The sequence below is a fragment of the Mytilus californianus genome, unplaced genomic scaffold (genome assembly GCF_021869535.1).
Source record: "Mytilus californianus isolate M0D057914Y unplaced genomic scaffold, xbMytCali1.0.p SCAF_1, whole genome shotgun sequence".
Taxonomy (NCBI): Eukaryota; Metazoa; Mollusca; class Bivalvia; order Mytilida; family Mytilidae; genus Mytilus; species Mytilus californianus.
In genome coordinates this window covers 21,812,516-22,100,873 of record NW_026262581.1, presented here as the reverse complement: position 1 = coordinate 22,100,873, position 288,358 = coordinate 21,812,516, and the positions used below count along the sequence as shown (strand labels likewise).

Here is a 288,358-nt window from a genome sequence, read left to right as displayed (position 1 = left end):
CAAAAACGTTCTATTCTCTTCATACTTTGTCGACATTCGAGCCCACCCTAGATTTAGATATGGAAATCAATACAAATAGGAAACAGACTATAGCTTGAATGCACGTTGATGAAAAGTCCATTTGACCCCATTAATTACTGTTTCACATTTTTTCCAAGCAAAATGACTATTTTTAACATTTTTCAAAGCCTTATTAAAAAAAATGTCATTTTTCTATAGGTTACAAGAGCGCAATTATTCGTAATGCATTTTCCATAGGGTACCACTGGTGTTCCGTATTTTTTCCCTCAAAGACTACACAAAATAGGGAAAAACGGGTAGCAGTTCCTGTTACTAGAAATGCCAGTGTTGCATTACAACCAAAAAAATATATTAGGTCATGCGGCAAAAATTGACTTAAAATGCAGTTGAAAAAGATCATCTATTTTTTTCGATTAATGAAAAAGGCATATTTTTAATGGCTCCGACGTGCAGAAATGGAAGATACTTTGTAAAATGTGAATATGATTTTCTGCATTTTTTAAACCTAATTGGATAAGCTTTCGATTAAATGTAATTCTAATCCTGTGTCATCCAATCAGAAGCCGTATAGGATTCTATTATGAGTACCATCTTGGGGTAAAAAACTTGCCGGTAAAATGTAAACAAATAATTGCGCTCTTGTTACCTTGCAGCCGTTAAGCTACCACGTGGTAACCATGTGCTGTAAGCATACACGGCGAGGAGGCTGTAAACAAACATTTTCCATTCCAAACGGATGATTTAGCAGCCGTGAATAGTAATGATAGACAATAATACTAATACAAGGTTAGTATTTACACGGTGCTTTGTTTTTGGTCGTTGTAAAATGTGCTGGTTGGTTCTTAAAATCATCATATCACAAGGACCGAGGTTCTGGCAAGCCAGTGCCCTTAAAGAAAATTATCCCACAATAAGATATATCATCTCGTCCGTAACCCTATCAATATTTTAGCTACGGTGTCAATAGTTTATCCAATGACAGCAGCTGAATCACATTCCTCATAGTGTTAGTTAGGTACATATATATACATGCAGTTAATTCTTGTTGTGAGGTTTGTGTCCCCAATTTGATTTGGGATGGACCGACGAGAGAGTGATTGTGATTGATGATTTCTGGGAGATATGTCAGACTTAATAGATTAAGCCAAGCCAAGAAATATTGAACTCTGATTAGCTTTGAACACTATTAACTTATGTTCAGTGTCTTAACTGAACACCACAAGCTATACCAAACAAGTAAGCATTATTATAAATAGCCAGAGTTTTCCTGTGATGTTCATTCTCAGTTCATCATGGCTAATGCACAGTTAGATGTCAGATTTAGAAAAAATAGATTAGGCAACCAGAACTTGGTACACAATTCCTACAAGTTCCAGATAAAGTCAAGACGTGGAGACAGATGTTATTAGAAATTAGCATTCGGTACATGAATGTAAACAATAGATTTCGGCAAACAAGTCGGCATATATATATAATACTGTAAAAATTGGTGGATTTGAAATAAAAAAAATAATTATCAAATTAATTAGTTTAAATGCAAAAAATGTATATTGTTTTCGAAAAATTAGTAATAAGTAGTCAATATAAGTGTTGAAAATAAACCAGATATAGTCGAAATGCCGGCGCTTTACCAGTTTACTTGACCGCTAAAAAAATAACGTGTCAAAAGTTAACAGATCATAATTAATCCTGATAAAAACAATAAGTGTGCAATAAAAACAATGTTTACAATTTCAGTTTATAATTAATTCATATAACAAAAGTTACCCGGGTCTCATAAAGATATAGCCACATTGTTTTGAACTTTTGTGAACTTCGTGTTTACACCAAAATTTCAATATGGCTGTGAACGGGCCTACTTTTGTAGTTCAAATTATGGCACCTAGTGTACATATTTTCACGAAGTCATATGCTAATGCCACCAGAAGACCATTACTAAGCAAAATTAACCCTGATTATAATAAAAATAGTGTACACATAAAAAGGAGTAAGGTAATTTTATAGGAACAGTATAATTTATTTGAGCCGTGCATGTGGGTTCCGGTTGTAATGAGAAAGAGATTCATATTCCACTTTTTATTTTAAAAAGTGACAATAAAAATAGGCAAATCCAAACTATAACCTATAAATGTGATTTTACAACAAACCGAACTTGCGTATCTCTTTTCAAACAACAGTTATAAGAAATTTTATGATTCATATACTTTTTTCCACATCGTCCCCACGCTATTTTCATCCTGAAAATTTCAATCTTTATGTGTCATTCTTTACACTTAAGACGGGATTTGGTGATCAATAACAACTGTCAAAGATCGAGATATCTTTTATCATTATGGTAATCATGTTTATATTAAGGATTATCATTTCGAATAACTATAAAATAAAAAAACAAATTACCGAAATTAAGATCAAGGCACGCGGTCACTGTCAAAACAATATGGCGTATCGATAAATATTAGCGCAGGTAAAGTCTCATTCTAACGACCGTGATGTTGATATTATTACACTGATTGGTGTAACGGTTTCCAGTTCCGTTAGTATAATAGTCCCAGATGACACCCAGTCGATTTGTGTCATGAGTGAAAATCTTATCTATTTGATGAAATAACTTCTTCATTAACTGTACATGCAATATTTTGTAGTTTTTGATAACCGTGCACATTCCCATTGCATGACGGCAAAATAAATGGGTTATGCATTTGTGAATTGTGTAAGTACAGTAATTGTGTAATCATGTAATAAGAATAATGGCGGACGATAAAAAATAGTGACGTCAGTGCGTGATCGCGTGACATTATTATTTGTAAACAAACGGGCTCCCCATGTAACACATGTCGGAACTATCCATACAAGGTGCAATCAATCTTATATTTCACTATTTGATGATATTTCTGTGTCTGTTTGTAGGTTTTGAAGATCAGATGTCATAATGTAGTTTCATAGACAAAAAAATACCATTGTTCCTGTTCAGAAGTTGTGAATTTTTTTTATAGAATTAGAAGACAAGTCTTCATTAGTCATTATTTAGATTAAGTCGGAAAAAAATGATTTGACTCTCTGTGTAATTTTTCCTCAATTTTTGAAACCCGCATAATTTAAAGAGCATTTGCTTCCCTTGAACCCCCCTACAAATTGCCCAAACTTCATACTCATAGTCCGAGATTACTCTGACGTCCAACATCTGTTTTTGCGATTCCGGCATTTTAACTCTTTATTTTCAAATTGATGACACTCAGCCATTCAGCTTATTTGCATCATAAATGAACGAGGTGTTAGATTATGTTTTCCTATTGAATAAGGGTCATTTGCATAAATCAGCCCCCATAATGCATTGTAAATTACGTTTTCTGTTGTTCATGTCACAATCTTTTGAAGTGAAAGTAAAAATGCCAGTATTGATGTGTCAATGTGAAAACTGTCCAAATATGAGAAAATAGCGGGTGGCAGGTCGATTAAACTTACTTAAATGAAGAGAAAAATGAACTAATTGAGGCTCGATTTATATTGATTATGTTTTCCTTTTGAATATGGGTCATTTGCATAAATCAGTTCCCATAATGTTGGTCATGTGACATTCTTATAAAGTGAAAGTTAAAATGCCAGTATTGATGGGTCAATGTATGTATGTACTTCGAGATTCCGCCAGTGTAGACGCACCCCTTGATTGACTGCAAGGGTACAGCGGATCCATGTACACTCCCTAAGGATTAATGGAGATGTGAAAACTGTCCAAATATGAGAAGATAATGGGTGGCAGGTCGATCAAACTTACTTAAATGAAGAGAAAAATGAACAAATTGAGGCTTGATTTATATGGATCCAGTCGCCTCCAGAAGCAACGAAGCAGCACATCCACTTTGGACGGGCAAATATCATCTATCTGATATGGGACCAGCTGAAGTCCCACCGCCCTAGCTGGTGTCGCAAAACAGTAGTTGGAGGTTAGAGTAATCTCTGACTACAAAACTCAATTCCAATGACAAAAATGCTCTAATCTTAAATTGAAAGCAATGGAAAAGTAAACTGTAAATTATAATTTTGACAATGACCACATTTTGTTTTAGTTCAATGTACATGTAATAATATAAGGTTATACAGGGTTGTCAATGTAAAAATAAAATAATTTGTTTGCTAACTTAGGGAGCTTCCATTTGATTTTTAGGGGAAGAGGGGGGGGGGGGGGGTCTAGGATGAAATTTGTGAAAAAGGCAGGATGAGACCATATGTAAAAACAAGTCGGGATAAACTAATAGAAAAAAAGGCAGGACAAAAAAGAGTGAAAAATAAAAAGGCAGGACAAATTACAACTCAACTAAAAAAAAAATGCAGGACAAAATTTTTCATCCTAGCCCCCCGTTTTTCCCCCATAAAAATGGAAAGGAAGCTCCCTTATAGTGTTTCCTTCAGAGGGTGTTGGCCTGGAATGGTACAAAATAATTTAATTTACATTTTCAAAATGTGAGGTTTTAACGCCCATTAACTCTAAAAATGCTTTGTTCACTAACTCTTCAACGCTTTCACCAATTTGCAATGTAAGGGATTTTATTCATTCAAAAAGGGGGATTTCCATGTTTTCGGACATTAATTCGAAAATGCTTTAAGCAGTTGTCATTTGTCATGAAACTTTGGTTAATTGTTTATTAATATATCTATTGATGCAAGCTCCCTTTCAATTTTATAAATTTAAGGTTTTAGGTTTCAGAATTGTGGGATTTTATTCATAAAAAAGGATGGCTTTCCCAGTTTGCGGATCAAATTCAAAAGTTTGTACATGCACTTCTCTGGCATGTTTCAGTAGATGTGTAAATTATAACTGACGTAACTAACTTTGACAATGACCACATATTTTTAAGTGCAATGTACATGAAATATACAAGGTAATGCATATAGACTCGATACTGCTGCAAGGTTATACAGGGTTGTCAATGAAAGAAAAAACAATATGTTTGCCAACTTAGTGTTTCCTTCAGAAGGTTTTGGTGTGGTTTGACACCCTGTCATTTTTATATGCCCATTTACGGGATGTACTATGGTATACCGTTGTCCGTCTGTCTGTCCGTCGTCAACATGTCGGACATTAACTCAAAACCGCTTTAACCAATTTAACCAATATGCATAAAACTTTGGTGACATAAACCCCATAACTCAGAAATGTAAAATGTAAAACTTATAAAATTCTAAACGGAGCTTACTTCAGGAATGACTGTAATATTTTTTCTGTCTATTCGAAATAACATAAAAATGTGGTGCACACTTAAAAATAACCTGCTACGCGGGTTATTCGGTGTGCACCACATTTTGGATTTCTTCATAGACAGAAAAAATATTACAGTCATTCCTGAAGTAAGCTCCGTTTAGAATTTTATAAATTTTACATTTTACATTTCTGAGTTATGGGGTTTTATTCATTAAAAAAGGGGTGATTTTCCAGTTTTCTGACAATAGCTCAAAAATGCTGTCAGCAATTCTCATGAAACTTAAGTGAATTGTTCCCTTACCAAACGGTGCTAACATGTTGCACATAAGATGCTCACGTTAGAAACTAACATGATTGCACATGAGGTTTTTAACATGCAAATTAGGTGAGCATTTTGTGAGCAAAAAAAATGCACATATGAAACTAACCTAATTTGCATGTTAAAAACCTCACTTACAAATGCTCATATAAGCTTTTGTTTCACATGTGCATTTTATCAGATTGCTCATATGAGCAGCTGCTCACATGTTGCACACATGAACATTAGTTGACCCATTTGATTTTGTTATCTAATTATTTCCAGATGATGATGATTAAATTGTGTCTAAAGATAAAAAAAAAATAATGGCTGCTTCAAAATAGGATAATTTTTCAAATTTAAATGAAAATCTTAAATAATTGAAAATACAATAAATGACACATCATGTTAAGTTTTATTCTTTATTACTGTCAGTTATGATATTCATATTATTTTGTCTTTTTATGCCCCCGCCGTTGCGGTGGGGGCATTAAGTTTTACCCTTGTCCGTCTGTACGTACGTCCGTCCGTACGTCCCAAAATTGGTTTCCGTTCTCTTACTTGAGTTTGCCTCAACCAAATGTTATGAAACTTATACACAATGCTTATTACCACAAAACACAGATCAAGTTTGAATTTTAGTGGCGTCACTTTAACCGTTCTAGAGTTATGCTCCTTTATAAATGGAAAAATTGCAAAATTTTTAGTTTCCGTTCTCTAACTTAAGTTTGCCTCAACCAAATGTTATGAAACTTATATACAATGCTTATTACTACAAAATACAGATCGAGTTTGAATTTTGGTGGCGTCACTTTAACTGTTCTAGAGTTATGCCCCTTTATAATTGGAAAAATTGCAAAATTTTTAGTTTCCGTTCTCTAACTTAAATTTGCCTCAACTAAATGTTATGAAACTTATACACAATGCTTATTACTACAAAACACAGATCAAGTTTGAATTTTTGTGGCGTCACTTAAATCGTTCTAGAGTTATGCCCCTTTATAAATGGAAAAATTGCAAATTTTTAGTTTCCGTTCTCTAACTTAAGTTTGCCTCAACCAAATGTTATGAAACTTATACACAATGCTTATTACCACAAAACACAGATCAAATTTGAATTTTGGTGGCGTCACTTTAACCGTTCTAGAGTTATGCTCCTTTATAAATGGAAAAATTGCAAAATTTTTAGTTTCCGTTCTCTAACTTAAGTTTGCCTCAACCAAATGTTATGAAACTTATATACAATGCTTATTACTACAAAACACAGATCGAGTTTGAATTTTGGTGGCGTCACTTTAACCGTTCTAGAGTTATGCCCCTTTATAAATGGAAAAATTGCCAAATTTTTAGTTTCCGTTCTCTAACTTAAGTTTGCCTCAACCAAATGTTATGAAACTTATACACAATGCTTATTATCACAAAACACAGATCAAGTTTGGATTTTGGTGGCGTCACTTTAACCGTTCTAGAGTTATGCTCCTTTATAAATGGAAAAATTGCAAAATTTTTAGTTTCCGTTCTCTAACTTAAGTTTGCCTCAACCAAATGGAATGAAACTTATATACAATGCTTATTACTACAAAACACAGATCGAGTTTGAATTTTGGTGGCGTCACTTTAACCGTTCTAGAGTTATGCTCCTTTATAAATGGAAAAATTGCAAAATATTTAGTTTCCGTTCTCTAACTAAGTTTGCCTCATACAAATGTTAAGAAACTTATATACAATGCTTATTACCACAAAACACAGAAGATCAAGTTTGAATTTTGGTGGCGTCACTTTAACCGTTCTAGAGTTATGCCCCTTTTAAATGGAAAAATTCCAAAATTTTTAGTTTTCGTTCTCTAACTTAAGCTTGCCTCAACCAAATGTTATGAAACTTATATACAATGCTTATTACTACAAAACACAGATCGAGTTTGAATTTTGGTGACGTCACTTTAACCGTTCTAGAGTTATGAAACTTATACACAATGCTAATTACTACATAATACAGATTAAGTACCAAATTTGGTGGAGACACTTTTACCATTCTTGAGTTATGTCCCTTTATAAACATAAAAATTGTTGAGTTTTTTGTTTCCGTTCTCTAACTTAAGTTTGTCTCAACCAAATGTTATAAAACTTATACACAACCGTTCTAGAGTTATGCGTGTTTACAAATAGAAAAATAGCTGAATTTTTAGTTTCTGTTCTCGATTTAAGTTAGCCTCAACCAAATGTTATGAGACGTACACACAATGCTTATTACCACAAAACTCAGATCAAGTTCAAATTTGGATAGCGTCACTTTTACCGTTCTTCAGTTATGTCCCTTTATAACTATATGATATGCAAGCGGGGGCATCATCTGTTTACTTGTTATTTAAACAATGAATGTCTTTGATTAAGTACTGTATTTCAGAAAGTTTAAAACAGGAATTATCTATATACATGTAGTACTTATTTGAAGCAACATGCATACTCCCATAAAGGACTTAAAATTGTTATATATTTCAGAATCTGAAACAAAAATGAACATGACGAAATAGAAATGATAACTTACAAATAATTAAAACAGCACAAAATATGGCTTAAAATTTTTCATCTCCATCTCCCTCCAAATTGATACTTTGAATTTGAATTTACAGGAAGTACATGACTGGGCATGTCATTTTGACAAAGCTCATATGAGCAATGATCTATGTTAGTTTTAAATGGTTAGAAGAATGGGCAAGCTTTAAAAAGTACAAAACTAACATAAAACTAACATAGATGATAAAAGCTCACCTAAGGTTTGAAAGGCACATATGAGCTACCAAACTGCGCATGTGAGCAATCTGATTTTGCATACAATTCTTACTTGCATCTCATGTAACTTATGTGCTTTTGTTAGCAATTTCTGTACGGGTTTATATCTATTGATGTAAGCTCCCTGTACATTTTCATAAATTTTTAATATGACTGGGAATTAATTGAACTTTGTTTGTTTATAGTCTGACGACAGATTTACTAAGTATTGCACAACAGCACATGTATTGCACAACAGCAAGAAATCTTTAATTTCATCACGTTCTAATGAAGTAACAAGCTTATTTTGCCGAAAGTTAGAATGATTTGATCTACGCTCGGTTAACAAGTACCAGAAGTGATAAAAAAATTGTCTTTATGAAAATAACATGCAACCAACTTTAAAATCAATACTTTAACCTCCTAAAAAAAAAAATGGTTTATGTCTTTGAATTTCTTTACTTTCAAATAAAAAAATGCTGTTTCATCGACTTGGTAAATGTTGAATATTGCAGATGCTGAAAGCGACTGAAAGCGAGTATCGTAAACAACAGGGCGACTAGATTTCGCTTTTGAGGGTCGGTCAAAGCGAAGTGGCGATATGGAAAGCGACTTTGTCGCCCCAGTCGCATGGTAACGTGAGCCCTGCACAATGCTTATTACTTTAAAACACAGTCCTGTAATATTTTTTGTTCTACTTTGAATATTGCCTGCTTATTTCAGCAACTATTCTTACAAATCAATCCTCTATTTATCCTAGGTGTTGCAGTATTGTTGATTATATTTATATGTATATGTAGTAAAGTGAATGCAACCCCCTTTTTGAAGGTAAGTAACAGTTAACAAACTTTATCACTTATCAGTAGTTTAGAATGGTTTATTGCGAACCCAATGAAAGTTTTCCACAGTGCCATCTCTATCTGGTCAAGGTATTTAAACTTTTGTAAGTTCCCTTGTCCCATCAAATGAATACAATAGCTATTGTTATCTGTGTAGTTTATTCACTGGGACCTTTAAATTTCTTCTATGAGAAATCTATCACTCATTGATTAATTTACCTGAGTCATGAAAAAAAAATCTTATATATAGACAAAAATACTTTTTTTATACTCATTAACTGCCTGTGATGATGTATTTATTCAAAATTGATAATATATTATCAATCTTTTCAATATAAACACTGATTTAATCATAAACATTTGATTTCTAACATAAGTTTAAGTAATGTTCCCATTGAAATTTGCATTTTTTTGGTTTTTGTTTAGTTATAGAATACATTTAAGTAGGTCTTAATTTGAACATCATAATTTTCAAGTTTTTATTTGTCAAACACACATAAAAAAACAAATTCTAAAGTTTTGTCAGAAATCAAATTTTATTAATGTTTGAATCACTGTTTACATTCAACAAATTGAAAATATATTATTATAATATTGAATAAATACAACATCACATGCAGTTTTGAGTATAAAACATGTATTTTCGTCTATTTAGAAGATTTTTTTTTACTCAGGTAAATTAATCAATGAGTGATAGATTTCTCTTAGAAGAAATTTAAAGGTCCCAGAGAATAAACTACACAGAGAACAATTGCTATTGCATTTATTCAATAGGACAGGTGGACTTACAAAAGTTTAAATACCTTGACCAGATAGAGATGGCATCGTGGAAAACTTTCATTGGGTTCGCAATAAAAAAAATCTAATAGATGTTACATGCATTATGCCTTCCTCTCAAAAAGTTTGCATGTGTTTTAAAGTGGTTATTTAGCAATGTAATTTTTATACGCCCGTTTACGGGACGTATTATGGTATACCGTTGTCCGTCTGTCCGTCCGTCCGTCCGTCTGTCCGTCGTCAACATGTCGGACATTAACTCAAAAATGCTTTAACCAATTTGCATAAAACTTTGGTGAATTGTTTATATCTATTGACGTGAGCTCCCTTTCGTTTTTTATAAAATTTAGATTTTATGTTTCCGAGTTATGGGGTTTTATTCATTAAAAAAAGGGGGAGTTTCCAGTTTTCGGACAATAAGTCAAGAATGCTTTCACCAACTTGCAAGAAATTGTGGTGAATTGTTTATATATATTGACATGAGCTCCTTTTCGATTTTTATAAATTTTAGATTTTACGTTTCCGAGTTAAAGGGTTTTATTCATAAAAAATGGGGGATTTTCAAGTTTTCAGACAAAAACTCAAAAATTGCTTTCAGCAATTCTAACTTTTATAAATTTTACATTCTACATTTCTGAGTTATGGGGTTTTATTCATTAAAAAAGGGGGTGATTTTCCAGTTTTTCGGACAATAACTCAAAAATGCTGTCACCAATTCTAAGGAAACTTTGGTGAATTGTTTATATCTATTGATGTAAGCTCCCTTTTTGTTTTTATAAATTTCTGATATGACATTGAGAATTAATTGAACTTTATTTGTTTATAGTCTGAAAACAGATTTACTAAGTATTGCACAACAGCAAGAAATCTTTAATTGAATATAAATTCAATTCATATAACCAATTTCAAGATCTTTGACTACATTTATTCAGAAACCTATAATATGTTAAATATTTAATTACAATCCAAATTCAGACCTGAATCAAGCTTGAATATTGTGTCCATTTTTGCCCCAAATGTTCAGGGTTGGACCTCTGCGGGCGTATCAAGCTGCGCTCAGCGAAGCAGTTTATTTCCCTCAGTATTAACATTAATTTGGAAGTAAGTTAAAGGATTTCAGTGAACCAAAATTATTTCACGCCTAATTTATATAAACAAATCCCACGTCGATATATAACATGTACAACAATCAAACATCAATCCATGCCAAACTGGATGTAATTGAGACATCTAGAGGTCAATATACAGTCTCGATCAAAAAACAAAATAAGGAAAAATATAGCGAATTTTTGAGAAGAATTATTATTGCATGTATATTTGCAATATTTAAAATGTATAGTTTCAAATTTTTTGAGTTTTATGTTCCACCTACCATTTTAGAAAACTGGGATTTCATTGCAGCTAGTCTATTAGATAACATTTTATATTTTTGAATGTATCTTCATCAGTTAACTAAAATTAGGTGGAGGTATGTTCTTATTCCTGACAGAGGGGTACTCAACCTATGTCAATTTGTGCATGAAGGGATTGATAGTTGCTAGATACTGAATAATTTTACCACAAATTTGTGAAAGTTTTAACTGGTGTATATACTTAAAATATGTTAATAAAGTTCATGTCTTTTTCAGGACTTCTGATCCAACCATGTAGTACGGCATGTTTGTGAGTTTTGGTTTTGGCCAATAGGATGTTCATGAAGGACCTGTAGTACAAAGTATATCACTGGATTGAGCTCATTGTCCAAGTGTATTATTAAAGTGCTTTGCTTTGAGCTCAGTTCATTTTCATGCAATTCATTCTTTGTGAAATAAAGATTTGACAGACAACTCTCATGTACAAGGAATTGTCAAAGTAGTATCCATTCTATGTACAATGTAAGTAATAGGGAGATAAAAGCATTTTATTTAGATTTGAACCAAACATTTTTTGTCCATTAGCCAAACTAAAAAAAGAAGCACAAATTCACCAAACAATGCTACTCGCGCTACTAGCAATATGATGCTAGGTTCTTTTGTTACACTTTTTTTTTTTACATCTGTACTGCCTACTGGCGACTCAGTCCTGAGTGTAAATGGTCATTCAGTATGTTAAGAAAAAGACCAAAATTTATAAGGCCTATCTGGCCTAATTGATTTCTAAAATATATTTCATTGTACATGTTCAACATTTATCATTCATTTGTTTATTTCTTAATTTGTGTAAATTAACAGTAAATGTTAATTACTACACTTTCATCCCATAACAAAACTGCCTTACTGTATTGGTATCACTTATATTTGTATCCATATAACAAAAAAAACTAAAAAGAGTTTACTTTTGCAATAGTTTTTATACGACCGCAAAAAAAAATTGTGGTCGTATATTGGTATGACGTTGGCGTCGTCGTCGTCCGAAAACACATTGGTTTTCGCACTCTAACTTTAGTTTAAGTGAATAGATCTCTATGAAATTTTACCATAAGGTTCAATACCACAAAAGGAAGGTTCGGATTGATTTTGGGGGTTATGGTACCAACAGTTAAGGAACTAGGGGCAAAAAAGGGGCAAAAAATAAGCATTTTTGTAACTTCCAGACATAACTTGTGTGTTAGTGTATGGATCTCTCTGACATTGTACCACAAGGTTATAACACAAAGGGAATGCTGGGATTAATTTTGGGGGTGATTGCCTCCAAATTTTAGGAATTAGGGGCCAAAAAACAAGCATTTTTCTAGTTTCATGACAATAACTTGTGTGTTAGAGTATGAATCTTTCTGAAATTGTACTACAAGGTTCCATATCACAAAGGGAAAGCTGGAATTGAGTTTGGGGGTAAATGCCCAAAACGTTTAGGAATAAGGGGCCAAAAATAAGCATTTTTCTAGTTTCCAGAGAATAACTTGTGTTCAAGTGTATGGATCTCTCTGAAATTGTACTGCAAGGTACCATACCTCAAGGGGAAGGCTGGGATTGATTTTGGGGATAATTGTCTCAAAATTTTAGGAATTAGGGGCCAAAAAGGGGCAAAAAATAAGCATCAGGACAATAACTTGTGTGTAAGTGAATGGATCTTTATGAAATTATACTACAAGGTTCCATATCACAAAGGAAAAGCTGGAATTGAGTTTGGGGGTAATTGCCCAAAACGTTTAGGAATAAGAGGCCAAAAAGGGGCCAAAAATAAGCATTTTTCTAGTTTCCAGACAATAACTTGTGTTCAAGTGTATGGATATCTCTGAAATTGTACTGCAAGGTACCATACCTCAAGTAGAAAGCTGGGATTGATTTATGGGGTAATTGCCTTAAAATTATAGGAATTAGGGGCCAAAATGGGGCAAAAAACAAGCATTTTTCTAGTTTCAGGACAATAACTTGTGTGTAAGTGTATGGATCTTTATGAAATTGTACTACAAGGTTCCATATTACAAAGGAAAAGCTGGAATTGAGTTTGGGGGTAATTGATCAAAACGTTTAGGAATAAGAGGCCAAAAAGAGGCCAAAAATAAGCATTTTTCTAGTTTCCAGACAATAACTTGTGTTCATGTGTATGGATCTTTTTGAAATTGTACTGCAAGGTACCATACCACAAAGGGAAGGCTGGGATAGATGTTGGGGGTAATTGCCTCAAAATTATAGGAATTAGGGGTCAAAAAGGGGCAAAAAAGAAAAAAGAAGCATTTTTCTAGTTTCCGGACAATAACTTGTGTGTAAGTGTATGGATCTTTATGAAATTGTACCACAAAGGGAAAGCTGGGTTTGAGTTTGGGGGTAATTGCCCAAACGTTTAGGAATTTGAGGCCAAAAAGGGGCAAAAAAACAAGCATTTTTCTAGTTTCAAGACAATTACTTGTGTTCAAGTGTATGGATCTCTCTGAAATTGTACTGCAAGGTACCATGCCATAAAGGGAAGGCTGGGATTGAGTTTGGGGGTTAGAATCATAAGGGGGCTCAAAAAATTTGGGGGGGATTTTTTTCCCCTTTTTTTCCTTTAAAATTTTCCATTTTAAATTGGTTATTTCTGATTTATATATAAAAGCAAATAATAATGATATGGTTTGAAAAGGTAAATTAAAAAAAATTAAGTTCTTAGACCACATTCATTCTATGTCAGAAACCTATGCTGTGTCAAATATTTAATCACAATCCAAATTCAGTGCTGTATCAAGCTTGAATGTTGTGTCCATACTTGCCCCAACTGTTCAGGGTTCGACCTCTGCGGTCGTATCAAGCTGCGCCCAGCGGAGCATTTTATTTGCATATTGAATACAAAAACTTTTTAGAAATTTAGACATATTAAGTAGATGTTCATAATATCCACTTCACATTTTATCATATGACTTCTGTAGTTAGTAATGAGTCTTTGAAGCATGCTCACAAAGGTTCTTTTGTTGATATCATTTTCATACTGGTCAAAACTTTTTTTTGCTTTGACTAGCTTTGGAGGAGATATTTTCAAAGAATTAATAAAAAATAACACAGAAATTCAATTTCTAGCTCATCTAGCCCCAATCATCATGTCAGGCATTGTCATTACTAAAAAACATTAAATGTCTTCTAAACTGAGAAACAATTTCCACATTTAACCGAAATCTTTTACTTATGATACTGACGATCCCCCACAAAGTAATATAAATAGAACCATACAAATAGTAAGCAAATACAGGTTCTCAGATACAATCTCCCATATAAAAAAATAACATTAAGAAAAAAATGAACCTATTATGTGTGGCTCTCCTAGCTAAATAATGTATCCAAAATCAAAGATGTGGAACATATTCTATCATAATCATTTGGTAATTAATGCAATTAGTATCTCTTCCATGCCCGTGTTGAACATAAAAAACGAAATATCAAATAAACAACACCCCTAATGCTCATGTTGGTTGTCATTGTGCAACACAGTTAATACATAGAAAACATAAAACATAGAACTCCTTTTGTCATATAAAACACTGTCAAACATCCAATCATACTATCCACACTGACCTGTGTCCACACTTGGTTTTGTTATGAATATAACATGTATTATTATACTTCATAAGATTATTTCAGTCTCTATTACAAAATAGAGCAAGGAAATGACATCAAATTTAGATTATGTTTTAACTTTTGTTATAAAATGATGATATATGTGCTCAGTTGATACAACATTTTGATGCATCTTTGGACTCACAAGTTTTGAAAAAGATGAGTCCAGACAGATTTTGATGAGTCCAGGACCTTAATGAGAACCCTGATAGAGTTAACAAACATAAATTACACGGTCTGTTTCTTTATAATAAAAATGTAGTTTGACTGGTTCACTCTTAACATGACAGTTTACTCTTCATTAAAAATATTCACAAGTTCTCCCTTAACATGTTTAAAAACAGACAGAAGCATGATATTTAAATAAGCATCTTTTTCATGTACAGGATCCAGAACACTAAAAATTGAGAGGCAGCTTAATGTGACTGACATAAAGCAAAGGTTTAAAGATATTTTTCATCTGACTAGTACTTTTGTTTTTAAAAAAGCCCAGTTAGATGAAACGGCTGGGAAATTTCTTCTTATTGACATCATTGGAGCGACAATTAGGGAGATAAAGATAGAATGTAAAAGGTCAAAGATCTATATATTACCGGATGATGAGGTATTTAAACCAAATAATCACTCTTAACGCATTGGAAGATAATTTCACTTGAACTGTTCTAAATCTCTGATCTCAAACTTTATAAACTGCCAGTTGAAGATATATCAATATCATCATCTTACAACTTTTATTTTTTTGGCCGGAATTCTCTCTTTTGAGTTGTCAATTGCAAAAGAGGGACGAAAGATACCAGAGGGACAGTCACACTCATAGATCGAAAACAAACTGACAACGCCATGGCCAAAAATAAAAAGACAAATAGACAAATAATAGTACAGATGACACAACATAGAAAACTAAAGACAAGCAACACGAACCCCACCAAAAACTGGGGGTGATCTCAGGTGCTCCGGAACCTGCTTTTGAAATGTACAATTTTTAGCTCATTATTCAATAAAAATAGCATTTAAATATGATATACTGTTGTGACATACCTAATATAAAGATGTAAATTTAAGTCACAGTTAGAGCATTTATTAAACAAGGAAGGGTGTTAAATACTGCTCCCGTATTTACCAGTGGTATTTACTGGTATTTGCCGCCCTGGTCAATACTCCTCAAGTGTTCAATACTGGCAAATACTGGTTGATTGAAATTTTCATGGTTCTTTTGACATGTTTGACAGACTTGACTATCATTTTTTAGTATAATACTCGTTGGTTGAGGTAATTATTTTAACTTTATTCCTTTGGCATGATTAAGTTTATAAAAAAAATGATATTGGTATGTCTAGTTTAGTTCTTAATGATATGACATACTTTAGGTATTTAAAACAATGCTATATCAATTATTTCAATATGTTTAAATCACAATTTTTCTAATAAAGATTTGTTGATTTATAGATCTTCACATTGACAAGACTATAATTGTAAAGAGATTATCAATGCATTTTATCATGATGGCAGCAATCCCAAAGACTTTGATCATCACATACTTCTCCATCTTCAATATCGTCGTTTTATAAATACAAGTTTTTACTTATTTTTCATGACTTATTCTGTTTAGATTGAGACTGAAGATGCACCAAACGCTGCTACAAGCAGTGCACCTTCCCACGACATGGATCTGGTAATATATTAATGAAATTATGTTAAAGTTAGTATTACAATGACAAAACTTATGTCAAAATTTACATTCCATTAATGCTCCTTACATATATAAAACAAATGTAACAGGTAATGCAGGTGGATATAAAATATAACATCAAGTGTTTGAAATTAACATGATTACCCTTGTCTATTTGTCTGTGTCTCTTGATTTGAATAAATTTTGCATTGAAGTCCATTTCTCAGGTAAATGTACTAGACATGGTATAGCAATGATACTTTACCAGTGAATAGGTATTTGGTAATACATGTACATCAGGGTTCAGTATTAATTAGATCATAAGATCATTGTGACCTATATTTTAAAGACGAATGACTCATATTTTCCAGTAAATCAGATATCTCAGATTCTAGACATGTCATATAGCTGTGACACTTTTATAGTAAAGGTCTATGGTACAATAACAGGTTAACTATTACATTGTACTAATAGTCAGATCACGTTGTCCTATATTTTTTATTTGATTGGATTTGTAAAAGCTTTTACATTTAAATAGATCCATTATGATGGGGGTATCTTATAGACACAATTCTAGTTTTCATCCCAATAAAAACAAACTTGCTAAGAAAAATAAATAAAATGTTATATTCCATGTTTTTCTATTTGAAAACTGGAGGTTTATATTGCAGTACAGTATAATGTAAATACAGTTCTTATATTTCATGCTTTATATTCATATTCTTAACATTGAAAATGCAAGAAAAAGGTTTCATTCAGACTTGAATACTACAGTTCAATTTCTTAAGTGTCAATTTAAGTAGGATAGAATAATGTTTAAAATTCCTTTCCGTATTGTATTTGAACAGGATATTCAGCTATCACAGCCAAGACAACGATCACAGAGGTCTTCAAGCATAAGAACTTTGGCAGTTATTGCAAGTGCTGTAGCTGATTTAATGGTTTGTAAATATATAAATATATGAGGAACTGTCAAAACTAAAAGGAGGCGTTACCTTAAAAAAGTTGAAATGCACCTTTTGATTTCAGATGTGAATATGTTCAAGGTATATATTACATTGTATTACATGCATAACACTTTTGATACTCTCCTGGTTTTAGGGTTTTCAACCCCTCTGATGTTGGGATTGTGTTTGGCTCACCTACTAGAATTTTTCAGGAAATTAAGTCTACTGTATTTGACTTAAACTGTTTCTATGATTTGTGCTCATTTCTCTTTTTGACAATAGGGGTATTTTGGTTTGCTGATGATAATTAAGTACCATCTACATAATCTTTTCAAACTTTATACCCCTTGCTGTAACCATAAAATACAGTTTTATCTGAAAATGTTATTCATTAAGTTATTGTCATTTACTAAATAGGGTGGCTTCTGGTTCTGTGCCCTCTTCTATATTCTTATGAGAACATTTTCTGAAAAGCAGATTTGACAAATCAGGATTGTTTTGTTCAAATTTTTTATTTAGGGGATTCAAAAAGAGATCTTAAGTAAAATGTTTGGGTATTTTGATTTAGGGAACTTATGTAACAGCATCAATTTATAGTCATAATAACAAAATTAATTAGTCCACATAACTTGAAATCCTGTTGTACTTTTGACTAGTATGAGAACAAATATATTTGTTGATGTATACATGATTAATTGTATGGCTCATGTTATATGATCCTTAAAAAATAGAGGCAGGACGACACTTTGCACACGGCACACAGATTTGTCTTATATTATCAATCGGTCGCGGTGGTATTGTGTCATTTATATCAAACATCTCGTGGTATGGACATCAACGTTATTGACACCTGGACAAGCGAAATTTGTTGAATCAATTAAAAAAACAAGTAATATACAGATGGGCTGATTATACAATATACATATACTTTGTACATACATAATAAACAAATTTGTTAGTTATTTCTTGGGAATAAACATATTTATAGCCGAACTGACTGTTTATTACCAAGGGCTAATTTCGACATCGATAATCACTGAATTCTCATATTTTAATTTATTCAGTCGGTTTTAAGTTTTTAATCGGGACAAAGTTTTGTAAATACTTAATTTCAAATACTGCATTATTTCATCATTTGTCAGTTAACAAAACAGAGATGACACTAGAGAGAAAGCAATTAAGCAATCCAATACACAAATAATGCACGATTGAATAATGAAAAAAAAAAAAATTTTCATCAAGGTTATTCCTGGGAACAGTATACGTTCCTGGTTATTCATAAGACAAAATTTTCATTTTGTTTTCAAAATAATTAAAATACATATGAGTTTATATGCCTAAAATAACATATGTAGTCGCGGATTTGACAAATATTTTTGATATTTTAATTACCGCAAATCATATTTTAGCGACTTATTACGAAGCAACGGCTGGAGACTTAAGAAGATTTAGAATGTTCGAATAGTGTTGACCTGAATTGGCATAAATTTGAATAATTTTCACGTTCTGACATTTGTAAAATTAACAAAAATCTGTGCCTCATCATTTCGAAGAGATCAAATAAAAATTCCCGCCATTACAGTGCATTTCTTTATTGATAAAAATTACTTTAAAAGGTAAAAAAAATAATGAAAATATTTCATATAACGTGATCTTCTATCATTGATTAATCTTTTTATTTCAAAACATTCTATATTTTCTGCGAGTGCAAGAGAGTATATTTGATATTAAAACATGAACAAATCGATCTTTTACCAGATTCAAAATTGCCGAGGGACACTAAAATCGTACCACATGACCTAAAAAATTCAGCACACAGCACCTAAGGCTGTCGCCCCTCCTCTGCTTAAAAAAGACAAGTAGATATGTATATATATAATAAAAATATATTTTTCTCTCTTTCAACGCTTTCTAGGATCCATTATAAGTACTTATTTTTGAGATTATTGGATTGGTGTTGGGTGTATACATTATAGTCACCATTATTAGCTTACACTGAAAAAACAATTCTTTCAAAAAGTCTAGCTGTTTTTAACACTATATTTAAAATATGATTAAGCAATTTAACTGAAATCTAGTCAATTTACATTAAAGATTATATTTCATAAAAATTTTATGCAAATATTTTTGGAAGTTCTGAGAATTATCTAAAGCAATATTTAAATCATTTGAATAATGTAAAAATAAAGCCAATTATAATGCAGAGTGTTACAGTTTCTTGCCATGTTTATAAATTGTTCCTATTTTGGCACCACATCTTAGCAGCTTGCTGTGACATGGACATTTTGAAGCTTGCTGAACTCTGTTTTACCCAAATGATAAGCTAGAAATTTAATTCTGACTGCTTTATTATTTTTTCCTAGCTTCATCTTTCCTTTTCAAAGGATTCTTCTATAAAACAATACCAATTTTCTTATATTTTGTCAGATTGCTTTTGAAAAAAAAACAATTATCACTGTGTGTTGTAAAAAGAGTGCACCTTTAATTTGTATATTATGTATATGGATGCATTTTCCGTTATATTATAAAAGCACTCTATATTATATATCACACAAAATTGCACCCTGCCTATCTGTCTAAAATCTTGTTTTAAGTTCATGTTCGGTTATGTCTTACCACTGACTTTACAGTATGGTTATCACATGACTTATTCTGAACACTTTTGTGTATAAAACATTAATGTATATATTTCCACCATTTTAGGAAGAGACTGACAGTGATGACTTGCCTCATCCTGGCATTGATTCATCTGTCTCTAGGCAGGTATGTTGTTAATAAGTATATAATTTCAAAGTGTCCAAATTTAGACTAAACAGACGAAAACTGCCAACAAACTTAGTAATTTTTATTTTAATTTCTCTTTGTCCAAACCAAACCTTCCAAAACTTTATTAATCTAAAAAAATAAGTTAAGTGGTGATGATATACAACCATAAATATACTTAAGTTTCCTTCAAACTGGATATGTGGACAAAAACTGCTGATGTTTTCCTACATATGTTGAACAATAAATTTCCTCATTTTACCCCATCATTAACATAATATACAATAAAAGTGGTTTTCTGATACAGTGGCCATAGTATTTTCACGAACAAACCTTACAACATCTTGAAACACTTGAGTTTTGCAGTTAATTCTTGTTTTTCAAATGGTTTAAAAATGGAGCAATTTTTAGGTCAGTTTATGGGGAACCACTAGTGGTAGGTCAATAATATTTGGTATGCAGTTGTATAATAATTGGCATATCTCATTTCCATGGAGATTATTTGGCCCCGCCCCCTCAGTCATGGTCTATTGACTTTGAAACTTTTGCTTAGTTTACATGTATTAGTTTGTGATTAGGTCAGTTTATTGGGAACCACTAGTGGTAGGTCAATGATATTTGGTATGCAGTTGTGTAAGCATTGGCATATCTCATTTCCATGGAGATTATTTGGCCCCACCCCCAGTCATGGTCTATTGACTTTGAAACTTTTGCTTCGACTACATGTATTAGTTTGTGATTAGGTCAGTTTAAGATGAACCACTAATGTTAGGTCAATGATATTTGGTATGCAAATGTATTGGCATTTGCAAGTTTCATTTCCATGGAGATTCTATAACCCTACACCCTCATTATGGTTCATTGACTTTGAAACTTTTACATAGTTTACAAGTTAATGTTTGTGTTTAGGTTTGTTTAAAGGGAACGACTTATGAGATTTCAGTGGTATTTGGTATGCAGTTGTATTAGTATTGGCAGCCCTGTACCTTCAGTCATGGTTCATTGACTTTGAATATTTGCACAACTTACATATTACAGTATTGCTATTTTAATTTCAATATTTGCATTATCAAAATAACAAATAGGCGAGACATATCTCTTTTTTAACAGTTTATGAATACAGTGTTCATTCCAGAATTTAACAATTGAGGATCAAGAACCCCTTTGTTAACAAATTGAGGGTCATTTTCGAGAAGTAGAAACCATAACTGAATTTGAAACTTTCTCATTATTGGGACCATTTCATCAGTAGCACTGGACGATGCAAATTGCTCATTTGTGGTAGCAGAAGGCAATTTCGGAGACTACTTCAGTCTTTATTAAGTTTCCTCTGAAAGCATAATATCTTTTGCTCCTTTACAGTGAAAGAAGTTAAGAAGAGACCTCGAAAAATGTCAAGGTTAAAAAGGTGTAGTTATGGAATCAAGTATGGGAGTGATTACTAGAAATAGTCGGGAAATTTCCTATCTGTAGGATTTTCAAGTGAAAATTTTGATGTGCCTTTTTTGGGGCACATTGTACAAGATTTGAGCACCATTAGACAGTAATTTTGTGTAAAAGGGGCTGTCTAGGGCATATTTATTATATTTTTAGTTATACATTTTTTTTACCAAACCAATGGGTAGGAGGACGAAAAAGAACTCAATTGCTGTTGATTTTTTTTCAATACCAACCTTGTCAAGATCAATTTTTTTTTTTTTTTTTATTTCACCAGGAGATTTTCTCCTAGTGTAACAATTATGTTTGATCTTGACAAGGTTGGAATTTGAAAATCGTTGTGCAACAACTTACTAAATCACCAATAGCATAAATTTAGATTCTTTCATGCAGTTAATTATGAACTAAAATTATATTTTTTCTGCATGAAAAACACTGGGTCGGAGGAGAAAAAATCCCCAAAAATCAACATTTTAAATTTTATTTTTTTCCCAATTTTTCCCAATTTAGGGCAGGAGGGTTTGTAAAACTAAAGATAAAAAACTACAGGCCTAATATGAAAAAAACAGCATTAGTATACAAAATGTAATTTATTTTGGGAAAGCTAGTTAGTTCTTAACGTAATAGCTAGTAAAATAAATTCATCTGACATTTAAAACTTTTTCACTATTTTGAACTTTTCTTTATAAAGATGAAGTATGAAAATTATTGTGCCAAAACAAAAAAAGCACTACAGTCATCTCCAACATTCTAAATTGAATCCTTGTATCTTAAAAAATGGATTTTAAGGCATTAATGTCAAATCAACATGAGTTTCGTAAATGTTATGTAGTTTATTTACTTTTCAGGGTCAACTGCTGTGAATGGTATAAGAGTTCAGACAAAGGATGTTCTTTTGTGGCTTACAGGATCGAGTTTAATCCCAGCAGTAGGATTTCACAAAAAAGTTGATATTGAATTTGGGGAATTTACTTTTTTAAACACCTGCGCTTTATGTCTCACGTTACAGGTACAGCCAGGTATATCCCCAGAGGATACAGTACAACATTACACAGAGCTTAATAATCAATAGTCAGACATTCACAAAAGAATAGTGTCAAAACTATTTCAAATATGCCACTAAATAAAGTTATAATGTACTTAGGGCTATTCAGTCGTATTTTTGATTAACATAAGTCATATTGGATATATATACTTGAATAAATAATATCGCGTTAATTATGAAAACTAACGCGTTAGTTTGATAATTTTTCAAATTAAAAGGAAGAATGAACTATCGCGATAGTTTTGTATAATAGCGCGTTAGTTTTGGAAACTAACGCGATAGAATGGAGAAATAACGCGTTAGTGCATTAAAGTTACGCGATAGTTTATTAAACGAATAGTAAAAATAGAATATCCCGCAAATGACACGAACGGCAACTCATAGACAACATTTCCTGTGACCACGAATCAACAACTTTGCTATGGCAACCGTTCTCGTCAAAGCTATGTGAATCACCAACTTTGTAATGGCCAACAAAACTATGTTTTAACCATTTTTTCGAAAAAATTACACACTGAGAATTAAAAAAAATCACACTGAAATTTAAAAACCTAAAATAACACATTGAGAAATCGAAATTACACACCAAGATTTAAAAAAATTAAAATCACACACTGAGAATTTAAAATTACACACTGAGATTTTAAAAAGACACACTGAGATGAAATAAATTTATAAAAAAATACACTGATAAGTGTTTATTACACAATGAGATTTTAAAAAGGCACACTGAGAAGAAATAAATTGAAAACAAATACACTGAGAATTGTTAATTACACAATGAGATTTCAAAAATACACACTGAGATTAATATGCAAATTACTAATGAATATTCATGAGATGAATAATTCAACAAATTAATATTTTGGTCTCCCGAACTCATGTCATTATCATAATAAATTTTAAGACTTAACAACTTTTTATGCTTACTCATATTCATAAGTTTTTTTACTATAATTCAGATTATTGCTAACAGTATATCGGGATTTTTTGCTTAAAACTGTTTAAACATGGTCTCTTTTTAAAAGTGTTTCAACTGTTACCCTGATTTTGCAAGGTAATCTTTTATATTTTTGTTACGTTTATATATAATAGGCAATTGGGAAAAAAATCACTGCATTGTTTGTATTTTTGCAGATTGTTCCAATATTTTCTTATAATTTTAATAACGTTTTTCACCATTTGGTTATATTTTGTAATGAGAGTAAGTGGGTAATTTTCTTGTTCTATTGGTCTTTAATAACGTAGTTTTTCTATACGTTGTATTTTTAAATTTTTAATAAAACAGTTGTTTTCTATTCGTTTAATGTGTTTGAGCTTTTGATTTTGCCAATTGTTAAGGGACTTTCCGTTTTGAATTTTCCTTGGAGTCGATATTTTTGTTGTTTTACTTTTTATAAAACATTTAGCGTCAAATTGAAGGACTAACTTGTTCTGTCCCCTAGTTCTTTTAAGCTTGTAATAGATTCAGATTAAGTATGCTTATTAGATATGTGCGCATAAAAAGTGCGCACATATCTCAGTGTGTAATTTTAAATTCTCAGTGTGTAATTTCAAATTGTCAGTGTGTGCTTTTCAGTATATTTCATCTCAGTGTTTTTTTGAAATCTCATTGTATAATTTTCAATTCTCAGTGTGTAATTTTCAATTTTCATTGTGTGTTTTTCATTTTTTGTAATCTCAGTGCGTTTTTATGAAATCTCAGTATGTAATTTTTAATTCTTAGTGTGTGTTTTTAGGTTTTTTAATCTCAGTGTCTTTTTTTATTTTTAAATCTCAGTGTGTATTTTAAAAAATGGTTTAAATATAGTTTTGACGAGAACGGCTTGCCATACTTTGTGCTCTCTGTCGTTTATTTTGAAATATCCACCCCATTTGTACATAGAAGCATCTGTATAAATGTTTACAACTAAATGCCGTTTTTTTTTCCATTCTAACTTTCCTGTCCATGAATCCAAAATCCAAAAAAGTAATTTCGTCGTATAAGTCTTTTGTCGTTGGAATACTTGTTTGTTTGCGGATTCATAATGAAATTGCATTGTTCATCTCTCGAGTGTAAAGTTTTGTTGCTGGGACAGCTAACATAAAAAAAATACAACGACCCACCTTTTTTTGTAAATCTAGCACCGTAATTATTATTATTAATTACACAATAAGTTTTTCTGAAACATCTAGCTACGGAATCAACTACAAATCCCAAAAATACTTATGATTGTGACGGGATAAACACGATTTTATCTAAGTTAATGCAATACCCTAATCTAGTTATGACTTCACAAACAATGTAATTTGCCATAATGCGCAACTGAAACCTGCCTTTGAGGTTTTCTTACTTCCTCGATAAGACGATCATCTATAAACAAATGTACAGGAATCAAAGATGTTGCTTGCAGATTTAAGGTGTGATAAATGTAGCTAGAAAGTTTGCAACCAAACGGTTATGTTTTGAAAATGAACTAAAATACACCCACTGGAAACCCACTAGTCCTCGGGAATCCTCGGATAACGAAACAATATCAAAACAATGTAATTATAAATATTTACACCACGAGCTAGCCAATTCAAAAATTCATCTGAAGAAGACGAGCAAGATAATATCTTTTGCCATTGATGTAACCTAGTGTGATTTTGTCCAGCAACAAAAGTCTTTGGATTATAGAATTTCACGTTTTGTATATCTGGAAATACACCATTCATAGCTTTTGAATATTTTTTTTTCATTTCATTTTTGATAATTAATCGTAAGTAACAATTCTTGTAAAACTTCGCATGAACATATTAACAAATGCCAATTTTTTATAAGTTTTATCGCAATCATGTTGCTGACATCTGCTCTTAATGAAATATTAATATCTTTGAAAACACGTAACCGTCAAGTGTCCATGTTTGACCGCCTGTTTAAACATACAGCCTGCTGATGTGAACTTCGATCCTATTCAGATTATTGATTCAAAGCTTATCATCAAACAACATCCAATTAGTGTCTAAACCGGAAAGGTTTACTTTGTACACAATATATTTTACCACTTTTACAATCAACATGGTCAATTAGTAAATTACTATGTAGCAATAATTAACATGTTTTGTATCGATTAATAGTATTTCAATCTTTTTGCCTTTTTTCTGTCTCTCTCTCTCTTTATTTTAAGAGCTAAATTTAAGTCATATATATACATACATACTTAAAAAAAATAAATATACTTTAATCTATCGACTATTCTAGTTTTTTAATTTTTTTTTAAATTTCGGTAATCATTAATTCTTCTTTAAATGCCTTTCGAAATTATCAACAACTTGATATATCTCAAGCTCTATAGCCAAATTGTAATTACTGTTTACATTCAGTTTTGGACTTTTATTCACACCTTTACAACACCCTTTTACACGTATTACAAATTCAAAACATGATATCTATACGCTAATTACACAATTTTACGGTTCCCCTTTTCTCCCGTATCTCATATTGTGTTCTTTTCTTATCTTTAACTATTTTACTAACGATCTTTTCCTTTTAAATCACACAAAAAAAAACCGGTAAAACAACTCTTTCTTGTATTTGACATTTAATATCAAAATTGTAGTAAACCTACTTGCTTCGAGTTCAAGAATACAGATTTTGAACACCTCCTTTCATATCACGTTCAAACCTTCTTAGTATATCCTTCATTTATGTCTATATTTATTCAATATTTATCCCAAAATGTAGTATATGCATACGAAACACTAAATAATAATTACTATTCTGCTTTGATTAAATTTTATCTTATCAATTCGTTCAAAATATCTTCTTTACTCACTTTCGGGCACTCCACCCAAACAATCTTTAATCTTAATGTCTCCGAATCTGTGCAAATATATATATCGTTTTCTTTCTTTTCATATTTTTTTATTTATTTTTTACATGTTCTCCCTTAACATCCAAGTCAAACAAATTTTTAGACATTCAAATTTTTACTTTTTATTTTTGTTTTCATTTACATTTTATAAATTTTCTATTTTTTGCCGATATCAGTGTCCGAACTTTATATTTAACCAAATTTCTCACCTAATAGTTAAAAGATACATACACTGATTTATATTTATTTTTCCCCTTTCTAAAGTTCATTTTACTAACATCATATAGACAAAAATCTGAATTTTTTTTTCTTTCTTTTCACATTTTATCTTAACTGCTTTAAAATATGCGTCCATCTTTCTTTTACGTGCGAGCATCATGCCCAAACACAATACATTATGATTTTTTTTTCTTTCTATTCACGTTCTGCATAAAAGCCCGAACACTATTCACTTCGGCATATAAGCCCGAACACTATTCACTTTCGGCATAAAAGCCCGAACTATATTCACGTTCGTCATAACAGCCAGAACAATAATTGTTATATTAAAATTAAAATATGTTTTCTTTTCCTATAACATTTTTACCACTAAATATTTTTACACGTTCAAAAACTTGAACAATTTCCTTCTTTTTTTCTTCTTTCCACGTCCGAGCGTTATACTCGCGCTTAACATTTTTTGTTTGTTTTGTACCTCTATTCACGTTCGAGCATCTTACCCGAACACTATTCTCTTGACAAATTACATTGAATTTCAAAAATTATATAGAAACATAAAAAAATATACCAGATTTTCTTTGTCTTCACGTTCAAGTAAAATACCTGAACAAAACATTTTTCAACCTATTAAAAGAACATTCCTTTCTTCCGTTCTCACTTTTCTAAACAAATATTTTAACCGTGAAATATATGCGCCCGTTCAAATTTGAACAAATTATCAAACTAAATACGTAACATTTCCTTCCCATATATTCATTCACTCTAACACGTGCTTAATAATTTGTATTTTGAACTCACTAATTAAAACATATGCCACATATATATAATATATACACACATAAGATGACCTCTATAATACGTTAATTTCTGCATTAATTATCTTTTACATTCAAAGTATTGTTTTCTCATGACCCTTTATTATATCAATTAAGCTTCGAAAACTTACCCCTGACGATTTGTTTTCTGAAGTTTTGGTGTTCTTCTTAGAAGGTTCCTCTGTCACAGTATTCTCCTTCAATGCATCATTCTGCTCTAAGGCAAAACTCACAACTTTGCACAAGTTCTTTCTAAAATCATCGATATCTAGAACAACTAAAATGGCATTTAACTGAAACTTTATTTTGGTGGCTTCTTGCATTAAATCTTCTTTACTAAATGTACTCAAACACTTTCCATCAAACTGCTGAAATTTCTTGGATCACTGTCTGGTCGGATATTTTTAGGAGATCCATTATGCGTCTGCACGATCGTATGACCTCCAATCGAGTGACGAGAAAACCAAGAGTGAGCGTGCTATCTGATACATTCGAGGTTTTGAAGGCGGAACTTGGAATAGTAGTATATTAATGTATGGGTGTGAGATATGGGGAGTACACAAATCTCCTGATAGAAAAGGTTCATTTGAACTACTGTAAAACGTTATTAATTGTCAAAAGAACGACCTCCAATGTGATGGTCTACTTTGAATTAGGTAGATTTTCAATGCAGTATGAGCGCTATTTTAGAATACTTAAATTTTATTCAAAATTTTAGTGAGTGACAATTGTATATTAAGGTCTTGTTATAAAGAGTTTGTGTTAAATTGTTCAAAAAGTATGAACTGGGCAATATATGTAAAAAGATTGTTATATAGCCCTAGCTGTCAGTAACTCAGCGAGTACTCTCAAATCGTACTTTCTTGTTTATTTGACCTGTTGATACTAATTGTATTGCTTTTTTGTTATTTAATGTTATTCAGGGTTATATCTGGTCTATATACCAGCTTTGATAAGTGTTTGGTATTACTATACATTTTCACTTCGTACTATGAACATCAAAATTATTTATTTTGTAAAAATATTTCCTTTCTCTATTGGAACTGTACACGTATACCTAAACAACAAAATTATTTTCATTACCTGTGTTTAAAGTTATTGCAAATGGCTGATATTTTTGTTCGAGCATATTGTTTTTCTTTGATTGTTTAACATTTTATACCGATATAACATGTTACTTTTATTATTCTTCCCTTAGTTTATTTATTTTGTATTTACATTGTATCATATGTCAAATTTATTTGTTCAGTGTATGTTCAAATGTATAACAAAGATGCGTTTGTCTTCACATAACCTTTGTTTTGAAACTGGACGTTATATTGGTACTATTGGAAATGAAAGAAATTGTTTTTTTTTTATTTAAGTGTGATAGAGGACGAATTTCATTTTATCCTACAATGTCATAGATAAACGGATTTGCGTAAACAAATAAATCAAAACATATTACTGGTCTAGGCCATCAACTTTTAACTTAATAGAATTATTGTCTGTTGAAAACACAAAACAGCTTTGTAACTTAGGAAAATATATACATTTCCTTTTTAAATCAAGAAACAGTTTATTGTAAAGATAATTTGTAATAACGAAACTTCTCACATCACCTATTGTTATTTATACATATTGTTAATATTGTTTGTAATATGCCATATGTATACACTGTATTTGAATACACTGATGAGCCGTAAGGCCCAAAGTTAATAAAGAATTTGAGTATATATTTACAGTGTCTCATGAGTCACTTTGTTTGGCTGTGTATTGATTATTTTGAATAGTGTACATGTTTGATTGTATAGTGTTCAATTACTAATCAAAAAGTGACACATCAATACAATAATATATTTATTTTTATTATTATTTTTATTATTATTATCATTATTATCATTTTTATTATTATTATTATTATTATTATTATTATTATTATTATTATTATTATTAATTATTATCATCACAAAGTCATTATTAACCATTCATCCAACCAACTAGTCATTTGTGAAAAAACCTCGCCAGTTACAAATTAGAAGTAAAATAGCATTTATGATGCCATTAATAAGCGAAAAACAATTCAGAGGGTCCTAATTATCCTGGGAACCGCCTTGGTGGTCTCGTGGAAGCGTGTTCGCCTCAAGTGCGGGAGGTCGTGGGTTTGAACCCCAGCCGGTGTCAAACCAAAGACTTTAAAATTGGTATTTGCAGCTTTGTTTGTGTACTGATGTTTGTTTGTCTTTTTCTGTTTTAACCATGGCGTTGTCAGTTTATTTTTTACTTTTGTTTTTGAATGTTCCTTTGGTATCTTTCGCCTCTTATTCCCTTCTGGTTATAAAGCTTCTCAACTCTTTCTGTTTTCATGTATCATTGGTTTGAAATATTCCGCTTTAAGAGTTTTATTTCAGATTAATTTAAATAAAAAAATCGCAAATCTGTTTACGTTATCTCTTTCAAAGATACAGATATACACAGAAGGGGAAAACAGACCTGGGGTCAATTACATACCAAATTTATAGATTGCATTTCAATTACATTAATTTTTAAATGTAGTTAATTACATCCCAATTGCATTGATTTTCTAATGTAATTAATTACATATCAATTACTTTTGTCCAAAGACATGTAAGAGCTATATCATTTAGAATAAAATCATAAAAGTGACAACAGGCTAGAATAGAATGAAACTTTTGTATATAAGCATGCACTTTTTAATAGTGAAACATGTTTACAAGATTAATAAAGATAGATAAATATATATATCTTCTTTAAATATTTTCCTTAAAATTTCAAGTTCTACTTAAAATGTCAATTTACATTTTAAAGGTTTTCTTATGTACCTCTTGTAAAATTTGAGGTAACTTTGAAGCTTCCATTTATTACAGAAGAATAATGGTATCATTTTCCAGAATTGTCTTTTGGCAAGTCAAAATTTTTAAGTATATTGGACTCCATTCTTGTATGTTTTGACTGCTGTATTTAAAAAAACTTTGTAGAAAGTGTTTAAACAATATCCATCTGTACATATTTTAACATTTAAATATAATGGTTTTGAAAAAATTGCCTTTTACATTTTAATGAAGGGACACACTTGCACTTCATCAATAGTTAAGTGAAAGGAATAACATAGGGCTAAGATTATTGTTAATTTTTAGAACAACATATTTATAAATTTTATGTAAATAAAGTGGAATCGTTTTTAATTTTTATAGATTTTTTATATAAACATGTGAAAAAAATAATGAATTAAATTAAAGATTTTTATACATGTTATAATGATAAGTGAAATATCCAAGATTATTTAAAAAAGTATAACAAAAAATCAGAGTACCAAGTGCATACTAAATGTAGGGGAAAAAAATTACAAGTTACATCAGAAATATTTTAAAATTTCACGTCAATTATTTAATTATGTAATTCAAAGTAATTGAAAAGTAATTCATTATTACATGACAAAAAGGCAACGTAATTCATTACTTTCAATTATATGTAAATGAAAATATGCTAAAGTACATATTACATTGAATTACTTTCAAAAATGTAATTAATTACAGCTAATTTCAATTACATTTTTAATTACCCAAGGTCTGGGAAAAAGAAAGTCATTTTAAATAACTATTTTTCCTAAAAACTTAACACCACCGAGGAAACTTATACAATTCAATTATATTGGAAGTAAACCATGATGATGACATATTCTCTGTCATTTTGCTGTCTATACTATTTTTGTCAAATATCTAAAAAATGAAATGGTGACAATTTTTTCCAACATTTTTGTAAAGTTTGTATATGTTATGTCAGGTATAGATCTTTCAATGCAAATATTGCATTGATTGAGAACAATAAATTCACAGAATTCACAACCGGTTACAAGCAACTATCATTGAAAATGAGCATAGAAATCATGGTATCTTTTTAGTTGCATGTCATCATTAAAATGTCCCATTTCGTGACCAGCATTTTCTTTTTCCATAATTCGGGCTGGAAAGGGATATTAGGTTAACATTTTCCGCTTCTTCCATTCTCACACATTTTTTCATCGGATATTATATTTTAGACTCATCTTTAAGAAAGAACAAGGGGACACTGATATAACTCAAAGAAAAGAAAACATTTGTTTCCTCTTGTTTTAAACAGCATTGTAAAGTCTATTACAATTGTGAGCAATACCTCCTGTATAGGAAAATGCAGTTTTGTTATAATTAATACAATGCTACTTGATGTTCATTAACATCATTAACATCAGTTACATAAATAAATAATCCAGCAAACCTTTTAATTTGTCTTTATTACGCCTAAATTAATTGATTCTATGTATACCCTGGTTATCACAAAGAGCAAAAATTCTGTGCATATCTATATGAACTGTAAGATGTAGCCTACTTCAAATCTAATCAAGATTCTTCCTAACAAGCGCTTCAGGGTGTCAAATTTTCGTGCATATTATCTACCAAAGTCGAACTACATAAACGGTACAAATTTTATTGAACCAGATGCGCATTTCGACAATTAATGTCTCTTCAGTAGTTCTCGAGGGCAAACTATTTGAAAATATATTTCAAACATGTTTTAATGCGTACACAAAATTAATTCATGAATCGAAATTGCTATAAAAACTAAAACATAGTTATACTGCCGGCTGTAAAATTATTACGAAGCCCATAACACCAATCAAAAGCTCACCAAAGGTTTGGGAGAAATTTGTTACTAGCTGTCAAGGATTTAGCGTTATTCATTTACTATGTAACTAACGTCACTAACGTTCCCTATTGTTTACGTAACGTTGCATTGTGCGCAACGTCTCATTACATGAATACAATTTGTATGAACACAAGCCTTATTAATTCAAAGCGAAGTACTAACCACAAGATTCTCCATATTGGTGCCGTGACCAATTTGTGAAAATTAGAACAAATAACGGATTGACTAGCTGTCCTATTTCAAAACTTTATCCGTTAGAGGTTTCCGATTCGACAGTGCCATCAACAATGCCAGCCACAGAGACCAGAGAGCGTAAATCGAAAACTGAAGCCAAACTCAAGATTCGAAAATGGACTTCTTAATTTGTTATTAAAACAAGAGACTGTAAATAGTGCGCCGTAATTTTGATATAAATCATAGTAAATAAACAGTTCAATTATTTCTATTTTATTACATGGACTTTAAATGGATAATTATCATTTTCACATTTTGTATGTAAATTTCTTCTTGATAATATTCTATTAATTTTCATTTCTCGGTGCCCCCAGTGTCAAGGATTTAGCGTTATTCATTTACTATGTAACTAACGTCACTAACAATACCTATTGTTTACGTTACCTATTGTTTACGTAACGTTGCCTTGTGCGCAACGTCTCATTACAAGAATACGATTTGTATGAACACAAGCCTTATTAATTCAAAGCGAAGTACTAACCACGAAATTCACGATACTAGCTATAGCCAAAGATAATGAAAACAACACTTATATATTTCATGAGTCGGAAGCACTTTACTAGATTTTCCTTCATCAGGAACGCTCAAAGTCGAATATTTGAAAGCAAAGGAGTAATGAGAACCGAAGAAGAGCTATATGACCAAAAAGGACATAAAAGTTACAGTCAAATACATCTAAGGTCAACTTTGCACGAGGTAGTTGAAGCATTTGTTTCTTTTAATAATTTCTTAATTTTTAACGAACAGTTAAAGAAAGGTTTGTAATTAATCATGACAGTACCAAAATATTGATTACTGAGCTGCTGATACCATTGGGTACTGATAGTCCACCGGCAGCGATACCGACCTAGTGCTGTAAAAAAGGGAAAAAAACGCTTTATAAATTTCATGTGTCCAAAGCGCTTTTCTAGATTTACCTTCATCTTTTGCTCTTTAAGCCGAATATATGAAAGCCAAGGATACATAAGAGCTAAAGGAACAAACAACAAAAGCCAAATCCATGTAAGGTGAACTTTGCCTGTGCATTTCAGAACATATATAACTTAGATGCGAGATAATATCAACAAATTACAGACTGGAAAAAGTTTAAACGTAAAACAAATCTTAACAAACACTATGATTATATGCACGACAAGCATATTATAAAACAATGAAATAAATTATCGTGCAAACAATAACACAACCATAGGGTACACCAAGGAGAGACTACTTAGTACTAGAAGTATGCTGTTCTTTACCCGTGACTGTCAGTCCGATCATGAGCCTTCATGTGCAGCTGTATATTGTGTTTATTATCAATACCATCGATTGCAGCTTTTGTGCATCAGTTTGAAAAAAGTTGGAGAATTTCTGTATTAATCGATTATGGTACTATTTATATCATATATTTTTCCTAGTGTTATGAAAGCCAATGTTTCGAGTTCCAAAATGACGATCCTCGTAAACAAAACAAAAACACTGGAAGCGATCAAACAATGAGACGACACTAATTCACCCATTATATTTTGAAAATGAATTGGAAACTAAATGAAACCATCACAGAATTTTTTTTTTTCTTTTCAACACATAAATTTATATTACCGTTATTCAGCGACTCTGAACATATGGATAATATTAGTCAGAGATTTAGCCTAAGCAAATTCGGTAAGGTCGCGACGTACTTCATTCGGGTAATAACGACTACCTTCCTTCAGTTCAGTAAATGTGATCTCAGAACCAGGATGTTGATCAAAGGAGTTTCTACGATGAGCCCAAAAAAAACAAAACAAATATTGAGCCAAGAGGTCAGATTCAAACCAAGAATGTGAATTTATGTGGTGTGTATTTTCAATTAAAACTTGGAATAGGATCAATAATTGTTTTAAGGACAATCGATTGTCGATATTGACCTCCAATCATTTAAGTGTATACGTATATATTTTTTACACTTCCGTGAAAAAAAAAGTACATTTCAATTCTGTATACAAATGTATATAATTCATTTCATTAATTATTAGAATCACAGCATCAATACTAAACTCTAAATTGAAGTATTTTTAAACTCACAATTATACTTTTAAAGATGAATAAACCATGTTAACTTTGACGATTCTATGATTAATTTATCTCATTTAAGCTGCAATTTATTTTGCCACATATTTTATTTTTATAATACAGTAAGTATGTATTTGCTTTTTTTTTCTGAAAATAAGACACTATGTAACACAATACTGGTTCGAACATTATTTAATTACATAACGACAAATGTGTAATGCATTAACAGATTATAGCTGCATTTGTTTGCACCTGTCCTAAGTCAGGAAACTGATGTTCAGTAGTTGTCGTTTGTTGATGGGGTTCATAAGTGTTTCTCGTTTCTCGTTTTTATATAGATTAAACCGTTGATTTTCCCGTTTAAATGGTTTTACACTAGTAATTTTTGGGGCCCTTTATAGCTTGCTGTTCGGTGTGAGCCAAGGCTGCGTGTTGAAGACCGTACTTTGACCTATAATGGTTTACTTTTATAGATTTTGAATTGGATGGAGAGTTGTCTCATTGGCGCTCAAACCACATCTTCTTATATCTATATACAAGTGATATTACAATTATTTTGACAATCGTAATAAAATAACTTTTGGACAATTTGTAACAGTATTTCATTACATACAGACAAATGTATATTTCATTAATAGACTGTACACTTTATTATAGAATCCGTTTTGACTTCAATTACGCTGATACATGTATCCTGCAGCAAATTAATAACCTTACACAGACTGACCTGGAAGATTGACCGTATTTAAATACTAATGAAAGAAAAATAAGCATTATATTCCGCCAGGTCTCTCCTTCTTGGGTAGACTGGAACTGATTCACCACCAGAAGTCATTTTAGTCAGGATCGAAATTATACCACTATACGATTACGTGTCCATGTGAAAAATTGGAACTTTCGAACATATGAACGTTAAAGACAATTTGTAACTTCGAACATTGAACTTTAGAACATTCTTAACTTTGTAATTACATTACAAATTTAGTCTTACGACTTCGTTATATGTCGTAAAATTGGCGCCGTTTGACCACGATCGACTTGGATTTACTAAAGCTAAAACAACGCAAAGGAATATTAAACGTAAGAACTTTAATTTTTTTTTTGGACAATCAAGTTATTTCAGCGTAAAAAGGTAGAAATGGCTTTTCAAGGGATGGCACACATATTAAGTAAAGTTGTTAATTTGAAGGGGGTGCTAAATTAAAGGCGTATATGTTTTTTTCACAAGAGGTGGTACAAGCAATAACATAAAAAAAGATTTTATTAGAGTTTTCACATAATAGGTGAATTGAAGAATTAGGCATACACTATTTTTATTTGTAATGTAGGTTATTTTTTTGGGGTTGTGTCTATATATTGTGAGTATTGATACAAGGTTAGATAATTATATCTAAAACTAAAACCATTTTTGTAGAAGCTAGTGTTTTGTTTAAGAGTAAATATGGTAGAAGCTAAAATATCTGATAATATAGCATTTTTTTGCATTAATGATGGTTTTTAATCATATTTGTCCTGCTTTCTGAAGAAGCATTTAATTATTTTAGAATTTTCATTTTGTACTGTAAGATGAGTTAAGCACCGGTATATATGAAGGTTGAAAAAGAACCTTTTGTAGATGAAGTTATGGGTACATTGTATGTACATATGTCATAGGTCATTAATGATTATGGTTTACGCAGTTGGGTAGTGTTTTATAATTAAGCACGTTTGTTTAAAGAAAACAAATAATCTTTATTTTTAGAATCCAACTCTTCTTCGGATGATTAACATCAGTGATGTTAAGTAATGAAAGTGGTGCAGGTTGTTGTATGGTGTTAAGTTACACCTCTATTACATAATTTTAAATGAAGAAGAGAAAAGTTTCTTTAGTAATAGCACATAAATGATAAAAATTGATATGTTTTGCTCATAAGGATTTTAAGTATTTTTATGGAAGATTGATATTTGCCTGTAACAATGATCTTCATGTATAATAACAAAGTGTAAGTGAAAAGAATAATTGATATAAAATGATAGCATTAAAATAATATGGAACGTTTTGTCAAAAAAACTTGTTAGGTTTATCAACAGAGATTATGATAATAAGAAGAAAATACACATAATTTAGAAATTGAGAAATGAGTCTTAACAATGTGTTTTGTTCATAAATGAGCACAGCAAAATTTTTGAAAAGTGTATTTTTTTTTTTAAGATATTAGATAAGTTTTAATTGAACTAGAATAAATAAAATCTCAACATATACATCTTGAAATCTCTAAAAAGAAAGGCAATATAGGTTTCTTAAGGTTTAAGGCAAATACACACCTGTGATTGTGGATTCACAGATGTGCAATTACGTAATTTATTGCCCTTCGATCACCTGACATTTGCTAGAGGTGAAGTTCTAATGGGATTATCGCTTAGTAATTGTTTAAATTACAACTAAAAAAATGCCGACTTATTATTTTAACCCTGGCCAGAACTTCATTTAAACAGAAGCACTGGGAAATAGTTTTCAATTCGGAAAACAAACACGTTCTCTAATTGTCCTCAAAATTAGTCAATTTACATGTAAATAAAACAACTTTTTCATAGAAATGATCAATAAAAAATATTGCCATTGGAATTTTTATTCTTATGTATACTCTTTCCAATGAACTTCGAGTTTGAAATTAGACATGTTCATAAGTTCTATCTGATCTTTTGTGGGTTCATGTTGCTCAAGGTACCGGTAATTTTCGGTGTAGTGCTATGTGGACTGTTATTTTCTTTTCTTTTGTTGTTTTTTCAAAGGGTTACACGACCTTGTCTTTTTTGTATTGCCCCTTAACATCTTCTGCCTCTGTTTGCTTCAGTTCTTTTGGTCATTTTTGAAATTAAAAAAAACCTTAGCCACTAATATATCTTACTAGAACACTACCGCGACATCAGCGGGTCCGTGACTGAATCAAAGTATCTAGTTATATATAAGTCATATTTTTTCCTGGATTTTTAGTATTCGTATTGTCATCTGATAAAGTCATGCTGATTATAAGATGCACAGTTTTTTCTGCTCTCAAAATCTTTCTGTTTGAACTGGTCGATCTGGAACTTGTAAATTATTGGTAATATTAATTATTTGGAAAACAAAAGCCTGGAATGGTGTAAATTTTAATCAACACCATTGTCCTATATTATTTATATATAAAGTTTAATTCTTTGATTCGCCGTTTTTACGTCATGCCGGCTAACAAATCGGAAACTACTTTCGCCGTATATATTTTTAGTCTGGATTTTTAGTATTCGTATTATCTCTTATAAAGTCATGCTGATTAAAATAATACAAACGGAAACTACATGTGCAAATTCCAAATACACCGTTTTTTAATGGTGCGCCTGACAGAGGTGGAACGTACAGATTGTGTAATAGGTATCAGGTGACATGTACTATTGGTAACGGTATCGGATTCGACCCGGAACTTGTTAGTTATTGGTCATATCAATTAAGTGGAAAACAAAATGGCCTGGAATGGTGTAATTTTTAATCAACACCATTGTCCTATATTAGTTATATATAAATTTGAATTCTTTGATTCGTCGTTTTTAACCCATGACGTCTAACAAATTGGACTTCGTTATTTTAGTATTATAGATGGTTTGTTTTAATATAATAGTGTCTCATTCCCTGAATTGGTAATGGATCTCTCAATGTAAATATTGCATTGATTGAGGACAACAAATTCACCGAATTCACAATCGGTTACCAGCAGCTGTCATTGAAACTGAGCATAGAAATCATGGTATTCTTTTAGTTGCATTTTATTATTTGCGTTTCAATATCAAAATGTCCCATTTCGTGACAAGCTTTTTCTTTTTTTTTTACATAAATTGGGCTGTAAAGATATATAGGATTAACATTTAAATCTTATAATTTGATTTTATTACGCCTCAGTTAATTGATCCTATGTATAACCTGGTTATCCCATAGCAAAAAATATGTGCATATCTATATGAACTGTAAGATATAGCCTACATATTATCTAATTACATAAACGGTACAAATTTTATTGAACCAGATGTGTATTTCTACAATTAATGTCTCTTCAATGATTCTAGAGGGCAAACTAATTGAAAGTATATTTTAAACATATTTCAATGAGTACACAAAATTAATTCATGAATCGAAATTGCTATAAAAGCTAAAACATAGTTTTACTTCCGGCTGTAAAATCATTTCCTGGATAATTTGTTCATTATTCTCTGAACAAAAATATGATGATGGAGTTGCATCAACCATTATTGTTTGTATTGGTTTGTTTTTTAGGAAATGTTAGAGCAAATGCTAATATGTGTTTCCAGAACATAAGGTATATTCTTCTTTATTATTCTATAAATGATTAATAGTAGATAAAGATCACACATATACAGAATTTGTATATTCCACTATATGTATTATATTTTTTGTTTTGTTTGGTTTGTCTTGTATAAAATGATGTATAATTTGATAGAATTTAAATAGTAGTTATCAACATTTTGATGACAACATTGAGTGAAAATGTGTTGCTTTGCTAACTCCATTTCTGTCAAATATTTATAGTCAAGACTTATAGCAGAGAATTTATATTCACATTTAATCTAGTACCCCGAAGACATGGAACGAAAGAAGGGGTATAGTGTATTAATTCATTACAAAAGCTCGTCGGTGCACTTAAGTGAACAAAAAAAAGATATTTTTTTTTACTTTTGATCATCTTAAAGTTACTACGAACACCAATCAAAAGCTCACAAATCACTTCACCTGGTTGGGAGAAATGTGTTACTAGTTATAACTAAAGATAATGAAAACAACACTTTATAAATATCATGCGAACGAAGCACTTTACTTGATATTCCTTCATCAGCAACTCTCAAAGTCGAATAATTGAAAGCAAAGAATGTTTGAGAACCGAAGAAGAGCTATATGAACAAAGAGGACATAACAATTACAGCCAAATCCATCTAAGGTCAACTTTGCACGAGGTAGTTGAAACATTTGTTTCTTAATAATTTCTTAATTTTTAACGAACAGTTAAAGAAAGGTTTGTAATTAATGATGATTGCATCGAAGTATTGACTAATGAGCTAATGATACCATAGGAGACTGATAGTCCACCGGCAGCGATACCGACATAGTGCTGTAAAAATGAAAACAACGCTTAATAAATTTCATTAGTCCAAAGTGCTTTTCTAGATTTACCTTTATCTTTTGCTCCTAGCCGAATGTATGAAGCCAAGGATACATAAGAACCAAAACGGTCGAAGAGCTAAAGGAACAAACAATAAAAGCCAAATCCATATGAGATCAACTTTGCTTGTGCATTTAAGAACATATATAACTAAGTTGCGAGAGAATATCAACAAGTTACAGACTGGGAAAAATTAAAACGTAAAACAAATCTTAACAAATACTCTGTTTATATGCACGACAAGCATATTGTAAGACAATGAAAGAAATCATCGTGCAAACAATTACACAACCATAGGGGTCGTGTTGCTCAGTCTTTGGTTTTCTATGTTGTGTCATCTGTACGATTATTTGTCTGTTTGTCTTTTTATTTTTGGCTATGGCGTTGTCAGTTTGTTTTCGATCTATGAGTTTGACTGTCCCTCTGGTATCTTTCGTCCCTCTTGTGTACACCAAGAAGAGACTACTTAGTACTAGAAGTATGCTGTTCTTTACCCGTGACTGTCAGTCCGATCATGAGTCTTCATGTACAGCTGTATATTGTGTTTATCACCAATACCATCGATTGCAGCTTTTTTGCAGCAGTTTGAAAAATCGATTATTGTACTATTTTTATCACATATTTTTCCTAGTGTTATGAAAGCTAATGTTTCAAGTTTCAAAATGACGATCTTCGTTAACAAAACAACAACACCGCATGCGATCAAACATAGAGACGACACTGATTCTATAAACCCATTATATTTTGAAAATAAATTGGACACTATATGCAACCATCACCAGATTTATTTTCCTTTTCAACACATGAATTTATATTTCCCGATATTCAGCGACTCTGAACATATGAATAATATTACTCATAGAGTAAGCCAAATTATCTACACGTAGAAAATCTGCTGAGGTCGCGACGAACCTCATTCGGATAATAACGACTACCTTCCTTCAGTTCAATATATGTGAGCTAAAAACCAGGATGTTGATCAAAAGAGTTTCTACGATGAGCAAAAAAAATCCAGATATTGAGCCAAGAAGTCAGGATTCAAACCAAGAAGCCTGAATGATTTCCAAATGTCCTGAAATAGATCATTAACGCCAAAAAACCAAAAAAAAACAAACAAACAAACCCAACGACAAATGTGAGCTAAGAATCCGAATGTTGATCAAAGAAGTGTTTTCATTGAGTACAAAAAAAGTTATTGAGCCAAGAAGCAAAGATTCCAACCAAGAAGCCTGGATAATTTCCAAATGTCCTGAAATAGATCGCAAACGCAAAAAAAAACATTCCTCTCCAACATTTCATGTCTTTTCATTCATTCTTTACATTATAACGTCTCTTGTACATAGCGTAAAAATAAGGAGATGTGGTATGATTGCCAATGAGACAACTTTCCATCAAAGTTCAAATGCAGTGGATGTAAGCAATTATAAGCAACCGTATGGCCTTCAACAATGAGAAAAACCCATACCGTATAGTCGGCTATAAAAGTCCCCGACATGAAAAATATGAAACAATTCAATTGAGAAAACTATCTATCTAATTTATATAAAAACAATTTACGAAAACAAATATGACAGATATGAACCAACAACAATCACTGAACTACAGGCTCCTGACTTGGGACAGGCACATAAAGAATGTGGCGAGGTTAAAAAATGTTTGTTTGTTTAACATGGGACTGCGGTGTAACAATACAACATTAGAACAAACTATACAATTCAGTTGAAAAGGTTTAACTCATCAGATCTATACAAAGCAGAAAATCATAAAACAAAAACACAAACCGGACGTGGCAGGGTATTTATCCATCCCTCTTCCCTAACAACAAAAAAGACACTAAGTACAGATATGATCTATGTTGGGTGAATTTACGTGGTGTGTATTTTCAATAAAAACTTGGAATAGGATCAATTTTTGTTTTTGTTTTAAAGACAATCGATTGTGGATATTGACCTCCAATCATTTAAGTGTATACGTATATATTTTTTACACTTCCGTGATAAAAAAAGGACATTTCAATTTTGTATACACATACATATAATTCATTTCATGGGGAAACTTATTCAGAATTACAGCATCAATACTTAATGCTTATTTCGGTGCTTTGAAGTATTTTTAAACTAACAATTATACTTTGAAAGATGAATAAACCATGTTAACTTTGAAGATTCTATGATTAATTTATCTCATTTAAGCTGCAATTTATTTTGCAACAGATTTTATTTCTATAATACTAAAAGTATGTATTTGCCTATTTTTCAAAATAAGACCCTATGTAACACAATACTGGTTCGAACATTATTTAATTACATAACGACAAATGTGTAATGCATTACAAACTACCCTAACCCTAACAAGTGGTATAACAATTATTTTGAAAATCGTAATAAAATAACATTTTAACCGTTTGTAACAGTATTTCATTACATATAGACAAATGTGTATTTCATTTATAGACTGTACACTTTATTTCACAATCCGTTTTGGTTTCAATTACGCTGACACATGTATCCTGCAGTAATTCAATCACCTTACACAGACTGACCTGGAAGATTGACCGTATATAAATACTAGGAAAGAAAAATAAGCATTATATTCCGCCAGGTCTCCCCCTCGTGGATAGGTTGGAACTGATTCACCACCAGAAGTTATTTTAGCCAGGATCGAAATTATTCCACTATACGATTACGTGTCCGTGTGAAAATTTTGAACTTTCGAACATTTGAACATTAAAGACAATTTGTGAACTTTTGAACATTGAAATATAGAACATTCTTACCTTGTTTACTTACGACTTCGTTATGCTTAGGAAAACAAAGAGAGATTGCAGTTTAGACTTTTAAGACTGAGTATTTACTTATTTTTGATTGATTTATTGATTGAGTGATTGTAATTGATCGATTGCTTGACTGTGGGTAACTTAACGTCAAGTGGCAAATATTTCATGCATGTTCAAGATGAGAACAAATTAACAATAAATACGTTAGAAAAGTCCCGTAATAGAGATCGTCGGGGATGATGGTCTTGAAAATTTTTACTTCCACTGGAAAATGAGGGTATATTGGATAGGGACAGAAATTTGCCTTGCAACAGACCACATACGGACCCTTCAAAGAGTAAGGGTTCTTAACGTGAAGAATTCATGGCACTCTCCTTTTAGAGGCATCTGCTAATAAAAGTCAGTATCAAAAACAAAAATGCCAATATTCTATACATTTGCTATTGTGCTATGGTCAATCGTATTTTCTTGTCTTTCATTTTTGCTTACGTACTTTGTCTATAGAGTGTCTATATGCAAAATGGTTTTTTCTTTGTTGAAATTGTTATTTGGATAAGTTTATATTACAATGTTGACTGCTGTACCCCTATTTTTGACATTTTTTTCTACTATTATGTCTGTTTGTTTTTCTCACCCATTGCTGTCAATAAAATGGAATTCGAAGCGACTGTTTTACAAGTGAGAGGTTTAGCTAGCTGTAAAACCAGGTTTAATACACCATTTTCTACATAAGGAAATGCCTGACGTACCAAGTCAGGAAAATAACAGGTTTTTTTCCATTCGTTTGATGTGTTTGAGCTTTTAATTTTGCCATTTGATAAGGGACTTTCCGTTTTAATTTTCCTTGGAGTTCGGTATTTTTATTATTTTACTTTTTTTTTAGATTGGATTAATTATATGACGTGAACTGAAACAAATAATTTTATATTGTCTGTGCACAAGCTAAAATCAAAATGAATAGAAAAAATCTTTCATTGACACTCGTGATGTAAATATTTTATTATTTTTGTGATGAAAGACTCCTGTAAACGTTTAATGATAATACCAATATAACACGTACAATAGAGACATAAAAATCTTGTCTATTGAACTTAAACAATTTCTATCAGACATACATACCACTCTTGTTGAATGGGACGGACATTTTCATAATTTACATGAAGTGTGACTTATTTCTGTTCCAAAATCTAAAAAATAAATATTGACTTAGCACTCAAAAACTGCAATGAAATAGTTATTTTTCAAAATAGAAGAACAAATTTTGAGATCGAAACTTTCTCATGGACATTATCATCTATTCGCAAGCTTATGATTTACCAGTTAAATTTTTCGCCGTTTCTGAATCTAAAGGACTACGGGTACTCTCATTGTTCGTACACCAAGATGATAATAACGTTACGTCATTGGTTGAATTTCCATTGGTTAGGACGCGTTCAATCAATCACAACGTTTTGGTGTACACTTTTTAAAATATTAACCACAATACATAGATAATAGTTATTTATAGTTAAATTAATAAACATACACACAAAATCAAGCCAATTTGCTTTATTTTAAGTTCTGAATAATTTGCATGGAAATTGCTTTGATTATAATTTCTTTTTTATAGAAATATATAAAAAATATATTGCAAGAGAATTGAACATTAAGTTTGACATTTTAACCCTGTCTAGATCCAGTATTTATGCATATTTTGGTTAGTCCTTGCCTTTAAGCGGTTTAAATTTATTTCTCTGTTAGCAATATTCGGTCGCAGCAGTAAAAAGATATACCAAAATATTAAAGTAACTCATGGAATAATACATTATGTCCTAGAGTAACTGCAAAGCCCTATTTCGGTCCTCAACTGTTTTGAAAATGATAAAATATGTTTACCTAGTAAATGTTTTACATACATCTCCCAGGTAGCACAAAAACATTTTATTGATATTTTTAAAATATATTGCAAAATGTCACAAAAATATCATTCAAAAATATTGTTTGACGTGAAATGTATGGCTGTACTCATGTGAATAGCATATGTTCTGCAGATATTTGTTCTGAATGTATAAAGAACATTATTTTTAAATATTTTGATTTTATATTTAAATAACATAATTTTGATATCATTCAGTGTTAATTGAAAATATCCAGACAACATATATATCAAACGTTATCCAAAAATATCCTTTTCATGTTTATAATATGTTTTATGGATGTCTACAAAATGTTTTTAAAATATCAGAGGCAAGTTTATGTAGAAATATTTCTTGAAAATGTAAATTAAATATTTCAACAATGTTTTATGGATGTCTTCCCAATATTCTTAAAATATCTTGGTAGTACATTTGTTAAAAACATTATATAAATATTCAAAACATGTTTTATGTTCAGGCCAACTCTCAGCTTGCAAATATATCATGCATATTTAGACTAACATTTATCAGCTCTCCTCCAGGGCACCTGTTTCTTGTTCTATCATTATATGTAATGTAATGTAGACTGTTTTTTTTTTTTTTTTTTGCAATGCGATTGTTTTTCTACGACTTACAAGTGGATATTTGAATTTTCGTTTGATATTTTTCAGACTCTTTCAAACAATTAAGAGCAGTCAAAGCATGACATGTGTATACTGCCAACACAAAAGCGTTGACAAAATAGCTTATTCATATGACCGGACTTAATTATGACTGTCAATGCATATTGAATTTTCCTGAATAGCATTTTAACATTTTATTAATTAGTCAGAATCTGTATTTTCTACTGCAAGCCTCCTCCTCTTGTTTGCTATCTGAAGAAGAAAAATATACATAAATGTTTAAACGCAATTGAGATTTAAGCTTTAAAGCCGATATTAAGTCAAACTGATTTTTTTTCAAAGTTGAAACATCATGACAAAAATTGTATTATAATAATTAGATTACAGGTATGCCGTTATTTTGATTATGATATGGATTCAGGAAACAAAACTATGTCAAAAAACGTTCTTACTAAATAAATAACTCAAGTGAAAAAATACAAAGTCAAATCTAAATCAAAGTGACACTTAGCATTAACGGTAATATTAAACATTTTATGGATATATATCTGCGAATTTCAAATCCGATGTAGCATAAAGGGCTATTATCATGATTATGTTACTTACTTAAAGTAATTCATTCTGGGCTATCAAATGGTAAAATGCATTTTGTCCCATCTCCATTTCCATGCATTTTGTAGCCAGAATATTTTCAATGATTACTACTACTATTCCTTTTGCACTCTGATTTGATTTGTCTTCTGTAGTACTCAAATGCCTGACCTATAAATTTATATGAGAATGTAAAATTGTATATTAAAAAGAAAATCTACTTCAAGTAATTCATACACGAATCTGTCTGCAAATTTGTATAGACTTTTCCGTTTAGAAATATCCTAAAGCGGGATATTTTTTTCACATTTTCCCCCCTTTTTCACATATACATGCCGTTTCATTTTGTTTTATATATAACGTTTGATGCTGTTCACTTTTTCATGATTTCGCAATGTTTACTTATAAAACGGCATACGTTTAATTTAAAGAAGTAGCGTCTTCAGCTTTTTGTGATATTTACTCCTACAACATGCACAAACTATTCAAATACAGATTTTATTTTGCTAAAGTTTTGCAGAGTACAAAAAACAAGATTCAGTCGAGTCCGAATACATAGTATATCAATTACGAATTTTTTAAATTACAACTTACATGCATCTTTCTCTTTGAACTGTGATTTTCTCTTTTTGTTTTCTTTGTTATCACTGCTTTCGGAAGTTACAAATAGACGAAAGGAAATTACCTCAAAAGTGACCATCACATTTAGATTTTCTATAAACTTAATTACCATAGCAACTAGCTTTGAAATGTGTCCAACATCTGGTTAACCTTATCAGAATGTGCTTGATTAACAGAATCGATGTATCAAATATCACTGTGTATATAATTGCTATTATGTTTCATATATTAAAGTTGAACGAAAAAAGTTATAATAATACATGATTGAAATGTTCATCAAAGGTTAAAATTATCAAGGAGGTTATCTCATATGACCTCTTTAGAATTATTAAAGTTTTTCTATAAAAATGAGGAGACATTCATATTAATGTGATATATTAAAAATATTTCTTTTTCATATCAAACACATGCTTAACTCAAATATTACTAACAAACATTTGATAAACATTTCTGTCATACATCTTACAAACATTTATAAGACATATTATGTTAAAATGTTTATAAAATAGCCTTCAACTAATATTTTCTTAATAAAATCGAAAAATATATTGTTATGACGTTATTAAAATATTCATTAGATATTACTAGCGTATATTTTTAATTAGGACAAGAAAATTATTTAGATGTTACATCAAAAAGATATTTTATTAAACATCTAAACCTATGCTTTACGCAGATATTAATCAAAAATGTTTTATAAACATTTCTTTTACACATCTTACAAATATATATTATAATTATAATATAAAAATGTCCATCCGATATTGTTTGAATATTGTAAAGAAAGATCTCCTCGACATATAACTGTTCTCATTTATTAAACAGTCTATTAAACGTTTAAAAAAAAAATCAGCAAAAATATTTATTTATATATTATAAAAAAATATTTACAAAAAATGTTTTTATATTAGCAATCAAACATTGGAATGAAATGTTATTGGTAAAATATCATTCACACCTAATTTCTGATGTAAACAAAATGTCTTAAAAATATTTTTTTGAAAATATTTCTGATAAACATATATATAACCAGTCAATAATATCACGAAAATATTTTGTGTTAGCTGGGAGCTGTAGTATCAAAAATATAAAGAATTATATTCTGTTTAAAGAAATCTAATTATTTCAACTATGTTAACTTGTAAATAATAGCATATGGTGCTAAAATAATAAATAAGTTTGAAGTGTCAAACAGAGGACGTTACTCGTAAAATACTACCGGATCCACTTCGTCAGAAATTATGATAGATCGAAGTGGCACATTTGCGTATTACAGCATATTAGCCTATACACAGGCCAGTTCATAAGAATCTCCATCACATGATTTAAATTCAGCATATATTCAGAAAATGAGAAAGAAATATCAACTTCTATTTTGAAAAAAAATGACACGACGGGTGACGAGCTCAGGTTTGAAGGCTTCGTATTCAAATTCAGTACGTTTAATCAAACGAATCTTTATGTTAGAATTCGAAAAAGTCTACTCAGTTGTCATTTATAACGTGCAGTATGCTTTGATTTCATTTGATATAAATAAATAAACAAATAAATAAATAAACAAATAATTAAATAAATAAATATACAAATAAATTTAAAAAAAAAAAATCTTTTGTTTTAAAAGATACAAGTGTATTACTCATCTTTATTTCATTTGGTAAGCTGTGCCATATTTGAGAACCAGAATATTTAAATGTTCAAAAAAATTTTTTTTGGTTTCAGACGTTTTAATAGTTTTTCATCAACTGAACGTAAATTATAGTTTTGATTATCAATAAAATGAAAGTTTTCTCGTAAATAGTTAGGAACCATTTCTTTTAATGATTTAAATATTAGTATTGCCTTTTGATATTGAAATACTTTTTTTCACATTCAACCAATTTAAACTATTAAACAATAAAGTAGAAGGTGTCATTATGTCAGCTTCTACTATAACCCTAGCAGATTTCTTTATTAACTTATCAAGTTTATTTATTCCACTTTCATTGCAACAACCCCATATATTGCATCAATAATCAAATAATGGCAGAATATAAGCATTGGAATAAATAATACGCATATGCATAGGCAGATACTTTCATATCTTTTGTAATAAGTTGATTCTTTTTTATATTGTACATGACATTTTATCTATTTGCACATTCCAATTTAGGTTATTGTTGATCCATAAACTAAGAAGTTTTTCAAAATCTACAGTCTCTAACCGTTCATCCGAAATATTGATATCTAAACTGTTCCCAGTTGAATATAGCCTCTGTTTTGAACCGATAATCATTGATTTACATTTTTTGGCATTTAGTTTCATACAATTTTTCGAACACCAGTTTTCAAATATCATTTTGATTGATTGATTGATTGTTGGTTGCTTAACGTCCAGTGGCAAATATTTTATGCATATTCAGGACGAGAACAAATTAACAATAAATACAATAGGTAGGTCCGGTAATAGAGGTCAATTGGGTTGCAGGTCGGGAAAATTTGGACTGCCGCGGGAAAATGAGACCCCTCAATGGGTTGTTGCAAGGGTTCTTAACGTGCAGAGAGCGTGTCACTCTCTCTACACGAGGCATCGGATTTAACGTCCCCATTCGGACCGGACGTGGCTGCGTACTTGATACATCCCGCACAGCCAAACGGACGCCCCACTTTGAAAAGGGTTTTACTGCCGGTCGGAAGAAGACCTGTAGTGACCATATTTCTATTCCCCAGTCACCCTTGGGGAAAATATCATTTTGAAGGTTAGCATTTAACTCATGTACATTATTACATTTACTATATGAAGTAGAATCATCTGCATATAAATCTGTTAATGAATTTTTCTATGTTCAGTGGTAAACCATTGATGTATAAATTAAATAAAAGAGGACCAAGGGTAGAGCCTTGTGGTACACCAGTTTTAGTAGATAGTATCATACAAGTCGTAATTGACAATAACATGTTGAATTCGTTCAAACAAGTATGACTAAACCAGTCTAGTATACAATTTGAAAAATTATAATATTTAAGTTTTTTCAATAAGATTTTAAAATTATTAACCAGATCAAAAGCTTTCTTTAAATCTAAAAATATAACACCGTTCATCTCTCCATTGTCTACATTTGTTAACCAATCATCTATTAATTTAGTAAGTGCAGTAGTGCACGAATGTTTAGGTCTGAAGCCTGACTGTGTAGTATTAAAAAGGTCATTACTATTTAAATATAAATTAAAACAATCAACGATATTTCGTTCTATGATTTTTGAGACACAAGGCAAAACTGCTATTGGTTTATAATTATGAGGATTACAACCATTGCCAGTTTTAAAGATTGGGCAAACTCTTGCAGTTTTAAAAATAATAGAAAATTTACTACATTTGATGCTTATATTCAATAAATATGTTAAAGCTGGTGCAATGACATCACTGCACATACTCAAAATTTTAGGTCCAACATCATCTAAACCAGTTTTTTTTTAGACGTGTCAAGTTTTTTAAATACATTTTTACATCTAAAATACTCATTTCTGGTATAACGAATTTTTCACTACCCCTTTGTAACTTTGATTTCACAAATCTGTTGAGTACATCGAAACTTGGACCTTCATCATCATTACATAATTTGTTACTAACTATATTATAATACCTTCAGCAGTATTTGTGAAATGCATATTTAATGTATTTGCTTTATCAACATGATTTTCAATTACACTTTCTTTTGTTCTAAATGCGTAATATTATATATGTGATATTTTCGGGATTTAAACATACTTCCAAATAGTTTTACTATCTTTACAATTTGAAAAAGCATTTTGAAAATAATTTTTCTTTGCCTGTTCTACTAAAACTGAAACCTTATTACGCCATATTTTATAAATTATATATATCTCCAATTCTATGAAAATATTCTCTTTGGTATTGAGTGCTAATTATATCAGAAGTCCACCACTCTGGTTGTTGAGTATTTTCACCCTTTTAAATTTCTTAGGAGCATGCTTGTCTAGGGTGCTTAGAAATAGATTTTATCAAAAATTAGCTGCTTCATCAACATCTCCATTCGATTTGATTAGCTGAAAAGGAGTTTTTGTTAATTTTTCAATAAATTTATTTTGATCAAATTGTTTGAATGATCTGTATTATATGGATAAATGCTCTATTTTTTATATTTTTGGGTTGAGTTTTCTTGTTACGCAAATAGGATAATGATCACTGACAGCATAGCTAGGCACATTTACTTCTATAATATGGTCTACATCGGTAGTATAAATATGGTCTACAGTAGTTGCACATTAGCTGTTACTCTTGTAAGTTTATGTACAATTTGTTCTAAACCATCAGTCCTTCCATTTTTGATTTTTGACAACTGTTTTATCTATATGTGAATTATTTATATGGAAATCTACTAAAAGTATAATTCTTTATTTTTCTATTGACACCTTTTCTATTTCAACTTCAACTAAATCAATTCAAGATTGCAATGAACTTTGTGGACGATACAAAATGCCTATCAAATTAGATTTTGTATTTGAAAATTTAATTTCAATCCATATAGATTCAATACCATCTATTTGTATATCAACTCTTTCTCTCGTGACATACACTATTTCTTATGACGCAATTACACCTCCGCCATCCTTAATAGCGTTTCTATCTTTTCTTACTATTTTGTAACCTTTAATTTGCAATGTTTATGGTCGGGTTGTTGTCTCTTTGACACATTCCCCATTTCCATTCTCAATTTTATTCAGTACCAATTTCATCATTCAAAAATTTTTCTACCATACCAATTATATCAAATAATTGTTCATTTTTCAATAAGAATTTTATTTCATCAGTTTTTGGTTGTAAATGTTGAATGATTAAACAAACTAGTCTAAACCCTTTTTTAAATAATCAACTTGATTAATTGTATCTACTTCTAAAGTACTAAAGGTTTTATTTTCACTCTTTCTTTTTCTCTTTTGAGATTTTTCCCAATTAATATTAATATATTTAGAATTGCATGTACATTGTATACTACAACATTTATCACATAACAGATTTAAAATATTATATCTGTTTGAAAACGTAGAATAAGCTAAATCTTACCTCTTAATATAATCTGACTTACGGACAGAATTTGGTATATGCAAATCAAAAAGTGGTGCTCTATTTATATTTTGTCTATTTTGTTCAATATTGTTTAACCATGAGTCACAATTAGTAATTGAATTCAAGCCTGTCCTTAACGTTTTTTTGTTTCCTTTATGTTGAGTCCTGAATGGTTGAATAACTCCTTGATTGATATCTTGGTTTGAGAGGGATCCGTTTGAATTTGTTTGCATAATTTCCAGAACCGGAACTTTGAAATCTATTGTTGTATTGTTGGTACAAATCATGTTGTAATGGGTTTCCCTTGAATACTTTAATCATTTTAGTTACGTTTGTCAACAGCTTTATTGTTCCATATCTATTGAGATGAATACCATCTATATGGTAAAATATTTTGGCTATGTTATCATTCTTGTAAATAAAAGATTCATAATTTGAAACAAATTTTACTTCATTATGTTGACACATTTGCATTTAGATTCTGTCATATTCAGTGGCATCACAGTCTAACCTTGGCAATATTCCAGACACAATTGGTTGATAATTTTGACTTCTAACATAGTTAATCATTTTTTGGTAAATGTCCACAAATTGTTGTAAATTCTTATTGATGCTGGCATCATTGTCCCTGACATGAATTACCATTGTATTATATGAACTTAGTTCCATACTTCATATGTTATCGTGCAAATCTAGACCATTTGCTCCTCGGTGAACATGAACATATATGTACTCTTTTAATTTTGAAGGGTTTATTCCTTTCAGAATCCAACTTCCTTGTAACATATCAACTTTCTTATCTAAATTTTTGTTCACATTTTGAATTTCTTCTCCAATGTCCTGCATTTTAATTATCGACTATTGATTATCTTGTACGCGAACCTTCGCCTGAGCTGTCATGCAGTCATTTAAAATTTGCATGCTACTTGCATTTGAAAGATTGTTTTCTTTGATAGAAATGACTTTTTGAAGGAAACAGACTCGTTTTTTTGACAAAAATATGCCCAAATATGGTAGTTACATTACTTCCATTATTGTCTTTAGAAATGGGGTCAAACCGTGGTCATATTTCCGACTATGTTGTTGCTCTGGTTATGTAATAAAAACGTGGAATAACTGGGCGTGGCATCATCTTTACGCCGTTGAAGCTTTGGGGCGGAATAGCAGATAATACAGATAACTACATACAAGAATGTTTTAGAATGCTTTGGATGTTGGAAGCTACCCACACATCTTGATAAATGCATACGATATTCTACTTCTCGTCTTTAATATACACTAACTATGGTCGTTGAAGCATAAGAATGAACTAGTATGAAATAATAAGTATGACGTCTGTTTTTTTTCAATCAGCTATACTTTCTCAAAAAGTTCTGTAAGTATTGATTTAAAACATGATCTTGATATTATTATTATAGTGTTTTTGGGGGAACTATAATTACGGAGGTTATTGGTGTGTTAGATGGCTCTATTACCTACAAACTTGTGTATCACATATTTTTGTTTTTATCGTTTAGTGAAAGAAGAGGGGGAAAAACTTTTTATTACGAAAAGGAGTACTGTTGTTTGAACACCTACATAATTGGTGACGATGGGAAATGCACAGGTTAGATTAATTTCATATATCAATTTGTATTATTCAATCATATCCCTTTCAATTGTTTAAACTTTTAAAACCACTTTTACTTGCAGTTCCCATGTTCATCATAAAAAAAGGTTATGCAAGAATATATTTTTCACAAATGTTCAACCTCTCTACCTTCTTTCTCTTTCGAGGGGTATTTTGATTTATTATACATCATGTCAAAATGCCAGATTTTGATTGGTTAATACCAGGGAGACAATTTACTCTATTCCATGGCAAATTCTCTATTACCCTTCACGGAGACGCTTGCTCAAGTGTGCGCTTTAATACATACGGATGATTGTTATGTACAAGAAGACATAGTTTATTACTTTGAACTTGAAATTTAATAGACAGTAATAACAGAACATTCAGTATAATAAATTAAATAACACATATCTGAGAGGGTGATAGAGCAGATTGTTACCCATCGAAAAAACATTGTCAACCTTGGCTTCGCCTCAGTTGACAATGTTTTTCTCGGGGTAACAATCAATCTGCTCTATCACCCTCTCAGCTATGTGTCATTTATATAATATCAACATCCCATACGAAATTCTTATATCTTAAACATTTACAAGCTGCAGTTGAAACTCGTTAATCATCCTGTTGGTATTGATGGCGGTTTTAGGCACGGGACGTTTGCGATTTTTTCAATGGACATTTACACTTTGGAAAAAAAAAACGCTAGTGCTTTTTCTAGAGGAAATTGGCGCTGTTTTATCATAACATTTGACATATCTACTGCTGATGCAGTTGACAGGTTGATGTTTAAAGATACTCTCCATAGAGGCAAAAATTAAAAACAGGATATTTTGAGTAAAATAATATTTAAGAATTGAATGCTTATTTTTACAATTTTATTGAGGTGTAAAAGTGTTGACCGAAGCACAATTTGTATGAAGCGCTTCATTTTAAAAATGTGCGCACGATCAACGTTTTTACAATCATATTAAATTATAAAAAGAAGCATTCAATTTTTACAATTACATTTTAATGCTACAACCATAATTATAAGAGTTATATCGAGCTTTTTGTTTATATTTCTATGCATTGTTTTTACATTGTCAAAGATAGCACGTGCAGTCATAGCTGTTGTATTTGAACAGAAATAAAATTTGATATTGGAGTGCTTCACGATTATTGTCAGGAAATCAAAATTACCAATTTCCAAAGAAACATGCATGTAATGTAATTATATGAACATACAAGTATATAGGTAAAAAAAAACAATCAGAGACAAATGCCTGTATACTAATGACTGAATTGTTTGCCAACATGCTTATATCAGATGAAAATGAAAACACTTCAAAAGGGCAGGTGGAAAAAATAACAACCATGACTCTTTCTTCAAAGTCAACATGAACAAAGGAGGAGTACAATTTTCATTTGTGGAAAAAATAACAACCATGACTCTTTCTTCTAAGTCAACATGAACAAAGAAGGAGTACAATTTTCATTTTTAATCACATGAATCGTATAAATACGTTTGTAGATTTAAGGAAACATTGGAATATATTCCATTCTTAAAATTCTAAAACATACCACAAGCACTCCTAAATTTGCCGTACATTTAAAAATAATTATTCGTTTTACAGGTAAACTCTTAAATATAAAAAGTAAAAATGTCCCGTCAATATCGTATAGGTGTATCAAAGTTTAAAGCGCAAATGTCCTTTCATGTTTCAGGTAAAAAATCGCAAACGTCTGGGCCCTTGGTTTTACTATGAACCAAAACACAATTTTTTTTTCTTCTTTTTCATAGTACTTTTCGCTTTTTATCTCTTGTTTTCTTAAATTAAAACATGCATCAGGTCGTTCTCATACAAAGGATTAATACAACAACCAATGGGACACATATTCACCACTATAAACAACGAGATGTTAACATCTACAGGTAACCGTTTTGAATGACCTAGCTAGCTACATTTTTGTCACTTTTCCTTTTTGCTGTAATGCGTTTGTTCAAAACATGTTGAATCACAATTGTGACGGAATTACGAAGCACTTTTAATTATGATGGAATACAAACGATTTAACACACATTTTACTATTATGTTAAGGCTGAAATAATCCCTTATCGACATTTAGTTTAAAGTATTTCCTAACTTTCTTTTGTTTTCATATATCTTTTAATTTCTAAAACTGGACCACACAAAAACTATCGTTTAAGGACACATTTGTTAATGATATGTGCAATTAAAGTTTCATTTATCCAGCCAATAGTCCAAACGATACCTGAGATAAAATTAGGGCTGTAAAGAAGGGGAAGTACTAAAACAACGGGCGAAAAAGTGAAATAAAAAAAAACTCTGCATCAAGTTTGCTAAGCCTCGCACCACCGGTTCATATTATAATCATATAGATATAATTCTGTTGAATGAAAGTTCAGAGTAGAAACTTGGAAATGAACAAGTGATAGCAAGAAACGTAACAAAACAATAAGTAAACACAACATCTTAACTTGTAGAATATCATATAGATAACATCGAATTATAGCATATCAAATTAAAACATGCACTAACACAAAATTATAGCATAAGAAAAGCAAAAGCCGTTTGGTAGGGAATCGAAACCATAATTTCTAAAACAGATGCACGCACTGAGTTTCTCCGTACAATGGCAAAATGTATCGTTTCTGTCATCAAAATGTATTGAAACATCTATCCGCTCAGATACCCTGCTGCAATCGCAATCAAGGTGTGATAGGTCATACGGTTACGGAGTTGTAGTACAAACACATGTAGTTTTCAAATGAAGAAAATAAATCATGAATACCAAAAAGAATCGAAAAATTTGAAGAAATTCCGAATGCAACGACAGTGTAAAAAAGTTAAATTTCGAATGTCAGACAGTTTAGTTATACCTTAAGAATATTCGCTCCTCTGTTTCAAAATAACACTTTTTTTTAAAGACTGTAATAAATTGATATTCAAGAGCTTGCAGCTCTTACTCAGACTTTGTAAAACGTCACCAGTGTCTGAGCAGAAAGTTGATGAACCAGGGGTATGTCAAAGAACGTCTCGTCCTTTTTCTAAAAAAGTTCATCGGAAGGTACCAAGACCTTGTTGATAAATATTCCGTATCAACTTCACAAACAATACATGATGGTCTTGAAGTATAGATTCTGCATACTGACGTTGTTTATCATCTTAACAACGTGTAATATTGTTCTTTCATTTGTCTTTGTTCTATTATTAATATTACTTTTACTGTTTGGTTTGTTTTCTGTGATATCCATTTGACGTGGCTAGGTACTTATACATCCCGTCAATGTGTTTGTATTATCTTTAATTTTTACTGGTGTGTTTTGTATATGCGACTTTTTGTGTTTCTGTGGTTCTTATAACGTGACTCTGTACTTTAAAAGATCCCGTCATTATGTTATTGTTCTATTATATGTCATTATGTTATTGTTCTATTATAAATTTGAAAATACTTTGAACGACAAACGACAAATTTATTTTACTCGCGTAGTGGTATTTACCATATGTGGATTCTTAAGGGTTCTGAAGAACTTCTGGACAATGATAAATCTCGGTCTATTTCTGAAATTAATTCTAACATAACTTTTGATTTTTTAACCCTGTATACCAACATTCCCCATGTGAAATTATAAAATTGTTTTGAATAGACATTGAATGACAAACTTTTTTCTTATGTGACGTTTACATTTTCTGACGTCAGACACGCGAAGCAATGAATGTGGGTCTTAATTTGATAGATGCTTTTGTGCTTTTTTTGTAAATAATTGTTTGTTTTGATATTGTAACACAGTGATGACTGCTGTACCCATATTTTGACTATTTTATTTATAATGTCTGTTTTGTTCACGCATCGTTGTAAATATAACGAAATTTGATAAGACTGTCGTACAAGTGAGAGGTTTAGCGCTATAAAACCAGGTTCAATCCACCATTTTCTACATTTGAAAATGCCTGTACCAAGTCAGGAATATGACAGTTGTTGTCCATTCGTTTGATGTGTTTTGTCATTTGATTTTGCCATGTGATTAGGGACTTTCCGATTGAATTTTCCTCGGAGTTCAGTATTTTTGTGATTTTACTTATTTTGATAGTTTATAAATAACGGACCTAAAATATAAAAAAAAAAACATGAAAGGACTGTGTCCTTGTTTTTGAGATATAAACCATTGAAAATTTTGCGGGAAATGATTCTCCCTAGATTTAACATTTGCACTTTTTTTTCTTTCAAAGACAATTAAAAAATAACAAGGATTTTATAAGACATTCAAAATGGCTTTTAAAGGTATGTGTAATGAAATAATGAAAAGAAAAGTAGGGATTCGCGGGCAAAACGTTGAATGGCAAGACATCAATAAATAAAGGCAACAGTAATATACCGCTGTTCGAAATTCATAAATCGATTGAGATAAAAACAAATCCGGGTTGCAAACTAAAACTGAGGGAAACACATCAAATATAAGATATATATATCAATAAAAACAGAAGATACGAACATTGTTTTGGTGGACAAATTTTGTCTTGGATCAAGGTAAAAAAATTGTTCCAAGCTGTTTGTTTTCCTTCAAGAAAATTATGACTCGAGGAAGGTAAAAGTTCAATAATACTTTGCATATCATCATCAAAAGACATATCATCCGCGTTATCATCATCATCATCATCATCATCATTATTTAATGTTTAGACATCAAGGTTATTAATATATTTATTGTTTAGATGGTGGTGATGATATGATATTTGGTTTATTTTTTTATGAGCTGGATCTAACGGTTGACGACGACTTCAAAAGTGATGCATTTGTCAATACTTTTCCATTGCTATTGATGAATATGTGTATTTCAACTTCAGATTACTTAAAATTCGATTTCCATAATGACCAACGATTTGCGATAATTCAAATTTTGTTTTGCATCTCATCTCTTTATTTCCATGCTGAGCTATGGTATGTTTTAGTACGTCATTCTGTGCCAATTACCTCTCACCGCAGTAAAACAATTGAATTAGTCCTTCGCACAGCGACAAAATAAACAATTAAAAAATGAATAAACTTGAAAAATTTTGATTGCTACAAGTTATAAAATACAAATTCTTCGTAAAACTAGTAAAAGTAAGAGCAACCCTATATAATATGTCAAAGGCCTAGAGGTGCTAACTATGGAACAATGTTAAGGGACAAAAATCACAGTAGATGTTTTGAACATTAAGTCACAATGCATTCAAAATCGTTTTGTAGAAGAAGTCATAAGACACTGGACTGAAATGAACGTTAAGTCAGAGCACACTTGCAAACTAGACTGACTATGTATATTCATTATATGCAAAAATATACAGCTAAATACATGATTGTTTGATATAAAATATAAATGAATTTAAAGGGGAATTTAATTCATGTTTTGGCATTTGTAACAATATTTTCTAACTAAATTGTACAAAATCTTAGATCTCCATCGAACGTTTAGACAATACACCCAAACATTTAAATTGTATTATGTTTATGTAAATATGCAATTAGTGCATGCAAAATTCATTCTGTAATACATCATGTTATTGAAAAGTGAAGAATCAATATAGAAAACAAAATAAACTCACCGAATCTAATGTACTGTTGTTTATTCTGTGCTGAAAAATAGAAGTCGCAGTCCACCCAGAGCGTAAAGGCACATGTCATAGAGGACACTGTTTACATAGTGTGAACATATTAATGTATCGCTTGATAAAACGCAGCGTGCTGATAAATTTAACTAAAGTACTAGTAATCAGAAAATGTATCCGTGTAGTTTGACATGTCTTCTTGTGGATTTTTGAACTAGCACATCAGCTACCACAAAATATTGTAATACAACTATTACAGTTCGATCTCGAGTATTGTTTGAACGTTACAAGTTACGAATTAGATAATAAAATTTATGCAATATTATCTTCTTATATTTTTTAGAATGTCCGATAGGATATAAGGCTGAAAAAAAGAATAATATTTGCGTATCTTGTGATGAAAACACATATGGGCAAAGTTGTTTAAATCAATGTAAATGTAGCGATATGGAAATGTAAGTAGATAAAACAATATATGATTTATAGAAATGTTTTCAACGGATAAACTGAAGCCATCTGCAACCCTTTCCAAGTTTCCTTACATATTGCGGATTTTTTTGTTTGGCCAGAGGCGCATAAGAAAACTTAGATATACTAAAAGCAAAATGAGGATGTTACATTTGTTTGTTTTATAGTGATTAAGATGATAACACAATGTTGACTGCTGTACCCCTATTTTTGACTTTTTTACCTATTGTGTCTGTTTGTTTTGTTCACGCATCGTTGTCAATATAATGGAATTTGATGCGACTGTCGTACAAGTGAGAGGTTTGGCTAGCTATGGAACCGGGTTCGATCCATCATTTTCTACATAGGAGAGTGCATGTGCCGGGTCGGGAGTGTGACAGTTCTTGTCCATTCGTTTGATGTGTTTGAGCTTTTGATTTTGCCATTTGATTAGGGACTTTCCGTTTTGAATTTTCCTCGGAGTTCATTATTTTTGTGATTTTACTTTTTTTTTTGTATCTAAGCCAATCAAGTAGCCAGAAATTGTAGATGATTACTTCTCTCTTCGCCACAAATTTTCTTATTGTTCAAGCAGACAAATCCTGTACTAAAAATCTCAAATTCGTCCTTTCCTCCTTTGGAATTATAATTGAAAAAAAATCTAAATTAGTCTACTTTCTGTATACTGGATACCTTAGCTTTACAAAATTTATCCTAGAACGACATACAGCTATGTTGTGTAGATGTTCGAACAAGCATCTTTATACATTTTTACAGTAAATACATTCATCAGAGATACCGGACTAAAAAGATGGCATTCAGAAATATTTCGATGAGGTATATTTGACCAGTGGTTTATATCGGATGTGGGTTTTTTTAAAATTGTAAAGAATTACTCCAAAATCTTCAATCACAATTTTTTAAATATTGCAGTAGTATTAAAACTTTTGATGAATGTAAGCACTTCCAATAATATTCCCCATGGTCAATAATACGACCGACTACAGCGTTTCAACATAAATGGGAATAGTAGATGCAAATTCTTTGTTTTAGGTTATGAAAAATCATGCCATATAAAGATCCACATTAACTCCAACAACAAAACACCATAAGCAGTTAAAATAGATATAATTTTTCATCGACAACATATTAATGGGGTGTGGTGGATTGATATTTCAACAGACAGTTGGTACTAATTACGTATCCCCGCTGGCTGACTTGTTTCTTGTTTCTGTACGGATATTTAGCTAAATTAATACAGAACGTTCCCAAAGACAATGCATCTGGCAGAGTTCTTAAATTTTACTTTCAAATTTTGCAATGATGTCCTTCCTTTCAATAACCCAATTTTTAGTGAGTGATTACATCTCATATGAGCTTGAGATTAAGGATACTATCAAAACTAGAAGGTCTGCTTCAGATTTTGAACATCAAACTAGAATCTACCACAAAACTGATGATTTAAATTTTTATTTCTCAGCAGTAACATACCCTCTGTCCCATCCTATAGAGTATATATATTTCAGTTAAAAACGTTACGCTCTTGCATGTTCACGCTATACGAACATTATTAACAGGGGATGTGCTATTGACACAAAAATGCTCTTACAAAAGTTATGAGACAAAACGACTGTTATCATCGACATAACATGATTTTTAGTGTCATCATCACGAAGTGCTTGACTTTTTCCGACATTCTTTCGCGGTTCATGATCTTAGATTACAGAATATTCGTCTGATCTGTAATTTTGACGATTGTGTCGGATTCCTGTTTTTGTGAATGTGTCAATGATCCATGCATTGCAGGAGAAGCTTAATATGTCGATACAAGCTGTTCCTCTCGGTTTGATTTCATGCAATTCCCTCGATAATTTTAAAGACAATAAATTTAATTTACTGCAATAATTTTAAGACAAAACTCATGCTCTATGTTTTAGCCTCAGAACTTTTTCGAAGACTGTCAAAATGAAAAAGACATCTTTCTTCACTTTTGTTACGTTGGTATATACATGACGCCATAGTTAAGTACTTTCAATTCAAAATTTAAAAGACAATACTGAAAGAACATTCCGTATAATGAATTAAATACTAGTAACACAAAGCTGAGAGGGGGAAAGAGCAGATTGGACCCCTCGAAAAAAACATTGTCAACCTTGGCTGCTCTAATACCGTCTCAGCTATGTGTTATTAATATAATGTAACACTACCAAACAAGCAAACCCTGCAGGAGAAAAAAAAAACTTTGATTTATACAAAAATCTCTCTGGCAGTTTCATCATTAAGATACTTATGTTTTTTCTATCGACTATATATTTTAACGTTTGATGGTCGTCTTGTCAACAGACAGTCGACATTTCCTCGGAAACCAAATTTGATTTATTTCAATTCTTACCAAATTTATAATCGACAGACATCATACATACAGGGGTTTCTCAATAAGACTCACCAGAAGCTAATAGCATTCATGGACTCAAATTAAAGAGCTTTGTTTATCTTTCATCGAGAGTTTTTCTTTGTTTAGTATATAATGTAGATACTAATTATTTAATGAATGGTAGTTTTGGTAACAATTGGAGAGTTGCTATGATAGTGAATTTCGTATCACTCAGGGAAAGTGGATTTACCATGCCGACGTTATGGGAAAGATAGCAGGTCACTATATCTCACAGAATTTGTCAGAATTCGTAACAAAAAATAAAAGTGGACTTAAAAACCTGTAATTTGTATTATCTTAACAATTACTTTTGAAGATTAAAACCTCATACAGATTATACAAGTGCCGTTTTAAGAACTGTTTGTTCCTCTCGGTTTAGACGCTTATTAGACCATTTTTTTTGCTTAGCGCTAAAAACGAACACAAGATGATTAGTAATTATGTAAATTATGCAGTTTCGTTCGACGAAAATACCTTTTTACAACCATAATTGATGAAAATGGAAAATAATTTTTAAATGAAAATCATCACAGCCCAACAGAACATATTTCGACAAAACAGAAAACAGTTTGTACATGCTCCAACGTTTATTATGAAGACTGCTTCTTTTATATTTGGAAAGGGGGTGGGGTGGGTATGGTGGAAACATAGAAACTACTAAAAAAAACACAGCTCAAACGTACCACATACAATATTCCTGTTCTATGCCTACATATATATTATCTATTATAATCAAGTTTAAATTGAAAACAACGTTCAAACCTATGATTGCGTTGGATAAAAACCGTAAATCTTCAGTGATGTTAGGAATCGAAACGGTATTTGGAAAGCCATACAATTTACCTCAATTTAGGATAGACTCTTGAATTTTGAGGAGTCAAAATTGGATGAACGGATCATATAAACCCAATGTCAAATATGATACAAGCCCAAACGAAAAAATATAATCAAGTCTAAATTGAAAACAACGTTCAAACCTATGATTGCGTTGATAAAAAGCGCAATTTTTATACATGTGCATGCAAAACAAATTTCTTGTTAGAGGGGTCTAAATACAGCACAAACAACATTTTCCAAAAGACCAAAAAAGTGAAAAAGTATATTTTGACAAAACGCATTTGACTGACAGATCGAACAACAAATGTTCTTAAACCCTGCTGACTTCCATTGGCGATTGCCAAATAAACGGATCACCGATGTAATAAATGGATCTTAATTATAAATTTAATACTGAACAGAAAAAAAAACTCGCGGAAAAGATGGTATACCGCAAACAAAAGGTGCAAAGGTTTTTGTATACCATATCCGGATTTCGACAATTAATGTCTCTTCAGTGATGTTAGGATTCGAAACGGTATTTGAAAAGCCATACAATTTACCTCAATTTAGGATAGACTCTTGAATTTTGAGGAGTCAAAATAGGATGAACGGATCATATAAACCCGAAGGCAAATATAATACAAGCCCAAACGAAAAAATATAATCAAGTCTAAATTGAAAACAACGTTCAAACCTATGATTGCGTTAGATAAAAACTGCATTTTTTATACGTGTGCATGCAATACGAATTTCTTGTAAAAGGGGACTAAATACAGCACAAACAACATTTTCCAAAAGACCAAAAAAGTGAAAAAGTATATTTTAACAAAACGCATTTGACTAACAGATCGAACAACAAACGTTCTTAAACCCTGCTGACTGCCATTAGCGATTGCCAAATAAACGGATCACCGATGTAATAAATGGATCTTAATTATAAATTTAATACTAACCAGAAAACAATAAACTTGCGGAAAAGATGGTATACCGCAAACAAAAGGTGCAAAGGTTTTTGTACACCATATCCGGATTTCGACAATTAATGTCTCTTCAGTGATGTTAGGAATCGAAACGGTATTTGGAAAGCCATACAATTTAACTCAATTTAGGATAGACTCTTGAATTTTGAGGAGTCAAAATAGGATGAACGGATCATATAAACCCGAAGGCAAATATAATACAAGCCCAAACGAAAAAATATAATCAAGTCTAAATTGAAAACAACGTTCAAACCTATGATTGCGTTAGATAAAAACTGCATTTTTTATACGTGTGCATGCAATACGAATTTCTTTTAAGAGGGGACTAAATACAGCACAAACAACATTTTCCTAAAGACCAAAAAAGTGAAAAAGTATATTTTAACAAAACGCATTTGACTAACAGATCGAACAACAAACGTTCTTAAACCCTGCTGACTGCCATTGGCGATTGCCAAATAAACGGATCACCGATGTAATAAATGGATCTTAATTATAAATTTAATACTAACCAGAAAACAATAAACTTGCGGAAAAGATAGTATACCGCAAACAAAAGGTGCAAAGGTTTTTGTACACCATATCCGGAATTCGACAATTAATGTCTCTTCAGTGATGTTAGGAATCGAAACGGTATTTGGAAAGCCATACAATTTACCTCAATTTAGGATAGACTCTTGAATTTTGAGGAGTCAAAATAGGATGAATGGATCATATAAACCCGAAGGCAAATATAATACAAGCCCAAACGAAAAAATATAATCAAGTCTAAATTGAAAACAACGTTCAAACCTATGATTGCGTTAGATAAAAACTGCATTTTTTATACATGTGCATGCAAAACGAATTTCTTTTAAGAGGGGACTAAATACAGCACAAACAACATTTTCCAAAAGACCAAAAAAGTGAAAAAGTATATTTTAACAAAACGCATTTGACTAACAGATCGAACAACAAATGTTCTTAAACCCTGCTGACTGCCATTGGCGATTGCCAAATAAACGGATCACCGATGTAATAAATGGATCTTAATTATAAATTTAATACTAAACATAAAACAATAAACTTGCGGAAAAGATGATATACCGCAAATAAAAGGTGCACAGGTTTTTGTACACCATATCCGGATTTCGACAATTAATGTCTCTTCAGTGATGTTAGGAATCGAAACGGTATTTGGAAAGCCATACAATTTACCTCAATTTAGGATAGACTGTTGAATATTATCTATTATATATACTGATATATTGGTATAGCATAAACAATTGTTAATTACAAACTACTTATTAGTTTGCCAACACATATTTGAACCAATACAGAATAGTTCGGACTTGTTGGGAATTGTGCATTCAGATTATCAAATCGACATATGTACCATTCCGTACACAATTTTTAAATCGCACTTTTTTCCCTATAAGAACAGAAGTATTAGTAAGAGTCTTAATGCATTTCTCAACATTTATGGAAACGAGCGTATTTGATGAAGTATCTTTTTTTATATCGCAAATTTCTACAAACAGTCCTCCTCGAATGCACTTTACATAAAAGTTTATTTGATGGTAAACTAAATTTACTAAAATATACTTTCGAAGTTATTGGTATTATCTGATCTACAAATTGAGAATTAGGTTTGGGATCTTCAGATATTTCGGATTGAGCATCACTGAGGAGACATTTGTGACGAAATACGCATGTGGTGCAGTAATATTAGTACCATTTAAAGTGATCAAAAGTATTCTACAACTTTATTACGAATCAACAAGCATTGATTTTAACTACCAGCAAAAGGACACCGACTTTAAAATTTAGCTTCAAAAGAGATCTTTTTAAAGTTAGAATGTAACATTTTTATTTAAATTCACATTCATATTCTTTTTCAGATGTGATCACATAAAAGGATGTATAAACGAATTCAAAAGTACAGATGCTGGTATGATTTTTAAAGGGTGTACATCTTAGATTAGATATATTATAAATACAAAGAGAACGATAAAAACAAGAGATTAGAGAAAGACAGACATCACACATTGTTCAAAAGAATATAAACAAAGAGTCTACATGAGGCAACAGCCTTTTAGTTCAAGTCGTAAATACATGAGAAACACATGAACCAAGAGCAATAAACCTTATTGAATTGCAAAAAATAAGTATGGATCGACCACAGCGTAAGCGTTTCCTGATTTGCTTGAATCTTCAGCATGGCAAGGTAGAATAATTGAAAAATGCAACGAATATTCTTGTGTCCTAAGCTATAAGACCGCGAAAACAAGTATCTCGTTAAATGGGAAACATACACTTGATTCGTGATAACTTTGTAGTGTCGATTTCAATGGTACTTTCTCATTACACTGTTGGAGTATTATGATAACGTAATGGCGCGTAATGTATCAATTGTTATATCAAAACGCCATACGCTGAAAGATATGTATGTACCTTGGAGAAATGGAAAATTGACAGTGAAAAACTAAACTCCGAAAGTTTTTCAATGATCTTCCCTTGAATCGAGCGTCCGTATCAATTTCAAGAACAAATTCAAATATTAAACAAACCTAAAACTTTCAATTTTATCCTTAATGACAAGTTTATTGAGATAAATTAGACATCGGTCCTTACTTGATAATGTATTATTGAGAGATAAGGCTTTATCCTCATATCAGAATTTGACACAAGATAATATAGCAAAAAACTTTGTTTGTCATCGGGAAGGTTTATACGAAATTAGCCTCAGATGCGCACACCACAAAACCAACCAGTCACCACCGAGAGCTGAAATACCGATTGCTAGTTGAAATATCTATCCATCTAATTAGATAAATATGTTTTTGATTACAATAGAACAGTACTTTGATATCATTGTTTTCACTTTTATTTGCTGTTTGAATCAGTATGGTTCTCAACAAATTAGGATGTTTATACCTAATCAAGAATTTTTATCTAAAACTCTCATTTTTTTTGCCAAAAAAGAGATTTTGTAGTCTATCTTTCAAATGATTATGAAGATTAGTAGTGTAGAGTGAGGGGTATCTAAAGTTATGATGTTGTTGCAATTTAAAAAAAAGTGTAAATGAAAGTTCTGGAACCAACTAGCAATAACAATATTATTTATATCAAAATATACACGATTTTAACGTTAAACTGTTGGTTGCTTTGATGAAACCGTGGAGTGATATAACGGCTAGCTACATTTGCATGGTGTTTCGATAACGTATAAGTCGCAAATGCGGATGACCGGGCAGAATATAAATACGGAAGAAACTTGTTAAATACTGTATGTTGACCTCGACATACTTTTGCGTTTGTGTGTATCGCTATGTTGTTGTTAAAGTTACGAGTGTATTTTTGATTTCCAAGTCCATAAATCAATTCATTTGAATCCATGTTCATGTAACCTATAATTTGACATTTAGAGAAGATGGGTTGCGCGTGTATTTAGCATGTGGTGGTCAGCATGTTCATTCTTTATGTCAGCATTGAAAATTGAAACAAAGGAGACACTAGGAATAACTATTTCGGTGACTGATCCGCCAAACAAACAATCATTCTTTTACAGGTAAAACGATGATTTACATATATTTTTACCCCATAACATGAAATCAAAAAGACCTAGAAAAATCCAATTGCAAGTGCTCGCTATATATTTTGATTGATATCTATATTTATATCTGGTTATATGAACGTCAGCGGTCTTCGGAGGTAATCCAGAAGGATAATTAGATAGTGTCTGCTCTAAAATACGCACGAAATACTGATATATTATAGCTAGCCAATGCGTTGTAAGTTGGTTATTTTTGACATTTTGTTATTTGGATAATCGTTTAAGTATTGTTATAAATATAATATGAGAATTTTGGTCAAATTTATATGACAGCTATGTCCTCTTAAAATTTATTTGTGCTGTATTGGTGCTTATCTTCTAATTTGTTCAACTTAGAATTTAGCCGACAAGACATGGAATTTTAAATGAAAAGATTTTTAACGAAGAACATGACCATTTTTACAGGTAAATCATCACCATTCACAACAGGAACGGAATGGCCAGACAACTTGACAACTGACTTTGTTAATACATCATTTCAAACATGTAAGTATATCATGGTTTTGGTACTTACCAAATATTTTTAAATGAACTGCGTTGTTTTTATTTGAAAATTAACACATATAATATAAGATATTGTTGCTTAAATCTGTTTTTGAAAACTATTTACATATTGCATGCTTGGCATTTTGTTCGTACTAGAAACCACTACTTGATATTTTTAAAGAAAGTTATAAACATGTGGTACACCTTTCTTTTATTTCTATTTCAGTGAAATCAAGCCAGTCTTCTTCAACTAATAAACCAGATGTGAAACAGCAAAAAGGTAAATCACTGTATATGGAAATACAATAGCATGATTATTTAAAACATAAAAGATAATTGGACAAGTTATGCATCATTTGGCATAGGTATTCGTTTAGAACATTTTACTTTGTATCCATAATGTACTGAAAAGGAAAAAAACAAGTTAATTCTCATTTTCTCTGTCATGGGTGATATCCTCACATGCAAGATTTATTAATAAGATAAATATACAAAATAAATGATTAATGTGCAAAGTTCATCAATGTCCATTATTACACAAAAGTTCTTTTTTTTAATTCAATACAATCTACTTCTAATATCCTGTTACAATAACCTTAGAAGCCCATGCCATGAGAGCATATACATATATATTTTTTTAAAGATAGCTGTTATTTTGTGATAAGCGAAAATTTGTACATCGTGGGAAATAACTGTTGTTCGATATCATTGAAAAGGATTTAGGTTTTAAAGTCATTCAAAGTCTTAGCATTGTATCATCGTTCATGTAAAACACTAAATTATCGGGTAATGTTTTTGGTGCTATCCTGTTTACAAACGTATTTAGATGATCAGTATCGCAATATGCAATTGGTGATGATATGCGACCATAGGATATTATGTCCCTGCTAACACTTAATGGGCATGTACCTTGAATATTTCACATCATACTTAATATGGGTACAAAATTTAAGTTGATATGACCAAACAAGCTACCTCAAACCAAAACTTTAATCTACCTTTAACCAAAACGTTAACGTGCCCTATACCAAAACTTATTCCTACCCTATACCAAAACCATCAACCTACCCATTAACAAAACTTCAACCTACCATGACAAAACTTTAACCTGATACAAGATAGATGAACAGATAAGAAAACACAATGATCTTTTTCTATCGTAATGTAATCGAGACATAAAGATTATTTCTTCAATAATAGATTTTTTATGTATCAAATATTGTTGCTTCAAATGTGATATTTAATTATACAGGCGATACTTGCTTATATTAACTAGCACACAAGCTTTCCATATAATAGTCGTCATCATCTTATTCTTTTATCTCAGTTTTTTGCAAAGACTTCAAATATCTGTGTTTTCAGCCTGTACTATCCATCCCCTAATTATCTACTGTAAATCTTTTTTTACTATCTTTAGTTAATTTTTCAAATTGAATGAAAATATTGATACATATATTACTTAACTAATAAACTCATCATAGATACCAGGCAGGAGCGCTTTTCGTCTACAAAAGACTCATCAATGACGCTCGAATAAAAGATGTTTATAAAAAAAGAAAAAATAAAGTGCGAAGTTGAAGAGCACTATGAACTCAAAATTCCGAAAGGTTTTGCTGGTAATCTATTCCTGGGGTAAAAAATCCTTAGTTTTTGAAAAATTTAAAATTTTGTAAACAGTTAATTTATAAATATGGCCATATCAAATGTCAAAGGTAACAAAGCAAACTATCATGAATCCTAACAGACTATTGTCACTATTTTGTTTGTATTGTTCGCCTTTCAAGTGTTCCGTGTGTACGATATGTTCTTTGCTAAAACGAAAACAAACAAAAAATAAAGAATTTACAAAAATACCGATCTCCATGATTAATTTAATAATTGTATGTCCATAAAAAATTACTAGATCAAACGTAACACTTTATCAACAACGGAACGAATGGAAAATAAATGTCATATTCCCAAATAGGTACATAGCCGAGTGACATTTTTCAAAAAGACGCTTTGTTAACGACTTTATAGACACACCTAACATACAGCTGTCTTATATATCACTCGAAAGTTTATTATCTGTGCTATCTGTTTTGCTTGGTAGTCAATAATTAGTACGATGCATTTTTTGTTAGATCAAGGTCAAAGGTCAAGACATTCCTAGATTTCACAAGAATTAAACAAAATGCCATTTGCTGGTTCTTGTATATTTTTGTTCCAAAAATCATATGAACATAATAGAACAGAATACCATTATTCCAATTCGAATTAAAATGTTAATGGCAATTGCGCAATATTTACAGAAAATTGCATTTCTTAAAAAATCTTTCAAAAATGATAAAATTGCGCTAAAAGCAAAATATTTTTAGGTGTCAATATTTATGTCACAAATAAAATTAATTTATAGTTCAAAGGTGAAGGTATTTTTTTTTTTCGTCATTTTAAACAGTAATTAATATAATAATGGTCAGGAATCAGCCTTCTAACGAAGCTTTTGCAGTTGCCCTAAAAACCACCATCTGCAAGTAGGGATCATTTTGCTTTTCATTTTTTAGATAAAACATCGATTAGTGTCGATATTAGAAGAATTTAATTGACCATATTTAAAAAAGGGGTAATAAAAGTTCTTAAGGAATATACGAAGGCATATACAATAAAGATATGATTCTTTTTTCGATTTTGGAAGACATGTTAAGAAGTTTATCCTCGTTCAATATTCGAATGTATACTGTTTGCCCCATGCGATTTACAATCGCAAATCCAGCTATTTTGTTTTGATGATAACATATTATTACATACTATATTAGTTGTTTTATCGTATAAGACTAAAAATTGATATTATGGAAGATAGATAACAGTTATTGAGCAACTTCAATCACCACCAGTTCAAGGTAGTGTTCGTACACTTCGGTGTAGTGGTTGATGACTGTTATTTGTCTGTCCTACTTTTATCGCTTTGGTCCTGTTGTTATATGTGTGCTTAGCGGAAATGTAGGAATCATCTTGTTCCTACGATCATAAGTTTTTTTCTCGCCTTGACGGAGTCAAAAAGCGAGACATAGGTATGCTGTTTTCGGCGACGGCGGCGGCGTCAACAATGTATTAGTTCGTGATTAGGTCTAGTTCATGGTGAACCACTAGTGGTAGGTCAATGATATTTAGTATGCAGTTGTATTAGCATTGGCACATCTCATTACCATTGAGATTATTTGACCTCGCACCCTCAGTCAAGGTCTATTGACTTTGAAACTTTGCTTTGTTTACATGTATTAGTTTGTGATTAGGTCTAGTTCATGGTGAACCACTAGTGGTAGGTCAATGATATTTGGTATGCAGTTGTATTAGCATTGGAACATCTCATTACCATTGAGATTATTTGGCCTCGCCCCCTCAGTCAAGGTCTATTGACTTTGAAACTTTGCTTCGTTTACATGTATTAGTTGGTGATTAGGTCTAGTTCATGGTGAACCACTAGTGGTAGGTCATTTATATTTGGTATGCAGTTGTATTAGCATTGGAACATCTCATTACCATGGAGATTATTTGGCCCCGCCTCCTCAGTCAAGGTCTATTGACTTTGAAATTTTGCTTTGTTTACATAGATTAGTTTGTGATTAGGTCAGTTTATGGGGAACCACTAGTGGTAGGTCAATGGTAATTGGTATGCAGCTGTATAAGCATTGGCACATCTCATTTTCATAGAAATTATTTGGCCCCGCCCCCTCATTTATGGTCTTTTGAATTTGAAACTTTTGCTTCGTTTTCATGTATTAGTTTGTGATTAGGTCATGTCAAGGGGAACCGTTAGTGGTAGGTCAATGATAATTGGTATGCAGTTGTATAAGCATTAGCACATCTCATTTTCATGGAGAATATTTGGCCTGCCCCCTCAGTCATGGTCTATTGTCTTTTAAACTTTTGCTCAGTTTACATGTATTAGTTTGTGATTAGATCAGTTTAAGATGAACCGCTAATGTTAAGTCAATGATATTAGGTATGCAAATGTATTGGCATTTACAAGTCTCGTTTCCATGGATTATATAGCCCCACCCCCTCATCATGGTTCATTGATTTTGAAACTTTTACATAGTTTACAAGTCAATGTTTGTGTTTAGGTTTGTTGAAAGGGAACGACTTATGATAAGTCTATGGTATTTGGTATGCAGTTGTATTAGCATTGGCACATCTCATTTCCATGGAGATTGTTATGCCATGTACCTTCAGTCATGGTTCATTGACTTTGAATATTTGCATAACTTACATGTTAAAGTATTGCTATTTTAATTTCAACATTTGCATTATCAAAAGTACAAAAAGGCGAGACATATCTCTGTGTTAACAGTTTATTTGTTCTTTCCATTCATATGTCCATCCATTAGTCTGAAAAAAACTTTGTAATGATCAATACTCCTCCTTCATCACTTGCAAAATTTTATAGTAGTTTAAGTTTTGAAGTGCACATAAGGAGATTGTTCATGAAATGATTTTATTCATGATAAACACATTTAAATAGAGTTAAATAGCAAGCAATTAAAATTCACCATTACAGTCTTGCTTTTAAGTTATCTCATTTTTAACGCCTGTTTTTCTCACATTTAAACATACCATGTTGTATGGGTTTTTGTGTATGTCAACTAAGATCAGACACTTTTTGCAGTTGTTATGAGATCTACCCACCATTAGAAAACCAAACGAACAGATTATAGCATGTAAAGCATAGGAATGTAATAAAACAATGTTATTTATTCATTTTATTGTTTGAATAAAGTTTTACTTCAAACCAACTAAGTTTGGCAACCCATTTATCTACGTAACGTTTGTGATTAAAAAAATAACGCGAGAATTAACCTCGTTCTTCTCTAGTATCAAAATAAAGTGTGAAAATTGCCGATAAATCGCTGCCAGGTCAACAACAGAGAGCTTATCGCATCAATATTAAAAGTGCTATGTTTTGTCAGAGGTTGCCCTTTTTTTACAAAACATTCTTGGTGATGATTGGTTGAATTATTGGTGTGAAAACTACACAGTAATTTCTTTCTTTATAACTATTTATTCTACCTTTAATAATTTTCCTATTTAGAAAGTCTAACTACAATGTATAACTATACCAATTGCTAGAATTTTCAAATCAAATCAAAATATAGACTGAAAGTTAATATAAATAAACTCCTCATAGATAACAGGCTTAAAATGTTGTACGCTAGACGCACGTTTCGTCTACAAAAGTCTCATCAGTAATATTCAAATTTTAAAATTTTTAAAAAGGCCAAATAAAGCAAGACGTTTTTAAAAGAGCATTGAGAACCGAAATTTCGAAGGGCTTTGCCAAATACAACTAAGGTTTATTTTTTTCTGTCGGTAGAATTCCATAGTATTTGAAAAAAAGCAATGTTTTGTAAATAGTTAATTCATATTTATGACCATATCAGTAATAACTAATGTCAACGAAGAAGTACTGACTACTGGACTTGGTGATACCGTCGGTGAGAAAACCCCACCAGCAGTGGCATCGATCCAGTTGTTGTAAATAAATTCATCATAGAAACAAGGCTTAAATTTGTACGTCAGACACGCGTTCCGTCTACAGTAGACACATAAGTGACGCTCGAATAAAAAAAGTAAAAAATATTATCAAATAAAGTACGAAGTTGAAGAGCATTGAGGATAAAAAATTCCGAGAGGTTTTGCCAAATTTGCAAAATACGACATGCAAACGCATGTAGCTGCAACATGTCAATTTGTTTCAAGACAATTACGTAGTTTTATAGAGTTGGTACCTTGGACAGGCATAAAGACCATTATCAGTGTCTATAATATAATAGTTTTTACTTGTTTTGCAATGCACGATGCAGTTGAAGCAACCAAGAAAACAAATTTTCTAATTTGCATATGGGAAATATTTGAAATTCAACTTTTCATTAATCAACTAACTACGTAGTTATCTATTTACGTATTTAGTTTTTGGGGCTAGCTTGATATTTAATATAAAGACCTTTATTTCTTTTAATGATAATCATGAATTATAAACAAATTAAAAAGAAAAGACAGAAGACTTTTTAACAGACTGACAACTAAACTACATATTGAAATAACAAGTTAAGCTCATTAAATTTCCGTTAAAGGCATGCATCACACGAGTAGCATTGCCTTCAAACAATTTTGCAATTTTTGAATGTGTTTCATCAACCTAAAAATTGACTACTTAAATTTTTTTAACGTCGAACAGCTTAAACAAACTATCTTTTTGGAGATGGTCGTATTTAGGGCAACTGTATTGGTTGTTATGATTGGCTGTGTAATTAGCAAGAAGCGTGATTGCAGTAAATTGATGATGTAAGAAACGTCCTTAGCACGAAATGAAATATATTATTTGGTTTTATGGTGAAAAACAATTGAATCACAGACAAATAAATTGGTTTTCACTCATTTTTATCAGTTTCACTGGAATTTCAGGGAAACGGCGCTATGTATTAAAAATACGTCATTATTATCATAAAGTGTGTTTAACAATTGTCTAATAGTCTCTGTTCTGAACTTGTTCAAATTTCCATACAAAATTTTATTATTTAGAAGACAGAAAATGCAAAAATAATGACGTCTTGTAAAATAAGAAATTCTTCGTCCTTGACCGTTCATCGTGACTTAACAGAAATTGCACAGTACGGGCAAAAAAGATAGTATGATATGCTTTCGAATGGTACATGATTTGGTGGGGGCATTGAAAATGAAATTTTATGGTTAATGTCACTCGATTATACAGGTTTTTTTTAGAAGAAAATTGAGTGTTAAATCTGGTTTCATAGATAGAAAAAATTCCCACAGTTTTGTTTATAGTTCTGTTATATTGACAAAATTTGGTAAGCTACCTAAACAGACATAATAGGTTTATGGGACAATTAAAAAAAAAATATATGAGCGGCCAATTTCCAACGAAATTTGGGGAAAATGATACATTTGAAGTTAAGAATTCCGCTAACATTAGAGATAGTTTCAGTGGTAAAAAAATTTATAGTCAAACCTGATATTAAGGTCACCTGTTTCAACAGAAAACCTGTCTAGTCAGGTCACCCTTTTCATGTCCAACTGTTTAAGAACTTTTGTATTTTCAATCTCAATTCAAAAATGTCCTCTCTTATAAGGTCAGTTTTCTCTGAGCCGCAGGTGAACCTTTAATGTACAAGATTGACTGCATAACAATATTGAAAATTCTTCATAGCATCCACTAAATTGATTGATTCTTGTTTGCCGAACGACTGGTGGAATATTCCGAAAAGAACGATGCAGTTCAAACAAATTTGTTAAAATTATACAGGAGGCCACACCAAATTGATTTTTCGTTCTATTGATTTTGCCGCACCAATTTTGGACAAAAAGACTGTTAATACAAAAAAAAATTGCCGCATCTGAAATGTTGTAACCAGGATCCCGCAATCAATTTAGTAATTACAAATAAAAAAATATCTTGTTCCGTGTTTTAAATGCTGCAAAATTATGATAAATTGTTAAATAATCGTGAATAGTTCGATAAATTGAATTAATGTCGACCATTATGGTTGTGTTGGCTCATTGTCAAGGGCAAAACCTACTGGAATAAAACAGTAGTAAAATGCTTAGCCAACACCACATTCGAAGATTTATTCCAAATGTCAGTAGGAATGAAAGATAGAAACGCATCAATTTATAATCTGTGCAAAATTTCTGCTCGAGCTCATTCCCCGTCAGAAGCGATGACGATCTCGTGTTGATATGAATTTGACACTGTTAATTTAATATGGCGCTATAGAAGATTTGCTAGGTTAGGACAAAAGATACATAGAACATCTTTATTGAAATTTCTCAGTAGTCCGTCCATTGTGTGTTGCATGTCGTGTAACAGAACTTAAACCGAAAACATGGGGGGGGGGGGGGGGGGGGGGGGGGGGGGTGGGGGCGGAAATTCAGAATTAAGTGTTCAAAGAATGTTGAAACCTGTGCCATATGTGTATTAACTCTCGACTAAAGTGAGACATTCAGGGTTTTCTTTCTATGTGTACATGTTTTCAGAGCTAAATTTCGTATAATGATAATTTGATTATTGATTTGAAAGTTATTGAAAATAAAGTTCATTTTGACATTTTGCTTTGGAATAGCTTTTGACAAACTGGGTATAAAAACCGTTAGAAATACTGAGTCTTCTGTAACTTGCTCTATCAAATGAGTAAGACATTTCCTACATAATTACAAGTTGCAAATGTTATCATTAACAAAATACCTGAATATGTGAACAGAGATGCATATATTTTGTCCTTTATGAAGAGGGTCATCGGTAAAATATCTATTTTGGGAGAGACTTAGGCTTATTTATATTATTCATGCGAACAAGCGAGAGAAAAATTGTTATTTTAGGTCAGATATGTATGTCAATTTAAACATGTTCATGACATCAAACACAATTAAAAATATTTGCACTGAAATGACCAATTCATTGTCTTCATAAAATAATTATAATGATTTGAAGAAATTAAGAACTTCAACAATACCTGATGCCATGTAACAGCTCTTATTTTACCAACTACTTTTGAAAAAAGTAAACGATTAACATTATGTCTTGACTGATGCTTTTATAAGTATCAATTATAAGACCGATCTTCCATTGATAAAGCAGATATTTAAAAATTGTTAATAAAACATAAATATCTATTTAGCTTTCCCGAAGTAGTGGAATACAAATAAAGCCGACAGATGAACCAATTGTAGTTAAATCATAATATCAAATTTTGATTTTCCTTATATTAAAACTGTCTCATTTCAAATTTTAGAATCTGCGAGTTTAAGCAGCCACCTTATAATCTATGTCGTGTGCACAGGAAGTCTTGCTTTAATCATTGGTCTAAGCATTCTTTTTCGACAATACTGTTACAGACAGACGAATACTTTCTGTTGGAAAACAAAGAACACTATACAGATTGTAAACCATAGAAATGGCAATAACGACGACGAATTCCAAGATGAAAATTTTGAATTGGAAAGACATGGGAGTATTTATGATATTATTGATGAACAAAACATGATTGAAAATATCGACCATTTACAAGATGACATGCATATCGGTCATGATGACATATATTAGTATGCTTTTGATTAACACTTGTTTTGACTTCTTGAAAAGTCATTAGCTTATGAACAATCAATCAACATTTTTTATTTATTGTATCAAACACATATATATTTTGGGTAGGTTTGAAACGGGAAAATACGATACCTAGCAATTTGTGAGTATATGCAGTTGTCTGTTTTTTTCTAAAAAGATAGATTCCCAGCATAAATCAAATAGTTCTAAGGACTTACTTGTACCTTTATCAATGATGATTTTTTTATTTATTTAATGATGAATGTGAGTATTTATCATGCACGCTGTTTGTCCATAACACTTTCCTATTGAAATGTAAACTTGGTAGAGAAAACGTTAAATATAATGGAAAATATTCAAATTATTTTTAGATATGTTTAATTTTATTTTTATATTATATTTTATATGTATTCGATTCTGGTTGGTTTATTTTACAATTTTTGTCTTAATTTTTCGTTAAGTGGTTTATATCAGGCTAATTCATTGTTATTAAATACCTTTTTCTTTTCCTAAGTTTTTGTTTGAGCATTTAAATAGCATTCACGGTCCAGGACTCCAAAATCCTTATTTAATCGTTAATCAAACAGAACCATTGTTTTCGACCGAAAAATCCCTGAAACAATAAAATCTCTTAATATAAAGTATGGGTTTTAGAAAAAGGGACAAAAATTTAATACCTGAAAGAATAATGAAATGTTTTCGAAGTAACTTGGCATTCGTGGTTTTTGTCGAGCCTGCGACTTTTGTTGCAGAAAGCTCGACATAGGGATAGTGATCCGGCGGCGGCTACGGTGGCGTTAGCTAACTTCTTAAAAGCTTTATATTTTAGAAGCTAGAAAACTTGGATTTTTCATACTTTGTATATAGATGCCTTATGTTACGAAGTTTCCGTCTGTCATATGTCCATTGTCCTTGACCTCATTTCCATGATTCAGTGACTACTTGAAAAAAAAATTCAACATTTTATGTAATGTTAATTTCTTTCTTATAATGAGTAATAGGATAACTATATGTGGTATGTGCGTACCTTGCAAGGTATTCATGCCAGTCAGACAATTTTCATTTGACTTCGACCTTATTTCATGGATTAGTGAACAAGGTTAAGTTTTCATGGTCAAGTCCATATATCAGATACTATAAGCAGTAGGTCTACTATATTTAGTATATGGAATGATTGTAAGGTGTACATGTCCAACTGGTAGGTGTCATCTGACCTTGACCTCATTTTCATGGTTCAGTGGTCAAAGTTAAGTTTTTGGGTTTTGGTCTTTTTTTCTAATACTATATGCAATAGGTCAACTATATTTGGTGTATGGAAATATTTTATGATGTACATGTCAGTCTCGCAGGTTTTATTTGACCTTGACCTCATTTTCACGGTTCATTTCTCAGTGTTAAGTTTTGTGTTTTGGTCTGTTTTTTTTCAATTGTAAGCAATAGATCAACTATATTTGTTGTATGGAAGGATTGTAAGGTGTATATGTCTGTCTGGCAGGTATAATCTGACCTTGACCTCATTTTCATGGTCCATTGGTCAGTGTTAAGTTTTCATGGTTAAGTTTGTTTCTTAGGTACTATAAGCAATAGGTCAACTATATCTGATGCATAAATTGATTGTAAGGTGTACATGTCTGTCTGGCATGGTTCATCTGACCTTGACCTCATTTTCATGGTTCATTGGTCAATGTTAAGTTTTCTTGGTTAAGACTGTTTCTTAGAAACTATAAGCAATATGTCAACTATGTTTGGTTTATTGAATGATTGTAAGGTGTACATGTATTTCTCGTTTGGTTTATCTGACCTTGACCTCATTTTCTTGGATCATGTTAAGTTCATGTGTTACTTGTAGTAAAGCTTTATATTAGGACTATCAACATACAATCAATGGTTAGTAAAGAAGGCGAGACATTTCAGCGTGTGGACTCTTGTTTAAGTACTGGACTATTTTGCAAACATGTTTATTTTCCTATTGTATTAAATCAGATATATTGATAGTTATAAAGATATATGTGTAAAGATTTTAAAGTAAGGACAAATCCTTGCAATATCAGGTGATACATATACATCTGGAACTGTTAGCATATTTACCTTAAGTCGTACAATGCAAAGTGATATACCAGTTAGTCAGCCTAAATTGAATTTTGATATAATGGAGAAGTTTTGTAATAGGACTGAGTGGACGTTGACCATTGAAGCAAAGATAAGAAAGGTGAATTAAATAATGATAAAAATAAATAAAAATTTATCAATTTCTTGTTGATTGCATTCCAAAATCAAACCGTGGGGTACTCCTCTAAAAACTGTTGAATCGGACCTAGAAGTTAACAAAATATATGCAGGCATTTTTAAGAGAAGAAACTTAACGTTTCATAACATATTTGTGCCATGTCTTTTTTTAAATGTAAGAACTGAGTTACAGTCTAAATTTGAATAATTGGGAATGATAGAAAAAGAGCAAAAAAGGGAATTTGATTTTTTTGCTAAATTCAGAGAAATTAATAGAGGAAACTAAAGCTGCACATGAGAGACTGAATTAAGTGTCTCCAGCACATTCACCAGTATAAATATATGTGTCAATATATCCACCATACGTGTGTTTTAAAAAAAATAAATAGATATAAAGCATTTCGTTCATTTTGATTTCAAATTTCATAATTTACACAACAAATAAAATCAAATTTCAAAATATTGTTTCTTGATTTTGTTCAAGTTTCAACTTATAAAGTTTTTTTCTGCGACTTGCATTCTAACGTTTTACATTTCCTTGAGTTAACTCTCCTTCCAAACACATTTTTGTGCTTACCTCTTTATTTAGGATGTACTTCTTTTTATTCAGAATAGAATTTATTTCAAAATCAATTAATATTTTGGAGCAAAAATAATCCATTAGCGCAAAAGTTTTTTTCTACCATGTGCCACTGATTCATACGTGAAATAGTACTTAATTTTGATTTTAATGACAGTCAATATCAAAACTTTATTGTTCTTGGTATCTTTTTACACCGTGTAGTGTAATTGCTTACCACCTAGAAAATCATTGAAACATTCTCTCAAACTGTATATAATGTAGATTTGCACAATGTATATTATTTACTATTTGTAATTTTGTGACGGTCTCAGAGAAGATTAGCCTTTATGTTGCTAGATATGCTACCATATTAAAATAAAGTAGTTACGATACAATGTTGAGTGAGACTCGTGTTATCGCAGTCTTAGATCGCAAGATGCCAGAATAGTCATCGGATTTGTTGATTAACTTATTGTGTTATATTCCCCATGGTGACATTTTGATTGAATATGGATTCGAATGGCGGGTGATGCATGCATAACGGGAGATGCTTAACCTGTCTACGAACACGGTCACGCTTCTTTTGGAGTTTGTGCGATTCCCTCAGTTTTGTTTGTACCTGGATTTGTATCTTCTTAATTGATTTATGAGATTTAAACATCGGTTGACCTCTGTTGCTTTTCTTATTTATTTACTAACTAGCAAAAGACAAGGCTCACTTAAGGCCAAATATGACCTTAAAATTCGACTTTATCATGAAATATCAAAATGGCCATAGTTTGGTTCTTAAATAGATCTATTTCACCAGCCGTACTACAGGGTTAAACAAATCTCTTCATTAAAGTAGATTATATGCTTCAAAGTCAGCACAGTTTGTATATATTGTCAAAAACGATGATTTTTAAACGATGATTTTGTGCATTTTTTTTTTACCTAAAAGCACGAGGAAATCCTTGGCCACAATTTCGGATCTAAAATATTCTGTAGCCAAAAGTTGCCAATGAGGATATTTAATCCCTGGAGACTAAAACTTTCTAGATCAGAGGTGGCGTCCAAAGTAAATTATGTTAAAAATGTTAAAAACTATTGAAAATTTTTATCAAAACTGACGTTACAATGCATACTTGAGTGGTCATGTCTATAATTTTTAATGTGTTGTCCCCCAAAAAGAAGTTATTTTGTATTGATAGTTATATCACAAATATTTCTATGTTAAATTTGAGGTATTTTGGCATTATAAAAAAAAACGTCAAATTCTTCGGGCCAATTTTAACTTTTCGTGAACTTACTCCTTTGTTCTTTATTAGGACCTCACGTACAATGACAATTATTTAAGTTTCAATTATGTCACATTAACCTATTATATCTGTATGGGTTGCTCACCCAATTGTTTTCAATATAACACAACTATAAACAATTTTCATCCAAGTGGGAGGTTTAATTAGATACAAAACCAGTTTTAACTTACCATGGTCTTCAGAAAATGCCTGAACCAAGTCAGGTATATGACTGTTGTTTTTTCACTTGTTCCGTTGGTTTAAAACGTTTGTTTTTGTCAGTTTTTATGGACTTCCTCTTTTTGAATATACATTGGAATTCGAGGTATGTTTGTTGTACTTTTTTCATCAAATATCTCAAATTTGAAAGTTTCCTTAAAATTACTTAGATCAGAATATTTCGAATATGAGAAATTTTAATTTTGAGGAAACTCTGAGTTTCAAGATTTTGTGTGAAATTTTAATTTGGTGTCCAATAAACACAAAGAAATACATTTATGACACAAGAATTTGTTTAGAGTAGAAACAATGGAGAAGCAAACAAATAGATGTCAGTATACCTTATTCAATGATGAACAAACATCTACACCATATGTCAAACTCCGGATAGTCTTGCCTGTAGACAATATAAACAAATTTACATTGAATTGTTTATTAACTATGATTAGTACAAAATTGGAAAGATAAGCGATCCTGATATTGTATTTTTTCCTAGACTCACGTAAGTTTATTTTGTAGTGATAATTACCCGCCAAAGGTTTACAAATTTTGGTCATCTGCAGGTCACTCTTTATGGTTATTTGATTGTTCTGATATACCATTTGCATATATAACAGAAACAGAAACTATGATCATTGTCTTGCTTTTGATTGACCTTTCGGTTTTGTTTTTAGATTTTGTTTTGTTTTTGTTTTGTTTTGTTTTGTTTTGCTTTGATTTGATTTGTTTGACTTTCTTTGCTTTGCTTTGATTTGCTTTGCTTTGCTTTTCTTTGCTTTGCTTTGCTTTTCTTTGCTTTGCTTTGCTTTGCTTTGCTTTGCTTTGCTTTGCTTTGCTTTGTTTTGTTCTTGTTCTGTATATGGTTGTGTCCATAGTGTGTCATTAACAATAAACCTACATCTCGTTTTATTCATAGTAACGAATGTATAAATAAATGATTATTGTCTGTCTTATTTGCATTAAAGATAAATGAGGGAGGACCATTATTCCTAATTAACTTTGTGAAGAACCACACTGATTCCAACAACAAATACACCTCAAAATGCTTGACATTTTGATCGAGAACACATTTTTTGAGTTAGGTGGATTGATATTCCAACAGACAGTCGATATTCCAATAGGGACTAATTGTGCAACACTACTCGCCGACTTGTTTTCGTACTCGTATGAAACAGAGTTCATACAGAAAATAAGTTTTAACATCTCATATATCATAATGAACTTGGGGATACTACCGAGAATAGAAAGTTTGACTCATATCTTGATCTTTCCTCGATATTGACACAGATGGACGACTTCAAACTAGAATCTATGACGAACGTGATGATTTCAACTTCATATTTCTCAGCAGCAGTAACATACCCTCTGTTCAATCGTATAACATATCTCAGTAATTACGTTACGCTCGGACATGTTCACACTATACGGACTTCAATGACAGGGATACTCTCCTTACACAAGTACTGCCCCAACAGAGTTATGAGGAAGAATGACTGAACTCGTCACTACAAAAGTTTTATAATCACCAACCAGAATTGGTTGACCGATACTATGTGTAGATGTCTCAACTCATTAGCATCATGTTATCGCGGTCTTACATCTTTTTACACCATATAGTCGTCTGCTCAGTAATTTTACCGATTGTGTCCTATTCCCGATTGGATTATTTTGACTGAATGCGCGTGGCAAGTGATGCTTGCGTAGCAGATGCTTACCCTGTCAACTGACTCAGTCTCGATCCTTTTGGAGTTCATGAGATTCTGTCAGTTTATGTTTGTTACCTTGATTTGTCACTTCCTAATCGATTTGCGAGATTTGATCATACTGTCGCCTAAAATTTTTTTTTTTTTTTTTTTAGTTTTTTTAGTTTTGAAAGATATTATTAGTTACATAGTGTGCTAGTGATCTAATACGGTATATATGTGGTCAGTAAATTTCATATGGGATGAGAGCGAAGCTTGAATCCCCATATGAAATTTACTGACCCCATATATATATCGTATTAGGTCACTAGCACACTGTGTAACGAATTTGTCTTACCGACTATCTTAACATGTGGTATTTAGACTAGTGGCATATCAAAGTGATCAAGTCTTCAATATTAAGAACCTACTTCCATTGGTCTATACAAAATCAAATGCCAACAATAACAACTTGTTAGCTTTTAATGTGTTTTAATGAATTTATTTCAATCGTTCATCATCAATTTCTTCGTCTGTTGAAACCTTTCAGATTTTTCTACAACACCGTGTTGTTTTTACAAAGGGACGTAACACCACTTCTTACCGTGTATTGAAACAAACCACGCCTACTAACCCATATGAAATATACACGGTCTCCACGCGGTTGCTTTTAACCAATCATATTCCTAGAAATGTAAAGGCGGTATAAAAACATAATATCGCAAACTCTCATAAAATTAAGTCATTAAGTCGAACCTTATAAGCATTATAATTTAAGATTGTTTTGTAATAGCATAAAATGAAAATATCAGTTATCGTCAAATAATTTGAACTTGAACATTAAATCATTAATGTAGTTTTACCAAAACATTAACAATATAGTGAATGGTATCAAATAAGCATTACTTTCAATAGTTTTCAATAGTTTTGTAATAGTACCAGCAGTGATGAGGTAGGTTAACGCGTTTAATATGTTTAATGTCAGATGACTCATTAGATAAGGATAGCTCAATGTAGGGAAAATTTACTGGACACCAAAAATTGGCCTCAATATGAACTCTTGTTCCGCTTTTGTCGAAAGAAATTGTGATGTAATATTGTTGTGCTAAGTTTAAATAAATGTTTCTTAGAACGCAGAGTTTTTACAGGTACATCATCACAATACTCAAAAGAAAATGAAAGGTCTTATAACATAACAACACAATTTGCCGACAAAACATTCCAACTAAGTAAGTACAAAATATATCTCTCTATCTCACTCTACATTTATTTATCGCAACTACTTTCTTTTGACAAACACCTCCAATCGTCAATACATTTTGCTTGGGATTTTTTTTTTTTTTCTGTCGTGCTTAAATATCCTTTGATCAACACAACACCGCATGTTCTCAATGATAAACATGGAAAATATGCCATTGTAACGTCAATCAATTTCATCGAAAACTAGTTCATGCTAGTTATATCATATATAAGTCATACTAGAAACTTGTTTTAAATAGAATTCTTTTTGCTCATTATAAATAAATTAAATCAATCATTGGATTATTATTAAGGAAGTGGGACTTTTTACATTTAGTTAGTGGTAAGACTTTTTGATCTATAAAAAACTAGTGATAAAAAAGACTAGTCTATACTAAAAAAGCCTTTTATTACGCGAGTATTATGTCTATTTCAGAAAAATCAGGAACTGGTAACTATATAAGTACTTGTTAACCTCCCATAATACTTTTGTATGATTTTGTTCATTTCACTTCATCTGTTTTTGAAAATAAAAAGACGTATTTTCCCATTGGGTTTGAATGTAACCTTCCGACTCCTTTTGGTAGCATTATTTAATATATTCGATCGCATCAAAGAAACAACACTTTTAGGACCAACCTTCGCAAAATATATCTATCAAAAATTTAATAAAACATTTGAAATTCTGACCAATAGAGCGACTGCGTTGTTTGGTGAATCGGCACTAAAGCAAAATCAATACGACAAGACCTGGTATGGAACATCTCTGCCAAATTTGGCTTCATTCTATTAAGAGGTTATCAAGAAGATTCAAATATGAAAATGAAGGTGATTGCAAAAGAATCGAAACATAAATGAACATATAGTGTTTTTATGGTATTCAAAATCTCCGTTAAGAAAGAAAATAATACGGTATCTGTAGTCATTCGGCATTTTTTACATTTATTTATCATTCAGCTATTCCTTTTTGTTTTGAACATTTACTTGGAAACCCTACTTGATAATGCAGACAACATAATATAAATTGCTTACTTTAAACTTGACTGATGATGGTGTTTAGCTTAAATCTATATTAATAGTCTATTTTTGCATCTATTGATATTTGTCAACGTTCACTATCAAATCTGAAACAGACTTTTCCATGTTTTTGTCATATAAACTCGATATCAAATACCCCCTTTATATTTTAGTATGTTAAAAAAAATTGACCAGTTGATATTTAAGTTTAGCCAAAGCCATTCATCGGTTAAAGTTCAGTTCAATGTATATCATTATTTATATCGATATTTAATTTAAGAAATGGTCTGAATTTTGATTTTAGGGTTTTCTTCTTCAATCAGCAACACTATAATGTATGTACTGTGTGCAGGAAGTCTTGTGGTAATCATTGGTCTAAGTGTTCATTTCCGACAGCACTGTTTGAGAAATATGAGGTGTCGGAAAACAACGATTGGTGTACGAATTGCAAGCCATAGAAATTACAATGATGAGCTCCAAATCCAATATTTGGAATTAGAAAGACAAGAGAGCATTTATAACACCATTGATGTACAAAACACCATTGCAAGTGTTGAACATTTAAACCAACACAGGTATATCGATGACAATCGCATGTACGATTATCCTTTCAATTAAGAGTTAGTTTCCCGTTTTGAAAACTCATAAATTGAGCTTTTTAAACAAGTTAATTGAACATGTTTAAGTCTACAGACTTTTTGTTTTAATTTTAGCAAAAACAAATAAATTTCGAGAAAATGTGAAATCAAAAACATGAAAAAGACTGACAGCAATGTATATTTGTATATATGTGTTCTCCTCGTTGGTTATTAAAATATGGACAACTACCATAACTCTATTTTTCAAATAATTAATATTGTTCTTAATTGTAATGCATGTTTACACAGTTTAGGCTGATGGGTCCCAATTATTGTCATACTAACCTATCATTTCTGTTTGGGTTACTCAAATATGTTGGCAGTAGAACGGAACTATAAACAACTGTCATACAAGTTGAAGGTTTAGCTAGCTATAAAACCAGATTTAACCCACCATTTTCTTCAGGAATATGACAGTTACAATGTATTTTCCATTCGTTCCGTTGGTTGATAAAGTCCATCACGTTAGATTCTGTCACTTTTTATGGACTTCTTCTTTTTGAATTTGCCTTGGAGTTCGGTAGATTTGTAATACTTTTTTTAAACAAATATTTTTTTTATATATCTTTTTACCATCCTATAATATCCGCAGACAAACAACGTACAAAAGGTACTGTGGCATAATTTCACTTTTATTGGAAATAGTTGTTTGATTTTATGTTTAATCATAATACCAAATTAGTCAAATTTTATATGTATTGACTATTTGTAATTTTTTATTATCCATAAATTTACATATTAGTGTTGAACCGTTTCACAATGTTGTTTGACAGAATTGTGAACTTTTGATCTTTCTTCATAATTATTAATAGAATCTTATCATTTTTGTTTTTGCGGACCATCAGCTATATACCGCTGCACTATCCAAATAGTAAGACTGACTGTGTCACTTACTATGACCTTTATGACTAGCTACTTGTAATGTTGTATGATGGAATAAGATTGGTGTTTTACATGAATATATTAAAATTTACTCAATGTCTACAAACCAAATGTCGGATTAAGTTTAAATCTTGTATAGATAAAATAAAGCATTTGTTTTTCTTAGTTTTATTTAGAATAATTTAGACGCTGTTATTTTGATATATGTCTGATTATCTGTCTGTCAGACAATATACTCGTACAAGTCTGTGGTTCGCATCCTAAAAATTACAGGCAGAATTGCTCCTGCAACAATAGTGTTATAACGACAATACAAACATGACAACAGGAATAACAACATATCTACTTAATTATGTACAAAAGAGAAAAAAAAACGAAAACAACACTTTGTAAATTTTATGCGTCCAAAGCGCTTTTCTGGATTTACCTTCATCATGAACGCTCAAATTCGAGTATTTGTATTTGAAATCCAAGGATGTATAAAAAAGACAAATCCATCTAAGGTCAACTTTGCCTTAGGGAGCTGAAACTTTAGTTTCTTTATAATTTCTAAATTTATCAATGGACAATTCTAGAGAGGTTTGTTATAAATCAATACATGGCAGTACCGAAGTACTGACTACTAAGCTGATGATATCCTCGGGGACAGATAGTCCACCAACAGCGGTATCCGCTCAGTGCTGTAAAAAACAACACGTTATAAAAAGTAAAATAACAAAAATACCGAACTCCAAGGGAAATTCAAAGCCGAAAGTCCTTTATAAAATATCAAAATCAAAAGCTCAAACACATCTAACAAATGGAAAACAACTGTCATATTCCTGACTTGGTTCAGGCATTTCCTTATGTAGAAAATGGTGGATTAAACCTGGTTATTACGCTAGTTAAATGTCATGCGTCCGAAGCGCTTTTCTGGATTTACCTTCACCATGAACGCTCAAAGCCGACTTTTTGAAATCCAAGGATGTTATAGAACCGAAACAGTTAGAGCTATATGAACAAAAAGGACCTAAAAATAGACTAATCCATCTAAGGTCAACTTTGCCTTTGGGAGTTGAAACCTTAGTTTATTTATAAATCTATAAATTTATAAACGGACAATTTTAGAATAAATCATTTCAGTACCTAAGTACTGACTAAGGTACTGACTACAGAGCTGATGATAACCTCGTGGACTGATAGTCCACCAGCAGCAGTATAATCAAAGTCAGAAGCCTGTAGTTTCGTGGTTGTCGTTCCGCATCTGTCATTGAAAAAATCTGTTAACTTTGTTTAACCTGAAATCAGACCATTAGTTTTCACTTCAATTGTTCAATAGTTTACAATTTGTTTTCCGGGGGGTGGGGGGTGTTTTATGGCTTACTGTTCGGTCTTGGTTTCCTCGTTGTTAAAGATCGTAAGATGACCTGTGGTATTTTATATACAACATCCTTGTACTTTCAATTGGTGTTTGGTTGATTGTTGTCTATTGGACAATCATACTACATCTACTTATTTTTATATTAGTCGAGGATTATGCAAGACAATGGACCCAAAAAATGTGAAAAAGAAGACATAATTACATATGTTAAGCTGTGAGGTCGTTAATAAAAATCATAAATAAACTTAAGTCTTCCCTCAAAAATTTTACGTACCGTCCATCTTTATTCGTTTACCATTTTCGAATATCTAAGTCATGGATGTTCCACTTGTGGAAGCCACAACCACGTTCTAGTTTCCTCAATTGTGACATCACCTAATTAGACTTATCAATCGGATTTTACTTGATTTAAAAGCACGACGATGCCACTTGTGATTCGGGAACTCTTTTTTCTTCTTTAGTACATGAGTTCATCCCCAGCTTTTGTTGGGATTCAAATCCATCACTCTTTTTGTTGTGTAGTGTTTTGTGAACTGCCCTTGTCCCTTCGTTTTTATGTTTTTCGTCTTTTTCAAAAATTACTAATTCCAACGTAGCCTTCACAGAATAAAAGTTTTCATGAAGGCAGAAAGTCGATGCAGTCCCCATTAGAAATTTCAACAAGTGATGATAGATATAGAACACCAATTACATAAACAACCCTCAAGGGCTTCAGTAATTTTCAAAAAGAGAGTCTGGAACTGAAAGGTTTCATTTTGAAACAACTTTTGATACCGAAATGATTCAATATATTTGTATTTTTAATTGTTGAATTCAGATGGGTACAGACAAAAATTAACTTTATAAAAAAATTATTTAGTCTAGCTTAATTAATCATCTTTGAGTTTTCTATGTTGTGTTTTGTTGATGGTTGTATGTCTTTTGGTCATTTTTCATTTTTCTAATGGCTTTGTCAGTTGGTTTTGGACTTATGAGTTTTACTATTCCTTTAAGCATCGTCCGCCTCTCTTCTATTATCTAATAATATTTGTGCATGCACGGACGTCTTTAGAAGTAAATAAAACTTAAATCTACTCTTATCAACGAAAAATATCAGCAGGTAAGACGAAATACTTAACACCGAATTAGACTAATCATCAGGTTTGTACTGTCATCAGTAACACGATGGGTGACACTAGTTGAGCAGGATCTGCTAGCCCTTTTGGAGGACCTGAGATCAACCCCTGTTTTTGATGGGGTTCGTGTTGCTCAGTCTTGAGTTTTCTATGTTGTGTTTTGTTTACTGTTGATTGTCTTTTGGTCGTTTTTTGTTTTTTTGCCATGGCATTGACAGGATATATTTCAGCTTTTTTCTTTTGTAATCAATATTTGGTATTTTGCAATGTTGCCAGTGCTTTTTGTTATAAATTTGTCATTAACAGAAGTTCGCACCTGAGACAAAAACTGCTCCAATAAAGTCATGAGGAAGAACAACTAGAATCTACACTTCCTAAGTTTCAAGGTCAACATAATAATTATGAATTGGTTGACTGATACATATGTCTGTGTCTTAACTAAATATCAACATGTTTTCCTGGTTTTAGATCTTTAGATAAAAGAAAAGCTGTTGGATCTATGATTTCACCGATTGAGTCCTAATCATGATTGTGAGATTTTTCCTGTGTGGATTGGCATGGCAGGGGATGCACGCTTAGCAGACACACTGACTCTATAGTGAAGCCCGAGTCTTACTCTTTTTAGAGTTCATGCCATTCCCTCAGGTTTTGTTTTATACCTTGATTTGTATCTTCTTGAGGGATTTATGAGATTTGAACATCATTAAACTACTGTTGCTTCTAATTTTCTTCAATATTTTCTAATTATTGTAGTTATTTTGATGTTTAAAATTACTTTTAAACTATTGCAATTTGTTATTTAATACCTATACAGTGGAACCTCTTTGTGGCTAACTCGGTTGTGTCTCAAAACTGGGATAAGTCGAAGTAATTTCTCTGTCCCGGTTAAATTTTTGTTTGATCAATGTATATTTACCTCTGATGAGTCGAACTCGGTTGATTCAAATACTCGGTTAAGTCTAGAAAAAATTTATAGCCCCTTTGACGTAAAACTAATGTAAATTGACCCCGATATCTCAAAGTGCATAAGTAAGAACTTTCTAAAGATGCAGACTTAATGATAACAATTCAAATGGGATGTATTTCTTATGCTGCCTAATCATTTTAAAAAGAGATTAAAGCCATGTAAACATGCTTGTTTGTATAATAGTTAAAATGACATGTTTATGGTGACCGGTAATTAACACCTTTGTTGATTGTCCATGCAAAACATAGTGTGTTGAACATATTTTACCTGACATAAAAACGAAACGAATTTAAATGACCCAAGCTGAGATTAAGAAATTGTTAGAACATAAATCTGTTAATTACAATAAATAAAAGGATTAAGACAATTATGATTAATATATAATAACTGAATGCAAAGCAGACGACCCTCGATCATCAGAGATGTTTCTCAACTTGTTTCGTTCGTTCCGCAAGTGATTTCATAATTTATGGTGACTGACCTTTGTAAATATTTGTGTATTGGTTTTATTAATTAACGTTTTGTATCTGTCCTTGTGTGTTTAATTATTATAAGGGAACAAAAAATATGGAGATTGAATACACAATCAAAAAGTGTCATATAAAAAGGCAAACTGTTCAAAATATCTAGTTTACACAAATCTCAAACCGTATTTAATGGATTCCAAATTCATTACAACACACTCGACCTCAGATGAAACGAACCTTGGATAAGTCAAATAATTTTGTCCGGTCCCTACGACTTTCACATAACAAGGTTCAACTGTACTTACATACGTAATTAATCAAAATCAAAAACAATTCTAACTACTTAGAAGTTTAATTCATGATATTTTATCTAATTATAAAAGTTCTAAAAAATACATTAACAAGTAAGTAGTATCACAGAGAAATTACATTTTGCAGGAAACACTTGTTTAAGATTCTCGTGTGTTTATATATTGGAAGCACATTTCTTAAAAGCAACTCGGTGTAAAAGTTAAATAATAACAATCAAGTATTCTGTAGACTGATAAAACTTATTTGGCCTAATTTTTCAAATAAATTTGTATCAAGGTGGAGACAACACAAAAGTAAAAACAGTTTGGTCAGGAGCCATGATGTCATAATCAACATACTTTTAATATAACAGAAAGACTTTAACTTTTTGGTTTTTGTACTAAGGTTGAAGTTAATGATCTCAATCTTGAAGAATTCACATTGAACATTGAAGGTTGAACTTTTTTTGGCAAGAAAAAGAAAAATTCTTTTTATTCTGGTATGACTCTAATTAATGTCAGTTCTTTTTTAATTTCTAAAGAATTCAATATTTCTTCCAAAATGGAAAATACATATTAAAAAACCCAATTAACTAAAATAGCTTGTACGTTTGAAATAAAATTTCATAGCAAAGTATTTGAAATTCAGTCCATTTTTTCTCAGATTTGTCATGAATCTCTAAATAAAGGACAGTTCTTATATGGGACACAAATCTATTTAAGTTGGATCCCGTTTTTTATATATGCAGGTTTGGCTATCAACAGTCAAATTTTCAAACTTTTCATATTACCGAATTGATAGAGAATCTATACAGAACAAGTATTCCCCTGGAAAATGCATAACAACCATAAATATATAACAAAATTACATATAACTAATACTGACTAACAGAGATCGCCTAGAGTAGATAAGTACATGTTTTTACAACAGGATAAAGGTCAAATACAAGAAAATAAATCCACATTACAATACACATTTACACACAGGAAAAAATACATAAATGTAATTTAGAAAAAAATTAAGCAGTTAAAGGATTATACAGAATTCTGCTTTTGCATTCATATTAATTTTAATTTGTTCATCATCTAAAAAAAATAATTGTGCACAATCAAAAAGGTGTAAAACATTAAACATTGAAATTTTTATAAATGGAATGTCTATTAAATGTGCATTCTACAAGGAACAGAGTTGATATTGGAAACCTTTCTTGTACATTTATGAAGTTTATTAACTGACAATGAGCATACCCCTTAAGTATACACAAGGTTCAAAAATACCACTGAAACTCTATCACATGATTACAAATCAATATGTGTAGTTGTACTGTATGTTACTAATTCTCTCAGTAAAACTGACAAATTTTGATTGCTAGATAATGACTTGGCAAATGTTTTGTTGAGCTGACAGTTGTTTTATGGAGCTTGATAAAACATTACTCTAGTTGATTGAAACAAGAAATTCATTCAAATTCTGTCACAATTACATGTGGTCAAGAGAACAGTCTAACTTTGAATATGAACTTTCAATGGCATTTTTGTAATTATCATGATTATCTAGAAATGTATAAAATTAGTTTAAGTCTGAATAGAATAGGAATGATGGCTTTTCAATATGACTAGGTTTATAGAACAAAGTAATGACTATTAATGTGGTTAAAATGAATAAAAAATTACAGAAAATTATAGATAGAAGGAAATTTTTTTTAAATAATGATTCAAAATTTACGAGTTTCCTCTGCACTAAGGAAATCCTGGAAGTTTGATACATGGACAACTAGGTATCACTTGACCATAAATGTATAGAGTATGAAAAGTTGAAATATGATTTGTTTTCATATTAACCATAGAATGGCTCACAAACGAGTCGTTGCAGGATATTCTCTTTTGCCACTAAAATGTCAAATGCATTATTTTCATCAACTAAATATGTATTAAGAAAATATATTTTCATAGTATGCTAATTTTTTAAATAAATTTAAAGAATTTGTGTATTACAACTAATTTGCTCTCAGAAATAGGTAAAAAAAATTGTTACATTTTTTCAAACATTTAGCATCACAAAAAAGATGAATACAGAGACTGTCAAAAAGAAAACCCGCTTTAAAGAAGAAAATGACAAAGATATTTTGTTTTACTAAACATAGAAAGAACATTACTCCATAATATAAGCACCTCTAAAAGTAACAGTAGAACCTGGATTTTCATAAACATCATCTATATATTCACTTGAATAAGCTTCAGAAGCTACAGGTCCAATACCTTTTACAGTGGGACCAAAATTATCCTCATTCATATGAGACTCATTGAAATATTTATGTTTCTTGAATTTAGTAGGAGTGGCACCATTTCTAGGCGCAAAAATTTTTGGTGGAGTGTTCATATTTAATCGCCTCATCATGGCCTTGACATCCTGTGTTTTTTGTGATCGTTTTGGTGGAAGTTTATCTTCATCTGTGAAGTAACGCCCTGGAACATGATACCACGCAGATTTATGGTGGACTTTCCTAGATATATCTCTTGGAGTTTTAGAATTACCAAGTAAACTGCTTAATGAACAATTAGGCCCAGACGTAACTGTGGATGTATTACTTAAATTTATAGAATGTGGATTTGTATCCTTCTTTGACGAGTAACTTTTTAAGCTACTTCCTGTCCGATAACTAGTTCCATAGGAACTTGCACTTCTTGCACTGCTTTCTCGTGGAGGTCGGACGTTTTGTTTTGATGATCTTGAACTTTCTGCGCTTCCAAATCTTTTGAATAATTTAACAGGGCCACTTTCCAGGGTCTGTGGCATAAACTGTGTTCTTTTCTGGGCAGGACTTTCTTCACTTCTAGCAATATCAACACCAAAACTGTCAATGATATTGTCTTGAACTTGCATTGGCTGCTGCTCTGGACTTTGCCTTCTCTCTTGTTCCTCTTCATTTTCTTTGTCTTCCGCTATAACACTTCTCCCATAATCAGGTATACCTGAAAAGCCATTTACAAGTTGCTTTCCAATTTTGAGACGTCTTTCGACACTTTCTCTATTTAGCAGACGGGCAGGTCTTTCTGTTTCAATCATTAACCTTTCTGATGCTGTTATATGACTTGCACTGCTTAGCCTGCTCATTGAATGAAGACTCCTCTCATCTCTACTTGTTGGACGTGAACTTCCTCTACTTCTTGTTTTTGCTGATGATCTTAATTTTGACCTTTTGTCCAGATTTTTCAGGTCATTATCCCTCCAAGACATGTTGCTGAAGGGTCTTTCAACGGTGCGGACATCTGTTTCTTTAGCTGGACCAAACTCATATTTACCCATCTTTAAAGTAACTTCTAATGTTTTGAGGTAATTACGTACAGACACTGTGTCAATATGATCACCTCCTGAAAATACAAAATAATCAAAATTTTAGCATTACATTTTGGGAAAAAATACATAAGACACAAAAAAATTTCTCTGCATACATGTGACGGTACTTCTATTAATAACGGAACAAATTTGAAAAGATTTTGTGGTTACCACAAACTGAAAGAAACTGCATATTTCAATTGGTTTTTTATATACAATGTCCGAGACCACAAATTAAGAATACTCATGCCATTAAAAACAAAATTTGATATCCATAAATGAAAAAAGGACTTTCACAGATTATTGAATTATATGACTAAAAAATTAAATATGAATTTCATATTCTGGGAAACTTAACTCCACCAGATCTCTGATTTATGCTGATTGACCTACAGGGACTTGAAAAAATTATTTTTCACTTGTTATGTTATCTTTTGACGGATAAAATTTTTAATAATTTTTCGGGAATTTGTTTTATTCCCTGGTGACAAACCTAAACTTCATGTATTCTTTAAATTGGAATTGACAATAATAAAATGGCTGAAATTTTACATGACAAAAAATATAACAGAGTGAAAAAATGTGATATGATAAATTGATATTGATGTTTTCAGATTATGTAATAAATGTTTTTGAGTACAATGACAGGATAGACAACCCTGACAGTTTCAATTGAATATTTTATCTAAGTTAATAATCAAATTTGATTTATCTCCCTTTGAACTACAGATCATATTTTCTAGATATATAATATTTCAACCATGACTCCTAGGTACAAACCAAATATTGTATTCATATTTGGGATCTGAGGCAGTTTAGATGAGTTTTGTTATAGCCAAATACTGACATTTCCAATGTTAAATTTGTCTATAGGTCAATTGTGCCAAATTTCCAATGTTGAAATTTAACTCAATTAGAAGTTGTTTTAATTATTTAAGAAATTTTTATGTTATTTTTTTTTAAGTCTGCTGTTTGACCCGTAGTAATAAATTGAAACATCAATTTGAATTATTGCCCTTTAAACTACATATAATCTGTTCTCTTCAAATGTAAAAGTAATCTATCGAGAGTAGGGGTTTATGCAGTCATCTTATAAAGAATATAACTAATCCTGATTGGTCATTTTGTTGACTGTGGACCTAATAATTATTTATCACTTGACACCTTGTGGACCCTTCCATTAATCAAAGGCAAAATAACATATGTTTGCCTCTTTTCCATTACGAGCTTAAAAAGTCTTACCTAAACTGTGAAAAACCATACTTTTGATGGCAGAATTGATAAAGAAAAAAGAAAACTAATAATTCTATAAAAATGAAATAGTACTCTATATTTTTGGAACTTCAAAATAGTAGACATCTTTTTTTTAAAATGATGAAAGTGCATCCAATTTGCTGATTTACTTTCCAAACCCTTATGTGAAATTTTACCCAGTTAGCATTAGATACTTTAATTCCCGTTTGTTTGTATAAAAAAGACTGTAAGATTGCTTATTTTATTGTTTTAATCAGTTCTTATTAGTGGTGTTGTAAACAGAACATATACGAAACAAGCTACAACCAATCTAATAGCACATGCTAGAAGCTGTGTGCATTGCAAGAAATATTAACCCTTCCAAAGCACCTGATAACATTTCCAGTTTTTATGGAGGTGCATATTGCCTAAGCTTTAGTTTCATAGTGTTGTTTACATCCATCTAACCAATTATTTTTGTATCATTCTATGATGCTTGTACAACTCATTTAATCTATTTTTATTTGTGTTTATCTTCTATTGTCCCTCTTGATTTTCAAATTCCCACATTGTTCAAACTTCTAGCTTCATAAATTTCATGAAAAGAATACTTTAAATCCACTTTGCCATTGGTCAGAAAAAATCATACCCCAGCCAATGGGTACTTCACAACGTGGGGTAGTATAAATCACATGATAATATGGTTATATGACAAGTTTCTATTGACTTAACACCTTGTTATCACTGGATTATAGTCTGTAAAATCTCTTTAATATAACTTTTATCAGTTACTTTAAACTACTTTGCTGACTCTTGATATCTGTCAAACGCACCTTTATCAATAACATAAAATTAGTACAGTCTTTAAAAACACTTGTCAACTGTCATATATTTCTCGCAAGCCTTTGATCAAACATTAGTCAAACAAATATGGTTACTTTTAGCTTATGACTTCTTAACTTTTCTATTCTTCAAAATAAAATGTAAATCTCCTCATGAGAAATGGCATATATGTAGTTTTGTGATTTATTTTGAATATGAATAAAAAAAAAATATGTGGGAGTATATATGTAATTGAGACAGCAACCAAACAACAAACAAAAATCGAATCATAATTTCCTGTCGATATGCACATCTACATCTAGTGTGTCCTCATTATCTACAAAGTTTCATCAAATTTTGTTGTGTGGTTTCAGAGGAGTTGCAATGACAAGAACAGGACTGACGGACGGACGGACTGATGGACAGGCCAACAGATAGACGGGTCAAAAACATTATACCCCATGCAACTTCGTTGCATGGGGTATAATTATTTCATTTTTGTTAAAAATGTTCTTTGATGAAACTTTTCACAAAAGATTTGAAAATTTGCAATACTTCTATCAAATTTGACTTCAATAGCAATTTCTAGAGCATTATTTTTGAGAACTTTCCAATTTTGAACCTATAAGTGAAACAAAAACAAATTGTTTCAAACTTTTCCTAACAAATTATATTGATGAAAAATGTAAAGCCACAAGAATGATTTTTATGAATACTAAGAAGGATTAATAAAAAGAACATATTGAAATCTATCCTTGTTAACATTAATTTTTTGAAGGAGCCTGTAATGCTCAATTAGAATCTGTTCTGAATGCATAATTTGAAAACCATTGACTTCATACATTTACAAATATTTGGTCTCAATGAGTCACAAATGTATTGTAAATGACTTAAATGTGTGAACATTGCAATTGTATATTCTCAAAAATTTAGTGTCACTAATTCCAAATATCAAACTTGTACCTAGTCATCTCAAAAATAAATTTAAAAGTCTTTTCCTTTATGATATTTTAGAAGATAATAAGCTAGCAGTTAATTTTGTAAATGCCATAAAATTTTAAGGTGAAAGTAAATTATTGTGACATGTTTATAAACATGTCATTGATATATGATATAATATGAACTGAATTTCTACTTCAAAGAAATAACAATGACAATTTTATAATGCATTTGCAGTTTGTCTATTTAGACTGTAATTATATTATTTTACTATGCCGAAAGATAGGACACTAGTTTTTGCTGACCAAGTAAAGGCACTTTGAAATATTTTTGTTTCTGTTACTTGATTGTACTGTAGACAAGAAATGAGCTGTTAAATTGAAAGCAAACTGGGTTTTCTGTATTTTGAAAGGCACTTTCTGGCTTTTTTAACCTTTCATATTGTTTGCCTATTTTCCAATCTATCAACAACCATAACTCCTGAACGGCAAAAATAAAAAAAGTGCCAATTTTAAATTTGACCACCATTTTGTCATCAGTAACAGCATTTCTAAATATAAGAGCATTAATGGTTGAATGGTACATAAGTAATTGCAAGGAAGCGACAGAAAATGCCATTTATCAATCTATCAAGGACCATAACTCCAGAACGGTAAAAGTGAAAATTGTCCCTACTAAACCTGATCTCCATTTTGACATCAGTAACAACATATTACAATTTAAAAACCATTCTTAGAAGAGTTCATAAGTTATTGAACGGAAACGAAATAAAGTGCCATTTTCCAATAGATCAAGGACCATAACTCCTGAACCGTAAAAGAGATAATCGTCAACATAAAACCTGATCTCCATTTTGTCATCAGTAACAACATATAACAATTTAAAAACCATTCATAGAAGGGTTCATGAGTTAGTGAACGGAAACGAAATAAAGTGCCATTTTCCAATAGATCAAGGACCATAACTCCTGAACAGTAAAAGTGAAAATTGTCAATATTTGACTTGACCTCCATTTTGTCATTAGTATCAACATATTAAAATTTGAAAAGAATTGATTGAACAGTTCATAAGTTCTTGCACAGAAGCTGTTGGTCGACCACCCACCCAGTTTGCCCTTATGCCGGCCCATTGTACTTCACCAAATTAAATAAACAGCTACGCCATGAGCGCATGATATGCCTGTCGTCTTGTGTGTGAATTTTTATGCAATAATCATAAATAGTGTCTGACATACGGCGTGACATGCGAAAACCCCCCTTTTTTTTACAAAAACCTCAATATCTCTAAAATAAAATTTTGAATCAAAACCAAAAAGTATACAGATCTTTAGATTAATATAACTAAGAAGTGTGTAAAATTTTAAGCAATAATCATAAATCGTTTTTGAGATACGGTGCGACATGTGAAAAACCCCTCCCCCTTTTTTTACAAAATACTCAATAACTCAAAAATAAAATTTTGAATCATCACCAAAAAGTATACAGATCTTAAGATTAATATAACTAAGAAGTGTGTAAAGTTTTAAGCAATAATCATAAATTGTTTCTGAGATACGGCGCGACATATGAAAAAAACACACACCTGTTTTAGTGACTAAGTCCCGTAACTCAATAAGTTTTTTTCTTATTTTCACCAAAAAGTATACAGATCGTTTGACCATCATAAGAAACAACTATGTTAAGTTTCATGAAATTTGGATAAGTTGTTCTCAAGTTACGGTGCGACATGTTTACGCCAGACAGACAGACGGACAGACGACATTTGTATACCATAGAAAGTCCCGTCAAACTTTTGACGGACGTATAAAAACTGGTTTTTTCCTGTAAAATTCCAAGTTAAAACTTAAAGGAGATGTTAGGGATAGGTCAATGAGACAGAAACAAAATGACAAAAATAACCAAATGATATGCAGTGGGCAACATACAGTCTTCAACAATAGACATGGGTCTACACAATGTATCAAGCTCTAAATCGTCTGGAGTATACGTAAAAGCTGTAAAGAAATTTAAGCAATCATAGATCTGCCATCAACATCCAACTCTCCAATGATATACATATAAACAAAAAAATTAAGATTTGACGTCTTTTTAGTACAGTACAAGGCAAAGGGAACAACACAATAAATGGGAGCTAGGAAAACTGGACCACATATTTTTGGAAAAGGAGAAAAAGTGAATTACAGAGATGAAGAACCTTTCAAAATCAAGTGTCAGTTGTAAGAACTGGCTTAACATGTTAAAATAATGGTAGGGAAAAAGTACAAAAAAAGGTTTATCATGCTCTATCTATTAAGACCTCTGTGCCATTCTTTCAAATAATGTGTGTGGAAATATTAAACTTTAGCATATTCATTTTGCCTAGCTCTCTGCTAATGTATGCCTTCTCAAAACCACTGATCATTTATTGACAAACAATTAACACCTTTGATCTCTATTCTACATTGATTAAAGTTCAATAGTAACATCAAATTTCTTTAACCTGTGCTTTTGCCATTATGACAAAATCAGCAAAGATGCAAATGCTATAGATGACTTCAAGCTAAAAGAACACAACTTTTTCTGACTACCACTACAGGCTCAGGCTCTGCATTTCCCATATATAAGACCTTCATTCTTGACACATTTACATTGCAAATATTCATGAAAAGTAAAATATCATTGTATAGCCAGAACCAGTAATAGAATTTTAAAAAGTGATGATTATATTCAGGACATGAGTTGAATCCTTCTATATCCTAATAGGGCAAATTTTGATCAAATTACTGTCTAGCAAATGGTAGGGTATCACCCACCTCCTTTTTCCCCTAATGCTATTTGCACAATGTAAAAGGCAGCCAACATTCATGAAAATGTCCAACTTATATAGTTATATTGCACATTCAATCTGAAGTTTACTTTGGTTTGCCTCATATTCACCCTCCTAAATTCAAAATAAATTCAGAACAAAATTCTATATGAATGAAAAAGACATTATATACATAAATAAAACAAAAAATACCTACCCTGCATGACTAAATGGCCATTTGGCACAGGAGGCAAATATTTGCTAGTTATCCAGATAGACATTGTTTCACTTCAGTCGAACAAAGCAGGATATAAAATATATTACCACCATAAAACACTCGTCTCCTACTGGGTTATAAACTATTGTTTAACATGAATATCAAATACTTCTGTGGTAATCTGCATGAAAATACCCATCAATATGTTGTATGTTTTTTAAACTTTAATTTCATACCCATAAATGATATCTAACATCATCTATGAAAAGAAACGGTAATGTTCCCATGAAGCTCAACAAAAATCAATTCTAAATTAAAGTACCAGAGCTCATTTTTCCTTTTGTTAATTAATTTATAGACGGATTTAAAATTCAAATTAGTTTTTATTCCATGTGAAGGATGATTGATAGTTTTCTAATTGTTCAAACTACAATTCCGAATAATAGTTTTACACAGTATTTAATACATAGATATCATTTACATTTAATTGCACGTGTATGCACATTTATTAGTTAAAATCCATCTGCACAATTAAATAACTTATGTCTTTTTAAATAATCCAGAACTATTCCACCTGAAGTCTTCGTCTTTTTCCAAGTTTGCAAAAAGAATTCTTAGTTACAACTTTTATCCATTTCAAATGTCTACCAAATATATTCCCATGTTTAACATTACCCGTTCATTTCAGTTGGTTTAATTACAAATTTCCATATATAGTGGTACAGTTCTAAATTCATACCAATCTCGAGATAAGTTACAACGTGGAACAATTTTATCCTCAAATATCGAGAAGATTAAATGACTGGGAGGTGTACGGTCCACACGATTAGTGGTGTTAAAGTTACAAAAGACGTTTTATATGTAAACGTCAATGTTTATCTCAGTGAGGTTAGATGTGGCCTTTGTGGTTTTTAACACCATGGTTTAACCTGTAGATTTAAATATTTAAATAAATGTTTATATACCCAAAGTCATAATCATTCTTCATTCAAATAAAATGAACAGATTTTTTGCAGATTAATTTGTTTCTTTGTTTTGATGACGCAGCCCCTTTAAAAAAAACACTAATCCTACAGGAGATAATTAATGAATGAATATCACCATGCAAAAGAACATGTACATTGCATTTTGTTTTGATAATTTAAAAGATGTGAATTCACATAGTACAGATAATCCCAAGGACTACAATTAATGTTATTTTTGAAATTGTTCACATTTGCTTCTGGACTTTTCCATTTTCTTGCACTTGGTAAATCAGTAAAAAGGACTGCATGCAGTAAAGAAAACCACCTTAACTCATCGGATAAATTATATAAGCTCAATATTACTTCCAATGGAAAGTACTAAATGTCCCCTTTATTCAAATCTTTAAAAAAAGAAAACGAATCAAACAAAACAAATCCTGTTACATTTGCCTATAAGCCAATCTTGAGTTTTCTGTGTACTTTTTGTGAATTTTTATTTGTCTTTTCATCTCTTTTGTTTTGCCATGGTGGGGGCGGTTTTTCTTTAATTATGGATTTTGATTGCCAGATCTCAGTATCCCCCCTTTTTCAAAAAGCTTTTTGATACAATATTTCATCTTATGTAATACATATTTAATGAAAACTTATATCAAATCTAAATACATTTTCATTAAAAATAAATTACATTAAATCAAATTCTTATCAACCTGCTCACACATCCAGATACAAATAATTTGTTTGTTAAACATCAAAGGTGCAATCAATCTTTAATCTCCATAGTTAAAGCCTAATACACAATTGATTTGACTTTAAGAGGCCATATAGGGAAATATTTCAATAGTATAAAAATTCTGTCAAAATTTTATCACATGATATAAGCATTCATGCATATTTTCAATTTTTCAATTTTGAATGCATAAAACAGGTGCACCTATGATTACATAACCATTACTGGATCTTCTGGAAGTCAATAGTGCAGTTGCTTCCGTTGGTGAATTCTCATAGGTCAAAGCAATCATTAACTAAACTACATTGAAATTTGGTTATCAGGAACTTCATCAAATTTAATTAAGAATATGATCTCCTGTGCAGAGGGTTTGACATATTAGGGGAATTTACTCCAAATTTGGTAAATGAATACACATATTAATTTAATTAAGATCTACTGATAAGTGTCTTACATGATTTGAATGTAACATTGACCTAAGCTTACCTAGTAACATACAAATTACAACATCTGCACTCAAAAAAGGTCAAGGCAAAATATCGATGAATAAAGAGCTGCGCCATGAGCGCATGATACGCATGTTGCCCTTTTAGTTTTGATGATTTTTCAACGAATAAAGTTCCATAACTCTGCAATGTCATATAAGAAATTTATAAAAAAAACAAAAAGGAGCTTATTTCAATAGATATAAACAAGTCACCATAGTTTCATGAAAATTGCTCAAAGCGTTTTTGAGGTTATTGTCTGAAAACTGGAAAATCCCCCCTTTTTATGAATAAAATTTCCTATCTCAGAAACATAAAATCTTAAATTTATAAAAATCGAAAGGGAGCTTATGTCGATAAATATAAACATATCACCATAGTTTCATGAAAATTGCTCAAAGCGTTTATGAGTTATTGTCTGAAAACTGGAAAATCCCCCCTTTTTTATGAATAAAATTTCCTAACTCAGAAACGTAAAATCTAAAATTTATAAAAATAAAAAAGGAGCTTATGTTAATAGATATAAACAATTCACCAAAGTTTCATTAGTCAGGAAAAAGACAAACAACACAATGGCTAAAAATAAAAAAGGCAAACAGACATTCAACAGTCCACAAACATAACACAGAACAGAAGATTAAGCAACAGGCACACTAACCACAAGAGACTCTTAAAATATTTCAATTTCATGGTTCAAGTTTAACTTTGCTAAATTTGACCTAATCTTAATTACTGTAAATTCAGAAGTTATTGTGTGCATTTATTATAGCGATTGTTGAAGAATGGACAAAAATGCAAGTTTAATTATTGTGATTTCCGGAAAATCTGCATACAGATATATGTATCAGATATCAGAATGTGAGCTCTTATTATTGCAATACTCACCCAGTCACATTATTTGCATTAATAAAAACCTGGCAATAATTTCTGAATTTACAGTAGGTATGCACTCACAAAATACCCCTTCTTCTTGACATAGAATGATAAACTTACTCAAATTCAAATTTCATTTCTTAAGGACATATTCATGTATAGGCCATTAGAAAAGAGTAACATACATACGTGTTAAGCATTAGGAAGGAAGGAAGAACGGACAGGCAAAGTCAATGCAATATGGCCCCCACTCATTGAGTGTGGTATAACAGGAAAATAGGAAGGTTGCAGTGTCTTCATACAAAAAGGTGACACCACTGTTTTGAGTGTGGCACTTTTAATGAAAATATAATTATATCACTATTTTCATTTGGAACAGTGGGTGTATAATGACAATTACTGATCTTTTTGAAAATCTTTTGAAATTTAAACATTTTCTTTGGAATCTCATCATTTAACCATATCCTTTCTTTTTCTATTTAATATTTTCCTACAATGGCTGAACATTAGCTGAGTCCTTAGGCATAAGACAAGTACCTTATTAAGTCAGCAAGCTCAAATACCCCACATCCCCCCCACCCCCTGTCCTCCTCCTGAAAAAATAATCGCCCATTTCATATTTGACTGCTTATCTTAACTCATCAAAGGTTTTGATTAGTGGAAACCTTCATGGAAATAAGAAAAGAATCTGACAAAAATTAAAGTGCTATCTTGGCAACAAGAAAGTAATGACAGACAGCAGACGGTCAAAAACATGTGTTTAAGATTTCAACCATTACACTTTTTCAGTTGATCATTGAATTATGTTTGGATTACTTATAATCATAAATAATACACTATTATATAATCATAAAAATCAAAAATTAGACCACTGCTTTTTGTTATATAATCAAATAATTGAAATAACTGACCTTTCTTATAAATCCCCATATCAAAGCAAGTGAGACAAAAGAACCACCAGGTACATATGTATAAAAGCACACTAAAAATGGAACCTTAAGATTAATATTGAAAAAAAAACAGACTGAAAGTATACAGTAACAACTGGATTATAATTAATACTCTTAAAAGGGATTGACTTTTTACCTATGCCTTGTATGGATTATAGATTTATAGGATATATTATCCATTTTTATCACAAAAGGTCAATAAACTGGTATGTAAGAACTAAAAGTTATGGTAAAGTCATTACATTATATATAGTTCACCAAAATAATAGAAAGGCTAGAAGATTCATTTCTGATAATAATAAAGGTTCTAAACAAAGGCATTAGGTACTTACAATTTTGTTAAAAGTTTCATTGAAATACAATCAGTGGTTAAATAAAAGCTGTGAATACAAGATGTCTACCCTTTTGAAAATAGTAAAATCTAATTTTTGATAAAAGAAAGAGGAGCTACAGGATGATTACCCCTGTTGTTAGGCATGTCAAAATCAATGTTGCTGTTGGTAATTACAATACATAATTTGAAAAAAAATAAAAATGAAAGCTTATCAAAAACTACATTTCTATGAACCAAAATTGTAATGGCATCAACTGCCTTCCAGTATTGATTCTGTCAAGTAGTAATCTCAATCATTCATCATTTACAACATCAATTAAAAATCATTGTTCTCCATAGATGTAGATTCTTCTATGCATTGATTTTTTAACACACATGTATTAAATTTCTAGAAAGCCAAATGAATTTTTCATAATTTTATCTTTTTATTAGATTTAAAATTGGTTATTTTTTGCAATATAATGTATCAGTTATATCCATTTTTTATAACCACAAATGAAAGGAAATAGCAATGAAATAGAAACCCAAACAAATTTACAAATAACAGACATCATCATACTGCCTTAAATTTGATTGATTGATTGATTGTTGGTGTTAAACACTACTTTTAGCTTGGCTATATCATGGAAACAAGTTTTTATTGGTGGGAAAGCAGGAGTTCCAAGAGAAGACAACTAACCTATGGCTGCAAAACTGGTAATCCTAGTCAATTAAAATTGGAGTCAAACACACCTTACCATGTGCTGGGTTCGAATTTAAAATATGAGAAATATTTTCAACATTAAAAGACTCATAGCATTAAATTGTTTGGCCAAACCTAAAAATATCTATGGATAAGGTTAACTAATCAATTAAATTTTTGTTCTTATACCCTTAACATATTTTGAAGTTTTTATACAAGTAGTGTGTCAGATCATTTACTTCTTAAATTATTTAAACTGATTCAGTTTTTTGGGGGGTCTACCAAGATCCATACTTGTACCTCATCCACACTGCTGATCTGATAAGAAAACAAGCCAAAAGAACTCAGATTTCTTACCTAAATTTGTAGTCTTTGTGTCTAAAGCTCTTCTAAGTAAGTGTACAGCTTTTAATATAGCACCTTAACTGATTTTCTTACCTAAATTGGTTGTCTTAATGTCTAAAGCTCTTCTGAGTAAGCGTACAGCTTCTGTTTAAGAACTGATTTCTTACCTAAATGTGTGGTCTTTATGTCTAAAGTTCTTCTAAGCAAACCCACAGCTTCTTTTTTAGCACCATAACTGATTTCTTACCTAAATTTGTGGTCTTTATGTCTAAAGCTCTTCTAAGTAAGTCTACAGCTTCTGTTTTAGCACCATAACTGATTTCTTACCTAAATTTGTGGTCTTTATGTCTAAAGCTCTTCTAAGTAAGCCTACAGCTTCTGTTTTAGCACCATAACTGATTTCTTACCTAAATTTGTGGTCTTTATGTCTAAAGCTCTTCTAAGTAAGCCTACAGCTTCTGTTTTAGCACCATAACTGATTTCTTCCATCAACACTTTTCCTATAAAATGAAAATGAAACAGATTCAAAGCATTTATAAAACTTTCATTCTGAAAACTAAAATTCCTTATATTGATAAGAATATTGATTGCTTGCCGGTGTTTAACACCCCTTTCAGCACTTTTGGCTGTAACATGGTTTATTGGTGGAGGAAGCTGAGTACTTGGGACAGAACCACTGACATTGATAAAAGAGGTGTGTACAGTAATAATTGATTTAAATTAGATCACTACCTAACATCACAAGTTTCCAAAACTAAGAAATTACATCTAAAGACTTGTCTTCCACGTACACATGTGGAACAGGATCTCTTTACACTTGTGAAGCAACTGAGATCACCTCACTTTTTGTTGGGGTTTGTGTTGCTTAAGGTTTAGTTTTCTATGTAGTGTTTTGTCTTTATGTCTTTTTTCATATTATGCCATGGTTTTCCTCTTATAGTTGATGTATTTCCCTCGGTTTTAGTTTGTAACCCAGATTTGTTTTCCCTTAATCGATTTATGACTTTTGAACACTGGTATACTACTGTTGCCTATATTTATGAATTTTGATAGCCTCCTTTTTTTTAAAACATTTTTTTTAATATCTTACATAAATGGATTTTACTTAAGTTTTGTTAAACCAGACAAGAATGAAATGAACATTATCAGGGAAAATTTTTATTGACAAAGGGAGATAACCACGACAATAAAGAAAATTAAACATATTAACCATTTCAAACAATAATTTCCACTTTCCTTCAGCTGCTTTCCTTAATTTGGGTTTACATCATATCTTTTATCTCATAAGTCTCAAGTCCTTTAAATGAAAGGTCCATGATATCTGATCTTTTATTTTGTTCAATATATGCACTGTTTACTTATTAATCAGTTGATAATTGTCTGTTATAGTCGTAAAGTAAAGTAAGTCAAAATAAAATGTGCATGTTCAGATCTTATCACAACATGAATTCAATTATGTATAAATATGAATTTAATCCATTAAAAGCCATAAGACTTGTTTAGTACATGCATCAGTTGCCAAAAATGCCATTTCAATTTCTTTTACAGTACAAGTAAGACCATAATTACCTAAAGCCAGTAATGTGTCAGCGACGGATAAATGTGTAGATCCCAGACAATCCTCCCTGATCTTTACTGTCTTCCTATACAGAGTTTCTGCACGTATTTTGTCATATCTGAAAGTAATAAAGAGAAATTTGTAATTTCAAAAGTCAGGAAAGAAATAATCATTATTCATGTTTTTTTTTAAGTTAAAAAAATTAAGTGTTCAATAGGTGTGTATTATCTAAATTTACCTAGGAGTTTAGCACATCTGTAATTTAATTTTCTAAATCAGACAAAACAAGAATGTGTCCATAGTACACGGATGCCCCACTCGCACTATCATTTTCTATGTTCAGTGGACCGTGAAATTGGGATCAAAACTCTAATTTGGCATTAAAATTAGAAAGATCATGTCATAAGGAATATGTGTAATAAGTTTCAAGTTGATTGGACTTCAACTTCATCAAAAACTACCTTGACCAAAAACTTTAACCTGAAGCAGGACAGATGGATGAATGGACGGACGAACGAAAGGACGCACAGACCGAAAAACATAATGCCCCTGTACTATCGTAAGTGGGGCATAATAATGAAAGTTTTAATTAAGAGTACCAATAAAATATCTTAAATATTGTATCATTTGGTCTTGAGTTTACCTGATGAAGATGACTTTTTTAATCAACTAAAATGCACATACCCTTTTGAGCTGTCTTTCTTTCCCATCAAATCAGCCAAAGCAAATAAAGTATCAGCAACCAATGGATGTGCATTACCAAACCACTGCTCTCGTGTTGACAGAGATTGTCTTAGGTCGGACTCTGCCAATATAAAGTCTGATTGCTGTGTCCTGCAACCAAAAATAAAATTAATATCTACATGCAGTTCAAGAGTACACCTGTATAAATTGGGTTGTTTTGGATTTTAGTCTAAACTTTTTTGGGTGCAAATTATCCTTTTATACACATCATTATGAAATTCTATTGCAAACATTAAAAGATAATCAGTAGATGCCAGTCTTTCACAGAAAAATATATATACAAAAATCAATCAGCCTTATCATTGATGATTAAACTGATTTTGAATATTTTTCATGTTAGTATTGTATTTGATTAAATAAATTATAGGTTTTATAAGCATTATAAATTTTCGATCTGATATTGACACTGGCGTAAATTGTGAAATTCATATTGCTGCTATTTACAAAATACGTTTCTGTTTATTAAGACATCAATTACTTTTAAAATATCCCAGGAGTCAATTCAGTGTTTTTTAATACCCATAATTCCTAGGTTTTTAAATACATCAGCTAAAGCAGTCTAACATACCTTAGAAGTCCTAGGTTGTATTGTATATCAGCCCTGGCAGTCATGTTACCACACTCCCTAACATACTCTAGCCCCTCCTTTAGAAGATCCTCTGCACTGTCATATAACCCTTCCTTCATTCTCAGGAAACCAAGATGACTGAGCAGGCAACCTGAAATAACAACAATGTTTATGAAAACTCAAGATTCTAGGAATGAAAAGAAGATAACTTGGTTTTAACAGGTTCCATGACAAGCTAAAGGGAAGGGTTGAGCTCTCTGAAACATGTTGAACACTGCCACAGCCTTTATGCGCCTGTCCCAAGTCAGGAGCCTGTAATTTAGTGGCAGTAGATGGTTGCTGTCTGTCATATTTGTTTTTCCATTATTGTTTTGTCCTAACTCAGGCTGTTAGTTTTCTTTTTTTTGCATTGTTTCACATTTATCATGTCAGGCCGTTCATAGCAACTATATAGTATAGATTTTGCTCATTGTTGAAGGCTTTTTGGTTATATATAGCTGCTTACATCTACTGTATTTGGTCTCTGGTGGATAGTTGTCTCGTTAGCCATCAAACCACATCTTCTTTTAATTTTTTAATTGTATCAATGAAATCATCATTTGTCATTCATTCAATCTCATAAAAAAATCTTTGTTATTACTACAATAATTAAGAAAACATTTTGCCTCGTAGTTTATGATATATTAGATTGAATAATATTGTCTCCCTTTAAAGATGTCAACCAATCTTTATAAAAAAAATCATTTTGTTTGGATCTATTCATATATTCTTTGATTTCTAAGAAAGCATCTAAATATTGCAAAACAAGCTTATGGAGGAGGGACTATTGATAAACAGAAGTTATGTTTATGTGAGACACCAATTTATACTACAAGTAGGATATATTTCAAATATTTAATTGTAATTGAAACTTTTTCCACGGTATCAACTAATACCAATATATCTTTAATGGAAAAGGTCAATACCTTTTAGATTAAGTAAATCCAAGTCTAATTCAGTTTCTTCTTCTTCATCACTAGCATCCATGACGATACGAAGGGACTTAACAAACCATTTTTCTGCTTCCTGTTTATCTCCCTTGTCTTGACAAAATCTTCCTAACATTTCCTGTGTTTTGGCTTGTAAAAACAAATCATCTCTAGTCAATGGGTAGTTCTACAATAAAACGTAAAAAATGAATCCAAGGTCATGAATAATATTTCCATGGAGAAATAACATATCTAAATTACCAATAGTTAGGACACAAAAGACCAGTACTTCATAGACTGAAAGTTTAAAAAAGTTAGATGCAACAAGACACTATAAAAGTTTGAGTTTTCTTTCAACAGTAAATAGCAGTTCTAAACAATCTATTGAGACTCTGACCAACCCACCCCCTTTTGGTGGTGTAAATTTTGCTCAATCTATGGTCTTTGTTTTTTCTCTGTAGTATTTTGTAATCATTTGTTTGTCTGTACATCTTTTTTCTTTTGGTCATGGTGTTATCAATTGATTCCACTTATGGATTTTAATTAGCCCTTGGTACCCTCCCTACCAGCTGCTCCATACCTCCTTTTATATCTCCTTAATTTACCTTGATTCCAAATATAATGGCCTTTACAAAATTAGTGTATATCTATATATTCTATGTAAGAGATTAATCTTATCCAGTATTGGTACCATAAGTTATATAAGAATATAGTTTCAGGTTTAGAAAAATGAAAAAGTAAAGTAGGTATAAGTCTAAAAAACTTTTTTATTTTATTTTTGCAAACATTGCATGAAATCATTATATACTGAGAATAGAAATATCTAGAACAGAAAAATGCATATCTAAATTCATTTCATCCTGATAAATACATTTTTTAAATTTAACAAATACCTGTACCCAACACCGAAATTATAAGGAGATTGAAGAAAATACAGTGTGTATTCCAGTTCACCTAATATTGCTGTTTTAATTGTAGAATTTGGTGGATTCCGCACTGCAACAGTAGATTCCTATGACAGGAATCCAGTTCATGTACTGAGTACCATTGTTGTGTACGGAAAATTGCTACTGGATCCCTGCTATGCAGTACTATTATTGAAATCAGAGTGAATAATCACTAAAGACCAGCAATAAACCGTGTACAAGGATACACATTGAAAACATGTTACCTGAACCTTCACCAAGAGAAAGTACAAATCTGTGTAGATAGTAATAATAGAACAGATCTCTAATAGCTACAAGTAAGTCTTAAATTCATATAACTTAGATAAAAATAAAGTGAAGTACACCAAAAATGTCTGTGAATCTTCTCCCAGGCATAATAATACATAAATATCTCATTTAATAACAGAAGTGTTCCATGTAAAAAACAAGCTAAAAATTTCTGTGGCTATCATAAAAGTCATTACCATATCTATGAACTGAAATACAAATGGCAGCTGTCAACATTTTATTCAATTATTATATAAATTTTCCAAATGAAAAATCTTTACCAACATTTTATTTTCATTAAATTTTATCAAATACAATGTTAAAGACTTTATTTCACTCAAACAACCTCACACTATAGTATAGAAAGGAGCACAATTTGCACTTTGTTATCAAATTTTTGACACTGTTTATTCTTATACAAAATAACACCATTACGACTGACATCAAATTTTAGCTTTCAATTTTCATGCAGAATATAAAATATTCATAATGGAGCCACTTATGAAACAAATGTTTTACAAGATTCTAAATTTTTTTAAAGTGTAATCTAGTTAAAATCTCAATCTGGAGCATATTTTACCAGCAAGATTTATCTGCCATTTGTTAAAAGTTGTTGTTCTTTGGTAGATATTCAATGAATATTTGCTAATTTTTGGAAAAATATACATTTCAGACAAATGATACAATATATGGCAGACAATATATACTAGAAATTACAAACAACTAGCAATAAGTATCATTAAAATTTACTATTCCTTTTAAACTACCATGCTGCAAAAGTAATTTCTATTAATGTAGCCTTATCATGCTTACAATCTAATATACTGCTGGTTACAGTGGGAATCTTCCAACCATATTCATATTTTATTTCTTGCAATTGTTGGGTTGTCTTTTGTTTCTAAGAGGAGGAACATTTCATAAAAAGTAAACTGTTGACACAGAGATATGTCTCACCTGTCAGCATAAAATTCAGAAAAGAAAATCTGATGGACAGCAACATTGCTAATTAATTCAAAGTCATTGGACCAACTGGTGGGTAGGGCCTCGAAATGATTGACAAATTCAGATGTACAGACAGCAATGTAACTTTATAGAAAATATTGTTTATTGTAAGTAGTTCCTATCAAATTAACTTAATCAGAAAACTTAACATTGAAAATTGTTAATTGATTGAAAGTCCCTGGACCATGACCTAGGGGCAGGGCCTTGAAAAAGTTGTCAAACTGATATGTACTGATAGTAATGCAACTTCATATTAAATATCAATGATCTATCACAAGTAGTTTCTATCAAACTGACTTAAGCAGAAAACTTAACAACTGTTGACGCTGGAGCCTTCGCCGTTAAAGCAATCCCTTTGTCTCGCTTTCCATGACTTTCGTCGCTGGAGAGACAAAAAATAAAATTGGCCAATTTAAATTTGCCAATGAAATTCAGTTAAGTTTACATAAAAGGTTACCTGAATAAAAAGGTTTTGTATGTCAGAGACATAATGTTTTAAACAGTACTGAAATTTTTGTGTAAAGTTACTAGAAACTTAAAAGTATAAACCTGAACAGTTGCAAGTAAATATATATAATCTTGGAGTGTTCTGATGAAAGACTATGTATTTTACAATCAATTTTTACAGCACAAATCCTCCATGTGTTTGCCAATTTTCTTGAACAAGTCTGTTAATTTAGAGCTATTACTTAATTGGTAGCTATAGGTGTTTAAACCTATACTACCAATTTGATTTCTGTTTCAACATCTGTTGATAAATTCAAACAGAATTGATCCCTAACAAGAAACAGGGTTAACACATGTATGATTTATGCTGTAAATATGTGCATACCGTCTGTAGTTTATTGTTGAGTGATGTAAGAATATCTTCTGTAGCTCCAGTGTGCCCCATGTCTTTCATGAACAAGGCAACTAACCATGACAACTTTGTGGCAAATGGTGGGTATGCTTTCTTGTCATCTGCGATATAAATATGAGTGGCCAATGCTTCAGTATTGGTATGGTTTAATTAATACATTTTGTCTTTAAATTTCAACTGTGATGACAAGGATTTCATGAGGGAAGTGAGCTACTTATAGAACATGCATGAAGAAATTGCTATTTGAAATTGAGGAAAATCTGAAATAACACATTGAAATTGATTCTGATATATTGTTACAATCTTTCTTATTATTTATTTTTTCACTTGATAAAGTCAATTTTTTCTGAAAAAATTAAGAGCATTTTATTCAAACTGACAGCCTTATACAATTCAAAGATTTTGAAAGAGTTGGTTTTTAAAATGCATATGGATGAGATGCTTGATTTGAGGAAATGCAAAGTTTCAATTAGATTATTCTTGATTGTCAACAATTTTACCTTTTGTTGGTATCTCAACATGTTTGTGTTTTGATTCTGTCAAGAATATTGTATCAATTCCATCATCTTTTGATACACTTTCTTTCTTTGTGCTTTCATCCTGTTAAAAAGAAATAAATTAGTTAACCAAAATTAATCAAACTTTTATACAAGATACTTGTATATTCTATATTTTAAATAATGGAAAAATTGCAAATTCCTTTGCAGGAAGCTGCCAATAATCATTTAGTTATTACCTTTTTAGTTTCTATTTTAACATACCCTTCCCTTCCCCTTTCCTTTCCATAGTTCCATTTTTTATATTTTCAAACATTTGTTGAAAAATTTTGAAATTTTACTGTATATTTTCAAAATAAAACAAAAAGAATTAAGAGCTGCGCCATGAGCGCATGATACGCCCGTTGCTTTTTCAATGAATAAAATTCCATAACTCCTCAATGTCATATCAGAAATTTATATAAACCTAAAGGGAGATTATTTTAATAGATATAAACCAGTCACCAAAATTTCATGAAAACTGCTCAAAGCACTTTTGAGTTATTGTCCGAAAACTTGGAAATCCCCCTTAACTGGAAAATCCCCCTTTTTTTTAATGAATAAAACTCCATATCTCGGAAACGTAAAATCTAAAAATTTTAAAAATCGAAAGGGAGCTTACGTCAATAGCGTAGAAACAATTCACCAAAGTTTCATGCAAACTGGTTAAAGCGTTTTTGAGTAATTGTCCGACATGTTGACCACGGACGGACGGACAACATTATACCATAATATGTTCAGTAAATGGGCCTATAAAAATTAAATTATCTCTCCTTCCCCATGTTTGTAGAATGGTTTGACGCTAAAATTAATTTTAATGCGGTCCTATATGCATTATATCACCACTTGTTAAAATTCCAACATCTTTGTGGGCAGGGATGAAATCAAAATTAATGAATGAAAGCTTAAGAGCAATGTATATATATTCAAGTACTGTAGGTGTATTTGCGATAACAAATATTCACGATTTTGTAAAGATTATTAGTTAATTTTCAGTTTTTGTGGCTACAAAATACGCACAAAACAAATCAATTTGAAATGAACCATTGTCCAATCCAGAGGTTTCTAGCAGTTGAAAACCCCCCTGTCTTGTGAGTTTTTTTTGTTTTTGTTTTTTTTGTTTGTTTGTAAAAATTGAAACAGACCACCAACCAATCAGGTAGAACCCATTTAAAATAATATAACCTAATGCATCAATGTCTGTTGAGAGTTCATTTGAAGTTAAATTTATGGTTTTGAATCATCATTTAAATAACCAAAATATCAATACCTAACAAATTAAAGAACTCTCACACTATTCTACAGCAAATACCCGTTCCCCTTTTACTCTGTTCTCTTTCATCTTATTATGTGTCTAAAATTAATGTCAATTGTTATCTCAGTCAGATATTTTAATATATTCATTTATCATTACACAATGTGGTTTACTGATTAAATATCTAAAGTCTATCTAGATAAAACTAAATAAAAAGATAATTTCTTCTTAATGTTGAATATCATATATTGAAGATCACAATTTACAATTAATCGGTGATGTCACTGATTTTTATGTTTTGTATTCAAATATGAAAAAAAAAAAATACATAATTTTACAGCATCTCATCTGATATATCTGAAGGATATTTAAATAGAAATCAACTAAAAAAATGAAAATCAACGTCATAAATCAATTGTCATTTCTCACTAACCTGTTTATAAATTTTTCTAAAAAAATAAAAAAATAATTTATTGCTTGAAAAATATCCCTTCAGTAAATGTAAAATAATCAAACATTGCAGGTATGAAAATACATCGAACGTTCATCTGACTGCATACAAGTTCATGCATGTTATTGCATTAAATAAATGAAAGATTTTCTATTGGAAAGAAAGAATTTGATGTATCAATTGGTAACAGCAGATAACAATTGATAACAGCAGATAAAAAAAAAAATAAGGAACAGTGCTTTTATTGCTGTTATTCATCTCAAAGTCACATTATGGCCTTTAACACAGATCAAAAAACTTTCATATCACTGAGCATTATTTCATTAAACTTGATGAAATATAACCAGCAATTCAATCTTGCCAGGAGAAAAACACTTGCCAGGAGAAAAACACATCAGGTGAATCTATTCAGATTGACCTGTAATCATATGGTGCATTTTCAACAGTATTTTTATAATCACTGTATGCAATCTTCAATTTCGTAACATGTGATAAATATAAACAAATAAGTCTGATAAATTAATCTGGCTACTGTATTTTATCAAAATGATAATAATTAAAAGGTTAAGGTAGGTGTAATATGAAGTGGGTAGATACATATCTGGATGGCTTTTACGATATTAAATGAACAATTTTATGATAAACTCTGTCTTTGTAAAGTTTCTGGTGAGAAAAAATGGAAGTGTATGAACTGCAAAGTGTTGCTTTGTGACTTATGTAAAGAACTACACTATGCTAAAGACCATGAAATTGTAGACATACCGGTAAAAGAGATTATTCAAGACGAGAACAACTCGTTTGATATTGTTCTAAATCAAGTGGTATTGTGTGACCAACACAATCGTTCATATTGGCAATATTGCGAGTCATGTGACGTGTTGGTTTGCCTGACCTGCATTTCAAATTGTCACAACAATCATAAATTGAAAGAAATTTCTGACAGTTATAAAATTAAAATGGAGAAATTAAAAGAACAACAAACAGTAATTAGTAAGTCAACTGAAGAATTGGATAAAAATGCTGTTGAAATTTCAAAATGGCATAAAAAAGCCGAATTAAAGTATCATAATGCCAAAGATGATATTATTATCAAAGAAAAGGTTTTGATAGATGCTGTACACGAGTACACAAGGAAACTTCAGTCAGATTTGGAAAATAAATGGAATGCAATGCATGAAACATACACTGCTAACCAAAAACATGTACAGTCAACTAGAACAAAGTTCAACAATGAAAGCATCAAACTTCAGGATATAATTGAGTCTAAAGACCTTGCAAGAGTCTTTGGATCATCAAAATCTGATGAGTTTGCTGATAAAAGTCAAGAATTAAATATGGACACTAGACCAATGCAAGTTTTCATTCCTGGCAAGGCCCCTGAGATAAACCAATTCAATTTTGGAGAATTACGCACTGACATTGAAGTCAAACTAATGAATCAGTTGGCAACTGAAATAACAGATGTGAATTACTTATTGTGCTCACGCGATGGAACTGTTTGGATATATGATGAAAATGAGACTTTATTATACAACGCAACACCAGAAGGAAACCATCTTACAATTACGTCACGGTTTCAAATTTTTTTCTTAAGTATGGACACGCTTCCAAAATCAGATGACCTCCTTCTTTGTTCAGGTGAACCCACATTACAACAGTTGGATCGAATTCATGGAAAACTGACTGATTCTAAATATAAAACTGACTCATATGTGTATACAACAGCCATCCACATTACCCATGATAAAAGAGTAATAGTTGGGGGTAAAGGTCAGAAGGGAGGGAATGTGGTTATCGTGCTAAATAAGAAAGGCAAACAAGACACATTTTATGAACATGGCCGAAACAGCGAAATTCTTTTCAAAAGAAGTCCTTGCCATATAACAACCTCGGCTGAAGGCAATATCTGTGTTGTTGACCGTGAGAGACTTACAGTACTAGACAGAAATGGGGAGGTCCTTAATATATATGCTGGAAATGACAGAATAAATGCATCTGACAATGAGTTTAACCCGACAGATATGGTTATTACACCACCAAATAATCTTATCGTAGCAGACTCTAAAAATCATTATCTTCATGTTCTTGATAGTTCCGGCAAACAACTAACTTATTTCAATACCAAAGACATTGGAATATTATTCCCAAGAAGCATGAGTTTTTCAAAAAATGAACACTTGTTCATAAGCGGCTCTACCGAGGAAGGAAATTCCAAAAAGACAATTCTTTTTGAAGTAAAAGTTATTGGATATTGAAAAAAAAACAGTAAACTTGCAACAAGCCATTAAAAGACATATCTTTATCACATAAATTCTTAGTCTTGATTTTCATTCTGCCTATTAGAGTTGTTTGGTTTTTGTTAAAACACACTTCCGTTTTACAATCTTCTGTCTTCCTTTATGACCCTATCATATCTATAGACTGTATTGAGGGTTGGAGTTCCAAAGGGTTCTAATCACTTGTCCAAAGTTTGTAATTTCGATTGATTGATTGTTGGTATTTACTGCCACTTTCAGTACTCTTGGCTATTTCATGGTGACAAGTTTATATCAATATATAATGGAAGCTTGAGTACCTGGAGAGGACCAATCACCTTCAACAGGAAAACTGGCAATGCTAGGAGACAATTCTTGCTGTGCAAAAAACCATAAAAAAATGTTTGTTCATCACAAAGCTGGGATCTCTTTATCAAACATGCCCTTGTCCTCAGTTTTAATCAACAGTCAAACCTATACATATATGTAAAAGTCACCCTAGGGACCAGAGACCACTGACATTATACGAGTGGTGAATTTTAAATTGAGGTTCAAAATGCATAGGTATCACTACAAGAGGCTGAGATTGATTGATTGATTGGTGTTTAACGCCACTTTCAACACTATTGCGCTATTGTGGCGGTCAGTTCTTATTGGTGGAGGAAGCTGGAGTGCCCGGAGAGAACCACCAACCTTCGGTAGGAAAACTAACAATCCTAGTCAATTAAGATTGGAGTCAAGTGCACCTGCCCCTTGCAGGTTTCGAACTCACAATCTCAGTGTTGACTGGCTAGTGATACAGAAGTTCGAGGCACCCAAGAGGATGAGAAGAGGGTGACCTGACAAGAGATGTTTTGGCTCCATAGAGTTGATCTTAAAGCAGGTTTGACTAAAAGTAGAATGTCAGTACATACATTGATTTACCTTTATGTGTTGCAGAATGCGAGACCATTAAAAATAAACAAAACGAAATAACGATTGCTGTTTACTTAATGTTCAGTGGCAAATATTTCATGCATGTTCAGAAAAAGAAAATAGTAGACAGTGCTGTTAAATTAATTGAGGTAACAACAAATTAATTTAGTTTTTTTTTTTTCAAATTGTCTTATTCCATTTTGCTCAATTTAGATCAAAATAAAAATTACTTAAACCTTTTAATGGTCACATACTTTTTAAACATCTGAACATTTTGAACATTCCTGATCCATTTTGTAAATATGGCAAAACTTATGCTTTGCTTTTGAAAATTAAAACAAATCAGATGAATAATGAATAAAAATCAGAGGTTCACAATGTTATAAAGAACTTTAATAGTATTATATATGAAAGTTGAATTGAAATCAAGGCATTGCAGAAACATGGTGTTAGCTGATGAATTACAGCTTTTCTATAAAAGCATGCAAAGCAAACCTTTCATCAACTTGCTTGCTATGTTTGTTTGGATGTTTGTAAACAACAGGTAGGTAGTCTATTTCAGTGTGTTTACTATATACTGGAATTTAATTGGACAATAAACATTAACTTCATTTAAATGTAAATTTTCATATTGTATGTCAATTTTTATTGTCCAATCAAATAACAGTATATATTAAACAGACTGAAACTCTGCCTACCCTTTTGTTTACAAACATCCAAGCAAATATAGAAAGCAAGTCGATCAAATATAAGCAGAAATAGGACTAATAAAAAATGTAATATTTTTTCTGCCACGAAATACAGAAAAATTGTTTAAAAATCAAAATTCATTTAAAGAGTAATTATATATAAAAACATTTGATAGGGAAATGGACTGGCTTGCAAATGGTTTCATCTTTTGCAATTCCAAAAGACATTAACAATAAATTGGCTTTTTTTCATTATTTAAGTTAGATTCAAACAAACCTTTTGAAGGTCACTGTCTGGTATACTGCCTGTTTCTTCAATGATAGATAATTCTCCTTCTGGTGCTGGTGTTGTTATTATTATAGGTATAGTGGGTGTGTCTGATTTCTCCTCTGTAGACATACTAGACATCATTTCGTCTAGGTCAGCATCCTAAATTAAAAGGAAATATATATGATAAAAAAGGTCAGTACCATCTTTTGTCCTGTACAAATCAGACCAAGAGGTAATTAATGAACCAAAAAGTTGAACTGTGAGCTATTGCTCCCTAATTATACCTCTGCTATGAGTATTCGGTAAACAGGAAGTTAATGAATGATAGATGTAAAAATGCATATTACAGTATAGCATGCTCACATGAAGCTTTATTCCACATTTCAGAAAGCCCTGATTTTAGTTCCTGAGAAAAGTGCAACAAAAATTCATAAATGGCCATTATGTGTAAGAATATATGAGTATTCAGGAAGCAGGAAGTTGATGACCTATAGTTGTTAATTTCTGTGTCATTTGGTCTCTTGTGGAGAGTTGTCTTGTTGGCAATTATACCACATCTTCTTATTGTCGAGCCTTCGACTTTTGTCGAAAAAGCGATACATAGCGATCCTACATTCCATCGGCGTCGGCGGCGGCGGCGTCCACAAATATTCACTCTGTGGTAAAAGTTTTTGAAATTTTAATAACTTTCTTAAACTATCCTGGATTTCTACCAAACTTGGACAGAAGCTTGTTTATGATCATAAGATAGTATCCAGAAGTAAATTTTGTAAAAAAAAAATCCGTTTTTTCCGTATTTTACTTATAAATGGACTTAGTTTTTCTGCCAGGAAACATTACATTCACTCTGTGGTTAAAGTTTTTGAAATTTTAATAACTTTCTTAAACTATCCTGGATTTCTACTAAACTTGGAAAGAAGCTTGTTTATGATTAAAAGCTAGTATCTAAAAGGAAATTTTGTAAGAATTTGTTCCATTTTTTCTGTAATTTACTTATAAATGGAATTAGTTTTTCTTCTAGTTAACATAACATACAGTCTGCAGTTTAAGTTTTTAAAACATTTATTAGATTCATAAACTATCATGGATTTTTACCAAACTTGGACAGAAGCTACTTACAATCAAAAGATAGTATAGAGAGGAATATTTTTATTTATTTTTTTCCTCATTTTTGTTGAGCCTGCGATTAACAGCAAAAGTAGGCGAGACACTGGGTTCCGCGGAACCCTTACGAATTTTTTTTATATCATGCTCACATTGTCATGAAATATAAGATCCTTCATAGTAGAAGTTCCAAATGGAAGAAATACCATGTAATGTTATTTCCACTAGAACAAATATTACAGAATTTGTTCCTAACGGAATAAATGGTATTGAATATTTGTTCCAATAGGAACATATATTATGGCATTGTTTATAACAAAGTTTCCTGAGGAACTTCTGTTAGGCGGAACAAATATACATTGACAACATGAAGATTGAAAACTAACTTCAGGAAAGTCTATAGTTTATATAAAGTTTCTAAAAAAAAATGTGAAATATTTTTTATGAAACTGACAGACCGATGTATACCAGTATATATACACCCTCCTTTGTAGCTGGGGATATAGAACACTTTGGCATAAGAGAAAGTTACATTATGGAAATAAAAAAGTATGGAATACAAATGCTATCATCATTATATAATTTCTGATTGTAAGTGTAGCTAAAAATATTAACTACCTCACTGTCATAAACGACAGGATCCAGTATACCAAGTTTCATTAACATCTGTTGGTATGTTGTTGTAACACTAATGCCCTCATCTTTCAGGATATTCCAAAAGAATGCTAGATCCTGCCTGTTTGATGGATTTTTCTTGAATTCATCTAGGAAACCTTCCAAAATTCTGTAATTTAAATAGTAAATTCACATTTATATTCAAGGGGCCCTGGGGCCGATCCGTAGTTCATCTATAGTCATCAATAACCTGTTTTTACTATGATTGTGAGTTAAAACCTGGCTAGCGGCAATGTGCTTGACTCAGATCTTTATTGACTAGGATTGCCAGATTTCCTGCTGAAGGTCATGGTCTCTCAGTGTACTCTGGCTACCTCAACCAAGAAAAATCTGGCAGCATGAAATAGCAAAGTATAAGTGGTGTTAAACACCAACAGGCAATCAATCAACCATAATTATTTAACATAGTATGAGGTACCAGTAATCAACAGGTTCAAAGTCTGATTTAAACAGTCTAGTCTAAATGAGTTTGAAGTTTAGCTTTTTCATTCTTTTAAAATTCTATTTAAAAAAATCATCAAAGTAAAAAAATTATGATGTGTCAGTCAATGTCTACATGAACATTAAATGTTAAAACAGACCATTTTGTACATTGATATAAATTACTCAATATTATATCTTCTGATTGTAATTTCTTTGAATAATATCGAACATCTTACACAGGATCAGTCAACACCCGAACAAGAGTTTTTCTGTCACCAGACATCAACAGTTGCCATGGTAACTCCTCAATGGTTCTCTGACAAAATGGTTGCTTGAGAAAAAATTTTGCTACATGGCTGTGGAACCTCTTCTTCTGTTCTTTCCATTCATTTTCTGGTTCATTTGATGTAGCAGCAGCTCCACCACCTGCTTTTAAAGAATCTGAAAAATATAAATATAAATATATATGTCAAACAAGGCTAGTTTCTTTGATCATTAAAATATTTTTTGGATAGTAAGGTAAAAATGGTACAAACAGGATTTAACAGACCCTTTTGTGATAATTTCAAAGCTTTTCCATTGAGTACATTTTTTTTGGAAAATCCTATATTTTCTCATATCTTTTGATTAAACACTTCTGTAAATTTCATTGAGAATACTTTCCACTTGTAAAAATTATTTGCATGCCCCAAAATTGGTACAAAAAGGGTCTGCTCCAAAATTGGTACAAAAAGGGTCTGCACTGACTGCAAATAAAATAAATGTTTCTACTGTTTTTCAATATAGACCAAAAAATAAAACTTGTCAATCAAAATACATGTACATGTATGTAGATTAATTAAGGTCAAGTTTAAAGTGCACTAAAATTGTATTATTACCAGATATGCAAAAAAAAACTTTTTTTTTTGGTAAATCTTTGGTAAAAGTAACTTAAAAGTTTTAGTTTGCACAAAAAATATTGTTTTGCTTAGAAAATATAACAAGACATAAAAAAAAAGTTAACACAAAATATTTGTTAACTGTTGAGTAAATCTAAATTATCTCACATTTTAGACGGTTTTAAAAAATCATATCACAGTTTATTGAGAAATAATTGTATTTTTTTTTAAGAATGCAAAAAAATGACAGAATGAGTAAATCACTGTCATACTTTTCACAATTATTGATTCTTCTTATAACACCAAGGTCACAGCTGTATAACATACTTTAAAATATTCATCAAAGTAAATATTAAAATTAATTTCTAAATTAACATGTTCAATCTTTATTTAAAGTTTATTAACGAGAATTGTTATCAGTGTTTACACTACTGAAACAGACTTACAACTGCAGCTTTAAATTTAAATTTGAAATAGTGTCATAGTGACCTACTTAATATAGTGTTTATAAGTTTTAGTGGTACATCTAATAGTATGTGATTATTTAACCTACTTTTTGTTTATTTTGAACTTTTTCGATTTTAAGCTGATAGAAACAGTAATGAGAAGCTAACTGGTGTTAATTTTAAGATTTTAAGCATTTTTTAAAACTAAAATATATTTCAACATCTAAGAAATATTAAGCATTGTACTGTGTATGAAAAGCTATACTTTCAATTTTGGACTTCTATTTCTGTTATTAAAATAAAATAATTCCAAAGTTTACCACAATAACAAGAACAGTTAGATGGCACCAAAATATAAATGACCCATTGTAAGTACTTATTCTGAAACAGACCTCATCAGAAACATGACTTACTGTAAATTCAGAAATTATTGCGTGCATTTATTATTGCGATTTTATCATTTTAGACTAAAATGCGATTTTAATTTTTGCGATATTGAGAAAAATCTGCTTAATTCATATACAAAATTTCAAAATGCGAGTTTAAATTATTGCGATTATAACCCTGTCGCATTTTTCGCAATAATAAAAACATCGCAATAATTTCTGAATTTACAGTAGTATCGATGCTGTTACCATCAATGTCAAAGATGGCACCAATACAAGAAAAACATTATCTAGATGACAGTCACATTTAAGACAAAAACAAACATTACCATTTACTTTACCTTATGGCGTATAAGACTAAGAAAAAGAGGCATGCTCACTGAGCAATTATAAATCAAATTTGTTAAGCAATTAAAATCTGTACATACATGACAAATAAAGATGTTAGACTTTGATCACTTTTCAGATATATAAACATAGGTACAACATCAATAATAATAATGGGGGGTAGGGGAGGGGGGATTGTGTCCAAGGTTACATATGACTGTCAATGCAGCTTAAATTGATAAATTACAAGGCAGCATACATGGTTAGCAAGATTGTAAAGGTGTTACATGTTATGTTTTGATATAAAGCAAACCTGTAAATAAAATTGTCAAATTAGCAATGAATTCTTGAAGGGTCAAAAAGCATATATAATACAATTAAAATGTTAGAATTATGTTTTAGTGCCTTAAAACAATATGGACAGGTCAAACTTTTCATTAAATAAAAACAAAAAAGAATTTTTTTTTTCAATGTTACTTCTAGATTAATTGCTGAAAAAATTTACTTCCAAGATTTACCAAAATCATATATTAATACAATAACGCAGTAAACCAAAATATGTCACTGGTTTAAACGACTGTGGATTAATTTATTTTCATGGGTACCAGTTTTCACGATTGAGAAAAATTCAATTTTCTATGATGTTTGATTTTGCCAAAGTCTGCTATAGTAAATTTGTACGTCGTTGAACATTTCCCACCAATTATAATAAATTTACTGTATAATGAAATTAGTGTCAATTTTCCCCAAAAACACTAACTTTACAGAAGTAACAATCATCAACTAGTTTTCAAAAAAATGAAAAAGATCAATAAAAACAAACATTAAAATTTAGGGCAGTTGAAACATTCACTATGATTTTGACAACTGTAATATCCACAATGTTTGAATTAAGGCGCTGATGTTAGTGGTTAGTCAAGGTCTAAGAACACTGTTATGATGTAAGGCGGGATTTCTCAAACCTACGGAGACTAAACTGCTTCATTTGGTTCTTTTTACTGTCCTTCTTTTTAGCACCTCCTAAAATAGCATGCATATATACATAATATTGGACTTAAAAGACTAATAGGAAGGATTAAAATCTAAGAAACAAAGAAATGTGTAGCATATTGGATCCTTGCTCTAAAGAAAAGGAAATCATGGGATCCCATGTCATCCATAGACTTCTGAGCGACTTAATAGGCCTGATATTGGTTAATGGAGAGCGATATGAACCCAATATCACACTTTTTAAACGTATATTTCTATCTTATACGATTTTGCCACTTGAAAATGCTATTCCATCACACTTTATGATATTCATGGTTACATGATTAACTAGGGGTATGTGTAATACAGATTTTAAAGCCATGATCAATACTATGATGCTTTTTTCAAAATTTCAGAAAAAAACAAACAAATACAATGAAATTTATCTATGCATATGATCACTTCTTGATACAAAAACAAAAAAAAATAAATGCATTTTATTAATGCAAATTAAAGACCTTATCTTTATATGCCAAGGAAGGGAAATAAATATATATAGTATATATATGTGCTATACATGGCTACATGTATAATGAAGTCATGTCTTGTGTAAATATGCTAAAACTACTACACCTATAAAAATATGTACTTATAAAACTGTCGACTGCAAAAATAAAACTAATTACTACCTTTTTTTCAGTTTAGTACAAAGTAATAAATCACTAACCACTGTATAAATTTTCCAATATAAAACCTCAACCACCTAATCTGAAAACTAAGGCCTTTAATTAATCAAGTTTGTTTGCTGTATTCGTAATATTTTTTTTTTTAAATTTAGAAAAAAAATTATATTTGTTTATAAATTTCGAAAAATTCTATTGGTATCCATGGTATCATACAATTTAAAAAAAATCAAATTATAAGATTTATGTTTCTAGTCTTAGGTCATAATTCAACTATTGTGATTTTGTTCACCATCAAATCAGCACACGTACACACACACAAGAAAGTTTTAAAAACTTATGACAGGACTATTCTGATCGTTTAGTCGTTTTATTTTCAAATTGGGATACCAATATCCTTAATTTTACCTCCTTTCATTGTTTGGTGACTTAACCACAAGTGTTGCTGTTTAGAATTAAAATTTAGTTGATTTTTTAAGTAAAAGTTAGTGAGAAAAATAAAGGAACTCTTGAATTCTTTTTAATCTTGGGCACAAAGTTTTCAAAAATCTGACCAAATGATTTAATATAAAATCATTTCTTTAAAAAAAAGACTGTATACACAGTGAACAAATTTTAAATCACAAATACGTAAGACCACTGAAGGGATCTTATCAATTACCAATGATAAATAGTAAATATTCAAAAACAACAAACTAATTTTTAAGAATGTCCTGATGAAATTCTAATACCTGCATCAAAACAGGATGTTTCATACTGAAGAATTTTTGGGTAAGAGGAATTTCATATGAAAATCACTTTCAATCTGTGAATTAATATTTATAATCATGGGTCAAAAGTCAATATCTAAATTAATATTTAAAATCAAAGGTCAAAAGTGTGTTTCCTTATTTCATAATTTCTGATCAATATTTCATATCAAATAACTATTAGTTAGTAAAAAAAAAAACGTTTTATATATATATTTTTTTTTGTGTAATCTTTGTCTATAAACCAATTTTTTCAGATTGTCAAAGGCAAAAAAGAAAGAAAAAGACCTGAAACAGAAATGAAAGAAAACGACCAGAAACAGGAAAGAAAGAAAACGACCTGAAACAGGAAAGAAAGAAAAACATTATATCAAACTTTAATTGAGCTCAATACACAATCCATTACTGATGGAAGCAATATTAGCAGGCAGCAGCATGCACATGCTATTTTGCGAAACAGCAATTATTTTATGCAGTATGAACTTTTAAAGACTGATGACGTTTTTTACAAATGACTTATTTTCGATGAAAATCTGGAAAAAAAGTTGGGGTCTTAAATAAAACCCATCAAAAATGTGTTCAGTACTAAAAATTGATAAGGTTGAGGCAAAATGTGTGTAAAACATTTGATATATTTTCATTATAAGGAAAACAAATTTTTTTTTGCAATACTTACGTAATAAAACATATTCCACAATTTCTTTTAAATGCTGGTGAGAAAAGTCTAATAAACCATTAGCTTTTTCAAGAAGAAAGTTGCCAATACAATTTCTGAACTGCAACCAATCGTAACTCTTTACTTCTCTAGTGTTACGATAACCAAGAGTCTGTAATATTGCAAGCACTTCCTCCACCGTTAAACCACCTCGGCATACAGCAAACAATCGTAAAGTATCAGGTATCCAACCCTCTAACTCTTTTTAAAAAAGACAAGGAAGATTATTGATGTAAAATTATGTGAATTCATTATTATTTATTACCAATGAAATACTAAAAAAATCATTGCAGCATAAAACAAGCAAAAAAAAAAACATTCACAAAAAAGCTTTAACACTCATTCATATATCAATATTCTACCACTGTATCAAGCTTGATCAAATATTACGCATAAAATACATTGAAACTTTGAAATTTAAACTTCATAATTGCCAAGAATTTTTAAAAAAGAGATATATGGTGGTAGAATATTTTTGTAATAATTCTTAGACATTGAATATGTAAGCAAAATTAAACATTCTTTTATCAGTCATGTACAATGCAAAAAGCTGTATTCCTTCTGTGAGATGCCATCACGCATTGTTGCTTTTATGTAACTTATAGGAAAGCAAAAACAATTGTTTTTATCATTGAACTTAGACAAATAAATAACTGAGAAAAGATAACAACAGTTACTATACATTATTGTTACACTACACTGTGTCATCAGGGTCACATACTTAGATTTTGTTTATGGAAACATCAACTAAGGGGAGATAACTCAAACTATTTTTTATTTCAATACTTTACATTTTTAATGATTATTGTAATGATATGATTCATAAAGCTCAGGCTGTTCATGTTAATGTTATTATATTTTTTACTACATAATTTCACACTTAAGAACCTTACAGATTAACTGTTTGCTGTGATATGTTAGAAAGCTATAACCCAACAACACAAAAAGCCAAAAAAGTTATTATGTATGTACTAAATCCACAGTTAAACACAAAAGACATAAGGCAAACATGTTCAAAGTTCCTGGAGTGGGTTTCACAAAAAAACTTACGACTAAGATTGATCGTAAGTATACTGAATTGTTCATGACTTACGATCAATCTGTCGTAAGTTTTTATGTTAAACTGACTCCTGACTTAGAACTGATAACTCATCAGTGGTTGTTAATGTAGATTTTTTTTTTCTTGTTGGGTTACTGTCTCATAAACATGTATCACACATCTCTTTTTTTTTTTACAACTATTATTAGTCTGTTTAACTTCACTGCAGTTATCATACTCTACCTAATTCATCTTCATCTTCATTGTCTCCATACAAACTTTCTTTATTCCAACTGTATTCTTTTGTCCATCGTTGAAAGCATCGAACACATAAATCCCGTAACGATGAAATCTTGTCATAAGTCTCGTCCAGATATTCGGCTAAATTTGAATGAACACTGTAAGATTCTATTTCATTTCCTAATATGTTCAGAAATAATGGATTTTTTGTAAGTTTGACATCGTTGATTTGTTGGTAGTGGTTTTTATTTAACAGGTGAAAATGCTGTTGCATGTGTTCTTCGAGAAATTGCATTTGTAGATTAATGGTGTTGAAGATTGGCATTGATAACAATGTACAGTCTTGTCTCCGTGACAATCCATGAAACACTAAATCTGACCTACTCATTGTACAGATGATCTTACACTGAGGTGGGAAGGGAAATGGCAGCCACTGTAATTCTTTAACCTGCAAAAAATAATCTTACGTATTATACAGTACACACAACTTTCAGGGTTTCAGTTAGGGCTATTCCATCAAAATGTATGTGGGAGGGTAGGAAGGGAAATTTAATTATTGAATGAGGGTCATGGGTCTTTTTTCAGTATGCGTCTATTACCATTATGCAAAATTATCTAAAAAATGGTTGTAGGAATATTTTGAAAGTCCCTTCCTATCCTCCCACATACATTTTAATGGAATAGCCCTTAAGAAAAACTAGTGATTTTGGGTGATTCAATATGAAACACCTCTCTCTATTTTCCACAGGAAACAAGAAATTATTTGCTGTCGGGCTAAGAATAATACACTAGAAATTCAAATTATAGAAAAAAACAGGAAGTATGAGTCTGATAAATTAAACAAGAGGCTCACCTGCATCTTCAACAATGGCCACTTTTTAGTAAAAATCATCAGTAAATCAGGATTATTAGCTTAGTTATCCTCAGACACCTACTTTCTTGTTTACAAATTGGTCAGAGTTTACCTGATTGAAGTGGGCAGAACATATGAAAAATGGATTATTAGGTGAGCTAAAAAGCAGGTACACATTACAACTCATCACTTTTCAGCTGCTGACCCAATATGAAGTCATTCTGTTTAATGGTATTTGAAAAATGTTTAAAGAAAAATTTTAAGTTCATTCAAATATTGATAAATTCAAAGTATCAGGAAGAAGATGTCAGACAGATCTGAAAAAGCTCACATTTTACAACTCATCACTGTCAAGCTGCTGACTAAATGTCATGAATTCATTGTGTAAGTAGTTTCTGAGAGAAGTGTGATGAAAAGTTTTGTTGGACAAAAGGACGAAAAAGACAGACAAGGTTATTGAAAAATAACCCTGATTAACTGAGTAATTACCTGTCTGATAGTCTTTCCAAGTGTTGCACCTATTTCATCCAAACCATCAATAACAATGACCGAGGGACCTAATGATGCCACAGCATTAAATGCTTCACAGACTTCCTGGAAGGTCCAAGGTCGACCATTGTCTGATACCACTGTTGATTCTTTGTCTAAAAAAAGAAAAAAATATGAAAGTAGGGAAATTAAGGCCGGGCTTGGGCCAAAGAAAATAAAATATTTGACAACTACAGTTAACTCTCGTTGTCTCGAACTTGGTTGACTCGAAATTTCGGATGAGTCGAAGTTTTCCCGTGGTCCCGAAATTTGTTCCATATAAATGTATGTATTCCGACTCCTGATGAGTCGAAATTGGATGAGTCAAAATTTCGGTTGACTCGAACTAAATTTACAGTCCCAAGGTTAACAAAAGCATTCAAAATTCATTGTTTATCTCGAACTAATACACATATATCAAAACATGACCTCGGGGATTTAAATGGATTGAAGAGTTAATCTGACAATACACGTGTAATTAAATTTCCGGTCACTGAGCACTGTCTTGATTTATGACATTCTTTATCCACGAGTGTTTACCTAAGATTATCTTTGATCACCATGATAAATAATTAGTTCTACTTTGTTATAGTTTATGAAAAATAATTCAAAAAGTTTTAAAAACAATTAACTGTAATCATACACTAATGAGCTTGGTTGTGTAAAAAGTAGGGAATAGGACTTCCGTTGGTGATCAACTCAAAACTACTGAATCGGCGTCTTTAATCTTTTTGTTTTTCTCTTGCAGAAAAAGATTGAAAATAGAAGAAAATGAAAAGAAATCTAAATTTTCTAAATTTCTTGTATACGAGAATGAACAATTTTGTCAACTTTAAATAACCCTTAGATCGATTGGAAATTACTCTCTGGGATCAAAAACAACCGGACAAAATTGTAACTGTACAAAGAAATAGATAAGAGAAGAAAAATGTTATTATAAAAGATCACAACATATAGATACATCGATCTCCTACCCATGTTCATTCAGATTTATTTTAGCATTACCAAGCTAAGCACGAGTTGTGTCCCTTGGTCTGTCAAACTTCCGGTTTTCGTTTGAGTCGAACTACGGGTATCTCGAAATATTCCTCTGGTCCGGCGGACTTTGAGATAATGAGAGTCGACTGTATTTCAAATTTGCATATAGTGTTCAGAACTGCATAAAGTCAAGATATTTAAATAAAAAACATAAGATTTCTTATTTGATGACGTCTCAATTCCATCATATTATGTACCGTTTTCATGAAAACAATGAAAGTGCAGAATTTATGCAGTTTTCCATCGTTATTTCCATTGTGTAAACATTGTGCACAGCCAAAAAACATCAAAATAATTTAAGAGAAGCTTACTTATAACTATTGACATTATCTCACAAAATATGATGTTGTTTCTTGGGTGCGCACATACTTTGCCAATCTAAAATATACTTAAAATTTGATGAAAAAAAGGGAAAATCAAGAAATTTTACAAAATATACAAATTTCGTTATGGTTTGTTGCCATGGTAACTCGCTAAATATGAAATTTGTATTCATTTTCTGAATAACTTTTACCTTAGTCTTAAATTAGGAAAAATTTAAGAATGTATGATAACTTGTTAATTTGCACTTATATTTGGACCAATTAAGGGCCTTATTGCCCCTATTCCTTTGTTAGCTTTGCTGACATGACAGAATTAATAGTCTTACAAATAAATTAGCAACATAAATTTTGTGTATGTTTATTTGAATGTTTATTACCACATTGATAACTATATGTTCAAAATTAGACATTTAGGCATGGAAATCGTAAATTTTACATCTGTGTGTTTCATGGCTATATAGGTCAAACAGAAAAAAAAACATGTCATCTATTATAATGAGACATATATATGGTATAAACATTTGTCAAGACTGTATATTAACTTCTTGAATGGTTAATGGGGCAATAGGTTGATATCTCTTTGTTGTACACCACATATATCTTTTATGCAACAAATTTGTTTTATTTATCACTGGTGATTTATCGGTATATTTGTGACCAAAGGACTATTATACACACATTAACTTATTCTACAGATGCCTAATGATATTATAACTACATCCAAGTGAGAAAAAAATAACTCCTGCACCCTTTCATCGGCAGTGTCTATTTGATTGTAGTGGGTGGAATATATAATTACAACAGTGTTATTTGGGTTAATCTTTCACGATGTCAGTTTTACAAAACGTAAACACTACGTTAATTTTGGTCAATGAGAAAAGGGGTATCTACAGTGCTATGACAATCAAGAGGATGTAATACCGTTTTAATGTAGTCAAGTTTTCAATTTTTAAAATGTGGTGCCAATTACAAGTTATTACATGGCATATTCAGATTTAAGAATCAAATAATTAACTGAATGGTACTGAAAATCAAAGAGAACCTTTATATATCGGCATATCAATCCAGTCCTAATTTTATCCTTTTCCATCATGTTCAAAGTTGAAAATATCTCAATCAGTTTTTTTTTTTAAATGGAAATAATTTTATTACAATTAATCCAGATATATTTTTTCATTTAAATTTCATAAATATATGCCCTTTTAATATCTGTAAATTAATTGTGAAAAAAATCAAAATAAACTTTAATACATAGAAACACAATAAATAAAATAATTTATAAACTGGAGATTATAAGATGAATTTGATTACAGGTGGGTTACTTTTAATACGTTACTTTTATAATCTTTATTCCTTTTGTCTTGGCATTATCCCAAGATTTTGTACTAACACACTTTATTAAACCTTTTTCCTATTTCAAATTTATGAAGATTAATCTATAGTTAAATATATATATTCAGGTGAACTTGAAATTAATCTTTTTGTTGACTTTAAAATATGATTCTTCATGGATGTTATTAATATGCTGACCATATTTGGTTGAATTCTTATTTAAACTATAAAGTAAAACATCGTGCAATATTATTTTGAAAGTTTCAGAGGAAAAGGATTGACTTAGTTGAAAGTTATTCTATAATCTATAAGTATTGGCAAAGAAAGATTTAGTGGAAATTTTGTATTCAGTTTACTCAGTGTAGGGTTTTGTGGGCTTTTGTATGTCTATTCTAATTTTTTCTTTTGGTCATGGTTTTGTCTGGTGTTGTTTTCTTATAGTCATGGTATTGTCTAGCGTTATTTTCTTTTAGTCATAGTATTTTTCTTTAAGTCAGGGTATTGTCTGGTGTTGTTTTCCTTTAGTCATGGTATTGTCTAAGTTTGTCCTCTTTTTTAAGTCATGATATTGTCTGTTGTTTCCTTTTAGTCATGGTTTTTTCTGGTGTAGATGAGTTGCTATCTTACATTTATTTTTCAGATACTTCTTTTATTCATGTTCATATTAACGTTTAAGGATTGTAGATCACATGCACACTTCAAGTATTGTCTTTATTTACAAAAAGTCTAGCTAATATATTTTTTAAAGATTCGAGTTACATTTTGTACAAGTATTGTATTGACATAAGCCTTGATAGTGATCATATACTGAGTTGGTTCAAAAATTGCTTTAAGAAATAAATAAATTCCTGTCTTTACTGATCTAAAATGCAAATAAATAATTCAATTAAAATTTAAAGTCAGTGAAAATTGAGGAATGCAAAATCCAAAATTCCAGTCCTTGTTTATTTGTTGTACAATGTATTAAAAAAGCATTTAAATATGTTACCAGTTATGCTACAAAAATTATATATAGCTCTAATAGCTGAACCATAAATACCTTGTCTGAGAAATTCATAGCGTAATTCCTGAATGCACTGTCGTAAGAAGTATGCAATGTCTGTATTTTTGGAACATGACCCAGTATACTGGTGAATGACTTTTATCTCTGGGTTTTCAGATTTGAACTTTTTAATCCAGTTAGCTATAAGAGTACTTTTCCCACAACCTCTGTCTCCATAAACAGACAAAATTGACTTGTACTTTATTTCAACAGATTTTCTGAAAATAGTAAAAGTACGATTAATGCACATCAGTTCAAAATTTTAATCCGTATTTTGATAAAACGTATTTTCTCACTTTATGATTACATAAATAAAATGTATAATTAGAAAATACATTCCACATTGGCTAGAGGTATAGTTGGAGGGTTCAGATCTCACAAAACATGTTAAACCCCGCCGCATTTTCGAGCCTGTCCCAAGTTAGGAACCTCTAGCCTTTGTTCATCTTGTATGTTTTTCAATTTTGGTTCATTAATATGTTTCAGAGTTTAGTGTGACGTCCATTTTCACTGAACTAGAATACAAATAACTATACATTATTGTTTAGGGGCCAGCTGAAGCTGGCCTCTGGGTGCAGGTTCTTCTTGCTGCGTTAAAGACCCATTGGTGGCCTAGGGCGGTTTTCTAATTTTTTGTCTGGTTGTTGTCTCATTGACACATTCCATTCCACTTTTCCATTCTCAATTTTATTAGAAAGTCAGAGAGTCAGTGACAGGGAATCAACATGTATGAGATAAGTTTAACATCCTATGGCAAATATTATATGCATATCAGGCAAGAAAATGCTGATGTCAGCCCTCAATTTAGGCTATTAAAACAGTCGCCTGGCCGCCTGGGTGACCTATAAAGCCTCCAGGCAACCTAAATTTCATTGTTGGTTGCCATTTGGCTACTGGTACTATTTGGACCTGGTGATCATAAAATTCAAAATAAATAACCTGCCTCCGGTCGTAATTTATAAGGTTTTATTCACAGTCATACGAGCGCTTGAATGTATGCTAAATCTTGAATATGATTTCAAGCATTTTTTAATCTTAACTGGGTCTATAAAGCGCTAAATTTTAACTGGGAATTCAAGCGTCTGATGAAGTGTTTTTGAGGCCAATACATCATGGCAGCCAAACAGATGTTGCTGTCCGGGTTTTTCAAATAAACTGCCCAAAACAATGAGGTTTCACCAGGTAAGAAACAAAAAGAAGGGGCGGAGAGTTCCTCTGTAGAAACACCGGCTTCTGAAGAGCCAAGTACATCTTCTAATGTTACGATTAAGCGTAAAATTGTGGCAACAACTTCAAGTGGTACTGGAAAATTTATAAGAAAGTTCCAAGACAGCTGGCTAAAAGAGTTTTCCAGGTAGATCTATAAGGAATCTGAAAATAAAATGAGCTGCAAATTTTGCCAGAGCCTTCCTGATTTAGCTGGCCAATCGGACATTTGCTTTGAACTAAGACTAACTTATTTTATGTCTACTATTCTAGATAATAGAAAATTTATTGATATGCTTTTTTTACCAGTCTTCATTAGCCCTATGGACTAGACATTCATAACAAATTTCTAAGGCGACCTGAAATTATTTCCTGTTCACTAAAATTTTGAAGTGGCCACTGAAATTTTATATCTGGTGGCCAAAAGGCAACCTGGTTTTTAAACCTTCTTTTGAGGGCTGGATTTGGTAAGAATATGAACCTTGTTTTGTATGAGACGGACATACTGATCCAGACTTTTAACATGCTAGTTCACAAGGTATAAGCAGTTCACAGGAAGATTTGTCACCCCATCTGGACATATATCATTCTGACTCTGCGATGATCAGTCTTTACTACATGTATATATACTCTAAATCCTGTGTGTTGCAAGTTATACCAATTTTCAAGTATTTGGTTTTACCCAGCATCGGATTGATCCCAAATCCTCCCCAACTTGAGGCCAACACACTATCACAAGGCCACTGAGTGAATTGAGAGATCTATGAGAATAGTTCATCAACCCCCTGTAGTTAAGTGCAAAGTAATGTTCCTTTTTATTGCATATTTATATTAAACCTTTTAATTTTCTTTTCAAATTATATTTAAACATTAAAATCTATAAGATACACAGAATTTGAATTATCATGAAATTATTTCATATTATTTAATTACTTTTCACTAAATATTTACTTTTGCATTAAAAAAAAATATTTAAAAATAAAAGATATCAACACAAACAAAGGACAACTCAACAGAATATACAACCAAAGAAAGACAACAATATAAGCTATCATTCATTCCAGAAATGGAGGTTTTGAAAATTTCTTATGCCCTTATAACATACATGTACAAACAGACTACTAATCTGCAGAGAAATATTCTCACTTTTTCTTCAACATTTTTGTAAGTGTGTGAGTTCTAAGTTTTGATAACTCCTCTTCAGGTTCATATGAGGGTTCATTAAGGGCAGTGAGAGCAAATTCAGTCATTTTTTCCATGGCAGTCTTGGTAGCAGGGGAGGTAATGAACACTTGACGTCGAACTTCAGCAAATATTTCATTTGCTGCCCAATCTCTGTATTCTTCTTGATCTGTAACATACAAAAGAAATTGTCAAACAGGAAATGACTTTAAAATTGCTTTAAATATACCTAATACGTAACAACTCAATGTAAAAAAAACTCTAGACCAATTATCAAATAAGAGATAAGAAATATGTAATGAAAATTGTGTAGGACATATATGAGGGATTTAAAGTATTATAATTATATAATAATCATATAATTATATTTCATCAAAGTTTGTTCATGAAATTCTATTAACTAATTATTATAATATTCAAATTTGGAATTCATGAAATACAAGCATGACAAATTTGATATTGAAGATAACATAAGAATAACTTATTCTATACATATCTATAATTATATACATTTTGTACAATAATGTAATTATATTGATTTTTGCATTTAATTTACTTTTGAAAGAATCTTGAACATGTTTAATAGTTAAATAATATGTACTTGTAATTTTTGGCTTAGAAATATTCAAATTCTAAAAACTGAATAGTTTCATTACAAAAGTACCTCTAAATCATTGTAAATTGAAATGAAAAAAACAGTAGCATTCACAGTGAAAAATCACCAACAAGACTGATTTTTAAATAATCATCTTTCAAAATAGTTTTTACTACATACATGTACATGTACAAAAAATATATGCATGCATATTTTATTTTGGTTCATTTGTACGTTTTGGAGTTTAGAATGGCGTCAATTTTGCTGAGCTAGTATACATTATTGTGTAGGGGCCAGCTGAAGCCTGCCTCAAGGTGCAGGATTTTCTCACTGCATTGGTCACCTTGGGCTGTTTTCTGCACTTTGGTCACTCAGGTTGTTGTCTCTTTGACACATTCGAATTCCCTGTTTCCATTCTAGATCTCTATTCTATTTAGTGACAGAAATGGTGTTTATTTTTAAACAGATTCTCCTATATACTATAACACATGTATAAAATCTAAACAGAAGTAGAAAAAGATAATAAACCACAAAAAAATTACTTTACATGTACAATGCATAATCAAAGATACGTTTCTTTTTTTGTAAATTTGCATAATCTAAACTGGTATTGACCAACTTAAAAAATATTTTTGCTTGTGATTTCCTGTCAAATCTGTGTGGAATATACATGTAATGACTTGGACTTACTTATATATACTTGAACTACATGTAGTTCTACAACTTAACACAATCAATTATAAATGATGTTTTTCACCTTATTTGTTATATTAATGGGGTATAGTTGCAGAATATCAATTTATATGTTTTGTCATAAAATAGCTTAACATATCTCTAATTTTGAAAAACAAAAAGAAAAGTTTCTCAATATAATACTTTTTAAAATTTATAAATTTAAAGTATACTAAAATCAAGATGTACACAGATAGTTACATGTATACGGATGTTTCACATATGAGGCAGTTTATTTTGAGAATTTATGAGTTTCTTACCTAAAATCTCTATTGGATACTCCAAAAAAGGGAACACATTTTCAATAATTCCACTCCAGTCTTTCATCACATAATTTCCAAGCTCCTCCAAAGTTTTGAAGAATCTAACAGGAATACCCTTGTTAACAATTCTCTGTTTTAAATCCCTAATGTTCAGATCTGCATATTCACTATCTGGTAAATGAATTTGACTCAGCTTTTCTTTCTCGTCTGATGGTAAATGTCCATATTTATGATTCAAATGTTCTGGTTGACGATAATAAAAATGGCAGTGTTTTGTATTGTTTAGGAAGGCAGCCTGAATTATTTCCAATTCGGTCAAACTGGTATTCTGATGACCTTCTTGCAAAACCCAGTCATAACCTGCTGAAGCAGCGATAAGGTAGTTTTTGTCCAACCAATCGGCATCTTCATTTATCTTAAATCGTTTCGGCAGTTTTGGAGCATCTAGAGATCGGTACGGTCCATAAGTCTCGCCAAGAAGACATATGAAATATGGACAACAGTTACAAATGTAATCTAGTAGTAATTTTAACAAATGACCATTCACAACTTGTTCATCGTCATTTTCCCATCGAATATCAACGGGTGAGAAATATCCTCCTCGTAATTTACAAATCTCACATAGTTTCGGAAATACATTTTCAAGTAAGAAATCTCTTTCTTCACTAAAATCTCCTGGTGTTGAGCAAATATAAGGTTTGACTGGTTTCCTAATATGAAATTTCTGGTTTTGTTCTGGTTCCTCGTCCTCATCTTCATCAAAGATGTAGCCCTCCATTACCATATTGGATTTACAGAAACTTTACACACTGCATTATGGGTAATTTAACATCTTTCATTACACTGTTTTACTTTTACCACCCCTCTCTGTTTGTAGATTTCATCTTACAATCATGTTAATTTCATCTGAAAAAGAAGTTAAATAATATTTAAAAATATATTAACATTGTCTTTGTAATTTGAATTTTGCTCAATATCTAGATGTTTTTTATTAAAAAGACTTGATGTCTCTTTCAAGTATACCAGGACATTTTTGCAAGGTTAATTTCAAGATTTTCTATTCAAATCCCTATTTTTGCCTTTTTAATTTGACATTTTTTATCAAAGGCACTGAAACATGTCGATCTCATTAAATTACAACAGCAATCCCAAAAATGTTGTTGTTATAACTGCTTTTACATTTTGGGTTTTTTATCGTAACAACCCTTCATACCCGAGGTATCCACATTAGGGATTCTATCGTATTGAAGACTTACCAGGCATTGGTTCACTTACATTTGCAATTTTTCATAATTGCACAAAACGTTTTACAAGAGTTAAATTTCACTTAGTCAATTCTTGTAGACGAGTTTCAACTGAAAAAACTGCCAATAAGTGAATAAAATTTTACAGTAGTTTACTGGTTCGAATTTAAGTATCAAATGTTTTTCAAATATACCTAAATTTCTAATATATATGGTTGTTAATTCTAAATGTTTAACCCTTGGGTCGTAAATTTCTCAAACCTCCTACTTGCAACAAAGCAAAATCCCTTTGTAAGTGAATATCAGTTAGCCTCAAAGGATTATCCGCAGATAACCCGAAACTTATAAATTGTTCATTTATGTGAAATTCAATCAAAACCAGGTCCTGTGTTCCCTGACAATAGCCGAACAAACTGTCTTGCTTTTTTAACAACATGGTAAATAAATTGAGTAATTAAATATTTAAACGTTAAATGAATATTTACCAACTGCTCTTGAAATGACCATGAAATTTACATTTTGTATTCATATATGAATGAGAAAAGATAAAAGCAATTTATAATTCAGATATTGGTTAAGGTAAATGTTTTTAATAAAAGGAATAGTTTTTCTTTTGTCAAAATACATTTGCAGTCAAGAAACAGTCAATATACATTATGTACAACAGTTAATTTGATTGAAAAGGAAGAAAAAAAGGTCATGGAAATACATCAACATGTACATGTTGATTTGTCTTATTCCATTAATGAAAAAATTCCATACAATCTAACATCTGCGATATGCAGGAATCTTTCATTACTTGGGCAAAAACTAATCAGAAAATCAGACCTTGGTGCTGAAATCATTTAAACATGTATATATCTATTCTGTATAGAACAATGGTCAATGAAATACACTTTTGTAATATATAAAAATATATTTTTTCAATTATAAGATATATCTTAAAAAGGAAAAAGGATGAACTTCAATCAGGAAGTAAACCAACAATGAAAAACAAATATCTAAATTCACCATGTAGCCTTCAACTATTGATGAGTTCAAAATACCATATGTAAAATTCCGAACCTCCCTGTGTTTAGACACATTGGAATTAATTCCAGACAGACAAAATAAACAATCTGACAATCAAATACATTACATGGACACAAAGTTTAAACAAAAAAATATGAATGCATTGAATTGTCAAAATTTATCAATTCTAACACTGAATTTATACTTTAAAATTGACAAAATGAGAATGCAACAGTTAACTCCATACAGATTTATACTATATTTTTATGTACTCATTAGACTTAACTCATAAAGTTTCTTGCAACTTGTTAATTATAGTCAGGGACTCAACATTTTAAATTTACAGTGTCTTCTTGAGGCCTAAAAAAAAATTGTTTGGTTCAGGTAACCCAACCCTACCTAAAAAAAACTCTGACCCTAATTTTTTTTAGCATTGAAAAAAACAGTTCTGAAAAAAATTGAATCAATATATCTTCAATGAATGACTAAAACTGAAAACAAAATAATTACAAAATTAGACAACATATAAAATTGTATATATAAATGTGCACATACTGTAAAGACATATTAAGCCAACTTCCGGAGCATGCCAGAATACTTAATGAAAAAAAAAATGCCTACCTACATGTACCACGTCTTAAATAACACAAATATATTAGCATCTAAATTAAACAGATGATTTATTACCAGCGCTTTAAAATCAACTTATTTTTCAAAAAGAGATTAAGGTTAACATGTAATTATATATAAGAGAATTGAAGATGTGGTACAAGGCCCACCAAAGTTAATAATTCTGCATTAAAAAAAAAATCAACTCTTTCAATTTTCAATACTGTTATAAAAGTATTTTCCCGTTTTCTTTTAATTAAACTTTCGGTAAATATCACACAATAGTCAAAAACCTATGCATACTGTAGATTCATCTATTTTCAAGGGTACTAATTTTCATGGATTGAGACAAAATTGTATTTTCTTGGATATTTGATTTAAATTTTGCATCATTTTTGCAACATCTTTAATTAAATTTATCATACATTTATATAACGTCTGCTCAGCCTGTTTATCAATTTACCATTTTAGTATTTGTTTTACTTATCCATAATATTACTATTTGCTTTTTTTTTTTCACATCAGCTAAGATTTTCTTATTGTTTTCATTTTATAGATAAGATGCTTACGAAAAAGGCAAACAAAAATCCTAAATTGAATTCTCTTCTTAGAGTCCAAAAAGATTATATCATACCAATAAAGAACTTTTTTACTACTCTTCTTAGAGTCCAAAAAGATTAAATCATACAAATGATTTAAAGAACTTTTTTACTAATCCATATATTACTATTTGTCCTTCTTACGTAGATACTTACGTAAAAGGCAAACAAAAATCCTAACATAAATTGTCTTTCTTTGTTAGTCCAAAAAGATTATATAACATCACTTACATGTATAGAACAGCTTTAACAATTTATCATACAAATCAGGATGCAAAAACGAACTTATCCATAACTTGAAATTACTTGCATGAAAGTTGACACAATGGGTTTAATCCAATAACAACAAATATAATGCAGGTATGGGACGTGTTACCCAATACGGTTAATGAAATCCAGACAACTTAAGGCGATTAAATATCAATAGTAAACATAATATTTACAAACACACAGAAAATTTACTCTTTAAATGTCTAAGATTAAGTAAAACTAAGTTACTGTAACAAATTTTCTGGAATACACACAGTTAAATCTTTAACGAAATATTTAAAATATTAAATCACGAAGGCAACACATCTGATATAATTTTTGTATATATTTTACTGATATCTTTTTATACATGAACAATGCCATAAGGGCTAAAAAAATATTTTTTTGTTTCCTGCCTCATTGCATACCCTAAATTTTCCCGTCTATCATTTTATGGACATTTTTGGAAAAGCACCATTAAAGTCCAGTACATTTGCCTACATATATACAACTTGTCTAAGTAAAACATTTTTCAAAAATAAAATTATTTAACCGACCAAACTACTTCCTATATTTTTTCTGCCAGGAGACAAGAATATTATTCTATTTGGCCTGAAAATGCTGTGACAGAGTGACAAATTATGAAAATATGAATTATTTTTTCTTGTCCGTTAAAGCTTAATGAAATTTTAAAATGTTCCACAGATATGACTGCATGACGATTAAAGTTAATTAATAAAATCACTTTAATCATACTTACATTTTCATATTGAATAGTGTAAAGCAAATGCCAACTTTAACAAGCAATCACAAATGTAGCACAAGTTTCAAAGAGACGATGTAAAAGATTATCAATATCAATGGACTCAAAAACACATCAATTTCAAAAGTCCTACTCATACACCATTTTATTAGCTAGATGAATTTGAAAATCTTCTCAAATGATTACTACCGATTTCACAAATACAAGCAATAAAATTTTAAATGTCCCTCTAAACATTTTAAAATAAAAGTCAAGTCATAAAAATGTTTACACCAGCCGATGATAGCTCCAGATTAATTGTAATAGGTTTTAAATTTTCTTGTCATGGCAAGTTTTCACTTTTTGATCAATATATATCTAATGTCATATGCCTTTTACAATACGGAACCAATCACGCAAATTGTCAATTTTATGTTTTTAATTCAAGCAATCTTTAAAGTTTTAAAAGAAATTACATGTTACAATATTCATTTCTTAAGAGGACTGAAGTTCTTATTTTCTTTGACAAATGATGTGCAGCAAAAAAAAAATCCATGACATCATAAATCAATCAAATAAAAAATTTATGATCAAAACTTGTACATAAACTGATAGATGGGTATTTTAATTTCACTTATAATTACTTTGCTTTGGGCTTAGGAAGTGCCAGTCTTATTGGTGGGTCTCATTGGGGTCTAAGCGTGACCCGGGATTGCCGATTTTTTGAAAGCGTGACACGTGAAAGTCAAGTTATTGTGCCGTGAAAACGGGAAATGAAGTCTAGCGGGACACGGGAAATTACAAAAAAATGAGAATTGCTTACGTACATAGTGTAAGCGGGATACGGGAATCCGACTAAACAGTAAGCGGGATCCGGGATCAGAACCCCCCAATGAGACCCCCTTATTGGAAATCATACATTGTACAAAATATCCTCATTTTCTCTCTTTATAAATAAGAAATAATGAAGAAAAATCTAACTTTATATTTATATAGAGAAATGAAATTCATTTTCATGAAAGAATCCAGTTGTACATTTAATTTGAAGGGTTGAATGGAGTATAGAAATATAGCCATCCCTCAGTACTTGTCCCGTACAGAAGTATAGCCCTTGCTTAAGTGGGCATCCATTTGACTGTTTGACGTATAAAAATGCAAAACTTTCTGTCCGAATGGGGATGTTAAATATGATGATGAGACTTCGAAATAACAAAGATATAAAATAAATTTTGGATTTCAGATCAAATTTAATAGGAAAACACATGGTATTAAAATAAGCCAATAAGCTGATGATACAACTTTATTTTTTAATGATAAAAATGATATCGAACTAAGCATTGAATGAAATTGAAATCTTCGGATTTTATTTGGGATTAATTATACATAAAAATAAAACAGAAGGCATATGGATAGGAATACTCAAAAACAGTAAAGACAAGATAGCAAATATTAACTGGACAAATAATAGATATAGGAAGATGTGGTATGAGTCATTGAGTGCCAATGAGACAACTCTCCATCCAAGTAACAATTTATAAAAGTAAACCATTAAAGGTCTAGGTACGGCCTTCAACACTGAGCATTGGCTCACATCGAACAGCAAGCTATAAAGGGCCCCAAAAAATTACTAGTGTAAAACCATTCAACTGGAAAACCAACTGTCTCATCTATATAAAAACGAGAAACGAGAAACACGTATGAACTACATAAACAGACGACAACTACTGTACATCAGATTCCTGACTTAGGACAGGTGCAAACATTTGCAGCAGGATTTTAATGGTACCAAACCTTCTCCCTTTTCTGAAACAATAGTATAACATCACAGATAAACCTGTAAAAGCTTTAGAAATTTATTTTGGACATGATAAAGAAGAATGTGAGAAACCAAATTTTTGAAAATAAAAGAGAAAATGGACAAATTGTTATTTCTTTAGAAAAAGAGAAATCTCACTATGTTAGGAAAAATTTTGATCATCAAATCTTTGATTATACCACTCTTCACCTTTTTAGCTAGCTCATGTGTATTTCCAGAAAAATATATAAAAAAAAAAATAGAAAGAAAATGTTTTAAATTTATCTGGAATGACAAACCAGATAAAGTAAAAAGAAATACAATGATTGGTAGTAATGAAAACGGGGTTTGAATATGATTGATATTGAAAGTCACTTTGAATCACTAAAAGCATCATGGATAGGTAGAATCTTAAATACAGATATTGCCAGATGGCAACTTATACCTTTAAAATTTTTACAAGGCTTAGGAAAAAATTGCCTTGTAGTTTATATGAATATATGGATTATAATAAATTTGATCAATATTAACCAAATATTCCAAAATTTTATTAAAATGTTTTAAAAAGCTGGATGAACCACTAACCTATTATGAAATTAAAACACAAATTATTTTGGGAAACAAATACATTAAATTTGATAACAAAAGTCTGTGTTTCAAAAAATGGAAAAACAGTAATTTGATTTATATAAATGACATTTTAGATGTAATTACACCTTATGTAAGAATCCTGGGTTTTGATTGGTTGATAGCCAGTGTATTTTTCACCAATTTACTTTTATCAAATGAATATCGTTCATTTTTAACAGCGCCGGGGTATATGCAAAAAGGATATGCCTTTCTTACCCTCTCTGCCGTGGTATTTGCCAAAAAATACTCTATCCGACTGGACGCTTGTAATGTCACGATCATAAATGCGTTTTATGTCACAATCATCAATGCATTTTGTACGTTAACATTCGGTGTAATTAAACAGATATAGCATGTTCTTGAGGGGTATTTGCGAAAAATACCAGTCTTGAGAATGAATTTCCCTCGCCTTACGGCTCGCAAAATTTAACATTCTCTCAACTGGTATTTTTCGCAAATACCCCTCCTTAACATGATATATCTGTTCAAAAATGGGGAAATTTCACAAGATGTAATTTTGCAAAAAATAGAAAATAAAACCAACTGGACAGCTGAGTTAACATCCTTAAAAAATCTTCTTTTTTTTTTAAAACAATCTTTGTTTGATTGACAATGAGATATCTAGCCATCAATGGTAGTAATATCAATCAATCTAAATCTGAATTTTCTTTTGGTGAAAAATTGCACTGATAATAGAATAAGATTTATGTTTGGGATTTAAAATTTTGATTTGAATTGTGTTTATAAATGAAATCACCCTTAAATTTCATTTTTTGTCTCAATGAAAATCCCCCCCCCCCCTTCTTGATGAGTTAAAATTAAAGCTAACATTATTTTTGAGGGGAATGGGGTCAAACAATGTCTTGTAAAAGTTATACTTATACGTCTGTCCCAAGTCAGGAGCCTCTGGCCTTTGTTAGTCTTGTACATGTATTTTTTTTTAAATTTAGTTCATTTATATGTTTTGGAGTTTAGTGTGAGATCCATTTTCACTGAACTAGTACACATTTTTGTTTAGGGAAGCCGCCAGGATTTTCTCGCTGTGTTGAAGACCCATTGGTGGCCTTCGGCTGTTTTCTGCTCTTTGGTCGGGTTGTTGTCTCTTTGACACATTTCCTATTTCCATTATCAATTCTATGATAAGCAGTTTTTATGTGGATTGTTCTGCATTTTGAAAAGGGCTCTGTAAAAGGGTCCATTTCAAATGAGAAATAATTAATTATCGTGCAAAGTAAAAAAAATTATTCCTAAATGAACTGATTTTGATATAAAAAAATTTCCAAAAATTTTATCAAAAAGACCATTCCCAAACACCTTGGTAAATCCCTGTTGAAAATCTCAACCCTCTCCTTTTCAGTGGCACCATGGCCAGACCCCGTCAATTAAACAGGATAATTTGAAATAATTGGGGAATGACTTTTTATCAAACATTTAAAACGTGTAAAAACTTTCAATTTGTTTTTATAAAAATGTTCTGCAGAGTTCAATTACAGATATTTTTACACTTACAAAATGTAAACACTTTTTTGAAAAACAAAATTGCTAAATAATTATAAAGCTAATACAAATTGTACATGGCATATGCTCATGTTAATAAAATCAATAATAACTTTTTGCTACATAGATGTCAATCTACATGTATTTTCCAAATCTGTTTATTTACCATGTAATTACAGATCCATTTTTTAGTTGTTTCCCTAGAAGGTACATACATTTTCATTGACATTAGAGAGCTAGTGTTGCTAGTTGAAAGAGCATATTTATCTTTAAGTTTTTCAAATCTTTTAATTACACATTACATTTAAATTTTCTTAAGCTAAAAACTTTTGATATCAGTAGTTATTTTCCACAAATAATTGGTTAAAATCTCAATACATGTATATCACTTTCAACTTCTCATGCTTTGCATTGGCAGAGGTCAATTTTGACCAGAATAGAACCAGTCTAATATTGACAAAGGGAAACAATTTGTGTAGAAATCAAATTAGTAACTGGCCAATTGACTATTGGAAAACATGGCCTTAGAATATTTGACATTATTTTACAAAAACATAGTACCGGGTATTGTGAACTTCCTCATTACATGTATAAACAAGAGTCTGTCAGAGTGACAGCAAACCGGATTTTCCTGCAGAGGTGAACCCGGGGACTCCCAAATATTTCATTTGATTTGTTTTATTGTCCCATACAAGAATATATATGGTTTAGGGGTGGGGATCTCAACCGTTTACAAGATAAAAGCACATTCTCAAATTGAAAGGGGGTGGGGATAAAAATATATATGGTTTAGGGAGACTTAATTATCTACAAAATGTCTAATAATGAACAGTAAATTTCAAATTTCATGTATACAGTCCTACTAGTAAATTTCAAACTTTATATATACAGTCCTACAGATCTTATCAGGAAACAGAAAAGTTTCAAATAAATCTGTCACTCCAATGATATTATATGCTAAGATATAACCCAGATCTAATTAATAATTAATAATGTAATTAACTTCAAAATGTCTAATAATATAGCTTATAATCATTACCACTTAGGAAATAGATAATTTTCAAATAAATCTGTCACTCCAATTTTTATTGTGAGATAAGACATTATGCTTAGTCATAAAAAAGATAACAAGAGTAAAATATTTGAAAATTCCACTTTTGGATATTAAAAATGGCGATAACTCACAAAAGAGATATACTAATATTTTGAAAATTGAACTAGACCTTCATTAAGTCCCAGGAAACAACATATTTAAATTTGAAAAAAAATTGTGAAAGCGTTTTCATGTTATTGTGCTGACACTGTTTGACACCCGCCCGCTGTACATCACCATTTTAATAACCGATATTTCCTTCGAAAATCCGGTTAAAAAACTATATACAGTTGCATACATCATATCACAAAGAATTAATGGACTTTTGGTTTCTGTCTAATTATTCTACATCATCTATCTAAAAAATTCTTTTATGAGATGAATTAAAGGCTTGTTTCATCCGAGCCTACAATATATATGATATGGCTTTCATGTTGATCATTTTCTGCAATTCACAATTTTACCCTACATGTTGCTCCTATGGCTTTTAGAAAACATAAAAGCAGTAATAAATAACTTTTAGGGGCAATTATCCCAAAGCTATTTGTCAGATTTTGCTATATATTTATGGAAGACATCAAAACTGTAAATGTCAACATAATCCCATCAAACATTTATAATTACAGAAAAATGAATAATTATTATGTCAACATTATCCCATCAAATATTTACAATTACAGAAAAAATGAATAATCATTTGCTATTCGAAGTCAGTTTGATTCAGTTGTGTCAAAATAAGTAAAACTAAAATTCTTCAACACATTGATGACTTGCAAGATAAATATTTGACCTCATTGCGATCAACAGGATTAAAATGCATGCAACCTTCAAAGCAACCCCAGTTGGAGATGATTGGACATGTGCTCAGCAGGTTTATTTATTGAAAAGAATGATAGCTAGAAAAGTGAAACAAAGGTCCAACAGGAAAATCAGTTTGCTCTGCAAATATATATTTGCCAAAAAAAATGACAATGATATGCTGTGGACAGTAAACTGATGTTTTTCAGTAATATTTTTGTTCCAAAATTTGGTCCCTTTTATCTTCAAACCAATCTTACCAAAAATATAAAAAGTAAAATTACACAACTATGTACATGTATCAGTGCTCATTGTTTAAATATAGAACGGGGTAGATATAATAAACCCAAAATTCCAAGAGAACAACGTTTTTGAAAATTTTGCACTGAAGTAGTGACAGAAGAACATTTTTTGATATCTTGTGATAAATATAAAGATATAAGGCAAACTTTTTTTCCAATCTTATGGTTTAGATTTGACAGATTCACATAATAATTATTTTTCAGTTTCTAAACTTTTAAATTGACAAAATATTACTGAATGTAATTATTTATACAAATTTATTAGAGATGCATTAGAAATAAGAAACAATTCTTAAAATTATGGGCATTACTGTATTTATAAACATATATACTACATGTAAAACTTTGAAATGTTGTTTTGTATATTGTCATATGATTTGTAATGGAGAACACTAATGTACTATTATAGTTATCTTAATAAAGAATCTGAATTTGAATCTGTATGAGTTTGTAATGACTAAAATATAACTTATCCCTATTTTCTGCTGTAAAATTATAGCGTCAAGAAATTTTATATTGTATTCTGACTATATTTTGACTTTTTATTGTTGTACGTACAGTTGTATCAACAAGTAAGTAAATACTAAAATAGAGTGTTTTACTGATTCAACAGCATTTTCTTCCTGTAGGAATTAAAATTATGACATATATCAAATACAAATCACACAAGTTTAGGGGTTCTCACTTATTCTTTTCTTACAAAGCTTTCATGAAGTTTACATCAAAGGATTTTTCTTCGGTGTTGATCACCAAGACTGCATGTAAACTAAAATATTCCGGAAACGGAAGTGTCGATACGGAAGAATACGGCCCTGTTTTTGTATAAATATTTGACAACCAATCACAGCCGGCCAAGTTTGGAGTAGTCCGTCTTTACTTGTGAAGTTTTGATTGGTTTCTTCCAAGGTCGTGGTGAAAGTTGATTGGTTCATTTTCCCAAAAGGGAATCCCAAGAACAATCTGACGGACAGACGAGGCGAATATTACTTCACATGTTTTAGATTGAAAAAGTTTAAAATTTTACAACAGTGCATCAATCTGAGTAAAGTCATCAACCAAAAGCAAAAGTATGAGGTGGAAAACATTCTACTTGGCGCTTATTGGAGTTCTGTTTATCAGTGGTAAGCATTTACAGTGCATTTCACCGATACCGGCACAATCTCATGTTTTTGTCGGCTTCCATAAAAAGAGAAACAGAGGTTTGGGGTATCTTCGGTGTCATTTATTTGATTTTTTTTTTGTTATCTTTTAATTAACCTTATCCTGGGAACAGTATCAATATATATGTTCCTGCCTTATCGAATAATTATGAAATAATGACATGTCCAAGACGTTCTGCGTGCACTTCTCATAGAAAAAATTACACAGCTTACAAGGAAATAATTCTTGCTACTGGAACATTTTGTGTATTTCTTTTGATATGTTAACTACAAAAAAAATGTATGCTGAGTTCCCACTAGCAAACTGGAATTGTAGCTGTTAGGTCCTATGTCAATGCTGGTTCATGTTGAGCTCATAGACCTTATTAACTTGTTCTGTTATAACTTATAGCTACGGAATAATTTGTAGCTCATAGGTATTTATGATATTTTTTGACAAATTGCAGACCATATCCGCAAATTTTAGCAAATATCATCTATGAGCAACAGTTCCACAGCTAATTCTGCTATTGCTACACAGGCATTTGTCTCTGAAAAAATTACCTACATGTACATACTTGAGGGGACCACCTTGACCTGTACTGTCTCTGCCTTGAGTCGTGAATTGTTCTAGGCTCAGCTCTGTCATCAAATTTAAATGACATGTTTTTATGCCCCCTGTAGCGGAGGGGGTATTAAGCTTTACCCTTGTCCGTCTGTCTGTACGTTCCAAAGTTGGTTTTCGTTCTCTAACTTTAGTTTGCCTCAACCAAATGTTATGAAACTTATACACAATGCTTATTACCACATACTATAGTTCAAGTATGAAATTGGGTGGCATCACTTGTACCTTTCTTGAGTTATAAACATAAAAATTACTAAATTTTTGGTTTCTGTTCTCAAAGTTTAGTTTGCCTCAACCAAATGTTATAAAACTTATACAATATGCTAATTACCACAAAATACAGATCAAGTTTGAATTTTGGTGGTGTCACTTTTACTTTTCTAGAATTATGCCTGTTTACAAATGGAAAAATTGCTGAATTTTTCGTTTCTGTTCTCTACTGAAGTTAGCCTCAACCAAATGTTATGAGACTTATACTCACTACTTATTACCACAAAACTCAAATCAAGTACAAATTTTGGTAGTGTCACTTTTACTGCTCTTCAGTTATGTCCCTTTATAACTTTATATGATATGCAAGCAGGGGCATCATCTGTGTCCCATGGACACATTCCCCATTTATTTATATTGCTCTTGTAAATATATATACATGTACATAGCACCCCTTATTGTTTATTAAATAATCATGATTGTTCATGTGCTCACTCAAAAAATGGGGCAGAATAGTCAATAGTTGATGGTGGCCGCTTACCTGTAACAAGAAGAAGGTACCTTACTCATATATTTAAGAAATGTCATCTGGTCGCAAACTTCCATTATATTTTGATTCTACAGTTGTCTATCCCCTGAAACTTTTTATGTTGTAAATCTACATTATGTATCTACAAAACACGACTATTTCTTTTGTTGGAACCATTCGTAACAGGCCTTTCGAGTATGACAACAGTAATTGTTTCATCTTCTCACATCCTAATGGCAATGTTAATCTTTGTTTCATTAAACTGTTTGGATAGTCGGAATACTTTGAATTCTGATCCCCCAAGGGTGACTGGGGAATAGAAGTATGGTCACCATTGGTCTTCCTCCGACTGGCGGTAAAACCCTCGCCAGAGTGGGGCGTCCTTTTGGCTGTGTGGGATGTACAAATTTGCAGCCACGTCCGGTCATAATGGGGACGTTAAATCCGATGCCTCGTGTCAAGAGAGTGCCACGCTCTTTGCACGTTAAGAACCTTTGCAACAACTCTCTGAGGGGTCCGTAGGTGACCTGTTGCAAGGCTAAATTTCTGTCCCTATCCAATATACCCTCATTTCCTGTGGCAGTCTAAATTTCTCCGACCTTAATCCCGGACGCCCCTCTTACAGAACCTTCCTATTGTATTTATTGTTAATTTGTTCTCGTCCTGAATATGCATGAAATATTTTCCACTGGACGTTAAGCAACCAACAATCAATCAATCAATTGAATTCTGATTATTAAAAGACTACACCACTACGATATCCAAACAAAAACAAAGTTATAAGTTGTCAGAGAATGCATTTTTGTTTTATGCATTAGTTGAAGTAGAACCTTTAATGAATCATTTGTGTCAGCTAGGGCTTTTTGTGTTGTGTGACTGTGTTTGTGTCTCTCCTGAGGGAAGGGAGGAGACATTTGTCATTAATTTAAAACGGAGATTTACAGAAGGTTTACTATTTATTCATTCCTACAATACAACTTCTCCAACACCATACTAAGATGTGTACTAGTTATGTGTCTCATGTATACTTATACTATACAATATGGAGTAATCAGAACTTTAAACAAAATCCATTTGACAGAACTCAACCCTTTTTCTCATAAATCTCTCAATATTTGAAACAACCTCACAATGAACTGAAAACGCAATATGTATTTTGAATGATGTTTTCATTCCAATTGTTTAACAAGTTTATTTACAAGTTTATGGTCATATGCCAATCCTCTTGCAAGTGCAATAATTAAGAAGCTTTAAAGAATGAAGTAAATCAGCAATTAAAACAATTTTAACTTGTTGTTTATTTGTTTTACCTGACATAAGCTTTAAAGTTAAAGATAAATGATCAAAATATGCAAAATGATAGGAAAGCATAAAGACAACATATCTATTTTTGTATCACCCTAGTGCAATAGATGTATTTACACTTGTATGCAAATTTGTCTGCCATTACTTAAAATCACAAAACTTCTCGTGAAATTTGACATCACAATTTTAAAAATTTTAGGTCAGAATTAAAAAGTGATTGTTGTTTGACGTCAGAAGGTAATTCAAAGCAGATCTAAGGTCATTCGAAGACAAAATTCAGCTAAATACCAAAAGTATAAACACGTTTATTGAAACCTCACTACTAGGATCTATCACACAGATTATATCGATATCAGTAAAATATAAATAGAAAATATAAACAAACATCATATTGTTTATGTAATCAGTGGTAATGTTCATCCCATACATCGTAAAATTATAACTCAAATTGTCGCCTAGTTCCCTTTTAAATTGTCTACATTTTAAATTCATAGAGGTACAAATTGATGTTGTCCCTATTAGATTCAATCATGAATTGTATTTGTACTCTGTCACTTCAAAACTGTTTAAACATAATAACGAAATTCAATAAAATGTCGGCCATTAAAATTTTGATTTCATTCCAAGGGAAATAACTCGAAATGGTCTTGCTAAAAGATGAATTGCAAAACCGATATCAAATTACGGCAGGGCGTTCTAAAATACCACGGAAAAGGGCATGGGGCCAAAATATTTTCCGAAAAAGGGCAGGGTGTCATGAATACACGGCAGGGCGCTATACCACACTAAAACCTCATGCAGGAAACACTAATTCAAGATATTAGATTTTTGTTTATTTTTCCATTTTCAAGGGGTACAGTAACTAATGTCTGAAATGTGAATTGGTAAAAAAAAAATTGGCCAATAAGAGTTGAAATGAATGTCTGTTACTGTATTTCAGTTTTTTTTTGTTCAGAAAGAGACATACATGTATTAAAGGTAAAGGAACCTTGACAGCATGTTCTCTTTTACATGTTTTACGTGTGTGTAATGAGACTGATTAACCAATGCATAATTATTGCAACCAAAAGGACAAGACTGTCTGAACTTGTCTGTTCTAATAACCTATGGAAATGGTAATATATTTCATGAACTATAAAGAATATTACAGTTTATCTTGAATATTAGTGTCATGATGTAAATATTATATTGGATGCTTCTATTTTGTTTCAGGATTATGTTTGGCAGAGAACAAACATGATGAACAAGAAGCTAGCGTTGATGAAGACATTGGAAAAAGTAGACAAGGATCCAAGACTGATGATGAAGTTGTTCAAAGGTAAAAGAGCAATACAATGCACTAATAACCATAGTTTGGTTCTCACCAAGGTGTGTATATGAGACCAGGACTTGTGAAAATCTGTTAGGACTATTCACTTTCAAAACTGATTGAGTCCAAAGATACATGAAGATTGTAAAATGTTGTACAAACTGATCACGTATATATATCATCATGATCATTTAAAAGCAAAAGTTTGAAATAATCTAAATTTGGTGTCATTTCCTTGCTCTATTATGTCATGTGGTAGCCGGTAATAATAATTTTGTATATCATTTATATTTCATCTCAATTTTGGACTCACCATGGTTAAAATTATAAGTCCCTTGACCCGCCTTCAAAAATCCTTATTGAGAACCATGTCATAGTCTTCAAAAATAATTTAATAAGCTTTAAATCTGTAAGAATTTATTCATACATACATGCAGGACGGGAAAATGTTGATGACCCACCCCCAAGTCTAGGACTTGGTCCTAATGCTAAAGTCTAGCACAACAACAAAGAGAGAAGCAATTCGTTTTTATTTTAAAGACATTGTCCCCAAAAATTATGATATCTATTCATTTCATGGTAGATAATTAAATCTATTTTATTTATAAATGAACATTGCGCAAAGTCCATTAAATATTGGATTAGTCCAGTTAACATGGTTAAGTGATATGCATTACTGGAATAAAATGACCAATAAAATTTTAAATTTTGTCCAAATCATATGTGTAAAAGTCCTATAAAAATAGTCTGGTCCAGTTAAGAAGAATGCTTCACTGGACCAAATATCCAGCTAATTTCTCAAAGCCTTGGGAACCACTGTTATTCTCATTTAAATTTGTTATGTATTTTCTAGTTTTTTTTTTTTTTACCTGCCTGGTTGATACTTCTGTGGGACTGCTAGTCCCATGGTGTATTATCAGCATAGAAGTCGGTGCTTAAGTACCAACATGATTTATAAAGAACCTTTTTTAAAATTGATAAATTTTCAAATGTTGAAGAAATTTTGGTTGCAACTCCTAGTCCCTCAGTCAAAGTTAACCTTAAATCGAGTTGGCAAATCACTTTATGTCCATTCTGGTTATGTAGCTCTTTATCATATATTCAAGTATTTACAAAGTAACCCTCTCAAATTTTTAGGATTGACTGTTCCTGATGAAAAATCCAATAAAGTGCTTCAAGTGTACTTGTTTTTGTCATTTTCCACCACTGGGTCCATACTGCTATTGGTGGACTGTACATGTAAGTCCCTGAGGGTATCATCATCTCAGTAGTCAGTTTTATTTGGTACTGACATGATTTATAACATATCCTTCTTAGATTCTCAATTTGTATTTTAAAGACAATCTATATGTCCAAATATTTTCTCTAGATTATTTTCTTTTACTTTAAATCTTAACTTATAGTTGAATGGGAAAACTTGTTGAAGATGCCAGGCTTACAATTAAGTGTGCAAGATGAGCAAAAGACACAAGGCTTGTCAGTACGGTAGAAATTAAGACAGTGATGACTGTTGGAATATAACGTCTTTTAGGAAGATGATCATGAAAAGCATTGAAAACCAAAAATTCCAACATAAATGTACCAAACATGAATATAAAGGCAGTCTCGGCAGGCGGATTGAAAACCTTAGACTGTCCTTTGTATTATTTTATTAAGATATATATATATATATATATATACAAGTCTGAATTGAAAACAACGTTCAAACCTATGATTGCCTTGGATAAAAACCGCAATTTTTATACGTTTGCATGCAAAACAAATTTCTTGGTACGATTGTACATATATATATATATATATGAACAGTAAATTTGAACAGTACACATGGTACATATAAATTTATAACAAAATGATGAATCAATTATATTTCATGTTAGCACAGGCATTTGACAGGAGTGCTGAATGCTAGACTGGTGATTAGCTCTGATCTGGTGTAGACCTTGGTTTTCCTCTTACACTTCAGATTGCTTAAACAAAGTGTTTATGCCCCCGCCGTAAGGGGGGAAGGCATTATGGTTTACCGTTGTCCGTCCGTACATTCAGAAATTGGTTTCCATTCTCTAACTTTAGTTTGCCTCAACCAAATGGTTTTACACAATGCTTATTACCATAAAGCACAGATGAAGTTTGAGTTTGGTTGGCATCACTTTTACAGTTCTCTAGTTATGTCCTTTTATAATGTTATATGCAAGTGGGGGCATCATCTGTGTCCCATGGACTAATGTAGCTGACTCAAATCTTCTTTTTTTTTTTACTTTTTTTATATACATGATATAAAACCACTACATATTTTTTTACTTTTTTTATATACATGATATAAAACCACTACATACAATGAAGTAGTCATATCAGATTTTGAAGGAAAAAACTCATTAAAGAGACTCAGTGGCACTCTCTCAAATCAAAATAAATGGAAGGTCAAATTGTGAATAAAAGTATATAGGAATTCTGAATCTTGACTAAGCATAATTAAGCATAATTTCATAGTGTATCTACTGTGCTGTTTAGTTGTTGATTAGAAAACAGTCACATCAATACAATGTTTATGTATACCAGTAAGACCATATCTGTTGAACTTTTCTAATTGGCATCAATCATAAAGCTAATTTGTAAGAACTAATTTTACCTTTGGATAATTGTCAGTACATTTGTATATAAATAAGTTTAGCATATTGTAATAATTGAACAGAAATTGATAATTTCAATATTGATATAGTGAGTCGTAATTTTCAGTAAAGTAAGCATTACAAGGAATGAATTATTAGCAACTGAATGAAAAATGGAAATTGATTGATTTTTGTTTCCTTCACTCCCAGTGGCAAATGGAAATTGAAATCCACACTATGATTTTGAAAGCAAAAGTATCATATATCTTGTGAATTGAATGTAAGGGATTTAAAAACTACCAGCTTACAAAAAGTACCTCAACTCCTTTTGACCTTCCTGAAATAAAAAAATCATCACAGAAACTGAATTTCTTTTTATCATTTGGTTATATAGTTGAAGGCCTAAACATATGCATATCATACAATGCCTTTTCACACAATCTCTTTTGACAGAACTTTGAAGCTGTTTGCTATTTATCATATTAAAGAATTATTTTTTAATAGCAATATCAGAAATACAAAACATATGTAATTAAGACTGACGTTGACAAATATTCTTTATATCATAACAGTATCTGCATAGATCTCTGAAGAGTGAATTAGATGCTATGATAAATTATCATCTTTTCCCATCCATTGCCAAGTGTTGATGTTAGTAACTTATTACGTATCTATAATAAACTGCTACTTCCATCGCAGAAATTGTTACAATAATAAAAACAGAACATTTTTCTTATATTTCACACACAAGTGGTGCGTAGTATTGATGAGATATTTTTGTGGAATTATTTATAAACATAAAGGGAACCAACCACAAGGTGATGATTATAAATAGAAGTTTGGAGCATTTAGCTGCACTTATTATAATGTCAAAGGTTATCTTTGCCAAAATGATGTTGTCTATGATATGTAAATACATGTATCATGTGTAATGGTTAAAATTTATAGATCCAGTTTCAATAGTTAAAATAAATATACTTGAAGAAAGTAAATAAATTAGACTTGCATCAAGTAAAATTTAGTTTTGAAAAAACCCTCAATTAAAATTTGAGAATTTGCAATTGTTAACAGATATCTGATGGGGAACAGATACGAAGTCTTTAATTATTGAATTCCTTGATTTGAAACTAAAATGCAGATAACTTATATGTTACACAATTAAGCTGTTGTGAAATGGGAGTTTTAATTACCAGACATAGCAACAATATAACATTAATTATATAAAGTTAAAAAAGTATAAAAATCCAATCTTTAAAGTTTAGGGAAAAAAACGTGTGTGGTTCATCTCAGGCCTTCATGTGTGTTGATTTGAATATGTTGCAGTTACATGTGTAAGCATAAATATCCAGGCTTAATAAGGGAACCTGTTACCCGAGTACATAGCACCAGGTTATGCTTTGTTGCACTGATTTTAAGAACATAAACACAAAAGTTTCATTGACTTTTTTTAGAGAACATGAAGAAATAGGATTTCTAAATCAATTTATGCATACTACGATGTGCATTTAATGCAGTAAGCATGATAATTGAAAATGATATGATTTATATTGTTTTATAAGTGGTTTATATTGATACACTTTACAGCTAGCTATTTACTGAAGATAAGACTTTTGCAGATCTGTATCAATACATTGTTTATCCGATAAGTACACAGAACTTTCAGATAAAATCAACCTAAGGGAAGATATTATATTTTATTTATAATCAGGAATGTAAGAAAATCTCTGAGAGTTTACAATGCTGTCAAAAGTTGTTACATCATTTTATTGATTAGGGGTATTAGAGAAAGGATAATGATAATCCATTAATCCTAATCCACAGTGTTGATTTCAGTCTTGATCAGATAGGGTAGATAGTCTGATTTCTAGGTGAAAAAATATTTTGTCTCCATCAGATACTTCAGTTGATTGATAATTAGCATAATTAGTACCAGATAACACTAATGATAAAGACTTTGTACTTTGCATCTGTTTGGTATTATGTAGGATGTAGACAAACTTTTTTTCTGACCACTTGTCATTGACTGGTCGTTTAATTAAATCGTTATAAAATTTGGCCATCAACATATTAGATAGATGGTCATAGTTGATAGAGATAGTTAATTATTAAAAGATGGATTATTGAAGATTAGTATTGCAGATAATGCAGCTATCAGAACAAAATGATGTGAATGATATACACATGTCTTGAATGTGTCTGTAAAGCAATTATTAAGATATTTTGTCTGATGACTTTGCCAAAATCCAGTGATAGAAAAAATATTTGCATGTTTTTATCAAATATAAGAAACTCCAGAAAAAAGCCTACAATCAGAACAGATTGAGAATAAACACAAGTCCTTGTTTCTATTGCAACTTGCAAGAGGCCAATTTTTGCTTTTTAGTAATTTCACTTTTCAAATATTTTATCAAATAATTTTGTTCTTTAATTTTCTACTCCTCCTCCACTCAATTGCCCTACCCCTTTTCACACCATATAAGCCCAAAGTTTCTTCAGGCCAACAGAAAGTATCTTGTTTGATTAAAAGGTAAATGTAGCCTGCATACTTGACAACAGTTGATTAAATTTATAGACAAATCATGAATTTGATCATGAAAAAAATGACCAACCGACTAAGCTGAAAGAGCCAGACCTGTACAAGTCTGCCAATTATGCTTCAATGGACAAACAAATATTGGCAACTCACTTGTCCAAGTGTCTGGGAAACAAAAATATGGTCCCATATTTTGCAGCCAAAATCAAAATAAAAGCGTGTTTAAATATCATTTTACCTACCATCATCATTTTGATTAAACCTTTTGTATAGTATGATTGACTAACTTCTTTTTTTAAAATTCATAAAATTCTTGTAATTGTTATTTTCACTACTTTTAATTTTTGTTTGCAGAGAGGAGGAAGCTATAAAGTTGGATGGATTGAATGTAGCACAGATGAAAGAAATGCGAGACAAGGCTGAGAAACATGTGTTCCAAGCTGAAGTCAATAGAATGATGAAACTGATTATCAACTCTTTGTACAAGAATAAGGAGGTAAATTATATTTTTGTACATTGAAACTTTCTCTAAAGAAATTGAAGGGCCTCGATGGCCTAGTTGTCAACGTGTATCACTAGCCTGACAAAACTGAGGTTGTGAGTTCGAACCCGGCATGTTTAACTACAATCTTAATTGACTAGGATTGTTATTTTTCCACTGAAGATTGGTGGTTCGCTCTGGGCACTCCTGCTTCCTTCACTAATAAAAACTGACCACCACAATATTGCAAATAGTGCTGAAAGTGGCATTATGCACCAACAATCAATCAATCTAGAAATATGGAAGACCTGTTCCAGCAGAATTACAAACTTAGAATATACATGTGACTTTCCATTTCCAAAACAAGTAAACATCTGGTGGACATGTGAAACTTAACAGTAGATGCCTGTTCATGGCCACATTTTCTTAAAAAGGGCAAATTTATTTTAGAGGGGACGGTAGAACAAGCTCTTACGTTACTAACTCTCATAGCTAATGAAAATAAAAGTGGGGAGTAAAAAATTGAGAAGCATTCTTTGTGCTTGCATAAAGAAGTATCCTGTAAACATATTCAAAGTGCATGCATGCAAAGAAACTCAACAGCTGAAACGATTGCATAAATGACAGCATATTTACACGAACCATACTCAATTTTTTTTTTAATTTATGAGTTTTTTTATTTTGTTTTTCAGATTTTCTTGAGAGAGTTGATTTCCAATGCCTCTGATGCTTTAGACAAAATTAGATTTGTATCATTAACAGATAAAGAAGCTTTGCGGCATACTGATGAATTCAGTATTAAGATCAAGGTAAGAAACATAGAATCCAAACAAAATGACACTTATCTTCTTTCTTTTTCTTTGGAAGATCAAACTCGATAAAATATACTTTAGTTTTACTGTAATTGCCATTTGTATTCGTAAGAAATTTAAAAAAGAAGCCTAATATTTTAGAACACACTTTTGTATAAGAAAAGAACAAATTAAATCCAAACAGAGCTACAGTTTACTATTTTTAAGCAATACAGGCCAAATATAAGGCGCAATATGATGCTGAATCCTGTTTATGCCTATCTCTCAAAACTGATTGAAAAATATCAGCAAAGAACCAAATTTTGTTCAACTTTAACACAAGAGTATACAATATAAAACCCCTACACAGGAATGACTGTGACTTCAAATATGTGCAAAGCTAATGCTATCCCCCATCTTTTGATAAAATGAAAAATGGCAGCTAGAAAAATATTTTGTATGGCCTAAGAAATATGTATCTGTAGCTATCATGCTATAATGTACATTAGTGATTGTTTCATGTCTTGTGGGATCAATCAAATAAAACATAAAGCAGTTTATTTTTAGATTGTTTTGAGAATACTTATTTGCATGAAAGATAAGATTTGTTTTCAATATTTATATATGCTTGACTTAAGGAACTGTTTTAAGAATGGAAATCTTCTTTCCCAAAATGAAGAAAAAGTACAAATATTAATTGTAAAGAAACTAAAACATGAGTCCTAAACACTTAAAATAGATTTGAATGAAGTGTAGATCATATTCATATAGTTGATGACAGAAAAAAGTACAAAAATTTGCCACGTTTAACCCCCATGTACTACTTGATTAACAAATCCTGAACTCTATACAATGTTCTAGAAATTCTGAAAATTTGTACTTGTCAAAAAAAACCTTATTTCAGTCAGGGGACTTATTGAAATAAGTGATTTTTAAATCACTTATTTAAGTAGCAAATTTGAAGTTTTGCCACAAATCGTGATTTTGTAGTTTTACCAAAATTTTAAACACATAGGTTTAGATAATATCTTTTCATTAGTAAAATTGAAAAAATGAACTTTTTGCTTCTTTTAAGCAGCAAGGTTTAAGCCTTTGATGCAATCATTTAGCTGCAAATTCTATTTTAGTTGAAAAAATGCTATAAAAATGGCTTTACATAATGAACTGATACTTTCTTTACAGATTTTTCCCAGCAGTGGGAGTATTTTTCCTGTAAAATTCAAGGTTTCATCTTATGGATTATGTAATAAAATTCTACTGTTCTCAATCAAAATTTCACTGATCGAGGGTGTTGAAATTAGTGGGGTTATTAAAATAATGATACTTAAAGAAGTGATTTTTTGGAAGGAAATTGATGTATGATACTTAAACAAGTGATTTTTATGTCATTATCCTAGATTTAGTTCACCTGACATAACCCGGTCATCCTATCAACACAGATGTTGGTTCTGATAATTTTAGCAACATAATTAGTCCCTGGATCATTAGTATTCTGTATTTAAAGCCAGTGTTCTCCCCAGGCCGATATGACGCTGCGGTGCCGCAGCGCCTTCATAATATTTTTGTAGATCCCGCAGCGTCTTAATTGGCCGCTGTCCCTTGATACTTGATCCCGCAGCGTGTTAATTTTCACATTTGCATTATAAATGTTGGTTAAAATTGTCAAGTTACTGATCACCGCTGATGGGTCGGTCAGTGTTACGCAATAACTGATAATTAGTTTTACCTGAGCAACGCTTATCTCAGCCTTATCGGACTATGTTATCAGGTAATAGCGTAAATGATCATCAAGATAGATATTTTTGAAGAAAATTAAAATTTTTAAAAACTTCAGTGCAGAAATTGAAGAAATAGATCGCAAATACATTGTATTTACGCATCGTGTGTGTGATCACTTGACCATTTATATAACGAATTTTTTCATTGGTCGAGAAGAAGAATCTATTTAAACACGACCAATGAACGTGTTGAATACACATGATAAATTTGAATACACATTGCTAAAGATATTTACGATGAAAACTATGAATGAAAGTATTAGTAGTTGAAAAAATTAAAATAAAGTTTGATTAAAGATAACGAGGAGTGATTTACTTTAATAGAAAGTGAAAAAATGTTGCTTGCAAGGTAAATTCGTCTGAAACTGTCATATTTTTAGAAATAAAATGATCATTGAACATCGATCGTGAATCCGTGCGTCGGGAAATATGTGACGATCAACACGGGTACAGAATCGCCGCAGCTTCTGTATAATGTCACTGGTAAATAATTTCAATGGTTTTAACTTTAACGAATTTGTAAAGTTTCGTTTATATCTATCTGCCAAAGATAGGATTAAACAATAATACGCACGGAAGCGTAATGTGAAACTACGCCGGGAAACTGGTCAGCTGTTCATTTATAAAAAAAAATTGTTTTAAAAAGTTGTATACCAAATATCTTAACCATATTCGATTTTATTAATTCTGAATGAACATGTTCTCTGCAAATAACAAAGGGGTGAATTATAAGCAAAAGGTAGAAGATGGAAGTAGAAGTTTTTTTTCACACCAATGACTTCTAATGAAAAGTGGAATACACCTCCGTCTACACTGTCAGTATAAGCAGATTGCATTGCTTCTCCTAATCTTAACCAAGCTCAAGTTTTAACAATTGATAAAAGCAAGCACCATGTTTCTGGTTTCAATGACAAGTGGCTGACTGAGTTTTCATGGCTTAGAAATGTTAAAGGGGGTATAAGCAAAAGTTATTGTGAGTGGGGGTTTAATTTTTAACCCTGAAGAGGATAAAGACAAAGTTGGGGAACAGACTGTCCAACAAAATAACACTATCTTGAAACAATATCCCTAGAAGGTCCCCCAAGGGTGACTGGGGAATAGAAGTATGGTCACCATTGGTCTTCCTCCGACCGGCAGTAAAACCCGTGCTAAAGTGGGGCGTCCGTTTGGCTGTGCGGGATGTACAAATTTGCAGCCACGTCCGGTCAGAATGGGGACGTTAAATCCGATGCCTCGTGTAAAGAGAGTGCCACGCTCTTTGCACGTTAAGAACCTTTGCAACAACTCTTTGAGGGGTCCGTAGGTGACCTGTTGCAAGGCTAAATTTCTGTCCCTATCCAATATATCCTCATTTCCCGTGGCAGTCTAAATTTCTCCGACCTTAATCCCGGAAGCCCCTATTACAGAACCTACCTATTGTATTTATTGTGAACTTGTTCTCGTCCTGAATATGCATGAAATATTTGCCACTGGACGTTAAGCAACCAACAATCAATCAATCAATCCCTAGAAGGAGCAGAGAGTAGAGATGAATATTTATATTTTGACTTCTTTAATTGACTGAATATAAATAACTTTTGTGTTTAAAATCAATTTATTTCATATATATATTCTTGTAATTCATTAATACTCTGCATTATTAAACACATAACACAAAGCATTATAATTCATATTGCATGTCATGATTTACGACTTATTGCTTCAGATCACAAACGTTCACTCTAAAAAAGAGTTACGGGCCCTTGAATTTTGCGCCTTAAAAAAATCCTGGGGAGAACACTGAAAGCTACAATAAAATTAAATCACTTAGTCTAGTGATTAATTTGTACTACTTAAATAGGTGATTATTAAAGAAAGACAACTCTTACTTCCAACCTTTATGGACATAATGTTACTTGAAGCAGTGATTTAGAAAATCACTCATTTAAGTAAGTCCCCTGACTGTTCAATTCAACATTCCCAGGGATAAATCCTCAGTTTTGTATTGAAAGTTGTGTTACCTATATTTTGAGAACAAAATTCTGTAGATTTTTTAATTCCTTTAGGTGAAGGGAAATGATTATTCTAGAGAACTATCTTTACCTCGCCCAAAGGTTCCAGTATCAGACATGAATAATAACATTGTAGCATGAACATTGATAATATTAATAGTACAGTATATATAATATATATTATTAACAAGATATTTCTGTTTCATAGGCTGATCGAGACAATCATGTTCTCCATGTAATAGATACAGGAATAGGTATGACCAAAAACGACTTGGTGAACAATCTTGGAACCATAGCAAAATCTGGTACTAGTGAATTCATGTCTAAATTGGGAGAGGCTTCATCAACAACAGAAATGACAGATTTGATTGGACAGTTTGGTGTTGGTTTCTACTCATCATTCTTGGGTAAGTGCAACTTTGAATTCTAGACTCGTATGAAAATATATTACATTGAGGATTTGGAAGTTGCCGCTATATATTATAGCAGTTTACACTGATTATGTTTATTTCATGGTAGCGTTTTCAACCTACCATAACAAATTTCATGGCCTGCCAACATGACAAATACAGTAACTGTAATCCAACTAATTTTTGTGAACTATTTATTTTCATGATTACATAATAAATAATGTAAATGCAAATTGTTGTGAATGTGTCAATCTTGGATCTTTTCTCTTATAAATACACCAAGAAAATTGTTAAAATAATTTGCAGCAAAATTGGTAATAAAAGGACTGAATGCAAAAAGTAACCCAAAAATGAGTTGGATTACAGTAAAGGATTGAATTTAATAGCCACGACACATAACAGTAGAAAATCCTGAATCCATCATGTTAGCAATGTGCAGTTTAAATTCACTACAATTAATAAGATTTTACAAGTTTGATATATATTTATGCTGTTAATTATGAATTTTACATACTTTTATGACAAAGTTTTAATATTTTTTTAATTATGCTGGCACTGTATGGTAAAAATCGCACTTTACTGAATTGTTTAGAGAGTATGTAAATTGTATACTTCTGTTTCAGTATCTGACAGAATAATTGTAACATCGAAACACAACGATGACGAACAACATGTCTGGGAGTCTGATTCTGAGGCCTTCAGTGTGAGTAAAGATCCTAGAGGAAACACACTTGGTAGAGGAACTCAAATCAGGTTGGTATATATTGTACAATTATTGTATATTATCCACTTCTTTAATACTGCTTTAAATCTGAATGTTATTTCAAAATCTAAATATGTTTTTAATGTAAAAAAAAAGTTCCAATCTAAGTAAGTCTTGTTGAAAATCATTATATATGATTGTATTTATTTCCATGCTATATTTTTATCTTTTACTTCAGTGATATTGTTTGCCTCAAATTACTTCCGAAATTCGGATTTTTCCCCTAGAGAAAAATTCCCAATTACTAAAAAAAAAATGGCATAAAATTCCTCCCAATATGTTTTACATTTTCCCCAAACAGTGATGGCATGGGTAGTAATGTATGTAAATTTCGTATTGTGTTATTTAAATATTATGAAAGCGTTTTTATACGACCGCAAAAAAATTTTTGTGGTCGTATATTGGTATGACGTTGGCGTCGTCGTCGGCGTCGTCCGAAGACACATTGGTTTTCAAACTCTAACTTTAGTTTAAGTGAATGGATCCTTATGAAATTTTACCACAAGGTTCAATACCACAAAAGGAAGGTTGGGATTGATTTTGGGGGTTATGGTAATAACAGTAAAGGAATTAGGGGCCAAAAATAAGCATTTTTGTAACTTCCAGACATAACTTGTGTCTTAGTGTATGGATCTCTCTGACATTGTACCACAAGGTTCCATATCACTAAAGGAATGCTGGGATTGATTTTGGGGGTAATTGCCTCCAAATTTTAGGAATTAGGGGCCAAAAAAGGGGCAAAAAACAAGCATTTTTCTAGTTTCATGACAATAACTTGTGTGTAAGTTTATGGATCTTTCTGAAATTGTACTACAAGGTTCCATATCACAAAGGGAAAGCTGGGTTTGAGTTTGGGGGTAATTGCCCTAAACATTTAGGAATTTGGGGCCAAAAAGGGTTAAAAAAACACATTTTTTTCTAGTTTCCAGACAATAACTTGTGTTCAAGTGTATGGATCTCTCTGAAATTGTACTGCAAGGTACCATACCACAAAGGGAAGGCTGGGATTGAGTTTGGGGGTGATGAATCATAATGGGGGTTCAAAACATTTTGGGGGGGGATTTATTTTTTTTCCTTTTTTTTCTTTTTTTCCTTTTTTGTTTCTTTTAAAATTTTCCATTTTAAGTTGGTTATTTCTGATTTATATTTAAAATCAAATAACAATGATATGGTAGGAGATACACACCAAACAGGATGTGTAAATTATTATATAATAAGTATTGTGCAATAGCAAGAAATTTTCAATTGCACATTATTGCACAATAGCAAGAAATCTTCAATTGCACAGTATTGCGCAATAGCAAGAAATCTTCAATTGCACAGTATTGCGCAATAGCAAGAAATCTTCAATTGCACAGTATTGCGCAATAGCAAGAAATATCCAATAGCACAATATTGCGCAATAGCAAGAAATTGTCAATTGTACAGTATTGCGCAATAGCAAGAAATATTTAATAGCACAGGATTGTGCAAAAGAAGATACTTCCTATAAATTGCTTATTTCTTGACCAATTTCAATGGGGTTTTATTCTTGATTTCATGGGGTTCTTTAATATGCTGAATCTAACCGTGTATTTAGTTTTTGGATTTTGGGCCCCGTTTTTAAATTGGTCCACATTGAGGTCCAAAGGGTCCAAAATTAAACTTTGTTTGATTTCATCAAAAATTGAATTATTGGGGTTCTTTGATATGCCGAATCTAACTGTGTATTTAGATTCTTAAATTTTGGTTCCGTTTTCAAATTGGTCTACATTAAGGTCCAAAGGGTCCAAAATTAAACTTAGTTTGATTTTAACAAAAATTGAATTCTTAGGGTTCTTTGATATGCTGAATCTAAACATGTATTTAGATTTTTGATTATGGGCCCAGTTTTCAAGTTGGTCCAAATCGGGGTCCAAAATTAAACTTTGTTTGATTTCAACAAAAATTGAATATATGGGGTTCTTTGATATGCTGAATCTATCCATGTATTTAGATTTTTGATTTTTGGGCCCCGTTATCAACTTTGTCCACATTGAGGTCAAAAGGGTTCAAAATTAAACTTTGTATGATTTCATCAAAAATTGAATTATTGGGGTTCTTTGATATGCCAAATCTAACCGTGTATTTAGATTCTTAATTTTTGGTTCCGTTTTCAAATTGGTCTCCATTAAGGTCCAAAGGGTCCAAAATTAAACTTAGTTTGATTTTAACAAAAATTGAATTCTTAGGGTTCTTTGATATGCTGAATCTAAACATGTATTTAGATTTTTGATTATGGGCCCAGTTTTCAAGTTGGTCCAAATCAGGGTCCAAAATTAAACTTTGTTTGATTTCAACAAAAATTGAATATATGGGGTTCTTTGATATGCTGAATCTAACCATGTATTTAGATTTTTGATTTTTGGGCCCCGTTATCAACTTTGTCCACATTGAGGTCAAAAGGGTCCAAAATTAAACTTTGTTTGATTTCATCAAAAATTGAATTCTTGGGGTTCTTTGATATGCTGAATCTAACCATGTATTTAGATTTTGGATATTGGACCATAATAGGTGAATGTCCAATTTAAAATTTTTAAGTTCTTAGACCACATTCAATCTGTGTTAGAAACCTATGCTGTGTCAAATATTTAATCACAATCCAAATCCAAAGCTGTATCAAGCTTGAATGTTGTGTCCATACTTCCCCCAACTGTTCAGGGTTCGACCTCTGCGGTCGTATCAAGCTGCGCCCTGCGGAGCATTTTATTGAGATCTGGGTTTCTGATCAGAATCATCACGGTGTTTGTAACACACATGGTTTTCAATGTATTAAGTACCATCATTGTTTCTGTTTCCTTCCCCTACCCAAAAAGTTCCTTTCAGGTTGAAAATGTCTGACAACCAAAATATATGTGAAAAAACTGTGCAAAAAAGACAGCAAAGTTCAGCAAAAATTGTAGATGTGTTAAACAAAAATAAACAAACTTCCCAATTTCAAAAAAAATTATGCATTTTTCCCCAAAAAAAACGGTAGAGGTAGTTTTGAAAAAAGACAACAATATCACTGTACTTTCCTTTTATATTATAGTTTGCACTTGAAAGAAGAAGCTCATGATTTCTTGGAAGAGAATACACTGAAAGACCTCGTCAAAAAGTACAGCCAGTTTATCAACTTCAATATTTACATTTGGGCTAGCAAGGTAAAGACTTATTATCATTTAATGTGCTTAAAGTGCCTTTGTTTGTAGATCCCAAGTTTAATTTAATTTATATTTTTTAGGCTTTCAAGATAGAGACTTATTACAATTGAATGCACTATAAGGACCGTTTTTAGCTCACCTGGCCCAAAGGGCCAAGTGAGCTTTTCTCATCACTTGGCGTCCGTCGTCCGTCGTCCGTAAACTTTTACAAAAATCTTCTCCTCTGAAACTACTGGGCCAAATTTGACCAAACTTGTCCACAATCATAATCATCAATAGGGTATCTAGTTTAAAAAATGTGTCCGGTGACCCGGCCAACTAACCAAGATGGCCGCCATGGCTAAAAATAGAACATTGGGGTAAAATGTAGATTTTGGCTTATATCTCTGAAACCAAAGCATTTAGAGCAAATCTGACAGGGGTAGAATTGTTTATCAGGTCAAGATCTATCTGCCCTGAAATTTTCAGATGAATCTGAAAACCCGTTGTTGGGTTGCTGCCCCTGAATTGGTAATTTTAAGGAAATTTTGCCGTTTTTGGTTATTGTCTTGAATATTATTATAGAAAGAGATAAACTGTAAACAGCAATAATGTTCAGCAAAGTAAGATCTACAAATAAGTCAACATGACCAAAATGGTCAGTTGACCCCTTAAGGAGTTATTGCCCTTTATAATCAATTTTTAACCATTTTTCGTAAATTTTTGTAATCTTTTACAAAAATCTTCTCCTCTGAAACTACTAAGACAAATTTAACCAAACTTGTCCACAATCATCATTAGGGTATCTAGTTTAAAAAATGTGTCCGATGACCCCGCCTGCGAACCAAGATGGCCGACATGGCTAAAAAATAGTTCATAGGGTAAAATGCAGTTTTTGGCTCATATCTCTGAAACCAAAGCATTTAGAGCAAATCTGACATGGGTAAAATTGTTCATTAGGTCAAGATCTATCTGCCCTGAAATTTTCAGACCAATCAGGCAACACGTTGTTGGGTTGATGCCCCTGAATTGGTAATTTTAAGGAAATTTTGCAGCTTTTGGTTATTATCTTGAATATTATTATAGATAGAGATAAACTGTAAACAGCAATAATGTACAGCAAAGTAAGATCTACAAATAAGTCAACATGACCAAAATTGTCAATTGACCCCTTAAGGAGTTATTGCCCTTTATAGTCAATTTTTTACAATTTTCATAAATTTTTGTAAATTTTTACAAAATATTTTCCACTGTAACTACTGGGCCAAGATCATTATAGATAGAGATAATTGTAAGCAGCAAGAATGTTCAGTAAAGTAAGATCTACAAACACATCACCATCACCAAAACACAATTTTGTCATGAATCCATCTGTGTCCTTTGTTTAATATGCACATAGACCAAGGTGAGCGACACAGGCTCTTTAGAGCCTCTAGTTTGTAGATGTCAAGTTCTATAAATATTTATATATTTTTGTCGGGCTAGCAAAGTATAGACATTTCAATTTAATGCACTTCATGGATGCCAAGTTTGATATCTTTTTTACAGATATATTTATGGTTTGTGGATTTTTGAAATATGGGGTGGGGGTGACTACAATCAGACAGCATCCCTTAAACTCAATAACACCAGAAACAACTTTTGGAGAATAAAATATTGTGTTCAACAACAGGCAAACGCATACTGTAAATTCAGAAAGTTTTGCAATTTTTTTTATTATTGTGAAGATATCGAAAGTAAGAACTCTCACTTTAAATTTTGATAACATCATTTACTGAATTTGCAACAATAAATCTTGCATGCAAAAATTTCTTAATATACAGTATATACCTTGCATCTAGCTGTAAATCATCCTGAAAATTTCTGTTGAACAATCTAGTTTTCTGCATAGTGATTTGTGGACAGAGAAAAAGGTGGAAGAACCTATGCTCGTCAATCAAATAAGGAGTTTTTTTATAACATTGTCTTTTAAAGGGGAGTTCAAACTAAATTAAATTTTGGCGTTTTGAAGGGTTGCATAGAATGCTATATTTGATAGAAAAGTCTTATTTTTAACAGACAGAAGAAGTTGAAGAACCAATTGAAGATGATGAAGCAACAAAAGATGAACCAGAAAAGAAAGATGAGGAGGACAAAGACGATGAAGATGATGATGCTAAGGTGGAGGAAGACAAAGAAGAGGAAAAACCAAAGACAAAGAAAGTCTCTAAAACTGTTTGGGATTGGGAGCTGATGAATAGTGTCAAACCTATCTGGACCAGAAAGTGAGTATTGGGTTTTAATTTGATATTTTTATTTAAGACCTGTGTATAGAATTCAACCTCTTTTTTTTTTAATTCTGCAGTAATTGAAATTTAGTTAAAAAAAATTACAACTATATCATTGTTATGATCCGACAAGCAATCTAGAAGAATTGAGGGAACTAATTTTTCAAAAAATGGATTTAAAACCTACCTGTGCCATTAGGAACTAGCCCATTGCCATAGAAATACGTTTATATTGTTTAATAGAACATTCCATTTCAGGTCTGGTGGATACACTACACAGTTGTTACATTTTGATAATGTTGTTGCCTTAGATAAAATCAACTTGTACGCTTTAAAAAAAAAATTTGTTTTGTTCAGCCAGTTGTCAGCATGTGAATAAGATAGTAGATGAGTGGAGGTTGGGATTATGTTTTCTTATTTGTGTGTCAATTCATCATTCAGTCTGTATTTGGTTAAAGTTTGGTTAAAAAGAGGTTTACCATGAGATTGTTGTCACTGCAACTTGAAACTTAGTACATTTGTGCATTATGATGTGACCTTTTGAAATATATGCCTAATTAGTTTTTTAGGGGGTTTTGGGGATTAATACTCAACATGGAATTGTGATAGTGCGAATGACATAAGGTATTCTATAAACACATATTCTTGTTTTATATATATTCGTTCAAAATGATGATAGGACATTCAATATTTTTTTCAGACAAGCAGATATCACTGATGAAGAATACAACGAATTCTACAAAAATCTCAGTAAAGACAGTGATGAGCCTTTAGCCAAAGTACATTTCACTGCTGAGGGAGAAGTGACATTTAAATCCATTTTGTTTGTTCCTAAATCATCCCCACATGATACATTCCAGAATTATGGCAAAAATATTGACAATATTAAGGTTTGTAAACACATGTTTTAATGTAGATGGATAAAAGAAGATGTGGGGTATATTTCAAGAAGACAGCAAGCAAACAACATGAATATTATAAAAACATCAAATCTCAATCTACAGTCTTCAGTTGTAGACCGATGTTGATCCAATATGTCAACCAAGTTCTTAATGGTGTATTTAGTCAATCATTAATTAGCACTCCATGAAAGCTTAATAAGATAACATTTGTTTGTTAATTGTCTAATATAGCTATACAAGTCTTAAATGCATGAGAAATATTTATAGCATTATGTTTAAATATAGCAGCTTTAATTTAGCATATCAGAACATTGATAGAAAATACTCAACAAATAAAATTATGTCACCTCAAGAAATTGCTTGGAAGTGGTAGAAATTATGATGTCAAACAACTATTTTGAAATTCCTATAATTTTACTATTAATTATTAAGCATTGATGGATTTGAGGCTGCATACAGTCTTGTGTTGACATTTCATATATATATATTGTAAACTAATATAAAAACATTTTCACTAGATATTTTGCTGAGAAGTTATGAATGCAATTAATGTTATTTTGTCATTTTCAGATGTATGTCCGAAGAGTATTTATCACAGATAACTTTGAAGACATGATGCCAAAATATTTATCATTTGTTAGAGGAATGGTAAGCTTTAGTATATATAAAAATATATGAACAGTTTTTTGAAATTTTTTAACTCCCCTAGTCAGGTGAGATATTGCTGTCCATTGTCATATTTCACCATAGTACACTGTCAAACTTTTTTTAAATATTGTGTCTGAAACTGGACAATATTCACTCGAATGATCCTTAACCCTTTCAACAACGATTCCCAATTTACCGATTCCCGCTTCAGACAGCTGACGATGAGTCCCGGTTTACCGGGTTCGGAATACCTCTTTTACATTTCCCGCTAAAAACATTGGAAACACAAGTTATCTTTCTTTGTTGAATACCCGGATGAAAGTGTACACATGGCGCTTCCGTTTGTTGAAAAAAACAAAACCCATCAAAATTGTAACACAATTCCTTAATATTGGAGTTATTGCTCTTCAGTGATGATTTTTGTCGAGCCTGCAACTTTTGTCGCAGAAAGCTCGACATAGGGATAGTGATCCGGCGGCGGCGGCGTTAGCTAACTTCTTAAAAGCTTTATATTTTAGAAGGTGGAAGGTCTGGATGCTTCATACTTTGTATATGGATGCCTCATGTTACGAAGTTTCCGTCAGTCACATGTCCAATGTCCTTGACCTCATTTTCATGGTTCAGTGACTACTTGAGAAAAAAAGTTAAGATTTTTTGAAATGTTAAATTCTCTCTTATTGTAAGTAATAGGATAACTATATTTGGTATGTGCATACCTTGCAAGGTCCTCATGCCCATCAGACAGTTTTCACTTGACCTCGACCTCATTTCATGGATCAGTGATCAAGGTTAAGTTTTGGTGGTCAAGTCCATATCTCAGATACTATAAGCAATAGGTCTAGTATATTCAGTGTATGGAAGGACTGTAAGGTGTACATGTCCAACTGGCAGGTGTCATCTGACCTTGACCTCATTTTCATGGTTCAGTGGTTATAGTTAAGATTTTGTGTTTTGGTCTGTTTTTCTTATACTGTATGCAATAGGTCTACTATATTTGGTGTATGGAAGGACTGTAAGGTGTACATGTCCAACTCACAGGTGTCATCTGACCTTGACCTCATTTTCATGGTTCAGTGGTTATAGTTAAGTTTTTATACGACCGCAAAAAAAATTTGTGGTCGTATATTGGTATGACGTTGGCGTCGTCGTCGTCCGAAGACACATTGGTTTTCGCACTCTAACTTTAGTTTAAGTGAATGGATCTTTTTGAAATTTGACCATAAGGTTAAATACCACAAAAGGAAGGTTGGGATTGATTTTGGGGGTTATGGTACCAACAGTTAAGGAATTAGGAGCCAAAAATAAGCATTTTCTAGTTTCCAGACAATAACTGTGGAACGGTGTATGGATCTCTCTGAAATTATACTACAAGTTTCCATACCACAAAGGGATGGTTAGGATTTGCTTTGGGGGGTTATGGCTCAAACCGTTTAGGAATTAGGGGCAAAAAAGGGGGAAAAACAAGGTTGTCCTGGTTAATGGACAAATACTTTAGTACAAAACATAATTTAAAGCAGTGTAAGGGAGATAAATCAAATACATCATTAAAATTATCTCCCTTACACTGCTTTTAAATTATGTATAAAGTAATGGTTAATGAACAATAAAGATAATTTAAAACAGTGTAAGGGAGGTAATCCAAATACAACGTTTTGGTTACTTCCCTTACACTGCTTTTAAATTATGTTTAAAGAAATGCATATTTATAAAGGAAGACCAGTAAAAATATCTGCAAATGTTGCATCTTTTTTTTTTACAAAAAAATCCATATGAAGGTCCAAAGGGTCCAAAATTAAACTTTGTTTGATTTTAGCAAAAATTGAATATATGAGGTTCTTTGATATGCTGAATCTAAACATGTATTTAGATTTTTGATTTTTGGCCCAGTTTTCAAGTTGGTCCAAATTGGGGTCCAAAATTAAACTTTGTTTGATTTCAACAAAAATTGAATATATGGGGTTCTTTGATATGCTGAATCTAACCATGTATTTAGATTTTTTATTTGTGGACCCTGTTATCAAATTGGTTCATATTGAAGTCAAAAGGGTCCAAAATTAAACTTTGTTTGATTTCATCTGAAATTGAATTATTGGGGTTCTTTGATATTCCAAATCTAACCGTGTATTTAGATTTTTATACGACCGCAAAAAAATTTTTGTGGTCGTATATTGGTATGACGTTGGCGTCGTCGTCGTCCGAATACACATTAGTTTTCGCACTCTAACTTTAGTTTAAGTGAATGAATCTCAATGAAATTTTACCATAAGGTTCAATACCACAAAAGGAAGGTGGGGATTGATTTTGGGGGTTATGGTACCCACAGTTAAGGAATTAGGGGCCAAAAAGGGGCCAAAAATAAGCATTTTTGTAACTTCCAGACATAACTTGTGTGTAAGTGTATGGATCTCTCTGACATTGTACCACAAGGTTCCATATCACAAAGGGAATGCTGGGATTGATTTTGGGGGTAATTGCCTCCAAATTTTAGGAATAAGGGGCCAAAAAGGGGCAAAAAACAAGCATTTTTCTAGTTTCATGACAATAACTTGTGTGTAAGTGTATGGATCTCTCTGACATTGTATCACAAGGTTCCATATCACAAAGGGAATGCTGGGATTGATTTTGGGGGTAATTGCCTCCATATTTTAGGAATTAGGGGCCAAAAAGGGGCGAAAAACAAGCATTTTTCTAGTTTCATGACAATAACTTGTGTGTAAGTGTATGGATCTTTATGAAATTGTACTACAAGGTTCCATATCACAAAGGGAAAGCTGGAATTGAGTTTGGGGGTAATTGCCCAAAAAGTTTAGGAATAAGGGGCCAAAAAGGGGCCAAAAATAAGCATTTTTCTAGTTTCCAGACAATAACTTGTGTTCAAATGTATGGATCTCTCTGAAATTGTACTGCAAGGTACCATACCTCAAAGGGAAGGCTGGGATTGATTTTGGGGGTAATTCCCTCAAAATTTTAGTAATTAGGGGCCTTAAAAGGGCAAAAAACAAGCATTTTTCTAGTTTCAGGACAATAACTTGTGTGTAAGTGTATGGATCTTTATGAAATTGTACTGCAAGGTTCCATATCACAAAGGGAAAGCTGGGTTTGAGTTTGGGGGTAATTGCCCTAAACGTTTAGGAATTTGGGGCCAAAAAGGGGCCAAAAAACAAGCATTTTTCTAGTTTCAAGACAATAACTTGTGTTCAAGTGTATGGATCTCTCTGAAATTGTACTGCAAGGTACCATACCACAAAGGGAAAGCTGGGATTGAGTTTGGGCCAATCGGGTGATGAATCATAAGGGGGTTCAAAAAAATTTGGGGGATTTTTTTTTCTTTTTTTCATACATGTAAACCTCCCGACGGGAGTACAATAATCCCGTTTTCAGGGGTCTCCTCCCGACCTCGCGTTGAAGAGAAAAAAATCCTGTGTATGAAATCTGCCCAACATATCATCTCAGACATCTGGTGTAACTGACATCACCTGAAGTTATATTTTACCTGTAAATCAATTAACATGCATAATTATATGGCTTCACTTGTCAGCTTGGGTGTCAAACATACTGGTAATCAACGATTTTTACCTCAGGCTAACTGCCGTTGTGTAATAAAAACTTTGTGTATTTATTGGGTTACTTCCCCTGATTTATCCTGTTTTAAGTTACTTTCCTTTAAATAATGTAAATTTTTAAAAGAATATAAATAAAATATAAATTGAACAAATAATCATAAAAGGATGGTAATTAAATGATTTTAAATGTCTTAGGACAAATCAAAAAATAATAATTTGAAAATTATTTGAGGGTTCTATACTTTCTTTCAAGGCTTAAATTGAATTCATATAATAACTATGACCCATATTCTAAATTTAAATGAGTTTCTGATTATTCAAATAAAATCTAACTGCAAATGCAGATAGGTAAACAAATGATCTGATTGCAATGTTTGTCCTATAGAATAATGATATAAAAGATATGAATTGAAAAATTTAAAGAACATACTAAAAAAAAAGAATCTTAGATTGAACATGTAGAATATTAAGATAAAGAAACTTTATAAGTACAAGGGTACTATAAACATAAAACATAATACATTCGGATTGAAAGTTGAAGAAAACACACTTTAAAAGACAATTTTTACAGCACACGGTTACATTTACGACAAACTTTATGTCGATTAAAAACCTCCTGATCTGAGTCCTAATCTCCTGACCAAAATTTTCCAATCTCCTGATCTGAGTTTCACAGTCCATCACATGTATGTTTTTTTCTTTAAAATTTTCCATTTTAAATTGGTTATTTCTGATGTATATATAAAAGCAAATAATAACGATATGGTTTGAATAGGTAAATTAAAAAATTTTAAGTTCTTAGACCACTTTCATTCTGTGTGAGTAACCTATGCTGTGTCAAATATTTAATTACAATCCAAATTCAGTGCTGTATCAAGCTTGAATGTTGTGTCCATACTTGCCCCAACTGTTCAGGGTTTGACCTCTGCGGTCGTATCAAGCTGCGCCCCAGCGGAGCATTTTATTAATTTTGGGTCCTGTTTTTTAAATTGGTCTACATTGAGGTCCAAAGGGTCCAAAATTAAACTTAGTTTGATTTTAGCAAAAATTGAATTCTTGGGGTTCTTTGATATGCTGAATCTAAACATGTGTTTAGATTTTTGATTATGGGCCCAGTTTTCAAGTTGGTCTAAGATAGGGTCCAGTATTTAAACTTTGTTTGATTTCAACAAAAATTGAATATATGGGGTTCTTTGATATGCTGAATCTAAACATGTATTTAGATTTTTTATTATGGGCCCAGTTTTCAAGTTGGTCCAAATTGGGGTCCAAAATTAAACTTTGTTTGATTTCAACAAAAATTGAATATATGAGGTTCATTGATATGCTGAATCTAACCATGTATTTAGATTTTTTATTTGTAGGCCCCGCTATCAAATTGGTTCATATTGAGGTCAAAAGGGTCCAAAATTAAACTTTGTTTGATTTCATCAGAAATTGAATTATTGGGGTTCTTTACTATGCCAAATCTAACCGTGTTTTTAGATTTTTAATTTGGGTCCCCTTTTTTAAATTGGTCTTCATTGAGGTCCAAAGGGTCCAAAAGTAAACTTAGTTTGATTTTAACAAAAATTGAATTCTTGGGGTTCTTTGATATGCTGAATCTAAACATGTGTTTAGATTTTTGATTATGGGCCCAGTTTTCAAGTTGGTCCAAGTTGGGGTCCAAAATTAAACTTTTTTTGATTTCAACAAAAATTGAATATATGGGGTTCTTTGATATGCTGAATCTAACCATGTATTTAGATTTTTTATTTGTGGGCCCCGCTATCAAATTGGTTCATATTGAGGTCAAAAGGGTCCAAAATTAAACTTTGTTTGATTTCATTAAAAATTGAATTATTGGGGTTCTTTGATATTCCAAATCTAACCGTGTATTTAGATTTTTAATTTTAAGTCCCGTTTTTTAAATTGGTCTACATTAAGGTCCAAAGGGTCCAAAATTAAACTTAGTTTGATTTTAGCAAAAATTTAATTCTTAGGGTTCTTTGATATGCTGAATCTAAACATGTGTTTAGATTTTTGATTATGGGCCCAGTTTTCAAGTTTGTCCAAGTTGGGGTCCAAAATTAAACTTTGTTTGATTTTAACAAAAATTGAATATATGGGGTTCTTTGATATGCTGAATCTAACCATGTATTTTGATTTTGGACATTGGACCATAATAGGTAAATTAAAAAAAATTCAAGTTCTTAGACCACATTCTTTCTGTGTCAGAAACCTATGCTGTGTCAAATATTTAATAACAATCCAAATTCAGAGCTGTATCAAGCTTGAATGTTGTGTCCATACTTGCCCCAACTGTTCAGGGTTCGACCTCTGCAGTCGTATCAAGCTGCGCCCCAGCGAAGCATTTTATTGTGTTTTGGTCTGTTTTTCTTATACTGTATGCAATAGGTCTACTATATTTGGTGTATGGAAGGACTGTAAGGTGTACATGTCCAACTGGCAGGTGTCATCTGACCTTGACCTCATTTTCATGGTTCAGTGGTTATAGTTAAGTTTTTGTGTTTTAGTCTGTTTTTCTTATACTGTATGCAATAGGTCTACAATATTTGGTGTATGGAATGATTGTAAGGTGTACATGTCTAGCTGGCAGGTGTCATCTGACCTTGACCTCATTTTCATGGTTCAGTGGTCAAAGTTAAGTTTTTGAGTTTTTGTCTTTTTTTCTAATACTATATGCAATAGTTCAACTATATTTGGTGTATGGAAATATTTTATAATCTATATGTCAGTCACGCAGGTTTTATTTGACCTTGACCTCATTTTCAAGGTTCATTGCTCAGTGTTAAGTTTATGTGTTTTGGTCTGTTTTTCTTAAACTATAAGCAATAGGTCAACTATATTTGTTGTATGGAAGAATTGTTAGCTGTACATGCCTGCCTAGCATGGTTCATCTGATCTTGACCTCATTTTCATGGTGCATTAGTCAATGTTTAGTTTACTTGGTTAATGTTAAGTTTATGTGACAGTTGTAATAAAGCTTTATATTTAGGACTATCAACATAATATCAATGATTAGTAAAGAAGGCGAGACATTTCAGCGTGTGCACTCTTGTTTATTATGAATTGCTGTTGAATGATAATTTTTTATGAACTTTTAAGAGTTTTTATACGACCGCAAAAAAAATTTGTGGTCGTATATTGGTATGACGTTGGCGTCGTCGTCGTCCGGCGTCGTCGTCCGAATACATATTGGTTTTCGCACTCTAACTTTAGTTTAAATGAATGGATCTTTTTGAAATTTGACCATAAGGTTAAATATCACAAAAGGAAGGTTGGGATTGATTTTGGGGATTATGGTACCAACAGTTAAGGAATTAGGGGCCAAAAAGGGGCCAAAAATGAGCATTTTCTAGTTTCCAGACAATAAATGTGGAACGGTGTATGGATCTCTCTGAAATTATACTACAAGTTTCCATACCACAAAGGGATGGTTAGGATTTGCTTTGAGGGGTTATGGCTCAAACCGTTTAGGAATTAGGGGCAAAAAAGGGGGAAAAACAAGGTTGTCCTGGTTAATGGACAAATACTTTAGTACAAAACATAATTTAAAGCAGTGTAAGGGAGATAAATCAAATACATCATTGAAATTATCTCCCTTACACTGCTTTTAAATTATGTATAAAGTAATGGTTAATGAACAATAAAGATAATCTAAAACAGTGTAAGGGAGGTAATCCAAATACAACGTTTTGGTTACTTCCCTTACACTGCTTTTAAATTATGTTTAAAGAAATGCATATTTATAAAGGAAGACCAGTAAAAATATCTGCAAATGTTTTCATCTTTTTTTTTTACAAAAAAATCCATATGAAAGATTTGACACTATATTTTTATTAATTCTATTATAAAATAGATTAAGTTAGCACTATGGTAAATTTAAATGGGTAATTATGGTTGCCAACTCCATTGGAAATTAGAATTGAGATTATGACCATATCTTGAGGGAAAGAATTTTTTTGGGGGAAAAAGGGGGGGGGGGATAAAAAGAAATTGTGGGGGGCCAATTTTTTCTCATTTCAGATTTCAGAAATTAAAAAGAATTATTCTTCAAATATTATTTTTTTTTCAAATTTCAAATATTGAAAAATTTCAAGAAGTAATCTTTAATTGCACAGTATGGCGCATTAGATTTGTAAAATCTTTGATCACATTTATTTATTTGTTATGCCGAAACTAACAGTGTATTTAGATTTTTAATTTTGGGTCCAGTTTTCAAATTGGTCTACATTAATGTCCAAAGGGTCCAAAATTAAACTTTGTTTGATTTTAGCAAAAATTGAATATATGAGGTTCTTTGATATGCTGAATCAAAACATGTATTTAGATTTTTGATTTTTGGCCCAGTTTTAAAGTTGGTCCAAATTGGGGTCCAAAATTAAACTTTGTTTGATTTCAACAAAAATTGAATATATGGGGTTCTTTGATATGCTGAATCTAACCATGTATTTATATTTTTTATTTGTGGACCCCGTTATCTAATTGGTTCATATTGAGGTCAAAAGGGTCCAAAATTAAACTTTGTTTGATTTCATCTAAAATTGAATTATTGGGGTTCTTTGATATTCCAAATCTAACCGTGTATTTAGGTTTTTAATTTTGGGTCCTGTTTTTTAAATTGGTCTACATTGAGGTCCAAAGGGTCCAAAATTAAACTTAGTTTGAATTTAACAAAAATTAAATTCTTGGGGTTCTTTGATTTGCTGAATCTAAACATGTGTTTAGATTTTTGATTATGGGCCCAGTTTTCAAGTTGGTCCAAGATAGGGTCCAGTATTTAAACTTTGTTTGATTTCAACAAAAATTGAATATATGGGGTTCTTTGATATGCTGAATCTAAACATGTATTTAGATTTTTGATTATGGGCCCAGTTTTCAAGTTGGTCCAAATTGGGGTCCAAAATTAAACTTTGTTTGATTTCAACAAAAATTGAATATATGAGGTTCTTTGATATGCTGAATCTAACCATGAATTTAGAATTTTTATTTGTGGGCCCCGCTATCAAATTGGTTTATATTGAGGTCAAAAGGGTCCAAAATTAAACTTTGTTTGATTTCATCAAAAATTGAATTATTGGGGTTCTTTGATATTCCAAATCTAACCGTGTATTTAGATTTTTAATTTTAAGTCCCGTTTTTTAAATTGGTCTACATTAAGGTCCAAAGGGTCCAAAATTAAACTTAGTTTGATTTTAGCAAAAATTGAATTCTTGGGGTTCTTTGATATGCTGAATCTAAACATGTGTTTAGATTTTTGATTATGGGCCCAGTTTTCAAGTTTGTCCAAGTTGGGGTCCAAAATTAAACTTTGTTTGATTTTAACAAAAATTGAATATATGGGGTTCTTTGATATGCTGAATCTAACCATGTATTTTGATTTTGGACATTGGACCATAATAGGTAAATTAAAAAAATTCAAGTTCTTAGACCACATTCTTTCTGTGTCAGAAACCTATGCTGTGTCAAATATTTAATAACAATCCAAATTCAGAGCTGTATCAAGCTTGAATGTTGTTTCCATACTTGCCCCAACTGTTCAGGGTTCGACCTCTGCGGTCGTATCAAGCTGCGCCCCAGCGAAGCATTTTATTGAATATTACCTTAAAAATAATTAGTAAAAATTACAAACAGAAACAATGATAAGGAACCAAACAAACCAAGGCAAAAGAAAAATGATAAACAGACAAAAAGTCTACAAACCACAAACAGAAACCTTACAAGAACCCAGCGGGTGAATTAAGGTCAGGGACAGCAGCTTCTGCATCATATTCTGACTACTCAAATCTTTTGAAATGCACAGGGAACAAGTCACTTCTCCATTTATATTTGCCTTCCAACAAATTTGAAGACATTATTTTCAAATAAGAATTCTGTTTGTTTTACAGGTTGACTCTGATGACTTGCCATTGAATGTATCAAGAGAAACTTTACAACAACATAAATTATTGAAAGTTATCAAGAAAAAACTGGTCAGAAAAACTTTGGATATGATCAAAAAGATTGAAAAAGAAGATTATGATAAATTCTGGAAAGAATTCAGTACAAAGTAAGTGTAGTTTTCAAATTCAGATATTAATGATAACTTTTAAGTTGAGATTGTCGTCCAGTGAGGTTTATGTGTAAATCTAACAAGTATTATGAATATTTTCAAAAATACCTGTACCAGTCAAATTACAATTTTATGTCACCATTTTAAGCCATTCATATAAGAGTTGATTTGCATTTAAATTACATGGTAGTTCCTTTGTGATATAAGGACACCTTCTATGAACAAACTGAATGTGTAAAATTGCAAGGTTTATTGACACCAAATTTAATTTTATGGCAAAACAAATTTATTTAAAATTTGTGTTAGCTTTTCTGATCATGCTGGAATAAAAATGAAGTGTTTTCATGTTGAAAAAGAACACTAATTTTTAAATGACAAAAATAGTGAGATTATAAAAATGAACATGTTACACCTATTCCGAAAAAGAATCTAAAGTATTTTGATATCGTTCTTGTAAATATTGCCTACATTGTTTTGTAATTTCAAATTAATTCTTAATTGGTATATTTGATAGGTATAGGAATTTTATTAAAATCGTTTATATACATTTGTCATATAGAACTATTAAATTTTAATCTATTTAATTTTTAGCATTAAATTGGGTGTTATTGAAGATAACTCCAATAGGACTCGTCTGGCCAAACTTTTGAAATTTTTCTCCTCCAACTCTGATACAGAACAGACCAGTTTAGGGGAATATGTCGAAAGAATGAAAGAAAAACAAGAAGCTATTTTCTTTGTTGCTGGAACAAGCCGTGAAGAGGTAAAGCATTATGAATGAAGCAGTATATGATATATTGAACATTTTTATGCCCCCGCCATAGCGGAGGGGGCATTAAGTTTTACCCTTGTCCGTCTGTACGTCCCGAAATTGGTTTCCATTTTCTAACTTTAGTTTGCCTTAACCAAATGTTATGAAACTTGTACACAATGCTTATTATGTTAATTTGTGTTGCATGTAAATCAATTGTAACAAAAAAAGCTTGACAGGTTCAGTAAACAATGAAAATTGTAGTTGAATTGTTTGAAAATGAATTCATCATCTTGATAGGAAACAGGAACTTTTACAATCTATGGAATTGGTAACAATGATTTATTGATCATTGTTTGCTTTATAACGTCTGATGGCAAATATTTCATGAATGACCCCTACCAGAACTTCTCAGAGTTGTCATAGGGTCTTTAACATGCAGAGAGCAAGGCACTTTCTCAACATGAGGTTTTAAATTTAACATCTCACTTCCAACGGGATGTGGCTGCCTATTTATGCATCCTGCAAAGCCCAATGAACACCTTTTCTGCATTGGTTTTACTACCATACATGAAGCCAGGTTATCATATTTCTATACCTCAGTAACCCTTTGGGATATTGGGGTTCATAGCAAAGACTGAATTGAATGAATAGTATGTATGCACTCTAGGTCAGTTTTGTTGAACCCTTTTGGAAAAAATTACGATAAAGAACTAAGGTTATTGGTTTTATCTTTTTAGGTAGAGAAATGTAACCCTTTGGGATGTTGGGGTCCATAACAAAGACTGAATTGAATTAATAGTATGTATGTGCTCTAGGTCAGTTTTGTTGAACCCTTTTGGATAAATTACAATAAAGAACTAAGGTTATTGGTCTTGTCTTTTTAGGTAGAGAAATCTCCATTTGTAGAAAGATTGTTGAAAAAAGGATACGAAGTTCTGTACCTGACAGAACCTGTTGATGAATACTGCGTTCAGGCCTTACCGGAATTTGATGGCAAAAAATTCCAAAACGTTGCCAAGGAAGGATTAAAAATAGATGACTCCGATAAAGCTAAAGAAAGAAAGGAGGCATTAGAAAAGGAATACGAGCCATTGATGAAATGGTTGAAAGAGGATGCACTCAAAGATAAGATTGAAAAAGCTGCCGTATCTGATCGTCTGACATCATCACCATGTGCTCTGGTTGCCAGTAGTTACGGTTGGTCTGGAAATATGGAGAGAATAATGAAGGCTCAAGCTTATGCCAAAGCACAAGATGCTTCCCAAAGGTTAGATTTTTATTAGAATCGAGATTTGTTTTTAAACATTGATACTTATTTACATGCTTTCTGTGACTCTTTATTGCAAAAAATATGTGCAAATTAGGGATGTAAACTGTTTTCAAATTGAAATTTTGTTTCTATATACATTTATGAAAATTATGTATTGTATGCTCATTATTGATGTGTTTAAAACAAAGAAAATTGAACACTGCCAAAAAAAAACTAGTGAGAACAGTTTTTTGATAAAAATGCAGTTGATGTGTATAATCAGATTCTTAAACTTTTACTCCATTTCCTCATGTATCACTATATATATTTATTACTTTGTTTATTGCAGTTTTTACTCCAGTCAGAAAAAGACGTTAGAAATTAACACAAGACATCCACTTATTAAAGAATTAAAAACTAAAGTTGATGTAAGTGCAAATAGTTTCTTTGTTATGAATTTTAACTTGGTCGATTTTAGTGAATGCTTGCTTTAAATAGAAGGAGAAAGATTGTGTATAGAAAACAATGACAGTTCTTAATTTCATTCACTGATTCACTAAAAAGAACAAGTAATATAATAGAAAAACAAAGGATATGGGGTATCCATTCATGACTCATGCACAGCAAAAAAAAAACACAACAACCAAAGGAACAGCGCTTTTATTGTTGTTCTTAATCTCAAAGTCACAGTGAGGCCTTTAACACAGAGCAAAAAAAACTGTCCCCTCACTGCAAGTATAAAAGGTATATTGGATAGGTTTGATTTTTATACGACCGCAAAAAAAATTTGCGGTCGTATATTGGTATGACGTTGGCGTCGTCGTCGTTGTCGTCCGAAGACACATTGGTTTTCGCACTCTAACTTTAGTTTAAGTGAATGGATCTCTATGAAATTTTACCCTAAGGTTTAATACCACAAAAGAAAGGTTGGGATTGATTTTGGGGGTTATGGTACCAACAGTTAAGGAATTAGGGGCCAAAAATAAGCATTTTTGTAACTTCCAGACATAACTTGTGTGTTAGTGTATGGATCTCTCTGACATTGTACCACAAGGTTTCATATCACAAAGGGAATGCTTGGATTGATTTTGGGGCCAATTGCCTCAAAATTTTAGGAATTAGGGGCCAAAAAAGGGGCAAAAAACAAGCATTTTTCTAGTTTCATGACAATAACTTGTGTGCAAGTCTATGGATCTTTCTGAAATTGTACTACAAGGTTCCATATCACAAAGGGAAAGCTGGAATTGAGTTTGGGGGTAATTGCCCAAAAGGTTTAGGAATAAGGGGCCAAAAATAAGCATTTTTCTAGTTTCAAGACAATAACTTGTGTTCAAGTGTATGGATCTCTCTGAAATTGTACTGCAAGGTTTCATATCACAAAGGAAATGCTTGGATTGATTTTGGGGGTAATTGCCTCAAAATTTTAGGAATTAGGGGCCAAAAAAGGGGCAAAAAACAAGCATTTTTCTAGTTTCATGACAATAATTTGTGTGTAAGTCGATGGATCTTTATGAAATGGTACTACAAGGTTCCATATCAGAAAGGGAAAGCTGGAATTGAGTTTTGGGGTAATTGCCCAAAATGTTTAGTAAAAAGGGGCCAAAATAAGCATTTTTCTAGTTTCCAGACAATAACTTGTGTTCAAGTGTATGGATCTCTCTGAAATTGTACTGCAAGGTACCATACCACAAAGGGAAGGCTGGGATTGAGTTTGGGGGTGATGAATCATAAGGGGGTTCAAAAAATTGGGGGGGGGGGGGGGGTTTCCTTTTTTTTTCTTTAAAATTTTCCATTTTAAATTGGTTATTTCTGATTTATATATAAAAGCAAATAATAATGATATGGTTTGAATAGGTAAATTAAATTTTTTTAAGTTCTTAGACCACATTCATTCTGTGTCAGAAACCTATGCTGTGTCAAATATTTAATCACAATCCAAATTCAGTGCTGTATCAAGCTTGAATGTTGTGTCCATACTTGCCCCAACTGTTCAGGGTTAGACCTCTGCGTTCGTATCAAGCTGCGCCCAGCGGAGCATTTTATTAGTTTTACCACACCATACTTCATCTTGATCTATAGTTGTCATGGGACATGTCATATGTATTTATGTGTAGGAACTAAAATCGTTTATCTGAGGATATATCTATAAGTAAAAATATAACAGCTAAAACAAAGAAAAGAAAAAGATGAATCAAATTACTTAACAAGGAAATTAAGAAAAATTAAACATGAAAAAGACATATTTTTAAGGTGACTTTTAAGATGAATAACTGCTGAGTATGATGCATTTTTTTCTTGTTTTTCAATTTTTCTTGTACATTATTTTAAGTTTCCCTGTTTATGTCAACTTTATATCCCATTCTATATAATTGATAGTCTTAAAAATAGTCTTTAAAATGCTAGATTCCAAACTATTTTTACTTTGTTTATATGTGTCTGGTTTTCTAAATGAGATATTTCTTTCAACAGTTTTAACATGAAAACATTTAAACATTGTAGGCTGATGCTAATGACCAAACTGCTAAAGACTTAGCTGTTGTTATGTTTGAAACAGCAACATTACGATCGGGATATTCATTACAAGATACACAAGGATTTGCTGAGAGAGTAGAAAGAATGCTAAGACTTTCATTGGATGTACCATTAGATGCAAAGGTATGTTTTCTAGTACATTCAAACCTGTATAGGGGGCCTTGGTGGCCGAGTGGTCTAAGTAGTTACTACTGTAATCACTAGCCAGTCACCACTGAGGTTGTGAGTTCGAATCCCGCTTGTGCGGGTGCACTCGACTCCAATCTTAATTGACTAGGATTGTCAGTTTTCCTATTGAAGGTCATGGTTTTCTCCGGGCACTCTGGCTTCCTCCACCAATAAAAACTGGCCGCCAGGAAATAGCCCAAAAGCTGTGCTTAAAAGTGGCGTTAAAACACCAAAAATCAAAAATCAAATCAAACCTGTATACAAATTGTCATTCTCTGGACCAGCGGAAACTGACCTTATTAGAGAGATGACCTTTGAATTGAGATTAAAAATGCATTTATATTACTAAAGTGGGGGTTCATTTTATAATAGATGTGACCTTAATTGAAGGTTTGACTAAGTTCAAGATTGTTCCATATCAAGCTGTTTCAGCCAAAGACCAGAACATAGTAATAAAAACAAAGTTTCTATGTGATCTTTATATTTGCCAGGCAAAATTTTTCATTGGACTAACCCAATGTCTGGCACAAATTTCAAACTTTCTAGAAGACTGGTTTAGATAAGAATGAAGAGACTTTAATGAAATTTGCCATGCAAATAACTTTTTCTACCTTTCAACCAAATTATTTAACAATTAATATTCTTTTTGTTAAGAATTTAAAAATACTGTGGATTCATTTATTTTCAAGGTATCAATTTTCGTGGATTGAAGAAAACTTGCATTTTCATGGATATTTAATTTCGTGGTTTTGCAAAGATCTGCATACACTCCTTCAGAAAATTAGTAATTTGTTGAACATTTAAATTTGTGGTTCCCCTCTGACCACGAAATGCACGAAAATTGGTATCCAACAAATAATGAATCCACTGTAGCAAAAAAGTATACATCCAGTAGTGTATACATGGTATAGATGATTTTCACAGAAATTTATCCTGTTTTCTTGCACCTTTTTAAGACTTGTGTCAGCATCAGCAACTAGTTTGTAGATTTGTACAAGGATTTATATGTTAATTGTAAATTACAGATTGAAGAAGAACCAGAAGAGGAAGCTCCAGCTGATGATGTGGAAGAAATAACAGATGCAGATGATGAGGTAAGAAATCATCTTGCATGATCACCGTAATATTCTTCCAATTTTAAGTGATAAAATTGTTTTGTTCCTTGAAGTAATATTTTGGGAATCTAAGAATCTTTTAAAGCCATTTAAAATCAAAATAGTGCAGTTATTTGTAAGCAGGCGTTTGTAAAATGTTGAGGTGAAAAAAAAATCACAAAGATCAAACACAACACAATGAAAATATGTTATTTTTTGCATTATGGATAATTTTATACACATAAAAACCAAATTATTGAGATTTCAAAAGAACAAAATGTACATTTTCAAAAAGAACAGAAAGACAATAGAAATATTATCACAAGTTTCAGCAAATAGAAGGGTTTATATCGGTTAAAAATATGAATAATGCTATATTATCAACATCAATATTTAAACACATAGAAACAACACATATTTTAGTTCTATATATGCACAATGTTATGGAATAGAATAATATGTTTAGAGCATGTGTCTGCAGTGTGATCTTTTTATTTTCCCGTCATACCTTTTTGCTTTGCCTGTGTGTTACATCAGAATTGTCTTGGAGAGTTTTTAACAATCATGATCATGTTTAGATATTTTTTAGTTTTTGATCATCATATTGAGGCATGCACACAATTATGTGCTCACAGAATTCTGAATACTCAATTAAAAATGTAGATTTTGCTATTTTTTAAAGCAAAAAAAAAATTTTCAAGAAAATTATTTCATTGAGATTTACAGTTTCTTTGAGAACATGTTATGCATGGACCTGTGTTCGGGAGGAATATCTTGAATGAATTGTCAATACTAACACAAAAAGCGTGTTGCTGGCGAAATAAACACACAGGCAAATCAGGGGTATGATGGGAGAAATAATGGCAGTTTAAGTCATGTTTTCTCTCATTTTTCAGAAAAAAGAAGAATCGACAGAAGATGCCCATGATGAATTATAACACTGAGAAATTTAGACGATTTTTTTTTTATCAAATTTGTGTGGAAATTTTGTTGACAGTAGTGATACATGGTGTTGAATGCTGTGAATGGATGTTTAATTAGTGAACAATTTGTCAGAAAACTGCCAACAACATTTTCATATTACATTATAAGGTCGTAAAATAGGTCATTTGATTTTTTTTTTTGTATTTTCCAAACATAACATAGTTAGACCTTGGATCATGGTAGTGATTGAACTGGATGAAATTGCGATAAAAATTCAATATATGCGTGAATGTACTTCATTAAAAAAAAATGGGACAATAGTTCGAAAGAAATATATTTTTATGTTATATTGAAGTTTTATGGTGTAATGGAGATTATGGGGGACACTGCAAGATCATGCAAGTTTATTCAAATGTCCCAAAAGTATGTGTACTTAACAACGAAGATTATGTAATAATCTGGATATAGTGAATATATTACGAACATATGATAAGTGAAAATGAGAATGAGTCATTTTCTTGGCATTCCAGAGACGATAAATGATTTATGATCTATGTTTTTGTTTGAAAAGGATTTAAACTTTGTTTGACCTCACAGTGCTATTTCTCATTTTTCACATTTTATCCCATTTACATTACTTACCAAAATGGCAAAATTTGACCTACCCTATGTTAGTGACGTGATTTGATTTTAATGCTAACATAAGGAATCCATGGTCATTTTTTGTGTATGATACATAATACTAACTGCTATGTGGTTTTATTGGACCATATGATTTATCATCGAGGTGTTTGTTTAAATATTGTTGTGAGAATGAAAATGAATCTTGATACAAATTGCTTGTTTGTTTTATTATGAATAAATTATATTTATACTAACTATTTTGTAGTGCTTCATTTTATTCTCATCTTGCCCAAAGCATCAGTGTGAGATTTTGCTATCATTTGGCTTCTGTTGTTTGTCATTGTCCATTAACTTTTACAAAAATCTTCTCCTCTGAAACTATTGTGCCAAATTTAACCAAATTTGGTCACAATCTTCATTAGGGTATTTAGTTTGAAATGTGTTTGATGACCCCCACCTGCCAACCAACATGGCTGACATGACTAAAAATAGGACAAAGGGGGTAAAAGACAAAAATATTCTGAATGTTGAGATCTAACTACTGTCCATTTACATCCAATCTATCGGTCGACTTCTTATATTGCCCTTAAATGTTGAATTTTACCCATATTTTTTTATTTTTGCCTATAATTTTGAAAACTATAATCATGATAATAGATAGACAGAAACTTTAAATAAAAATTCATGAGGGTTCTGCAGAACCCATTGTCTCGCCTACTTGTGCTGTTGTCTATGTTTTCAGTGTGATAGGGGAATGCACATACTGGTAATAGATTTATAGTTAATGAAATAAATATTTAAGAAGCTTCTGTCCAAGTTTGGTAAAAATCCAGGATGGTTTATGAATCTAATAAATGTTTTGAAAACTTTAACTGCAGACTGTATATAATGTTAACTGGAAGAAAAACTAAGTCCATTTATTGCCGAGCCTGCGACTTTTGTCGCAGAAAGCTCCACATAGGGATAGTGATCTGGCGGCTACTTTGGCGGCAGCGTTAGCTTACTTCTTAAAAGCTTTATATTTTAGAAGGTGGAAGAGCTGGATGCTTAATACTTTGTATATAGATGTTACGAAGTTTCCATCTGTCACATGTCCATTGTCCTTGACCTCATTTTCATGGTTCAGTGACTTACTTGAAAAAAAGTTAAGATTTTTTGTAATGTTAATTTCTCTCTTATTATGAGTAATAGGATAACTATATTTGGTATGTGCGTACCTTGCAAGGTCCTTATGCCTGTCGGACAGTTTTCACTTGACCTCGACCTCGTTTCATGGATCAGTGAACAAGGTTAAGTTTTGGTGGTCGTCCATATCTCAGATACTAGAAGAATAGGTCCAGCATATGGAAGGACTAAGGTGTACATGTCCAACTGCCAGGTGTCATCTGACCTTGACCTCATTTTCATGGTTCGGTGGTTATGGTTAAGTTTTTGTGTTTTGGTCTGTTTTTCTTATACTGTATGCAATAGGTCTACAATATTTGGTGTATGGAATGATTGTAAGGTGTATATGTCTAGCTGGCAGGTGTCTTCTGACCTTGACCTCATTTTCATGGTTCAGTGGTCAAAGTTAAGTTTTTGAGTTTTGGTCTTTTTTCTAATACTATATGCAATAGGTCAACTATATTTGGTGTATGGAAATATTTTATGATTGTACATGTCAGTCTTGCAGGGTTTATTTGACCTTGACCATTTTCACGGTTCATTGCTCAGTGTTAACTTATTGTGTTTTGGTCTGTTTTTCTAATACTATAAGCAATAGGTCAACTATATTTGTTGTATGGAAGGATTACAAGCTGTATATGTCTGCCTGGCATGGTTCATCTGACCTTGACCTCATTTTCATGGTTCCTTGGTCAATGTTTAGTTTTCTTGGTTAAGTCTGTATCTTAGAAACTATAAACAATAAGTCAACTATATTTAGTGTATTGAATGATTGTAAGGTGTACATGTATTTCTTGTTTGGTTTAAATGACCTTGACCTCATTTTCTTGGATCATGTTAAGTTTATGTGATAGTTGTAGTAAAGATTTATATTTAGGACTATCAACATAATATCAATGATTTGTAAAGAAGGCGAGACATTTCAGCGTGTGCACTCTTGTAAGTAATATATGGAAAAACAGGAAATAAATTTTTACAAAATTTCCTTCTAGATACTAGCTTTTGATCATAAACAAGCTTCTGTCCAAGTTTGGTACAAATCCAAGATAGTTTTAGAAAGTTATTAAAACTTTAACCACAGAGTGAATGTAATGCTAACTGGCAGAAAAACTAAGTCCATTTACAAAAATGTATAGGTAAAATACGGATAAACAGGCAGTGATCGGGAAGGACATGCACCTTGCGCCAATTGCGCTTATCGACCAGAAATGGCGCATAGAGTGACAAATGTAAGTGCCCACGTGGCGCATGATATTTTTCACTTCGTTTTGAAACGTTGAGATATCGTCAAATGGATTTCCGATCGTATTTCGTGCCGCCTATGTGAGTACACAACTGTGTAGTGTTTACTCCAATGATAGGAGCACCTATATATTTTTGGGACGTCTCGGGTGTTTTCCTATGGTAATAATAGCAACATGCGGTATGACTGATTACCCAAAAAACGTAATTAACCATCATTCATGATATAATTATTTATAAACAACTTTAAATTTGTGAAAATTGGCTAGTACAGGCGAGAATTCTTCTCTAATTATAATCTTTTAAGTAAGCTTGCTATTATTTCGATTGAAAAACCCAAAAGCCTTTTTATGAATAGCATAGTATTTGTCTCCAGAAAAGGGGCTTAACTGTCCTTCATTCGTCACAACTCGGCGGAGAGTAGCGGAGTCACCGGAGGATTGCCGATTGAACTGTCCTTGTCAATTTTTTTGGTCTTTGGCTCGTTTTGACATTTTGTAAACATGCCTTCAGCGAATTGTTGTTGTGTCTTATCAATTAACGTTACTCCCTTCTGTTATTCTTGTCATCGTGATGAAGTAATAATTATACAAGTGCAGAGGAAATATAATACGTATAACCCGAATAGTCAAATAACATCTTATTTTCAACATAAAAAGTTGCAAGGAAATTTAACTGAGAATTTCAAGATCTATCAACACTAATATCCCTCGAACTGCTCAAAGGTAAAAATTCATTCAAATGATACAAAAGACAGAAAATTACCAGGTTCCTTTCTTGAGACAGTGGCATGTACATGTGGTATGGTTAGAGTACACAAAAGTAGTTTCTACTAGTTATTGTTGGGTTTTGTCTTAGATTACAATGTTAGTTACAGCAAAATGCATTGAGTGTGTAGGTAAAGGTAATATGTCTGGTTAGCTTGCTTGCTAGCTGAACCATGAAGTCATTATTAGGTAAGGTATACTACCCTCCTTTCGGAGTAGTCTAGTCCTACAGACAGATAGATCGGTTATCTGTCGGACTAGTCTACTCTTAAAGGAGGGTAGTATACCTTGCTTAATTTTGCATTTTGCTGTAATTATTTTGAATTTGACAAATACTATCAATATATATATTTGATTCTGTGGTAAATTTTGAAGTTTTGCTCTTAGGTCAGTTTCTCAACATTCCAAAATAAGATTTATGAATTTTGGGCTAGAATCATTGAAATGTAGCATGGTTGTCTGACATGTCTGCATGAATTGTCCTCTTGTCATGTTGCATTGATACATGTTGAGTTTTTGCAAATAGGTCAGCTTTAGATCAACTGTAGTTGTTCAATAGAGTTATTGTAAGGTGTACATGTCTCTAACAGGATCAACTGAAATTTACCTCATTTTCATGGTTCAGTGATCAAGAGAAGGTTCCTCACCAGAGTTTTATTTCAACTGTGAAGACAAAATTTAAAATCATCTTTATTTTGTCTCTTGAACAATTGTAAGGTGTATGTGTCTTTCTAACAAAGGTCACATATAAACCTTAACCTCATTTGCATGTTTCATTGACTATTGTTAATTTTTCTCGATGAATGTAGCAAATCATGTATATTGAAGACCGTCAACCAGATATTTCAATGTTGCACTTGTGTTTAATGGTTATATGGTTAAAAAATGTACATACACTAGTGCCCCAAAATTCGAAAGGACGTTTCAACATTTAATTTTAAGAAACAAAAAAGCATTTACTGTCAAGCCACCCATAGTACTCACTCCAAATAGTGAATATAAGACAAAAGCAAGGGGGAGTAACTGGAATTGACTTGAGGAATAAATCAAACTGTATGTTGTTACAACAAATAAGAAATGAGAACAAAGTAGACATTTCATCTAAATTTTCGATTATTATAAAAGGAATAGCTATCTGCATTAAAATGTTTGTTCACACTTTATTATATTCTTCCTTTATGGAAATCTTAAATATAAAACTAATCTTTAGTGTTTCAATTTTTTCTATCCTGATTGGTCTGAATTATGCCCCTTTGTACATGAAAAATTACTTGAATGATAAATGGAAATTCACACAATTTAAAATGTTGAGTTTGTTCCAACCTACCTGAATGTATGATGACAAAAGTTCAAACAATGTTGAATCATGATGCTACATGTAACATTTAACATTTAAATGATTCTATCTGCCAGCAACATACGGAAAATTAACAAAAATCTACACCAAACATCATTAAAAAATGCAATTTTCTATTGGAATTTTTATCAATCAACAAGTGGACCATTTCTTATTGAATTCATTATCAGCATTGTACATTGGACAGTAGGGAAAAAGATTACAGAATGTCACTGGATAGTACCATGTTGTGTGTCTAATACATGCATTTAGGAATCATGGCCCCCGGAAGATTAATGAATTGCACCTTTGGAAAGTAGATCAAACTTATTTTATTCTGATTTGATGATTTTCACACTGAGTTTTTAATGAGTATCTGGTCATTTTATTCAAAGTTCACCAGAAAGGATGTTTGAAGACACTCCGTGAATATACTACAAGAACATACATCAGGGAAATCTGCACCTTGCGAGTTCTTTATTAGAGGCTTATTGCATAAAAATCTTGTCACCAGGGGTAATGAAATCAGACTCAAAAGACCAAAAAATAAAAATGAATATAGCTAATAAATTTGGGGTGAGTTTTGTCATCACATTCCGTCCTTCATCTGACGTCCATCGTCCATGAACTTTTCTTTAAAAATCTTCTCTTATACTGCTCAATGGATTTAAACCGAAGTTTTTCTGCTTCATAGGCTATAGGATGTCAACTTTAAAGGTTGTAATTTTCGTCTAAGTTGATTAAACAACGGGGCCTCAATGTCTAAGAATAGAAAATAGGAGTCAAAACTACAGTTTTGGCTACTATTCCTAAAACAATAGCAAAGAGAGAAAAACTGGCAGTCAAAATGGTCACTACATTAACTTCTCTCTACCCTGAAAATTTAGACTGCCCACCTGTTTCAATTTTTTCAATTTTTAGCAGTTATTTGATGTTAACACGAAAACTTTAGAAGCTAGGTTGAAATTATAAATTGAATCAGCACTACACGTTGTATATACCCTGAAAATTGGAGAAAAATCTGTCCATTTGTTATGGACTTATTGCCCTGAAATATCCATTTTTTGTAGTTTTTTGGCTGTTATCGGGAAAAATAAAGGAGCTAGGTTAAACTAAATAGCAAAAAAATTATCAACACTACAAGGTCTTTTAACCCTGAAAATTTTTTAAAAACCTGTCGTCTTGTTTTGGAGTTATTTCCCCTGAAATATACATTTTTGCATATTTTTTTTTGCTGTTACAGGAGCTATGATAAAAGTGTGTAAACTGCAAAAACGACCAGTATGACAAGTATGACAAGATCTATCTGCTCTGAAAAATTTACAACCCTTCTTGGAGTTATTGTCCATGAAATGTCTTTTTTAACTGTTCTTTTTTTTTTTTTGCAGTTTTGGCTGTTATCTTAAAAACTATATGAGCTAGGTTAACTATGTAAATTTCAAAAATGACAAGCAACACAAAGAGTGACTATAGTATGTGTAAATAAAAGTTTTTATTGGCAAACTTGCGATTTTTCATCGGGTGGGCGCTATGATAAGGAGCCTGTTAGTACTTTTCAGAATTTTGTACCGTAGATAGTTTTTGGGGTGTTTTTTTTTTGTTGAAAAATTTAGAAATTATTAAGAAATTACGGTTCCAACTCCCTAAGGCAAAGTCTACCTTAGATGGATTTGGCTGTACTTTTTTTACCCTTTTGGTCATATTATAGCGCTTCACAGATACATACACATCATTGGCTTTCGAATTTATGGGTTTGGGCGTTCCTCATGACAGAATACCGAGAAGGGCGCTTTAGACGCACAAAATTAATCAAGTAATATTTTTTTTATTTCCTGGGAAATTATAATGCTACATTGTTAATGGATGTCCATCTGGGGTGGGGGATTGCAAGTTTTGAAATTTTCAAACACGCCATAAGTCTCTATATGTTTGTCCAGAATGTATACAAGACCTAATGGTGTGCAGGAAACTCTATTGAATTATCCCACTTGTAAATTAAATAGCTACCAGAAACATTCTTGATTTCGTCGAAAATTTGAGAAGTACCAAGAAAATATGAGAGTTATGAAATAGATTGCAATTGCATATGTGTCTAAAGCAACTAAAACTAATTAGTCCGATTGATAAGAATTCAAAATATACCAATGCAAGGAATGGATACAGGATTGGATATATGTGAATGGAAAAAATATTACGTTAGACAGGGAAGTTAACCCTGCGTAAACTGGCTGGCTTTACACCTGTACTGAGTAGACCAATGATAACAATTATTTTCCCCCAATTTCCATTTTTGTCCGTCAACTTCAGATTTTTCAAAAAATTAACTCTTTACTTACTCATCTAAATGTAATACCGATAGCAATGCATAAGACTGTCATTTCTGGAACAAGTATTGTCAGAAACACTCAAAGCTTTCAGAAGCCAAATCCATAAATGTAAACCTTTGGGAGCATTAGTACCAAAAGGGACCAGCTTTGCCTAAGAGATCTTTAGCTTTGATTTAAGTATAATTTTTCTATCAACTTTATAAATTTCTTTGAAATTATGCCAGTACAAAAGTACTAGTCATTATGGGTAATCTTGGAATAATAATCTAACAGCAATGGTACCGACACATTGGTAGATAAATAACCGAATGGTATTGATTGCACCCTGACTATAAGACATACAGTGCTATAGTAGTCTTAGTTGCACATACGTGTTTTTAGAAGAACATTGTTCAGGTACGCTTAAACTGAGACTACTATAACACTGTGTTATAGTAGTCTCAGGCTTAAAACAAAACAATTTAAGGTGTATGGGGAGTCTTAATTAAAATCCATAGAATTTTTAAATGATTTTTCAAAATGTAGTTTTTATCATGCTTTTTTCCAAAATATAATAAAAAGAATGGGTCACAGGACTTTTTTTCACGCTACAGGTTGTGCAAAATTGTCAGATTTTGTATAGATTATGCATGGAAAATCCAATTTTGTGTGATAAAAAGAAAACTACACCATAGAATTTTAAGATAAAATGTGAGAAGATAGCTCTTATAATATGCTTTCAGATAAGATAAAGGAAAAATGGGGTCACAGGACTTGTTTTCTTGCTACATATTAAAATAGGTAAATTCACATCACTTTCTATTATAAAAACTACTTAATCTGAGTTATCTCCCCTTATGTGGCAAAGTTGAAAAAAAATGAATCAAACAAAAATATTGTGTTTTTTTAGAAAATTCAGCTGTAAATATGATAACACACATAATTTTCTATATTAACATGAAAAGTCTAACGCATGAATTACATACTACTTTCAAAATTTGCACATTTCATAAAAGATCTAGACCAATTGTTATCTGCTACTTCAAAATCCAAGATGGAGGAAGACACCCCAGCCACCTTAAACGTTTCAAAAGTAAGATCAAAAGCAGCCTTTTTGGTTTGAAAAAACATGATTCATATATATTACAGCTGGGACTTTTATATCTAACGTTAGGATAGTTCCAGATTATAGTACTGTTTATTTTCAGACATCGTAGCTCCTTTACCACTGCAGGATACAATGGCATTATGAAGTTTGGTTTTTGCATGATCAATTTCTTTGCATGGAGAGTTTTTAAAAAGGCAGGTCTCTCTTAATACACGAATTGCACGGTGACGTGAGATTGGCAGTCTCGGAATGACAATGTGTACAGCAATTACTTCCAACGTCTAGCGTCATTAGTCATCCGTGACTGATTAGATGCAATGCGTTTTAGGTTTGTCACGGTTTATTGTGAGATAAGAGTTTGGTTTTGGTACAGAGGCAAGTTTAGATTGAAAATTAGGAACCCCACAACACATACTTCAGCATGGGAGAGGTCCTTAAAGTAACAATTAATCAATTAGTATAACCTTACGATATCTAACTTAGTCGGTGATATTACTTCTAAAGATGGCCAATACCATTTTTTTTTCGAGTCGTTCAGTAGTTAAAAGCTATGTAGCCCTACGTAACAGCTATGATATTGAACGCGCCCCTGATCACTGAAAAAATTCTTGAAATACAGACACCTTTAATTGTGACTTAATTTGCCGGTCACAGCAAATAGAATAGTAGGTAGTTAGTTATTCCATCCTATAGTAGTTAGCATTTTGACTATAAAGACTCCGTATATATTCATCTAATATAATCACACAACACTTTGGGATGTGTTTTTATCAATTTGATCGAAAGACCTTAGTTTTGTGTTGTTCAAGGTCTCTCCTATTGCACAACATTGTTTCAAACCTAAGAGGTATTTATAACATATAAACGATGATGACATATAACTTCAGAATAGTGCTGGAATATTTATGACTAAAACAATCTTGCGTGTGTTCAATGCACCCATACATTGTGTATATCCTATTCATAATACAATAGGTCCAAGGACACAGTTATCCGAATATAGTCCCTAGTGTGAACAGTGTATAACTTGCATTTTTTTTCGATACACTTTCCCAATTCATTTCTTGATATTTTATGCATGAAATATTAAGTAAGGGGATGAAATTACATGTTAAAAAAATTTGGGTGCTGAATCTTTATGTTAAGTAGTGATTTGGTCCAGTTAAAAAAGGTCAAAAATTAGAATGTCTGAAGCTGTCAAACTGAATTTTAGCCCCCCTTAACACAGAATTGTCAATATTTTGAGTTAGAGCTGGTAGAAGTTTCTATAGTTTTGATATTATTTGTATCAATAATAGTACACTACACTGTAAAAATCTTTTTGAGATAGAGCAGGTGCGATTTTTTTAATTTGAATTTATTGTCTAAAAGAAATGCACTACGAAATAACTGTGTTCTCGGGCCAATATAATGTCCACTCAATAAATGAATAGTAAAAGGAAAACATTAATTTTTAAGCTAGCAGTAGGGATGATACATGTAAACAGTTAAACATTTCAAATATCTATTGTCCATTCCAGTATACGTGTACCAATTGTGGAAATAGGAGAAAGTTACTATCATGGTTTTCGGGAGACAGTGAAAAAGATAAGAAAAAAGAGAAAGCTGCACCTGTTGGGATAGATAAAAAACTGGACACTGATGGCGACGGTATTCCTGACTATTTGGACAACGACGACGATAACGACGGCATTCCAGACGATCAAGATGACGATGATAACAACAACGGTATTCCTGATCGACTCGAAAAGGATACTGATGGTGATGGAATTCCCGATTATCTTGATGATGATATTGACGGAGACGGTATTCCAGATAGTCAAGAGGAGGATGCCAACGGCGATGGTATTCCCGATTATAAACAAAAGGACACCGATGGTGACGGAATACCAGATTATCTTGACGATGACGATGATAACGATGGTATTCCAGATGATAAGGACGAGGATGCCGATGGTAATGGTGTTCCTGACCGACTGGAAGTAGATACCGATGGTGATGGAATTCCGGATTATTTGGATGAAGATGACGACGGCGATGGAATTCCTGATAAACTTGATAAAGATGCCGATGGAAATGGAATTCCAGATCATCTTGAAATTGATACTGATGGAGATGGCATTCCTGACTATTTAGATGATGATGACGATAATGACGGTATACCAGACGACAAAGACGACGATGCGAATGGCAATGGTATACCAGATCGTTTGGAAGTTGACACTGATGGCGATGGTATTCCGGATTATCTGGACGATGACGATGACAATGATGGTATTCCAGATGATAAGGATGACGATGATAACGGGAATGGCATACCCGATTACCTTGAAGTTGATACTGATGGCGACGGAATTCCCGACTACCTGGACGAAGATGATGATAACGATGGTATTCCAGACGTCAAGGATGATGACTCAAATGGCGATGGTATTCCCGATAGTAAACAACACTGCACAAAATATGGATGTGGTACTCTTCCAGACAAGGATGGTGATGGCATTCCAGACTATCTAGACAACGATGCAGATGGCGACGGAATCCCTGATGACAAAGAAAAAGATACAGATGGCGATGGTATACCAGACTATCTTGATGATGATGATGACAATGATGGAATTCCCGATGATAAAGATGACGATGCAAATGGAAATGGAATACCTGATCATTTAGAAGTTGATACTGATGGAGATGGAATTCCCGATTATCTTGATGACGATGATGATAATGATGGAATTCCCGATCACTTAGATGATGATGCCGATGGCGATGGTATACCAGATGAAAAGGAGAAAGATACTGATGGTGATGGAATTCCAGATTATTTGGATGATGATGACGACAATGATGGGATTCCGGATGTAGATGATGATGATGCTGATGGGAACGGAATTCCTGATAATTTGGAGATCGATACAGATGGCGACGGAATTCCAGATTATCTTGACAAAGATGACGATAACGATGGTATTCCAGATGACCAGGATAATGATGCTGACGGTGATGGAATTCCCGATGACAAAGAAAAAGACACGGACGGAGATGGAATTCCTGATTATTTGGATGATGATGACGATAATGATGGAATACCAGATAGTCAAGACAAGGATGATGACGGAGATGGCATTCCTGATGACAAGGAAAAGGATACTGATGGAGACGGGATTCCAGATTATTTGGATGATGACGACGACAATGATGGCATTCCAGACGATCAAGACAACGACGATGACGGCGACGGAATACCAGACGATAAAGAAAAAGACACAGATGGGGATGGTATACCTGATTATTTAGATGATGATGATGATAATGATGGCATTCCAGATGATCAAGACGATGACGATGATGGTGACGGAATACCAGATTATAAAGAAAAAGATACCGACGGTGATGGGATTCCTGATTATCTTGACAGTGATGACGATAATGATGGCATTCCGGATGATAAGGAGAAAGATAGTGACGGAGATGGAATTCCAGATCATCTAGACGATGATGACGATAATGATGGAATTCCAGATCATCTTGACGATGATGATGATAATGATGGTATTCCTGACGTTAAGGAGAAAAATCCCGGTATTGACAAAACCAAAGATACTGATGGCGATGGAATTCCTGATTACTTAGACGACGATGACGATAACGATGGTATTCCTGACAATTTAGATGATGACGATGATGGAGATGGAATTCCAGACAACCAGGAAGATTCTGATGGTGATGGAATTCCAGATAGCTTAGATGACGATGATAATGGTGATGGAATTCCCGACGACAAAGAAAAAGACACAGACGGTGACGGTATACCAGATTACCTTGATGACGATGATGATGGCGATGGAATTCCAGACGATCAAGATAACGACGATGATGGTGATGGAATTCCAGATGATCGTGAAAAAGATACTGATGGAGACGGAATTCCCGATTATCTAGATGATGACGACGATGGCGACGGAATTCCGGATGACCAGGATGGTGATGATGACGGAGATGGCATCCCTGATGACAAAGAAAAGGATACTGATGGTGATGGTATTCCTGACTATTTAGACGATGATGATGATAATGATGGGATACCAGATCATTTAGATAACGATGATGACGGTGATGGAATTCCAGATGATAAAGAGAAGGATACTGATGGTGACGGGATTCCAGATTATTTGGATGATGACGACGACAATGATGGTATCCCAGATGATCAGGACAATGATGATGATGGCGATGGCATCCCTGATGACAAAGAAAAGGATACAGATGGTGATGGTATTCCTGACTATTTAGACGATGATGATGATGATAATGATGGGATACCTGATCATTTAGATAACGACGATGACGGCGATGGAATTCCAGATGACAAAGAAAAAGACACGGATGGTGACGGAATTCCAGATCATTTAGATGACGACGATGATAATGATGGTAAGTAATGTGGTTTACAAATCGGCAAGCGTTTCGGGAAATATTTTATGATAGATACATATGTAAAGACGGTTTTATCAATAACGTGGCTAAGGATATCATGTTGTATTGGGTCATTTTCATGGTAGCTTTTTTGAGATATTATCACGAAACAAGCAGTGCATGAGTTGTGACTACCATAAATTCTCGTATCAAAATAAAGGTACAGTATACTTACTTCAGGGAAAACAATTTGTATCTAACTGTCTCCGGAATAAAGAAAAAATTATATTCGCGCAAAATAAGGGGACGACCATTTGATTTTCTAGGGGAGGAGGATTTTGAAAAATAATTACTTGGCCTTATAACAACTGAAAATAAATATCTTGGCACAAGACAGGATGAATATGAATATTCTGCAACACAAAATACAGGACACAAATGTATACAAAAATTAGAATAAATTTTCGCGCGTCATATATGATCAATCAGCAAAAGTCCTCCTCCCCCAGAATATTAGATGGTTGTCCCCTAACCTGCTTACGTCATATTTATAGAAAATTATCAAAGAGTAAAATGTCGATCTTTGACATGCAATTTTTCATTATCATGGGTATCTTCTTTATGTAAAACATTTCTACAGACTAATAGCTACGAAACATTTTCCAGTAAAAACGGAATGTTGACAATACCGGTATGTTTAATGAAACCAAATAACCTTACTTTACAATCTCACTAAACACGGGGAAATAAAAACGGTTTATGGAAAGCCTCTTTTCGTGCGATTAATCTTTATTAACTCTATCATTATCTGAACTATGCTAAGATAACTATGAACCTGTATGACGTTGTTGATTAGATGAATAGCAATGCTAGAGATTTTTGTAATCCATATTTATCATAAGTCCTTTCAGAAAATCATTTCCAAAATCAAGAATTTGGATTTAAATTGCTAAGAATTATTCCATCCATATTTATCATAGAACTATTCTGAAAATAATTAACGACATCTAGAAAATTGGATTTCATTATCTGAAGATTATTTCCATCCATATTTATGATAATCCTTTCAAGAAAAAAATTTAAAAATCTAGAATTGGAAGATTACATGTCCTTGATTACATGTGTTCCACTATAAGACTACAAAATGTAGAAGTATCTGGTTACTGCAAAAATAAAAAGAAGATATGAAATTGTTGATTTCTTCACATATGTTGTGCGCACTTATTTGCTTGTGATCAAGTTAATTCAGGAATATGTTGTAAGTAAAACACCAGGCCCTTCAGTCACAAAACTTTACTCAGTACTTGGAGTACAAAATTTGAGCTAGAAACATCAAATCCAGTATTTTTGATTGGTCGATTTCTTAGTTTTAGTACGATAATCGTATTTAGATTTGTTATGACTGTAAGGCCAGACTTGAAAAATAACAGTGAATATCTTATTTTCACCATTTCTTTAATAGCAGAGAACCAGTACCACATAGGACGATGAATTAGTCCGAGTTTTTTTTTATAATTCATAATTTATTTTCTGGCAAGGGCTATATTTTATAACAAATATTCTAATAAAAGGTATACCAGATCATCTTGACAACGATGACGATGGTGACGGAATACCCGATGACAAAGAAAAAGATACTGATGGAGATGGTATTCCCGATTATTTAGATGACGATGATGATAACGATGGTATCCCTGACGACCAGGACAATGATGATGATGGCGATGGTATCCCCGATGATAAGGAAAAGGATACAGATGGCGATGGTATTCCCGATTACTTGGATGACGACGATGATGGCGATGGAATTCCTGACAATCAAGACAATGACGATGACGGCGATGGAATACCAGACGATAAAGAAAAGGATACCGATGGTGATGGGATTCCTGATTATTTAGATGACGATGATGACAATGACGGTATAGTAGAATGCCAATGCGTATTACAATATAAACCCTTTAAACTTTTTTGCTAATATATACTTTTTTTTATTTTTGTTAGGTGGCACTATACACTTTGGTTAAATATACTTAATACATTTTCTAAATACCACTAGACTAACCATATCCGATTGATTTCTTCTGCTTTGAAAGAATTAGTAAACTCGTTTAACCCTGCCACATATTCATGTGCCTGTCTCAAGTCAGGACACATTGATGACTGTCTTATGTTATATCATTATGGTATTTCTTTTTGTTGATGTTAATTCTCCCACCTAAAGTTATTGAAGGAAGTTTAGTATTATAAATGGATTCACGATAATCAAATTCTTAATGTAAGGATTTGAATAATATATTTAACATTACTGCTTTTGTACAAATATTTCGAACAATAAATAGACCTCAGCATGTGACATAAGTACATGTATACTGAGATCTATTATATGATCTGTCAAGTTTATATTCATATTGGAAATGATTGTAGGTATACCTGATCATTTAGATGATGACGACGATGGCGATGGCATCCCGGATGACAAGGAAAAGGATACTGATGGCGATGGAATTCCTGATTATCTAGATGACGACGATGATAATGATGGTATTCCAGACGATCAGGATGATGATGATGACGGTGATGGTATTCCGGACGTCAAAGAAAAAGATTCAGATGGCGATGGAATTCCAGATTATTTAGACAAAGACGACGATGGCGACGGTATTCCTGACGATAAAGAAACGGACACAGATGGTGACGGTATTCCTGATCATCTGGACAACGACGATGATGGCGATGGAATTCCAGATTCCGAGGATGAAGATTCTGATGGAGATGGAATTCCTGATTTCAAACAAATTGATACAGACGGTGATGGCATCCCCGATTATTTAGACGATGATGATGACAATGACGGCATTCCCGATCATCTTGACAAAGACGATGACGGAGACGGAATTCCAGATCATTTAGAGAAAGACTCTGATGGAAATGGAGTTTTAGATCACCTCGATGACGACGATAACGATAATGGAATCCCCGATTACCAGGAAGTTGACAGCGATGGCGATGGAATTCCAGATTACCTTGATGATGACGATGATAATGATGGAATACCAGACGATGAAGACTCGGATGCGAATGGCAACGGAATCCCAGATTTTATGGAAGTTGATACTGATGGTGATGGGATTCCCGATTATCTTGATGACGATGATGATAATGACGGAATTCCCGACTATTTAGATGACGATGATGACGGTGATGGTATTCCAGATAAGAAAGAGGATAGTGACGGCGATGGGATTCCCGATTATCTTGACAATGACGCTGATGGCGATGGAATTCCAGATAAACTTCCAGATACCGATGGCGACGGAATTCCAGATCACAGAGATAAAGACAGGGATGGTGACGGAATCGATGACGTTAAACAGAAAAAGGAGAAAACGATATTGAAAAAATCAAAAACATCAGAAGGTAAATTAAAAGATGATGACGATGACGACGACGATAATGATGATGATACTGAACAAAAAAGTTTATTTTCTAGAATTTTGACTTCAATTAAAAATTTAATTATTTCAAATGACGATGACGAAGACGACGAAGATCAAGTTAAGAAAAATCCAAATCCTTCAAGGAAGAAAAAGAATGAAAAAGATGAAGATGATCATGATGAAGAAATAGATTTAGTTGACTTAGTTAAATCTGTAATTGGTAATAATGAATCAGACGATAAAACAAAGGTTAAAAATAAAAGTAATAAAAAACAAGAACAAATAAAGAAGAGAAAATCCGGATAAAACACTCATATTTTAGATACTTTTAGGGGATATTTTTTGCGATGATTACTTTAAAATAAAAACACAATGAAATGAAAATTATAATAATAAACGAAGGGGATGATACTTCTAATGGGGAAGGGAGTGGTTGGACAAAACAATACTTGTTGTCAGGAGATGTGTGCACTAGGATAATTTGAATTTACGTCAGTGTGTTGCATTTTGGAGTATTTGTAACATGTGAAATGTATAAATGATTTAAGTGAGACTGATCTCATTTTATATTTGTTTTATGAAATTTGTTTTTTTGAGATTGAGATTTTAGAAACAGTATTCCTCAGTCAAGCTTTAAATTTGGACTTAAATATGGAACGTTGTTTTACCTGGATACATTTTGTGACTTACTTGATATGAATGGTTTATCGAAGCAAACGATTATAATATAAAGCAGGTTATCCTTTCTAATACTTGAACAATTTTACCCCAACCTTATACAATCATGTGTTAAATTTTTTTCTTGCAAACGATAAATTCTATTTAGATTATTGTTCAAGGTCAAAATTTTCCACGCGGAACCTACTGGAATCTAAGATTTCATTTTCATAATTTTGAATTAGATAACTTAAAGGTCCTTTAATCAGAGTCTTAAATAATATAAATTGAAATAGACTAAATTTTGCTCGCCAAAAAAATGGTAAACACAAGTTTGGTCAATGCATGGTTAACATATGGAGAATCACAAAATACGTCGCTTACGCAACCAATTATATAAAGCAAATATGTAAATTACAGTGAAAGTTCTACACTCGAAAAGATTAATCATACATGAAGAATTATAAAATTGTATATACCATTTCCCACATAATGCTTTCAAATTAAGAATTATTTACAAAATCCAAATGTTCCATATCTAAGTTCATAAGTAAAATTGTATTCCACGTATATCTATTGCAATATGTGTCTTAATTTTGAGTGCAATGTGAATGGTCGATTTAAACAGCAAAAATCACTGAATGGGTATTTATTTATTTATTTCATTATTTGTTTATCTATTTATTTGTGTCAATTTCATTGAATTAATTCATTCCATTATCGATGTACTTTTAAAAGCAACCCTTTTAAACAAATTTAGTCAAAAATGTATATAATAGTTCTGTTTCCTGTCTCCATACCTACCCTAAAGTTATATATATATAGCATAACACATTTTATAAACATTTTAGATTAAGAAAAATATAAAAGTCCAGAAATTTTTGGTTAAACTCCGATAAAGTCCAGTATATTTTCCTGTATAGTCTATGGAAAATATTTTACCAGGAGGCAGGAAAAAAGTATAAAATGTATGTATTAATTGTTGGCTTTAAACGTGAATTTTAGAAGCATACTTAAGTTATGGTTGTTGTTATACTTTTATTATCCGATAAGAATCGTTTTAATGTTTAGACTTGTAACAAATCAGTGTTGGGTAATAATATGGGAAGTTGTTTCCCTTTTCACTGGGAAGTTATTTCCCTTTTCACAATTTGTTTCATTCATAAAATTATTTCCAGTGTAGATAATGTTTTTTAACTTTTCACATGGCGTGCAAGATCCGTCTTTCAGATTTACCATAACTAAAATCAGCCAATTACAAATTAGTTATTATTTATTACTCGTTGTTTGTTTGTTTTTTTTTTAAATATTATCCTCATAAGGACCTCATTCTCAACCGTTTGTCTTTTATTTATCAGGAGATGTTTTGTTAGTATTGCTTGCAGTTAAACATTTATTTTAGGCATACGCTCTTTAGCTTCATTATAAATGGTGGCTAAAAAATGACATTAGAATAACATAGAACTACATTAAATTATTGAAGAAGAAAAAAAAAAAAACGATCGACTATGGTCTTACAAATTTAGTTTTATAGATGTCACGTGAATATATAATTAGAACTTCAAGTCTTTGTTACCTTTTTTAAAATTGAAAATCGGCTTAAAAAGCTGACTTTTTAAATGACTGGTTTCTTGTTAACAATGATTGATTGCTGTATCCACTTGTTTAATTCTGATTATTTTTAAGATATTTTGTTTCTTTATATTTTCATCTTACAATACCACGGAATGAATGAACATGTAAAAATAGCATTTTAATCATATTTTCCAGTAAAAAAAAATTGTTGGGTTGATAAAGGTTCATTGCCATTCCTATTTCATAATAAAGAGGTAGATCTTGGGTAAGGGTGGTAACTCTTGAAGTCATTAATGCGTTTGTAATGGTCATTTTCCATAATGTTTTTTTTTTAAGTAGTCACGTAACACAGAATTCATATAATCTGTGTTGCTTAGAATCTTAGAACTGTATGAAAATGAATGAATCAAATGTTCCAGTGAATTTAAGAATTATTTTTGTTAGCCTAGGTCTACCTCGTTAAGTTTCTCAAAGAAATTCTCATTTTTTGGGATGTGTGCAATAATTTTCATTTTCGTCATTGGAACTGTCTTAAAATTTGAGGTAAGACCACCCACCTTTTTTCTTGTACTCACAAGGTCAGTATGGGTTTTAAAAGGTTAATGAAATCAGGTGGTATTAGAATATTTAAGAGCATGCATAATGTGACAAAAAGAGCTTTTCCAAAGATTACCAATGCTTTTAAAAGATTTTATTCTTGTCCAAAATGTTCAGTGTTAAAGACATTTTTTATTATAACATTGCATATTTGTTATTCGTTCTTATCAAATTTTGCGTTGAAGGACAGCCGAATCCAAAAGTATTTTCAGTAAACATTTTAAAAAACGATATATACTTTGCCTTCAGTATAATATTTTTTTTTATTCTATTTTTTTGAGGGAAGGTTGAAATGTTCCCCCTTTTCAATGTTCTTAAAAAAAATCAAAGTTTGCAAAATATTTATCAACAGTCTTGATTTTGGCCGTTTAGAAGAAATCAAATGTTTAGAAAAATAGAATAACTGTCGTCAGAACCTTAAAATAAGCAAATGGGGTCATGGAACTTTGATTGCCAGTAAAGATTTTTAGATTTTGTTTAAACGACCCTGCTCTAGAAACAATTACTGGGGAAGTTGGCCCTATCTATTTGTACACATTTTTTAGTTATTCTCATCAGTACTTAAACGATGTTGGTATTAAAATATACGACTACTGTTATATTTTCAGAAGCATTATAAGCAATAGAAATAGTATAGACTTCCGAACTACCGACTTCGACTTAATTTCGGTTAAATTATTTTGGTTAAACACTTTGAAATGATTAGATTAAAAGTAAAATGACCTTTGTTAGTTACATACTTCAATATTATTTTGCTTCCTTTTATTTGACAAAATAGTGTAAATTAATAATGGTCGATTTGCAGTGAATGTTTAATGATATAACCTCCTTCTGTATATCAGGGCCCTCTAAAAAAAAAGACTTTAAAAAATATTTCCAAGATGATGATAGATTCTAATTTTTGATGAAATAATTGCAATTTAAAAATCATAGGGTACTCACTTATCAAATCCAAATTTGCGGGAATACGGATTCAAACTTGCATGCATGTTTATCAACTAACGAAATAACGTATTTTTTCAGAAGAGGAGGGATGATAAGACCCATTATTTGGCCCCTGAAATTTCAAAAATAGTAAACTTATTCAAGCCTTTCAAAATAATGTTAAATTTTTATTGATAAATGAACATGTCAACATATTTTGGACACTTTAGTTCAGAAAGGTCACTTGTGATGTCACTACTTTATGTCATAAACATTTCGAAATTTACATATTTGACCTAAAATGGCTCTTGCAACCATAGTTTTTTGGTCAAAATATATATGAGCAACAGCTTAACCCAAAAAATTATTTCAAGATCATAAACACCTTATTGCAATACATTTTGTAGCAAAACATCTTATCGGGTAAAACTGTTACTTATATCTAAATATTAATGAAAAGATATCAAGATGAGGCTATTTTGAAAGTGTTTGCTGTTTTTCATTAAATATTAGAAGTATTAAAAGTCCTAATGCTAATCTGGAATACAAAATTCAAAAATATAAATACTGATGTCCGACAGACAATGTCGGATGAACATCCGAATGATGTTTTTTGGTAGATTTATAATACTTTTTGGTTTTCGAAATCAAGGGGCACAAAAGTGGTGTTATCATGCCTTATTCTTTCTTTTACTGGTTAAAGTTTGACGACAACTTTAAGTCAAGATGTGTTATCTTTAGACTTTAGTCGGTATTTTAAAAGTCTGCTTTGGATTTAAGAAAAATATTCATTGATTATTTTTGATGTTTTTTTTTATATTTTTCATGAGACAGTTCCATAGTATTTTGTTTGTTAATGTTAATGTGCTTGATAATGTCACCGAAAATAAAATACGAAAATATGTTATCTCGTGTTTACTTCTTTATTATATGTCCGACGTCCAAGTTCCTAAAAAGAACACTGTATGTATATCTTTTTAGAGTAAGGTCTTTGTTATGGAAAAGTAAGAACCTATCGTGTATAGTTTCTGATAAATTATTTTAAACTGTTAAAGACTGAGAACGACATTGTATGAACACCTGTCTATTGTTGAAGAATGTATGCTAAGGCGACCAATGAGTCTTCAACGCAGCGGAAAAAAATCCCGCACACAGAGGCGGGCTTCAGCTGCCCCCTTAACAATAATGTATACTCCGAAACATACATATGAACCAAAATTTGAAAAAAAAAACACAAAAGATGTTCCTGACTTGGGACAGGCGCAAAAATGCAACGGGGGTTAAACATGTTTATACCTCTGGCCAATGTGGAATAAACAAGCACACAGCAAAAAGCAAAGTAAAACTCAGTTTAAACGAAGTCCGAGTCCTATGTCAGAATAGTTAACAGAAGAAACTAAGCAAAATGACAATCAACATAAATTAACAGAGGACTCCTAGAGCAGTTATTGAGCCAGCTCCAGACCTCAATTAAACTGATCGAAATATTACATGTATATGTCATTATCATATGAAAATCAACCACAATCCCTCCCGTTAGAGGTTTAGTATCATGCCATCATAAATTATACGAGAAGAACATAACCTGTATCATGTCTTGCGTTATTTTTGTCGTCGGACTGCTGTCTCATTGAGGTATACCCTACAGATATCCCCTTTTATCAATATTACTTTAGATGATTTAGAATACGAGTTGAATGTCTCATTAGGTTATACAGTTCCACACGTCTAATTTTTCAAATTCTGATAATCTCCCTCTACTCCTGGCTACGAGTACTACTTGATAATATTAAAGTTACGATTCATGGCTAACAGAAACAGAACGTGTAACCGGCTTTGAAATGAAAAACAGTTAAATAAGAAATGTATCAATTGTTTATTTCTTACTTTACAATACGAACAGATCATATACCTATCAGAGTCATAATAGTCTTAACGGAGAGATCTTGTAAAGTACTTACATAGTATCCATGATACACAAGCGTTTAAGTGTAATAGATGGGAGACAGGTTCTACACAAGACAAAAAAAGAATATGTATTTCTTTGAGGTTACCTAACATAAGACGATTTGGGCTGAACCTTGAATGCCTCTTTTGTATTATTTCCCGTGTATTTTTTTTTTATCTCTGACTATCCCAAACTACTCCTGGTTCTGAGAACTCTAATTGATCATAAAATAAAATATATATAGCGAGGGAAACAGAAATGGTACGCGTAATCGGCTTTGAATCAAACCAAGATTTAAAAAGGAAAATTACAAAAATATCAAGAAATTCATGTATGATTTTAAAAAAGTAGTATGATTAAAATTGAGACAACTATCTCCAAGAGACCACTGAACAAGGAAGTAAAAAGCTACAGGTCATCGTACGGCCTATAACAATGACCAAACTATCCTAAACCTTTTACTAAGCTATAAAAGAGCCAGGCATGATAAAATGGGAAATAATTCCAAAGAGAAAACCGACGGTCTCATCTATGCTAAATACAACTAAAATCACGAAAAACAATTATGGCAGGCAGCCGGTTTCTGACTTGGGACAGGCATGTGCAGAATGCAACGGACGGTGTTAAACATGCGTATGAGCACTCAATCATCTCTATAACCTGAGCGATGATTTTATGGATGATTTTCATTTTTATTAACAAATTGAACAGGTCTTGTGATACCAAAATTGTATACCTATCAGAGTCTAATTGGTCTTCATGGAAAAGTATACCATCTACATCTAACCAAGAGATACCGTCGAGACTCCAAAGAACACGTTGCACAATGGCATCCAGATTCAAATGGCTTTGTTTTCAATCAGTCCTTTCAAAAATATTTTGAAATGTAGTTTCAGGGGAGAATGTTTCTATTCTATAAATGTGAATTATCAAAACCAAAGAATAGTTATGACAGGCCTGCTTTTTATCCGATCGCACAATGACAATCATTTGTAGAGGACTCTCAATCTCGAGTCTTTCAATCACCAACCTCCTACAAATGCAAAACATTTGACTTGCAGCTTCAGGGGAGTACATTTTTGAAAATTGGTCAATCAGAATCAAAGATTGCTTTTGGTGGTAAATTTTTTTGATCTGATCGGAACGAAACAGTGACTTTTTATGAAGGTTCTTTCGTGCATTGTTCTACCTCTACCAAGTTTTGCTTAAAAAATAGCCAAGCAGTTTCAGAGAAGAATAGGAAATCGTAATTGGTTTTCAATCAAATCAATGCTCGAGTTAACAAAACCGATTTTGATTGTTTTTTTAGGACCCTCATAGTTTTTGATATCATTCAGTGTTTGCTTTATTTTGTTTCCAAACTTCTGGTCTAGAGAGGACGTAATGAAAGTTTTTTCCTGAAACAGGAGTCATAAATTTCAGAATATATTAACATAAACTGTGCAGACAAAATTACACATAGGGAATATTTTTGTTTTGCAGATCAATAGAAACATTCCCATTTAAAATCATCCGTGTAACATATGCGAGTACCATTGAATTTCGATTGATACGACAACCCTTTATTGTCAGTAATGAAAAATTCATATTTTTAAAATTATCATGTGAATTTTAGCTACCATGACATTCTACTTCAAACAAGTTATGTGGATTAGGACTCAAACTTCCTACATAAAGTTTCCCTGACCTTGAAAAGGTCAAATAGTACGGTAATTGTATCCCGATCGACAAAGTATCGAACTGGAACACCAATTGTCCATTAGAGTTTAGAAGGTGCAGTAAATGATTTGATATATCAGTTACTATGAAATTATCGGATGTTGTACATACTATTCCTCCCAAATTGAACTTAATATAACTTGTCTTAGTATCGGCATTGCCATCATAGACGTTGATGATATCACCATTTGATGCAAGTATTACCACGTGTCCTTTCCCATACTCAGAAAACCAGTCGACAATCCCGATGTTTCCTTTGCTATTGCTTGAAATGTATCTGGGATAGGTAAATAAGCGCTTGTTATTTTTATCGAATTCAAAAGTCGTCACAATTTGTCCTTCCTGGTTCATTTTTATGAGTGACGTCTCGCTTTCAAATGAGTATCGCATCCCCTCAGTTCTTACTCCGATGATTAACTCATTCTTCTCATTCAAATGTACTGCTGTAATAATTTTGTTTTCTACTTTAAATATCGACTCCCTCCCCTGTCCCGTACTAGCATTGATACTTTTCAGTGTCGAATCTCCAGCTGCAACCAGTAGATCACCTTCTCGAGTAACCACCATACTAAAAACGTTAAGTTCTATACTGAGAAGTACTTCAACACTATCTTTACCTGACTTTACCTTTTGCAGTTTGCCATTTTTAGAGTCGTTAATCCACAATGTGCTATCATTGCCGATAGCAATAAAGTGAATGACTGGTAAATCTGTTGTAAGCATTTTTGATACCTTAAATTCAAACTGTAATCCAAACTGAAGCATTCCTATATTGGATTTGTCTATTTTACCAGGAATAAACTCTGCTATGGGATATCTATTCTCATAGCTTTCCTTGGGTAAATCAGCAAACTCTAGCTCATTTTCTGAAAGTTGAACTAAATCGTTGAAGGATAACTTAAGTAATTTTTTCCTGTCCTTCAACTTTTGTTTCAAGATTCTCTTCTTCTCCTTAAGATGGCGGCCTTCTTCGTCAAACGAAGAATTGATGAATTCTACTTCTTTGTCTAATTGATCGACAAGTTCTGTGGTATGTCTATTAATGAATGTAGTCAATGTGTCTTTCTGAGTAAGTATTGCCTCAATTACTTCTCTGTGCTGTGAGATCCTTTGAAACTTCATATTTTCTTCTTTATTCTGTGTTATCTGCAATTCTTCAAGCATCGTCTGTATAGTTATTTTACTGTCTTTCAACTGTTTCATTCTTTTTGTACATGTTTTATTTAGATCTTGCATTTCGTGTCCATTGTGGTGCTCGGTAATACAAGTCACACAAACGAGTTGCTTGCATTTTATGCAAAACAATAGTTGTTTTTCGAAATGTTTCGAACATGTAACATTAATTTTATCCAATCTCTCTTGTGCGTTAGCATTGCCTTGTGCCATATCCTAGATGTCTTAAACATTTCAATAGTAGGGGCTAATCAATTCTATTGTCCTCATTCGTGCACAAGTGGAAAACAATTTGTCTTTCAATGGAGGATTGCGAATATTCCATAATTGAAACTACAAATTCAAAATACCTTCATATCTAAGTGTTTTATGCACAATCATCGTGTATGTATAGGTGTAAAAAAATACAGCAAACAGTGATATCTATGTGTTCGAACATTGAATATCGATTTGATTTTATCAGTAGATTTTTTTCTAATTTACACAAAAATGTATACACTATAACAATTGATAACATTTTCGAACAATTCTGTAGTGCAAAGGTGTAATTAGAAATTCGCGTCAAAGCTGAATCTGGAACACCAATCATTGCCAAGTTTTCTTTAATCAGATAAATAATACAATCATTATTTTTTACTTCATTCTAATGAGCCTACAAAAATGAAAAATGAATCAGAAAAAGGTAAAAATGAATAGGACATAATTTGGTTAAATTTCATTTTCTCTTTAAACTTGATCCCGTAAAACTCGGATATTTCCTTGATGATAAGAATTCAATCTCACTTTAGGGATCAAACTTCCAATATCATTTTTATAGAAAATCATTTGATATCACGCGTTCATAATTTTGGATTTGTATATTTGATTTGATATCATCCTTCTTTATTAATGAACTTTCTATTTATAAGATTGAATGATATTTGGCATTTAATGTCAATGCACAAAATCATGTCTTCCAGTACACTTTATGACTTTTCTATATGAAATCTACATTAAAGTACAGTCATCGATATTAAAGTGTAGGACGACATGCAAAATACTTCGAGTATGCTTTTAGTAACTGCGATCATTTTATATGATTTTTTAAAAATTTATTGACAAATTTTGAAGTTACAAGGCGATCTTATGCTTGATATTATCATACTGAAAAATTTTGTTTCGCTAACAAATATTATGACCTTAGGATGCTTTTAGTTGGTTCGTATTTTTTTTTTTCTTGTGAGTGAGTAATTGGACTGTCGTCTCATTGACAAATACCATATATCTTTTTATACATGTATGTTTATACATGTATGAACATACATTGATTATCGTTTGCTTAACGTCCAGTGGCAAATATTTCATGCATGTTCAGGACGAATATGAACATACATATATGCTTCTTGATACATCTACTTTTGCTGAACCGTCACTTTGAGTTGGATTTTCCACGTGCATTCCACGTGAAAGCTCATACGGTAAAAATGTTCCTCGAATCGACCAGTCACAGCAAATGTTATAAGGACCGTTTCTGCATAACACTCTATTACTGGATATCACTATGGAAGATACAACAACGAATAGAAGCTGTGTTTGCGATTGCCATTAAAAACAGTTGTTTTTGCTATCGTGAAAAGCATACTTTTGTATGCTGTTGCGGTTCCCATTGTGCTGCAATGGATATGTAATCGTGTACAGTAGATTTGATCCGTGTTACCTATTACCACTCATTCCCGATAGCCGGTAATATATTTGATTGTTAGTTGTTTAACATCCAGTGGCAATTGTTCCATGCATAGTTAGTTTTTACTGAACAACTCTTTACACTACATAACCACATAGTCTTATCAAAATATTTGATTAAATGATCGTTTGGTAAATCTGAGTGCAAATATATTTGCTGCAACTCATTTAAAGCCTTCCTATATATTGAGAAAGTTGAATATGCTAGATACACTAGCTGGAGGTGTGATGAGATGATTGAAGCTCTTAATTTTCTCCATGATAATATTTATGTACGTTTCGGCAATAAAGTTTATCGACAGGTTGTAGGTATTCCTATGGTATGGGTACCAATTGTGCCATTTAATAGCAGACTTGTTTTTGTACAGTTTATGACAGTAAAGACCCGTCTAAATTGCATTTAATTGATACATTCAACAACACTTACCATTATCTTGATGATATTTTTGCGTTAAATATTCAAGGAACTTACTTTAAATAAAATCAAATATAAACGCCAATAAATGTCCTTTCCTAGATTTAGATATCTCATTTTACTCGGGAAACTCTACACTAAAATTTACGACAATAGGGAAGATTTTTCGGTCACTATTGTTAATTTTCCTTTTTTGGACGGAGATGTTCCTTTGGCACCATCTTACAGTGTTTACATATAACAACACGTGTCTATTGTGAAGTTTTGGATTTCAATGAACGTAATCTATGTACTACTGGTAAATTATTAAGCAGGGAATACTTTACCACAAATTACTTAAAACCTTTACTAAATTCTTCCATAGATACAAAGATTTGGTTCGAAGTTTGGTTGTACCTGTTGAAAACTTTTTTCAAACAGAATAGCACATCCTATTTTTTACGGAGATGTTGTTAACCGAGCCCGGAAATTTAGATACGATCCGGGTAAATTTATCGATCCTTGAAATAAATTTATTCTGAAAGGTTAATTACCAATTCAACACTGTAATTATTTCTTTGAATGTTGTTTTTATTGGTATTAATATTGATTTTATTATCAGTTAATTAAAATCAAACTAAATATTATTCTTATATACATATGCATATTTATGGCTCTACAATCTGTGGATACCTATATCTTGGCATTGCACAAGGTCATGTTTTTCTCTGACTGTTAATGACATCTTTACGATAAATCCATTGGATGTCGGATGTGTACTGATTGGTATTTTAGTCTTAAATGCATGATTTTTTTATTAGTTGTTATTGGCTTTGAACTAACATTCAGTAACTGCGAGTACTCTCAGATCTGTACTGAGTGTTTTTTTTTTGTTGTTGTTGTGGGGATGTATAAGTACCCTGCCACGTCCGTTCTGTGTTTTTATTAGATGTATTTCTGCTTCGTATCGATCTGGTGAGTTAAGCCCTTTTCAACTGATTTTTATAGTGTGTTCTTATATTGTACTGTTACACCACTGTCCCAGATTAGAAGGAGGGTTAGCGCCTTCAAACTAGTTTAACCCCGCCACATTCTGTATGTGCATGTTCCAAGTCAGGAGCCTGTAATTCAGTGGTTGTCGTTTGTTGCTGTATATCATATTTGTTTTTCATTCATTATTTTGTTCATACATCAGGTCGTTAGCTTTCTCGTTTGAATTGTTACATATGTCATTTCGGGGCCTTTTATAACTGACTATACTGTATGGGTTTTGCTCATATGTTGAAGGCCGTACGGTGATCTATAGTTTTTAATTTCTATGTCATTTGGTCTCTTGTGGAAATTTGTCTCATTGGCAATCATACCACATCTTCTTATTTTCATATGTTCAGGACGATATAGCCGGTAATTGGGTGTGAGACTCCCATTGTTGTGATATCGAGAAACGAGACCACGATGAAGTTAAAAATAAATTAAACCATATTTAATGTGAAATTATTCCAATAATAACATGACAAAATAACAAAGATGTCACATGATGACTTTTTTCAGACGCAGTCAGTAATAGTATTGGTTTGTTCAATTTGACCTTAAAAGGACGCTAAACTATGGTTATGGCATGTATGATGTCACCAATCATTTCTCTGATTGGAAGAAATTAGGGAATTGAACAAAAACCAACAAAAAAAAAGATATATGCTACAGGTAAATTCAGGTAAAGAAGGTGTCAATATTTCCACTGTCAAATTGTTTGGATTTCTTAGGTTAAGCCTTGAATACATGGGCAGGTAAATACCACTGACAGGTTCATGAAATCTACAATTGAAGCTTGTACGGGTCAATCAGGCTATCAATAGCTCGATTGCTATATATATATTTTATCGACTTAGTGTCCTTGCAAGTTTAAAACTTCCAATGCGTAATAATAATATCAAAGAGTACAAAATATTATACTTGAAATAAAGAATGTAAAAATACATATATTGCAAATTCAATTACTTGTCAAAAGCTGTATTATATGAATAATCTCCCTTTTGACGTCCGTCCGTCCCCGATATACACACCGAAACAGGTTGCATCTCTAATTGTTAAAGTTGTGTTTGACATGTAGTTATAATTGACATATCTTCATGGTTCCAAACTGTTTCAAGTTTGTCATGCAATACAGATTGTAACTAATGATATCTTATGTTTATATCTGTTTCACAGCTCGGTACTCCTTTATCTCTGAAAATATACCTATATATACCTTGTGATGTTACACTATTGTTTCAGATAAGGGTGAAGGTTTGGTACCATTAATACGTTTAAACCCGCTGCAATTGTTTGCATCTGTCCTAAGTCAGGAATCTGATGTTCAGTAGTTGTCGTTTGTTGATGTGGTTCATAAGTGTTTCTCGTTTCTCGTTTTTTTATATAGATTAGACCGTTGGTTTTCCCGTTTAAATGATTTTACACTAGTAATTTTTGGGCCCTTTATAGCTTGCTGTTCGGTGTGAGCCAAGGCTCCGTGTTGAAGACCGTACTTTGACCTATAATGGTTTACTTTTATAAATTTTGACTTGGATGGAGAGTAGTCTCATTGGCACTCATGCCACATCTTCTTATATCTCTTTAGTTAAGAACCAGTATATATTTCAATTCTTTAGAGAAAAGCGCATATACTCAACTTTCAGAAAAAAAGGCTTTAGCCGTCAAATTGTGTGCATTTTTTTTACTATGATATAAAACTAATAGAAATTCATGAGGGTCTGGATGTGGGGTCCTTCATTTCTGTATTCTGTCTCTTATTTTTTAAGGCCATTTTTCTCTATTCTTTATAATTTTGGCCCATTATTCTCCATTCTTTATATTTATGCACCGCCTTAATTCTCTTTTTTTTATTTTTTTTTTTTTTTGGGGTCCATTTTTCTCTTTTCTTTCTCTTTTTTGTCCATTATTCTCTATTTTGTTAACCATCATCCACACCTTCATTCATGTTCTCATCTGAATGCGTCAGATATCTTTTTTAAAGAAAGTACTTATTTCAATTCAATTCAAATAATTTATTATTCAAAATATCAAACGTAAATTTAAAAAAAAGGATTGGACAAAAGACAAAGCCTATACGAATCCTTTCCCACATTCACATAAAATCCCTTTTCAGATGTCAATGCACAAAAGGATGCCCGTGTTTTCTCAAATATTCCCGCACTAAAAATCTGACCCTCGCCATGCTAGTCTCGATAGTTCGTGGGAATAAATTATTTGTATTATAGTTGATCACATTAAGGAACAAGCGTTTGCCTACTTTTTACAATATTTTTCATTACATTTAACAAACTGCAAGACATCAATGAAATGTACATTTATTCATTGCATACCAGACGACAGAGTGTAAAGACAAAGTTGCACCTTTCACATTTACGCGTGACGACAGTTGCATATGAATTATGCAGCATGTGTATATTGTATTTACTGATTAAAAATAATAACCGGGATTGTTATGACTTATATTAATAATAATTCAATTTTCTTATGAATGAAGAAATACGGGAGCGTACGAGATCAAATGATTCCAAATTGCAAAATTTACGCTAATAAATTACTAAACTAGTGGTGAACCAAGAAGAGGTAGGAAGGGGGACCAAAGAATCTAAATCAACTAACAAAAAAAAAGTATGAAGTCAACCTATGGTTTCACACCGGATAAACAAAAGCACACATAACATTTCTATTGGTCAAATCGTTGTGGGTATGCATCACATATTTTCCCATGGCGTTTACAAACAACAATAAATCAATCCACCCTTTATAAGAAATATATATGATGTACGAATATATGTACATTGTCGGAAAATATAAGATTTGTCAGTACGAGCTTTAAAAGCAGGACGAAAACGAGGCTCGTATAAGGGTTGTGTAAATCCAAATAGCTGTCTCTGGTTTTTCAGAGAAATCGACGGAGTTGAAACGCGGACCGCGAAGAGGACTCCAAAATGAACCGAAAATTGATTCGTGAACCTGTAATTTGAACATACAAGAGAGAAAAAAGATGGAATCCTGATTATATTTTTATCTGTATGTTTACACACATACACATTTGGCGAGGAAAAGAACGTTTTTTGTTTCTTTTGTTTTGTTTTATTTTTATTTTATCTTTTTGTTCAATCTAATATTTATGTAAAGTTCAATTTAAATCAAACAATGAAAAGATTGTTTTGGAGACACTTTTTTTTCTAAAACCAATTTATATGAACATATTGTGTGAACACATTTATTTATAGATCAAATATTTTTTGAACTAACAAAACGTGTATCCGTTATTGATAGGATCATGCTTTCAATGAAAATTTAATTTTAATTTACAAACTTTTTCTTGATTATAACCTCCTCTTTCAAGAAGAATATGAATGAAAGAGTCATATATATGTAATATATTTATGAATGGATTACAATTATTTGTACAAAACAACTGTTGTAACATTATTTTTTGCGATAAAAAAGTATGACATTTTTTATAACTTAATTATTCGATTTGCAGCAGATGTGACACTTTTTTTTTTATGTTAAACGGGAATGGTCTATACTATAATTCACAAAAAAATGTAAAGTATCAAGAACTTTTGAGTTATTATGGCTTCAGTGGAGAGATCGACTTTTGTATCGTTAATCATAGCATTTCAGTGAGCGATAATTTATAACGAGAAAGGAAAATAGATTTGACCGGGAAACTGAATGTCGATGTTTTATTTTTATCCTGTTTGTCCCGATGGTATCATCAGCTCAGTAGTCTGCACATCGGTACTGATATGATTTTTAACATAGTTTTCTAAAATTCTCCTTTGGTAAATTTATAAATAACTCAGTGACTAAGGTTCCAACTCCCTCCGGCAAAATTGACCGTAGATGGATGTGTCTACTCTTTTCAATTTGTCAAAGGTCAAAGCCATGTTACTATAAATAGAAAAGGTTAAAAAGGTGAAAAATTAGCAATTATAGTACACGTGTATTTGTCCCTCCAAGCATAATATTATTTTGAACCTTTGAAATAAAATGTTTTCCCTCAATAAATGTGCAGTTCGGGGAGCATCAGTTGGCATTGCCAGCTTTTTACTTGTTTATCTTGGTTTGTATATTTAAAGGATATTTACTAGTAAACTACTGTTGTCTCTAATAAATACAAAATCAAAAATAGCATAGTACACACATGTGTCAAATGCAAGTCAAATTCTTAGGTGTGAAAATAATTAAGTAAAAAACGTATGCAACAAGCGAACACGCCTGCAGCTGAGAACTCTTAATGAGAATGGCCTAGCATTTTCAGGAAAGTTTTGGGACTTGTAATTGTAAATGCTTTTTATCAACGACCAGGAGGCGTAATATTACAGTTATTTTATTATACAATTAACATACAATAAAATATTTCAATATACAATTTACAGACAATAATGTAATTAAATATTCTATGTACATACTTCTACTTATCAATAGAGTATAAAAACGAAACAATATGAATATACATGGCAAGGGTTGGAAATCATTATTTCTTCATTACATTTACTCAGTCCAAACTTCAAATAACTATCCTTAACTACACGTGTTTCAAACAAAAATTCGATTCATTAAAAGATTTTCTTAAATTCACATTAAAAATTTCAGCATATCGGTTTGTCCACTTTTATTACACGCTTACCATATTTGTGTCGGTGCACAAACTGAAAAGAACAGTTAAATTTTCGACATCTTGTGTTGGGAGAAATTCAGCTTCAGACGCTTAAAAACGTTCAAACAATCAAAAAATGTAGCTCTATCATTACTTCTTTATTATTCAATCGTGTCAGCGATGTGCCTAACCTCATTCTAACACTATTTCATCTTAAATGACATGCACTATGGGTTTTATAGTCATAACAATACATTGATTGATTGTTTAATGGCTGCAAGACGTCCAACGGCAAACATTACACGCATATTCCGAACGATATAATGCTAACGAGCGCTCCCGTTTTGATCGTACACACATTATTATTCCGTCTTTCGTATCATATGGAAGATAACATTTAAGATCAATTAAAAAGACTCAAAAAACAAAGGGTCTATTAATGATATAACCACAGAAATATTTTTTATTCGCCTTTTCCTGAGCATCATTACTATCATTTAAAGTGATATACGACATTTTGAATACATCATTGAATAGGTGACAAATTTGATTTTATTCATTTACAAACTATCCATGCTAGTTTTACTATAATAATAGAAAAACAAGAAGAAAATAGTAAATATAATCTGGATAAAGATTTCTTTCTTTATTATCTACTGGTACAATAAAAGTTATATTTTGGTTCCTTTTTGGGGAAACAGTTTTCTTTTGCCAATGTGCTTGTAAAATATACACAGAAAAAAAATAATGTCAATGTTTCGATCCAACCAGTCAATCTCTAAATTATATAATATGTGTACAATACAATAAAACGGATAAAACTATTTCTGTCATTATAATTACTGAAATAAATATAATGGTTATTTAGTACAACATACATTCTTAAATATATTTCTGGCATTACGGTCTTTATGATGTCTATAGCTTTCATCACTGAATCGAAGCTTTTTAAAAGCTTCAAATATTTTGAATGAAACTTACAATAAATGTCTTTATCATATAAGTCCTGTTTTTGATACATTGTAAATAAGAATAAACTCCTCACGATGCTTCTATTTGTTGCGCCACCACAATATCTTGTTCTTGTTTCCACAATGATTTGATAGCATTAAATAATTTATTCCATGCAGTTTTATGAATATCTTTCATTTCGTCACCCATTATTTCTTCTAATATTTCTATAAATACTGGTTTCAACCACTAAAAAAGAAACATGTCAACGAATTAATATGATTGATTGATTAACGTCACGTTCAGCACTACTGACTTCATCGTGGAGGTCAGTTTTTATTTTCTTTTAATATGCCGAAGTGCCCTGAGAGAAGCCCCGACCTTCGGCTACTAATTAGTAAATAAAATGAAGACCTAATTATAAAATAAAAATCGTTGTAGAAAGTTATTTGTTTGATAACAGTAAGTGTAAAAAGATTATGATATTCCAAGTAAGCAGTGATTCTGTTCTGTTTTCATCTATATGTAAGTAGACTCCTTCTTTTTCTTTTGTTCCTTGGATATATGTGATGCCTTGCAGAATGGATGTGTACTCGCATGCTCGTGCAGTTGAAATTTCTCCTTTGGGCAAAAAGGGGAAGAAGATATCGAAGGTTGATAAAAAAGAACATAAGTAAAGAAAATCAGACTACACCATAATAAAAAAAAAACAACGGAAAGAGAAACAGAGCATGACGAACCCCACCAAAACCGGGATGGAACTCATAACAGTATTCCACAATATTGATGCAATGACACAATAATTTATTGACACTTTAAGATTTATCGCAAATAAATGTCTTGTAAAGTGAAATGCATATATTTCCATTCTCAATTTTATTTAAGTCATATAATGAACTTAGATGTTTTTCTTTGAAGGTAATAAGATAAACCGTTACATAATAGATATAAGAAGATGTGGTATGAGTGCCAATGAGACAACTCTCCATCCAAGTCACAGTTTGTAAAAGTAAACCATTATAGGTCAAAGTACGGCCTTCAATACGGAACCTTGGCTCACACCGAACAGCAAGCTATAAAGGGCCCCAAAAATGACTAGTGTAAAACCATTCAAACAGGAAAACCAACGGTCTAATCTATATAAAAAACGAAAAACACTTATGAACCACATCAACAAACGACAACCACTGAACATCAGGTAACTTTTTTTCATGTGCATGCACATGAAAATAAGTCTCCTTTTCGGTTAAATATATATATATATATATATATATCAACAATTTGTAAAAATAAACTTTTGTTTTTGTAGTTCCCAAATTACGCATAAAATAAACACCAGAAAAACATCAAATATCTAATACAAAATCAAGCGTTTCAACTGTAAACATCCGTTTCAAACAAAATTGAAAGAAAAAAAAAGAAAATTATGAAAGGAGCGTATGCAATTAATCTTTGTTTTTCCAGTGTCAGTTAATTTCTTTAGCAGGTTCCAACAATAAAACATAACTTGCTAGATTACTTAGGAATTCTGACAGTTTATTCATTGATATCTTAAAATCTTTTATCAATAAGATTTCTTATTCACTTCGATGAAAGAGATAATACCACCAGGTGTGATGCATTCCTCAATGTTCATTTTATCTGATTATAAACGGTTATTAATTTTGAACAGGAACTTGAAATGTTTATTTCGGTATGTGTGACGTTTGTAACAAAAACTTATGTTTAGGAATTTTAAAAAACTTATTTTGAAAACGGTTGATACCTAATCACGAAACATGAGTATATAATTTTAAGGATTTCTTTTTCCGACTGATTGTGAAATGTTTATGGTAACGCTCTATTTATACGAATGGCTCGTAACCACTGCTTCTGGAATAATACAATGTACCCCTTAGACTCGGTGACGCTGGTTTTTTTTAACTGTTAGCCGACATGATTCCATGCGCCCAGTAGAGAAATGTTCTATTATCGCAGCTAGGGAAGTTCTAGTTCTATAACGGCTACCTTTCCTTTGAGTATATAACCGCCTCGTTGGTTTCGTGGTAGTGTGCTCGCCTCAAATGTAGAGAGTCGTGGGTTTGATTCCCGGCCGAGTCCTACCAGAATAAAAATTGGTTCTTGTTGCGCATCCGCTTAGAACTTCGAATTTAAAATCACAGACTGGTTGGATCGGAGTCATATTTAATGTGTCCTGGTAGGGTGACATGTCTTCTTGGAAACTGTTAAGTTATGAACTAGAACGCTGTAAATACCGCTCAGCATGTCCGTCTAGTATAATGCAGGGTATATATTCATATCACATCCACATGTCCTCGTCTTGATATGGATGTAATATATCCCGATGGACGTTAAACCCTTATCCATCCACCAATCAATAGAGCGTAAGTCAGGTTGTCTATGTTTTAACTTATCTCCAGGGATTCTAGTATTGATTTTCCTTTTGGTACTGCTCTTGTTTTTACATGCTGTTTTAAATATGATTTTTGCTTACCATGATTTGTTTTTCCGTAACTTTTCTTTCAACGTGATTACTGGCATTTTTCTTTACCAGCTCCACCAGCGTTTCCACGTCATCTAAGTTGTCTATAAATGATTTTAAGGCATACACCACTGACAACGCATGGGCGCGTAACTTTTTGTGTACTTTAACTTCTTCGAGGGTTAAACCGTTGAAGTCTTTAAACTTGCCTATTGCATCAGGATAGTGTGTAAATAATCTGAAAAAAGTATGATCAAGTTACCTAGAAATATCATTGATTAATTTATTAAACATAATTACACGATCAACAGGACATGTACCACATCTGGAGCAGGATCTGCCTTCCCTTCCGGAGCTTATCAAATCAACCCCGGAATTTGGTGGGGTTTATGCTGCTCAGTCTTAATGTTTACGTAGTGTTTTCAAACTGCTTTTTTTTTTTCATCGTCTTTTTCACGTTTTTGTTTTTGCCATGATTATGTCGGTATCTCTTCGACTTTTGAGGTTTGATTTTGAACACACACACATGAAAAAAAGTTACGTTAATTTCAAAAGTGGAATGCATTAGTAAATAGTGATTGAACGCTTGTGCATGATATAAGAGGCAGATTTCTTCGACTAGGAAAAATAACCTTTGATATACTCGAACTTATTTCACAACAGGGCCATTTTCTAAAAGTCCTAATTCATACTAACATAAATTAAAATGTGTACTTTGAGGTTTTTAAAACATTTTGGTGTATTTTTTAACATTTTTAAAACAAATTCTAAATGTCTTAAGATGCAACAAAACTGCAGTTTTGACAGATTTGGCAAATTTTGAGTATTTATAAAAAAAAAATGTACGAGGACACCCATAACTAAAACAAGAATTATGTGGAAAGTAAAGGTAGTAATTTTCTTTCAAATACAAAATAATGCCTATATTTATAGACATATTAGATGCAAAATTTTACAAAAACATGTAAAGTTTGCAGTATTGTCTTCAACAGCAATATTTAGCGCTGAATAACAATTCTATTTATCTGAAATATGTTAAATGGTGGATCATTTGTATGAGAATATCATATAGACTCTATAGTTAAATATTCGATTATCAATAGGTTTTTACAATTTTCAGATGTTGACTCTGTGGCAGAGGAAATACAGAAGAAATTGGCTTTTATACAAGCGCTTTTTCGTCCATTTTCCCTGAACTAGTATACAAGCCTGCCTCCGGATTCGGTATATTCTCGCTGTGTGGAAGACCCATTGGTGGTCTTGAGATGTTTTCTGCTCTTTGATCGGGTTGTTGTCTCTTTGACACATTTCCCGTTTCCATTCTCAATTTTATTGCTTATTTGAGTTAACAATCAATTACATTCACCTGTAGACTATGAAAGTTTTCATAGTATAGATACTGATTTGTTTTACATTCAATGTATGAAATAACCTGTAGTTTGAAAGATTTTGTAATTCTTTATTCAGTAGAACTTGTAATGAAACAAAGAAGTGATGGGACATAAATCGACAACTCAGTTTTGAAAACTGGCGAATTCAGAAATACAGTATAGTTTCACTGTCAAATAATAAATGATCTATTTCATAATTCACTTTTCAACTTGAATACAGTTATATAAACTATTACATTCTTCATAACTAAATGTTGAATGATTTATAATGAACTTTTTCATTATTCATTATTGAATTTTGAAAAATGAAAATATGAATAATGGACGTACTTCAGCGCTGTTAATTTGACAGTGGTAGACACCCCAACCTTTTCTTTGCAAACAAAAATTATTCTCTTTAACTCTTTAGACATGTTTGATTGGAAAATCTATTTGAAAATATTGTGACATTATGAAACGTTTGTTAAAGTTGTCGAATATGGTTAGGCCTTCAAAAGCACACACAATCCATGGTTAATGTATATTTGTTCCGCCTAACAGAAGTTCCCCTGTTATAAACAATGTCATAATAGCTGTTCCTGTTGGAACAAATATTCTATACCCTTTATTCCGTAAGGAACAAATATTCTATTCCTTTATTCCGTAAGGAACAAATACTGTAATATTGTTCCAGTGGAAATTATATTACAGAAAATGTCTTCCACTTGGAACTTATATTATGAAGGAACTGCTATTTCGTGACACCATTAAGGTTCCCGAACGTGCATTAAGTAGTTTAAAATAGTGCTTCAATTTTCCATATTGAAATGGAAATGCACGATCCTCATTTTCATTAGTACATATAACGTATATAGATATCCACATATAAAATGACCATTATTCTTGAGACATGAAACGGTCAAATTATCATTATATACATACTTGATAAATATTTTGATTCCGTTATTCTTTTTGTCATTCCAGATAACAGTCCAACTTTCCTTTACAGCAGTTTCCTCTTCTTCTGATAATAATTGATTTGTACCGTTTTCAGACATTTTACTGAAGATAGAAAATAGCTTTAATAAAACAAACTTTATTAATATCAGACTGCATGCAGATATAACATTTTCCCATAAAGATTATAAAAAATGAAATCTAATTCATCAATGAAAATTGTTTTATATTACAACAGTACAACTATACCTTTAGGAATCGTACGTCTTTTTACAACCGTCAGAGTCTTAAGCAATCGGATTCCCGAGATGGAATTGTACATCCAAAATATCCAAAAGACCATTTCCGTTTTAATTTTGAACCTACCTGGATTTTTTTACTTTATACTTTCAAATGAGGTTGAGGTCAGATTATACCTGCCAGACAGCTATATACACATTACAATCATTCCATACACCACATACAGTTGACCTACTTTTTATAATATTTGAAAAACAGACCTTCCACAGGTGTAATAAGCAGAACAGAATTTTCTGCATTCGTTCAAAGCAACAGAAATAACTTCGTTTTTATTTTTCCTGTTCTCCTTTACCGTTTTTTTTTTCCTTGCTTTTCCTTTTCTTTTTCTTTCTTTATTCATTGTAGGGGGTTCATCAATTAGTATTGCCCAAGGCTTTAAACATTGTTCTGATATGAGCAGATCCATTTACAACTGTTTTGTCACAATGACTTACTATTACAATATCAAATTCAATTTATATACTAGATATTTTACAAAAGATTATTTCAATATTTTATAGAAGTATATCATAATTGTATAAGATTTTTTTTTGTATGTGGAAAATGCAACGACCATGACAGATTTATACAATTCTACCGCATATTTTCCTTTGACAGTAAACAAAATTAACTTTACATTTTGTTTGAAATAACTAATGAAATTTTCCCCGTTTTGTCCCATAATGGCATTTTCACCAACACCTTTTGCAGACACAATCTATTCTACAATTCCCTCAACATTTTTATTTTATCTTCACTATATATGTACTGCCTAATTTTTCAGCAAAATAATTACGAAAAAAACGCATCTGTTATCCAATCAGCCTGCAGCATTTTTATATACGGTGGAATTGTCGCAGAGATATGGTACATGCAGTTTACTCCTGAAAATGGTTTTGAAGTTAACATCTTTGAAATGGACAAACATATCCTTATCTTTTTTTGAAATTGAGTAGTAACGTTGCCCTTTTTGGGGTTTGTCTCAATCTTGTATTGTACTATAAAAATATGAAGATATGGTATGATTGCCAATGAGACAACTCTCCACCAGAGACCAAATGACGTAGAATTATAGCAACTATAGGTCACCGTATGGCCTCCGCAATTATAAAAGACAAATGTAAAACAATTCAAACGAGAAAACTAACGACCTCATGTATGTAAAAATACAATAAACATTAAAAAAAAAAATGATAAACAGCAACAAACGACAACCACTGAATTACAGGCTCCTGACTGGGATATGCACATACATACTTCGGGGTTAAACATGTTTGTGGGCGTGCCAACCCTCCCCTAACCTGGAACAGTGGTGTAACAGCACAAGTTAAAAACAAACAATAGAAATCACGGCATGGAAAAGAACTAAACTCATCAGATCGATAGAAAGCAAAATTGTATTGTACTGTTCATTTCCAACATTTTTATTCGCCTTATTGTAAGTAGTGATTTATATGCCAATAAATAAAACTAGCTCTTCATTGCTTATAATTGAATGCCGCCCATTGTCCTATTGATGTTTATACTTGATATATATATATAAATATATATACAAGTCTAAATTGAAAACAACGTTCAAACCTATGATTGCGTTGGATGAAAACCGCAATTTTTATACGTGTTCATGCAAAACAAATTTCTTGGTAGAGGGGTCTAAATACAGCACAAACAACATTTTCCAAAAGACCAAAAAGTGAAAAAGTCTATTTTAACAAAACGCATTTGACTAGCAGGTCGAACAACATATGTTCTTAAACGGATCACAGATGTAACAAAATGGATCTTAATTATTAATTTAATACCAAACAGAAAACAATATACTTGCGGAAAAGATGGTATACCGCAAACATGAGGTGCAAAAATTTGTACACCATATCCAGATTTCGACAATTAATGTCTCTTCAGTGATGTTAGGAATAGAAACGGTATTTGGAAGGCCATATAATTTACCTCAATTTGGGATTGACTCTTGAATTTTGAAGAGTCGAAATAGGATGAACGGATCATATAAACCCGAAGGCAAATATAATACAAGCCCAAACGAAAAAATATAAACAAGTCTAAATTGAAAACAACTTTCAAACCTATGATTGCGTTGGATAAAAACCGCAATTTTTATACGTGTGCATGCAAAACAAATTTCTTGGTAGAGGGGTCTAAAAACAGCACAAACAACATTTTCCAAAAGACCAAAAAAGTGAAAAAGTATATTTTAACAAAACGCATTTGACTAACAGGTCGAACAACGGATGTTCTTAAACCCTGCTGACTGCCATGGCGATTGCCAGTTAAACGGATCACAGATGTAACAAAATGGATCTTAATTATTAATTTAATACCAAACAGAAAACAATAAACTTGCGGAAAAGATGGTATACCGCAAACATGAGGTGCAAAAATGTGTACACCATATCCGGATTTCGACAATTAATGTCTCTTCAGTGATATTAGGAATCGAAACTGTATTTGGAAGGCCATATAATTTACCTCAATTTGGGATTGACTCTTGAGTTTTGAAGAGTCGAAATAGGATGAACGGATCATATAAACCCGAAGGCAAATATAATACAAGCCCAAACGAAAAAATATAAACAAGTCTAAATTGAAAACAACGTTCAAACCTATGATTGCGTTTGATAATAACCGCAATTTTTATACGTGTGCATGCAAAACAAATTTCTAGGTAGAGGGGTCTAAATATTCGTCTAAATAACAGCCCAACAATGTTAGATCTGTAAATTTTTTGTTCTTCCCTGGCCGGGATTCTACAAATTAACCAGTTGTGAATAATTTTGAAAGAGTTGTGAATAATTTTGAAAGCGAACTAACTTTTCTAAGTCAGTTGAAGCATAAAAACAGAGTCCGTGTTTTATAGAAAGCATATATGGAACCACTTAACAAAGGCAACCATCTGCAATTGAACATAATTAGGGACTCCATTTCTATAAACGACCTTAACCTTGTAACCCTTTACAATTCCATAATTAGAATAACTTAATCTTTTTCCATAAACGAGTGGGCGTAGTTTTTTTTAACTTATTCATTTACTCTGTTGTGTTTATAAGATATCTCATATAATTTATAAGATATCTCATATAATTTTCTTTATAAGATATCATATAAACTATATGAGATATCATATAAACTATAAACTATATAAGATATAAAGTACTAGTATATAAGATATCTTCTAACGTTGATAAGATATCTTATATATTATATGATATCTCTTATAAATTATATGAGATATCTTATATATTATATGAGATATCTGATATATTATATGAGATACCTTATATTTTATATGAGATATCTTGAAGTTAGAATAAATAGTAAAACACCTTGCCATACTATTCCCTTTAACTCAATGGCCGAGTTCACTTGAACCTCTCGAGTTAACTTTACTTACTCGGGTTTCAACAATCCGTGTTTACTTGAACCACTCGAGTTAACCCCTCATACCCTGGTTCCAACCCTCACCGAGCCAGGGTTAAACTCGAGAAAACCTTGAATGACGTCAAACCAATGAGATTATTTTATTTTTTAATGCTTGGTCAGGGCCTTACACTAGAGTTACTTAGAGTTGTTCCGAATAGTAACTCTAGTGCGTTCACGTGATATTCTTGAAACTCTGAAGTCGATTCTAGAGTTTCAAGTGAACTCGGCCAATTTGATTAAACAACGATCGGATGAAAGTGTTTATTGCTTTTTATTTCAACTATATAAAAATAAGAAGATGTGGTATGATTGTCAATGAGACAACTCTCTACTAGAGACAAAATGTATAGTCTGAGTTAGTAGATATTTAATAAAGCTTGCATTTAATATCAAACTGTCAACTGAGTGACTTTTCAAATATTTTAAAATGTATAGACGCATATATAATTGCACATATAAAATAGACACAAATTTGTATGAATCTGCCGACGTATTTTTTTTTCAACTGCATGGTAAAGATTTGAAATGTATGTCAGTCTGTATCTTTATTACATAATATTGATTTTATGAGTGGAATACATAATATTTAATGAAACATAATCTCAAAACTATCGTGAAAGTCACGTGTTCTAATTGTACTGAGTTTGGTTTACCTTCTTCGGGTACGACAAGACTTAAATTGCAAGGTAAAATATGAAACTATGGCGTATCTATTCTAGTAAATGAAAAATTGTTTTCATGCCACCCGCTTACTAAGTGGATAGTATATATATCATTATGTCCGTTCGTCCGTGCGTACGTTGTATGTGTATTCGCTGTCCCCCTCCAAACCTGAGGCTGAAAATAATGTAACTTTCACAGAATAAGATGTTTTCAATTGTATCGGGCTCTTCTTATCTCATTTTATTCTATTGAAATGCTTTTAGGGGGTTTCAAAAAGTAAAAAGTCAACAAAGATTCAAAAAGTAAATATAAGACATACTACAAACTCGTCCTAAAACAATAACTATTTCAATTAATTTTAAAGGCATCTTTCTTTCATATCTTTCTTTCATATACATAGCTAGAGCATCTCATATTATATTTTTCTATCCGAGTAATTTTGCTGGTTTTACTTTTTCCATATTTAAAAAAAAAAATGTGACATCGTGGGTATGAATTTCTTTTTCTTGGTTTATTACAAGCAAATTATCAATATAATGTGGATGTTACATGTTTGGAACATCACGGTAGCTTTTTTTTATTGATTTTATTATGCTTTCGCGATGCAAAATGTCTGTTGTTTGAACTTTACGACAACTGAATAAACCTCAAGACTTTTTTTACATGTGTTGTGTTCTTCAAAAATCAAATTAAAAACAAATGATCTGTTTTAACCTTTACCGACATTTAAAGAAAGTCTGTCAAGATATGCCATATGTCACATAATGTAATCTTACTTGACAATATATATTTGTTGCAATTTTAAAAAAAAAATTAATAATAGTATTGAAAATAACGTAATGGTGAACTTACCAGATTTTTTTCTGTTACAGCATTCCAGGACTCATCTATAATTTATTATTTTCCTTTGTGATATATATTCTTCAATACATAGATATATCAACCACTATGAGATTGTTTATATTTTGAAGTACCGGTATAAAATTAATCACTTTGAATGAAAAAGACGGTCTGGTTACCGTTATTCCAAGACAAGCAGAATAATCAGGAATTTAGTTAATAGTGTCTACGTCATTCAATTTTTAAACAAGCTCTCTACGGTTGAAGTGAGAAAAGAAATACAACATAAAACATTGTTTACAAATGCTCGGAACATGTGTTAACTTTAATATATATATCTTATATGTTTCAGCGTCAGTTAATGTAAATAAATCCAGGTGATCTCATTACGTTTTTCTTGTTGACATATTGATCATTAAGGTATAGCGGCATTTATACAAGTAAAATTATATACATGGGACAACACAGGCAGAGAATTACCCCCCCCCCCCTTTCCACAAAAGATAGTTCAAAGACTAGCAGATGCCGGTTTTGTGAGAGACAGACACATGTGACCAACATATATTAATTTGGGTCGTATTCAAGACGAGAACAAATTAACTATTATAAACCTAATTGGTAGGGTCCGTAAATGGGTGACATTCATTTATACAAGAGTAAAATCATATACATAAGACAACAAATGGCTGAGAACTACAACCCCCCCCCCCCCCTTTTTTCCCCAAAAGATAGTAAAAAATCTAGCAGATGACCGTTTTGTGAGACACAGACTCATGTGACCAACAGATAATAATTTGTGCCGTATTCAAGACGAGAACAAATTAACAATTATAAATCTAATTGATAGAGAGTGTTATGGGTCGATCGGGAGAAAAGGCGCGAAGGTTAGACTGCCACTGGGTATGTAGATAGGGAACGAAATTGAATTTAGTTGTTGCAAGGCTTCTTTAACGTACAGTGAGTGGCGATCTCGTTGTGCGATGCATCGGATTTGATTTATTATTTAATAAAGGCCGTATGGAGTAGTCCAGGTGACCATATTTCTAGACTTCAGTCAACACTATAATATAGAAACGTTTGAATCTTATGCAACTTTTGGGTTGATAGACATATCTGAAAACTGGCTGCTAGCGGAGTGGCTGCTAGCGAGTGGCTATTAGCTTGAGTCTAGCGTTAGAAGACCCTTTTACATTGCAGTTATCTGAGGGTCGTAATGGGGGTACCTTCATGACGAATAACGGTAAAAAATCTTGCCAAATGACGTTAACGGTAATTTTTGGTGCATGACGATAAAATGTACACTTCTGACTTTAAGACGATAAAAAAATCGACTGATTTTGACGAATCACGTTTTTTTTTTTCCAAAAATAACAGTAACGATAATTATTTGAGACCTCTGACGAATCACGATAAGGATATTTTGACGAATTACGGTAAAATTTTAACCAATTTGACGCTAACGGTAGCCGAAAATGACCGTTTGACGGCTGACGCTAAAGGGCATTCCTACCCTCTTATCTCACTTAGCTAGAAATAACAATTACATTGAAAGCAAAAGGTGATATTGTAATTAGCTAGTAGCTTCAGGTGCTATTGATTATACGTGTACATGTGCATGTTAGCAGAGTAATTATTGAGGAATGAAAATCGGTGAACTTACGTGATACCTGACATATTGAGAAAATTATCGAAGCATTTATTCTAATTACAACGCTTCGATTGCGTATGCGTTAGTCAACCTTTTATATTGTTATGTATGCTTGAAAATTATCTGTATTAGTTAAAATGAGATGAAATTATTTTCTAATGATATCGAGACACCTAATTCCCATTTTGCCGGAAATCTTTATTCAAACTATTGACAACACTACAGATGTTCTTTAAAAGAGGTAGTAAAGGCTTAACCTCTCGGGGCACATTTCTCCTCCGGGTTTAACTTGTTCAACTATGCTGTTAAGTTTTTTTTTGTGTCTGCTAATGGCGGATTTGTGTTGATGGGTTGCTGTCTCATTAATATTCACCATTAAATTTATGGCACACTTATTGAAGGCCGTACGGTGACCCACAGTTGCTTATGTCATTTTGTCTCTGGTAGATAGTTGTGTCATTGGCAATCATACCACATCTTCTTATATTTATTTTGTGTTGTTAGGGCACTGTCCCAGCGACGTTTACTCACCGGAACCTAATTTACTCTTAGCTAAAATGTTTTGTTTATATATATACTATTTATCTGTTCTAGAACATTACGCTTAATGAAATGTGATAGAAACATTGCAGAAATTACTGTAAATTGTTTACTTAAATCTTCTAAAATTTAAGTTGTTTTAAAACACTACTGTAAATGAATCAATTCGACGCAACTTCTCAAAAGTTTATTTGAAAATGAAAACGTCATGTTCAATTTAAGTATATGACTTGTTTACTTATTCATTATTACTAATTTTCAATTTTCATTATAATAAAGTCATATTAAACTTCAAATTTAAAAAAAAGGTTGAATATGTTTTATATACTGGGACGGGTAAGATTTATTATAAAACAAGTGTAGGTGAATGTTTTTGTGAAAGAAAATCCTTTATATCATCAAAATCTTCATAAATGTACTTCTATTGAATTATTGTCTTCCAGTACACTTATTAGCCGATATTTCCCGTAACCAGCGACATTAACTACGACCTCTCGTTAGATGATTCGGCCACAGGACAGCGTAAGTGCGAGGGGAAACCCAAAAGAATGTAAACAAACGTGCACTGGAAGGTATATAGTAATAACTGATTCTTAAAGAACAAATTTAATACAACAAATCATTTAACAACTCTTAAGAAAAAAGTTAAATAAACAAATTAACAAATGGGAACGCCTGGAAATAATAAAAAATAATACCATGGCTCTATCAATTCACTTATTTGTCCCGTGCTGCATGTGCTCTGTGTTGATTGTTTATCAATGTCACGATCCGGTAAACTTCGGCAACAAACTCGAAAGTTAATTAGCTTGCGATCAACAATCACTGAATGAAATATTATTTGTCGATAATACGTTATAGATTCGCAACAGATATATAAAACGTGCATACAGAACTTAGTTTTGTATATATGCATGCATTGGATCAGTAATTTCGATAGCATTAAAATTACAAGAAACTCGTTTCATATGACTTTTAAATTCACTTGAAATAACCTTGAAAATATTTGTTTATAAAGTTTAAAGGAAACAAATTTTATATGTTATCAAAATTTATCTTAAAATATTCAGATGAAAATGTGTTGTGATACTAAAAAAGTTATCTTTTCTTATTACGATGACCCTAAACTATTGATTTAAAATTTTAGTTTAAAAATATTGATACTAAATAAGTGCGTAATAATTTAATTCAGAAAAGCAACGCGTTCAATATGCGTTTTTGTTTGTGTAATAACTTAGATCAGAGACATTCGGGTCAATGGTATACATATACATTTCATCACGACATAGCAGAAAATTGTCCAATAAACATTAAAAAAAAACATCAAAGGCAATTTTATGAACAAATTTAAATAACGTATATATATTGATATATACATGTACCGTTTTCAGCACTGTAGTGCACAATGCATTACAATGTATAGGTTTAATTGTACGTTGTTTTTTTTTTCAGAGGAAGAAGTCACTTTGCTTTTATTTTTAACAATTGGTTGGAGTGCCGTGTTTTGCGCACATATGAAGATAATGGCCTGCTTGTTATTTGTAAAAAAATTTCAATTATATATAGCTTTTCACAATTTTCCTAAATAAAAAAATGTAATTTGTATTTGGGATTGACTGCTAGGAAGATTAGTTGTAGGCATTTTTATTACATAACTTCTGATTTATTTTTCATTTAACCGATAGTAAATTAATTTGACATTTCTTCTGATGATATTAAAGTCTGTATGAAAGAAATGATTAACATGTAATCCCAATTAAGAAATTTTATTAGCATGATTTCTATTAATAAATTTTAATATACAATTCAATGATGACAAATGCAGACTGAACTTAAATGATTTGTAGCTTCTTCTTCGTAATCAACTTAACCGCCTCGGTGGTCTCATGGTAGCGTGTTCGCCTCGAGTGCGGGAGGTCGTAGGTTCGAACCCCACCGTCGGGTCAAACCAAAGACTTTAAAATTGGTATTTGCTGCTTCTCCTCTTAGCACGCGGCATTATGGCGTAAGAGCAAAGACTGGTCGGCTCGGAGTCAGAATAAGGTGTCCGGGTAAGGTGATATGTCATCTTGTTACCTTGTGAACTAGCACGTTAAAAATACGGCTCAACGTGTCGGTCTAGTACAAAGCAGGGTAAATATTCATATTACATTACCATGTTCTCGTCCTGAATATGCATATTAATTTGCCACTGGACGTTAAGCAGTCATCCATCATCGTAATCAACTTTCTTTGTGCAAAAAAAAAATAACGAAAGCGGATTGTCCTACATTGCTCTGATGTGTGCCGACGCGAAGCAGAGATTGGGTCGAATTCAAAACTAGCTCTGACATCTAAATACATAACCTGTTTTGGGATATTTGTTGGAGACGTTATGACCTCTGAGCCAAACTTTGATCCTGACAAAATATCTGCTTCTTTTCAACTAAGAACGCGGCCCTAACAAGCTTCCAAGACAAGCATTCGGAGCAGTCATGGGCCAGTATAAACAGGATATCAAAGGCTATATTTCGACAAAATCAAAAGTCGCGACGAAACAAAAAATCTCTTACTATAGTAAATGTGAATATGGAAAGCTTTAGCTTAGCGACGTCGGTGCTTGTTCAGATTTTGCATTTATAGTTTTGAACTTATATTCTAATCCTTTCAGCAGCAACTTGTTCAAATATGGTACATGTTCCTTAATTTCAAAATAATTTTGAATTATACCATCCAGAGGCTGACATATGCTAAATTAATCAATCCATAGGATGCAATTAATGTAAAAAATAAGGAGATGTGTCAATGAGACAACTATCCACCAGAATACAAAGTTGATTTTCCCCGTTGATTTATCCTAACCAAATGTCGACCATGTGATCATCGATCGCGAGTGACGTCGACGGTTTCCATTATTTAAAACCAAACTATGAAGGTTTACGAATAATCTGTGTCTTTGGGTTAACCGACAATTAATAATATACAGAGTGGTGATAGATATACAGAGTAGTGATAGATATACAAAGTGGTGATAGATATACAGAATGGTGATATATAAACGAAATGGTGATAGATATACAGAATGGTGATAGATATACAGAGTGGTAGTAGATATACAGAGTGTTGATAGATATACAGAGTAGTGGTAGATATGCAGAGTGGCGATAGATATACAAAATGGTGATAGATATACAGAGTGAAGATAGATATGCTGAGTGGTGATAGATATACAGAGTGGTGATAGATATACAAAGTGGTTATAGATATACAGAGTGGTGATAGATATACAGAATGTTGGTAGATATACAGGGTGGGGACAGATATACAGAGTGGTGGTATATATACAAAGTGAGGATAGATATACAAAGTGGTGATAGATATACAGAGTGGTGATAGATATACAGAGTGGTGGTAGATTAACAGAGTGGCGATATATATACAGAGTATTGATAGATATACTAACTTGAGATAGATATAGTGGAAATAGATATACAGAGTGGTGATAGATATACAGAGTAGTGATAGATATACAGAGTGGTGATAGATATACAGAGTAGTAATAGTTATAGTAGGAACTTGTTGAATGTCTTATAGTGATGGCAAATACATGTTGAATGTCCTATATCTAAAGCAGGTACTTGTTGAATATCCTATTGGTATAGTAGGTACTTGTTGAATGTTCTATATAGTAGTCTATAACAGGTACGTGTTGAATTCCTATTGTTATACTAGGAACTTGTTGAATGTCCTATACTTATAGCAGTTCCTTGGTGAATGTCCCAAAGCTAAAGCAGGTACTTGTTGAATGTCATATAGTCATAGATGGTACTCGACGAATGTTCTATTGATTTCCCGTGTGGGTTATGGTTACCAGAAGTAGAGGTATGCATGGTATCTAAAATTACCCATAGCACTAGACCAGAAAACGTTTTGAAGCATTAAGGTAGAAGGTGTCTGGTTTGTCACAACGACCACCTGAACTATTACCGGCTGTCGGCCATGATAATAGAGGTAGAGATAGAGTTAGGCATTGACCTCTAAAATGGACCAAATCATTTATACATTACATGAAAAAATCCCACACAGTGATTTTTTTCTGAGACTTATTTTTCGACATTCCAATATACTATGACAGCATGGTTTTTTTTGTCTCGTAAACACCACAAAGGACCTACTTTGAGCACACAAAAAAACACAATGTAACAGAAAGGACCACAAAGGAGTTTATAAGAGCATAAAGGACCTTATAATCAGTTTTGTAAGGAAATAGTATTTTTTTAAATCTGTATTTCAGAAATGTCAATATATGCTTTGCTTTATCAAATTTTATTTTGGTGCAATAAAAAAAAAGGTGCAATAAAAAAAGGACTGCACAGCTGTCTTTTGGGTATATGTTTCGTTGGGCTGTTTGATGAAACAGATAATATGCCTGTCTAGATAACCTCGATATGTAATTGTAATAAAAGTATATCATCATTCCGTGAAATATATGGCCGTGAAGAATATATTTATGAAAAACACTCTGAACTTTATACCTTCTAATAAAAAATTTGACAAAATGGTTTCTATTTCTCCCTTTTTTACATCAACAAACGATGAACGATGTCTTTGGTCGTCGCTTGTGTAAATGTTTATTAAATAAATATTATTGTATTTGATAAAGTTTATATGTTTTTAAAGACTGTATTTTTTAACACCGAAATTTTGAAAATGTCATGTTTTAAATATTATCATTCAATACACTAAATATAGTTGACCTATTGCTGATAAATTCTAAAAAAAAGACTTATTGCATATAGTATTAGTAAAATAAAAAAAGAAAACATTATTTTGTGCATTCGTCGACTTTGAAAAAGCGTTTGACACGATTTGGCGAGACGCAATGCTTTTGAATAATATGAATGGATGTATGTATAATGTTATTGTAAATATGTATCAAGGTACTAAGTCATGTATGTATTTCATATAACAATTCCGTGTCTGATTTTTCCCCATGTAATAACGGGGTTAGACAAGGCGAAAATTTATCGCCTTTTCTTTTTTCTCTATTTTTGAATGATCTTGATTCATTTTTCCAAACCTGTAATATAGAGGGCCTGAAATCAGTCTCAACAGAGCTTGAAGAAAAACTTGACATATTTTTAAAACTTTTTATTATTATGTATGCTGATGATACTGTGTTAATGGCCGAATCCGCAACTGAACTCCAAAAACTATGAGATTGTTTTCTAGATTACTAATACACAGATGCATGGAGGCTAAAATCAAATGTTGATAAAACAAATGTGTGGGAAACGCAATCTTTTATGAATTGTAAATGGTTAGTTTAATTCATCAAGCTCAGACTTAAAGATCAGTTTGTACAAGTCTGGCATTCTTTGCTTGAAAACTCACCAAAAACACTTAATTATAAACTTTTTAAAGATTTTTTTGGAAAAGAAGATTATTTTGAAATTCTTGGGAACAAACTGTCTATTGATTTTTGTAGATTTAGGATTACAAATCACAAGCTCCCTATTGACATGGGTAGATGGAATAATATAGTTAGAAATAATAGATTGTGTCTTCTATGTAATAAAAATAACATTGGTGAAGAATTTCATTACATATTAGAATGCAAATACTTTGAAGAAAACAGGAAACATTGTATGTCACATCATTATTTTAAAAATGCAAATACTGTTAAATACAAGCAGATTATGTCTTCAAAACACAAATCAGAACTGATTAAACTTTGCAAATTTATAAAGATTATCAACACATGTATATGTGCTCCTGGCTAAAATTTACTTCATATATTGTCTGAGCAATAGTTCTGTTTGTTCTGTCTTATTGTAAATATTGTACATAAATGTCTTCTCTATACCTATGTATATAGTTTATTGAGAATAAAGATAAAGTATAAGAAAAAAAGACCAAAACTCAGAAACTTAATTTTGACAACTGAACCATGAAAATGAGGCCAAGGTTAGATGACACTTGCAAGCTAGACATGTACACCTTACAATCATTCCATACACTAAATATAGTAGACATATTGCATACAGTATAAGAAAAACAGACCAAAACACAAAAACTTATCTATAATCACTGAACCATGAAAATGAGGTCAAAGTCACATGACACCTACCAGTTGGACATATACACCTTACAGTACTTCCATATACCGAATATACTTGACCTATTGCTTATAGTATCTGAGATATAGACTTGACCACCAAAACTTAACCTTGTTCACTGATCCATGAAATGAGGTCGAGGTCAAGTTAAAACTGTCTGACGGACATGAGGACCTTGCAAGGTACGCAAATACAAAATATAGTTATCATGTTACTCATAATAAGAGAGAAATTATCATTACAAAAAATCTAAACTTTTTTTTTCAAGTAGTCACTGAACCATGAAAATGAGGTAAAGGACAATGGACATGTGACAGACGAAAACTTCGTAAAATGAGGCATCTATATACAAAGTTTGAAACATCCAAGTCTTCCACCTTCTAAAATAGAAAGCTTTTAAGAAGTTAGCTAACGCCCCCTATGTCGAGCTTTCTGCGACAAAAGTCTCAGGCTCGACAAAAATCCAAATGATTGTCTAAAAAGATAAGTCCTTCCTTAAATATAATCAAAGAGACAGTTTTTTATCACTGGATTGTGCTTTTATGTCTTGTGTTAAAATATGCTAGTTTTCGAGTCAGAAGATATTATTAGAATAAGATATTAGAGAAAAAGATTGAACAGAAACCATAAGAATAAGTAAAACGTTAAACGCCGGATTGTCGTCCAATTAAAACACTCGTTACATTGTTCTTTTGTATATTTAGAATCCGAGATAAACCTAGATTTTCTCGAGAAATGAGATAATTCATTATCTGAAATTGAGAAAATTAATTATCAGGAGATAAATTAGGATTATCTTAAAATCGATCAAAAAAAACCTAGATTTTCTTAATATTTTGAGATAAACCGGGATTTTCTCCGGATAAACTAGGATTTTCTCGAATTTGAATTAAGCTGAGATAATCTTAGTTTATCTGAGATAATCCTAGTTTATCTGAGATAATCCTAGTTTATCTTAGATAATCCTAGTTTATCTGAGATAATCCTAGTTTATCTGAGATAATCTAAGATTAATTAATAAAAGTGGTTCAGGCGTGCCATACCGATGTCACAGTCTCCATTATCACTGAACTAGTATACATATTTGTTTAGGGGCCAGCTGAAGGACGCTGCGGGTGCGGGAGTTTCTCGCTGCATTGAAGACCCATTGGTGGCAAACGGCTGTTGTCTGCTCTATGGTCGGGTTGTTGTCTCTTTGACACATTCCCCATTTCTATTCTCAATTTTATCCACTATATTTATCTTTAAGGATTTGTCAAATTCTGCACGAAAAATGTGGCAAAGATTGTAAATATCACAAAATTGTCTTGTTCCAGGACATAAAGGTCGTGCATGGCAAATATCGGTCGTTTTATATTGAAATTGGTGTCATCCAAATATGTAACTCTCTTTTATTTAAGACATCATAATTATCAATATTGATCGATAACTGGATCATCGATGACAGAAAGTTGTCTGCTGTAGGGAAAATGATTCTGGCTAAAAATATAAAAGATTGGCAATTGGGCAATTTTATGTTTCGTTTATCAAATTCATACCGCGTGACATTCTCTGATTTTTTAAATGATTGTGGAACAGATATTTTGACACGACACATACCTCTTTGCCTCTCCGCTTCGGCACTAATAAATGGTCGCATATTCCGAAATTAAGTTTTTCTCATGCTCAACATTTGGTTGAGATTAGGAAGAATCTCAAGCGTGTATAGAATTTTTCGGATTCCTCAATTGATTTACATCAAATCAAGATAAGATTACGTCACAATAGCCATAAATCTAAATCTAACAGCTGTATTATTTTTATCATCATCCTTAGTTGTTATTTTTTTTGTGTGGCATGTGACTGCATTTCTTCTTTTTTACCGAGACATTATGGTAAATAAACTCATCACAGATACCAGGATTAAAAATTTGTACACCAGACGCGCGTTTCGTCTACAAAAGACTCATCAGTGACGCTCGAATCAAAAGAGGTAAAAAGGCCAAATAAAGTACAAAGTTGGTGAGCATTGAGGACCCATACATTGAAAACTTGGATTCTTTGTGTTAACTTCAGTAACTGACCAATAGAAACAACACTTAATAAATTTGGTACGTTCCACGCGATTTTCTTAATTTACTTGCACCTTAGTTAGGAACGACCTACAAGTTTAAATGTAGAGTATGTATAAATACTTGAATGATTTATTTTCAAATTTCTATAGAAAATAATAAACCCACATTTTTAAAAGGGAATTGAAATACATAGTTCATGATGGATGGACGGGTGAATTGGTGTTAATCGTCCAGTGGCAAATATAATATAGTCTATATAATATGCAAACCAGGACGAGACGAGAACTTGTTAACGTGTTATATCTATGAACTTGCTTCGCACTAGATCAACACGCTGATTCGAATTTTAAAGGCACTCCTTCATAAGCAACAGCTGTGTGCAGGCAGACATTTTACCCTATCTGGATCCATATAATTACTCTCACTCCGAGCCGACCAATCTGAGCTTTTACAGTTTAATCTCGTGTGCTTAGCGGAGAAGCGGAAAATGCCAATTTTTGAGTATTTGATCTGGCATGAGTTCGAACCCACAAGAACCTCCTCGCTCGAGGCGACCACACGAGTTGAACTTTATTGAATATCTGTGTCACAGATGACCACGGTTTTGTTCCAACTGTCGTCACAACAATACCGTCCTCTTTTCCTTGATTATGACATCACCAAACCAGACTCATCACCGAATGTGTACTCACCATGCGTGATGTGCTTACCCTTTCGAACCACATGAGATCGCCCCAGTTTATGGTGGGGTTCGTGTTGCTCAGTCTTGTGTTTTCTGTGTTGATATTTGTGAACTTGTTTTTTTTTCGTCGTCTTTCGTTTTTTGCAATGGCATTGTCACTCTCGACTTGTAAGTTTTTAATGTCCCCCTAACTGGTATCTTTCGCCCTTTTTTTTTCTTTAGCCAAATTACCGAGTCGGTTTGAAATAAGGCAGAAACTACAAAATCGTTGCACACAAACAAAGAAAAAATATCTTAACAGCTAACAATTATAATTTAATATTTTTTGGACCAAAAAATACATGTTACACTGTCATTGACTGTGATATATATACTAGTATATAAAAATATTCTTCTCAGTATGTGTAGTTGTTTATACTTAGTCGAGTATATCATTCCTTTTTTGTTATCTATTTCAGAATCTAATTTCATATAAAAAAAAACCAAATTCTTTCCAAAGCGTACCCAAGATGGTTTCAATAATAAACAATATCGTAAACAATTTGATATTCAACCAATGATATAACGTTATTTTCAATTTTGTGAACGGAAAATGCAATTACTTTCACCCTGATGATTCTTAAACGGCAAATTAACTCTATGCACGATTTCAAATACTAATAACTATAAGAACTCTCTACAGTGAATTGCAGTCGATTTTGGTAATCCACTCAATTTTTCATATTGCAATTTGCTATATAAAATTTTAGGTAAAGAAAAATTAAATCTCAAAAATTGCAAAGTTCAGTTGTAAAACAAAGATGCAATATATCTTACCTGTTATCTGAATTTTATCCCGATATCAATATCATTTCATAATTTAACATCGAAGTGTCTAATTTGTCTGAGATCGTATTAAAATGTAATATCCATCACGTCTATATGACCATTATTTAAGTATTTATTCATTGTATTACAATGGATTTGTTATATTCTATCCTGTAAGTCACCAGATGATTACCAATACATAGATTCTCGTTATAAATTCATCTCTTTAGAAACTCCTTACATAACTCTAGTGATCAGCTGTAGAGGTATTTGTTGAATGAAACATGTGCCTTATTTCACAAAAACACGCTGATCTTAATACTTTGATTAATCTCTTTTTCATATGCTCTGACATTTACAGTTTCAAGGTCCATTTGTCAATTATTATATAAATTTCAACAATCCAGTAAACCTTTTTGACTATGCGTATATAGCCATCCTTCTTTCAAAACGGAAAAAGAAGTGCACTTTTATAATGATGGTCTAAAAAAGGATTATTGTTCAGCAAAGATTCCTTATTACTGTGAAACAAATTAAAAGTCTTTCCCAGGCTTTTGTGCTAATGAGAACAATCATATTAGCTTTATTATCCTTCCTACATTCGTCCTGCAATAGTACAGACAAATAAAATTTGAAGATTACTTACCGAAACAGCAACTGTGGGTGGATAGAATGACAGAAATCTTAATACAAAAATAACAAGACAGAGACAGAAAAAGACAGCTGTCAATCAATATTGATGAACCTACCAATTGCAAATCGAGGCAATTTGATTGAAATTCAGACCTATATTAACTCGCCTGCTCGTAAAAATAAGGATAACGAAATCAGAGGTCTATATTATAATTAATTTGAAATCAAGGCACAATTTAAACGATACTTCACACAATTAAAACTGCAGTTTGGATGATACGAATCCGTTCCAAACTGGGGATGATATCTTGAAATCTAGAATAATCTTAAACCGCACTTGAAAGAGGATTAATTGACTAGATACATGTAGGTATTTCGCGCCATGTAGCACACATCCCGAAAACATAAAAGGTTGGAGAACACAAAAACCAAAACAAACTAAACATTAGCCACAATCGTCCCAAAGTAAATTTCCCTGAGGAGTTTCATGGAGTTTCATGGATCCCTATCAATGGAGCTGGAAGACCTATAATTGGAGCCTGGAACCCTGTTAGTGGAGCCCGGTGTCCTGTCAGTGGCGCCCGGTGTCCTTATCCCAATTTCATAATTTTGTAAGTAGAAAAACTTTCGTAATGATATGGCTATGGATATTATTGCCTGGCCTTACTTTCTATAATCTATACAGATACAGGTATATATATGTATTGATACATGTCATATCAATCAAAATTAGCAACAAACTGATAAACCGACAGTATTTAATACAATGTATAAAAGGCGTCATTGCTCTACTGGAATGACTTAAATTATACTTTTGGATTGTAAGTTTTCAGTTTATAAATTAGAGTATTGTTCTAAACTATAAATGCAACTCTTTAATATACAATATAATGTACATTGTCGGAAAATATAAAATTTATTTGTATGAGCTTTAGAAACAGGACGAAAAGCGAGACTCGCCGAGCTTTTCTCCTGTTTCGCAGCGAGTACAAATAAATTTTATATTTTCCGACAATGTACATATATTGTCTTTATCCTGAAATTAACACTCAACACTTGAAACTTTAGTTGTTAAAATCTAAATCATTGTCTCTAATTTTTCAAAGAAATAGACATAGTTTAAACGCCGACCGTGAAGAGGACCCCAAAATGAACTGGTACGCAAAAAGAAATATCCATATTACCGCTTGCTCAACATGGAAGAGGGGTAACAGGAGACTTAATTTGTACAAGTACAAATAAAGCAAAAATTTATTTGTGTACCTGTTATTTGCACAATAGTTGGCTGATTGCAGGAAAAAGTCAAATATGGTATTCTAAGATTTTGGCTATTCTGTTTATTCTTCTTAAATATTTTTCGTTTTTCAATAATGTTATTAAAGTTTTTATGCCTCTAAAGCTTTTGGGTCGCTCGTACTGAGTGAAGGTTAAAAAAATGAAATAGACCGCATTCATACTGAAATCGGTACCATACGTATACAAAATATAAGCTTACTAATCATTAATTGAGGGCAAGCGATATTTGTTTTAAAATAGTTTCGAAGGCACACTAGTTACTCTAAACCCAGATTGTGGATACCTTTAAATGATCAAAGTATACAGAACAAAAAGCAAGCTTAGAGTACAGTACTTCTGCTAATACTGCTTATATGTGAAAATGCCTTCCTGCATTCTAATATCGGCTGCGAGTTCGATTTAAAATTAACAAAAATGAAGTTAGACAAGACCTTAAGTAATGCTGAGAGTTAATGTATGGAAAATTTTAAAGGAATGTTTTGAAATAAACATTTGTGTCCCAAAGAAAGAAAAAAAGGAAAGAAGTAATGGTTTAAACAACGATATAAGCTTAATCTTTATTAATAAGGCAATTAAGCCACAAAATAAAATATGAGGAGCAATTCCTTAATCTTCTTTCAATTATATGTATAGTTACAATAAAAGTTTGGTGTTATTACCATTTTTTCCCTGTTGTCTGTTTTAAGTAATGAATGATTGTTTGTTGATTGCTTAACTTCCGGTTGTTAGTTTTCTCAGTCAGAACGCCCGGCTTTAACAACTGTAACATAACCTCAGTTATTAAGTTACGCTCGTGCATGTTCACGCTATTCGGATTTTATTTACAGGGATATGCTCCTTACCAAAACCAGCTCCAACAGAGTTACTACTATGAGGGGGAGAATGACTCAAATTGACATTACCTAAGTTTTACGGTCACCAAAAGGAAATGGCTGATAGATACGATATGTCGGTGTCTCAGCGACATGTTTGCGATGTCTTGGATCTTGTGATACCATTATAGTCATATGATCTGTAATTTTACCGAGTGTGTCCTATCCCGATTGTAACATTTGACTGAGTGTGCATATAATTCGTTCATTGTTGAAGACCCTACATCAACTGTCAAGATGAAGAACAGGAATAAAAGCCCTGTTCATTAATAATTTTCTATGTTTTCTATGTATTGTGTGCGATTTTGTCCCATGTACATTTACTCCATATCTTTTCATTTGTATTGCATGGCGGTGGATGCATGCTTAGCAGGAGACGCTTACCCTAACGACAAAACCGATCCCTTTCCTTTTAGAGTTTATGCAATCCCCATAGTTTTTGTTTGATTTCCTTAATTTGTCAGTCCCGTATCGATAATTTGTCAGTCCCGTATCGATTTACGAGATTTAAATATCGGCAAACTACTGTCGCCTTTATTAAGCTTTGTTGGTTTACTGTCAGACGTAAGAAGTCTAGGGATAAACATATTTCTATACCCCCAATCAACCTTTGGGTTTCTTTTTAGTAATGAAGATATTACGATCATTGAAATGAGGGGGTGGACAGCTTTTGAGGGAGGTGGGAGGTGGCCGAGCGGGGGGGGGATGTTGCGGTAGGTGGGAGAAAGGGTGAGCGGGAGGTGGGAGACAAAAAATAGGTGGGAGAGAAAAAAAGATTCTAAAAGTGGGAGGTGGGAGATAGGGGGCGGAATGTGGGAGGTTGGAGAAGGGTACCCCCCCCCCTGTCCACCCCCTCTGAAATCTGCGACTTCACTATTACATTAGTATATTGAACTAACTTAGCCTTTCTTAAATCCCTAACTTTCAAATGGGTCAATATAGTTACATACGTAGTTTAGCGCACATGGCAATTGCATCCCTTACCTTGCCACCGGATCATCCGCGAGTGTAAATTCTCTCGAAATTCCGGTCCTTTCAAACACTCGATAACTCAAAAGTTTGTACATCTATAGCGCACTGTCTTCGGCTCTTCAAAAACCACAGGGACCTCGGTGGCCGAGTGCTCCAACTACTGTATCACTAGCCTGTCAATACTGTGGTTGTGAGTTTGAATTCTTCACGTTAAAAATATTGGAGCAAGCAGAAGCGTATTTTTAATGGATATACTAAAACGTCAAAAACGTCGATCAGTCTAAAAGAGAAATTTTCCAGTACAAACTTGATGTCGGGATGTGAAGTTAATAATTAATGTTTGATATGTTTATTGTAGTATACAAATCAAGCTATTAAGTAAACATATGTTAACCGTTTCGAAATAGCCGAAATAAACTGGTTTTAATCTAACGTTAACTTGGACTACTAGGTTTACATTTTTCCTTAAAGAGTTCGAAAATATATCAAGGGAGGCAAATCGAATTATTCAGACGACGAATAAACCCAATCTGAAGCAAATCTATTATAAGTGTTATATAATAAAGATACATGTTCGAGTTATCTAACAGTTTAATTGTTTTCGTACCAACTTTAATGTCATTTTTTAAATTAAGTATAAACCCAAATTTTGACAAATTACTTGATTCCTGTGAACGTATTGCCGTTTCTAACGTACAAAATGGGCATACATATAAGAATAAGAATAAGAATAAGAATAAGAATAAGAATAAGAATAAGAATAAGAATAAGAATAAGAATAAGAATAAGAATAAGAATTTTATTAGTTTAAAATCCAAACAATAGGATTGTTACTAAATAAACAAACCAATACAAAACCAAAACAAAACAAACAAAAAGACAGACAGACAGGCATATTAATGACAAAACGATAGACATTAAACAATACAAACATGTAGCATTGAAAAAAAAAATAAAGATTATTAATATTAAGTATTATACTATTTTTGACAGCATGCCTCCTCTATGAAATTATCAATTCAAATATTATGATTATATATAACATTATAAGTTAAGCCACCAATCACACACAGATCATATACTGACATTATAATTGTTTCTCTCATTATACATTTCACTTATATTGTTAACAATGATAAGTAAAATATCACATTCTTCACAAGAAAATATAAAATCAAATTTGTTTTCTTTACTCATTGAATTAAAACTGGGGACAATACTAGAAATTTCATTAAACATTTTGATCCTAGTTTTATTAATTTCTGTACATGTTATGATAAAATGGTATTCATCTTCCACCTCTTTATGGCATAAAGGACATATATTAGGTCCGAGTACACAGTTATCGTCCTTTGATTATATATAGTCCCTAGTGTGGACAGTGTGTTACTTGCCAGTTTTTTTTATACCCCTTTCAAATTTATTTCTCCATGTTTTATGCCTCAAATAGCAAGTAGGGGGATGAAATTACACTTTAAAAAAATTTGGGTCATGAATTTTAAGGTAAAGTAGTGATTTGGTCCAGCTGAAAAAGGTTAAAAATTAGCACTTCGGAAGCTGTCAAAAGATTTCAAGACCCTCTTAACATAAAATTGTCCATATTTTGAGTTAGAGCCGATGAAGTTTTCTATAATTTTAATATAATTTGTCCCAAAAGTAGTACAACACACTGTAAAAATATTATTGAGAAAGCGCAGGCGGGATTTTTTTAATTTTCATTTATTGTCTAAAAGAAATGCACTACGAAATAACTGTGTACTCGGACCATATATCTATATTTGGCCTTTTAACTTTTTTTATTCCAGCGTCACTGATTAGTCTTTTGTAGCCAAAACGCCGCGTTTAGGCATACAAAATTATAAGCCATCTTTAATGAGTTCAATTCATACAAAGCATAAAGGTTAGCCAAATTCAATTTCAAATTATTTTTTGCCTGAATCTCAGGCCTGAATATCTCTTTGTAGTTTTGGGACTTAAAAAGTAAACATTATAAGCGATATCTGACAATACTATTTTTTCTGAACGGCCAATTCATATTTTGTTACATCAGTGAAAATCTTAATTTCACAAAAAAAAAAAATGCATATAAGTGTGTAAACGAAATATTGTTTCTTACGAAAGCTAAAGACAACATTGACAACATACAAAGTTGACAGCAACAAAAATCAAAGAAGCTTATCGTCTTATCTCAGAAGAAGTTAATGAATTGTAAATATTCTGTTAATTAAGGCAGCAAATCGATATTTCCTTATCAAATTCCATATGATTATCCTTAAAAAGAAGATAAGAGAAAAGAAACCGCAGAAACAGATTTATATACCGACCTCATTTGTAAACCTACACGTCGCGATACAACTTGATAACCGAGATGTGTTGGAGATTTTGTTCGTACCTGAAGGCAATTAAACCGATTTCCCACTACATGTCAGTCGTGTGCGATACGCCTGTGAATATACTACCAGTGACTTATTTCTATAAAAAAAATATAAGAGCTATCTTTTATAATATCTTGAGATGTTTAATAAATAAAAAGCTATGCGCAAATCGTCGGTAAATATGGTATTTGCCTGTACATGTTGTACGAATCTGATAGAAACGGGAAGCCTTGGCAAGCGAGGTTTGCCAAGTTTTTGTCCTATTTAGCAATTGCAAATATTACGCTAATAAATTACTTAACTACAGGTGAACAAAAGAAAACGTACAGTAGGAAGGGGTTGTAAGATAGTGACCAAAGAATCCAAATAAACTAACAACAACAAAAAATAAAATAAAAAAAAAACAACAAAAAGTATGTGGGAGGTTGGAGAAGGGTACCCCCCTGTCCACCACAAAAAGATGTCAACTGATAGTTTCACACCGGATATGCAAAATCACACAAACCATATATAGTAAGTAAAATTCATCAGATATACCAGATTTATAGTTTGGTACACCAGACGCGAATTTCCTCTACAAAAGACCATGTGTCGCTCAGCAGTTGCGTAGTCAAGTCAAGCACGAAGTTGAACGGTATTCAAAACCAAAAAAGTTGTGACTACTACGGCTAAGGCCAGCTATGACTTGGGGGTAAAAACCCTTATTGTTTCGAATGATTTTAACTTTGATAAACAGTAAATTAAAAACAAATTGAACGGATCAATGATATGTCATATATTAACACATATATATGCAGACTACTTGGTGGTGGAACCCTTGGGGACGTAACGACCACCAGCAGTGGCAACAACCCCGTGGTTATTAGAAAAAACTTAGTGTGTTTCGAAAAATTTAACATTTTCAAACTGTTTTCAGTAAATTTACAATAAAATTAACTTATCAATGATATTTCATGTTAACACATAAGCACTGACTACTGTGTTGCTAAAACTCTCGGGCATGAAACGTCTACCAACAGTGCCATCTACCGGCAAGTGATTGTAAAAACTCATCAAAGATACCAGGCTTATAACTTGGTTTTGCCAGAGGCGCGTTTTGTTTTGAAAAAGAAAAAGGGGCTAAAATCAAAACAGTTCCATACCAAACCAAATACGAAGTTAAAGAGCATTCATAGCCAGGAACAGGAAGTATTGACCAGTTCTTTTTTATCCTTCTGGAGCACTTGAGTTGGTCCGTTCTTTGGTGGTGTTAATGTTGCTCATATTTCTTCTCTTTCAGTCTGCGCAGTGTTTTTGGTGCATTTTGTCATCTTGTCTTTGTTTGCACTTACCATATGGTGCAGTCTTTCCTTTTTCGACAGACTGCTGATCTTCTTACTATTTTTACTTGCTTTGTAATGGTAAGAAATAGCAATCAGTAATATTAGTAAAGAATTTATTCATAAAGCAGCAAACATTCACTGTACAATGAGCTACAAAAGTTTCTTATCTGCATCCGATTTCACCTGGATAGATGCACGTGCGCTCGATGAAGCTAGTTTGCCTAGCAAAATATTGCGTTTATTTTTTATCGCATTGTAAATATTTTTAACATTTTAATATTCACATACTAAATAGTGTGTTAAAATTACATAGTTAGGCAATATAGTTTTATTTTTTCCGCATTCTTTCGCTATGGAATCAAAAACGTTTCGGATATTCAATTAACGTTTTTCATTATAATTAGAACTGTTCGTTTAAAATCAAGCATTTGAAATCAAGGATTTGAAGATTTTGAATTTTAAGTTTGATACAAGACGAAGAACCTAAATTGGTGCTCTGTGTTCTCATTTTTGGAATTATTTTCGTCAAGAGTGCTCGAAACCAAATATTGATAATAATCCGAAAGTTATAATCAAACATCATTAAAATAGCTCCAAAATGGAGGACAAAACCATCTAAGAAACATGTGTGCATCTGGGAATATGTAACAGAGCTTGTGAGAACATCAGGGACTTTCAGTTGGATGCGTGATATAAAAGTCCAACCTTATTTGCTATTTAAAAAAAAGCTTGACATGCAGAGAATATATCAAAATGTACGTCATATATGAAGTTGGGAATCAGAGACACTACATGACGATGAACGGTAAAAAAATACTTTGCAAATTTTTTTGAAGATGAAGAACAGCAATGAATCTGTTACTTCTTTCAATCATGTGTGCTCTATCTGTATACGTATAAGAATAAAATCTGGTAATTGTCAATGTGATAACTCAATAACACATGCTTAAAAACGTCTAGCTCTCCTCACTTTTAAGAACCTATGCACCAAATCAATGGAATGGTCCAATTTTCTCTTGTTTAAATTTTCCAGAGGCAATGTGTTCTTCTTGGGGTCAACAAGCCGAGATTTTAGACTCGATCGTTTAATATACAGATAAACATACCCAAGAATGAAGGACACTAATGGCCGATTACCCTTATCAGCGACACCCGGGGTGCAATGTTTTTAATGATGTTCGATTAACATAGAAAGTAATGGGAAAATAAATGGGTACCCTTCATTAATTCTTCATATTATTTTTATTAATCATCTGAATTCTTATTAACACATACGACCGAATTCTACATAGATTTACCTTTCTGGTGGTATAAAAAAAATCAGTTTATCTTATCTCATTGTTAGGTCTCCGATTTTTTTTAAATTTCATTATCTAAATTCCCTTACTCACGATGAATTACCTCAAAAGAAACGAGACAGCAGTAACTAAAAAAATTGAAGCACACTTAATATGCAAAGGAAATACTATTAACACATACTGTTGAATACTCCTGTCAAAAAGCTGTATTTTGATGTCAGAAAAGTCAGTGCTGAGGTGAAAGTGTAAAGAAAATAATAATATTGAAAGTAGATCTGTCTGTCAGTCTGTCTGTCTATTCATCAGTCCTGTTCTTGCCATCCCATCCCTCTGAAACCATATCAAAATCAAACTGTGAAGGTTACTGTTAAGGACATAGTAAATAGATGTGCAAAATGACAGGAAATTATGATTCAATTTTTATTCTTCTTAGAGTTATGCCCCTTTGAACTTAGAATTTTGGTCTAAATATACCACTGCAACACTTAGTTGTAGCAACTCATCTGAATCCACATAACAGAATTTCATGAAACTTTGTAGTTAAATAGGACATAATATGTAAATGTGTATATCTTCAAGAAGTTATCTTTTGTAGGGAGTTATGAGTCTTTGAACTTAGGATTCTGGTGAGATTTTGTTTGTCCGGTGACAATGTAGGGGAATGGGGTACATGCACATGCTTGCTACGATTCTTTAAGTTTCAAAATTTAAATAACAGCTTGAATGAATAAGTTTAAAAAGAGATGTGGAGTATATGCCAATGAGACACATCATAACAAAACAAAAACAATAGAAATAGATCTTGATATGATCTTCAACAGATGCCTATATAATGTCAAAATCATTTATGTGACTATAAGAGCTAAAAAATTCTTCAAATTGATTTCAACTGTGTCTGTTACTCAAATATTAGAAATAAAATTGGTGACATTTCCAAGATTATTACAAAAAACCTGTATCCAAGACCGCAATGGAAATGACTGTAACAGAGATCTTCATTCAAAAGTCTTACTATTTACACCAGTGATGGATGAAAATAAGAATTTTGTTTAAAAGAAGAAACTATAGGTTTTAAAAATACATGATCTTTCTCTATAACACATCCCAAACATCTACTTTTATTCTAAACTGTGGGATGAATTAGAAATTGACCAACACTATCATGAGGTGCATCAAGTTTATATAAGATTTTTTTCTGCAAGCAACCAATAACAACTTTGTTTCTATATTGGAAATAACTATTCAAAGAACTGATTATGGTCCCATACAACAGTCACAGAATTGGTGGGCATTATAATGGATCATAATGTCTCTACTGTAGATGAACAGCTAACACGTATCTAATATAGTAATATGTGTCTGTCCGTCTGTGTCAGGTTACTTTTATACTATTCAACTTACGTTAACCAAACTTGGTATGCAGTTGCATCATGGGCTTCAAGGATGTGTCATATCCAAAAGTCATGTCACTCATAATTTTTGTACCAAAGAACTTACGTAGACCAATTTTGTTATGCTGATACAACATGGAGATTGGGGTGTATCATTTACCAAAGTAAGGTCACTCTGACTTTGAAATTGTCTTTTGGCCCCCGTGATAGTAAAACGTTTTCTGATTTGTGTTTGGTGTATAACTATTCTTCTTTGTCACATTATTCTGATCTTGATATTAACACCAAAACACCAAAAATCAATCAATCAAACTTTTTAAAATATGCTGAATCTACTCTTGTATTCAGATTTTGGGCTCCGTTTTAAATTGGTCCACATTGGGGTCTAAAGTGTCATCAAAAATTGCATTGTTGAGGTTCTTTGATATGCTGAATTTAACTGTGTATTTGGATTTTTTTATTTTAGCCACATTTTACTATGGGTCAACATAAGGGCCCAAAGGGTCCAAAATTAACTTTGTTCATATTGTAAAAACGTTTTTTTTAACTGAGTTAACCCAAATATCTGTGTTTAGATATGTACTCATTTAAACATGAATTCTTTAGACAATATCATGCAAAATTTTCAAAAATTATGCAGGTTATTGGAGCCTCATGTTTTTAGGTTTTACTGTTCATTTTCCCTTTAGGGGAATGCTTTATTATCTGAACAAAATTCTGTTTCATATTTTGTGAAACACCTTGGCTGTGTTTGGATATACGCCTAAGGCAGCCTATGGTTACCCATAGGTATCTTTGGGTATCCATGGTTTGATATTTTGATATATAGAATATCAAACCAAAGGTACCTATGGATAACCATAGGCCACCTCTGGCGTATATCCAAACACAGCCCTTGTGTCAGGTTTCATTTGTTATATTGGCTGTGTTTGGATATACGCCAGAGGTGGCCTATGGTTATCCATAGGTACCTTTGGTTTGATATTCTATATATCAAAATATCAAACCATGGGTACCCAAAGATACCTATGGGTAACCATAGGCTGCCTTAGGCGTATATCCAAACACAGCCATTGTTCTTCCCAGCCAGTTACTCAAGCATGAAGTGAGTAGATTTCAAGTGAAAAGATTTTTACCTGTACGTATGATCATGTGACTTACAGGTTAGGATTTGAATTCAAATTAGTTTGATCTTTACTTGGACAAAGACTTGCATTATTCCCTGAAAAATTTTGAAGACATGAAAAGTTTAAAGTTTCATGACGAGTTTAAGGTATTTAATGTAGTAATAATTATTTACTTTAAGGATTATGTACCTTTCTGTTGATTCAACATGTTCACTGCTAAACATGGAAATTTTATAGGAAATCCACAGCCTTTCCCCTTGTAATCTAATATTTGACAATTCGGTGCTTGATTGATAGACGATAATTGCATGCAGTGCTAGCAATGATTTCCTTAAAACAAAATTATAAATTAAGATATTGGTTAAAACAAATGTAAATACGGACCTATTCAAGTACACCTTCTAGGGTGCGCTAGACTTTAATGACTCACCACGAGTTTTTTATACGACCGCAAAAATATAAAAAAAATTTTGGTCGTATATTGGTATCACGTTGTCGTCGTCGTCGTCGTCGTCAGTGTCGTCCGAAGACAGATGGTTTCCGGATAATAACTTTAGTATAAGTAAAGAGAAATCAATAAAATTTTAACACAAGGTTTATAACCACTAAAGGAAGGTTGGGATTGATTTTGAGGGTTATGGTCCCAACTGTTTAGGAATAAGGGGCCAAAATAAGCATTTTTGTAGTTTCCAGACAATAACTTGTGTTAAAGTGTATGAATCTCTCTGAAATTATACAACAAGTCTCCATACTACAAAGGGATGGTTAGGATTGACTTTGGGGGGTTATGGCTCAAACCATTTAGGAATGAGGGGCAAAAAAAGGGGAAAAACAAGGGTTTTTCTGGTTAAGGTTCGTCATAACAAATGGAAAAAAAATGGCTGTATTTACACATCAAAAACTTCTCTGAGTACTGACTAACCTGTGCAATTGGAAAAGTTTTAAGGCCTGGCATCCAATAGATATATGAAAATTTAATGCATTTTGAGTTTCAGAAAGTTAAAATCTTTTTTGGATTTTGATGGGCATTTTTTATCGTTCCTGCAGAAGGTGTAAAAATAAACAAACACCTGAACTGCATTTGATACTGTCCACTCGGTTACACCCTTTAACTCACCTATAGTTGTGTAGATATCTATTGTCTGTATATTGTCCATGCCAATCAAGGACAATCAATACAGTACAATACAGTTGTTACCTGAGAGGGAGCATCTCAAAGTTGTATCCCAACTTAGTTTATTTTTACACCTTCTGCAGGAACGAAAAAAAATGCCCATCAAAATCCAAAAAATATCTTATCTTTCTGAAACACAAAATGCATTTAACTTTTGTATATCTAGTGGATGCCAGGCCTTAAAACTTTTCCAACTGCACAGGTTAGTCTGTACTCAGAGTAGTTTTTGAGGTCTAAACAGCCATTTTTGTCCATTTGTTATGATGAACCTTAAAGGACAATTGGGACAATTTAAAAGCAGTGTAAGGGAGGTAATCCAAATCAAAATCCAAATCAATTTAAATAACAATGTTTGATTACCTCCCTTACACTGCTTGTTAATTATGTATTTAGAAATGATGATTGTCTGAGATACTAACCATAACTTGGGGGAAAGAATTATTTTTATGGCCCTGCAACAAAGTCTGGGCCATATAGTTTTACCCTTGTCCGTCATTCTGTCATTCTGTCATTCTGTCATTCCGTCATTCTGTCATTCCGTCTTTCTGTCATTCCGCCAAATCGTCATTCCGTCATTCCGCAACAAACCATTATGCGCATTTTTTTCTAAACGCCTTCAGATATTGGGCTGATTTTTGGTATGTGAGTTAACCATGATAAGTTACAGATCAAGTTTAAGTTTCGTTCCGCTCTGCTAATTTTTGCCGAGATTACGGACTTTGGATTTTGATAAATTGTTGAAAATCACAGTTATACAGACTTTTTTTTCTAAACGCCTTCAGATATTGGGCTGATTTTTGGTTTGTGAGTTAACCGTGATGAGTTACAGATCAAGTTTTAAGTTTCGTTCCGCTCTGCAAGTTTTTGCTGAAATTAACGGCTTTGGATTTTGATAAATAGTTGAAAATCACAGTTATACAGATTTTTTTTCTATACGCCTTCAGATATTGGGCTGATGTGAGGCAACCATGTTCATCAAATTAGTATTGGTCTTGAGAGCTGGATACTATCCATGCATGTTTCTGTCCACATGTGTTGTTGAAATTGCAGATTTTTCATCTTTTTGAGACGGGGCCAATCTTGTCGTTCCGATACATCTAGTTTTGAATAAGGGAAAGGGGGAGGTGAAAAAAATTGGAGGGGTACAATCAAACGCAAAAAAAACGGGGTAAAATTTTTTTTTTTGGGGGGGTCAATTCGCATAGTGTATTGCACAAAAGTAAAAAACTGAATATAAATTCAAATCATATAACCAATTTGAAGTTCTTTGACTAAAGTTATTCTGTGTCAGAAACCTATTATGTGTCAAAAATTTAATTACAATCCAAATTCAGAACCGTATCAAGCTTGAATATTGTGTCCATTTTGGCCCCAACTTTTCAGGGTTGGACATCTGCGGTCGTATCCAGCTGCGCTCAGCGAAGCAATTTATTTGGAATTAAAAGGTTATTTAGGACTTTTTGTAAACAATAAACGCTAGCACACCATGGACAAACAAGTAAATCTATGTTTAGAATTTTTATAACGAAAATCTCAGTATTAAAGTCTGTGGATTTTCTACAAAAATCTGGTTTTATTTGTCTCAAAATTCCCATTTTCTATTGAATGCAATGAAACTATAAATAATAATGGTTTGTTCGAAGTTTCCCCTTGGTATATGTACAAAATGGCCAATCTCTACTGTACATTATCTTTGCTGTTTTGATATTATTGCAGTTTGAAAATTTCGAATTCAGATGGCTACAGAAGGGGTCATAAACCTTAATGTTCTGTTCTGGATTTCAAACTTTTAGTTCCAGAAAATTACTTTTAAATAATTAAAGATTTCACAAATTTTTCATACATAATAAGGTTGGATGGGAAACACAATGATGACTCTTAACCATTTCTTCATGTTGGTTTATTTATTTGAGAAGTATAACATTTTTTCATTGACTTGTTTTAATATTAAATGTTTCTTTTCAGTTCTTGGATTCTAGGAACATAAAGTCATCTAAATTGGTATTAGATAGGAAATCCAGACACTATACGCCATTATTAGATTTTCAACAATGCTAGACTCAAGAGTATATACAGTCAGGACAAAAGTGAGTTCCCACTGAAAAAACGTCCTATCATTTCAACTAAAATCAATATTTTTCAAAGAAATCGTACTTTCAGTAGCTATTTAAAATGCCACAAAGGTCAGTAAAGACATTTAATTAAACAAGGAGGTTATAAACACCATCTCCTTGAGTTTACTAATATAATAAATTGGGACCATGGTATCTATTTGGAAAGATTATTATATGTAATTTCCTTTGGTTTTAGTTCATCATAATCATTTAGCAAAGTTGGCTGTGTTTACGCAACAAATGTAATTTTCCTTTTCAATATCTAAGGACTATGGGTAATCTCATTGGTTGTACACCAAAAAAAAAAAAAAACGTTATATCATTGATTAATTTCCATTTTTAAGATTTTTTTAAACCAATCATAATGTTTTTGTGTATGCTTTTGAAAATATTACAGCAAATTGATCACAGAAAAACCAGTGCAGCTGAAAAAGGCATATATATATGGAAAAGTAAATTGAATTTTGTATTTCAGAGAATTTATAAAACTATCCACAACATTCTCATTTTGATGAATTGTTAAACCACAGAAACTTAAAGAAGACCTACAGAAAACCTAGGCTGTATAGTATATACAACAATATAAAAGAATCGGCCAGTTGCGTTCATCTATATGGTTTGTATTGGTTGAATATCACATTTCCCTTCATCAATTTTCAACATTAAAATGATTTTTTTTTTAAGTACAATATTAATTACCTTGCTTATTAAAAAGGCTTTGAAAGGCATAAACATGTTGAAAATATACTGCACAGCCCTGTGTTTTGAACTTTGTAAAGAGTAATAGTGCATATGAACTTAAGATTCCAGGATATGATTTTTGTCTCGCTTGACAGAGTAAAAAAGCGAGACCTATGTATGCTGTTTCTGGCAGCGGCGACGACGTCAACAATGTATTAGTTTGTGATAAGGTCTAGTTTATGGGGAACCACTAGTGGTAGGTTAATGATAATAGGTCTGCAGTTGTATAAGCATTGGCATATCTCATTTCCATGGAGACTATTTGGTCCTGCTCCCTTAGTTATGGTCTATTGACTTTGTAATTTTTGCTTAGTTTTCATGTATTAGTTTGTGATTAGGTTAGTTTATGGGGAACCACTAGTGGTAGGTTAATGATAATAGGTCTGCAGTTGTATAAGCAATGGCATATCTCATTTCCATGGAGATTATTTGGCCCTTCCCCCTCAGTCATGGTCTATTGACTTTGAAGCTTTTGCTTAGTTTTCATGTATTAGTTTGTGATTAGGTCTGTTTATGGGGAACCACTAGTGGTAGGTCAAGGATATTTGGTATGCAGTTGTATTAGCATTGGCACATCTCATTACCATGGAGATTATTTGACCCCACTCCCTCAGTTATGGTTTATTGACTTTGAAATTTTGCTTAGTTTACATGTATTAGTTTTTGTCAAGTTTGTTTAAAGGAAACTACTTATGATAAGTCAGTGGTATTTGGTATGCAGTTGTATTAGCTTTGGTACATCTCATTTCCAATGTTAAAGTGTTGCTATTTTAATTTCAACATTTGCATTATAGAAATTACAAAAAAGCGAGACATTTCTCTGTGATAACAGTTTATTTATGAAACTTTATAGTAATTTTTTTTTTATCCTTAAAAGGAGTTCCTTTTGGAAATTGCATTGTCTATATTTACAGAGGTTCAACCTATAAGCTAACAAATCTGAACAGAAAGAAAAAACAAATGACTGGGTTTGACAGTATAATTAATACTGGTATTAATAAGATGATGTGGTATGATTGCTATTGAGACAATTTCTGTTTATAAACAGCCATAGGTCAAGGAACAATAACCATAAAGTTAATTATACTTGCATGCAAAAAAAATTTTGATCAGTTATTTTTACAGGACAATATCTTTTTGAGATAAATATACATGTACTGTAAATTCAGAAATTGTTGCGTGCATTTATTATTGCGAATTTGTCATTTTAGACTAAAATGCAATTTTATTTTTTGGGATATTGAGAAAGTCCTGTATAATAAAAACATTGCAATAATTTCTAAATTTACAGTATTAGAATTTAAGTGAAAGATAGCAATGATTAAAGGAGATGCATCAAAGAAAACATATGACCATGATGACTGTCTAATATTGATATTTTTCAAAGAACCAGAAATAATATAAGTTTCCACCACCCTTTCAAATATTATATACAAAACCGATATTTTTCAGGAATCCAAAAATTGAGCAATGACCTTGAAGAGTAAGCCATGTGTACAGTAAGATATCCATCTTTGTAGTTACCAAAGAGTGTGGTAAGAACCTCGTCTATAATCATACATGGTAAGTATTTTTTTGTTGGTTAAAAATTATGCATCAGGACACTATAATTTTTTTCTTAGATCCTCATTAGGAAAAAAAGGGATGCAGGTATACATCAATGAAGCAGCAACCCAACGAAAGTATTTTTTTCATATCTCAAAGCCCACCCTTAGAAATGAATTGAAGAATGCTCAAATTTTTAGACCTGTTGATATGAAAACTTGTGCAATGCCTAAATCAAACTACATAATTTCAAGCAGAACTATTTGTTTGAACGGCTTCAAAGTTTAGATTTGCTAATTTATGTTCTTTTAAACAAAACTACCAGATGCAACTAAACATTTTTGAAAATCTATGAGATGACACCAGGAGAAAAATTCAATCCTGTTATTTTTTTAAATACTTTATCATTGGCCTTTAACATTGTTTATTTATCAATTGCTCTGGTACTTTAATTTATTCAAATTTTTACAAGTGAATGGAAGTTGTTTTGATGAAAATCACCTTTTATCAATGGGAGGTAACTTTGATAGCTTTTTCTTATGTGTTTTTAAATGAAGCAAAATTTCATTTTTAAAATAAACTGAATTTTTTCTCTCAATTGTTCCTATTTGTAATGTCTTTTATATTCATAATTGATAACTGAAGATAAAGAATTACAGAAATTGGTTATATAACATAACCCTTTGCCATGCTTACATCAACACATTTTTTTTTTCATTTTCCACAAAAATAAGGCAGTGATGTAGGATGTCATTCTAACAAAACATCACAGCATGGAGACCCACATCATCACACTAACATGTCAAAAGTGTATCCTACTTCATAATGCAAATATTATTTAATAATGTTAATATACAAATTTGTGAAAAAGGATTTTTATTTAAAAGATTTTACTCATTTCTACTCTGTAGAGACTATTTCACCAGCACTTTGACTGATGCACAGAGACTTCTGACAAATAAGTACCAGTACTCTATAGAGTTGAATGCACTATTGGCGACCGGGTTTGAGGTCTCACATAGAAACATATGTTCCTTAGTTTCATATAAATGTTCAGTGCATTATAACTGCCAGACATCTGATTGACTTTGACTGTAGACTTATTTTTAGTGTCTGCAGAGTTTAAATGAGTTTGATTAAAACCCAGCTTATCTATTCCAAGTGTTGAGAAGATTTGATTTCAATATTCCATTAATTTATATTTTTTACTTTTGATAGCAAGGCTGAGGGTTTATGCACTAGAGTAAACTTTTTTGGACAAAGAGGTTGTCACTGTTCCTCAACAAAAAATGAATGAACAAATTTGTAAAGCTAAGCTAGAGACACGCTTAGGAAAGACTATCTTTTTCTTTGAGGTTGAAATGGTAATAAAAAACGTTTAATTATATTGTGTATTTTAGCCAGCTTCCACTCTTTTTTTAAAGTTTGAAAAAAACCAATATTTAAAATATTTATCCCTTAAAGGGTAACAGGATTTTTTTAAAACATTAATTAAAATGAAATAATGAAGTAATAATTTGATTTAAGCAGCCACTTGGGTAAATTTTGTAAAATTGAGCATAAAAACATAGCTGATATATTATTGTTTTCCAAGACGAAAATTGAACCTCATTTTGGTCTGTATTGCATGCAACATTTAATTTGACCAATAGTAGTGGATGGTTGCACATATGAATAGCATGGTCAGATCTTTAAAGTAAAGAAATGTCAAAATTTAATAAAAAGGAAGCAACCACTAAAAACAGCATCCCTGACTAATTTGGTCCCCATAAAATATTCTTTCACAGGTAAAACTAAAATTTTTATGCTTCCATTTTTTACTAGCTTGAGAGAAATTTTCTTAGAAAGTAAAAGTCTTATATTGTTTTTTGACAGCAGTCTTATTCCCATGAAATTTTATGGTAAAGTGAGGTAAAAAAAAACTTTGAAAAAAATAATTCAAGTTTCTATAAAGGTTTAAAGTTACTTAAAAGAACTAAATAAGAGGTTGTTTTATATATAATTATCTTCTTTTTTTTTATATGTTTATGTGTAATGCATATTGTATACTTATTGACTGTGTATGAATGTAGTAGTAAGTTTATTGTCCCTCATGGTGCCGAGGGCAATAGTTGTATCCGAGGTGACAATAAACTTACTTTTCCACAAATATCCAGTCCGTAAGTGTTTTATTATATCAAAAAAAGACAACAGACAATAAATGGCTGTGATAAATCAACTATCGTAATATATAAAGCAGAAACCCAACCATAACGTTTACTTCATAAATATTCTGAAATGCTAAGGCTACATCTTGCACTGACGTCAACCCTAGATACAATAGGTAAAAATTACTCTCCCCGGTATTTTCAAAATCCTCCATTATAGCTGCATTGGAAATCCCGCGAAATATAATGAAGCTTGCAGTCAAGTAGTTTCAACGATGTCCAATAGTTGGAAACTATTGACCATAGTTCAAAGCTTGTAAGTCAAAATATTGTGTACTTATTTTATATAGAAAATGATAATTGAGGTATAATAAATATTTATATTTCATTTCAGGGGGCAAAGTTACTTCAAAGAATTGAAATAAGGTTGGTTGATCCATTTTATTTTATGTTTTTATGTGTAATGTGTTATATGTATTTCTATTTCATTTTAAGGTTTACCACAGACATTTAATTTATGAATTTTATTTTTGTTACAGATGCAGCTGGGAGGATGTTTCAGTCATAGACCTTGGATAGACTCCGTTGTAGCAGACTAGGGAGAGTAGCATATAGTTCTCGTAACGCTATACAATAGTAACAAGATCATTCTACTCTGAGATTGTTAAAGGGCCTGTTTGATAGAAGTGACACCAACGTTCTCCAAAACTACTAATTTATGAATTTTATTTTTGTTACAGATGCAGCTGGGAGGATGTTATAGTCATAGACCTTGGATAGACTCCGTTGTAGCAGACTAGGGAGAGTAGCATATAGTTCTCGTAACGCTATACAATAGTAACAAGATCATTCTACTCTGAGATTGTTAAAGGGCCTGTTTGATAGAAGTGACACCAACATTCCCCAACACTACTAATTTGTAAATTTAATGTTTGTTACAGATGGGGGTCAGAGGCAGATTCAGTCATAAACCTTGAATATGGCTTATTAGAGATCTGCTTCGATGACAACAATTTTCTCAAACACATCACTAATCTTTATTATCTGTTTCCATTACAGAGAATATAGGTATACCGTATTTTTAATTTTTTTTTTGGTCCTATGTAAGTTTGTCATAAAGAAATAGTATTTGGTATTAATGTCAATGGGATAAAACACACAGACGAAAATAAGTTAAATACCTTTATAAGTATGGATGAAGAAAGACAGACTACCCCATAACCAAAAGAAAGGACAGACAAAAATATACAAAACAATACACAAACTAAAAAATGTACAACGCCAACCCAATCAAAGACCAAGGATGAACTCAGGTGATCCAGGAAGTTGGAACCAAAAGAAATGACAGACAAAAGTCTACAAAACTCTAAACTGAAAACTAAAAATGTACAACATCAAGCCAACCAGAGACCAGGGGATGAACTCAGGTGACCCGGCCAGGACAGAAGTACTACTAGGATGGGTTTTTTACTACAAGGACAGGACAGAAGTGGGTAAGTAATTGATATGTTAACAAATTTACAAATTGACAAAGTCAAGGGTGTTTTTTTCATTCATTCTTTCTTCAATTCTAAATTTTAAATGTGACAAGATAAAGATGGCACATAATTTTCAAATATAGTTTTTTAGAATTATTATTCTTTGTTTTGTTATTTTGAAGTATCTTCATGTTTGACAAAATTTTAACTTCAATTTAACTTAAAAAAGATATGCTCCAAAATTTATTAAATTGATACACCATTTTTCACAGAAAATATCGGTTATATTTTTTACATTCATGTGAGTCAAGTTAAGATAATGATGACTCAGTCTTACTCCATGAAAACACTGGTATCTTGCGTTATGAGGGGCTTTAGCAAGGGGTGCTACCAAAATTTGTGTAAAAGAATAAAGCTTTCACTCACTGAGTCAGAAAAATTACTCATTAATTCCATAGTTCTGATAAGGGTGAATCAAATTCCCACGAAAAATAAAGTCCTTATACTGAATTCCCTTTGGTTTCAAAAAAAAAATAACCTTGAAGTCTGTAAAAATCCTTATGCCCCTCCATCATGATAGAAAATTAAAAAATTTCACTGAGTGAAGGGGAGGTAACTCATATGAAAGGAATTTACAAATTTGAAAGAATTTAAACTACATGATCCAATTGAGCTATACATTTGTAAAGTAAGACCCAGGGACCATGCTCAGAGAAGTCATTTGTGTATATTATTTTACATTGGGGAAGTTGAGTCAGTACAATGTGTGGATACAGCCATTTTGAAAAGGGGGGTTCCAAACCTAGGAACACCATGAAACGTTCACATATCTATGATGATATTTATCAATTGAAAAAATATGACTGGGTTCAGATTATTTAAATTTCATATTTTTACTCTTAATATGTGCCCGTGTTTAGAACAAAATTTGAATGCAGAAATTTTTTAAATATCTCAACTTTTGATGATTTGAAAATGCACGCATTTACTTCTACTACTACTTTGTGGTTAATCTGCAGGCGAAATTTCTATAACACAGATGTACTGTGTGTGTCATCCAGTACACCCCTAGTTAAAAATACTTTAATTCTGATTTTGGTTTTTTTATATGAAAAAGCCTTCTTTTATATTTGTTATAAATATTCACCATTAAAATTTCTAATATTTCTGAAGGATTATGATGAGCAATTTTTAATTGTGAAAGTTTTCATGTTATTTATTACAACAGTAGCCAAATGATCATTTGATCCATGATAGCCAAGTACCTGTACTCAAAACATGTCTATCTTTTCTTTTTGAATGCAGTAAAAGATTTGTCCATAATTTTCAATAGTTAAATTGTGCATCTATTAATGTGCAACAACATAAGAAGCAAAATATAGAAGTTGGAGATTAACCCAGGGTATAACGCCTTCTTTATATTTGGGGTGTTAATTTAATATTAAAAGTTATCAATACAGAGATGATGATAGTTGCAATAACTTCAGATGAGGTTTATCCTGGTTATGATTAATTTCTCTGTATTTTCACCACTACAGACTGTCATTTGATCCAACGATTGAAAGTGTTTTTTAACATTGTCTTAAAGGTCTATCAGTGCTTTTTTTGTAGTGAAAAAAAAGTAAAATCACAAAAATACTGAACGCTGAGGAAAAGTCAAAACGGAAAGTCCCTAATCAAATGGCAAAATCAAAAGATAATGAGTAAATGCATTTTTTTTTGTTCTTTGTTAAAAAAAAAAGATGTCATTTAAATTAAAATTTCAGATTTATAATGAAATAATTTTCCTAAGACATTTAAATTAAAATTTAAAATTTATAGTGAAATAATAATTTTCCTAAAAATTTTTACATTTTCAAAGCATTGTAGTTGTCAGATTATAGAATAACATAGTACTTGAAATTGATTTAAACTCGTAGTCTAGTGCATGCAAAGTTCCAAAGCAAAACATTCTTTATCTTCAGAGTTTTGGTGTAGACTTAACAAATATCAAATGATCATTTCAGAAATACATTATGCTTGGAGCGCTGCGTGTCTTTACTAACATATAACAAAGTTGCTTATTGGTGTTTAAGTAGTAGGGTTGGTTATATCTTCTGTTTGTTTCAGTTGTTCTTTGGATGGTTCTTTGGTTTTGAGGTATTTAGGGTGTGGTGTTTACCATTTGAAGGAATCTATATATGTAATTCTGAAATGAAAAATATTTGATATTTCTAGTCATAAAAAAAATTATCAAATGTTTGAGCATAAAGCTGCTTTGAACTTTGAATCTGTATGATTTTCATACTTTCTTTAATTTCTTATTTTCAAAATTGAAAATGAATATCTTCAATCAAAATCAAAATCTAAATTGTATTTGACATATTATGATGTATTGGAAATGGAAAACTAGATAACATATTCTCGTAAATTAAGTTGAATTCAGGGGAAGTGGAAAATGATCCCAAATGTTTTTTTGGATATACTTTATCTTCTTCAAAATTGTTTCTGAGTATCTACATCTATAAAGCACTATTAGCTATTAAGATAATAAAGAAGTAAAAATACATTTTTATAACAGTCAAGCCATAATGAAAATTCTGCAATACAAAAAAGAATTTGGATGTTTAATCTACATTTATTATAGTGGTATAAACATAATTGCAAAGGTTATTAATTCTTACATGACTGAAAGCTTGTACAAGTCTTAATATTTGGTGAACAATAATAAATTTCTATGATATATATATTATTATCACTATTTTACTGAATTTTTCCTTTGATCTTACTGATAATTTCCTTTCTCAGCATAGTAGAAAGATATGGAAAGTATCTCTAGAAACTAAGGCTGAAAGTGCCATTGCCAATGTAAATTTCAACGTCGTCATAAGCAAAATAGCGATAAACAGATTATCATTGGTCATCTCAACTTGATTGTTTTTCTCACTTTGGCGGTACCGGCTCAGAGAGAAAATCAATCTCGTTGAGATGACCAACAAAATTTATAATGATTTCCAATACCCTAAAAACTTCATTTTGAGTTATCTGAAACTATCATCTCCAAGTGAAGAGTTATCTAAATTATCAATCCCGATATCTTACAGTAGTTATCTCCCTTTGCTTCAAGCTTCTCAACCTTGGGTTAATTTTCAACTCTCACCTTCAACACTAGGTTTTCATCCACAGATTCCAGGCATTTAATGATAACTTCATTATTATGAGACCATAATTGACAACTGGTATTAATGTTTTAATTTTACTTGTTAGTCCCATTTAACAATTGCTCATCGTAATTTGTAAAATTAAATTGTCTTGAGTTTAAGCATTTCTTTGTAAAACTTTCCTGTTTAATAGAAAATTAATCTTTTTAACTTCCCAAACCATTCTGTGATCAATATATTAAAGGATAATTTTGTCCAGCTTCTTGAAACAATTTTTCTTTTTTGCATTCAAAAGTATTGACAGTGAGCAGGATCATTTCAAGATCACAAAAAAAGGAGCTGAAAACTGGTCTATTTTATTTTATTTATCATGTGTACATGAAAAAGAGAAGATTGTACAACACAAAAATTTCAAAATTTCAAATCATAAGTTTGTTGAAATATAGCTCATTTTATACAATTTAGATCTTTTATTGAAAAAGGTATTAGCCTGATCTTAACCCTATCATACCATTTGAATTACAACATTAATTAATTTGCTCCTTGGTATCAAACCATTCTATCTTTTTCAAATTTGGTAATAACAATATAGGTAAAGCACTTGCCATCATAAAATACTTTAAAAAAATAAAATAAGTAAAACCCAATTATCAATAACTGACTTCAGCTATTCTTCATTGGATCCTTTTTGAAACTCATGGCCAGACAAAGAGTAATCTAAGAGCTTGACTCTTTAACAGGGATCCAACTTTAGCCTCATTAGTTCAAAGGAGTTTTCCGTTAGTCCATAATAATTAAGAAATAATTGTTGCAAGCTATACTTTATTGTAGTTTTAACATGGGTAGCCATTATATACGTGATTATTTTTGCCTGAGCTATGATAGCATACAATCAGTTCTGTTAACCAACCAGTTTTAGATTTATATTAGACCCTGTTTCAGACTTTGGGGATTTAATCACTAAAAAAGTTAAAGATAACCAGACTATTTTAGATTTAACTGGTAATCTGTTTTCCTTTCCCAGTAGCAAAAAAGAGCTGATTCCTGTAAGTCTGTATATTGGCTGCTTCTGGTTCTTACCCATTTGAGGAACCAATGATTCCGGAGAGTGCAGTAACCTTGCCTCAGTCCATTACTGTCAAGATATCAGTGATTTTCCTTTTTTTCTGACAAAAGTCATTGGAAGTAATCTTACATAAAACAAATTTTGATATAACCAATCAAAAATGCTATCATAAATAATCTGGGAACAAAAAATTTTACTTTTTCAATTGTAAATTTTGCTACTATTTTTCTTTCAAGTATAAAACTAAAGTAAAAAGTAAAAATCTATTTTATTGAAGTAATATGTGTCATTTGAGTTTTGAAATTAATTTAAATTATAAAGTATTGAAATTAATTTTTATTATAAAGAATCAGTATTTATATCATTTCTTTGAGTTCTTAATTTTTTCTTTCTTAATTTTTTTATTAAATCTAAAGATTTCATACTTGATACATGTAATATCATTTTGCATCATATTTGTATTTTTTCATTTCAGCTTCTTTTTCTTGTACCACTGAAACTTCACCACAGAATAATTGCATACATTTTGAAGTTGTGTACCTGCTTATATGAAATTGTTTGAGGAATTTCCCCCCATTTTTCCCTTAATTCTGATCTTGATGATTGTTTTCCAAAATTTTCAAAGATGGTACTGATTTTGTGTAATTAACTCCTGCAGTTTTCAATCTCAATCTTTTTAAATTCACACAAATGATTGTACAAATATTTAAGTTGTCCACTTGGTACTATGGAATTGTTTGATAATTTTTTTCCTGACTTGGGAACTAAGTAATTTTTCATCAAAGGTAAAATAAATAGTCTTATTAAAAGCCCATATCTTTTGGAATTCACAGAGAGTTTGCAAATCTATAGAGGCTTTTACAAATTTTGTGACTATACATGACTACTATGTACATGAGTAGTAAACCTTGAAAATGAGATATTTTTTTATTAAACTATGCTTCAAAATATTTAAAAAAATTTGATTTATATGTGTTTTTTATACTATTACTACACTGTACTTTTTTCCTTACATTTGTATAAGTATTTTCATATCAGATGTCTGGTAACTTATATAAAAGCTATTATCTAGAGCTCTGTAAAAAAAAAAAAAATGTAAACATAGTTCTAAAATATACTTTTAATGAGTGGAAGAAAATGTGGGGTACAGAATACATTTCGTAAATTATCAAAATACAAGTTACCTGTTTAAAAGCATGTCTAGTATTTTTACAGTACTTTTTAAATGAATTTAATAAATTATTTGTTTTTTAAATTGAGAATTTCTTCAGTTTCCAGTTGGAAAAATAATGTGAGATGCCTTGGAACATTCTGGTGACTATTGTACTTTTTATAATGTACAATGGAAAGGTAATTTCATTACTTAGATAAAATGGATTCAGTGGACTGATTAGCATAAAAAACTATGATGGAGAACCTTTGAAAGCAGCCAGGATAGCAGCTCCAAGGAAGATGGTCAAATAAATCTTCAACCAAGTCTGAGGCTTTACCAAGAAATTAAGAAGGCAAGTTTATTTAAGCCAAATACTTGTATGCATTTTCTAGAAATATTTGACATGAAGTGCATATTAAGACAACACGCCAGCACCCTTCTAATCTTCTGCATGCAAAACACCATTGATGTATTAATTTTAATAAGTTTTATAATTTAAGTTACCATTTTCTTGAAGAAGATTTTCGATCAAAATATTTAAAACTTCAAGGGGAGACAAGTACAATTAACAGCAAGATTTGTTCATTCAATGGGATATAACTGTTAAATTTGCAAATCACTTTTGTGCAGTTAAATTCCAAACAAAAACTTTTGACTTGTTTTATTTTTATTATGTCAAGTTTTCTGTTTAGTCAGGTTAATAGTTACTCCTTGCTATAGATCAATGCCATTTTGTATTTATTTGCACTACTAACAAATTAATTTTTATCGAATTAATTAGCAGTGTTGCTAATCATCAGATGTTTTTCATTTTCCGCTGCTAGGCGAGACATCTCTTGTCAACAGTTTATCCTACAAACTTGTGTTGATACTATTGTGTACATTTTGTAAGAAATCAGAACATTATATAGTGACTTTATATTTATAGAGAAATGGATTTGTAAAATATATAATGTGTCTTTTTTAATTCTTTTTAGGTTCTTCTGTGACAATGTTTTCATGGTGTGGGAATAAGACTTGGTGGTCTAATACAGCATATATGAAGGTATGTACCAGTATGTTAGTCCTGTTTTGAAAAAAGAAAAGTATTATAAAATGTATTTGGAAATAGCATGTGCTCTAAGCGTGAAGGTTTGTAGGAGTTTGGTAAGAAGTCTTTGCTTTCTTTAATTGCCTTTAAAGGAGTAAATTTAATTATCTGATTTGATTATGTAAAAGTTTGTTGGGATGCTGGTTTGCTGTTCTCAACTTCTATTACATATTTATAGACTTATTTAATTTGCCACTGGACATTTAGCAACCAACAATCAAATGAATCAATCATTCAAAATATGGAATATACATACAGTATATCAAAAATGAACCTTTTAAACAATCTTGAATGACTAATCATTTTATTTTTCAGGTTAGCATCACAGCTTGTCTGTAAAGATTGAAGCTGGGAGTGGGCATTGGAGCTGACTTTTATGGTAAGAACCAATACAAAAAAAACAATATGTAAAAAAAGAAATATGTTGGACATCTACCATTGACTTGTTTTTCATCCTTTTCTGCTAATAAAGACTGGTAGTTCAAAAAATATATCAGTAAATCACTTTTAAACAAAGTAAGAGAAAGGTTTTATGAATCATGATTATAATGACCAGTTATTTATTATTTTGCATTTGATATTGTTTCAATTTTCAGATTTTGACAATTACGTATAATTCTGTATATTTCTTTTTCAGGTAACTGTGGCTGCATAAAAGGGCTATGTGATTTTACTGTAACAGTAAAGAATGTAATTCAGACTATTTTTGTGTATGTTTGAGAAAATGTTTATAATTTTTACAAAAAGAAAAAAAAAATATGTACAGGTTCTCCATTTTCAACAAGATTGGAAGTTGTAGGTTAATAGGTCTTTGAAATTTCAAAAATTACTTTCTATTTTCTGCTTATACTCAATGTCTAGGCAAAACACTTCCAGCAGTTTAAGAATGGAGAATCTAAAAAAAAAAAGAAAAAGAAAAAAATGTTCAATCATTGAAATGTTTTTTATTTTTGCAAATTGTAATATATTTTTTCACCTTTGTGTCATTTTTAGCTGAGTTTATAACAAAGGGTATATTATTTTAAGAATATTTTATAAGAAGCATAGTTGAAGAATATCTTGATGAAAGTAGATTGATTGATTTTTGGTATTTAACACCACTTTCAGCATGATTTGCTATATTTTGGCTGCCAGTTTTTATTTGTGGAGACAGCCTGGTGAAAACATCCCCTTCAACAGAGAAACTGGCAACTCTAGTCAATTAAGATTGATGTTAAACACACCTACAATGTGAGGGTTCAGAGTGTTGACAGGCTAGTGATACAGTAGTTGAACTACTTTGACCATTCAGCCACCATTACTCCATCCGCACTAAATATGTTATTGAAATGTGTGGAATTTTTGTAATTTTTTTATTTTGATTTATACTATTTATGTTTTTTTGTTATTTATAACAAAGATGTAGAGTTCTAACAGGGTGAAATTTAGGTCAAAGGGAGGTAATTTATTATACTGTGTTTAACTTCAAATACTTGAAATTCCCTCAATGTTAGATTTTTATTTACTTGGATACTCACATTTATGCACTTTTTTACATATCAGATGTTTTCTAGATAATAGAAATTTAGGGTGGGAAAAATTATGTGTCACTTAAAATAATTACGTGAAATTTTTCAAAAAGTTTATTAATTGAAAGTGCATCTGATATTTTTTATGTATGTTACTTTATTTTCTAAACAAATGGACACAACATAGATTGACAATAAGATATTGAGAAGAACCACCTTATCAGCCAGGATAGCAGCTCTTAGGAAGATGGTCAATTAAATCTTCAACCAAGTCTGACTCTTTACCATGAAAATAGAAAAGGCAAGTTTATTTTAGCCAGATCTTTTAAGATAACAGACCCTTCTGAAATATTGCATTTAAAACACCATTGATGAATTAATTTACCAGTTTAGTATTTAAAGATACAAGATACATGAACAAGATTTTCTGTTGAAATATCAATAGTAAATCCTAAAAATAGTCATTAAACCAAAAAAAGACCAGTACAATTTAAAACACGATTTTGCATTCAATGGGAGATAACTTTGTAAAATATTCAGATAGTTTTTTGTGCAGTTAAATTTAAATCTTGACGTTTTTTTACTTTTCTATCTTTTATATTGATTTAAAAAATGATTTTATACAATTGTCTACCTGCAATAGGAAATCAGAACAATATTTAGTAAATTTTAGGTTATCGGTAACACATAAATTGATTTACAAAATGTATAATGTGTTGATTATAATTTCATTTCAGGTTCTTTCTGAGACATGTTTTCATGGTGTGGGAATAAGACTTGGTGGTCTTATACAGCTAATACAAAGGTATGTACCAGTATGTTAGTCCTGTTTTGGAAAAAATGTATTATAAATATTTTATGGAAAATCAAGATTTTAATGCTTAAAAGATTTTTTTACAGGAATCTACTCTTATTATTATATCAGTAACCAAATAAGAGTAAAGTTTAGGATCTGAATTGTTTACATAAAAATGTGTTGGCTTGTTGGATTGCTGTCTCATCCATATGTTCTTGACATATATAACACATTTTTTAAGACTATTTCTATTTCATGATTTGTCACTGGACGTTAAGCAACCATCAACCAATCATTCAATCTATTCAATATACATACATAATACCAAAAAAGAACCTTTTAAACAGTTTTTATATGCCCGTTTACGGGACGTATTATGGTATACCTCTGTCCGTTTGTTGTCAACATGTCGGACATTAACTCAAAAACGCTTTAACCAATTTGCATAAAACTTTGGTGAATTGTTTATATCTATTGACGTGAGCTCCCTTTTGTTTTTATAAATTTTAGATTTTATGTTTCCGAGTTGTGGGGTTTTATTCATTAAAAAAAGGGGGGTTTTCCAGTTTTCAGACAATAACTCAAGAATGCTTTCACCAACTTGCAAGAAATTGTGGTGAATTGTTTATATCTATTGACAGGAGCTACCCTTCGATTTTTATAAATTTTCGAATATACATTTCTGAGTTGCAGGGTTTTATTAAGAATTATCATTTTATATTTCAGGTTAGCATCACAGCTTGTCTGTAAGGATTGAAGCTGGGAGTGGGCATTGGAGCTGACTTTTATGGTAAGAATCAATACATAGATTTATGAACTTTTCATCCAAGAGCATTTTAAAGCCCAAGATTTTTGTTAGGCACAGATGTAAATCTTACATATTAATGTCTTCTTTACTTATAGTTGAATAAACAATTTAGAAGGATATATAAAGGAAGTCACAAAGTATAATGTATAAATCGAAATCTTGGGATTTCAGTATTTTTGTTATCTATAGTTGTCCCCATATATGAAAATATGTAAGTGTGGTATGTATGCCAATGAGACAGCTATCAACCAGAGACCAAATGATGTGGATGCAACTAAATGTCACCCTATGCCTTCAACAATGAGCAAAACCTATATTGTATAGTTAGCTATAAAGGTTCAACATGACTAAATGTTAAAAAAATCAATCAAGTATGTTAATGGCCTGATATACTATATATAGCTATAAAACAATGTTAAAAAGATATTTGTCAAGACATCAGCCAATGACTTGTTTTTCATCCTTTTATTGCTAAGAAATACTGGTACTTTAAAATTTATGTCAACAAATCACTTTATAACAAAGAAAAAGAAATGTTCTATACATTATAATTGTAATGCTCAGTTAATTATAATTGTAATGCTTAGTTAATTATTATTGTTTTGCATTAAATATTATTTCAATGTTCATGAGTAATGTATATTTCTTTTTCAGATAACTGTGGCTGCATAAAATGGTTGTGTGATATAACTGCAACAGTAAAGAATGTAATTCAGACTATTTTTGTGTATGCTTGAGAAAATGTTTAAAAATTTTTTACAAAAAAAAAAAAAAAAATATGTAAAGATTCTCCATTTTCAACAAGATTGGAAGTTGTAGGTTAACTTGTATTTGACATTACAAAATATCTTTCTATTTTCCGTTTATACTCATGTCTAGTCAAAACACTTCCAGCAGTTTAAGAATGGATAATCTAAAAGAAAAAGAAAGAAAAAAGAAAGAAAAAATGTTAAATTATTGAAATATTTTTTTTTTTTTTGCAAATTGTAATGTATATATTTTTGCCATCTTTTTGTTATTTAGGATTTGAGATACTTTCAAATTTTACAAGTTACTTTATACATGTAGTTAATGCAATTAAATCTGCCGATGTGAATATTCCCACAAAATTTCTTAGCAAAAATTTTAATTATTTTTGTTGTTTTAAGCAACGTTTCAAAATACCTTACCATAGCAAATGCCTCTCTAGTGTAAACTAAAAAGATGAATAATGGTCTGCAGTAAATATATCCCCTTACAACCTTTTCTTTCATGTTAATTTTAATATCTTTAAGATATGTGACAAGGGTGCTCTAATGCAGAGGAATTTATGAAGTTAAGAAGTTAGAAATATATTTTTCGCACTGTTTTGTCATTTTTAGCTGATTTTGGTTTGTAACCAAGGTGATATTTTTTAAAGAATAATTTTACAAAAGGCATAGTTGAAGAACATCTTGTTGAAATTGGATTGGTTGATTTTTGGTGTTAAACACCACTTTAAAATAAAATGATTTACTATAATTTTGGCTGTAAATTTTTATTTGTGGAGACAGCCAGAGTGCCTGGTGAAAACATCACCTTCATGAGGGAAACCGGCAAACCTTAGTCAAATTAAGAATGAAGTTACACATTTCATGTGAGGGTTCTCAGTGTTGACAGGCTAGTGATACATTAGTTGAACTACTTATAGCACCACTCTGCCACCATAAGTCGATCAGTACGAAATATTTTATTGAAATGTGTTAGATTTTTGTTAATCTATTTTTTAATTTTAATTGTACTATTTTATTTATTTTGTTTAATATAACAAGGATGTGGAGTCCGAACAAGGTGAAATTTGGGTCAAAGGGAGGCAATTTATTATACCCCTGTTTAACTCCACATACTTAAAATTCCCTCAATGTTAGGATTTTCATCTACTTGGATATTCATGTTTGTACATTTTTTTTTTTTTAATATCAGATGTATACTAGCTAATAATGACTATTATTTAGAGCTCTGTAATAAAAAAAAATAAATGTAAGCAGAGCTCTAGATAATAAATATGCAGGGTGGGAGAAATCTTGGGTCGTTAACAATTCATTTGCTGAAATTTTCAAGAAAGGGGATTTATTGGAAATGCATCTGATATATTTAATGTATAAAACTATATTTAAAAAAAAAAGATGTTAAGATGGTGAGGAGAGCCACCTTGTCAGCCGGGAGAGCAGCTCTTAGGGAGATGGTCAATTTAATCTTCAAGTCTGAGGCTTTACCATGAAAAATATGTGGTAAGTTTATATATTCCACAAATTTTATGGTAATAATATATATAGGCATTTAACATTATTTTTTAAGGGTTCTTTTCTATCAGTGTTTGATTTTTAGAGTATCTAGTCTTACATTTGTTTTCTGTCTGGTATTGAGTGAGCTGTGTTGGATAGAAACCAACTGTATGCAAGTTATCAATGAATTTGTAAACTTATTTGGGTCGAACAAATTTTTATGCAAAGTCTGTAACTGTTTGAATATTGAATTGATATAGAATCATTTTCATAAAAGCGTGGACAAGACGATTTCTTGGCGCTCTTATGTTATCTATTGACTGGGTCAGATAAGGTGAAAGTTTGTTTGTAACGCCCACTTGTCACATTGAATGTGTTATAGACATTTAAACTCGGGTCGCCAAAGATTCTAAATGCCTACATCAAATAGTACGAATTACTAGCAGAGGACTAAACCTTGTGTGTTGATTTAAATGTTGAATAATTTTCTTTTATTCTTCTCTTGTGCCTACATGTACTTTGCTCTTTTATTCTATTAAATCCCTATTGGAAGGCCTCTGACACTGAGTGAACGTAAAATCACTGTTATCGATAGCCAATGGCAAACAAGTTAAAGGTACTGTAAATTCAAAAATTATTGCGTGCAATTATTAATAAATAAATTTGGTGTATTTACTGTCTTCTGATTGGTTAAAAGTATTACTTTTATTTTCAATGTTGTCAATTTTTATGGCGACATGCCCACTCTGACGTCGCATATTCATACGCCAACATCCATGTACGTTGTTATGGTTAATATAAATAATATAAAAAGTTCTTTGAGCCTTATTTTTGATAGAAATTTATTTATAATGAATGGCTATAATTTATTTTGAATTTATTGAATCATAAAATTAATTTTTGACTTCACATAATTTTTACATAATACGCTATGCGGATTTTTCAATGTGAAGAGTCAAAAATTAATTTTATGGTTCAATAAATTCAAAATAAATAATAACCATTCATTAATAATTGCTATTTTGTAATTTTAGACTAAAATGCGATTTTAATTTTTGCGATATTGAGAAAAATCCTGTTTAATTCATATAAAAAATTTCAAAATGCTAGTTTAAATTATTGCCAATACAACCATATTGCATTTTTCGCAATAATAAAAACATTGCAATAGTTTCTGAATTTACAGTAATTGAGCTAGTTTTATTTCCAACATAAGTATTGGGGTTGTCAACGCTGTTATGAAAATGATTTTAAGAACCATCAAAAGAGAACAAAACCTTCGGTTTTTTGTCGAGCCTTCGACTTTAGTCGAAAAAGCGAGACATAGCGATCCTACATTCCGTCGGCGTCGTCGTCGTTGTCGTCGGCGGCGTCCACAAATATTCACTCTGTGGTTAAAGTTTTTGAAATTTTAATAACTTTCTTAAACTATCCTGGATTTCTACCAAACTTGGACAGAAGCTTGTTTATGATCATAAGATAGTATCCAGAAGTAAATTTTGTAAAAATAAAATTCCATTTTTTCCGTATTTTACTTATAAATGGACTTAGTTTTTCTGCGGGGAAATATTACATTCACTCTGTGGTTAAAGTTTTTAAAATTTTAATAACTTTCTTATACTATTTTGGATTTGTACCAAACTTGGACAGAAGCTTGTTTATGATCAAAAGCTAGTATCTAGAAGGAAATTTTGTTAAAAAATAAATCCATTTTTTCTGTATTTTACTTTTAAATGGACTTAGATTTTCTGCCAGGAAACAACACATTAACTCTGTGATTAAAGTTTTTAAAATTTTAATAACTTTCTTATACTATTTTGGATTTGTACCAAACTTGGACAGAAAGCTTGTTTATGATAAAATGCTAGTATCTAGAAGGAAATTTTGTTTTCTTCCAGTTAACATTACATTCAGTCTGCAATTAAAGTTTTTAAACATTTAGATTCATAAACTATCCTGGATTTTTACCAAACTTGGATAGAAGCTTCTTGCAATCAAAAGATAGTATCAAGAGGAATATTTTTATTGATTTACTTCCTCATTTTTGTTGAGCCTGCGATTAACAGAAAAAGTAGGCGAGACACTGGGTTCCGCAGAACCCTTACGAATTTTTTAATTGAATATTCCAAAATCATTGTCTTATACATATACGTGCACTTGCACAAGGTCAATTTCTATCTCTAGCAGTTTAAAGTTTATATAGTGAAGATGATAATGTATAACAGGTTTTAATAAATGAAACATATCATTATTTTGTTAGTCTTCTTAGAGACAGATTGATCTGTAAAACAAGTAATTATGTTTTTATTTTTTTTATATTTAGGTTGTTATAATGATGATGTTTTCATGGTGTTGGGAGTAAGACTTGGATGTCTGATATTGTTAACATGTTGGTAGGTAATCAAGCATCTTTTTAGTAATATAATATTTGAAATCAATTTCATAAGGTTCTTTAGTATCAAAAAAATAATTTTACACTGATGAGATACAGGTTGAATTTTTTTGGTAAATATAAAACTGAGTATATAATTCAGAATACAAAATATTTTGTCCATGATTTTATGTTATCCTAGTGTAATTTTAAATTAAATACATGTGTAATAATTTTTTTTAGGAAAGTTTACTATAACTGACTACTTTTATATTCCAGGTTAGCATCAGGTTTCCATTGGGTTACTTGCTGGGATAAAGCTGTTATAAGGTGAGAACTTATTCATCGACATACAACTTTAATGTTTTTATGTTATAGTGTGATGAATGTCACTAAATAGATTTCAATATATATACTTTTTTTTTAATTTACAATTAAAAAAAATCAGTATTCAATCTTTTCATTTTAAAATAATGTACCCTTTAAAGCCTTAGGCCCGAGAACACAGTTATTTTGTAGTGCATTTCTTTTAGACAATAAATTCAAATTAAAAAAATCGCACCTGCTCTATCTCAAAAAGATTTTTACAGTGTAGTGTACTACTATTGATACAAATAATATCAAAATTATAGAAACTTCTACCAGCTCTAACTCAAAATATTGACAATTCTGTGTTTAGGGGGGCTAAAATTCAGTTTGACAGCTTCCGACATTCTAATTTTTGACCTTTTTTAACTGGACCAAATCACTACTTAACATAAAGATTCAGCACCCAAATTTTTTTAACATGTAATTTCATCCCCTTACTAATATTTCATGCATAAAATATCAAGAAATAAATTGGAAAAGTGTATCAAAAAAAAATGCAAGTTATACACTGTTCACACTAGGGACTATATTCGTAGACAACGAAAACCAAAGGACGATAACTGTGTCCTTGGACCTAATAGGATAGAAAGACTTGACCAATTTTAATAAAACTTTGCATGACCTAAGCTTAGGCAATTTTAAGATAGTTGGCCAAGTTTCATGGCCATAGAATATATATTATAGAAACTAGGGCCATTTTAATATTGAAATTTGGATGTTTATTTTTGACGTTTAAATCAAATATTTTCAACTGTCAAGATTTTGGCCTAAAAAATTTAAATATTGCAAAAATTTGCTTTTTAAATACTCTTGAATTTAATATAATAAGTATTAAAAGCAACGGAACACTCATTTGATTTATCAGATTTATTACAGTTATTCAAAAGTCAAATTTATATGAGCCTGTGCCTGAAAATAGAGATTTTCGAATTAAGGGAAGTCTTACATAAACATGCATTTTTTTCAACCAATTTGAAGTTTTTGAAGGTTTTTAACCATACATTATTCTTCCATATATATTAAATGTACTTTAAATGTAAAGAAAAGTTACAAAAAGCATACCACATGAGTATAAAATGGTCTTAGGCTATGTAAGACTAAGAATTATTTAGAGTCGATTTAGGCCGTAGCCCATATTTACATATAAAAATGCACACAGAGGCTATAAGGAAGTGAAATTTGTTACTTTTTGCTCATTTCTATGCTAAGATGTCATGATACAAGAAGTCTAATTGCAAAAGGACTCTTGAATTCAACTTTTTTCTGCAGACAGTATGGTCTGATGACCAGTTTTTCACTTTTCAATGGAAAACTTGCATGTAGTTTTAGTCTCATTTGGCATATATTTGAACCACTTACTATCCTAAAGAAGAAAATTATAGTAGCATATGAAATGAATAGGGTGTACTGATCATTATAAAGTGTTTTTTTTGCAGATTTAGTGAAATATTTGTGACGGACTACAGATTTTATGTACAAAGCTCTTCACATTTCACATACATCAAACAGGCCGTTTAACCAGGGACATACATACAAATATTCTGCACATTTTTTCTGTGATAATCTACTTTTCTCTAGATTCTGAGTTCACAAATGGTTAATTAAATTTGATTTAAGCATAGAAACACAAATATCAGGAACATAAAAAGCTGTCAGATAGAAAGTCAGCATGGCTCTTAGGCATAAAATGGAAACTGCTTTAAAATGCTTATTTTAGCCTTATAATGCCAAAATGGGACATTTTAACAGAATTTCTGTCAAACAAAGATGTAAATTCTTTACTTTTATTGAGTTTGACAAATTGAAACCAGAAAACCATTCAGGAAAGTTGCCAAAGTACAGAATCTACATTTACGGAATTCATCTCTTAGGCCCGAGAACACAGTTATTTTGTAGTGCATTTCTTTTAGACAATAAATTCAAATTAAAAAAATCGCACCTGCTCTATCTCAAAAAGATTTTTACAGTGTAGTGTACTACTATTGATACAAATAATATCAAAATTATAGAAACTTCTACCAGCTCTAACTCAAAATATTGACAATTCTGTGTTTAGGGGGGCTAAAATTCAGTTTGACAGCTTCCGACATTCTAATTTTTGACCTTTTTTAACTGGACCAAATCACTACTTAACATAAAGATTCAGCACCCAAATTTTTTTAACATGTAATTTCATCCCCTTAATATTTCATGCATAAAATATCAAGAAATAAATTGGAAAAGTGTATCAAAAAAAAATGCAAGTTATACACTGTTCACACTAGGGACTATATTCGTAGACAACGAAAACCAAAGGACGATAACTGTGTCCTTGGACCAGATACTAGATCTGAAGAAGATATATGAAGGGGAGATAACAATAAAATCGGATATTTTTGATACTATATATTTTTGAGTAATCAATATAAGTAATAAACAAATTGTTTAACATACACTGATGTCTGTTTCTTTATTCCCATTAGATTATTTTAAAATTAAGAATCAACAATTGAAATTTAACTTTGTTTCTTTTTCAGTTGAAAGAGTTGCTGTTGCTGCCTTCCTTGTATGGTAAAATCCTCAGACTACAATCCTGCAAACCATTGGATGAATAAACTGTTACTATCTTTTGTAAAAAAATCAGCAGATATTTGTCTTATAAGCAGAATGAATTATAAATGCAAATAATTTTTAATGCTATGTTATTCAAATTATAAATATTTATTTCATTATTTTTTCTTGCATTCAATTATTGTTTTGTGATTGAAGAAATATAAAAAAAAAACTGAAATTATTGTTATTTGAGAGGTCCCAAAGTTTCACAAGATACCCATAAGACTTGCTTCAGTTTACATATATTTTTTAAGTTATGTACACTGGTTAAGAATTATAAGTCCTTTGTGAAATGATTTTTTCTGGTTAGAAACCTATTAAGTAGGACTTTGATGGCCAAACACTTTAAGGGAATAAAACAAATCCCCTATTAAACAATTTAAGTACTGAGTTTTTGGTGCAATATGAACTAGAAATAAAAATGTTTAGTTAGATGGTTTGTTTTGACTCTGCATTCTTTACATTCATACAAATTAATGGCTGTCAGTTTTATTTATTGGTTTTGTTTATATATTATAAATGCATTATTCAGCATCTGAGACCACTCAAGTGAAAATAATTACATAGTTTTTGCAGTTTGTCATATTTTCTCATTTTTGTGTGATTGATTTCTATATTTTTTCTCAGTTATGATTATTTATATTTTAATGTTTGATTTTTGAGGCTTGTACTCAGCTTCTAAACAATTACCTGCCCCCTCCACATGTATAACCAGGATCCTGTAAAAGAAGGATTGATTTTGAAGGATGGATGGATAATTAAAAATGCAAGATTTTTTTATTGTGATAGTTCATAATGTAAAAGTCTGCACAAGACATCTAACCCTACCTGAACACATTATTCTGACTTCCAGCTGACCAGTCTTTGCTCCTACTCCTAATTGCTGAATGCTTAGCAGGGGAGCATCAAATACCAATTTTCAATTCTTTGATACAACCCAGGGCAGGACCAAATCCCATGCTCATCTGCACTCATGTTGAGCATAAAAAGGTTATTAAAGAAGATTTGGCTGTCTGTTTGTCCATCATCATCTCTCATCCACAGCTTATAAACTATTGGAAGGTTTTCATATAAACTTTCAGATTATCTTCTGTATCTAATGGCTGTGTGTATTTTATTTTATTATAATGAAATTTTGGGGTTCTCAATTGTAATGAATGGACCTCCTAAGTATTTGAAAAAAGGGGAAAGAAGCTTCTCATAACACCATTTTATCATGTGAAGGATAGGTTGGTTCAAATATATTTGTTTTTAATCATGTTTTTAGTAGTTGGATCTCATTATGACAAAATTTTAATGAATTGAATTCAAAATAAATTTGGGGTTCACACTGATATATATTACCACTGTAGCTTTAATGTAAATTCTATAAGGCTTTGCTATAACAAGATTTGTGTTTTATCTGGTTTTATCTGATTTTAGTGGTTTTTATGTGATTTTATTTGTTTTTACTGTCAAATCTTGTTATACCAAGCCTTAGTATGATTGAGTTTATATATTTTGATTATACATGCAATTCAAAATATAAATTTACATAATGAGATCATCAGACTTTTATTATGCTTTTAACTCTTCTTAGTGGATAAAATAGAAAAATGAATGAACATAAATATTGAAGTGGTCGTTGAAGATTGACCAAATTACAAGATTTATAAATGCAGAATCTTGCGCTAAATAAATCTGTGTTCTTATCAGCTGAACCAACCTATCCTTCAATATGAGTAATAAAATTTTATGAATGGAAAAGTCCATTCTTCGATTGGGGAACCTTTGGATGTGAAAAAAATATACACAATGCCAACAGATACTGAAGATTATTTGAAAGTTTAGGCAAAAAAAAATCAATCCTTTAATTGTGATTGGAAGTTTTAGACGGATGAGCAAACAGATGATATACTTGCTTACTATGGCACATTTCCTAAAGGATATGGACTATGGGTATGGGTTTTGCTCATGGTTGAAGGCTGTAGGTGACTGATAGTTGTTAAATTCTATGTCATTTGGTCTCTGGTCGAGAGTTGTCTCATTGGCAATCATATCTCCTCTTTTTATTTTATATGAAATAATTACTTATTACTTCCTGGGCAAAAAGTTCTGGTTCCAAGAAAAAAATTAAAAAAAATATTTATATCATACATGTATTGTTAAATAACTATCCTACTTTGATATAAAGAATTGACTTTGGTTAGAAATTGGGAGGAATTATAAAGAAACTTTATATACAATATAAGAGCTCGGGGTTATAAATGTTTAATGAAATGCAGTTAACTATTTCCTTGGTGATCTAATAATTTTTGCACAGCTCACGATATTAGTTTATTTAAATAACCCAGTAAATATATTGAGTACACCTCATAAATGAATTTGATTCATGTATTTTTATGCATTTTTTATCTTAGTATTTAGCATTGTTTTCGATCCTTGTTATATTTGTAAATGCCTCTTCGTATGTGACAAACTGAGGATTCATATATTTTATGGAATTATATAAATTTATTTTAAGTTTGGTATTTAAAAGTATTGGAAAGCACCAAGTTTAATATTAAGCAAAAAAAATATTCCTTTAAGACCTAAGGATATTAGAATTTAAGACATGTATCTCAGAACAGAATTGATTTTCTAAATTCTATTTAAACAGCTAGTCTGGGAACTGGTATCAAGAAACTAAAAAGAATCCTCAGCGCTGTCAGTTATTTTGCATAATTGTAATATTTAACCAATGATACCTTACCCATGATGCAGATCCTTTTCCTCCTTTACTTATAAAGGGACTAAAAACTTATTATTATTACAATTTCTTTGGTATTTGTACACACTTGATGGAGCAGAATGGGTCTGGTTTCATTTGGGTATTTTATATTATGATGCATGATAATGATATAAATAAATAGGTAAATAAAAATTTAATTGAGAAAACTTATCTTATATTTTATTTGAGTCTGAATGACAAATAAAGGGGGAAGAGGTTTCTGTGGTCAAGGGTAACACACAGCTGATTTATTGTATGGTATGGACGAAGTTGAAAAAGCGAGACTTGGGCATGCTTTTTCTATAAGCAGCAGCTTCAACAATGTATTTGATTGTGATAAGTTCAAGTTAAAGAAAACAACTAGTGGTAGGTCAATGATATTTGGTATGCAGTTATATAAGCATTGAAACATCTTATTTCTAAGGAGATTATTTTGCTTCTCTCCCTCAGTCATAGTTGACTTAAAACCTTTAATTAGTTTACATGTATAAGTTTGTGATTAGGGCAATTAAAAGGGAACTATAAGTGGTATGTCATTGTATTTGGTATACAGATGTATAAGCATTGACAAATCTCAGTTCCATAGAGATTGTTCAGCTCCAGCCTCAGTCATGGTTTATTGACTGAATGTTTTGCATTATTTACGTGTGATTTGTGATTAGATCAGTTTAAGATGGGAAGTGCTATTTTGCAGGTTGCAGGTTGCGAGTTGCAGGTCTCTCATATAAATATAATATATGTAAAAAAGTCATATTAGGGGAATTAATACATATAAAATCTACCCAATGACTGATATATTTACAAATTATTTCTTACAGTACACATACTGTAGGATAGAATTATTTTGTCATTTTTAGCTCACCTGGCCCTTTTCTCATCACTTGGCGTCCGTTGTCCGTCGTCGTCATTAACTTTTTACATTTTGAACTTCTAGAGAACCACTGAATGGAATGAAACCAAACATGGCATGAATGTTCCTTATGAGGTGCTGACCAAGTGTTGTTACTTTGAAGCTGATCCATAATCCAAGATGGCCGCCAGCGGGGGACTTAGTTTAACATAGGACCCTATGGGAAATACATACAAATGTCTTCTTTAAGAGAATCACTGAATGGAATGAAACCAAACATGGCATGAATGTTCCTTATGAGGTGCTGACCAAGTTTTGTTACTTTGAAGCCGATCCATAATCCAAGATGGCCGCCAGCAGGGGACTTAGTTTAACATTGGACCCTATGGGAAATACATACAAATGTCTTCTTTTAGAGAATCACTAAATGGAATGAAACCAAACATGGCATGAATGTTCCTTATGAGATGCTGACCGAGTGTTGCTACTTTGAAGCCGATCCATAATCCAAGATGGCCGCCAGCAGGGGACTTAGTTTAACATTGGACCCTACGAGAAATACATACAAATGTCTTCTTTTAGAGAACTACTGAATTGAATGAAACCAAACATGGCATGAATGTTCCTTATGAGGTGCTGACCGAGTGTTGTTACTTTGAAGCCGATCCATAATCCAAGATGGCTGCCAGCGCGGGACTTAGTTTAACATGGGACCCTATGGGAAATACATACAAACGTCTTCTTTTAGAGAACCACTGAATGGAATGAAACCAAACATTGCATGAATGTTCCTTATGAGGTGCTGACCGAGTGTTGTTACTTTGAAGCCGATCCATAATCCAAGATGGCCGCCAGCAGGGGACTTAGTTTAACATAGGACACTATGGGAAATACATACAAATGTCTTCTTTTAGAGAACCACTGAATGGAATGAAACCAAACACCATGAATGTTCCTTATGAGGTGCTGACCAAGTGTTGTTACTTTGAAGCTGATCCTTCATCCACGATGGCCGCCAGATGGGGACAATGTTTAACAAAGGACCCTATGGACAATACATACAAATGTCTTCTTTTAGAGAACCACATACTGAATGGATTGAAACCAAACATGGCATGATTGTTTCTTATGAGGTGCTGACTAAGTTTTGTTTCTTTGAAGCTGATCCTTCATCCATGATGGTCGCCAATGGGGGGACTTCCTTTAACATAAGACCCTATGGGAAATACATACAAATGCTTCTTCTAGAGGTGCACTGAATGGAATGAAACCAAAACATGGCATAAATGTTTCTTATGAGGTGCTGATGAAGTGTTGCTACTTTGTTGCTGATTTACTGTTCAAGATGGCCACCAGGATTTTTTATTCAATTACAGGACCAATATTAAACCAAATTTGGCCTCACTCATTATTAGGGTATCTGTTATGATTTTAATCTATTTTTACATGATTTCCAAAACCAAAGTAGAATCAGGTGAGCGACACAGGCTCTTGAGAGCCTCTAGTTTTTTTTTATCATAATCTTCAAATTCAATAATCATAATTTTAATACACATACATGTATCTTTTGATGCTTATCATACTGCTCAATTGCTATTAATAGTTCTAAACATTGATTCTAGTGAAGTTAAAGTAATTAAAACTTCAAATTGACATAGGCTGAACAGGTTCTATGGAACACATTAATCTGTCTTAATCTAGTTACATAAACAATTGAATTCCTTTCAGTGGACATTCAACATCTTTGAGGCTAATATTAAGAAGTTATAAGCTTTAAATAATTATATGCATTTTCTTGCATGATCATAATAAATTTAGTGCAAGAAACAAACAAAATAATTTGCTTCCCAAGTCTGTTTTTATACGCCTGTCAATTTTTGACGGGACGTATTATGGTATACAAATGTCCGGTGTCCGTCCGTCCGTCCGTTCGTCTGTCCGTTCGTCCGTCCGTCCGTCCGTCTATCTGTCCGGCGTAAACATGTAGCACCGTAAATTGAGAATGACTTATCCAAATTTCATGAAACTTAAGATAGTTGTTTCTTATGATGGTCAAACGATCTGTATACTTTTTGGTGAAAATAAGATTAAAACTTTTTGAGTTACGGGACTAAGTTACTTAAACAGGTGTGTGTTTTTTTTCACATGTCGCGCCGTATCTCAAAAACAATTTATGATTATTGCTTAAAACTTTACAAACTTCTTAGTTATATTAATCTTAAGATCTGTATACTTTTTGCTGATGATTCAAAATTTTATTTTAGAGATGCATGTATTAGTATTTTGTTAAAAAAGGGGGAGGGGTTTTTCCACATGTCGCGCCGTATCTCAAAACAGTTTATGATTATTGCTTAAAACTTTACACACTTCTTAGTTATATTAATCTTAAGATATGTATACTTTTTGGTTTTGATTCAAAAGTTTATTTTAGAGATATTGAGTTTTTTGTAAAAAAAGGGGGTTTTCGCATGTCAGGCCGTATGTCAGAAACTTTTTATGATTATTGAATAACAATTCACACACAAGACGACGGGCGTATCATGCGCTCATGGCGCAGCTGTTTATTATTTATGTAAAGACCCAAAACATTGAGTCTGTTCTGTTGCAATTGTCCATTTACAATTTAATGATTTAAAAGTAAAAAATGTATTTATTTTTTTAAGAAGGAGACGGACATCCTGTTTCTTAAGTATATACCTCCCCAAATTCCAAGCAGGGATAATATAAGCTCACCTGCATTCCATTATCCATTTGCATTTATTTTCATTTTTACATTTACAAGTCAATGGAATAGAGTTAAACAATATGGAGTAAAGTTTTGAGAATTATAGTTAAAAGTTTTAAATGAACTCTTATTATTACAAAAACAATAAAAAAAGATAGAAAAATAAAAATATGGCAAAAATTGTACCCGTGCGAGCGCTAACGAGGCCATTTTCCATAAGTTTAATATTTCCAAGGGACTCAAATCTTTTAAATAAAGTTGATCGTCCACCATTTAAGAACTTGTCCGAGATATTGCTGATATTAACCTAAAGTATAAGTTTTTATAAAAATTTGGCAAGAATTGTATCCGTGAGAGCGCTCACGAGGCCATTTTCCATAAATTTAATATTTCCAAGGGGGACAAATCTTTTAAATAAAGTTGATCGTCCACCATTTTAGAACTTGTCCGAGATATTGCTGATATTAACCTAAAGTATATGTTTTATAAAAATCTGGCAAGAATTGTATTCGTGAGAGCGCTAACGATGCCATTTTCCATAAATTTAATATTTCCAAGGGACATAAATCTTTTAAAAAAGTCGATCGTCCACCATTTTAGAACTTGTCCGAGATATTGCTGATATTAACCTATATAAAAGTACAAGTTTTATAAAAATCTGACAAGAATTGTAATCGTGAGATCGGTAACAAGGCCATTTTCCATATATTAAATATTTCTAAGGGGCATAACTCTTTTAAAAAAAGTCGATCGTTCACCATTTTCGAACCGGACAGGTTGGAAATGTGACATATTCTTGCACGTTATTCACATCCTCGACAGTAATAAAATATTTGGCACTTGATAATGTACTCGAATCTTAACACAGGCAACCTCGGCATCCCTTTAGAACAAATCCTACAAAATACCATTATCACAATATTTCAGTTGTGCGTATCTTGGTCAATATTTCTTGGCCGCGATTTTTCAATGTAGGGATACACCTTCGCTTTAAATATTTTTTATGGATTTATATCTAATATACACCATTTTATATGCCTCAGTTTCAGCGTCTTCCATATTGAGATGCTGGTAACTTAACTTACTTGCATCCACTTTAATCCATTTATACAACCCTCATATATCATATGATAAAACATTTACGAAAGTGTGAATGAAACTGGCCGTATGGGACTGTAAAAAAGTTTGATCGCTTATTATGATTTTTTTAATTTATTTTTTGTGCTTATATTTACATGCCATGTAGTCGTAATATTTGAAAAGCCAAATTTTGAAACTTGTCAGTGGCGGATCCAGAACTTTTTGTAAGGGGGCGAGGGGGGGGGGGGCTGACTGACCTAAGGGGGGCCCGCTCCAGTCACGCTTCAGTGATTCCCTATATAATCAACCAAATTTCCCCCCCCCCCCCCCCCCTGGATCCGCCTTTGCTTATATATCTAGTATTCAATTGATTCATGATTTATGTTTAAAATGAAGTACATCGTTATTTTATAATCGGAAAATTAAGATAACCATTAATGATTGAAGTCTAGTCGGGTGCAGGCCGTTTCGTAACTAGTCGATTCGTAACTTACTAGGTCGTTTCGTACCTGACACGTTTTGTAACCTTATATCAATATATAATGAACAATATGAGTCGTTGGTTACGTAAAAAATAATAAAAAATATCATTGATGTATATATATATATATCTATATTTATTTATCAAATTCAGTTGATTGCACATAATTTTACACTTTACAAGTACAGTTTTTCACACATGCGAATAGAACAGAAGAATTTAAATTGTCCATCATCATTTAGATGTACCCCGTCTTTTAGTCTTATTTAGTCTTCTGCCACGTGCTTTGATGTCTCCAATACTTGACACCACTCATCTTTATGTTGCTTAGTTCTTTATTTATCTTCTTTTTTTCTATCATAAGTTGTTTCTTTCATGTTTCTTGGTTTTAGTCTGATGATGTTGGAGCCTATAACTACAGAAGGAACACCTAAACGCTTGACAGCTTTTGCGAGTTGTACAATCTCTGATGCTGCAATGTGTGTGATGCAGATAATTTGTCACAGATGTCATTCTCTCCAATCTGTATGAAAACAAAGTCTGGTTTAAATTTCTTCACTATGTGGAGATCAAAATGTCTCAATGACTGTACTTTTCTCCCGCCTACCCCGTGAAGCTTTGTTTCGACAGAACTTGATAAGTCGGATTGCGTTCTTAACATCCAATTTTCCAGTCTTCGGATGAAACTGTCCCCGTCCAAGGTTGTGCATTTCACTAGAGTCAAGCCATCTTCCGTAAAATCCAAAAGACTGGCCTGGTAGTTTCATACAATTCCAAGGGCAACACTTTTAAATTTTTGCGTGATCTCTTGAATTATGTCAATTCCCTGAAAATATTACTATTCATCTTCTTAAAACCCTAATAAGATGCAAAATCATTTACATGTATTATAAATGTATTTTAT

At 31.8% G+C, this 288,358-nt stretch overlaps 2 protein-coding genes and 3 long non-coding RNA genes across 5 annotated transcripts; 3 read left to right on the top strand and 2 right to left on the bottom strand.

Moving 5' to 3' along the window:
• Positions 1–90,385: 90,385 nt before the first annotated feature.
• On the bottom strand, positions 90,386–147,391 carry LOC127700943 (TPR repeat-containing protein DDB_G0287407-like). The gene is made up of 19 exons (XM_052204682.1): positions 147,303–147,391; positions 136,046–136,954; positions 134,423–134,627; positions 132,068–132,288; positions 128,297–128,451; positions 126,958–127,402; positions 125,637–125,876; positions 123,526–123,579; positions 120,759–120,963; positions 120,043–120,208; positions 118,327–118,479; positions 112,449–112,548; positions 111,922–112,049; positions 108,871–109,060; positions 107,906–108,056; positions 107,278–107,427; positions 106,605–106,711; positions 105,443–105,535; positions 90,386–93,714 (listed from the first exon to the last, which is right to left on the bottom strand). The coding sequence occupies exons 2-19, from the start codon at positions 136,830–136,832 to the stop codon at positions 92,495–92,497; spliced, it is 4,770 nt and encodes a 1,589-aa protein (XP_052060642.1). The 5' UTR covers positions 136,833–136,954; positions 147,303–147,391; the 3' UTR covers positions 90,386–92,494.
• A 120-nt stretch (positions 147,392–147,511) lies between these two features.
• LOC127700936 (dentin sialophosphoprotein-like) lies at positions 147,512–207,446 on the top strand. Its single transcript, XM_052204670.1, has 20 exons — positions 147,512–147,738; positions 151,638–151,743; positions 157,228–157,369; positions 158,047–158,163; positions 162,123–162,321; positions 162,948–163,077; positions 166,137–166,248; positions 168,286–168,491; positions 169,195–169,384; positions 169,967–170,044; positions 179,499–179,659; positions 180,254–180,425; positions 181,301–181,683; positions 182,015–182,093; positions 184,165–184,320; positions 185,391–185,459; positions 196,451–196,508; positions 196,554–199,364; positions 200,918–201,268; positions 201,774–207,446. Exons 1-20 carry the CDS (start codon positions 147,687–147,689, stop codon positions 203,090–203,092), a joined length of 6,891 nt encoding a protein of 2,296 aa, XP_052060630.1. The 5' UTR covers positions 147,512–147,686; the 3' UTR covers positions 203,093–207,446.
• Positions 174,250–179,208, bottom strand: LOC127700962 (uncharacterized). Its single transcript, XR_007981783.1, has 2 exons — positions 179,162–179,208; positions 174,250–175,924 (listed from the first exon to the last, which is right to left on the bottom strand). It is a non-coding gene; the product is annotated as an uncharacterized LOC127700962 (long non-coding RNA).
• A 63,646-nt stretch (positions 207,447–271,092) lies between the features above and the next one.
• On the top strand, positions 271,093–272,738 carry LOC127700954 (uncharacterized). The gene is made up of 3 exons (XR_007981781.1): positions 271,093–271,195; positions 271,913–271,976; positions 272,649–272,738. It is a non-coding gene; the product is annotated as an uncharacterized LOC127700954 (long non-coding RNA).
• An 826-nt stretch (positions 272,739–273,564) lies between these two features.
• LOC127700958 (uncharacterized) lies at positions 273,565–276,936 on the top strand. The gene is made up of 3 exons (XR_007981782.1): positions 273,565–274,243; positions 276,561–276,630; positions 276,888–276,936. It is a non-coding gene; the product is annotated as an uncharacterized LOC127700958 (long non-coding RNA).
• The last annotated feature ends 11,422 nt before the right edge of the window (positions 276,937–288,358 follow it).

Bases quoted from the DNA above. Each gene is read 5' to 3' on its own strand.
- LOC127700943 (XM_052204682.1), bottom strand. From the start codon at position 136,832: ATGGTAATGGAGGGCTACATCTTTGATGAAGATGAGGACGAGGAACCA. The intron at 127,403-128,296 runs GTAATTACTCAG...TATTTTTTGCAG, and splicing joins TTGGAAAGACTATCAGACAG to GTTAAAGAATTACAGTGGCT. The intron at 108,057-108,870 runs GTATTGACCTTT...TTGTTATTTCAG, and splicing joins GGATTTACTTAATCTAAAAG to GTTGCCTGCTCAGTCATCTT.
- LOC127700936 (XM_052204670.1), top strand. From the start codon at position 147,687: ATGAGGTGGAAAACATTCTACTTGGCGCTTATTGGAGTTCTGTTTATC. The intron at 163,078-166,136 runs GTTGGTATATAT...TTTATATTATAG, and splicing joins GGTAGAGGAACTCAAATCAG to TTTGCACTTGAAAGAAGAAG. The intron at 182,094-184,164 runs GTAAGTGCAAAT...TAAACATTGTAG, and splicing joins AATTAAAAACTAAAGTTGAT to GCTGATGCTAATGACCAAAC.